Source organism: Sminthopsis crassicaudata, chromosome 3, assembly GCF_048593235.1.
Source record: "Sminthopsis crassicaudata isolate SCR6 chromosome 3, ASM4859323v1, whole genome shotgun sequence".
Classification (NCBI taxonomy): Eukaryota; Metazoa; Chordata; class Mammalia; order Dasyuromorphia; family Dasyuridae; genus Sminthopsis; species Sminthopsis crassicaudata.
The window spans coordinates 261,933,109-262,211,847 of NC_133619.1; the positions used below are offsets into that span (position 1 = coordinate 261,933,109).

At 34.0% G+C, this 278,739-nt stretch overlaps 3 protein-coding genes and 1 pseudogene across 12 annotated transcripts; 2 read left to right on the forward strand and 2 right to left on the reverse strand.

Moving 5' to 3' along the window:
* Positions 1-713: 713 nt before the first annotated feature.
* Positions 714-27,541, forward strand: C3H21orf91 (chromosome 3 C21orf91 homolog). 2 transcript variants are annotated; one of them, XM_074300635.1, is made up of 5 exons: positions 714-905; positions 3,172-3,303; positions 19,261-19,794; positions 20,852-20,914; positions 24,934-27,541. In XM_074300635.1, the coding sequence occupies exons 2-5, from the start codon at positions 3,180-3,182 to the stop codon at positions 25,098-25,100; spliced, it is 888 nt and encodes a 295-aa protein (XP_074156736.1). In that variant the 5' UTR covers positions 714-905; positions 3,172-3,179; the 3' UTR covers positions 25,101-27,541. The 2 variants fall into 2 exon arrangements, with proteins under 2 accessions (XP_074156736.1, XP_074156735.1); XM_074300634.1 differs by lacking the exon at positions 714-905 and adding an exon at positions 967-1,032.
* A 37,959-nt stretch (positions 27,542-65,500) lies between these two features.
* PIGP (phosphatidylinositol glycan anchor biosynthesis class P) lies at positions 65,501-74,400 on the reverse strand. 2 transcript variants are annotated; one of them, XM_074300643.1, is made up of 5 exons: positions 74,284-74,400; positions 73,743-73,846; positions 68,728-68,800; positions 68,362-68,480; positions 65,501-66,067 (listed from the first exon to the last, which is right to left on the reverse strand). In XM_074300643.1, exons 2-5 carry the CDS (start codon positions 73,822-73,824, stop codon positions 65,937-65,939), a joined length of 405 nt encoding a protein of 134 aa, XP_074156744.1. In that variant the 5' UTR covers positions 73,825-73,846; positions 74,284-74,400; the 3' UTR covers positions 65,501-65,936. The 2 variants fall into 2 exon arrangements, with proteins under 2 accessions (XP_074156744.1, XP_074156745.1); XM_074300644.1 differs by having other exon boundaries at positions 65,786-66,067; positions 74,186-74,322.
* On the forward strand, positions 74,399-236,760 carry TTC3 (tetratricopeptide repeat domain 3). Of its 8 annotated transcripts, none has more exons than XM_074300641.1 (46): positions 74,399-74,551; positions 79,284-79,368; positions 82,913-82,958; positions 83,456-83,606; positions 84,886-84,973; positions 102,427-102,480; positions 103,930-104,050; positions 109,310-109,395; positions 118,314-118,408; positions 120,711-120,773; positions 123,349-123,403; positions 136,459-136,621; positions 137,080-137,122; positions 139,661-139,793; positions 143,695-143,752; positions 153,278-153,338; positions 154,107-154,185; positions 157,870-158,004; positions 159,180-159,260; positions 159,916-160,028; positions 160,901-161,021; positions 167,320-167,442; positions 168,460-168,561; positions 172,150-172,242; positions 174,828-174,892; positions 175,263-175,399; positions 177,698-178,015; positions 180,634-180,900; positions 182,648-182,694; positions 187,837-187,893; positions 189,347-189,420; positions 191,153-191,311; positions 193,846-194,755; positions 196,840-196,905; positions 198,193-198,342; positions 199,869-200,008; positions 206,280-206,348; positions 206,955-207,051; positions 208,715-208,815; positions 216,082-216,172; positions 216,790-216,891; positions 218,766-219,178; positions 224,497-224,623; positions 224,803-224,982; positions 225,257-225,349; positions 227,169-228,821. In XM_074300641.1, the coding sequence occupies exons 2-46, from the start codon at positions 79,294-79,296 to the stop codon at positions 227,274-227,276; spliced, it is 5,910 nt and encodes a 1,969-aa protein (XP_074156742.1). In that variant the 5' UTR covers positions 74,399-74,551; positions 79,284-79,293; the 3' UTR covers positions 227,277-228,821. The 8 variants fall into 8 exon arrangements, 6 of the variants coding, with proteins under 6 accessions (XP_074156742.1, XP_074156738.1, XP_074156737.1 ...); XM_074300637.1 differs by lacking the exon at positions 227,169-228,821 and adding an exon at positions 236,555-236,760 and having other exon boundaries at positions 74,423-74,551; XM_074300636.1 differs by having other exon boundaries at positions 74,423-74,551; positions 84,889-84,973.
* Positions 236,761-248,594: 11,834 nt separating this feature from the next.
* On the reverse strand, positions 248,595-258,988 carry LOC141562013 (trafficking protein particle complex subunit 2-like; annotated as a pseudogene).
* Between the last annotated feature and the right edge of the window lie 19,751 nt (positions 258,989-278,739).

Consider the following 278,739-nt stretch of genomic DNA (forward strand, 5'->3'; position numbering starts at 1 on the left):
ACTGTTGGATCAAAGGCTAGCAGGTGCTGCCAGATAAGAACAGCTTCGCGCGTTCCCAGCGGATACCGGAGTCTGTTTTCTGAGGACCAGATTAAGGGTTCATCCTCGGCAACGTGACCTCTTCCCGCACTCCTAACGGGGCTGCCCGTGCGCTAGTAAAGTACCCCCAACAGTAAGATCAGGAGCACGGATAAATATGAAATGAGGGGAGGAAAAAAAAAAAAAAGACTAAAGCTGTAGGCTACTGCTCTGTTACACGTTACAGGTTAACACAGGTAGATGTAGCCCTGGGAAAGACTGAGAACACTACCACGGTCTCCATTTTTCCAAAACAAAAAACGAGATTGAAGCTCTCTCCTCCACCCCACGTCACCCCGCAAAAAAAAAAAAAAAAAAAAAAAAAAAAAAAAAAAACCCGGAAGGGGAGAGGCGAAAAGCGAGAGGATGGAATGTACCATTCTCATGGCCAAGTTTGGGGGGAGAGGAACATTCCATCTTGCAAGAATCTGTCTTCAAAATTAAGAGTCTTCTTTCCAATATTTCAAACTTATTTTATTTAACATGCGAACTCTTCCTATAAAATGCTTAATTTAATGTCACTTGTTCAGAAATGTTACCTTAAGTATGTTCTAATTTTTAGCTTTAGGAATGGACTTTCCTAGGTCCCTCTTCTTGCCCCTCCTCCAGGCCGCTTTGCTGTTTCCGCTTTGCTGAGGGGAGGGAAGAGGGCTGAGCCGGGAAGCGGCACAGTCTAACTTAACACTTCACTGGGGAAGGAAGAAACACATTTCTCCACAAATCGAGGTAGTTTTTACAGAAAAACAGGCTTAAGTAACTGAAGAAAATTATTTGAGAGTTGGGACCTATGTGCCGCAAATGAATTGGAGACAAAGTTGGAGACAAAGGTGGGTGTTGTTCGTCTTTTCCCCCTGAGCTTCCCTGTAAGCTCGGAATAGCCGCGGCCGCTGCGGGGCGGGGCCTCCCTCTGAAGCTGCCTCGGGAAGGTGGAGGTGGCTGCGTGCGGCGGCCCGGGTAACCGACTTCTTCTGCGTCCTGCCAGCTCTTTGTTTCCCTTTGCCCCCTCGTCGCCCTCCTGCTTCTATCCCTGCCCTTTTCCTGGTGGTCCCGTGCTTGACCTTCAGTCTGGGAGGGTGGAGGCGGGGGCACGCTTTGAAGTTGAGGGTTCTTTTCCGGCGCTTCATGCCCTCCACTCTTTTCCTTTACCGGGGACTTTAAAACCCCCTTATTTCCTCCTGAAGTTGAGAAAAAAAGCAGTTTTAGTGAATAGGGTGTCTCCACCCCTAACTGCTCCCTAAGAATTTAACCTAGAAGTTGAGCAAAAGTTCGGCTTCACTTTTCTGTGTATTTCTATCCTCAATGTCTGGCATGTGGGAGGCACTTAGAAATACTTGTCATGATTCCGCTCCATCCTACTCTTCCCCTCCCCCTTTCAAATTACCTCGTATTTATTAGATATAGGTTTACTTTGTTTCTGCTTACATACACGTATTTTCTCCTGTGATAGACTGCAAGCTCTTTGAAGACAAGAACATTCATTTTTCTTTATTCCCAGATGCTTAAATAAATGCTGGTTAATTCTGCTTATCTAAGTGGGAGTTAAAGGTCTCTCAGAACTATGTAAAATCCCGGACTTACCAGCTCTTACCTTTTTCTTCGCCCCTCCCCCCAACTAGGTGCTCTCTCTCTCTTTTTTTTTTTTCTTTTTCTGAGGCTGGGGTTAAGTGACTTGCCCAGGGTCACACAGCTAGGAAGTGTTAAGTGTCTGAGACCACATTTGAACTCGGGTCCTCCTGAATTCAAGGCTGGTGCTCTATCCACTGCGCCACCTAGCTGCCCCTAGGTGCTCTCTTAATTGGTTGTTCACCTTCCCTTGATTCTAGGACAGTTAGATATCTCCTCCTTTTTCACCTAATTGTACACATTTTGGATTTTTTTGATTTCTCCACTGCACCCCGAAGCAAAAGTTTTCTTAGGGAAAATCTCATCTTGTTACAAGATAGGAATAGTTTTCCTACATTCTCCTGATCTGTATGCTCTAATCCCTCCTTGGAGAGTAGAAATTTTTTTTTTTCCAATCAAGGGACATTTTATTTTTAAAATTTTTTAAAAATTAATTTTATTTTTTATTTATATTTATATTATTTAAATTAATTTATTTTTTGACAGTACATATGTATAGGTAATTTTTTACAACATTATCCCTTGTATTCCCTCCTCTTCCGAATTTTCAGAGGATAGAATCTTAACCTCAACCTTTTAAAGAGGAATGTAGAGAGACATCCTCAGACATTTCATTTAAAATATTTTGAATTTCTTTGACCTCTTCACTGTGTCAACACCCCACTCTGAGTAACTTTTTCCCATTAATCTCCTAGTTTTCTGCTATTTTGTCTCATCTTGTAAACTCCTTGCTGGCAGTGTGCTTGCTAGAAATGAAATTAACTTGAGTAAATATGAAATTGAGTCAATAAGAAATTAACTTGAATGTTTGGAAAGAAAATTCAGTGAATTTTATTAGTATTACTCACCCACATTACTGATTAAGTAGTAGAAAAGACCCAAATATTTTGGTTGCTGTAATATTTCAGATGCTGTGTTAGAATTCCCAGAAATCTGCCAGGTTTCCTTAACTAAAGGAAACATATTAAATAACCTCTATTGTTTGGATAACAGTAGGATATATTCTTTACAGAGGGAAAATCTAGAGAGGGTCTAGATTCAAAAGACAGTTTTCAAATCTTGCCTTCCAAGATTGAGCAAGTGAGCTTCCTAGGTTCTCCATTTTCTTATCTGTGAAATGACTAGTCTGTGATGCTCTTGAATGGTTTATCAGGGAATATGTATGCTTATAATGAAAAGTAGACTTCTCAATTAACTTCTGAGAATATATTACTTTAACATTTAGGTGAATCTTTGCATTTATACATGTAAGAATTTCTTCCTTTAGTGTGAATTTTAACCCATTCATTAACCCTTTTCAAACTTTACAACTTTTAGAAGTTACAGCCAAGACATTAAGGGCCTTCCTCTGATTTGCTTTAGATAAGTGTTAAAAATGTATTTTTAGATGTTATTTATTTTACATAAATGTTTTAAAAATACAAAGAAAATGTAAATTGAAATTTGTTTTTTGGTTTTTTTCCCTAATAGGGGCAACTATGAATGAAGAGCAGTTTGTAAACATTGATTTAAATGACGATAATATTTGCAGTATTTGTAAATTGGGAACAGATAAAGAAACACTTTCCTTCTGCCACCTTTGTTTTGAGCTAAATATTGAAGGTAAGTTTACTGTGTAGTTTAATCTCATTAATTCCTTATAAACCAACTTTTTTAACCTTATGACTATAAAGTTAGACTCAGAAACCAAAGCAGTATCCTTATACAAGATAGAAAGATATATAACTAGGGAATCATTTATCAATAGACATTGTTAAACACCTACTATTTGCTAGGCTCCTGTGCTAAGTAGTAGGGATACAAAAAGAGGTAAAAAACAGTCCCTGCTCACCAGGAGCTCAATCTAATGGAGACAGTAAACAATAAAGTTTTACAAATAAGCTGTATTCAGGATATGAAGGACAATACCACTTCTCAAATAAATCAAATTAAGGAGATTTCTCAAGGCAAAAGCAGAAAGGAATTTTATTACAATTTATTACAATTTCTGAAGAAAGAGCATCTCCCTCCCTCAAAGTCAAGGAGAAGCAAGGCCCAGTTAACTGACAAGAATTATATAAGGGCTTAGGCACAGTGGTCCTCAAATTTTTAAATAGGGGGCCAGTTCACTGTCCCTCAGACTGTTGGAGGGCCAGTCATAGTAAAAGCAAAAACTCACATTCCTTTCTTCACTCCTCAGCCCATTTGCCATAACCTGGCCTGCTAGCCATAGTTTGAGAACTCCTGGTTAGGGTAACACTCTCTATAGGCTGGATCTTTACCTGATTAGCCAGGACCAATGACCTCACATTCTATTTCAAAAATGAGGAAAAACTTTAAAGCCCAACCACATCTTTAGAATTACTCAATTATCTTATATGGGAGTTTCCATGCCAAGTTGGCCCCAATTTAGTCTCACAAAGAAAAGGTCCCCCTCCTCTTTCTGGAGAAAGAAATCTGGTCCTGGGGCACAGCTGATCTTCACTCAGTTTTTACAACACTGTCTCCATTTTGTGAGACAGCTTTCACTGTTCACTTCATTCACTTACAAGTAAGAAATAATTAAAAGTGGGAAGATATTAGAACTAAGAAGGTTTCGGGGCAGCTAGGTGGTGCAGTAGATAGTGCACCAGCCTTGAAATCAGGAGGACCGGAGTTCAAATCTGATCTCAAACACTTAACATTTCCTAGCTGTGTGACCCTGGGCAAGTCACTTAACCCCAGCCTCAGGGGGGGAGTGGGGGAATCAGCCCCAGAAAAGGAAAAAAAAAAAAAACTAAGAAGGTTGGGGAAAATTTCTTTAGAAAGTTGGGATTTAAGTTGGGAATATTTTTGTTGATTTGGTTATTTTTCCTATTTCTTTGATCCCTTCAAAATAAAAGCCTAGAAGAAGGTATCTCCAGATCAAAAGATAGACACAGTTCAGAATAGCTTCATTAGTATATCTGTCCTCCCACAGCCATTCTAACAATTACAGTTTTCTTCTTTTTTTTTTTTAATATTTAATCGTCACTAATCTAATTGGTGTGTGAGGCAGAACATTAGAGTTGTTTTATTTCTATTTTCAGCATTTTTTAGTTGGTGATAATTTGCTTCTTTTGTGAATATTCTTTATTAAGGAGTGGCTCTTGTTCTTATATATTTGAAAGAGTTTCCTATATATCTTGAATATCATGCCTTTATCAGAAAAATATGCTATAAAAGCTTTTCCCCAGGTAACTTTTTCTTCTGATTTTTGCTCCATTGATTTGTCTTTGCGCAGCAACTTTTCAAGTTTATGTAACTAGAATTGTCTGTTTCATCTCTTTATGATATTTCTCTTGTTTGTTCAAGAACTTGTTTCTTGTATGGTTAGAAAGATATTTCTCTGCTTTTATAATTTCTTTATGGTGTTGCACTTAAGGTTACATAACTATGTGGAGTTCCAAACCAATTTGTAACAATTTGTTTTCCTAGCAATCTTTCCTAGCATGGTTAATATCTTTAGATTTATCTGACACTATGCTAACATGTTTTCTTCTGGATCTTGAATTGCTTTCAATATTTCAACTAGGAACAAAGAGTTTTGATGATGGCTGATAGAAAGATTAGGTTAATCCAGTCATTAGTCACCAAAGTAACTAATAAAATTTTCTAGCTTTGATAACTTTATCAAGTGGGAGCATCTTTATTAAGCTAATAATGTATGCTCCGTGATGCCATATGAATCTTCTGAAAAATAGTAAGCCAGTTTGGAACCTAATATTTGAGGATCAGGCAGATGAAAGAGCTGAAAGGGAGTGCTTGAAGTGATTCAAAAATAGAATTTCTCTGACACTTAAAATTAACATCCTTGATTTATGTACTTTAAAGTGATAAGGATGACTTAAATTGTTTTACTTTGTTGAGCAATACTGTAACATGTAGTCTGGCTTCCTCCTGAGAAAGCTTCAATGTAAAAAAGATTGATTTAGTATAATAAGTCCTTTGTATTGTTGAAACAGAATCATCTTGAATTTAAAGAAATACAATCAGTTTTTTTAAAATTTTTAACTCATGAGATTGGAGTTGGGAATGACATTTTACTTAATACTATTTCTAAACTGTAAAATTTGTTCTTAAAGAAGTTCTGCCAATTTACAAATTTTACTAAGAAAAAACATTAAAATTTTGCTTTCTTCTGGTTTTTATAGTCAGTATACAAATCCTCTTACGTTTTCCCAGTTGTGGCTTTGTTTTTTGATGGGAAAAAAACAGCATTTTATCATTTCACTACATGACATAGCATTACAAAAACAGGAAATCAGGTTAAACTGAAACAACTTTTAACTTTAAAATTACCTCAGCAGAAAATCATAACTAAAGAGAATTTCCAAATACTATCCAGAAAATAGTGTATACATTTTGATTATTTTCATTGTCTTTTTAAATATTCTTTGAAAGAGTCTAAAGGGATAACTTTAAATGTTTTTAATGGACAATTTTTCCAATTTAAATAGTAGTTATCTTCTTGGCGTCTCAATTTTTAAATTAATTCAGCAGCATTCTACTTTCAGTCTTTTTAGTTAATTTCAGTTTAGTTCAGGCTTTTCCTAGTTAACTAGGAATAACATAGTATTTAGATCCTTATAAATAGCTTTTAATTCTTAATATTACTTGTTTAACTACATGTAATAATAATATTTGAAATTTATATAATTCTTTAAGGTTTACAAAGTATTTTAACATGCATTATTTTGTTTGATAATAGCAACTTGATGTAAATCTTCATCCTGTACTATTACCTGCTGGTTTGTCAAATTCATTTTTCCAAAATACAGGTCTAACCTTATCAACTCTCTACTCCCCAGTAAAAAACAGATAAAGTTGTTGGCCCTCTTTACCTCCAGGATCAAATATAAACTCCTGTTTGACTGTTAAAATTCTTGTTTACCTAATTGCTTCCTACCTTTCTAGTTTCTTCTCTTATTCTCCATCCTCAGCCTTCACAATCCATGTAAATCTTTGATACAGTGACATTGGGTTCCTTGCTATTCTTCTCACAACACATTCCAGCTACCATCTCCAGTTATTTTTACTGGCTATTGTCCCTTTTGTCTGGAATTCTTTTTTTCTCTGGTTTTCTTTCAGCTAAATTTTTAAATAAGTTTCAGCTAAATTCTCACCTTCTATAAGAAGCTTTTTATCAGTCCTTAATCTTAGTGCCTTTCCTCTGAGATTACCTTCAAATTATCCTCTGTATATTTCTGTTTGTATGTTGTATCCTTCATGAAAAAATATATTTTTTTTCCTTTCTTTGTATCCCCAGTGCTTAATACATTATTTGGCATATAATAGCTATTTAATAAGTGGTTCACTTCATTTGATTTGATCCCCACATCAGCTCTTTGAGATAAGTACTATAATTAAAAATACATTTTATCACATGATGATTTTTGGGGGATGTTTTGTCTGGTTTTGTGTGCTGAATTAAAATTGCAAAGGTTAATTTCTTTGACTCATACTTATTGACAAGAATTCTAATATGCAGTATTAGGCAGTAATATGGTTTAGTTGTGGGGTACTGAGGAATAATGAGAAATTGCTAGCTGATTTGTATTTGCATGTTTAGTGAAGTTTTAATGTATTTGTTTTGAAACAGCTGGCTAGGAATATACTTAACAATTGTCATGCAATAACACTTGAGTATTTAACTGACTTATGCTAGGAGCCATTTGGTAAACATTATTGTTTCTAATACTGTTTTCTCAAATGTTTTATATTATAAAAATATTTTTGTGTATTACTCCAATTAATATACCTCATAAGTATGTTAGTCAACAAAATACTTTTTTTTTTGTATACAGTAAACTAACTTTTATATTTGAGTCAAAATTTGATTCCCCTTGTTAAAATATGAACTTTCTATTGCTTATAAAGTCAAGATAAGGCATAAACTCTTCCCTTGCTTGTGCTATTTCAGTTATTTTAAACTGTTTGCTGAGTGAATACATGGTTTCATCCTGCGTGATTTGAGTTTCTATAATTGGGATGGAGCAAAAAAAATCATTTGTTTAACAAATATACCTGGGATTATTATCAAGTCTGAACATACTGTACATTGTCCAGAATCTGCTATCAGTTGTTTACCTGTTAACTTTGAGGAAAATTACTTGTACAGAAATCATTGGAAGTCTGAAATTGAATGAAGAAAATGGAACTAATGATCCAGATTTTAATGAACATGGCATGCATGGTAAAGTAGGAAACCAGCAAGACACTGATTTTAAAAGGTACTATCTCTACTCAGGGCTTCATTTAATAATTCTAAGTTATCTAAATAGATTTAAATCACTAGATTTGTAATTTAACTTTTTTAACTCCTTTACTAAAATGATATGATCTCCTAGAAAAGTGCCCTCAAATGTGTCCATGGGATCATATAAGCTTTTAAGTAAGAAAATTTTTCTTGGTATTTCTCTGTGGCTTATTAGAATTACAACTTATGTATATCAAATGTAACTTTTGTAAATAGGACAGCAATAATACAAAACAACAAAAATTTCTTAAAATGTACTACCCTCAAGGGAAAACCAGTTCTGTGGAAGAAAATATGATATACCAATCACAGGTAAATCTTGGAAAAGTTTTGGCTTATAGAAAAACTTTTTGTCAAAATGAGGGATCAAAATGGTCATTTTCCTTACTTAAAAATTTTCCAATTGTCAATGAGACCACCAAAGAGACATTATATTCTCAAATATAGAGAGCACTGAGTCAAATTTGTAATAATACAAACTATTCCCCAATTAATAAAGTTGTCAAACTGATAGGAACAAGCAATTTTCACGTGGAAGAAATCAAAGATATCATGAAGAAATGCTCTAAATCACTTGATTCAAGAAATGCAAAAAATCAGATTAGCTAATTACCCATTTACAGTCACACTTATCCATTCTCATAATGTTTCCTTAGTCCCATACTACTGAATAAGTGACTTCGCCAAACTTACTGTAACTTTGATTACCACCTATTAGGTTAGTTAATATTCCAAGAAAGGAAAATTATAAATTTTGGGGATGTGGGAAAATTGGAACAGTAATACACTGTTGGTGGAATTGTAAATTGATTCAATTTTGGAGAGCAATTTGGAACTTGACTCAAAGGGCATCCAAATTGTACATACTCTTTGATCAGCAGTATCACTTTTCTGTATACCAAAGAAATTATAAAAAGGGAAAAAGGATTTATTTGTATAAACATCTATAGGATATTTTTTGTGGTGGTAAAATATTGGAAATTGAGGGAACATCCATCAAATGGGGAGTTGACTGAACAAGTTGTGACTATGATTATAATGGAATACTAATGTGCTATAAGAATTGACAAGAAAAAACAAGTCGTTTAAAAAAAAAACAAAAAACTTGCATGAACTGATACAAAATGAAATGAGCAGAACCAGGAGAAAATTGTTCACAGCAACAGTATTGCACAATGACCAACTATGGATGACTTAGTTATCCTCAGCAATGCAGTTATCTAAGATGATTCCAAAAGACTTTTGATGAAAAATACTATTCACTTCCAGAGAAAGAACTGCTGGAGTCTGAAGATTGAGGCTTTTTTTCTTTTTTTTTTTTGGTTATGCAAACCAAATTCAATCACATTATATGATTAATATGGAAATGACACATATAATCTATGTTAAATTGTTTGCTCCCTCAGGATGGGGTAGGAGGAGGGAGAGATGGAGAAAATGTGAAACTCAAAATTTTGAAAAGTGAATGTTAAAAATTTATTTTACATGCAATTGGGATTTTTATTTTTTATTTTTAAGCTTTATTTTCAAAATATATATGGATAACTTTTCAACATTGACCCTTACAAAACCTGTATTCCAAATTTTCCCCTCCTTCCTACCACCCCCTTCTCTAGATGGCAAGTAATCCAATATATGTTAAAATTTATGTTAAATCCAATATATGTATACATATTTATATAGTCATCTTGTTGCAAAAGGAAAATCAGATCAGAAAAGAGAAAAAATGGGAAAGGAAACAAAATGCAAGCAAACAACAACAAAAAGTGAAAATGCTGTGATCCACCCTTAGTAACCATAGTTCTCTCTCTGGGTGTAGTTGGCTCTCTTTATCACAAGATCATTGGAACTGACCTCAATCATCACATTGTTGAAAAGAGTCACGGCTATCAAAATTGAATTAAATTAAAAAACAAAAAAGAATCAGTTTACAATCAAATATTTGTGGATCCTCAAATAAGGAACGGTATGGAAGATATATCTTCAAGAACAGTTGAATGGAGTTGAAGTAGCTGTTTAAAAATCATTTTTTAAAAGCGATCAAAACTTTCTTGGGGAAACTCCAAACAGAAAATTACTAAGAAACTGTCCACAGTGAAACCTTCAAAACCTATAAAAATTATGGAATGGGACCTGGCATTTGAGATCTGTTTCTTGGATTTACATTTGGATTCCTTCCCAGAAAATTCAGTGATATCAGTGTCAAAAAGAAAAAGAATGCTTCTATCAACAAATCTGAGTGGGAAAGAAATACTAGAAGTAGAATTCAGGCCTATGCTGGCTTGACTAAATATTGGATGCTACAATGAAAATGTGACCAGATTCTAGGTGAGGTAAGCACAATTTTTTGTTTATTGAAGCATGAGCTTTAAAAACACAAAACTGATTTACATAAAAATGGTGTGAGGCCATATTTGAAATCAGCATTCAAAACACCCTATTATATTTACCTAATTTTATGACAATTACAACAACAACAACAAAAAAGCTTTCTTAGTTGTGGGCCAGTGTTATTGTCCTCCTTTTATAATTGAGGAAACTGAGGCTCACTGACATAATCTATACTCACAACTAGTGAGTATATAAGGCACAATTTGTCCCAAGGTCTTTCTGATTGTAAATTCAGTATCCTGTCACTATGCAACACTTCTCTAATATCAGAACTGATCATTAAATCGCTGACGTACTCCTTTCTATTGAAGTGAATATGTGGTTCTAATATGAATGATTCTTTATTAATGTATGTACATAAAACATACATTATGTATGTACATAGAAACAAAGAAATCTGAATTTATATTTTTCATGTTTCCATGGGTGCTATTTTGAAAGATTCCACACTTTCTTTGCTTTGTCTTTTATAACAAATAGGAAAAACCAGGGTATGTGAATATTCACAGAAGTTAGTCTTCAGAAATTTTAGCACTACAAACAGTGTTGTAATCACAGTGTTTCCAGTGAAGTCTGTTTCAAGGAGCAAATGGCCAAAGTTTCAAGTCTGGTGGCTTTTTAATGTTTCCATAAAATGCTTCTAAATCTAAAGGTTCTCATTAAGGTTAAAAGGCTGAATCCTAAGAATAGGCAACAAGAAATAGAGCTCAGGCCTGGCAAAAATAGAACCTTTCCATTTGTAATATTTGACAGCTGCTTTCCATTTCCAGTCACACTTATCCACACTTAAACTATTTCCTTAGCACTATACTGCTGAATAAGTGACTACTACCAAATTTAACTATAACTTTAAAGCTAATGGGACTAACAGAAGCAGATTGCTAAGGGGGGAAATGATCTGTGGAATCTAGGATCTGGGATTTTCTATTTAAACAGGATTGTGATGCATATAGTCAGGTTAAGCTTTTATACAACCTGTTTTGCAAAATTTTCCTCATTTGACAAAATGTTTTGTTACTTTTCTGATAGTGTATGAAGTCTGAATCATTGGTCAGAGACATTTTAAAAATAGCATTTATTTTTTCAATTAAGCATTTTCCCTTTTTTTTTTTTTTTTTTTTTTTTTAAGGCTGGGGTTAAGTGACTTGCCCAGGGTCACACAGCTAGGAAGTGTTAAGTGTCTGAGGCCAGATTTGAACTCCGGTCCTCCTGAATTCAAGGCTGGTACTCTATCCACTGCGCCACCTAGCTGCCCCCAATTAAGCATTTTCAATTAATCCTTTCCAGTAACCCTTCATACCTATTAGGTAAATTTTTTAAAATCCATCAGTACATAATTGTATAGTATGACAAAATATTTTTTCCACATTAGCTGTGTCCAAAAATGTGTGTTTGCTTCTATATTTTAAGTGGTGGAGGTGAGTTATATGTTCAGTCAGCAAAATCTTCTTTCCCTTTTCCCCCACTTCAAGCATCCTTATACCCCCAGTTGAGAATGGGGAAAAAAAAAAAAAATAGAACTCTTATCAAGAAAAATAATTTTCTACATTAACCATAATTTTTTTTTTAAATTCTTTATTCTGACTCCAACACTTTTATCAGGAGCTATGAGTAGCATAGTTCTTAGACCTTTGGAATAGGGCTGAGCACTAAATAGACTCTCATTCTTTCAAAGTAGTTTGTCTTTATCTTATTGTTGTTTTCCTCAGCCACTTCCCTCACTCCTTCCTCCTTGTTTGTATAAATCTCAACTTGTATACTTTCTTTCCATTATACCCTGCCTAGTATTATTCTTCTCTCTTTCCATTCTTAAGATCATCAAGTTACAACTTGATATAAACTTGGATAGCTTGTAAGGAGAGGAGGGGAGGAGATTGACAGTGTCACAGGAAAGAAGGGGGCATGTACCAAAGATATTTCAAAGGTAGAATTGACAGGATATGGTAGATTAGAGGAAGGAAGGGTATGTGAGAGTGAGTGGTAAGTGGTAACACCTTGTTGCTAGTCTGGGTGACTGCAGGAATGGTGGTGCAAAAGGGACAATAGGGGAGTTACAAGAGAGGAAAGGTTTGGGGAAACCAGTTCTGGATGTCCAATAAGCAATTGGAGTTAGAAGAGAGGCCAAGACAAAGGTTGGAACTGGACAATAGATGTGAGAATCTTCTACATAGAAATGATAATTGAATCATGGAAGCTGATGAGGTCACCAGGTGAAATAATAGAGGGAAAAAAGAAAAGGTCCCTGGGCAGAACTATGGTACACTCACGGTTGGTAGATGTGACCTAGAAGATGGAGCAAAGGACACTGAGAAGAAACAATCAGACTGGGAGAATCAAGACAATTATCATAAATACTTAGTAGTAGAAGAGGATAATTGACAGTGTCTGAGGCTAAAAAGTATGATGAATAAGAAAAGGCTTAGATTTAGCCTTTCCGAAAGAGCAGTTTGAGTTGAATGCCGCTGGAAGTCAGACTGTGGAGAATTTAGAAGAGACTGAGAAGAAAACAATAGAAGCACCTGTTGTAGACAGCTTTCTCAAAGGAATCTCTAGTGAGGGAGATGAGACATGGGCATATTTGTAGATGCCCCACAAGCAGAATTTGAAGGTACTTGAGAGTGGGAATGATAGAGGGGGCAAACTGCTGGAGAAATGGATTGCAAAGGGATCACTTGTGCATGTAGAATGCTTTACCTGGGTAAGGAGAAGGGTTTCTTTGTGTGAAACAAAAGTGAAGGAGGAGTTACTGGATGAAGTGAGATGAGGAGGTAAGAAAGAGGGAGTTCTTGATGAATGGCCTAAATTTTTTAATAAAATGAGATCATTTTGAGGAAAAGTTGCTGTGGGAGATTTGAGGGGAGTTTTTAAAAAGTTTAGAAAAACCAATGAGCAGAATAATTAAATCATTTAACAATGCCAGACCCACTCCTATGCTTCTACAGCCCTTCTCCCCCAAAATTAATCACTGATTGATTTTAGAAGCTTTTGAACTAGTACTCTAGTTGACTAAAGCAGAATGTTTATTAAACACTCTGTGCAAAAACTCTATGAGGTGCTAAGAATACAAAAGTAAAGATGAAAAACAGTCTACTACCCTCAAAATTTTGAATTGAGAATCATAATCTGCATAATATACAATCTTCATTCCTTTGTTCTCTTTGTGGCTTGCTAGATCTTTTTTGAGTGGCATTTGATCTCTTTGAGGAAGTCATAGTGTACCTCTCAGTATAAAGATCATAATGTCACTTGCAAACAGAAGGATTTACATAAATGGTAGGGCTTTCCAGGTAGACCTGTTTCAGAAAGATAAACAATTTGCATTTCCATATACATTTGTTTGCAAGTTTGCAAAGGGATTGTAAGAATCTTTTCAATATGGTTGTTCTTTGCTCTGAAATAGATCACAACCAATCTGTGCCTGCAAGTCCTGTGTAGCTCTTGGCCATGTCTTCCTCAAAATTTGCCTCTGAATGTTGCCCTAATTTGCTGGTTTCTTCCTTGATTTCTTTTGACATTGTCATTCTAAGAATACCAGTGAGACAATATGTCTACTGGTTATACCTTACTCTGACCATATAACCAGATCATCTTTTTTATCATTTAAAAAAATTCTTCATTTTTGTTCTTCACAAGTTTGTTTAATTAAATATTTAATGTTGCATTTTGTTTTGTTCACACCAATCAAGTGCCTCTTCATTGTTCTTTGAGAGTGATAAGGCAATGTCCAAAAAAAAATTATAAGATCAGTCCACAAGCCCTATGGGCCAGGTATTGAAAATGCAAAGTTAAAAATAAAATACCTCTCAGGAATCCAAAAGGGACCCTTGAGATCATCTATTTCCCTTCATTCTGTCAAGGAAACTAAAAACCAGATTTGTCCATAGTAATAGAGATAGTATTTTGAAACCAGAATTTTTGGTGCCAAATTCTATACCCTTTGTGCCATATTATTTCCCCTAATGTTTGCCCAGTTTTTAAAATTTTTTTGCACTTATTATCAAGTATAATTATTTAGTAGTAACTAACATTTTTATAGCATTTTACATATATTATCTCAGCTTATTCTTACAATAACCCTGTAAGGTAAGGAACTATTATCATCTCTCTGACTTACCTGGCAGTAGATAGAGCACTAGGCCTAGAGATAGGAAGCTCCAGGTTCAAATCCAGTCTTAGACACTTATAACTCTGACCCCCTGGGCGTCAGCCTTTGTCTTAAGTTTCCTCATCTGTAAAATGGGGATGATAATTGTAAAATGTTTGCCAGGCAAGTGATACATAAATATTAGCCAATTTTATTGTTATTAAACTTTATAGAACAGAAACTTAAGAAAATAAAAGAACTACAAAATAAAAAGACACAAGATACTATGAATTGTTATACCCATATCTAAATTTGTGTTATTTATTCATTGTTATCCCTGAAACAGAAAGTGTATATTGACATCATGCCTGTAATAACCGATTTTATTTTTTCTTTATACATTGTTTATTTCAGTAGTTTTAGGAATTTTTTTCTGTATTCAAAATGGATATGTAGCTTTTTTTCCCCCACACAGCTATAGTCAGCGTTATTCTCTGGTTTCACTTTTTTTTTTTTCTGTATCATTTCATGTCTCCCCACATTTATTTGTCATATTTGTTTTATGATACAATAATATTGTATTCACATACCATAATGTGCTTTCTAGTTGCTTGACAATTGGTTTACTTACTGTATTCCCTTTTTTGGCAAAAGCAGTGCTTCTAGAAATTTTGTTTTACATGTATATTTCTTTTTACATGAGTCCTCCTAACCCCTAGCAATAACATTTTTCAAATTGGAATTCCAGGAGCAAGAATAGTACAAAAAAGTGGTCTTGGCATTCAATTTCTGACAGAGACTGGGAGAAAAAAGAAAAGAGTGAAGGGATTTTGTGATGAAGAAAATGGGAGAAGAAAGAGCTAACTAACATGGAGTTTAGTAAAGAGAAGAGATCCCTTGCAGAAAAAAAAGAAACTAGAAAACTTGGGAAGAGAATGTTTAGAATAGCTTATTTTGAAAATGAAATAGGGAATCAAAAATTGGAATTTATGGATTAGAAAACGGGCCTTTTTAAAGGGTTCTTTTTCTCTGATTAAAATCTTATCCAAATATTTCTTACTAATTTTTGTGATATCTGATGTGATTTTGCAAAAAATATTGATTTTTGAAATATCTTTTTTTTTTTTCTTTGTTCCCTAACAGAGGGATTCAAAGTCTGAAGTATCCAAAAATAAAAGCTTTTGATACGTCAAGAATATCTTACAAAACAATGAAGGGATTCTCTGGCCCACTTTTGTTTTCTGGCATCTAATAGAACACTCTTTTTCCATTCTTCAGGCCTAATAATAAAATTATTTTCTGTTCCATCACTTGCTATCTGGCAGTTTTCAGAAATAGTAAATTGTTTCAGAAATAGTAAAGCCATGTAACTGAGAATAACATAAAACTTAAGTGACTTTGAGGTTTTGTGTTTTTAAATGCATTGGAATAAATCCCTAGACTTCCAGAAAGTTTTGATATCTGAATACATTTCAAGGCTCCTCATTCCTGTCCTTTTTTGTCTTACATCCTCTTATTTTTTTTAATGCCATTTGTTTTAAATGTCTTTGTTTAAAATGTCTATTTCTTTGTTATCAAAATAGTGGTTCACTGCAGCATTAATCATTTCTATTTTTTTCCTGCCCCTTAAACAACTGACAATCTTTTATTTTTCTCTTAGAATATTTCGTACAGTTCTTAACTCTTCTAACCTTATTCCAAGGCCTCTTATATCTCAGAGCAAATTTTTTACTTGTGTACTTGAAAAACTGACAAACCCAAATCCCTCAAACATTCTGAGTTCGATTAATTAAACAAGAATTCATTAAGTGTGTGCTCTGTCCCAGAGGTCCTGGTGATATGTAGAAAGGTAAAGATGAAAAATGGCCTCTACAAGAAAATTTAATATTCTGAGAGAGATGAACAAGGATTATTAATTGTTTGGGGGAAGAAAAATGGAGATGAGAAAGGCTATATAGGAATAATATTTTGCTAAGAAATAGATTAATAGACAAGAGAGAGAATAATACGAGGATGCCTATATTCTGTGATTTGCATGAGTATCCAAATGAATTTTCCAGGCTTTTTCTCAGACTTAAAATAATGGTTAACAACAGAAGAGTTAATTATAAAGGAATATTGTGAGAGGATCTCTTAAAATTCCATTCAGTATATTGTTTTATATTTTTAATCTAAATCGAATATCATTGTTAATTGTGACTCTTAGAAGTTTTAAAATTTTTATTTCTCGCAAAATAAAAGTTAACATTTCAAAAGCATTCGTAAATTGAATACCACCAAGTCCTTAATTTTATTATCTTGATTTTTGATATAAGTGGATAAAAATAAGAAAATGAATACATCAAATTTTTTTTCATTCAAATTCAAGACAGAAATCAGTCACTTAAAATATGCAGATTGATAGTTGAATCTTTAAAATTTAAAAACTTTTTTCAATAGTATAATATGAAATAGACACTGCTATGCAGATTTCATATTCAAAATATAAATGTTTTGTAAAACTTTTTTCCTTTTTCATGCTGTCATACTTACCTGTTGTGGTAACTATCCAGAGGCATGAGTGCCTAGAAAAGGTTCTTTAGAGTACTTGTTTTTAAATAGCTACATGAGCTTCAAATAAATTTCCTTTTACTTTATTTTCTAATTACATGGTACTTAGCTTATCTGGAACTTGTATACAAATCATTAGAAAAGAGTTTTACTGAATTGGTTTTCAATATAACTTGATGTTAACTAATTTTTTAAGACATCAAGAGTATAATAAACATTTAAGAAACATGTTTTTGTTGCAAGAAATTACTTTTTGTTCAATTTGTTAACCTTTATATGTAAATAGTAATTAAGTCCTCAAAAAGTCTTGGACTATTAGGGGGTTTTTTGTTTCTTTTTTGTCGTTGTTTTTTGCTGAGGCAGTTGGGTTTAAGTGATTTGCCCTGGGCCACACAGCTAAGAAGTATTGAGTGTTTGAAGTCATATTTGAACTCAGGGTCCTCCTGACTTAAGGGCTGGTGCTCCATTGCACCACCTAGCTGCCTCATTAGTGTCCTTTAAATGACTACCTATAGCTTCAGAATTTGTGAGAAAGACATAAGCAATATTAAAATTTTTTTTCTTGATAACAATGCCTGTTCATAATGATCAATATGTTAAATGTCAATTTTCTCTCCATTTGTTGAAATTTCTCAGAACTAAGCATATTTATTTGGTATCTAACCAAGCAGTATTGATTTCACTATCCCTGGTTCAGTTTTAATATGAAAAAATTACTTAGGACGATTTGATCATAATAAAAATTGTTAATTTATGTATGTATTTTAACAATTAAAGTGGGAAAGCTTTAAGCTCTACTAAAATTAGAAAATTTGAAAGAAATATTGTTTAATTTTTATATAATTTAAAATGGCTTTTCCTAAATTTTTAGCAATTAAATTTTTTTATGGTTATGATACACCATATCCTTTGGGTTCCACTGATAACTGATTTGGAAGGTAAGGGTTTAAATAGTTCTACCATGTTATGTTCTGAAAAGTCTTCACTTTATTTTGCCTAATAGAAAAACTGCTTGTACCTGTGTGTAAATTAAAAGGGTGTGTGTTTCAAACTATATTTTAAACTTCTAAATTCGATCCAGAAAATACAAGATTTAAGAGCGAGTCTATAGAAAATTCATACTATGCAAAATGGCTTTACAGTATACCTAGTATATGACAAAAATCATTAACTTAGTAGAATATTTTCACAAATTCATAAGATTTCATTTTATGCAACTTAAGATTTACTTCACTTCTATTAATTGTTACTTCTTAATACTGCCTTTTAATATTGTTCCTTAGCAAGGAAGCAGTATTGAAGTGGATAGAGGACTGACCTCAGAGTCAGTGTTTCTTGGTAGTTCAAGGGTAGCCTCTATCTAACATGAAGATGTTTAACAAGAAGTCCATGAATAAATTACAGGAGGTCTGTAAATTTGAATTTATATATATATATACACAGACATATGCACATATATGTGTATGTGTACACATACACACACACACATACACACACACCTTTATTTTTATTAGTCTCTAACTGAAATTTAGCATTTTCTTCAGTTATTTCTGAGAAGCCTGTAGGTTTCCCCAGACTGCCAAAGAAGTCTGTAACATAAAAAAGATTAATATTCTAACATTGGCTGTGTGACCCTAACTAAACCACTAACCTCTTTAGTGCTCTAGGCAACTCTCTTAAGAAAATAGAAATTGTAGGACAGTCATCAATTTTCAGTGTTAAAAGAGAATTTCCTCATCTGAAAATCCTTATACTTCAGTCCAGGATTACCTAAAAATCATTTTTAATTGTTTCTCTTATTCATAATTTTTTTCTTTTTTTCTAATATTTATGATCATGGAACTTTTTTTAAAAATTAATTCATCTTTAACATTTTAATTCTTGATTCAGACCAGTTCCAATTGTTCGGCAATGAAGAGAGCCATCTACACCTAGGGAGAGGACTGTGGGAAGTGAATGTGGACCACAACGTAGCATTCTCACTCTTTCTATTGTTTGCTTGCATTTTTGGTTTCCTTCTCAGGATTTTTTTTTCCTTTTTAGATCCGATTTTTCTTGTACAGCAAGATAATATGGATATGTATACATATATTGGATTTAACATATATTTTAATATGTATTGAAATACCTGCCTTCTAGGGGAGGTGGAAGGAGAGGGAAAATTTGGAACAGAAGATTTTGCAAGAGTCAGTGTTGAAAAATTGCCCATTATATGTTTTGTAAATAAAAAGCTATAATAATTTTAAAATTTTAAAAATTCTTTTGTTTTTCTTTATAGGAGTACCAAGATCTAATCTCTTGCATACCAGATCATTAAGGGGCCACAAAGAATGCTTTGAAAAATTCCATTTGATTGCAAACCAGGATTGTCCTCGATCTAAACTCTCCAAAAGCACTTATGAAGAAGTCAAAACTATATTTAGTAAAAAAATAAATTGGATTATACGGCATGCCCAGAATAAAGATGTAGAGTCTGATCCTGAATGTTCCAAAACTTCCCAGCACTCAATTTTAAATTTTAGACATAAGTCAGATACAAAGTTATTGCCACAGTTTGATTCCCAAGTACCAAAATATTCTGCAAAATGGATAGATGGAACAACAGTAAACATCTCAAACCATGCACAAACAGTTTTGGAGCAAAGAGAATCTGCAAGCTTTGGGCTTGATATGTTGCAAGATCCAAATGCCCCTTTCTGCTATAATAGTGTTTTATGGTCTCATCACCAACAGACTCAGAAGAAAGAAAAGAAAGCTTCTGTTTCAGAAATTAGTGACCAGAGACAACACATTTATTATACAAGAGAACAATGTAAGTAAAACATGTCAGAAAGGGATTTTGTCATTTGTAATGTGTGAGCTGTGTAGTGTCTTATGTGCTTCATAATTAATTCATTTGCTGATTTCTCCTTCCACTGTTGCTCTAGTTTGATCTTTCATCATTTATCAGTGACCGTAGATTCATGAGTCTAAACCAAAAAACACAATTCTGGCAGATTCAGTTAAACTAGAAAAGGTAGAGGTGTTGTCCTGATGTCCATCCATGGACCATAAAGGCTAATTGTAAAAATACTGATTACTAGGTAATTTAATTTTTTTTTTTCCTGGCTGTTCGACCCTAGGCAAGTCACTTAATCCGAATTGCCTCAGCCAAAAAAAAAAAAAAAAGAAGAAAAAAAAAAGAAAATTCTTTTGGACTCCTTTTAGAACCTATCTGATAAGGCATAAAAGTTGATAAATATATCAATCCTCAAATCTCAAATATAGGATTATATCTAATTCATTGCTAGTTTAGACCCAAATGAGATGTTGACTTCCCTAATGTTGTTGAAGAGTTAGATGTATCCTTGATGTAATTTGAAAGTATCATTTCATAGTGCCTTTTGTTCCATCTTAAGTTTCTAAGTTAAATATTATTAGTCAGGGATGACTTTCCCATAGTTACATATAGTCCCAACTATCGACTGTTGTGCTTTCTGCATAGTTTCAAAAAAGTCTTAACTCCTGATTGTACTTCAATTGTACTATGACAAATAGCAAAAAGTATGTTCTTTTCTAAATACAGAAACAATGATATTCATTACTGCCCCAAACAAGAATTAGAGAAACATGCACAGTTGAGGTTTGCATTGACTTGACAAATTGTATTTCTGTTAATAATTTCTTTGATAATTTCAACCATCATCTAAAGATTTTTAATATTATATAAGGTCACTAAATTTTTGCTCAATTAAGAACTTGTTGCCACATTGAACAGTGCAGCTTAGAGCAAATAAAAATGTCTAAGGAAAGCATGCTTTTTATTAGCATTGTTGAATTTTAATTTTCCTTGCTTTTATGGTGGTAATGAATAAATTTTCATCTTTCAGTGAATTCAATGAGTCTTGGTGAGGTAGAGCAGCTGAATGAAAAGCTTCGCCAGCAAATCCAAGGTAAGGAATTATTTTCAACTCTTAGGAAAAATTTTATGGTATAGAAAATAATCTCATTTTTAAAAGAATTATAGGATTTCTTCACTTACATTTGAATTAGAAATTAAAACATTGTGTTGGAATTCCAGAGCATAGGAATTTTTAAAAACCATAGATACATTATAAAATAAGTTGTGAAAATAGAAATTATCTTTGGAGCTAGTACTTGCTATCATGTAGATTATAGTTTGGAAAATACATTTTATTGTATTGAACAGCACACAAGCAGGATTATGAATATAATCTTTGATTTTTGAATCATTTAAAAATGCATTCATAGAAACAAAGTCTAGAATCTCAAGGGGAGCAATGAAGAAAATTTAAGCAGGAATTAGGACATCAAAAATGCTGTATTATAAAAGGATAATCATTAAACTCTTCAGCACTACTAGTTAAAAAGACAAAAGTAGATCAGTTGAACAGCCTATATAAGGAAGAATGAAGACATTAGAACCAGTATTCAGCAAACCTGAGAACATAAAAATGATTGGAGCAAAGAACTACTTTTTTGACAACTATTGGCAATACTCTAATACAATTTATCTGAAACTGAATTCATATCATCTATATTAGTAAGCTTAAAGTATATGTACACAATGATTATATTAGGTCACATCAAAAGAAAAAATTAGAAGAAAATTATTAGATCACAACTTGAACAAAGGGAAGGGTTCTTGTCGTTATGATTACAAAAGAAAAAAAATTGGTTACATGAAGTCAGAAAACTTTTGTACAGCTAAAACTAAATGGAGTTCTAAGATAAAAGAGAAAGCATCAATTTACATCATATCTTTGATCAAGGACTGAAATCCAATGGGTATAAGTAGTCAAAATACATGAAGAATTGCAAATTATTGAGCCATATGAAAAACTGCTCCCAATCACAAATAATAAGATAATTGCAAATCACAACAACTCTTAGTTTTCATTTCCCACTGAATAAAATACACTCTTGGTGGAGTCTTGATTTGGTCCATCTTCTAGAAAGTAATTTGAAATTATCAGTCTGCATGCATTTATTGAGCACTTAACATATACCGGACACTACTAAGCACTGGACCTACAAACTCAAATAAAATTATATCTGTTTCTGAGGACTTTAATAAGGTTCTAATGGGACAATAGTATATACAAAAAGAATACAAAGTAGTTATATGACTAGAAGAGAGAGTGAAGTGGATGACTTTGTCCAATTCACTCAAGTTCAGGACATCAATACATGATGTCATTTGTCTTCGAAAATAAAGGATGAACAACATCAAGGTGAGGAAGAAGCATATACCAGACTAGGAGATGACCAGTGTAAAAGCACAGAAATGGGATGTGAATTTTGTATGTGAGGAATAGAATGAAAGCCAATTTGAAAGCATCAAAAGAGTATAGAAGAGATAATAAATAACAACAAAAATAAGAAAGTTTGGGGGGGAAAGAGAAAATCTGTGTTGGATCTGTAGTGAACATAGTCTCTGAAATGCTTGATGTTGCAGCTCTAATCTTCCTGTTCCATCCCTTTCAGTCTATCCTACATAATTATAGCCAAAGTGACTTTTCCCAGTTTGATCTTATCACTTCCCTACTCAATTCCAGTAGCTCTTTATCGTCTCTCGAATCAAATGTAAACTTCTTCCTTTAGCTTCTAAAGTCCTTGCCTATTTTTTCCACACAGTCCTCTTATTCTTCTCCTACTTTGCTTTCTTTCTGTCTCTCACATATAACATGCATTTCTCATCTCTATGCTCTTATACTGACCAACATCATAACCCTCAACTTTATCTCACAAAATTTCTATTTCTTTCAAGACATAGTCAAGAGCAGCTCCTGTGTTAAACTTTTTCTCAGTGTCTCCTCACTTCCCACCTCATCTTGCTGCACTGCCTCCCCCATACCTTGTATGCCTTTAGTATCTACCACGCTTAGACTTAATCCATGTTAATAATAAAGAGCATTTTGTAGTGCTTTAAAGTTTGTTAAATGCTTTCACAAGTATTATCTGTTGTGCTCACAACACCCCCAGGAAGTAGATTATTATCGCCACCACTTTACAATAAAGAAAACTAAGGCAGGTAGGAGTTAAGTGACTTGCCCAGGACTTGAATTTTAGTCTTCCTGACTCAGATCTAGCTTTCGATCTATCGTGCTCTTAAGCTGCTGTTAGAATGTAAGCTTCCTTAGAACAGTAGAGTTTTACATAATGGGGTGTAAAATATTTTTTATATGTTTTAAGGATAGGGAGAATTTAAGCATATTTGAGGAAACCAGTACATAGGAAGAAGGAAGGAAATGAGCTGAATTACAGGTAGAGGAGAGTAAGCCAAGGCAAAGGAAAGGTCCACTTCATTGTCAGAGACTCTGGGGAAAGAGGAGAGAATGAGGGAGTGATATCAAGGGATTTGGGGATCGTGTAGCTAAATGGCACTATGCATATATGAGTCCCGGGCCTGGAGCCAAGAAAATTTAATCTCCTGACTTTATTTGGCATCAGTTATCCTAGGCAAGTTACTTAGGGCTAAGTAACTATGTACCTTAGTTAACCTCATCTGTAAAATGAGCTGGAGAAAGATAATAAGCTAAGGAAATCTCAAATGGGGTCATGGAAGAGTTAGCCATGACTGAAAAACCTCAAGGGATTTTGAGATGATGAAGGGAATAATAGGAGAAAAAGGAGTCTGTCTTTTAAGGCCTCATTTCTCAGTGAAGTAAGTAAAGGTCTTTATATAAGGAGAGAAATGAGGAAATATAGAAGGCCTGTGAAAGGAAAAGATAGTCTGCAGTGGTTGCTATGGTGGAGAGAGGGAATCAGGAAGGAATAAAAAGATAGGAACAGAAAAGAATAAAAAGGAGTAAAAACAAAGCAAAGTAGGAGCAGGGATAATAGGACTGTGGAAAAAAATAGGCAAGGAATTTAGAAGCTAAAGTTCACCCTTACTACACTAGGGCGTAGCTGAAATCAATATATAAATGTATCAGATAACCCACTCAGCATGGCAGTATGGCTTGTTCCTCCTATGCAGCAGCCCTTGATTAGAAACAGAAGAGGAATAATGGGAATAATCCAGAACTAAGATTTTGCAGTAGATTAATGTACTAAACTAACTTAAGTGTTCTAACTAAAGTTCTATTTAGAAAGTACTTCTAAACTTAAATTTTAGAAGTTTAGAACTTTAGTTCTATTAAATAGAGAGGAATGTCAGTAGTCCTTAATTAGGAACTTCATTATTAAGGAAGTGAAAGGATTGTAACCAGTCCAGTATATGGCTGAAGTGTAAGAATATAATGGAATTCAGGAGGATAAGGAATGTGCAGATAGAGAGTTTGAGGTAGCTTCATTGTGAATATTGAAGTCCCCTATTATAAGGACAGGAGTTATAGAAGAGAAATGATAATAAGCTGAATGCTCAATCCCTGGAATTGGAGGAAGAATGACCTGGTAATTGGTATATAGCAACCACAGTGATTTAATAGGTGCAAGTTTTTGTTTGTGTGGACTTCAGGTGAAAGAGGTTGTTGGAAATAGTCTAGAAGTGAAGAATAAGGAGTATTCCTACTCCTCCAGTGTTTTGTTTTGGATATTTTTTATTTTTCCAAAGGGGAAACAGGGAAAGGCAAAGAGTAAGAAAAGGTTGCACCAACAACATTGGTGATTCATCATCACCAATGAGAAGCCAGATCTCAAAGATTATTAAATGGAGGAAAGATTGTTTATGTATAAACCAAATGTTTTGATAGCTATTATAGATGACCCATGCTACTACATGATATATTTATATATGGGAGGCAGTTGAAACTGAAACTTCTTGTAAAAAGTACTATAACTAGTTGAGTTTTGTTTTGGATTTTTTTTTTTTAGGGATGGATATTTTTGATTAAAAAAAATGTTGATAAGGCATGCATTTAAATTACTTAAAAAATGAATCACAATGAATTGAATCTTGAGCTTTGTAGATACTAAAAATAAAATTTACTTGCATTTTTTTTTTTAGAAATTTTTGAGCAGCTGACACACCAACTACAAGAAAAGGATTCTTTGGCTTCAGAACTCCACGTCCGACACATTGCCATCGAACAGTTACTTAAGAATTATTCCAAGTTACCATGTCTTCAAGCTGGGAAACAAGGAATGAAATGCAACCTTCCCATAAGTAATTGAACAAGACTTAAGATTTAATTAATTTTATCATATCATTGATCTGCTATGCGCACAAAATTCTAATAAGTATGTTGGGAAATTGTGGCATCCTTTTAAAACAATTTGGAATCTTTTCAACAGTCATTTAGTCTATTTTAAGTACAATTTTTAAAATATATTTTTTTTGTCCATTTACATGTAAAACAACTTTTAGCATTTGTCTTTTTTTTTTTAATTTAAAGTTCCAAGTTTTATTCCTTTCTCCCTCCTATCCCAATACGCATACATATGCAGTCACATAAGACTTTTCATATTAATCATTTTGTGCAAGAAGACTTAAACACCAAAGAAAAAAATTAGTGTGCTTTAGTCTGTATTCAGATAATACCATTTCTTTTTCTGGAGGCAGAGAGTATTTATCATCTGAGTCCTTTTGGATTGTCTTGGATCATTGTGTTGCTGGGAATAACTAAGTCATTCACAGTTCTTCATCATACAATATTGCTGTTACTGCATACAGAGTTCTGGTCACTTCCATTTGTATCTATTCACATGTCTTAGCAAGTTTTTCTGAAATTATCATTTGTCATTTCTTAGTGCAAAATAATAGTTCATTTCAATCATATACTATCTGTAGATTTGACATTGCTATCCTAATTTGCTTATGGTATCACCCTTTACATGTAAATCATGGATATAATTTGAAATGTTTCTGCCATACTGTTTTCCCAACAGTTTTTTTGTTGAATAATGAGCATTTGTCCCCAAAGCTATAATCTTTGGGTCTAGCAAATCCTGGATTATTTGGTTATTTATTATAGTTTATTGTATACCTGATCCATTCTACTAACCACCACTGTTTCTTAGCCAGTACCAGATTATTTTGACTTTTTTTTTTTTTTTTTTTTCTGAGGCAATTGGGGTTAAGTAACTTGCCCAGGTCTCACAGCTAGGAAGTGTTAAGTATCTGAGATCAAATTTGAACTCAGGTCCTCCTGACTTCAGGGCTGGTGCTCTATCCACAGCTGCTCCGATAATTACTTGTTTATAGTACAGTTTGAGATCTGGTACAGCTAGACCATCTTCCTTCACATTTTTTTTTTATTAATTCCCTGGATATTCTTAAACTTGTTTTTCCAGAGGAATTTTATTATTGTTGTTGTTGTTTTTCCTGTCTTTGTAAGATAATTTGTTGGCAGTCAATTTGATATGGCATGTGAATAAGTAAGTTAATTTAGGTGAAATGGTTAATTATATTGGCTCAGCCTATACATGAGCAATTAATATTTTTCTATATTGTTTAGATCTGACTTTATTTGTGTGAAAAAGTGTTAAAATTATATTCATATAGTTTTTCTTTGTCTTGTCAGGTAGACTCCCACATATTTTATATTGGCGCTAGTATATTAAATGGAATTTTGCTTTCTGTTTCTTGTTGCTAGACTTTGTTGGCAATACATAGAAATGCTGATTTATGGGGATTTATTTTGTATTCTGCAATTTTGCTTAAGTTAATTATTTCAGTCATCATCTGCAGAGTGAGAATTTATCCTCATTGCTTATTATAATTCCTTCAGTTTTTTTTTTTCTTTTGTTATTATAGCTAGCATTTCTAATATATTGAATAATAATGGTGACAATGGGCATATTTACTTCACCCCTGATTTTATTGGCAAGATGTCTAGCTTATCCCCATTGCAAATTACATAACATTTGTTGATGCTTTTAGATAATTATCATTTATTTAAAGATAAGCTTCATTTATTCCTGGGCTCTTCAGTATTATTAATAAGAATTGCATTTTTCAAAGGTGTTTTTTTTTTTTTAAACTTGGTCTATTTTTGTCAGGTTTTAATGATTTAAAGTTAGCAGGTGGTAATTTTGGTTCATTTTTAAACCAATTTTTCTGATTGCAAATGTTCTTTTCCTTCTCCCCCCATCTTACACATACCTTTTGATAGTTAACTTACTCTCTGTGTACCATTACAATGTGAGTATATTATAAACATTATTGTTTATGTGAATATTTGGCATATCTGTAAAAAAATGTCAGTTAAAGCCTTAGGTCAGGCTAAGCTACTAAATTGTATTTGAAGAGGAGAAGATATTCATGAAATTCACCTCTTATTTATTATGAGCAATATTTTAATATGGAAATTTTATATAAATACTATTTTAGGTACCTTTCCAATTATCTTTATAAATATGCATTTGAATAGCTTTATATAAATGTTTACACTTGTATATGTTATTTCCTGTGATATCACTGATATAGGGGAGCTTCTGATAAAAGAATTTCCTTTACCAATGAAGACTGCTCTGCAGTTTGTAGTCTTAGAAATCACAGGTACAGTCTTCATTCCATTCCCATTTGGAGCTTCTGTCAACTACAAGGTCTTCTAACTCTGAAACATGAAAGGAAATAAAAGTGTGCCTGTATCTTTTTAAAAAAAAAAATAAAATTTGTTCCATTTAGGTTGAACTCTTCAAAGGAAAAAGGTCTTAGGGACATGCAAATATGTGATTGTGGTGGTATAAGGTGATGAGTGGATGACATTTCCAATTCAGGTTTTTAAAATTTTGCACAAAAACTTGTCCAAACATGTAATAGGTTTAGTATAGCACAATATAATATAATGGATAGGATGCTGTACTTGGATTCAGTCCAGAAGACCTAATTTCAAATCCTACCTGGATCTTGACTATATATATGAGACATTAATAGAAGGACTGGAATTTTCCTTGAAGCATCAAACTATATCAAATTGACACCGTCCGGTTTTTTTATCCCTAATTCAAAGAGAATCGTAGAATGAGTTTTTTTTATTATTATTATTTCAAACTAGAATTAGAATTATCTTTAATTATTTTATTTTAAGTGAATTTACAGAGGTAAGAGAAATTATGATAAATTATAGCATAATTTTTAAATTTTCTGTCACATGATCTATCTTGTTCTTCTGGATCTCTGAACCTCCCACCTAAATTAAGATTTGTTGGAGGGAGCTCCCTCCAAAGAAATCACACATCATTGCTGTACTGGCAATTTGTTAAATATGCCTACTTTTGTGTGCATATGCAGTTCTTGTATATGTAAATAAGTGAGATATTTAAATTTAGTTATAATTCGAGGGAACCAATGATTGGCTATCAGAGTATTATTTTAATAACTTTTTGGGAAGTTATATTCCACTCATACCAGACTGCTATCTATGTTCTTGATTTATCTCTTAGTTTGTATGCATTCACAATGGTTGTCATTCTTGCAATGTACTCCCCACTCATCTCATAGTCATTTTTTTTCAAGGCTAAAGCTAGGTGCTTTGTTTTGTACTTCTTGGAGTTTCTGATAGGTTCCTCTTCCTCTTCTCAGTCCTGGAGCACTTTGTGTGTTTCCAAATGCTTTCTAATTTGTATATCCCTTTCAATAGAATAGCTGTTTTTCAGATACTGTTCATCTTTTGCCTTGGCATTCCCAGGGTCTAGCACACAGGCACTTAATAAATGTTGATCTGTATTAAGAGGTTTGGAGGGAAATGTAGTTATGAAAAATATTGGTTTATTATGTTGCAGGCTAAATACAAGAACTTTTTAGAGTTAGTATGAGAAGCAGCATGGCATGCTAGAGAAGGAACAGACCTCAAAGCCAGGAAGACTTGCTTTTTAAAATTTTGCTTCCCACATGCTAACTCTGTAACTCTGGACAAATCACTTAACTTCTCAGTGCTTTCTGCAACTCTTGAGTCACAGAATTTTTCTCACATTGGATGACCCTATAACAATGAAATCACAGGTCAAAATAAAATAGAATAAAATACCATGTTTTTGCAGTGTAATCATGTCTGTGATTTGATTGTAAATAAAAACTCAGTTTCTTAATGCCATTAATGAGTGATTCAGGGCATTAAAATAGCACTATTTTCTTTATCCAGAAAGTCACAAACAGTATTGTAATACAATAAGGGGACCTTACTGCTTTTCAAGCTGCACATTGATTTTACAGAAAGCAGTTTAAAAACAACACACATTGTGTACACTTGTGTGTATAGTTAAAAATATAAATTGAAGTGTGAAATGACTTGACCAGAAAGTATCTGGTGGTGAAATATATAATAATCTAATTAAAATAGATTTTAAAATATCTGTTTGAATAATGAAAATTGTTCAGAATATTTTCCATTTTTGTTTATTGCAAGCTGTATGCTTCCTTGTTTACATTTGAGGTTATCTTGTTTTGGTTTTTCTTACATTTTATTTTCCTTTGGTTCATGTGTGTTCATAAAACTCAGGCAGCTGTTTTACCATTTCCTTAACTATTTTTAAGTTATTAGGAAATCTGTTATTAAAGTTTAAAACTCAAAACAGTCTACAATTGAATTGGTATTTTTATCAAGTCTAAATAATTTATGTCAGTGTTGAGAGATTATTGGCATAATGAAACTTTGTATTATGAAAAACATTATAAATGATAGTGTTCAGTTGTTTTTATTTCAACTTATTAGAATACTGAGTAATACTGTCCTGAAAGATAGCTTAATCTTGTTGCATAGATGTGACAGATGCTTAATTGAGTTTTTAACTCTAATGTAGTGCAAAGACTAGTTTCTCTTTTTGTTTTGAAAAATTAAGACATTGTCACAAAGGGACAAAAACTCAAATTTTTTATTTGGCTGCATTTTAATTGTCTTTTAGGGGAAATATAAATAAATTTCTTAATGATCTTTTCATAGAAACAGTGAGCACTTGGATTACACAAAGAATAATGCGCCTTCTAAGCTTACCATAATAATTCAGAATCTCATTTGATTCTGCCTTGTATCTCAAGATTCTAATTTCAGATTATCCTTTTAGAATTGACTATTTTTCAAAGAAGTGTTATCTGTTAAGGCAATTTCTCTTTGTGGAACTTATACCAACTTATGACAGTTTCCAGCATATTAACTCAGTTTTAGCTATCCAGCAATAATAGAATATTTGATGTGTAATTTTAATAATTTTTCTATTTTTCTTATTTGCTAGATAACCAACATAACTAATTGCATTTTAAACCAAAAAATATATATATTTTTATATGTACTTTCTCTACTTCAAGCATTGAACTACATAAGGATATCATACTTGACTCCTACTTTTGAAATATCTTATACTTTTTGGTTTGACTTGAACAAAACTTTAAAAAATATTTATGGTAGCATTTTTGGGAGGAAAACCTAAAATTGACTGAATTTTTATCCTATTAAAATATAAGTGCTTTGGGGCAAATACTTTTTTCAGTTTGGCATGTCTAGGAACAGTGATTATTTGTAAGCTATTAAGTAAAATCAGATTTAGAAAATATTCAATAAATGACACTTAAAAAGGGAAAAAAATTAAACTTGTTTTAAATTATGAGTTGTTCATTTTCCCAGTCAATCCAATTCTATTTTGTCTTGGAGATTTTTAATTCTGTAAAATTGTCCTGTAAGTCATTTTATGAAATTATAATACAACTTCTGTGGTAAAAATCAAATTGGCCTCATAAAACCTTATTTTACACATGATAAATGTTAATTTTATACTACTCGGCTTTTGAACTGTTTATGCATTTGTATATTAAATTTTCAACAAATAAAAACTACATTATAAGTTGGTTTCTGTTTATTAAGTACCTAAATGTTTTTTTTTTTTTAAGACTCTAATATTTATTACAGATTTACAAATTACAAAAATTAATGTATATTGCTGGCTGGAAGTTTTTTTTGTTTTTTGTTTTTTGTTTTTACATACAATGATTGTATATCTGCTAACAAAAAAAAAGATAGCTTTAAATAAAAAAAAAATATGCTAAACTTTTAGGCCTTCCAGTTTTTTTTTTGGATTTTATAGCCTCCTCCAAGAATTTATCAATGGATCTTTTCAGAACTTTCTTTACCTTTAAAAGCAGTATGAAGGGATTGAACAGGGGGGCAAAGTTTAAAACCTTTGCTAGAAAATTATTTCAGGGCTAGTTGAGCTCATCCCTTGCTGAAGTTAAGAGGCCTCTATATTGTCAATAAGAGTGTTTTGTAAACTACTTGATTCTGAATGGCTTTTTGGAAATGAATGTGCTCCTGAATCAGCAGGTCTGAGTCCTATAATTTTTTTAGGATATAGCCAAAGAATGGCATGAAGAATCCCAACAGTGAGAAAATGAAAACCAAGGGAAATGTTTGGAATTTTAGATTGTCTTGTTTTTATGTGGAAGAAACTGAGTTTTTTTTTTAATTTGGAATTTTAAGAAATTAATCTGCTGAAATAGATTTTGATATGATTATTTGTGAAATACCTGACAATACAAAATTCTTTTCAGGAGCCTAAACACTAGTGCTCTTCACCTTCCTTTCCCTACCCCTCTTTCTTTGACAAGAGAAAGGCAGTCAGACCCGACCAATAGAGGCACCCATAGCTCTTCTGTGAATATGGAATCCCAGTAGTAACATAGTTCAAACAAATTTCTACATAGAGATCAGTCAGGAGGTAATAGTTAAGCCCATCAAAGAGGCCAGCAGGTACAGATACAGGCTCCAGTGGTTATAGACATGGTCTCCAGGGCATGGAACAAGAAATTAGATTCCAACAATGGAAATCCAGCATCAGTAGAGTGAGCACCAATATATGCAAGGACAAAAAGCCATTTTAGGCCACTACTCACTATAATGTAAAATTAGCTCCTTTACATTACAAGTAATATGAATTACCCTTGTGAAAATTGTATGAGGATTTCCACAGTTATATAAAAAAAAAGAAAATCAGAAATGATATGAAACCTAACAAAAGACACATGGAAAAATACAGAATCTCATTGATTGCTCTTCAGGGCCAAAAATGACAGATTAGCAGGAAGTGTCACTCATTGGGTGAAGTATCTTCACTCATAAGACAGTCACCTGCTTTTGTTGGACAAAAGAATTGTCTGGAGGTACAAAAATAAATTGGAAAAGTTTCCATAGAATTGAATATAAGAAACAAAACATCTTAACCAGAACTCCACTGATTCACAGATGAATGCAGGAAAGATTTATTTTACATTCTTACAAGAATGGGTACCTAGATGAGCAGACACATCTTTGAAACTTCAAAAGCAGCATTTTATTTCCTATTCTGAAGCACAAGTCTCTCTCTTGATTCCTCATTAATTAGATGTTACAGAAGTTATACAACATGAATTTCCACTCATTACATAGCTAGCCCCTGCTTCCAAGGGAGCTTCCATTCTTTTTTTTTTTTTTTTTTTTTTCTGAGACGATTCGGGTTAAGTGACTTGCCCAGGGTCACAAGTATTTTAATTCAGATTTAAACTGAGGTCCTCCTGACTTCAGGGCTAGTGCTCTATCCACTGCACCACCTAACTGCCCCACAAGCTTCCATTCTAGAACGGGGAAAGAGGAGGACTAAGAGCAAAGAACAAAAGATTCTTTTCAAATCTCAGGCCATCACCAGTCATCAGTACCAGCCCCCAAGGAGCTTATGTTCTTTTGGGAGAGGATAATTAACCTCCACCCTTGATTATTCCTTGATGTCCTTGTGGATTTCAGTTTTCTAATTTAAGTTTCATTTCTCCAGTTTAATTTTCATAATTGTGGAAACAAATGCCAACCATTTCTACAGTTCCCCCCACTACTTTTTTTTTTTTTTTTTTTTTTTTTTTTGCTGAAGCAACTGGGGTTAAGTGACTTGTCCAGAGTCACACAGCTAAGAAGTTAAGTATCTGAGGCCAAATTTGAACTTGGGTCCTCCTGACTCCAGGGCCAGTGCTCTATCCACTGCATCACCTAGCTTTCCCCCCAAAATAATTTGGTTTCCACGTCTTTTTCTAACCCCTCAAATTTGGCTTTTTTTTTTACATCCCATTTTGTACTTCATAAAAGTCTATTAACCCCTGCCCAGATCTCCTTTTACAGGATGGATAATTAATCCCTGAATTCTCTACTTAAATTCTTCTCATAGGAGTGAAACTTCCGATTGTAACACATATTCCTCCTTTCTGGAGACTTTTTGTTTTCCTATGCCATTATATTAGTGGCACCTACCTTCACTGCCTCTCTGATGTAACTTATCCAATAATATTTACTCATCAGAGTAGGAATGACCCAAATGCAGAGCTAGATTTCTAGCCTTGAATTCATCAGTTACTGTCCTTGACTTAATTCTTCTAATTCACTTTTTATTACTTCATTCAATGCCAAGGTAAAGGTCAATCAGTTCCTGGACAAAGCAGGTTGGAGAGTGCTGCCTCCACAATACCACCCAACGCCTGCTGGCCTCCCCAACCCCCACCCCCATCCCTTTACCATCTTCAGCCCTCCCTTATTTTTGTGTCTGTCCAGACCTATTGCCTTTCAAAGGCTCTCCTAATGTAAAAAATGAAATAAGAACTGAGGAAAAGCAGGATCAGCAACACTTAGTGGACAAAAAGCAAGAGATAATCAGTTATATTCTTTATCTTCACTTCAAAAAGTTTTGGTACAGGCTAGAGATCAATGAGAAGACAGAAGAATTATATCCTGTTATAGAGGAAGATGACCTTTTTAACCCAGGGCAGAGAATCTCAGACATGAACCACTCCCTTTAAAGTTCTAACCCAGGTTAAGGACTCGGTTCATATGTTAATACTTGAAACAATGTCACAGACAATTTTATGCCCAATAATTAGAAAGCACTCGCATGGGCAGTGTTGACTCCAGGCCAGGCAATGTCCTGGATGGCAGAATTTTTAGAACAGACTCGGTTGACTGCCACTCAGATTGCTCCAGGAGCAAGCATAAAGTTATACGTTGAGCAATTTAGCGGCACTGGGGCTCATGCAGACACCGGAGATCAAATTCATTTTATTGAAGAGATATATCTCCAAATATCCCAATGTGCCAGAACAGTATGGAATGGGATTCCTGTAGAAAAGGATGAAAAGGAAAGCTTTACCCAAATAAGACAAAAAAACTGGCAAACCCTTCACTGATTTTGTTACTCAATTACAAGATGCTGTAGCTAAGGCCATGGGAAATGTAGGAGGTGTAGATAGGATATTAAAGACTTTATTACAGGAGGACTGTAATGCAGATTGTCACAGAGCAATGGTTATTACTGCCTACCCCCTCATGCTGTTTGTAAAGTGCCCATTCAAACAGTATCAAAGAGGAAAACAACTAAAAATCCTTGTTATAAACCCTCCACTACTCCAATATTAAGTAGCTATCCCAGTCATACAAATATATGAGAAAGTGCCTGTGTCTGTAACTATGATTAATACTGACAATATTGAAACATATCTTAACAAAGGACAACATATAGCTCAAAGAATAGTCATTCCATCTGAATTTATGGTTAAAACAGAAGATGATAACTGTGAATTAGCCCCACAGATGGGTCCAAATTCAGAGGCCATTGTACAAACATTTTAAAAGGCTATCACACTCAGTGGATACTGACCCTTACTTTGAATAACCAACAATTTGAAGGATTGATAGACACTGGAGCTGACAGGACTGTGGTGGCTGCTTCTCAATGGCCCTCATGGTGGCCTATGACTTCAGCTAACAACAGAGTAGCAGAGGTACAAGGAAGTAAAGAGGCTTTGATGTCCACTGAACTGGTAAATTGTCAAAAAGCTGGAAAGACAGGAACCATTTTTCCTTTAATAATAGATGGCTTACATATTAACTTATGGGGTAAAGATATATTACATCAATTAGGGATGAAAAACACCACAGATCTTTAGAAGGGATTATTGCTGCTGCGGCTTTCACCGCTCCAAAAATGACTTGGACTACCAACACACCAATATGGGTAGAGCAATGGTCCCTGACCAAAGAAAAAGCAGCATCTTTACATCAATTAGTACAAGAACAATTAGAATTTTTTTAAATTTAATTTTATTTTATAATTATAACTTTTTTTTTGACAGTACATATGCATGGGTAATTTTTTACAACATTATCCCTTGCACTTACTTCTATTCAGATTTTTTCCCTTCCTCCCTCAACCCCCTCCCCCAGATGGCAAGGAACAATTAGAATTAGGACATATTGAGAGAACAAATAGCCCATGGAGCTCCCCTGTATTTGTTATAAAGAATAGACATGACAGCTGAAATAGTAAGGGAAACCTTGCTCAGAATTATTCAATTAACAGGAGAAATAGGAATTATATGGATTAACATAGACAAGGATAGGTTAGATTGTTTACTAGCTATCAGGAAACCTGGACCATTTTGTTGTTAGGGTTAGAAGTGAAAGCAGGAAAAATCCTGACCCAATTGCCATTTATGAACAGTGCAAATGGATATTTCCCATAAAAACAAAAATACATCCACTTAAAGACCCTAATGTTTCACTGATGCCACCAAGCAAAATAAAGTGGCCATATATTCCCCACAATTGGGTATCTCTAATGTATTTATTATACCTTACACCTCAACATAGCAAAATGAGTTGTATGCCATTATACAAACATTGAAAATAGACAAACCCATCCATCAATATAATTTTAGATAATCACCATGCAGTTGGAGTGATCCAGAGAATAGAGACAACATACATAAAGGCTCAAACAGGACCTATCTTCTCATTGTTTCAGAAAGTACAAGAAGTGATTTTAATGAGAGTCCACCCTTTTTATATAATGCACATTCGCTCTCATATGGATGGGCTGGGACCTATATTTGAAGGGAATAAAATAGTGGATCTTGCACAATGTATTCTTCTCTGCCCTCTAGAACAAGCAGTAAAAGCTCATGAATACTTGCATCTATCTGCCAGATCTCTCCAGAGATTGTATGGGGTGTCTTGGCAAGAAGCAGCAAGCATAATAAAAAGATGTGTAGCTTGTATGCTATATTCTCTCTCTCTTTTTTTTTTCCCCAGACCTATTAACTTTATTTATTTATTTATTTATTTTTAATATTTTATTTTATTTTATTTATTTGTTTTTGTTTTTGGTTTGTTTTGTTTTTAATTTTGTTTTTTGTTTTTTATTAATTTTTATAATTATAACATTTTCTTTGACAGTACATATGCACAGGTAATTTTTTTTTTTTACAACATTATCCCTTGTACTCCCTTCTGTTCTGAGTTTTTCCCCTCCTTCCCTCCATCCCCTCCCCTAGAAGGCACGCATTCCCATACATATTAAATATCTTATAGTATATCCTAGGTACAATATATATGCGCAGAACCAAATTTTGTTGTTGTTGTTGTTGCAAAGGAAGGATTGTATTCACAAAATAAAAATAATCTGGGAAGAGAAACAAAACAAAACAAAACAAAACAAAACAAAGAAAACCAATGCTCACAGTTTACACTCATTTCCAAGTGTTCCTTTTCTGGATGTAGCTGATTCTGTCCATCATTGATCAATTGGAATTGGATTAGTTCTTCTCTTGAAAATATTGAGTTGAAAATATCCACTTCCATCAGAATACATCCTCATACAGTTTCATTGTTGAAGTGTATAATGATCCCCTAGTTCTGCTCGTTTCACTCAGCATCAGTTGATGTAAGTCTCTCCAAGCCTCTCTGTATTCCTCCTGTTGGTCATTTCTTACAAAACAATAATATTCCATAACATTCATATACCACAATTTACCCAACCATTCTCCAATTGATGGACATCCATTCATTTTCCAGTTTCTAGCCACTACAAAAAGGGCTGCCACAAACATTTTGGCACATACAGGTCCCTTTCCCTTCTTTAGTATTTTCTTGGGATATAAGCCCAGTAGTAGCACTGCTGGGTCAAAGGGTATGCACATTTTGTTAACTTTTTGGGCATAGTTCCAAATTGCTCTCCAGAATGGTTGGATTCTTTCACAGCTCCACCAACAATGCATCAGTGTCCCAGTTTTCCCACAGCCCCTCCAACATTCATCGTTATTTGTTCCTGTCATCTTAGCCAATCTGACAGGTGTATAATGATATCTCAGAGTTGTCTTAATTTGCATTTCTCTGATCAATAGTGATTTGGAACACTCTTTCATATGAGTGGAAATAGTTTTAATTTCATCATCTGAAAATTGTCTATTCATATCCTTTGACCATTTATCAATTGGAGAACGGCTTGATTTCTTATAAATTAAAGTCAATTCTCTGTATATTTTGGAGATGAGGCCTTTATCAGAACCTTTACCTGTAAAAATGTTTTCCCAATTTGTTACTTTCCTTCTAATCTTGTTTGCATTAGTTTTATTTGTGCAGAAACTTTTTAATTTGGTGTAATCAAAATTTTCTATTTTGTGATCAATAATGGTCTCTAGTTCTCCCTTGGACACAAACTCCTTCCAGAGGTAAACCATCCCATGTTCCTCCAATTTATTTATGATTTCGTTCTTTATGCCTAAATCTTGGACCCCTTTTGATCTTATCTTAGTATGTGGTGTTAAGTGTGGGTCCATGCCTAGTTTCTGCCATACTAGTTTCCAGTTTTCCCAGCAGTTTTTGTCAAATAATGAATTCTTATCCCAAAATTTTGGATCTTTGGGTTTATCAAACACTAGATTGTTATTTTTATTCACTATCTTGCCCTGTGAACCTAACCTATGCCACTGATCAACTAGTCTATTTCTTAGCCAATACCAAATGGTTTTGGTGACTGTTGCTTTATAATATAGTTCTAGATCAAGTACAGCTAGACCACCTTTATTTAATTTTTTTTCATTACTTCCCTTGAAATTCTCAACCTTTTGTTGTTCCATATGAATTCTGTTGTTATTTTTTCTAGGTCATTAAAATAGTTTCTTGGGAGTCTGATTGGTATAGCACTAAATAAATAGATTAGTTTAGGGAGTATTATCATCTTAATTATATTCACTTGGCCTATCCAAGAGCACTGAATGTCTTTCCAATTATTTAAATCTGACTTTATTTTTGTGGCAAGTGTTTTGTAATTTTGCTCATATAATTCCTGACTCTCCTTTGGTAGATATATTCCCAAATATTTTATACTATCGACTGTTATTTTGAATGGAATTTCTCTTTGTATCTCTTGCTATTGGATTGTGTTGGTAATGTATAAAAATGCTGAGGATTTATGTGGATTTATTTTGTATCCTGCAACTTTGCTAAAATTCTGAATTATTTCTAATAGCTTTTTTAGAGAGTCTTTGGGGTTCTCTAAGTATACCGTCATGTCATCTGCAAAGAGTGATAATTTGATTTCCTCATTTCCTACTCTAATTCCTTGAATCTCTTTCTCTGCTCTTATTGCCGAGGCTAGAGTTTCTAGTACTATATTATATACTAATGGTGATAGTGGGCAAACATGTTTCACTCCTGATCTTACAGGGAAAGGTTCTAGTTTATCGACATTACATATGATGCTTACTGAAGGTTTTAAATATATGCTCGTTATTATTTTAAGGAATAGTCCATTTATTCCTATACTCTCAAGCGTTTTTAGTAGGAATGGATATTGGATTTTATCAAATGCTTTTTCTGCATCTATTGAGATGATCATATGGTTTTTATTAATTTGATTATTAATATGGTCAATTATACTAATAGTTTTCCTAATATTAAACCAGCCCTGAATTCCTGGTATAAACCCCACTTGGTCATAGTGTATTATCCTGGGGATGATTTTCTGAAGTCTTTTTGCTAATATCTTATTTAAAATTTTAGCATCAATATTAATTAAGGAAATTGGTCTATAGTTTTCTTTCTCAGTTTTCAATCTACCTGGTTTAGGTATCAGTACCATGTCTGTGTCATAAAAGGAATTTGGTAGGACTCCTTCAATCCCTATTTTTTCAAATAGTTTATATAGCATTGGAGTTAGTTGTTCTTTAAATGTTTGGTAGAATTCACATGTAATGTATGCTATATTCTCAAAGACCTGCAGGCCTGGGGACTAACCCCAGAGGTAATAGGCCAAATGATACATGGCAATTGGATGTTACACATATGGGAAAAACATGCATTCATGTTACAGTTGACATTTGTTTAGTCTTTGTATCTACATTCTCTCAATGACAAGAAGCTGCTTCACATGTAATAAATCACCTATTTCACTGTTTTGCCTCTATGGTATCCCACACACCATTAAGACTGATAATGGATGGTCATATACCTTAAAAATATTAAAACGGATCATATTTTTGGAATTCCCTACCACCCTACAGGATAGGCCATTGTAGAAAGGACTAATCAGACCCTCAAGAGATCTATCAAAAACAAAAATAGGGAGATGGAGGTAGGATCACTCAGAAAGATATAGATAAAACAGTGTAGACAATAAATTACTTAAAACTTGATTCAAATAATTTAAGTCCAGTTATGAAATACTCTGGTGAACAAAGACTCGCTCAAAGATAACACTCCATCTTCATTAATAAGGCCTCCTGAGAATGAGACCATGGTAATGAAAAAGGGTCCTGAAGGATGGGAGGGACCTATAGGGTTCTAATGTGGGGGCCAGGATATGCTTGTATCTCCACAGGAGAAAACCTTCAGCAGTGGATTCCCACCAGACATTTCAAAGTTGTCCACAGAACTGAAGAGGAAAAGAGGGAAGAAAAGGTGACCATCCAACAGGAGGAGAAGATTCCCCAACACTCCTAGATAGATGTTTTCTATATATATGGGATTGTGTTACTGGCAACAGAGTGTTGGACTACCAACACACCAGTATGGGTTGACCGGACCCACCATGACCTAGGATTGTCTCATGGGCGGTGGGGTATCATGTGACACATGCTGGGCATTCAGGGGATGCCCTGTCATAGAGACACCCTCATCTGTGCCGGAGGATTGTGTCTACATAATGGATCATCAATTTGGCCCCTTAGAAAGCACAGGCCTCCATGGGACACATTCTGGTCACTCAAGAATTGGGCCGGTAGTTTGGCACATGGAAAAACATCTTGGGACCTGGTTCTTGGACAAATGGCATAAGAATTGGATACCAGTTTTATACTAAAGCCTGTCTAGGAGGGAAATATGCATTTATGTGGGGAGACTGGGAGGGAAATATGCATTTATGTGGGGAGACTGTGTAACTGTTTCCAAAGAAACATTAGATTTTTACAATGTTACTTGTTGGAATTGTATAGTTAGTGATTGCTTGCATACTGAAATTGAAAACCAGATTGTATTTGTAATCACTAGAGCTCATGGATCAATGCTTCCTGTCAAAAGTGAGAAATGGTATCATACTAAGACTGATCATATATTCAATACCATAATAGAAAAGAAGGAAACAGACCTCAGTCCCATTAGAAAAAAGAGTTGTATCAGCTGTGCCATATTAGGTATCACTATGTTGGTTTCACTTGTAATTTCATCAATCTTTCTTGCAATGTCCATAGCTAATGTACAAAACAGCATAGTACAACCTAGATATATAGAGAGGAAGTAGCTAGGAATGTCTCAGTGGGTTTTGCCCGAGAAGCTAAGATAGATGAATAATTATACCAGATGATAAAAGATTTAAGGGAAGTATCATTGCAAACAGGAGCAGAAGTGGAGTTATTAAAACTCTAGGCTCAATTACAATGTGATTACAGATGTACAAAGGTTTGTGTAACCCCTTTGCTGTATAATCATAAAGGTAAAGATTATGATTGGGACAACATCAGGAGACATTTGAATGGTTTATTTCTCAATAACACAATTGAAGGTGACATAGAAAGTTTATATAAATTAGCATCTGACATACAGAAAGCTTCTCATGAGGATTTGAATCCAGATAAAACTGCTGAAAAAAAAAATCAAACATTGGTTTGATAATACCACTTCATGGTGGTTAAAATTAGAATCATGGATTGCCCTGTGGGTTGTTATGTTGTTACTGCTTTGTTGTTGCCCTGTAATATTAGGATGATTTTATAGATCTTTCTCCATCATCCTTTCAGAGGAGGCTGCTCGAGAAAGGACTTTTTATCTAAAAGATAAAAAGGTGGAATTGCTACGGATGGGAGGGAGTACTGAGGCTACCTCAACCTTTGGTGCATAATAAGTTTTCTGCAGAAACGCCCTTGGGAATGAGTATTGAGCTGAAGGGTCACAGTCAGTAGTATCACCTGTGAGCCAGCTGCTAAATTGCTCTCCTCCCATTGGCAGATACCATGCATACTCAAAGCCCACGAACTGCTTCTCTGAATGATGATTAGGATTGTCTACTGTTCACCTGCTGATCATCTTTGCAAAAATGTATATCAACAAGACTTTTGGGCATAATAAACTGGAGCTTTTTTTCACACCCTATGAATCTCCCACCTCATTCATCTCACCTCTGAGATCAATGGGCTCATGTGCTTTGAGCTCTTAAAAGACATTATTTTGGGAACAGGAGAAATTCACTCTCATGTTCTTCCTTACCCAAAAGGAATGGAACTATCTGTACATGGGACAACTTGTAGCATAGAAATTGCTTTTTGTTTTCTCTTTATAGAGTACTTTACCAATTCTACCAAGGTGTCCATCACTTGCCTTAAGTCTTTTACTTGATTCCAAATCTTCCTAAGAAATCTATACCTATTACAAGTATAACCAACTTACTCTTTGATCTGCACTTTCTAAATGTCTAACCCTTGTAGCAAACCAAACATTCCAGATTGGACAGGAAGTTCCATAAAAATCCTCTTTCTCTATTAGTACATAATTGTATCTACTTGTCAAAGTTAGTCAAGCTTCTGTAATTCTATAATTGGACAAGCATTAAACTGAATTGTTTATGGGGTATCTTTCCCAGCAATCTTAACCCAATGTCCCCATCCTAAGCCCCAAATACTACTGCACTAGAGGAGTAGCACTGATAACTCCCCCTCCCTCCTTCACAGGATTGATGGATTCCTTCTAAGGAACATTCTAGGGATTCAAATACTGGGTAGTTTAGAGTCCATTCACCAACCATTTCTAGTTATTTCCCAAACAAATAGAGCTCAAAGTCTTTTGGGGTATGGGGTGATGATCTCATCTTCTGAAACTAGTTCCTGCTGAGAATGGACGTTGAGCTGAGTCATCCAACAGGGTTTCATTGAAGAAGACTGAGCTGATTGAAGATCCAGTGTGTTGAGTCAGACTTCTGAATCTGGTCAATACTGCTGTCTAGCGCTGATCATTTGAAAGTGAATTGCTTCTGGAATTATGCCCAAAAAGTTTGTGCACACCCTTTGATCCAGCAGTGCTACTACTGGGCTTATATCCCAAAGAAATACTAAAGAAGGGAAAGAGACCTGCATGTACAAGAATGTTTGTGGCAGCCCTCTTTGTAGTGGCCAGAAACTGGAAAATGAATGGATGTCCATCAATTGGAGAATGGTTGGGTAAATTATGGTATATGAATGTTATGAAATATTATTGTTCTATAAGAAATGACCAGCAGGATGAATACAGAGAGGCTTGAAGAGACTTCATCAACTGATGCTGAGTGAAATGAGCAGGACCAGGAGATCATTATACACTTCAACAACAATACTGTATGAGGACGTATTCTGATGGAAGTGGATATCTTCGACAAAGGGAAGATTTAATTCAGTTCCAATTGATCAATGATGGACAGAATCAGCTACACCCAGAGAAAGAACACTTGGAAATGAGTGTGAACTGTTTGCATTTTTGTTTTTCTTCCCAGGTTATTTTTACCTTCTGAATCCAATTCTTCCTATGCAACAAGAAATTCGGTTTTGCACACACATATTGTGTCTAGAATACATATCTAACATGCATAAGATTGCCTGCCATCTAGGGGAGGGAGTGGAAGGAAGGAAGGGAAAAATCTGAACAGAAGTGAGTGCAAGGGATAATGTTGTAAAAAAAAAATTACCCGTGCATATGTACTGTCAAAAAAAAGTTATAATTATAAAATAAAAAATATTAATAATAATAAAAAGTAAAGAAAGTGATTGCCCAAAGCCTAGGGAAAACAAATCTAAGAAAACTAGGGACAAAGCAAGTACAACGAGCAGAACCCTCATTCTTGGAAGGTGTGTTTATACCTTCCCTGAAGATTCTGTAAATAATTAGGAATTGTTTCTTTTTTACAGACTACATTATACCCCAAAAACAATTTTCAGGAAAGGGGAATTCCATCGGAATAACAGAGGTATTCACAAAATCCTTCATTAACAGGTTTCATTTACCTATCAAAAGCAAGATAACGATAGAGATTAACCCAGACTTCTGCATGAGGCATATGTGTAAATCCCCTGCAATATTTTTTTTAAAAGATATTCCCCCTCTTTTGCCTGTTATAGGATAGATTGGTCAGCAGCTTTTCAATATAAATTATTCAAACGTTATTCCCACATTAGTAACAAACTTAAATAAAAGTGACTTTCGCATTAATGTAACAAAATATTCCCTAAATTACGTCTCTCAAAAAAACCTTGAGTACATTAAAATCCTCCTCTCTAAATCATACAAAAGATATTTCAGTTTTAATAATCAAAATAATGTCCTACATATAGTTGTATTAATTGTTTTACATAATAAGTTCTTTTAAGGACCTTATTTCATACAGACACATACATCTAGCAACAGAGAAATGACTAAACCAAATTACTCATTTACCTAATTGTAAGATATAATGACTACATATTTTTAGATAAAAACCAGCAAGATATTACATACTTGAGCTGTGCTTATGGCTTCTATAGACCACTTACCTTGATTACAGAAATTTGTTATAAGAGGAAAAAGCAAGGACATGATTATAAAATAATATAATCCTACCTTAGAGCCAACTCAGGAATTGTTTGATTAACTTAATGGTATTTCTCTCAAATGGTGGGTTACTAACTTAATTCAGGTAATCATTCTGAAATTCAAAACTCAAAATAGTATCAGTTATCTCAAGAGATTTCATCTCAATAGCCAGTTTCACTAATCAGAGGTTTTAGAATCTAGTCCCATGTGCCTGCAGAGCAGCACAACCAAAAGTACATGCTTAGACTGTTTCCTGCTCTTGGTACTTGAAGAAAGAACATAAGAACATTTGCCATCATATTCATTAAACAATGAGACCATTGCACACTTAATAATTTAGACAATTTGCTGAATGGATTTTGAAAAAACCATCTTCAAAGAATTTGCAATTAACAAGAAATCTAACAAATTGCTCTTAGAAATTACTTGCATTGCTAAGCAGTTTTGCCTTTAAACAACCTCAGAGGTGAAAAATAAAAACAAACATTCAGTTATTAGCATCATGTAAATGTAAGTTATTACTTTAAACAGTAGAAGCAATTAATGTTAAAGGAATTTTATTTAACCAGCAACGGGGAAAGGGGTTGGTAAAAAGGGTGGGGCTGAACTCCAGAGAGCAGGTTTGTTTTCTCACTTCTAAGGAGCAAGGGTGGACTAAGCCTTCACTTTCCCAAGCCAACAGAGTTTTCCATCCTAAATTACAGATTAACTAGGAAAAATCCCAATTAAAAATCTTCTGAAATCTAAAGGTGAAGAGAGTGAACTTTTTTAAAAATTAAAGCTTTTTATTTTCAAATCATATGTGTGAATAATTTTCTTTTTTTAAAAGCTTTTTTTATTTTCAAAACATATGCACAGATTATTTTTCAACTTTGACCCTTTCATAGCCTTGTGTTTCAGATTTTCCCCTCACCCCCTCTCCTAGATGGCAAGCAATCCAATATATGTTATACATGTTATACATCAAATCTAATATGTGTAAACATATTTATACAATTCTCTTGCTGCACAAGAAAAATCAGATCAAAAAGGAAAGTAAATGAGTAAGAAAACAAAATACAAGTGAACATCATCAAATAGAGTGAGAATATTATATTGTGACCCACATTCAGTTCCCACGATCCTCTCTCTGGGTGTAAAAGATCTCTTCATCACAAGATCATTGGAACTGGCATCAATCATCTCACTGTTGGAAATAGTCATGTCCATCAGAATTGATCATTGTATAATATTGATGTTGTGACATATAATGATCTCCTAGTCCTGCTCATTTCACTCAGCATCAGTTCATGTAAGTCTCTCCAGGCCTTTCTGAAATCATCCTGCCGGTCATTTCTTACAGAACAATAATATTCCATAACATTCATATACTACAATTTATTCAGCAGTTCTCCAATTGATGGGCATCCATTCAGTTTCCAGTTTCTGGCCACCACAAAAAGGGCTGCCACAAACATTCTTGCATATACAGGTCCCTTTCCCTTCTTTAAGATCTCTTTGGGATATAAGCTCAGTAGTAACACTGCTAGAACAAAGGGTATGCACAGTTTGATAACTTTTTGAGCATAGTTCCAAATAGCTCACCAGAATGGCTGGATCTGTGGAATTCTTTTTTTTTTTTTTTTTTTTTTTTTTCCCTTGAGGCTGGGGTTAAGTGACTTATCCAGGGTCACACAGCTAGGAAGTGATAAGTGTCGAGACCAAATTTGAACTCCAGTCCTCCTGAATTCAGGGCTGGTGCTCTATCCACTGCGCCACCTAGCTGCCCCTGTGGAATTCTTTATAAAGCTTTTTCTAAATCTGGCAAGTTCACAAACCAGTGGAATGGATGCCACAGTAGATCCCACCTTAAGAGTCTTTGAAGCAGCAGGCAGAAAGCACTGATAGAGATCAGTTTAGTTCCATGGTCCCTCCCTTTGGAGAAGTGGTCCAGTTCAAACTCCAAATCACATCAAATTCCTGAGACTCACCTTCTGCAGAGGTGTCGAAAAATCCCATGTTGCCTTGCATTGTCTGGAATCTCAGTCATGTCCCTGAGGTTAAACTTCCCCACAAAATCTACCTACGGGACACTCCATGGCGGCTGCCTTCTTTTGGATCAGTCTGCCAAGGCACTCACCCCTGTGGTGTTTTTCCCTTTCCCTTTCCCTTAAGCTACAGGATATTTCTCCTAACTACACTGTGCTTCCCAACCCCATTTCTCCTTATAACTAACTATTTTAGGGTTCTAGATGCCTTTCAGGATTTAGATTAATCTCATAGGCAACTTCTTCTGGCAAATAGTATCATTAATTACTAAAACCTCTTTCTATGTTCTCCCCCTCTATTTCATTTTTACCATTCCTGGTGACTATTGTGTCCCTTCATTTTGTCTGTAACTTCTTTCTTAAATAAATTTATCTTTTGCCAAAGAGAATGACTACTGTGAATTCTACAGTGAACCCCAACTTTTGGTGCCTGCCATTATCTGGTGTCTACATCATCCACATCATTTTTGGGTCCTTAAACCACATCTTTTGGTGCCAGCCAAAACATTCAATCTCTCTCTAACATCTCGTGTCTCTCTCTCCCTCTCTCTTTCTCTCCCTCTTTCTTTCTTCCTTCCTCCCTCCCTCCCTTTCCCATCTTCTTTCTCTCTCTCTGTCTCTCTGTCTCTCTGTCTCTGTCTCTCTCTCTGTCTCTGTCTCTGTCTCTCTCTCTCTGTGTCTCTTTCTCTCTCTGTCTCTCTCTGTCTTTCTCTCTCTCTCTCTCTCTCTCTCTCTCTCTCTCTCTCTCTCTCTCTCTCTCTCCGTCTCTGTCTCTGTCTCTCTCTTTCTCTCTCCGTCTCTGTTTCTCTCTCTCTCTCTCTTTGCGTCCAACATCATAATAATTTAACAATTTTAGGTTTAATATTATAATAACCCTAAATAACTTAAGTAGCAATCTTACAAAAATGATAGCCAAATAGACATAACATAGGCTATCACAAAAATGAATAGGAATCTCATGAAAATTAATAGTTTAGCTTGTGAGATTCTAATTGGGTGTTCCATTCAATCAAATGCTTTTGCAAATCTTTCTTGTCTCTTGTTTTTAAAATCACCTTTTTTTTTTTTAAACCTTAAGATTCATAATATAGCTAATCTCTAAATAACTTTGGACCAAATTTCATAAAACACATATATGTTCATGAGAGCAGACAAAATTTTAAAGCATAGCTCATAATTTTTACAAATTACCCAATATACAATTTAGAAGCAACATATATCATCTAATTAGGATATACAAACATGTGATCTCTTTAGGTAAGTTACTAGAGAACTTTAATAGCCATTTTTAAGTTAAAATAAAATTAAATATAGATTTAAGCTTCTAGTAGTAATACTATAATATTAATGCGCACATATTTCTAAAATCTTATTCCCAAATGTATCAATTGAAAGTAATTCTACCAATCATATAACACTTAAATTTAAACACACAGTAATTTAAGTCACATTTTTGGAAGAAAAACTCCATTCTCCTAGACTGCCCCATATCTTTGAAATAGCAGTAAGCTATTTGAGTCCTAAAATAGAGGCACAGGCTCCTGGAAGCAAAATGGCAATAGCTCCTCTCTCCCCCCTCCTCCCACCTAAATTTTGTATTCTTCTCTATGTGGATCACTGTATTGAGAAAGGGGAAAGATTTTAAAATGTAAAGTAGATTTCCTTAGATTTCCCCAATAGACAACACTGTTTTGTTTTGTTGGGGGGTTTTATACAGAATCCATAGTCCCCTGAAAAGAGTTTTGATACTCTAGGGGGTTGGGGAACCTAGAGACCTACCAGAGAGAAACTGAGCCTACAATTCTTTGGAGAGGCTGGACTGGACATAAGTTCCCACACAGCGGTCCTGGTCATTCCCAGTCCCTTGTAGGGAGAGAAGCTAGAAAGCTTTAAAAAATTCAAGCTATTTTCCATCAAGATGCCTCACAAGCACTTTTAAATCCCAAAATGGCCACATTTTTTTCCTTTGTAACTCAGCCAATTGAGAGAAATATAGAAGACAAAATAGACTCACACTCACACACAAACACAAACTGCTTTTCAATTCCTTTTCTTTTTGTCTAGCTTGGAGTTGTTCCTTCTCTATTTCTTGGAGAAGAACCTCTTCTCTTCTGGAATCCCGTTTTCTTTACTAGAGTTTCTTGTAAATTTCTCATCCTTCCTGAACCCCAGCATGGAGATTTCCACACTCTAGTGATCCTAAATAACTAATATTTACTCCTATAGATTTCCTGACATCCCTTCTCTTCCAGAACTATATGAGAAGTATACCCCAGGAGTTCCCACTCCTTGGCGCCATTAAATTCCCCATCTTACTAACCTGTCTGACACCTCAGACCCTGTAAGACCCCAGCCACCAAAGGAGTACTAGATAGTGCATGTTCTTAGCTTGGTCTGTGCACAGAGTTTTCCTGGCTGCTGTAGAACCTACTCAGTTCTCTTGCTGATTCCTGGATTCATCAGTGACCTTATTTACCAATGTGGTCCTGGGATCTTGAACAGTCTATAGGGGAGGAAAGCCAGAGCTGAGCCATGAGGCTCATCTTCTCATGCCTCAAGAGAGCCACCCTGAACTCATAGTTTCTGGATCCTGGATGAGCCCCCATTTGTAAGAAAATAAAATCTTATCAAGAACTCCACTGACTCACTGATGAATGCAGCAAAGCTTTATTTTGCAAGAATGGGTGCCTAGGTGAGTAGAGACATATTTGAAACTGCAAAGGCAACATTTTATTTCCTATCCTGAAGCACAAGTCCCTCACCTGATTCCTCATTAGTTGGATATTATATAAGTTATAGGACATGAATCTCCACCCCTCATTACATAGCAAGCCCCTGCCCCCAAGGAGCTTCCATTCTAAAAGTGGTGAAGTAACAAAGGAGGACTAAGGGCAAAGAACAAAAGATTCTTTTCATTTGTGGCAGCTCTTTTTGTTGTAGCTAGAAACTGGAAGTTGAATGGATGTCCATCAATTGGAGAATGGTTGGGTAAATTGTGGTATATGAATGTTATGGAATATTGCTCTGTAAGAAATGACCAGTAGGAGGAATACAGAGAGGCTTGGAGAGACTTACATCAACTGATGCTGAGTGAAATGAGCAGAACCAGAAGATCACTATACACTTCAACAACAATACTGTATGAGGATGTATTCTGATGGAAGTGGAAATCTTCAACATAAAGAAGATCCAACTCACTTCCAGTTGATCAATGATGGACAGAAATAACTACACCCAGAGAAGGAACACTGGGAAGCGAATGTAAATTGTTAGCACTACTGTCTATCTACCCAGGTTACTTATACCTTCGGAAGCTAACAATTAATGTGCAACAAGAAAATGGTATTTATACACATATATTGTATCTAGGTTATATTGTAACACATGTAAAATGTATGGGATTACCTGCCATCAGGGGGAGGGAGTGGAGGGAGGGAGGGGATAATTTGGAAAAATGAATTTAAAAAAAAAAAAAGATTCTTTTCAAATCTCAGGTTACTACCCCTGATTACAAAAGTCAGTCTCTGCCTCCAAGGTGCTTACATTCTTTTGGGGGAAGATAACAAACCTCCACTCTTGATTATTCCTTGATATCCTTGTAGGTTTCAGTTTTCTAATTTAAGTTTTATTTTTCCAATTTAATTTTCATAACTGTGGAAACCAAATAAATGTACATTCATTTCTCACATGGAATCATCTCAAGCCATAATAGTCACCCTGACAGGGAAAACAAGGGTGGGGGGGGGTCTCTAGTTAGACTCTTCAGCTTACATCTCTGGAGCTTCACATAAAGAACTTATCATGATGAATCATCCTATAGATCATATAAAACTAATTAATAATAATTGGAATAGAAGAGTTCAAATGAATTATATCTCACACATTTACATTGAGAAAGTCACTATGAACTGCAAATATTTGGCTTCACTTAGCTTTAGACCTGAGACTCCAACTTTTCTGGGATTCTTCTAGTCACTTTTTCAGAGAATGGTTACCATGTTTTGTTTATGCATGTTTATGTGTATATATATATATATATATATATATATATATATATATATAATATGTGAGCATATGTATATATGTGTGTATGTGAATATCTATATATGTGTGTGTAAAAATTCATTATCAATTGTAGCTTGGATGAGGGTGGGAGGTCAGAAGGAAATGGAAAAAATAAAGTAATAAATACATAGCAGAGTAGAAAAGAAAACTTTCAGGAAAGCAAAGAAAAGATAGTTCAATACAATATGTATTTACTATATAAGCTTTCTTGAAATGGAAATGTGTTTTATATTTAGAATCCTCTGTTACATTCTACTATATTCATGGCAATGAATTTTTTTTCTTATTTTTTTTATTCATGTTTAAAATAAATAATCTAAAAAGAAATGCAAATCAAGGCATTTTTGAGGTTCCACCTCAAAGAACAACTGTTGGAGAGATTGAAGGGGAAAGCAGGTACATTAGAATATCTTTTGGTTTGTTGTTGTTGAGTCATTTCCATCATGTCCATTTCTCTGTGACTTCATCTGGGATTTTTTTGGCAAAAATTCTGGAGTGGTTTGCCCATTTCCTTGTCCATATCATTTAACAGACGTGGAAACTGAGTCAAATAGGATTTAACTTTGGTCACAGAGCTAATAAGTGTCTAAGATCAGATATAAGCTCATGAAGATAATTTTCCTGATTCCAGGCCTATACTTTGCTACATACAATTGTGAATTGCTCTATTCATTCAAGAAACAATTTGTAACTATTCCCAGAAAGTTATAAAAAGGTGCATGATTTTTGATCTTTGACCTATACCACTACTTGGACTATACCATAAAAAGGTCAAAGAAAGAAAAGAAAACTTTAATATATGAAATATTCATAGTCGTTCATTTCATAGTAGTAAAAACTCCAGGAAACATCTATTGTGAAATATCTAAATAAATTGTGGTTCATAAATGCAATGGAATATTATTGTGTCACAAATGACAAAATGGTTTGGAGGAAGATAAGATCTCTATAAATTGATTTGGAGCAATATTAAGAGAAGTATTTATACAATGATATTAAAATTAAAGAGAAAATTAACTTGAAAAGACAAATTCTAATTGGTATCAAAAAGTCAAGAAAACTGAAGATGAAACACACCAGTCAACTCTTCCTGCCAGAAAGGTAATGAATTTTAAATTCATTTTTAAACATGGTCAATGTAGGAATTTATTTGTGTGATGAGAGTTTTTTTTCCTTCTTTTCCTTCTTTTTTTTTTTTTTCTAAAAATTTATTCAGTGGGGAAAATAGAAGGAAAAAAAAGGGGATAGATTATAAATTCTCCTAAAATACATGTAGTTTTTTTTTTAAATCTATATTAAAATTCTAACATTTTGTAATTAAATTGCATAATATTATCCTGAGTCTAGAAGCAAAAATTACATTCTTATAAAAATATACTTAAATTATTTTTAAAACTAAGTTTTAAACAGTATGACTTTTTACCCCTAGTCATTTGTAACTAGTAATAAAAACCCAAGTATCTTTTAAAATTCAGATTTCTAAAAATAAGAAAAAAAATGATTTTTAGATTGAACTCACAGTAATGTGCAAAACTCAGCAAAACTTTGTACAATCAAAATTACATATTAATTTTGACTTGAAGTTTAAAAAACCTAATTGATCTTTGCCTATACATTGGGTTAGAAGAGAAACATAAGATTTTAATATTGAAATTCAATTAAATTGGTTTTAACACTATCAACCTACATCTATATTCCAATAGGAAGATGTTTATAATATAGTTAGATACTGATAATTATAAATAATGAATATTGTTATAATGGTCCTATAATTTGCATTTGCAATGATTATTGCTATTGGGTTGGAACCTGTGAAGACCGAGTTAGCACCCTGGATTCTTTATAATCAGACAGAGTCAGGATAAGCAAAAGTCCTTGGTCTTTATTCTTGGTCAAAATGAGAGGAATGAACACAGGAATCTCCACATCACTCCTCTTCATCTTCCACCCAAAAAGTAACTCTGGCTTGTCTTACTCCATCCTTTAATCCCTTCCACAATTCTCTGTATACACCAACAGATGGAGCCAGCACAGAATAGTGGGAAGGGCCATTTTACAAGCATATGCTAATAGAGTATTGTCCAATAAGTAATTAGCCTTAAGTGCTCAGTTGTCTGACCCCAGTGCATCTGCTCAGAGTTTCAGCCCTTCACATATCTCTCTCTTTCTTTTGTTTTAGAACACAGATGGTCACACCATCCCTGACTTCTCAGGAAAGGAGGTGAAAACACCAAAAAGGAGGTGATCACGCCCTCCCTGACATCCCAGGAAGGGAGATGAAAAGTACCAAAGGGAAGTGGGGATTGCTAGGGGGTTTCTGAGCTGAAGGGTCTTATTAGAAAAGGTATGCACAAACCTATCAGCATGGGAGGTATTACACAAACACATAGCAGTAACTCATAGGCTATTAGTGATGACTCTCCCCACAGTCAGTGCAGGCGCAACGAAGTGTTAAAAAACATGAATTGTACATGCAAGTAGTGATATAACAAACAATATGAATCAACATGGTCTTGTAAAAGATTTCCAGAAGTCCTAGAAGGAGAGTATCTAAACAACAATCACACATACGCCTCCTTCAGCAGCCAAGAGATAGTCCAAAACCAATATACTGTCCATTGCTTCACGTGTCAGGGAATCTAATGATCCCCAGAAGTTTTTGAAGTCCTGCAACTGTCTTTTTATATGTTAGGGAATCCGATGATTCCTGCAGGTTTTGAAGTCCTGCAACATTCTTATCATTTCTCAGAAAATCCAATTATTCCTGAGGGCTTTCAAGTCCTATAACAATCTTATTATGTCTCAAAGAATCCAATGATTGCTGAGGGTTTTCAAGTCCTTTAACAATCTTATCATGTCTCAGAAAATCCAATGATTCCTAAGGGTTTTCAAGTCCCACAATAGTCTTATTATACCTCAGAGAATTCAATGATTCCTGAGGATTTTGAAGTCCAACAATTTTTGATGTCCATGAATCAAACGCCATAACTGCCAAGCTCTTTCAGTGGTAGGTGCAATCAGCAATGGAACCACCCGATGTTTCTTGGGTCTTCTCCTTCATTTCAAGGGTCTTCTCCATCTCTCTCTGATGGACAAGGCAAACATGGCTCATTGGCACCCATCTGATTCCTTTTCCATCTGTGGAGATACAAGCAAACCTTTACCTTAAGCAGTTAACCTGTCTGGTCCCTTCCATTCACCACTTTCTGGGTCTCTCCACATCGCCTGGCAATTATCTAATGATAGTGGAGCTGCTCTCACTGGACACTGCCCTTCTGGTGGGTTGTAAAACCTGTCTGCCAGAGCCAGTACATCTTTGTCAAAAATCAAGAAGTTAATAGTATAAAGGGTTAGATTTAGAAGTTCTCTAGGATTACCTGTGGCTCCCCCTTTCTTTTGCTTTTGGAGGAGTGTCTTATTGTCTCTGTTTCTCCTCTCTACTATTGCTTGTCCTTGAGGATTAAAAGGTATGCCATAGTGTGTAAAACCTTATACTGTTCACAAAAGTGTGCAAAATATTTAGAAGTATATGTAAGTCCTTGTCTATTTTTATTGCTTGTGGCACACCCATAATTGCAAATGCTTGCATAAGGAATTCAGTGACCACTCGGGCTGTCTCTTTTGCTGTTGGTATTGCAAAAGTGAATCCTGAAAAGGTATCTACCACAAGATGGATAAAAGAAGACCAAAAGATTTATAATGGGTCACATCCATTTGCCAAATTTCATTGGGTCTCAAACCACGAGGGTTTTTCCCTGGAGTGTAGGAGCATGGAAAGGAAGGCAAGCTGGACAGGCTTTTACTGTGCTCCTAGCTTCTTCTCTTGTTATCCCAAATTGTACATGTAAAGCTCGAGGAACCTGATGATATTTAAAATGAGATTCTTGGGCTTCTTGAAATAAAGGAGTATTGGCCAACATAATTAGAAGGCTATCTGCCTTTGAATTATCATCAAAAATAGGACCTGGAACTCCACTGTGACAGTGGACATGCAAGATATAAATCTTACTTGGATGTTTTCTCACTTGCTCTTGAAGTTCCTTAAAGAGCTGATATATATTGGAGGCTACAAATTTTATTTGGGCTGTGGCAATTCTTTTTACCACATCTACTGAAAAGGCTAAATCAAATATTATATTTACGTCTCCTAGATAATAAGTAAGAGCTAGAATGATTGCATACAATTCATTCTGCTGTGTGGATTAAAAAGGAGTTCTGTTATAGTTAAATCTTGAGAGTATATAACACAAATATTATGTTTAGATGCATTTGTAAAGATAGTTGGTCATTTAAGAGGAACTTTAGAAACCTTTTCTTCAAGAATACATTGCCAATTATGTAATAGTCTGGTTATCTTTAATAGAGACCCATGTATAAAATTTGGAGTCATGGATAATAAAATTTGCCACTCTGGGATGGTTTCAGGGCACACATTAACTTGTGCATTGGTATAAAACATGTATATCTTGTCAAGTCTTATCCCAGATAATTGTACTGATTGCTTAATGGCCTTTAATAAAATTCTAGCCACAAGCACTGGGTAAGGAATAAGGCTTTGTTCTGGTTGTGCTGGGAGGTTCACTCACTCTATCACACTGTCTCCTTGATGAAGAACTGCTGTGGATGCCTCTTGTGTAGCAAAAACTGATATTTCCAAGGGTTTTTGAGTGACTCTTTCAACCACATTGGATAAAACCATTTTGACTTCTCTCAAAGCCTCTTGAGCTTCTTTTATAAGCTGACTTGGTGACTTGGTGAGGAGACACTGTCTCCTCTTAAAATGTCATATAATGGTTGCACTTGATAGGTAGTCAAACCTAACACTGGACGCATCCATTTGATATTTCCTATCAATTTCTGAAAGTCATTTAAGGTGTTTAGCTTCTCTGTTCTTAAGAAAAGTTTTTGTACTGTAAGCACCTTAGGGTATACTTCATATCCTAAATATTGAAAAGGAGCATGTCCTTGAATTTTTTCTGGAGCTATGTGCAATTTGTAGTTACTTAGTGTTTCTATGGTCTTTTGTAGACATGCTTCTAATATTTGTTCCTCAGGTGCACATCCCAATATATCATCCATGTAATGTAATAACATTACTTTTGGAAATGCTTTTCTTACTGGAGCAAGAGCAGCAGCAACATACATTTGGCACACAGTAGGACTATTTTTTATTCCCTGTGGCAAAACTCTCTGTTCATATCTTTTATAAGGCTCAGCTAAGTTAACACTGGGCACTGAAAAAGCAAATCTTATCATATCTTCCTTATCTAGAGGGATAGAATAGAAACAATCCTTAATGTCTATAACCCACAGAGGCCATTCTCTAGGCAATTGAGTAGGAGATGGAAGTCCAGGCTGAAGAGTGCCCATAGTTTCCATCTGTTCATTTACCTTTCTTAAATCAGTCAACATCTTCCATTTCCCAGGTTTCTTTCTTACAACAAATACTGGGGAATTCCAAGGACTTAAAGAAGGTTGTAAGTGTTCTTGGTCAAGTTGCTCTTGTATTATATCTAATAAGGCCTGAATTTTATCACTAGCTAAGGGCCACTGTTCTATCCACATTGGTGTATCAGTTTTCCATTGGATAGGAACAGGTGAAAGTGTTAGCAGGCCTTCAAAGGCAGTTCTGCCTAAAAAACGGAAGTACTCATTTGTAATCCTAATTGTTGTAAAACAAAACAATGGGCAGGGAGGTGCTAGTGGTGTCACTGCCCCTCCCACTCCTCCTCCTCCCTCCATCCCCGGAAAGTGGAATTGATGGGGGTGTGTCAAGAACCAGTTCTGGTTTAGGCAGGGCGGAAGCTGCCTGGTCAAAATGAGAATCACCATGACCTTCACCCTCACTTAACTTCACATGCCCTCTAGTGATATTGCTATTAATCCGTTCATTGTCTTCCTCTTTTTCCTCATACTTCCTCAGCTGGCTATTCCTAAAATTCTTTTTTCTATAACTTGCAGGATTCTTTAAGGCCAATTGTATTATGTTGCATATATAGAATGCTTCCTTGGAAATTGATGAGGACCTTTATCATTGTAGTATTCACATAGTTGTTCTCTTACTAGCTTCCAATTATCTGCTCCTATTTCTTCTTCCTCTAAGAACCAAGGGGACAGGCATTCTAATGTACCCGAAAGTCTAGCAATTTGTTCTCAAGTTACAATTAAGCCTTATCCCTTGATAAACTTAAGTATGTTTTCTATAGAGCCCCTTTGGGATGGAGGTGGGGGTGGGGCTGGGGACGGGAGAGAATCTTTTCCTAACATCTGCCCCATTTCAGCTAGAAAAGATTACTAGTTTAGTAAGTTCCCTGTTTGTCTATTAAAATACTCGCCCAATTTCCTGGTTACTGGGGACTTCTTTGGTGAAAGTAGGGTCCTTGGTCCACACATTGGGCACCAAATGTGAGGACCAAGTTAGCACCCTGGATTCTTTATAATCAGACAGAGTCAGGATAAGCAAAAGTCCTTGGTCTTTATTCTTGGTCGAAATGAGAGGAATGTGCTGAGTGAAACGAGCAGAACCAGAAGATCATTATACACTTCAACAATGATACTGTACGAGGATGTATGCTGATGGAAGTGGATTTCTTCAACATAGAGAAGAACTAATCCAATTCCAATTGATTAATGATGGACAGAACCAGCTACATCCAGAAAAGGAACACTGGGAAATGAATGTAAACTGTTATTTTTACCTTCTGAATCCAATTCTTCCTGTGCTACAAAAAAAAAATTCGGTTCTACACACATATATTGTATCTAAATTATACTGTAATATATTTAACATATATAAGACTGCTTGCCATCTGGGGGAGGGGGTTGGGGGAGGAAGGGAAAAAATCTGAATAGAAGTAAGTGCAAGGGATAATGTGGTAAAAAATTACCCATGCATATGTACTGTTAAAAAAATGTTATAATTATAAAATAAAATAAAAAATTAAAAAAAAAAAAAAAAAAAAAAAAAAGAAATGAGAGGAATGGACACAGGAATGTCCACACCAATCCTCTTTATCTCCCACCCAAAAAGTAACTCTGGCTTGTCTTACTCCACCCTCTAATCCCTCCTACAATTCTCTGTATACACCAACAGATGGAGCCAGCACAGAATAGTGGGGTAGGCCATTTTCCAAACATATGCTAATAGAGTACTGTCCAATAAGTAGCTAGCCTTAAGTGCTCCGTTGTCTAAGTGCATCTGCTCAGAGTTTCAGTCCTTTACAGGAACCAATAACTTTATTTTCTATAATTTTAACTTTGACTAGTGCAAATGGAAATACAATCACAAGATTTATTTTTGGCACTAATTGGCACCTACTGCATTTACTTTAAAATTCACATTTTTCTTATTTTCCTTAACATTATTAGTTTAGTTTTTAAAATAAGATGATTTTCAACATATAAAACCTTATATTCAAATTTTTCTCTTTTCTTTCACTCCAATCCTTCCACTAGACAGCAAGTAATTTAATATATTTTCAACATATGCAGTTCTTCTATACATATTTCCACACTTGTGCTGCACAAGAAAAATCATATTGAAAAGAAAAAAATGAGAAAGAAAACAAAAAGCAAGTAAACAGCAACAAAAATGGTGAAAATGCTATGTTGGATCCACCTTCAGTTCCCACAGTCCTCTCTCTGGGTGAAGATGGCTTTCTTCATCACAAGATCATTGGAAATGGCCTGAATCACCTCATTATTGAAAAGAGCCATATCCATCAGAATTGATTGTCGTATAGTTTTGTTGCTGCTGTGTACAATGAATTCCTGGTTCTGCTCACTTGACTTAGCATCAGTTTATGTAAGTCTCTTCAGACCTCTCTGAAATCATCATGATGATAGTTTCTTATAGAACAATAATATTCCATAACATTCATAAACCATAACTTATTCAGCCATTCTTCAATTGATAGGCATCCACTCAGTGTCCAGTTCATTGCCACTGCAAAAATAGCTGCTATGAACATTTTTGCATATGTGGGTCCTTTTTTTTTTTATAATCTCTTTGGGATACACTGCCCACATTAATTTAAGAAGATACGAGTTTTAATACTAGCTCTGTTTCTTAGTGTATACCCTTAGAAAAATCACTTATTTCTCCAGATCTCAGTTTTCTTATCTGTTAAATGACCTACATACAAAGTGAGCTTTCTCTATTCTCCTCAAATCTTTTTTTTTTTTAACATTTTAATTTTATTTTTGTTACTTTTGAGTTCCAAGTAATCTCCTTCTGTCCCTCCCAGCCCTGTACTAGAAAAAGCCAACATTTGATACAGATAGTTATGTGAAACTATATACTACATACTTCCACATATCAATTTTTTCACTGGAAAGGAAAAGTATCCTCCATTTTAAGTTTTTTGCAGTTGATTTGAATATTCATATTACTCAGAATATCTTAGTCATTCAGTTACTCTTCCAACAATATTGCTGTTACTATATACAATATTCTCTTACTTTTCATTTTATTCTTCATTATTTCATTCAAGTTTTTCTAAATGTCAACCTGCTTATCATTTGTGTGTGTGTGTGTGTGTACTCTAACTTTATTTAAACTCATGTACAGAGTACATCATGTGAAATGTCAGACTGAATGAATCAAAAGCTGGAATTAAGGTTGCTGGGAGAAATCTCTGCTTTTTTGGGAAGGTAGGTACTTCCTTTCCCTCCCTCCCCCAATAGTATTTTGTTTTTGCAAGTCCATGTAAAGATAGTTTTCAACATTCATTTTTGTAAGATTTTATATTCCAAATTTTTCTCCCTCCTTTACTTCCCCCCCATCCAAGACATGTACAATCCTTTTAAATATATTTCTATATTTATCATATTGTGCAAGAAAAATCAGACCAAAAGAGAGAAAAAAAAAAACATGAGAAAGAAAAAGCAAACAAAGGTGAAAATACTATGCTTCGATTTACATTCAGTCTGTATAATTCTTTCTAGTTGCAGATTCCAAGTCTACTGGAAGTGTTTTGAATCACTGCATTGCTGAGAAGAACCAAGACCATCACAGTTCTATATAACTGATATAACCTTGCTATTATTATGCACAATGTTCTCTTGGTTCTACTCGCTTCACTTAGCATCAGTTCATGTAAGTCCTTCCAAGCTTTTCTGATATCAACCTGCTTATCATTTCTAATAGTACAGAAGTATTCTATCACAATTAAAGACCATAACTTGTAACCACTCCCCAATTGACAGACATCCCACAATTTCCAATTCACTGTTTGACAGTGGGAAAAACTAATATGTCAGAAACTAGGCACTGACCGACACATAACACCATATATCAAGATAAGGTCGAAATGGGTTCATGATCTAGACATAAACAATGATATTATAAACTAATAAGAATTGTTTACCTCTCAGACCTGGAGAGGAGGAAGGAATTTGTGACCAAAGAAGAACTAGAGATCATTACTGATCACAAAATAGATAATTTTGATTATATTGAGTTAAAAAGTTTTTATATAAACAAAACTAATGCAGAAAAGATTAGAAGGGAAACAATAAACTGGGAAAACATTTTTACCTTCAGAGGTTCTGATAAAGGCCTTATTTCTAAAATATATAGAGAACTGATTCAAATTTATAATATTTCAAGCCAGGATAAAAAAAGCTGCTCTAAATATAGGTTCCTTTCCTTTCCTTGATCACTTTGGGGAACAGACTTAACAATGGTATTAATAAGTAAAAGGATATAGTTGTGTAACACCTTGGGCATAATTCCAGATTACTCTTCAAAATGGTTGGGTATTGTGTCCTGCTTTCTAGAACCTCCCAAGTTGGGGTGACAAAATGTACCATTGCTTTCTAGAGCCCCCACACCGGGGTGACTAAAATATTCCTTCATAATGATGAGAAGTGATGAAGTGGGACTCCTGAGGCTGGTGGAAAAATGGAGTCCACATTTATTTCAAGGGCTTTCTCTTTTTTATAATGTAACAAAAACAGCACTGTGCACGTGGGACTACACAAACAAATTGCTTTTGTACATAGTTTACCACCTGGTATCACTCTTCAATCTGGTATCACTTTGCTTCAATCTCAATACAGGTTGTCACTGCCCTCTGACTTCTCAGGAAGGTTAAGAGCCCTTAGAGTAGATAGGGAACAGAAGCAGACATTGTAAGCAGATTCCCTCTGGGCTAAAGGTTCTTATATCTTACCCAGTGTTTCCTCACTGTCTATGACCCTCTATAGGTGGGTCTGTTCCAAGTGTATATCAGTATACTGAATTTCCACATCCCCTCCTACAATTGTCATTTCCACCAATTTAATAGATTCAAGAATGTACCTCAAAATGTTTTAATTTGCTTTCCTTTAAGGATAATAATTTAAAACATTTTTCATATGTCTACATATAGCTCTGATTTCTTCTTCCAAAAACTACCTGCCTTATGAGTTTAATTCAATTCTCTGTATATTTGAGATTATGAGGCCTTTATCCAAGAAACAGAATATGAAAAATTTCCCCATTTTCTGCTTTCCTTCTAATTTTGGCTACATTAGTTTTATTTGTATAAAACCTTTTCAATTTAATGCAATCAAAATTATCCATTCTATGTCCCACAGTGCTCTCTATCTCTTGTTCATTTATAAATTCTTCTATCCATAATTTTTTTAAAAATATAATTTAATTAAAAATTTTAAATGCACATTTGTTTATGAATCATGATGGGAGAGAAAAATCAGGACAAAAGGGAAAAACCATGGGAGAAGGGAAAAAAAAAAAAACAGAAAAAAGAAGTGAACATAGCAAGTGCTAATTTACATTCAATCTTCATAGTTTTTTTTTTTCTGGATACAGATGGCATTTTCTATCCAAGGTTTATTGGGAATGCCTTGGATACATTCATAAATCTTAAAGGTAGTATGTTCTATGTTCTTATACCTCCCTTTATGTCTAGGTCATGCATCCATCTTATCTTGGTAAATGGTGTAAAATATTGGTCTATACCAAACACTTCCTCCAAGATTGCTTTCGAGTTTTCCCAACAATTTTTTTTACCAGATAGTGAATTTTTATCCCCAAAGCTTAAATATTTACATTTATCTAATGCAAAGTTACCATATGAATTTGCCATTATGTATTGTATACTTTTTCTGTTTCACTGATACATCATTCTATTTCTTAGCCAGTACCAAATAGTTTTGAAAAGTACTACCTTTTAATATAGTTTAAGATCTGGTACTATTATACCCTCTTTTGTATTTTCTCCCATTAATTCCTTTGATATTCTTGACCTTTTGTTCTTTCAAGTGAATTTAATTTTTTCTAGATCAACAAAATAGTTTTTGGTTGTGATAGCACTAAATTTAGGTGGAATTGCCATTTTTATAATATTGGCTCAGCTCATTAACATTTCTCCAATTATTTAAATGACTTTATTTACATAAAAAATGTTTTATAATTACATTCACATAGTTCCTGGCTATATCTTGACAGATATATTCCCAGGTATTTTACATTGTCTACAGTTATTTTAAATGAAATATACAATCTCTTCTTGCAGGGTTTTATTGGTGATATATAAAATGCTAATGATTTATGTGAGTTTATTTTATTTTATGCTATTCTGCTAAGCAAATAATTGTTTCAACTAATTTAGTTCAATCTCTAGGATTTTCCAAGTATACTGTCATATCTGCAAAGAGTTTTATTGCATTTCCCATTCTGATTCCTTCAATTACTTTTTCTTCTTATTATTGTTAGTATTTTTAGTATAATAATAAGTAACATTGGCAATAATGGGTATTCTCGTTTCATATCTGATTTTATAGAGAAAGCTTCTAATTTACTATAGCTATTACAGAGAGGTAATGTTTCTTATAATTTTAGGGAGAAATCTATTTAAAACACTTATGCCTTCAAGTGTTTTTTAATGAGTATTGTATTTTGTCAAAAGCTTTTTTGCTTCTATTGAGATAATTATTTTTATTGCTTATTCAGCTTCAAACTAGCTTTTATCCTCTCCTCTTTCCCCCCATCAAGAGACTTATAATATTTCCTTACAGAAACTTACTCCACTGGCATAGCCTTTGAAAATTCAGGATCACCTCCATGCCACGGAGAACTTGAGTAAACTTGATTTCATCAACCATTAAGGAACTTCAAAGTAGTAAAGTATTCAGAGAATTTTCTGATTAGTCATATGGCAAGGTAAGAGATGAAAAGTTCCAGGAGGAAATGTTTGTACTTTTTACTGTATCTTTTCAGTAAATATCTCTATCACAGCTGATTCATCTTAATAGGCTAAATGATATTTGCTACTAATTACTGAAATTGATGTTGAAGATAACAAGGAAAAAATCAGATTGCTAATTATATATCTAGGTTTTGGAGTTTTTTGGGGGAAAGCAATTGGGGTTAAGTGACTTGTCCAGGGTCATACAGCTAATTAAGTGTCAAGTGTCTGAAGCCAAATTTGAACCCAGGTTCTCCTGACTCAAAGGAGTGATACTCTTTCTAGCACCACCTAGCTGCTCTTCATATCTAGGTTCTTCAAATTATTTTTCTTCCATGAAAGGTTTTAAGCTCTTACTACTTGCTCCATGCCAAAGCAAATTTCTTACTTTTTCAGCATTCACATTCCATTTATTCCAATCTATTTTATAAAAATGATTGTTTTATATCACAAATACACATATCTAGGCAGTCAAAAATATATAAACATATAGAATTTATACTTTCTATAGCCTGACCTTTGTCACCCAAAGCAACATAAGATTTATTTTACATTTATATGTGTATGTGTATATATATATATATATGTATATATGTATATATATATATATATATATATATATTTTTTTTTTTTTTTTTGCTGAGGCAATTGGGGTTAAGTGACTTGCCCAGTGTCACACAACTGGGAAGTGTTAAGTGTCTGAGGCCAGATTTGAATTCGGGTCCTCCTGACTTCAGGGCTGGTACCCTATCCACTGCGTCACCTAGCTGCCCTAGTTTATATTTTACATAATATTTATATTAACAGAGAAATAGGAAAGTGAGGAACAAAGCTTGATGAGCCTCAACTTTTTATTAAGGAGAAGTTGACATGCTATTTCGGAAAGGAAAATATGGAATACATGAGCATTTCCAAACAGAAGGAAATTATTTGGAAAAAATAGTTTACTGAATAAAGTTGAGAACAAGGGCAAATATCAAATAAATTATTTTTTGTCTCTAATCCCACCTTTTTACCTATTTACCCTGAATTGTTGTGTGTGGCAGAGATGGAGAGAGATGAATAATTCACTTTCCTAAATTCTCAATTTCAGTATCATCTTAAATTCTCTACATCTCTTGCATCTTTCTCTTTCCCTCAACTCACCACCAGCTTCATTCAGGTCTTCATCTCTCACTTCTAACAATTTAATAGCTTCCTAAACGTACTTTGCTTCCAGCCTCTTCCTCCTCCAATATACCCTTCCCCGACATGCCCCATTTATTTTTTGTAAGGCACAAGTCTTATTTTCTTGTTCAGAGAGCTTCAGTGACTTCCTATGACTGCTAGAATAATAATACAAACCTTAGCGAGGCATTCAAAGCCTTCTACTTTTCATATTGATTTCATATTATTCTCCTTGTTCTTTTGTTTTAATTCAGTTACAGTCTTAATACTTGTTTGCTATTCTCAGAATCCATGCCTTTGTTGTTGTCTCCATGCTAGGGATATATTACTTTACCTTGAAATTCCTACCTTCCCGGGCTAGCTGTACCTGATCTAGAACTATATTATAAAGCAGCAGTCACCAAAACCATTTGGTATTGGCTAAGAAATAGACTAGTTGATCAGTGGAATAGGTTAGGTTCAAAGGGCAAGATAGTGAATAAAAATAACAATCGAGTGTTTGACAAACCCAAAGATCCCAACTTTTGGGATAAGAATTCATTATTTGAGAAAAACTGCTGGGAAAACTAGAAATTAGTATGGCAGAAACTAGGCATGAACCCACATTTAACACCACATACTAAGATCAGATCAAAATGGGTCCAAGATTTAGGCACAAAGAACGAGATCATAAATTAAATTAGAGGATCATAGGATAGTTTACCCCTCAGACTTGTGGAGGAGGAAGGAATTTGTGACCAAAGGAGAATTAGATATCATTATTAATCACAAAATAGAAAATTTTGATTACACCAAATTAAAAAGCTTTTGCACAAACAAAACTAATGCAAACAAGATTAGAAGGGAAGTAACAAAATGGGAAAACATTTTTCGTTAAAGGTTCTGATAAAGGGCTCATCTCCAAAATATAGAGAGAATTGACTTTAATTTATAAGAAATCAAGCCATTCTCCAATTGATAAATGGTCAAAGGATATGAACAGACAATTTTCAGATGATGAAATTGAAACTATTTTTACTCATATGAGTGTTCCAAATCACTATTGATCAGAGAAATGCAAATTAAGACAACTCTGAAATATCACTACATACCTGTCAGATTGGCTAAGATGACAGGAACAAATAATGATGAATATTGGAGGGGCTGTGGGAAAACAGGGACACTGATGCATTGTTGGTGGAGCTGTGAAAGAATCCAACCATTCTGGAGAGCAATCTGGAATTATGCCCAAAAAGTTATCAAAATGTGCATACCCTTTGATCCAGCAGTGCTACTACTGGCCTTATATCCCAAGAAAATACTAAAGAAGGGAAAGGGACCTGTATGTGCCAAAATGTTTGTGGCAGCCCTTTCTGTAGTGGCTAGAAACTGGAAAATGAATGGATGTCCATTAATTAGAGAATGGTTGGATAAATTATGGTATATGAATATTATGGAATATTATTGTTTTGTAAGAAATGACCAACAGGAGGAATACAGAGAGGCTTGGAGAGACTTACATCAACTGATGCTGAGTGAAACGAGCAGAAGTAGGAGATCATTATACACTTCAACAATGATACTGTATGAGGATGTATTCTGATGGAAGTGGATATCTTCAACATAGAGAAGAGCTAATCCAATTCCAATTGATCAATGATGGACAGAATCAGCTACACCCAGAAAAGGAATACTGGGAAATGAGTGTAAACTGTGAGCATTTTTTCCCAGATTATTTTTACCTTCCAAATACAATTCTTCCTTTGCAACAACAACAATAAAATTCGGTTCTGCACATATATATATAGTACCTAGGATATACTATAAGATATTTAATATGTATAGGAATGCCTGCCATCTAGGGGAGGGGATGGAGGGAAGGAGTGGAAAAACTCGGAACAGAAGGGAGTACAAGGGATAATGTTGTAAAAAAGAAAAAAATTACCTATGCGTATGTACTGTCAAAAAAATGTTATAATTATAAAATTAATTAAAAAAATTTAAAAAAAAAAAAAAAAAAAAGAAATTCTTACCTTCCTATTGGGTTCTATAGGTAGGTCATCTCCTCTGAGAAATATTTCAATCTCCCTCCCCCCTTTGCTTAGCAACCTCTTCCTTTTCAGATATTAATTATATTTATATGTATATATGTCATATCCCCTCAAAAAAAATGTAAGATCCTTGAAGACAGCTTTTGTTTTTGTCCTTGTATCTCCAGAACCTAGCAGTGTCTTGCACATATTGGATACTTAGTAATTTTTTGTTGAACTGAATCAGATGCAATCTTTTCTGTGGCAAGTAGTTTGAATATTTAACTCATTAAAAGCCAACTAAGAAAAAGGTTAATTTAAATGTTTAATTAGAGATTTTCTAGTAAATATGATATGTAGTATTTTATTTCTTCCATTCATCAACTAATATTTGGAATCTCATTCCAGAAAAATCTAATAGGGAGAGGGACTTCACCCATTATGAAACTGATACAGGAAATCCCCAGAAGAGGGAACTCTGCATCTTTTCTGTGACAAGTTTTAGAGAGCTACATTGAGCATCAAGAAGTGATTTGCCCAGGGTCATTCAACTATTGTCTCAGAAGTGAGATCTGAGACAAGGTTTTCCAGTTCCAAGGTCAGTTTTCTTTTCATTCAACTTGGATCTTTTTTTCCTTCTCAATTAATACAAGACGTTTGAGGGAAACAGAAAGTCAGCAGTCAAAATAGTCCTATTCAAAAAGTTCTTAAATATTTGGCATTAAGATGCTCTTTGTATAATTCAGCTTTTAGTGTAAAGTCCTCTGGCAGCAATAAAGAACATTTGATTTACTTCACTAATAGGTATGTCTTTTAAGGCTGGAACAGCTTTTTCTTGAGATTTCTTCTGTGACTGATTTTTGGTATAGTTATCTGCAAAAAAAAAAAAAAGATTAAATAGAAAACAATGCTTAAATCTAATGCTCTTGTTCAATCAATCAGTATCTGTGAGCTGGAGACCTCTAGAGGACTGTAGGGTTACTGGAAGAAGTCCAATAATGAATGCAGGCACCAAACACTGTCATTTTGGTCTTTATTTTGCACCAATTAGATAATGTAATATGACTCACTGGAACAAATACATAAGCAAATATAACTTATGTAGACTGGGTAAATGTCACGAAGATATAGCCATTTCTATTTTCAAATGTATTATAATAAAATTGTATTTTAATTATTATAATCATAAATATATTATATCTATAATAAAATGCAAATTAATTTAGAAGTGTTATCAAATCATAGCCTTTTTGTCATTATATATTTTTCTAATTAATATACATTAGTATTACAATTTCCATCATAAGTGATCTGAAAATGTTTTTTGAAATTAAAAGTTCTCATACTTTAAAAGGTGGAGAATCAGGGATCTAAATCATAGTTTCTGATATTAACCAAGATCAACAACACAGTTCAATAGGCAAAAGGAACACAATATTGCAAATCATTAAGACGATAATACAGTATCTTACATATTTAGCAATAAAGTCTTAAATTTTACTTAAAAAAACCCTAAAACCTGAAGATAAAAATTTAAAAGTCAGTAAAAAGACATTAATTCTCCTATATCTAGTTTGTAAGAAGAATTGACATTTTGCTATTATAGGAATAATTTTTTTTCTAAGTCAGTTTTTCTCTCATGAAAAAGTACAACTCTCACAAGAGCAGAAGTGCATCTGAGTGCTATGCTTACTGAAGTTAATAGCTCCCAAATTTTGAGTTTATTTATTTATGGAAATCTTTATAAATAATTTTGTCCTGTAGTCATTAAAGTTATGGAAGATAAGAAACATGCCTTGGGAGGTTATTGGAAGACATTTTACTACTAAAATTCAAATTCTTTAAAAAACCCTGTTATTTTAAAAAGTACATATTCTCATAGAGCAGCTAGATGGTGCAATGGATAGAGTACTTGACCTGGAGTCAGGAAGACTCATTTTTATGAGCTATGTAACCCAAATAAGTCACTTTACCATGTTTACCACAGTTTTCTCATCTGTAAAACAAATGTTGGAGAAGGCAAACCATTCCAGTATCTTTGTCAAGAAAACCCAAAAGGGATGACAGAGTCAGACATGATTAGAAATGACTAAACAACAAACAAAATATATTCTCATGAGAAAGAATAACACTTTCCAAACAAAAGCAGAAAACCTAATTTTTTTTTCCAAACAAATTTTTAAATGTGGATGAAACTGTTTTTAGATTTGGTGTAGTATAAGCAGAAAGAATACTGGAATTAGAGTTAATAGACTGGGGTTTGAGATTCACCATTGTAGTGCAATTGAAGAATTATGTATGGTGAAGAGATTAGTTTCCAGAAGGCAAGGATGGAAACAAATAGTTAAAGTTGCAAAAGGCTGAATTTAGGCTTAATCTTAAGAAAACCTCACAAATAATTAAAGTAGATTGGGCTGCCGCCAGAAACATGGAATCTCTATTAAAATTATTGATTGCATGACTACTTGGATATTTTGAAGTGGGGATCAGGTATGGTTTAGACTACATGAACACTAAGGTCTCTATCAAATCTAAGACTCTGTGTTAATTTAACAACTTTTAGCCTCAGTTTCCTCATCTAGAATAGTGGGATGATAAAATATGTCATATTTGTTTCATGGAGTTATTATTCAAGAGCAAATGAAAAAATGATGAGAAAGCACATTGTAAACTATATAACACTATTAAAACATAAGATAGGTATGATTGTTATTAGAGCAAAATTATAAGAATATGACAGTATTACTGTCATAAAATATGAAATCAATCTTCAATAATATGTTATATATTATTTAATATATAATTATAATATAATAAATTATATCAAGCTGTAATAATAGTCATTGTTTGTACTGTGATTTAAGATCTGCAAAATATTGTGTGTACTTTATCTCACTTGATTCTCACAACCATCTTGTGAGGTAGGCACTGTTATTATTTCCATTTACAAATGAAGAAAGTGAAGCTGAAAGAGATTAAAAGATTTATTAAGGAGTCACATAGCTAATTAAGCTTGTGAGAAGGGAAATAAACTCAGTTCTTCCTGACTCCAGGTCCAGAATTCTTAGGTATCATACTGCCTAAGTGCCTTATTATATTAATATTTTTCAGTTTTTTGCTAAACTTTATGATGATCTGATCTAATAATTATGTAAATTTAAATTTACCTGTGACTGTATGAATAGAGTCCAGTGGAGAAGTATTCACCATATTAATTCCAAATAATAATATGTAAGTAATTACTAAAGTAATAAGGAGGTAGACTGGCAAAGCAACTGCCCAATACCTGTAGAACGGAATATTAAAGTAAATTACACATATTTTTTAAAATTATAATTCTTAAAGTCCCAAAAGCCACCTCTGTTGACCCCTGGCATCTGGGTAAAATTTTCAAGCTTTGCTAGTATTTAATATTATTAAAGAGGCATTAAAAAGAAATAACTAGCATTTGGATTTTTAACCAAAATACATAACCCCTTACAATGACAGTAAAATGAACTTTACTTTTTACTAAGGGTATATTTTCAACTTACTTTTGAGGCCAATATGTTAGTCCTATGGAGTTTAACCAAGTCTCAGGAATAAATGCCCACACAAGATAGAGTACTGTACAAAAGGAAAAAAATATTAAGAATATCATAAATATGGTACATATTCTATCTTAATGTCTTTATTGTCTTACTCAAGATCTGAAGCAGGAAATCTGGTTTTATCATGATAGCTAAAAATCTTTCCATCTTCTGAACTCTTATAGTAAAGAAAGAAGAATTTGCATTGGATGGACCTTTGTCTTCTTGGTACTTTTATTAAAAGGTCTTGAATTAAAGTTATTTATGCGTATGTATTTTCCTCCACTAGTTATTAGCTTCGGGGACAAAATATTATTCATCTTGGTGTAATCCACTAAGAACAAGAGTTGGATAATCAGACTATCTCTGTAACATCAATTTGGCAGCTGTGTACAAGAAATACAAGTATGCAGGTGAATAGCTAGTGGCAGTAAGGGTCCAACTCAAGTGTAACAAATTTCTAGTGGGGTTAAGTAACCTCTGAGGACACAACTTGATCAGAATGCTCCAAGTAGCCAAAGGACAAGGGCAAGGGCTAGCCTGACCTAAAAGGCTTTATAAAGCTTGTCCTAATAATGTACTTATTAAGTGAAGATTATGTGAATTCAACTGAGTATGTAACTGACAAGTCAAGCAAAGTATCATATGACAAATACTAAACTCCAACGTGTTGAGGACATTTCTCTACTCATGGTAACATGGGACTAATAAATGAGTCAAGACCCTACAGATGCTAGTTCAGATGAAAAAATACTCCAAAACTATAGGTGTAGAAAACCAGGGACAAATTCCTCCTGCCTGGAAAAGTAATGAGACATGGAAAGGGATGTAAACTGGACTGATAAATGAACCTCACCATTAGAAGAAAGACAAGATACAGTATTTCTTCTGTTAAAAGAATGGAAGAGATAACCAAACCAAATATATGCCATGTGTACCATACAAAAGAATATAATTTTAGGAATAGAGAAGTTGAGAACTACAGGATTATCTTTAGAAAAAGGAAATGGGGGCAACAAAAGAGGTCACCACAGTCCCCTAAAACAATAATCACAACTCTTAGCCTTTCCTCATGCATTTTCTCCCACCTTACAGAAATGGGATATGAGAATCTAGCTTTTCAGCCACAGGTGAACCTGCAGCTGAGCACTGCCCCTGAGGGGAGGCAGCAAGAAGTAAGCCAGCATGATTTCCATCTGCCCCAAAAGGACATCTCAATTCACCAGGAGACTCCAACTTCCTGGTGTTATAGTCTTATCTAGTCTTGGGTGAGAAGACTCCCAACCTTCCTCTGGCCCCATGAAATATTCTGCTCTGCATGTCTTCTGAGGGAAGGCTGCTATCTGTGCCAGCACAAGGCAACTTCCACATCTTGCTTCCAGCTTGATTTTCCATTAGGAATGTGGAGAAACGTTGGTGCAATCAATAAAAAAATATTTATTAGGCACTAGGTATTATGCTAAAAACTGGGGGTACAAAGAGAGGGGAAAAAAAACAGGTCCTGCCATCAAGGAGTTCACAATTTAAAAGGAGACAACAAATCAACAAATTTATACAAACAAGTTATATACAGGATAAACAGGAAATAATTAAGAGAAGTACTCTACTCTAGAGGGGTTTTATTAGTTGGGACTTAAATGCATCTAGGGCAGCCAGCAGGTGAAGATAGAGAGGGATCAGCATGAGGAAAACTGGAGAAAATGCCTGAAGAAAAAAGATGGAGTATCTTGTTTGAGGGCCAGCAAGGAGGCCCCTGTAACTGGATGAAAGAGTATATGGCTGGGATTAAGGTGTTCCTACACTGGAAGAAGGGAAGGCTGGAGGTTACAAAGGGACCTGACAGACAAATAGAGAATTTTGTCTTTCATCCTTGAGGTGATTCAGGGTCACAGAGTGGTGGGGGTGACAAGTAGAATGCTTTAGGAAAAACACTTTGATGGCTGAATGGATGAGGGTCTGGATTAAGGAGAGACCTGAGGCAAGCTAACTCACCAGCAGGCTACAAAGAGCAGAAGAGGATGAAAGAAGCAAGCAAGGATTTTTTTCAGGCTGGAGGAAACATAGGAGTATTATAGGTGGTATACACAGTGTTGAGAGAGAGATTAAAAGTGATAATCTGTCTGAGGAGAAGAGAAGCAAGGAATTACTTGAGCAAATAGAGCAGTTAACTTAGATAAAGAGTAAGGTCATTTCATTATGTGAGACGGGGCAAAGGAAAAGGCAGTGCCAGAATGCATAATGAATGATAAAATAAAGAGGAGAGAATAGGGAACTTGGGGCAAATAGCTTCAATTTTCTGAAGATATGAGGCAAGATTCTCACCTGAGAGGGTAGAGGAAGGGGGAACCTTGGATGGTTTGAGAAGACTTGAAAATGTTTAGAAAAGCTGGGAATAATAAGTAACATGATAATCATGAGGTAAAGACTCAAGAGAGGAGGACAGTGTAGTGCTGGATTGGTTCACCAAAGGGTCAAGAGGAGGAGAAAGTGGCTAGTGCAGGGGAGATGGTCTCAGACTAGAAATGACAGTCTGGAAAAAGACTAGAGGAAAGCAGAGGAGAGATGAAAAGCCAAGAGATCACATTAAAAATTTAAAGAATTTTAAAACATAAGGCAGTAGTACATTTGTGGATGATGGCAAGATCAAAGGAATGACCATCTTTGTGTGTGGCTGAAGTGAGGTGAAGGAATAGCTCATAAGAAGTAAAAAGCTTTAGTAACTGAATGGTTAGGGTGGTAGAGGGAGAGTCAATTTATATGTTTAAGTCCCCTAGAATGAGGGCAGAAATTGGGGAGGAGAGAAGAACTGTGAGCCAGGAAGGAAGGACAGTGACCTAAAGTGAGGAGAGATGTGTAGACCACCGCTACCAGGATTTTGATTAAAATGAACCTCAAAGGAGAGGTTACTGTGTGATAAAAGATGTAGCTGGCACTGGTAAGGATGGTTAGGGAGACTGGGTCATCAGAGGGCAGAAAGGTTTGGACAGAAGAAGTGAAAGAGAAAAAGATTTAGGATGAAAGGACTTTGTTGCCTATGGAACAAGTATACCAGAGAATACAATGGAAGGGCTGTATGGCATCTTTGAAACTTTGGGTGGAAGGGTGGAGGAGGATGGCAATAAAGAATCAGGAGGTAAGGTGGAAGGAATGGAATTTAGAGTTCAGAATCATTGGGATGTGAAGGGTGTGACCAGGTGTAAAAGTGTTCCTCTCTGAATGAAAGGTGTCACTCAACTTCCTAAATGAGGTATAGCAGGAGCCAAATGTAATACCCGATGTTTACTGACTACAGTTAAGAGTACTAAGCTTATATCCTGGTGTGATCTTGGGAAAGTAATTTATCTCCTCTGGACTAATTCTGAATGAATGTTTTTAAATGCATAAAATACAAAGAACTGAGGAGCAGCTAAGTGGCGCAGTGGATAGAGCACCAGCCCTGAAGTCAGGAGGACTCAAGTTCAAATCTGGTCTCAGACACTTAACACTTCCTAGTTGTGTGACCCTGGGCAAATCACTTAACCCCAGCCTCAGGAAAAAAAACAAAACAAAAAAACAAAGAACTGAAAAAAAAAATCCTAGCAGTTGGGGTTCATGAATTACTTTCTGGGCTGGTATGTACAAAGATCTACTACCTACACCATTTACTTCAGCTGCAAGTTGTCATAAACTGCTCTAGTGGATTGAGGATGGAAAAGAAGAAATATTTCTTCTATTCCCTTTGCTACCCTCTGAAAGAAGAAAACTGGAATTCTGCACTGGTCTATTATCTCACTTTGTTTTTGGATAAAAGAAGATCTTTAGTTTTCTAAAAAACTTCATCTTCCTGAGTGTGAACCACAACATATTTCCACTCCTTTTGCTTTTGTCCCCTTGTATTTTTGATTTCCTTCTCAGGTTAATTTTACCTTATTTCAAAGTCTGATTTTTTCTTGTGCAGCAAAATAACTATGGATATTTATACATATATTGTGTTTAACATATACTTTAACATATTTAACATGTCTTGGTCTATCTGCCATCTAGGGGAAAGGGAAAAATTGGAACAGAAGGCTTTGCAAGGGTCAATGCTAAAAAATTACCCATACATATATCTTGTAAATAAAAAGCTATGATTAAAAAAAAAATCTCATCTCCCTGAATTTTAATCATCCAGAGCTCCCAGCTTTCCATTTATAAAATCCCTTCAAGGAAGTTCATTCTTAATAGAAAATGTCCTTCCAATTTCTCTACTCCAGATCATTAAAGTTGCATGAAGAGCTCACCAAATTATTAGAGATTCCCTCCATCAATTGTATCTTATAACTAAAACTTCTGAAAGACCTAAAGCATTTTACTTTTAATTATATTCCAGTGAGATAAGTCAACCAAAATCATATCATCTAAAAGTTCAAAAGAATTGTATTTCTTTGGAATGGGACATTTAGGGAATCCCACAGGTAAGTCACGGAGCCCACCCGTGAGCAGCAGTCAATACTGTGGAACTGTTCAAACTGCAAACTTTCACTTATAGATTTTTATGACCCCAAATTTCTAGAAAGAGTTAGGGTTTTCTTTGCAAAATTTACATTTTTCTGAAAAGGTCTGCAATTTAGCTTTTGTAGATATGATTATCATGAGGAGCAGATATGATTTCATCAGTGCACGGAACTCCCCATTTATCTATAATTTACTAATGCAGATCAGCAACTCGGCAGTAGTTTATCTTGGTGAGCTGCTGGAGCTAATCTGAGGGTAAGTGACTTGCCCACTTTTTTTTTTTTTTTTGCTGAGGTAATTGGGGTTAAGTGATTCACCCGGGCTCACACAGCCAGGAAGTGTTAAGTGTCGGAGGTAGGATTTGAACTCAGGTCTAGCTGCCCCTGGTTGTATCATATTTGGATGACTAACTTACAGGTGTCGGAACCTCACAGTATCACACAGAAAAAGCAGAGTTTAGCTCCATAAATTCATGTTACATTTCCTCATTCAGTCATACTTACTGAAACCGCACTGAGAGCTTAAGAAAAGAACGAAGCCATAAATCGCTCTTTCTGGCAGGGGGGATGGAGAATTTTCAACCATAGTCTCTTTAGCTTTAGGGAACCTGTGGGAAGGAAACACATACGATTAACCTCCTTCAGAGCTCTGCTGTGAGCTTCGCAGTCCCGCTCTTTGGGGACTTTCTGCTCCTCGGACCGCACCCACTCGCGGCCCTTCGCTCGGAGCACACACCACACAGGTAAGCGCGTGCTACGAGAGCTGGCTCCTCCGGGGCGCCGAGGGCGCCTCAGCGCCTCCCAGGGCGCCTCCCCGCGCTCCGTTTTCCTTCCGGGCCGGGGTGAGGAGGGGGCACTGTCCCAGACTGGGGGGATGCTGCTGAGGAGGACGGAGAGATGACAACCTCTCCGGGGCACCTCTTCTCTCCCTTAACACCGTGACGCACCAGTTTTCCTTCGTGCCAGCTTCAGAACCGCTAGGCCGAACCTGTGTGCGCAGGTGCCACGGCGGGAGCCCAGGAGGCCGGGCAGGGGGGCTCCCTACCTAGAGCTTTTCTACGCGACGCTCCGGGACTCTCGGGCGGGGTGGATTGCGGCAGGGGGGGCGGGAAGAAAGGGGGGAGAAGTCAGAGCGGGCCTGGGCGGAGCCAAGCGCGCCTGCGCACCGCCCACGTGACTCCTTGGCGTCTTCCTCTCTTCGCTCTCTCCCTCCCCTGCCGTGGGCTCAGTGACGTGGTGCTGACGGCTGCCTCCGGACCGAGACCTGCTTCTGAACCTGGACGCGGATTTAAAGCTCGCCCGTGGCGGATTCGGTGAGTGTGTCTGCGTGTATTTGTGCGCGTCCGTGGATGTCTGGATGTGTCTGTACACGGGCGCGACCCAGCGACCCTCCCCTCCGCCCGCTTGTGGCCTTCCCGCACCGAGTGTTGTCTCACTTGGGTGTTTGCACACACACCCTTCGTGTATGTCTAGGTGCCCCTCCTGCCTGCACTATGCAGCCCGTCGGTCCTCCCCTTCCTCATACATGTCTTTGTGTGGGACTTATGTGCTCTTTCTGCCTGCGTTTTCCAGCATCTTGCCCATCGTTGGTGCGCCCTCATTCGTGTGTACAAATGCAAATGTTCCTCTACCACTTGTTATTGTGGAGAGGCCGTTACGTCCGGGCTAGTCTGTCCGAGCAGTAATAATGCTTGACAGGAAATTAAACCTTCTTCCAGATAGGGCATCCATTTCCATCCTCCTTGCTCCTCCTCTCTCCTTCCAGCCGCCTCGGCTAATTTTGAGCATTTTCCTCTTCCCCCAGGTGGGTAGGGAGAAAAAGGTGGAGTTGGGAGACTTGGCTGATTGTGTCTAATATGTGGGTGGGACATGGGAAATCTGATGGATGTGGCGAAAATGGGATAGAGAGCTAAGGACACAAGACAGGGCCTGCTCCTTTAACTTGTGACCAAAAAAACTTGTGCTTTTTAAAAAGCACATCAATATTCATAAACTGTGAAGTCAGGAAGTGTAAACCTCTTTGAGAATGGGGGACTGTTTATTTTTTTTTTTCTTTAAAATCCCATGTTATTGGTTTTTTTCTTTTAGAATCCTTAGCATTATTCCTAAACACCCCAAAGTAAAGGGTTCAAATCTTACTTCTTTTTTACACTAGCTACATGGGAATGAACAAATTCTTTAATTTCTCAAAGTTATACAAATTCTTTAAGATTTTAAGAGACAGACCAATTACCATTTATCAGTAAAAGAAAAAAAAAGAAAACCCTACATTCATTAGTTAATAAATCTCAAGACAAAAAATCCCCAGTGACCCATGCATAGAAGGTGATCAATAAGTACTGTACTTTTTGAATTGAAGAAAAAGAAAAGTTCAGGTCATTATGAGAACAGGATATATTGTTTTCCATAGTAAGCTAGTAGATGACAGAAAACTTCTGCAAACTTCATAACCCAATATTTAAAGGATGTGTTATATTATCATTATGGATAATCTTGTCTTAACTAACTAGTAGATGACTAAGAGAAGCAGTAGCCAAAAAAATTTTACCTTTCCTGGCAACCAAATGGTGAGCCATTCAGAACTTTAATAGATTGACATTTCAGAGGAAAAGAGACCTTTTTCCCCTCTTGCTTTTTCAGTTTTGTAACATCTAATAGAGGAGGCTCTTTACTGACAGAGTCTTTCTGAATCTTAGGTCCAATTCATAGACTGGTGGTGTATGGAAAAGTGGAAGAAACCTCAGTTAATCAGTAATTATTTTTTGAAGATGTCTGTGCTAGGTGCAGGAGACACAAACACATTGAGATTTTATCCCTGACCTCAAAGAACTTACGTTCTAATTGGGAAAGAAAACTTTTTTTTTTTTTTTTTTTTTTTTTTTTTTGCACATTTAAAGAACACTTAATAAATGAGATAAACCTTAGGAAGAGATGAGAAAAATATTAGTTTTTAGTAGACCTCTTGAATTAAGGAGGAACTTACACTAAATAGAAAACAAGGGATTCAAGAAGATGAGCAGATTTCACTGCCCACAGAGAAAGGGCATACATATATTGGTGGTGAACCAGTAGGCCAGTATAGCTGGCTTTCCCCTCCCAACTCCCACTCTGAAACATTCCCCTTTCAGTTAACTTTATCTATCCAGTTTATGTTTTGTATGTGCCTATTTATTTACATTGTTATTTCCTTCATTAGAAAGTTCATCTCTTAAGGTCAAAGCTTATTTTTTTTTCTTTCTTTTATCTCCAGTACTTAACATAGTTTTTTGGCACGTAGTAAGTACTTACTAAATATTTGTTGATTTTTAACTGTAGAGTTTGTAGAAGGGAGTAATAAAAATAAGGTTAGACATAGAATAGGAATAAAAATAGAATAAGGTTAATAAGAGGTTTAGATTACTTTTTTTTTTTTTTTTTTTTAGCTTTGTAGCCTTTTCCAATTCCTTTTAACTATAGTGTATTTCTACTGTTAATTATTTGTTTATTTTGTATAATGCATGTTTGTGATTTAGATTTAAGGCCTGGTTCCTAATAAAGAAATCTAGCCCATGAACCCCAAAATATGCCTTAATCCAAGTCACTGTGGCTCTCTTTGGCCAACAAAAGATCCCAATCCCAGCGAGCTAGGTCTTTGTTTTGGTCTGGATTGCCTCGGGGTGAATATAAGTTGTTGTTTTGGCCTGAAACCCTCTGGACTTTCTGCTCCCAAGATTTGATATTTTTTTTTTTTTTTTTTAAGTAGGTTAGAAAAAGCCTTTCTTTGCTGATTTTCTTTCTTTTAGTCAGAGCTCATAATTCCTCAGAATGTTTTGTGTCTTCTGTTTATTTATGTGCAGCTTCAGATCTTGATTTGGAATTTTTGTACAGGTTCCATATTCTCTCTCACTCTTGAATTAAGCAGTAAATCCCTCTTTGAATTTGTTAATCTTTACTTGAGCTGTTCCTTGTTTTTTTCAACATCTTGATTTCTTATATTCCTCTCATTCCCTCTCCCAGAGTTGTTGTTTTAACAGAATTAAGAAAAAGAGAAAGAAAAAAAAGTTCAGTAAAACTGATTAGCACAAAAAAAGCTGAGCCTATATGTAATATTTTACACTTATGGATCTCTACAAAGGAGTAGGGGAAGTTTTAATTTCTTTTATGGATCAAACTTGTTTACAATTTCTCATCATTCTTTCAGTTGTTGATGATCTTTCCATTTATGTTATGGTAATCGTATATAATGTTTTCCTTGCATTGCTTATGCACTTCATTCATATGAGTCATTACATGCTTTTATTTTATTTATTTTTCACTTTCACTTTTCTTAGAGTAAAGTAATGGAACAGACTAATCTTTTAGCAAGTACTCTGTAGACTGGCTGATGAAGCCAGGAAAAGATTTTTTATTCATGATCTTTTCAAGAATGGGTATCTGGAAACAGGCCTTAAAGCATCAAAGCATACCTTTTTTTACCCTGTCTGAAATACAAGCCCCTCCCCTGATTTCCTATGGGCTTGGCACTACAGAAGTTACAGCCTGCTACTAATTCCTTCTCATTTGAGTATGAGTCCCCTCAGCTGATTACATCTCCTTTGGTGTTCATCTTATTTGGTCATAGTTCCCTGTAAGTGACTATATTGTCAGTCCCTCCCTTAATTACAATTCACATTCCCTATATTTCGAGTGACTCTATCCCTTATTTTCTTTTACCCTTATTTGGGTGTATATATCTTCTGCATCTACCAGTAGCATGCATGTTTCTTATTATAATTTATGGTCTCCTTCCTCTGTTTCCTTTGTTCCACCTCAGCCTAACTTTTTTAGGTTTCATTTCTCAGGGTTTTGTTTGTTTTTTAACAGAATTGTGGAAACTAAATCCTCATCCAATTTTCACAGTAATGTTCTAGCACTTTCATGTAATTGACATATTGAGCCTTTCTTTTTTGTTTTTTGTCTTGTTGGGCTACATGCCTATGTTGAGGTTGAGGTGTTGGACCCCAAAATTAATATTGGAATTCTAGACTGGTGCCTCAGGATATCTCAAAAGAATTTGTAGCTAGATCTTCTCCTAATCAAGAGGTAGAGATTTTATTACACTGAGAAGAGCAATCCATAAGGATTTTTAGCAAGGGGTTTAAGAGGTCATTGAGAGGAAGATACCATTAAGGCATGGCAAGTTGGGGATTAAGCCATTGATTGGCTTGTTAACCCTAAAAAAAAAGGAGTTAGGTTCCTAATAAGCCTTTGTAGGGGTTAGTTTGGATATATTGTATGTGCAGGTGTTTTATAGGGAAATTATATGAAAGGGATTGAATTAGGTATCATAACTTGGCTTTTTGATTGGCTACTGTAACTGTGGGATTATGATGATTTTGTCCTATCAAGGAACAGAAGGCCTATTTAAGGCCTAGGTATTCTGATCAATACTCCTTCCTGCTTCCCTCTGGGAGTAGCTCGGCTTTCAGATTGTATACATTAATTCAGGTTCTCTTTCAATTCCTACCTAGTAGCCAGGACCTCCTTACTAGTAAGTAGTGAAGTTTCTGGATTAAAGGATATGAACATTTTTTAAACCCCTTCCAGTAATTTTCAAATACCTTTCCAGAATAATTGTACCAATTCACAGCTCTATCAACAGTGCTTTAGTGTTTTCTGACTTTCCACAACTTCTCTGAAATTGACTATTTCTTGCTTTTGTTAACTTTGCAAATTTGCTGAATATAGGATGAAGGTTATTTTGATTTGCATTTCTTTTAATAGTAATTATTGTCTAGTACTCTTTCTCATCTTGATTGGAATATATATGGAATATCTGGGTTCTCCTACAACTTTATATATTGTCATTTAACTGGAAGCCTAGAGCAGAGAATTAAGACTTGGGCTTCTACTCTTAGAGCCAGTATTCTTTCCAACTCTACTACCCTCCACCCACCTCAGCTACTCTGTAAAAAATCTGTGGTTATCTATCCTATTGTCTTAATTGTGATGAAGATAGAATTCACTTTCAGAACTTTTATTCACTTTAGTGATTTGAAGTTTGAATTTGTTTTTGATGGCCTTTAGGATATGTACAATGGAGACTACAATAACTGAAGCAGATTTAATTGGCAGCAGCTACGTTCGCATTACTAAACTTTGCTGTGAACAGGTAAGCATTTTTTTTTTTAATCAAATGCATTTTAAAAGTTTGTATGCAGAGCTAATGTGAGTGAAGGACTGATTTTTTTTAATGCCATCTGTGCTTTTGAAAAGAACTGAAAAAGAAAAGTTGCTACCTCAAAAAAATCAGGAATATAAGATCATAGAATCTAAAAAGTGAAGAGAATAGGAATAGCTAGAATTTATATAATCCTTCAAGGTTTGTGAAGCACTTTACCTATATTATTTCATTTAATCCTTACAAAAAATCTTTTAAGGTAGGTGCTATTATTATTATTACCATTTTACTGGGGAGCAATCTGAGATTGAAAGGAGTAAAATGACTTTTCCTGGGTCACAAGGCTATTTAATGTGCATGGGGAGATTGGAACCCAGGTCTTCCTGATTCTGATTTCAGCATTTTGTTTACCTCATTATTGGTGACTGCATGTATATTGAGAAAAGAAATTTAAAATCAACTTTTTAGAAGAGAAATTATGTTCATATGGAAAATGACTATTAAAAATCATTTTTTCCTTATATCTGCCAGTTATTAAAATAATTGGTTCTCTCTGATTAGAAGGGATTAAGTGATAGAAGTAATAAAATTCCAAATAGAAAAGAGAGAGGAAGAAAGGACAAGTAGTACATACTACTTCCTAGCTTCTTTTCCTGATTTTCCCCAGCTATTAGTAGGCCTCCCACTTTTCTATATACTTGCATATACATATTACCTCTTTTAGTAGAATTGTATGTTACTTGATGGCCATAACTGTTATTTTTATCTTTGTATCTTCAGTGCCAACCTTGTCACATTGTAAGCCCTTAGTAAATTCTTGTTTATTGATCAGTATTTACCTTTGATTCATAATATTAATTGGAAATGATATATTCAAGCAGTACTTCCAGTTATTTCTTCTTGAAACATAAGAGCTCCCAAACACTCTTATTTAACATTTCTCAGTATGGAATTTGGATGTCTGAAGATTTACTTCAGTAATTAAAGGATCTCTCATTTTGGGGTTGATACTTAATTTTCTGTTTCATGTTGCAACTGTGTGATTTGTGTTGGATGATCTCTGAAGTGTGGTATAACTTTTTAGTCATTTTTTAGCTAAAAATCTGTTTTTAATTTTCTTCAAACTTAGGCTAAATCTCAGTTCGCAAATATCTTTTGGATTATAGAAAGCCAGAGCTTGTGCTGCGTTAGCGGTGTCTTTGAAAACTCTGGACCACTTTTGTGCCACAGTGAAACATCAGAGTAGGATTTCAGTAGAAGAGCACTGACTATAAAATTGATCTTTGTTTTGTTTAAAAAAACAAAAAAATAATGAAACAAGGAATTCCAGCTTAAGATGGATGCTTGACCTTCTTTAATAAAATGATCTAAAGTTTACATCAGAGCTCCCCCCCAAAACACACACACACACACACACACACACACACACACACACACAGAAACTACAGTGATTCTTCCATTCCAGAAATGCACTAAAATTCAGCCAGAAGCCTATGGGAAATAGGAATGGGGGACACTAGCAAAGCCAGAAACATGTAGTCTGCATAAGGAGGGAGACAAGTGGGCTCACTCATAGCCTTCTGGCCTGAGGAGTAACAGAGGGTCTTGCTATGAACATCCAGGATCTGGGGTCAAAAGGGGGACAAGTAGCCCAAAGGAACCAGAATAAGACTAAGAATCCTCATTGAGCTTGCCCAGAAGTGCAGCAGGGTAAGAACCTTAATCCTGGTAGAAAAGCCTAAATCAGGAAGCAAAGCTGGAGTGATAAGTAACCCATAGAAGCTAATATAAAACTAATATTTAAAAAAATTATTGTACATCTGGAGATGCTCTAAAATCTAGATTTATAACCATGAATAACTTATCTGGCAAAACTCAGTATAATCCCATAAGGAAATTTAGTGGATGAGATCAGAAGTTGGCAACTTTTTTTATAAAGTACTGGATAGTAAATATTTTTGGTTCCCAAGAGCTCTTGTCCGAATGTCTCCAGCCAGCACAAATGTTGAAGTGGAAATGAATCTTTTTTTTTTTTTTTTAAATAATAATAGTTTTTATTTACCAGATATATGCATGGGTAATTTTACAACATTGACAATCGCCAAACCTTTTTTTCCCTCCTTCCCCCGTTCCCCCAAGATGGCAGGTTGACCAATACATGTTAAATATGTTAAAGTATAAATTAAATACAATACATGTATACATGTCCAGTTGTTTTGTTTTACAAAAAGAATCAGGCTTTGAAATAGCATACAATTAGCCTGTGAAGGAAATCCAAAATGCAGGCAGACAAAAATAGAGGAATTGAGAATTCTATGTAGTGGTTCATAGTCATCTTTCAGAGTTCTTTTGCTGAGTGTAGCTGGTTCAGTTCATTACTGCTCTATTGGAACTGATTTGGTTCATCTCATTGTTGAAAATGGCCACATCCATCAGAATTGATCATCATATAGTATTGTTGTTGAAGTATATAATGATCTCCTGGTCCTGCTCATTTCACTCACATCAGTTCATGTAAGTCTCTCTAGGCTTTTCTGAAATCATCCTGTTGGTCATTTCTTACAGAACAATAATATTCAATACTATTCATATACCACAATTTATTCAGACATTCTCCAATTGATGGGCATTCACTTAGTTTCCGTTTCTGGTCACTACAAAGAGGGCTGAGTGGGAATGAATCTTGACTCTCCAAGGGAGTGGGATTGTGGGTTTCTACCTTGTGAATCTCCCGGAAGTCAATCCTAGTTGTGAATCTCCCGGAAGTCCATAAGCAGGCTTTTCTTTAGACTTGTTCAAATCACCTAGACTTGGGAATCTCCCCACTGAATTTAATTGGGGACTTAGGAATTATATGAAGAGAAGACTAGCAGTAGTGATGCAAAAAATGGTCATTGAACTAGTTTTTCAAATACATAGTAGTGAAAAGAAAGAAGTTAACAAGGAAATAACAGTCAGGGACAGTTTTGAAAGTAATATATTATATTCTTATTTTCTACATGCTCTAGAATAGCAGATAGCTGTAATAGTGCTGTAATAGAATTTTGTATCTTACTGTTTTGTATTCATAGAAATCTCTATTTTGGGGGTGGGGTTAAGTTCAGAGTAAAAAAAATTAAAATAATACCATTAAAAACTTAAAAATAGGACAAGAAAGATACTGTATTGACCATAGCTAACTTCATTGCATTTTTATTTCTCAAAAGACCATTTTAATTAAAGATTAAGAGGGATGTGTATGTGTGTTTGTGTAATCAAAACAGAAACAGAAATGGATTTGAGTTTTAAGCCATTTACAGGATAGGTCATAATTGTATTTTTGATCAAAAGTGGGTAATTGAAAATTGTGAAAGGGAGCATGATAGCTCCTGGAAAAGAACTTGCTGATTTGTAGGTTGAAAAAAGTAGCCTTATCCAGAAATTTAAAACAGCACAAATTGTTATTTTGCATAGTTGATTTATAGTTTACCAGTCAAATTGAATATGCCACAATATTTTTACCAAGGAATAACAAAACATATTTTCTTTTTTTCAGGGTGGGGCATATCCTGAAAAATATTCACAAGTTAAAGCAAATCTGGGTGAGTAATTTAGCACTTGGACCTTTATTTCATTGATGGTATAATAAGAAAATTAATAAAAATCTATGTTTTTATAGGGTGTCATACTTCTTTAAAAAATTTATTCTTAGGGGCAGCTAGGTGGAGCAGTGGATGGAGCACCAGCCCTCAAGTCAGGAAGACCTGAGTTCAAATATGAGTTCAGACACTTAATACTTCTTAGCTGTGTGACCCTGGGCAAGTCACTTAACTCCAATTGCCTTAGCAAAAAAGAAAAAGTAAAAAAATATATATATATTCTTATAACTATTTTACATTTAAAATTTCAAGCTATTTTTAAAATAACTTGCCAAAAAATGTTGAACAACAATTAGTACTTCTAGCATATATAAAATGAGGGAAAATATTTTCACTAATCAATTTCCTCTCATTTTTAATCTATGCTTTATGTTATTTACCTTTTTTTTTCCTACTCAAAAAGCCTACCCATATTAATTTTTTTTTTTTTTTAAATAAAGAACTGGATATCTGCAAAATCTGGTGTAGTAAGCCACTTCATGTCCTTCGAGATTACTGTGATGTCATTAAAATATATATCTTCTGGCCACTTCTTTTTCAACGAGAACAGAATCCTGTAGTGTCTCAATTACATCCTTGTATAGATGTCAGGTAAGTAAAGCATGTGGTTTTTATGTATTGTTGCTTTCTTTGACTTTTGAAAGAATGTTGTATTTCCCTGAAAAATGAATTCTAAAAGTAGAAAAATAGCTTGAGATAATGTGGTTCATTTACTTATTTCCAGTATTAAGTATGTGAGGTACCGTTAGCTATCTACTACATTTAAGTAGCTAGATGAATTTAAGCATTTATATTTAAACATATTAAACAAAATATATTTAAATATCTAAATAAAGTTAAGGACAGAGATTATGTGACCCATTCTTACATTATTTAATCACCCTCACAGTCTTGTTTTTATTTTTTAATGATTAAAATTCTTAAAATTTTAGGTAAAATGGGGTGGGGGTGGAATAAGAGAGACTAATATGTAAGAAAAGCTTAAAATGTCAAAATTTATATTAGATCCTAGAGATAATAGAGAGCTTCTGGAGTTTATTGAACAGAATGGGTCATATATTAGAAATATTTTAGAGAAAATTACTCTAAAAGTATTAAAATACTTTTTTTATCTTTCTTAAAACTTTATTTTATCTTTGCCCTGCCTTCACCGTGACCAATATTTATCCTTATTACAGTAAGAATAACCAACTATTAAAAAACAAACACTGATTTTCTCATTAGTTTTCTAATTTCAAAAAACCTATGCCTTAATATAGAGGAATCAGTAACAAGGCTTCCAACTTATAATACTTTTAATCCCTTTTTTTAATCCTTTCTAACAACTATTTAACATCTGTTTTTCTTAATCTTTCACATTCTTGAATGAAATGGCGATTTATTTAGTTCCACCCCTTTAGCTATTAATTTTTTTCATCATTTTTATTACTCTTATCTGGTCTTGACAGTTTATTCACATATCTCTATTCTGTATTCATAACTAGTAAAAACATCACCAATGCCAAGTATTGTAGAAGAATTGCATTTGATTATTTCATAACATTCTTCTACTAAATTTATTCATTAGATATAAACTGTTAATCGCTTTAAGATTGATTTCGAACCAATATTTCCAGATATTAGAAACTTACAATCAGTCATGAAAAGATAAGCTTGAAGGTGTTAATATAAATAATCATCAGTACTATGCAGAGGGAGAAGAAGGTGTAATAATTTGCTCAGTTAGGAAAATCAAATAAATAAAGCTTATAAGTCACATTGTAAACCTTAAAATGTCAGCTACTATTATATACAGTTGAATTTTAATATTAAAGTTCAGAATCAGGTGATGTAAAACCTTGCCCTTTTCTAAAATAATTTTTTCTTTAAGCAGCTCTAGTACCTGTGAATTAAGTTTGAAGAGACTACAGCATATTGAATTGCTGGAAGATATTGTGGATTTGGCAAAGAAAGTTGTGGTAAGTGGCACTTTAAGGATCCATTGCAAGGATGCATAACTTTATGTACTTTGTTAAAACTGGTTTTTATAATCTGGTATGTTTCTGATAGTCCCATCAAGGTATATCAGTATAATAATTTAAGTTGTTTATTAAAAGTTAGCCAGATCTGTACTAACTACTTGTAAAACCATAAAGAAAAAAGAAAAAGGAAAAACAGAGTCTCTCAAGGATCTTATTGTAATAGAGACAACATGTAAATGGATAAGCATGTGTGTGTTCTGTGTGAGCAGAATAGATATAAAATAATCTTAGCTGGGAGGGTACTTGCAGTTGAGTCTTGCAGGAAGCCAGAGATTCTAAAAGATGTCAATAAGGAGGGGGAAAGCAGTCAAGGAAAAGGAGAGATTCAGTGCAAGAGTATGAAGTAGATGGAGTATTAGGTGTAAAGAACAGCAAGTAAGTCAATGTGGCTGGACAGTAAAATAGGCTGAGGGTGAAATAAGAGGGACTAATATGTAAGAAAAGCTTAAAATGTCAAAATTTATATTAGATCCTAGAGATATTAGAGAGCTGCTAGAGTTTATTGAACAGAATGGGTGTTATATTAGACATATTTTAGAGAAAATTACTATGGCAGATAATTAAAGGGTGAATTGGAGTGGGGAGAAATTTGAGACAAGGATATTAATTAATTAGGCTGTTGGAATAATCCAAGCTAGAGGTGATAGGTATCTTACCCAGATTGGTAGCTATCTCTGGAAAGAAGGGAACACATATCAAAAATGTTATAGAAGAAATAAGATTTGACAGATAATTGAATTTTTAGATTAAGTGACTGAACAGAAGGAGTTGAGGATGACACTGAGTATTTTACTGAAGCAAACCTAGGTGACTGAGAGAATAGTGGTGTCCATGATAGTAAAAGGGAAGTGTGGAAATTGGTTTAGAGGGAAAGATAAAATTCAATTTTGGACATGTTAACTTTGAATTCCTATGGGACATCCAATTTGATATTTTAACAGGCAGCTTGTAATACATTGAAAATTAGGTGAGAGACCAGGGATATGAATCATCTTTATAAATATAATTCTTTCCATGGGAATTGAGAAGATTACAAATGAGAATGTTGAGAGAAAAGGTAGCCTTGAGGTATATCCATCGTCAGGGGATATAATATGGATAATGTTACAGCAAAGGAGATTGAGGAGTGGTTAGACAAGCAAATCTGTAGCATTTATTAAGTACCTACATGCCAGCCACTATGTTAAGCAGTAGAGCTACAAAAAGGTCACAGCCTAATGAAGGAGATAATATGACAGAGTGTAAACAAGCTATGTATAGGATAAATTGGAAATAATAAAGACTAGAATTAAGAGGGTTTGAAAAGACTTCCTGTAGAAAATGGAATTTTATTTTTTCCAATTTCATGTAAAAAAAATTTTTAACATTAGTTTAGAAATTTTTTGAGTTATATATTCTTTTTCCTCATTGAGAAGGCAAGCAATTTAATTTAGATTATACATGTGCAATCATGCAAAACTTCCATATTACTTCCCTATTAGTCACGTTGCAAAAGAAAAAACTAAAAAAAAAAAAAGAAAAAAAAGTATGCTTTGATTTGCATTCAGATTCCATTAATTCTTTTTCTGAACATAGATAGCATTTTCCATCATAAGTCTGTCAGAATTATCTTAGATTATTGTATTGCTGTCATTTACAGTTAATCATCATACAGTATTGCTGTTACTGTGTACAATGTTCTCCTGGTTTCTGTTCACTTCTTATTAGTGCATGTATGTCTTAACAGGTTTTTCTGAAAGCATCCTGCTCACAAATTTTTATAGCCAATATTATTCCACTACAATCATATACCACAATTTGTTCAGCCATTCCCTACTTAATGGATGACCCCTCAATTTCTAATTTATTGTTACCACTAAAAGAACTTCAGTACAAACTTTTGTATGAGTAGATCTGTCATTAACTAATCTGACAGATGTGAAATGATACCTCAAAGTTATTTTAGTTTGCATTTCTTCAACAATAATGATTTAGTATATTTTCCCATGATTATAGAAAGCTTTAATTTCTTCTGAAAAGTGCCTATTCATATTCTTTGATCATTTATCAATTAGGGAATAATGAGTAGTCTTATAAATTTGATTCTATTCTCTCTGTATTTTAGAAATGAGGTCTTTATCAGAAATAGTGCCTTTAAATTGTTCTCAGTTTTTTCTTCCTTCTTATCTTGGTTTCATTGGTTTTATTTATGCAAAAACTTATTAATTTAACATAATCAGAATTACCATTTAGCATTTCATAATGTTCTCTAGCTCTTGTTTGGTCAACTTTAGCCAGTTACCCTCTTTATCATCTCTATTCTTTTATTTTCAGTCTGTCCCTCTCTACTGACTTTTCCTGGTGTCTATACAGATACTCTCTCTGTTCTCTCTCTCTCTCTCTCTCTCTCTCTCTCTCTCTCTCTCTCTCTCTCTCTCTCTCTCTCTCTCTCTCTCTCTCCCCCTCCCTCCCTCCCTCCCTCCCTCCCTTTCCTATACACATCCCTTAACTTTAAAATGTTTTCATTTGATCCAGCCATTTCTTCAAGCACTCATGCCATACCTCTTGTTTTTGGAGCTAAACTACTTGAGAAGATAATATATAATACATGCCTTCATCTCCTCCCCTCTCATTATTTACATTCTGGCTTCGAATTTGTTTCAGCTGAATCTATCTCCAAAGTAATGCTTTATTAATTGCCAAATCTAATGCTTCTTTCTCCATTTTCATCCTCCCTGATCCTCCTTGATCCCTGCAACTGATTACATCTTCTCCTTCATTCTCTTTCCTTTAGTTTTTTTGTGGCATTTTTCTCTTGATTTCCTCTAGCAAGTCTGGCCATTCCATTTCAGCCTCCTTTTCTGGATTTTTAACCATGTTATGCCTCCTAATCCAGGTCCCTAGAATTTAGTTCTAGGCCCCTTTTTTTCTTTTATACTGTCTTGCTTAGTGATTTCAACTCCTGTGACTTAAAGTATCATCTCTATGTGTAGTTGATTATTATATATACTTATCCAGTAGTAACCTCTGCTTTTCTCCAATTTTGTATCTTTATCTGACTTTTAGACATTTCAAACTGGATGTCACAAAGATAATTTGAGATTATTATCATCTTTCTTTTTCTCTCTTAATATCAACTTTGCTGTTCCAATCTCCCAGGCTTACAACCCAGGTGTCATCCTTGATTATCTCTCATTTTGTATTATGGTCAGGCATGGAGGGAGGTGGCCAGGTGCAAGCAGGCAGGCAGAGTGTGGAGGCCAGCACACACTATGCAGACCTGGGGTGGGTGTGGTCTCCGTGGGATGGTGCAGACTCTGTGCTGCAAAGAATCTATGAAGAGGAATCTACACCAGAGTTGGCCACTCTGCCCTGATTGCAAACCAGTAGATCAGCAGAGAAGTTATAAAACATCCAACAAGAACACAAAAGGAAATTGTTGAACCCCAACATGCCAGAATCTCACGGGACCTGGCCACGCCCACCGACACCAGGAATGAATCATCACTGACCGAGAACAGATGTAGCTTCTTGCAGAAGAAGTTTGGAAAGCCTCCCTTTCCCTAAAAGCAGATCCTAAGTTTAAAAAAAAAAAAAAAAAAAAAAAGTAAAAAGGCAAAGACAACAAAGACAAAATAGTTTCTATGGTGAAAGAGGAGAACAGATTTCAAACCCTGAGGAGACTAAAAGCAGGTTATCTCCAAATGAAGCCCCAAAAGTTGATATAACCTGGTCCCCATCACATACAGCTCTCCTAGAAGAAATTAAAAAGGATCTCAAAAGAGAGCTAGAAGAAAAATGGGGAAAGGAAAGGAAAACTTTGCAAGAGGGTTTGGAAAGGGTATATAACTCATTAAAAGATAGATTTGACAAAATGGGAAAAGAAAACAACTCCCTTAAAAACAGAATTTGTGAAATGGAAAAGATAACTCCCAGGAAAACAGAATTTGTGAAATGGAAAAAGAAAATAACTCCTTAAAAAACAAAATTTGTGAAATAGAAAAAAAAAATTCCATACAACAAAGCTCCATTTTTAAACATTTAAAAACACTATTGGACAAATACAAAAAGAAGTTTAAAAAAAAGTAAATGGAGAAAATAATCACTAAAAATCAGAACTGAACAAATGGAAATGAATGACTCGATGAGACATCAAGAATCAGTCAAACAAAATCAAAAAAGTGTAAAATACCTACTTGGGAAAACAACAGATTTGAAAAATGGATCAAAGAGAGACAATCTAAGGGTTATTGAACCCCCTGAAAACTATGATAAAAAAAAGAGCCTAGATACTATTTTTCAGGAAATCATCAAAGAGAACTGTCCTGATGTCAAAGAATCAGAAGGCAAAATAAAGATTGAAAGAATTCACCAAACACTCCTAAAAGAGACCCCCAAAATTAAAACTCCAAGGAGTATTGTGGCTAAATTTCAGAACTATCAGACCAAGAAAAAAATATTACAAGCAACCAGAAAAAAACCAATTAAAATACTGAGGAGCCACAATAAGGATTACCCAGGACCTAGCAGCTTCCACTTTAAAGGACTGAAGGGCCTGGAATCTGATATTCTGAAAGGCAAAGGAACTTGGAATGCAGCCAAGAATAAACTACCCTGCTAAACTGATCATTTTCTTCCAGGAAAGATGATAAGAGCATTCAATGAAAAAGGTGAATTCCATTTATTTCTGATGAAAAGACCAGAGCTAAACAAAAAATTTGAGCTCCAAATATAGAACTCAAGAGAAGCATAAAAAGGTAAAAAGAACTCTTGAGAACTGTATTTCTGTTATGGGTATACATAGAGAGTGCATATATAATTTTATTTTTGTATTATAATATAAAAAAAGAAACAAGATGGAAAGGGGATTGTAACAGAAAATGGTGGAGGTAAAATGAGGGAAATTACGTCTCAGGAAGAGGCAAAGAAAACATAATTGAGGGAAAGAAGGGAAGGTGATGAATATTGTGTGAATCTTACTCTCATCAGATTTGGTCCAAAGAAAGAATATTAAATGTGTTTGGTTTCACTGAGAAACATCTGTCGTCTTATAGAAAAGTGGGAAGGGAAAGGAGAAAAGGGAAGGGATAGGCTAAATAGAAGGGGAAAGAGAAATAGTAGGGTGTGGTTGAAAAAATCCCCATCAATCTGTGGGGAAGAGACATTTTACAGCAGATAGGATTACAAATAAGCACTTCGGCTTTTTAGGCAGGGCTGCTGTTGAAGGCCTACCTGCACTTTCACCAGTTCCTATTCAGTGGAAGACTGATTCACCAGGTGGGTAGAACAGTGGCCCTTAAGAAGTGATAAAATTCAGGCCTTATTAGACATAGTGCAAGAACAACTTGACCAGGACACTTGCGGCCTTCTCTAAATCCTTGGAATTCCCCAGTATTTGTGGTGAAAAAGAAATCTGGAAAATGGAGGATGATAACTGATCTAAGAAGAGTAAATGAACAGATGGAAACTATGGGAACTCTTCAGCCTGGACTTCCATCTCCTACTCAGTTGCCAAGAGATGGCCTCTATGGGTTATAGACATTAAGGATTGTTTCTATTCTATTCCTCTAGATAAGGAGGATATGAAAAGATTTGCTTTTTCAGTGCCTAGTGTTAATTTGGCTGAGCCTTATAAAAGATATGAATGGACAGTTTTGCCACAGGGAATGAAAAACAGCCCTACTATGTGCCAAATGTATGTTGCAGCTGCTCTTGCTCCAGTAAGAAAAACCTTTCCAAAAGTAATATTATTACATTATATGGATGATATTTTGGGATGTGCACCTGAGGAACAAATGTTAGAGGCATGTCTACAAAGGACCATGGAAACATTAAAGTACTACAAACTGCATATAGCTACAGAAAAAAATTCAAAGACATGCTCCTTTTCAATATTTAGGATATGAAGTATATCCTAAGACACTCACAGTACAAAAGCTTTCTTTAAGAACAGAGAAGTTGAACACCTTAAATGACTTTCAAAAATTAATAGGAGATATCCAATGGATGCGTCCAGTGTTAGGCTTAACTACCAATCAACTACAACCTCTCTGTGACATTTTAAGGGGAGACAGTGCTTTAAATTCACCACGCCAGCTTACAAAAGAAGCACAAAAGGCTTTGAGAGAAGTTGAACTGGCTTTATCCAATGTGGTTGAAAGAGTCACTCAAAAACCCTTGGAAATATCAGTTTTTGCTACAAAAGAGGCACCCACAGCAGTCCTTCATCAAGGAGACAGAGTGATTGAGTGGGTGAACCTCCCAGCACAACCAGAACAAAGCCTTACACCTTACCCAGTGCTTGTGGCTAGGATTTTATTAAAGGCTATTAAGAGAGTAACACAATTATCTGGGATAAGTCCTGAAAAAATATACACATTCTATACTAACGCACAGATTAATGTATGCTGTGAGAACATCCCAGAATGGCAAATTTTATTGGCCACCGCTCCAAATTTTGCACATGGATCTCCATTAAAGATTACCCGGCTACTACATAATTGGCGATGGATTTTTGAAGAAAAGGTTTCTAAGGTTCCTCTTAAAGGACCAACAATCTTTACAGATGCCTCCAAAGAAAATATTTGTGCCATATACTCTCATGATTTAACCATAAAGAGAGTAATCAGGACTCCTTTTCAATCCACTCAACAGAATGAATTATTTGCTATCATGCTAGCTCTCACTTATTACCCAGGAGACGTAAATATAATTACTGATTCAGCCTATTCAGTAGGTGTAGTACAAAGAATTGCCACAGCCCAAATAAAATTTGCAGCCTCCAATATTTATCAGCTCTTTAAGGAACTTCAAGAGCAAGTGAGAAAACATCCAGGCAAGATTTATATCTTGCATGTCCACTCACATAGTGGACTTCCAGGTCCCATTTTTGATGGAAATTCAAAGGCAGATAGCCTTCTAACCATGTTAGCCAGTAGTCCTTTATTTCAGGAAGCACAAGAATCTCATTCTAAATATCATCAGGCTGCTCGAGCTTTACGTTTACAATTTGGAATCACAAGAGAGGAAGCTAGGAGCATAGTAAAAAGCTGTACAGCTTGTCTTCCTTTCCATGCTCCTACACTCCCTCCAGGGAAGAATCCTCGTGGTTTGAGACCCAATGAAATCTGGCAAATGGATGTGACCCATTATAAATCTTTTGGTCGTCTATCTTTTATTCATGTCGTGGTAGACACCTTTTCAGGATTCACATTTGCAATGCCAGCAGCAAAAGAGACAGCCCGAGTGGTCACTGAATTCCTTATACAAGCTTTTGCAATTATGGGTGTGCCACAAGCAATAAAAACAGACAATGGACCTGCATATACGTCCAAACATTTTACACACTTTTGTGTACAGTATAAGATTTTACATACCACGGGCATACCCTTTAATCCTCAAGGGCAGGCAATAGTAGAGAGAAGAAACAGAGATATTAAGACACTCCTCCAAAAACAAAAGAAAGGGGGAGCCACAGGTAGCCCTAGGGAACTTCTAAATTTAGTTCTCTATACCATTAATTTTCTAATTTTTGACAAAGATGCGCTGGCTCCAGCAGACAGGTTTTATAACCCACCAGAAGGGCAGTGTCCAGTGAGAGCATCTCCACTGTCCTTAGATAATCGCCAGGTGATGTGGAGAGATCCAGAAAGTGAGTCTTATTGATTGCTGCCAGAAAACGAGTCATATTCGCCTTGTCCATCAGAGAGAGACAGATTCTTCTTCCTGTAACGAACCGTTGTCTCCAGGCAGTTGCTGTTAACTCTTGTCCAAAGAAGTGACTTCCCTTCCTGCAGAGAGCCCCGTCAAGCCTGATGCAATTCAGAGTCTTTCTTCTTGAATCCTGGCTCTGAATCTCCTCCAGCTCTTATCCTTCTCCAGGCCGATCTGCCCTCTGCGCCCAATGCTGTCTCTTTTTATCCTCCCAGAGAATGGGCGTGGGATAATGCAAGGGCTTCTGGGAAGAACCACCCCAGCCAATGAGCTTGCCCCCTCTATCAAGTCAACCTGAGTTCTCACCTTGTAATTGTCCAGAAAACCTGAATTCTCACCTTGTCACTATCCAGACAACCTCAGTTCTCACTTAGTAATCCTAACATCTCCCCCTTTCTTTTGATTTAGAACATAGGACAGTCATGACCTTGAAACATAAATCCATCAATATGGGAAGTATTACAGATAATTACATAAATTACATAAGCACATAGTAACATAACGCATGCTAGAAGTATATAACATAATCAAATAATCATAAATTGACAGATTCACTCACTTCCTCTCACAGTAACATGGTGGCCTCCTGCACTTCCCCCACTGAGACCAAGGCCAGTCTGAAAGGCTCTCCAGAAAGCTGGCCCGGGCCCCAGGCAAGGAAACTAGATTGTAAAGGAGATAATAAAGGATTTGGACTTTTAACACCTGGCTATTCTTGTTGTGATTCCTGCTCCAAGACCTCCAGGAAACCAAATCAAAAACATTATAAGAATTGATAGTTTTAACTGTAAATGTGAATGGGGTGAACTCTCCCATAAAATGTAAGCAGATAACAGACTAGATTAAAAGCCAGAATCCTACAATGTGTTGTAAACAAGAAACACAATTAAAGAAGTGATACATAAAGAGTAAAGGTAAAAGACTGGAGTAGAATCTGTTATGCTTCAGGTGAAGTAAAAAAAGCTGGAGTAGCCATCCTCAACTCAGATCAAACAAAAGCAAAACTTGATCTAATTAAAAGAGATAAGGAAGGAAACTATATCTTGCTAAAGGGTACCATAGCTAATGAAGCAACATCAATATCAAACAAACATAGATATAACATCTAAATTTCTAAAGGAGAAGTTAAGAGAGTTGGAAGAAGTAATAGACAGCAAAACTATAATAGTGGGAGATTTCAACCTCCTTGTTCTCTCAGAAGTAGATAAATCAAACCACAAAATAAATAAGAAAGAAGTTAAAGAGGTAAATAGACTATAACTAGAAAAGTTAGTTATAGTAGACCTTTGTTGAAAACTGAAGAAGACAGACAGGAGTACACTTTCTTCTTGGCAGTTCATGGAACATATATAAAAATTGACCATATATTAGTACATAAATATCTCAAAATCAAATGTAGAAAGGCAGAAATAGTAAATGCATCCTTTTTAGATACAGTACAATAAAAACAACATTCAATAAAAAGCCAGGGGAAAATAGACCAAAAGATAATTGGTAACTAAATAATCTTATCCTAAAGAATGAATGGTTGAAACAGCAAATCATAGACAAATTAATAATTTCATCCAAGAGAATGACGATAATGAGACAACATACAAAAATTTGTGGGATACAGCCAAAGCAGTAGAAAGAGATTACAGAAAATCATCCCCCAGATAATACACCATGACCAAGTAGGATTTATACCAAGAATGCAGCGATGATTCAATATTAGGAAAACTATTAGCATAATCGACTATATCAATAATCAAATTTACAAAAACCATATGATTCATCTCAATAGATACAGAAAAAGCATTTGATGAAATCCAACAGCCATTCCTATTAAAAACACTAGAGAGTATAAGAATAAATGGACTTTTCCTTAAAATAGTCAGTAGCATCTATTTAATAACATTAGTAAGCAACATATGTAATGGGGATAAACTGGAATTATTTCCAATAAGATCAAGAGTGAAATAAGGTTGCCCACTATCACCATTGCCATTCAGTATTGTATTAGAAATGGTAGCTTTGGCAATAAGAGATGAAAAAGAGATTAAAGGAATTAGAGTAGATAATGAGAAAACCAAATTATTGCTCTTTGCAAATGATGTGATGGTATACTTAGAGAAGCCCAAAGAATCAACTAAAAAGCTATTAGAAATAATCAACAATTTTAGCAAAGTTGCACGATACAAAATTAATCCACACAAATCATCAGCAGAGGTACAAAGAGAAATTCTATTTAAAATAACTGTTGATAATATTTGGGAATGTATCTGCCAAGAGAAAGTCCGGAACTATATGAGCAAAACTCCAAAACACTTTCCACACAAATAAAGTCAGTTCCAAACAATTGAAAAAATATCAAGTGCTCTTGGATAGGTTGAGCGAATATAATAAAAATAACATTATTACCAAAACTAATCTATTTATTTAGTGCTGTACCAATCAAACTCCCAAGAAACTATTTTACTGACCTAGAAAAAATAACAATAAAATTCATCTGGAAGAACAAAAGGTCAAGAATTTCAAAGAAATTAATAAAAAAAAATCAAATGAAGGTGGCCTAGCTGTACCCTCTATATTATAAAGCAGAGGTCATCAAAACCATTTGGTACTGTCTAAGAAATGGACTGGTTGGCCAGTGAAATAGGTTAGGTTCACAGGACAGAATAGTTAATAACTATAGCAATCTTTGACAAACCCAAAGATCCCAACTTTTGGGATAAGAATTCACTATTTGATAAAACCTGCTGGGAAAATTGGAAACTAGTATGGCAGAAACTAGATATTAATCCACACTTAATATCATATACCAAGATAATGTCAAAATGGGTTCATGATCTAGACAGAAAGAATGAGATTATAAATAAATTAGAAGAACATAGGATAGTTGACCTCTCCAACCTGCGGAGGAGGAAAGAATTTGTGACCAAAGAACTAGAGATCATTATTGATCGCAAAATAGATAATTTTGATTATATTAAGTTAAAAAGTTTTTGTACAAACAAAACTAATGCAGACAAGAAGGGAAGCAATAAACTAGGAAAACATATTTACATTCAAAGGTTCTAATAAAAGGCTCATTTCCAAAATATATAGAAGATTGACTCAGATTTATAAGAAATCAAGCCATTCTCCAATTGATAAATGGTCAAAGGATGGGAACAATTTTCATTTGAAGAAATTGAAACTCTAGTCATATGAAAAGGTGTTCCAAATCACTATTGATCAGAGCATACCTCTGAGATGACAGGAAAAGATAATGACGAATGTTGGAGAGGATGCAGGAAAACTTGAACCACTGATACATTGTTGGTGGAATTGTAAATGAATCAACCATTCTGGAGAGCAATTTGGAACTATGCTCAAAAAATTATCAAACTGGACATACCCTTTGATCCAGCAGTATTTCTACTGGGCTTATATCTCAAAGAGATCTTAAAGGAGAAAAAGGGACCCACATGTACAAAAATATTTGTGGCAGCCCTTTTTGTAGTGGCTAGAAACTGGAAACAATGGATGCCCATCAATTGGAGAATGACTGAGTAAGTCATTTTGTATGAATGTTATGGAATATTATTGTTTTGTAAGAAATGACCAACAGGATGATTTCAGAGAGGCCTATAGAGACTTATATGAACTGATGCTGAGTGAAGTGAGCAGAACCAGAAGAACATTATACACGGCAATAACAAGACTATAACAAGACAATCAATTCTGACAGACATGGCTCTCTTCAATAATGAGATGATTCAAACCAGTTCCAGTTGTTCAGTGATGAAGAGAGCCATCTACATCCAGAGAGAGACTGTGGGAACTGAGTGGAACACAACATAGCATTCTTATTCTTTCTGTTATTGTTTGCTTGCATTTTTGTTTTCCTTCTCAGATTTTTTTCTTTCTTTCTAGATCTGATTTTTCTTGTACAGCAAGATAATTGTATAAATATGTATACATATTTTGTATTTAATATATAATTTAACATATTTAACATGTATTGGACTACCTGCCATCTAGGAGAAGGCATGGGGATAAGGAGGGGAAAATTTGGAACAGAACATTTTGCAAGGGTCAATGTTGAAAAATTACCTATGCATATGTTTTGTAAATAAAAAGCTATAATAATAATAAAAATTACAAAAAAATTTAAAGAATCCTTTATGACTTGGCCCCTTTGTATTTTTTCATTTTTCTTAACACTTGACTCTTCAACAAAAATTGTAATATTCAGTGACACTGACCTCTCTGTTCCTCATATATAATATTCTCTCTTCGAACTCATCGCCTTTTCACTAACTAACTCCATTGGTTTTCTATAAAACAATGGTCTCTCTTCCATCTTTCTACTCTTAACTTTTTTCTGATTTCTCTGGATTTCTTCAAGTTTCAACTCAAGTGTGTTTTTCACACTCATGATCCTCATTATATCCTTTTCTGCCGGATATTGTCTTATCTTTCTCCTCCCCTTCTCAGCTAAGTATGAAAAAACTATCTACATTTGTTACCTCTGCTTCTCCTTTTACTTTTATAAAGCCCTCTATAGTGTGTCTTTGAACTTCATTACCCAAATGAAATAGTTTTTTTCCTCGAGGCACGCAACATCTTTTAATTAATTGCTTTATCTGACCACCTTTTCTCAATTCTCACCTCTTCACCTCTTTGTTTGATGTCTTTTTGACAAAAAATTATTTCATCCATTGTATGCACATAGTCAATATTTAGTACAGTGCTTGGTACATTAAGTGATTAGTACTCGTTGAATGGCCACTTCTGCACACCTTTCTCAGGTTTCAAGACACTGCTGTCTTGACTTTCTCTTTGTTGGATCATCACTTTCACCAGACCCCCAATATGTGGCTCTATCCCAAGACTCACTCCTGGACTTTCCCTTCTTTTCTTTTTTAAAAAACATAGTAATTTTATTTATTTTTTAATATAATTGCTTAATGAATCATGTTGAGTGAGAAAAATTAGAGCAAAAGAGAAAAATCATGAGAAAGATAAAAAAAAAAAAAAAACAGGAAAAAGTGTACATAGCATGTGTTTCCCTTTCCTATGCTAACCTCATATATTCACATTTAATGAATTGAATTTAATGATTATTTCTTTGCTGATAATTCCTAGATCTATAATCCCTCTTGCATTGCATATCATCAACTGGCTCTGGACATTTAGATGTCTTGGAATCATCTAAAATTTAACATGTCTCAGATTCAAAACAATTCATTATCTTTTCCCTCAAATCCTCACCTATACCACATAAGGGCACTATCAATCTGGCAGGTTTATAACCTTAGGATTATGCTTAGCTTCTCACTCTTCTTCACTTTGTATTTTCAATTAGCTGTCAAATCTTATTTCTATTTCTACAGCATCTCTTGCATCCGTCTCCCTAACTTCCCTCACAGTTTATCTCTGGCCCAGGTCCTCATAGTTCTTACATAGAAATTTTTATTATTACTATAATATTATTACAAGATCCTAATTAATTTTTCTGCCCCAAAAATTTTCTTTGGACAATAATTCATCCTTCAAACAACTGCAGATTAATTTCTCAAAACACAGATCTGATTATGTCACTTTCCTATTTATTAGATTCTACTAGTTAACCTGTTAATTTGAGGATCAAATATAAATCCATTTTTCTCTTATTTAAAACCTATTATGACTGGCGCTAACCTGTCTTTTCATCTGTGTTGCGTGTTATTCCTTTCTATGTCCTCTGTTGGTGAATGAACCGTTACAGTTTTTTACATTTGACACTTTGCCTTTGAAGTGGCTGTTTTTCACTACTGATTTCTGTCTCTATAAGTCTCGTTTTTTTTTTTTTTTTTTTTTTCAAGGATACATTCATCATAGGTGATTTATAATAGTTCCAACTGCTTGTTCCTTTTCCTTAAAATCACCAATTTTCTATATGCCTGCATTTGTACATTTTTTTCTTCGCTAAATTATAAACTTCCTTTTAAGATAGTTTTCTTCTTTTGTAGGCTAGCACATGTCTCATTGTTTTACAGATTGACATGTATCTGATTTTTTCACGACCCCATTGAGCTTTTCGTGGTGGAAATACTGGAGTAGTCCTTCTCCAGCTCATTTGATAGATAAGAAACCTGAGGCAAACAGTGTTAAATGATTTAACCAGAATCATACCGCTAGTAAGTGTCTGAGACCAGATTTAAACTTGTGAAGATGAGTCTTCAGACCTGCCACTTTATTCATTGTGCCATCTAGCTGCTTAATTAATGCTTATTGATTGGTCATACTTGGGTGGATAAATTGGCAGTATTCCTCCCCAAGGTGCCTTGTTCCTTTCATATTTGAGACTCTTTCCATCTGTGATATAATTTGGAATAGACCTGCTACTAACTATCATTGTGCCCTTGAAAAGGTCCAGCATGTTACTTCTCTGAGGCTTAGTCTCCTCATCTTATAACATGAGGGATTGGATTAAGTTTTGCTTAAGATCTCTTTCAGCTCCAAAATAATGTGATTATGTCAATGTTAAGAAAAGGATATTTGGTTGTATATAATAGTTTACTGACTCATTCTCTTAGTAATACCAAATGTATCACAGAGCAAGAAGATGTTTCAAAAGGTCATCAAACCTTTTTCCTTCAGAATTCCTTCAGAATAAAAATATAATTGTATTTCAGTCATCCTGAGAATTAGGGCTGTTAAATTAGTGTAAGCTGGGTGTTTGGGAGGAAAACTAGAGGATTGAGGATCACAGAATATAAAATAGCATTGCCCATAAAGAAACATTTTCCCCATAAACACAAGGGTTTTTCTGAGTTTGTTCTAATAAATTATGGTGTACCTGAAAAAAATCTTTTATACCTCAAAGTAATTTTAAAAATAAACATTCTTGGTGTAGACCAGAAATATCAAAACTCCTGATTGTACCCTGAACAGTAGGGATATTAAAATATAATTGGGAAATAGCTAAGAAAGTAAATAAAAATACAATCTAAAGTATATAATGTTAATATGTTGTTTTTGAAGCAATATAGCAATATGATACTGCCAAGTTTGACATTACTAATATAGATTAATGTAAGGGTGCAATGGATAGAGTTGAACATGATTGAGACAATTATTAAACAATTAAAGCCTTAGATACAATTAAAATTTTTGTCTTAAATCTGGGAAAGCTCCATGGTATAATTCTTCTTAATTTCTTCTGTAGGGAAACAATAAAACTGGGAAAACATTTTTACAGTCAAAGGTTCAGATAAAGGCCTCATTTCCAAAATATGGAGAATTGACTCTAATATATAAGAAATGAAGCCAATCTCCAATTGATAAATAGTCAAAGGAAATGAACAGACAATTCTAGGATAAAGAAATTGAAACTATTTCTAGTCATATGAAAAGATGCTCCAAATCATTAATAATCAGAGAAATGCAAATTAAGACAACTCTGAGATACCACAACACACCTATCAGATTGGCTAGAATGATAGGGAAAGGTAATGCAGAATGTTGAAGGGGATGTGGGAAAATAGGGACACTGATACATTGTTGGTGGAATTGTGAATACATCCAACCATTCTGGAGAGCAATTTGGAACTATGCTCAAAAAGTTATCAAACTGTGCATACCCTTTGACACAGCAGTGTTACTACTGGGTTTGTATCCCAAAGAGATCTTAAAGAAGGGAAAGGGACCTGTATGTGCAAGAATGTTTGTGGCAGCCCTCTTTGTAGTAGCCAGAAACTGGAAACTACATGGATGCCCATCAGTTGGAGAATGGCTGAATAAATTGTGGTATATGAATATTATGGAATATTATTGTTCTGTAAGAAATGACCAACGGGATGATTTCAGAAAGGCCTGGAGAGACTTACATGAACTGATGTGAGTGAAATGAGCAGGACCAGGAGATCATTATATACTTCAACAACAATACTATATGATGATCAATTCTGATGGATGTGGCCCTCTCCAACAATGAGATGAACCAAATCAGTTCCAATAGAGCAGTAATGAACTGAACCAGCTACACTCAGCGAAAGAACTCTGGGACTTGACTATGAACCACTACATAGAATTTCCAATCCCTCTAATTTTGTCTGCCTGCATTTTGGATTTCCTTCACAGGCTAAATGTACACTATTTCAAAGTCCGATTCTTTTTGTTTAGCAAAACAACTGTTTGGTCATGTATACATATATTGTATTTAATTTATACTCTAACATATTTAACGTGTATTGGTCGACCTGCCATCTGGGGGAGGGGGGGTGGAGAAGGGGAAAAATTGGAACAAATGGTTTGGCAATTGTCAATGTTGTTAAATTACCCATGCAAACATCTGGTAAATAAAAACTACTAAAAGAAAAAAAAATAATTTCTTCTGTAATCCTTTAGAGTATTTTAGATAGCCAGGGTAGCAGGGTAGTCTTTTTTTTTTTTTTTTTTTTTTTCCTGAGGCTGGGGTTAAGTGACTTGCCCAGAGTCACACAGCTAGGAAGTGTTAAGTGTCTGAGACCACATTTGAACTCGGGTCCTCTTGAATTCAGGGCTGGTGCTCTATCCACTGCACCACCTAGCTGCCCCTAATTATAGTTTTTTACTGACAAAACATATACATGGGTAATTTTTCAACATTTACCCTTGCAAAAACTTCTGTTCCAACTTTTCCCTTCCTTCCCTCCAATCCACTCCCCTAGATGATAGGTAGTTACATACATGTTAAATATGGTAAATTATATATTAAGTACAATATATCTATACATATTTACATAGTTGTGTTGCTACACAAGAAAAATTGGATTTAGAAAGAAGGTAAAAATAACCTGGGAAGAAAAACAAAAATGCAAGTAAACAATAACAGAAAGAGTAGAAATGTTATGTTGTGGTCCACACTCATTTCCCAGTGTTCTTTCACTGGGTGTAGCTGGTTCTGTTCATTACTGATCAATTCAACTGATTTGGATCTTCTCATTGTTGATCAATAATATTCCATATCATTCATATTCCACAGTTTACTCAGCCATTCTCCAGTTGATGGGCATCCATTCAATTACCAGTTTCTAGCCCTACAAAAAGGGCTGCCACAAACATTTTTGCACATGTGGGTCCCTTTCCCTTCTTTAATATTTCTTTGGGATTTAAGCCCAGTAGAAACACTGTTGGATCAAAGGGTATATACATAGTTTGATAACTTTTGGGGCATAATTCCAGATTGCTCTCCAGAATGGTTGGATCCGTACACAAATCCACTAACAATATATCAGTGTCCCAGTTTCCCCACATCCCCTCCAACATTCATCACTATCTTTTCCTGTCATCTTAGCCAATCTGAGAGGTATGTAGTGTTATCTCAGACTTATCTGAATTTGCATTCCTCTGATCATAGCCAGGGTAGTCTTAAGAAAAGTCCAGGAGATGGTAAATTTCAGGGAATAATTTTCTGTAATGTTAGTAAGGAATTAAGAAAAAGTACTCACTTTAAAAACTACTTTTTTTGTTGTAATTAATTGATTTTGGCATTAAAACATTTTAAGATAAATTCTAAATTGTAATTTTGTGGTTCCTTCTACATGAAGGTGATTTGCATATTTACCAATAATTGTACTCTTTATTAAAGTCTTTGTATGATTACTAGCTTAATGAAAAATGTTGGGTTTTTTATTTATAAAATAAAAATAATATTTACTTATGGAAAAATTGTTTATGGTTCTAAATTTTTTTTTTTTATTTTGCAGGATGATCAATTTTTTATTGGTGGTATATTGAGAATTGGTTATAAAATAGAAAATGTAAGTGTTAAACATATCATTTATCTGTCTCTTTCTTTATTATAATACTATTCTCTCAATAGACTGATTTATTAAAAAAAGAATCACCCTCCCCATTTTAGGAAAGTTATAATTGAACGAGGGAAATGAATCTTTGGATAGATCTTTTTAATTTCTTGGGGGATAGGAAGGGAAATTTATTTTCAATAGTGGTTTTTTCATCAAATAATGTAGAGGTTTGTTTTAAAGTTTGTTTTTTCAGTGACATTAAACGGATAAAATAGGACAGCTAGTAGTTTTTCTTTGATAATTTATAGTTGATTTTTTAATGCTAGTAAGTCAGCTTGTAATAAAATGGACAGGCATTTAAGAAATTTTTAATTTTGGCAAATGATGAAATAAAAAGCTGAAGAAGCAAAAATATTTATTGGTTGTTGAATATACTTAAGGGAATTGGATGATTCCTCTCCCCCAAAAATTTTTACATTCTTCACTGACAAATACTTGTAGATACATAAAAGCCACATCCGTATTGCATAGAGCAATATCAGAATTTCTTTTGGTTTACATTTTCTTGGTTCCAAGGATCTTTTTGTTGTCAGATATTCAGGCCATCTTAGAAGTGCTTGGTGTTTGACTTGATTTCCTTTCCTTTTGCTTATTGAGGACAGTGGACAGAGTGCTAGATCCTTAGGCATCAGGGGCTCATACTGTACCACTGTGGAAAACTTCAGTCACTTTTTGGTGCTTTTAGTTTCTTCACCTGTAAAACGGGATTAATGAGTACATTTGTCCTGTTGGATTGTTGTAAGATTCAAATGATATAAAGTACTTTTTCATACTTTACCCATGACCATAGTAGCTTCATCCCTAACCAATCCAGGTATCGGACCACAAATAACAAGTCTGGCTTGGCTTTTGTCATTACATTTTGAATTTTAAAAGCATGGACTAGGATGAAGACCTATTACCTATTTGTCTATTCATGTAGTACCTATGACTGGGTTTGGTAGCTCCTGATGTATTGTGTGTCTGTGCTTGCATAGTAAATAATTTTTATGGCCTTGGTGTCAAAGAAACATGGTTTAAAATAAAATCACAATTCACTTCATTGGTGTGGTACTTAATAAATATTAGCTAAATGGGTGACAATGGGCTATATAGGAAAATATTAACATGTCTTCTTTTCTAAAGTTAGTTTCTTTCTACTTTGCATTTTGCATATAGCCATATCTAGGCTTATATCTGTTATCTGTACATGGCTATCTGTTATTATCTCCTATTAGCTATCTCCCCATCCCCTTGATGGTTGAGACAATTTCCCCTTTTTTATTTTTTTGTTTTCCTAGAACTTAGCACAGTTCTTAGTACACAGTAAGTGCTTAATAAATCCTTAATGTTTAATGGATTAGTTAACTCATCTGATATTGGAGAGATTTATTTAAAAATTTTTTTCCTTATTTATAACAGAAAATCTTGGCAATTGAGGAAGCTTTCAACTGGGTGAAATATACAGGGGAATTCAGAGTTCTGCGTAAATTGGAAAGGGCTGAAAATTGTTGGCCTATGCTAAGTATTTTCTTTACTGAATGTAAGTATGTATATTACAAACTTACCTTTAGTAGTTTTGGAGGGAGAATGTTTATATCTGTTTTTAGTTCTTTTTCAGTACTCATTCATTATTCATACCTTTTAAGATTTTGTTTTTTCTCAGTTTATGAGAGTGACTGTATGTGACTGATTTTTATTTTTGGTTTATATTTTCCTCTTCCAGTGTTTATTCTCCCCCCCCCCCCCAGGCAATTGGGGTTAAGTGACTTGCCCAGGGTCACACAGCTAAGAAGTGTTAAGTATCTGAGGTCAGATTTGAACTCAGGTCCTCCTGACTTCAGGACTGATGCTTTATCCACCGCACCCCCTAGCTGCCAGTCAGTGTTTATTATTCTGTACTTCTTTTCTTTAATTTTTGAGTGCACAATTTTTTCTAATTCTACCAAATGTGATTCATGAACTATTTTGTATGTATAATTGATTTAAAAAAAAAAAAAAAAAAAAAAAGCGGAAACTGGAATCAATACATCTTTCACATAGGAAAAAAAAAGGAATGTCAATATAAAAACAAATCAGTAAGTTTCACAAGCCAAAAAAGTTTTCTATGAAGAAACTAGTATTCTCATAAATTATCACTCAAATCTAGAGATTTAATGGACTAATCTCTAGCTTTTGAGAGTCAGTTGTTAAATTTTCAGTGAGAAATTGGCAAATGTCATAAACCAGGGCTTGTTTTATTGTTTTGTTGATTGTCTCAGCTGAGGAAAATAATGGAGAAAAATGTTAATAATGCTGATTAAACTTAAAATATGTGGTATATAAATCCATCCCCCAAGAGTTCTAATTGTTAAATATTTACTAGCATACCACTGGGCATATCCTATATAAAATTGCATCTTTTAACATATATACACTAATAGTCAATTTAAAAAAATTTTTTCAGTAATATTTTATTTTTCCAAATACATGTAAAGATAGCTTTCAACATTCATTTTTGGAAGACTTTGTGTTCCAAATTTTTTTCTCTAGATATATATTTTTTAAATTTTAATAATAGTTTTTTTTCAAAATACATGCAAAGATAGTTTTTAATATTCACCCTTGTAAATTCTTGTGTTCCAAATTTTTCTCCTTTTCCCCTTTTCCCCCTCCCTTAGATAGCAAGTAATCCAATATAGGTTAAACATGTGCAATTCTTTTAAACATATTTCCACATTCATCTTGCATAAAAAAAAAAATCAGATCAAAAAGAGAAAAAAAAATAAGCCAACAACAACAAAAAAGGTGAAAATGCTATAAACATATTTCCATATTTGTCATGTTGTATGAGAAAAATCAGATCAAGAGGGAAAAAATCCACACAAAAACAAACAAAAAAAAGTTGAAAATACTATGCTTTGATCCACATTCAGTCCCTATAATTCTCTAGATGCAGATGTCATTTTCAATCCTAAGACTGTTGAATTTGCCTTGTTTCATTGCATTGTTGAGAAAAGCCAAGCCCATTACAGTTGATCTTTACCTTATCTTGTCCTTATTATGTACAATGTTCTCTTGTTCTGTTCACTTCACTTAGTATCAGTTCATGTAAATTCTATTTCCCTGTATCAGTTCATGTAAATTCTATTTCCCTTTGGTCATAGTCTGGAATCAGCAGGGGACTCCTTCCATTGCTTTAAAGGCCGACCCTGCACAAGAGCTATTGTCCTATGCTGCTTCTAGCCTGTTCTATAAAGCTCCCTTCATCTGCTTGTCTACTGTGAGATGGGCCTCTTAGTCTTCAATGGGTCACACCATTGCTACTTGCCTAGAGTTTGAAGGAGGACTTTTTTTGAACTTTTTTTTTGACCTTTCTTTCTCAGATATTCCATAGATATTTTTCCTGGGTTTATTCTTATGTGTTTACTAACACATATTCTGCCAAATTTCCCATAACAAGAGTTCTGAACTAGCAATGTACAAACTTCATTCCCATTTTTTCTAACTATCCACTCCTTTGTATTCCCAGCCCGTCAAATAAACAATGTTCCTCTCCAAATTTATTCTTTTATTGTGCTCTGTAGAATGCCTTCTAAATAAACAAATTTGCTTTCATATTAAATCTTTTCTATTTCCTCTGTCTTTTGATGCTTACTTTGACCTGGCTTCCCTCTGATGATACTGCATCCCTGATCATCTCCTTTCCTAATACTGATTGCTCTTTTCTCCATACCCTTTGATGTACTGATGCGGTAGAAGACTTAGAGTTCTCCTTGCTGTTCATTGCCACCTCTAGATCTTCTATAAATATTATTCAAAAATCCCTTCTCCTTGAGGTCCATGCCATTTAAATTCTAGTGTCTTGACTCCCTAGTGGGGCTCCATCAACCCTCCAGTGCATTATCCTTCCTTCCTTCAATCAAAGCCTATCACAAGTCTTGCCTTCAATTTAGGAAACTTCAGGATGTATACTGATATTCTCTCATATACCCTAATTTACAAATTTTAATCTTAAATTATCTTAACATTCTGCTTTAGCTACATAAAGAAATAATCATAAATTTGACCTTGCACAAGTATTATATTTCCTTGTTAATGACCTCTGAAATTCCTTTATCTGGTTATAATTTTTTTATCATTTCATCTTTTCTTCTTTCTTACAGTCCCCAATTCCATTCTTTATCCTTGCTTACTATAACCCATCTTCTCTCTCTCTCTCTCTCTCTCTCTCTCTCTCTCTCTCTTTCTCTCTCTCTCTCTCTCTCTCTCTCTCTCTCTTTTTTTTTTTTTTTTTTTTTTTTTTTTTTTTTTTTTTGGTAGTAGTAGTGATGATCCCTGTATTGGTTACAGTAAAAAAAAAAAAAAAAAAAAAAAAGTTTTTCGATTCCTTCATTAGTTCATTTCTATACTCAAATCTTTTTATCTTCCCATTCTCATGCCTAACCCCAATCTTGGATTACTCTCACCATCCACTTCCTTTATTATAATTACATGTTTCTGGATGAAGCTAGTACAAATTAGTAAACTGTTAATTGTGTCAATAGTAAGTTTATGGAAGGGACAGCTACATGGTACAGTGGATAGAGCACCGGCCCTGAAGTCTGGTCTCAGACACTTTACACTACCTAGCTGTGTGACCCTGGGCAAGTCACTTAACTCCAATTGCCTCAGCAAAACAACAACGATGACAAAAAAAACCTACAAATTTATGGGCTCTACTTGTATACCTCCATAATCAGTTTGCTACTTTACCATCAATTATTCCAAACATTTCTATCCCTTTTCAAGCTCTCCACAGCATTTTTCCCCCTTATCCCACTCAGCTGGGACCTTGGTTCATTCTTCACTTGAAAAAATTAGGGTAATTCACTAAAAGTTCCTTAGTATATGACTTTCCACACTATCTCTTTTTGTCAAGGAAATTCCTCAAACATGCACATTTGATTTCAAACCCTCCCATCTTCAACAACAGATTGACCCCTCTATCATTCTCATTCTCAATATTTTCAGTATCTGTTATCTGTTTTTTTCTCTCATGTCTACAAATATACCTATTTCTTCCTCATTCTTTCCTTGCTTGCTCCAACCATCCTCTTTATCCTTTCTTCCCTTATTAGCTAAACTCTTCAAGAAACCCAGCTACAATAGTTTACTTCACTCTCTCTTCTCTGACTTGCTTTTAAACACTACAAACTGTATTCTGATTTCAAAATTCAGCTAAAATTGTTACCAACATAATTAATCTGTCCTGAGCTCCAAAACGGTTTTACCAGCTGCCTTTTGGACATCTCAAACTTTATGTCCCATAGACATTTCACACTCAACATGTCTAAGAGAGAACTTATCTTTCCCTCCAAACCTTATTGTCTTCCATTTTTCCATATTACTATTAAGCATATCACCATCCTCCTAGTCATCCAGGCATCCAGATTCACAACTTTCATGCCATCCTCAACTCTTTGGTAGCATTTATGGCAAATATTCAGTGTCACTGCTTATAATATTTCTATCTTCATGTTATCTTATGTGTGTGTGTGTGTATGTATATATATACACAAATATATATATATAGAAATATGTGTTTGTTTCTGTTTTTGGTTGTTTACAGATACTGTAGGGAATGGGACATTCTTTCCTGAATTCAAGAAATTACAACTGTTTACTCTTTCCCTCCCAAATTGGAAAGTCCTTAATTTTTTCTCCAGTTAGAAATTAGATTGTTGTATTGTTTCTTTTTAATTAATTGGCCTTATCTAATTAATTGTTTTAGCATATGCAAATCTATCTATCCCTGTATTTTAGAAGCCAGACCCAAGCTTGATCAAAGGGTCTGGTCCTGCTTTGTTAGACAATTGACATGCATCGCTTAATAAATTAGTATATTCAGAAGATGGAACTTTTGTTTCTTCAGTCATTTTATTTTTCACTTGCCACACAAGTAAGCACAGCTCTCCATCTTAGCTACCTAAAGTAGCTAGTTGGCAAAGACAGAGCACTGGACCTGGAATCAGGAAGATCTGAGTTCAAATTCACAATTAGACACTTGCTTGTTGTGTTATCCTGGGGAAGTCACTTCATCTGTTTTCCTTAGTTTCTTCAATTGCAAAGTAAGGATAAATAATTGCACCTACCTCAGAGTTATCATGGGGATAAAATAAAATTGTATTTGAAAAGCATTTAACATAGTATCTGGCACATAGTGGATGCTTTATAAAATGTTACAATTATTATTACCTAAATGGGAAAAAGGGCAATCCTTATCAAGGATCTAATTTAATTAAATTTAGTTAAATGATTTTATAAAAGTAAATGTTGTATAAGATACCTAAGGTAATGGAATTCTGTGACTGAGAGGAATTTCATATTGGCCTTATTACACCATGTCTTATCCATCCATTTTTCTAATGAATCCTCAGGTTATTGTTTACACTTCTACAACATCAATATTTATTGTTAATGAAAGTTGGTCCATTGTCTGACAGCTTACCTTATGAAAAAATTTCCCCAAAGGTAATAGTAGGGTAAGCCTAAGACACTCTTATTATTTTGTCTTTACTGGAGACAAAGAAAACTGCCTTATACTTCTGATGGTATGATGCTGAATGAAGAAAGCAGACTAAAGACTTGGGGCTTTGGCTGGGAATGTTAACCAAAATATTTTACCTATCTGATATTTCTATATGTTTTTTTAATTTTGAGCAAGAATTGTTATTAATATCTACTTTTGAAGTTTAATTTTATAGGAGAAAAATGGCAATAAGAGCTTTTTTCAGTGTATTATGATATTGTCTTTATGCTTTGTTTTTTAATCTCTAAATAGACAAGTACCATATAACCAAAGTTGTCCTGGAAGACTGTAATTTAGTTGAAGAATTTGAATATCAGAATTGTGCTGCTTGTATAAAGGTAGGAATAATATTTACTTCTTCTTGTAGTTTAAAATTTTCTTGGTAGAAGGTGTGATACCCAGTCAAGCAATAAGTGCTGTGCTGGGGATACAAAGACAATCTGTGCCCTTGAGAACCTTAGAGTGATTTATATACAAATTAGATGCCAGATAACCTTGGATTTGGAGATAATCACTTCGGAGTCATGGAAAACCTTCACGCAGAAGCTGGATTGATCTGAATCTTGAAGGGAAACCAGGATTCCCAACAATCAAGAGTTGAGGAAGATGCATTCCTGGCCTAGAAGAACAGCCAGTACAGAAGCATGGACATAGGATGATGTATTTGAAAAACTGTTTGGGAAAGTCCAGTTTTCCTGTATTACCAAATGTTTGGAGGGGAATCGTGTATAATAAATTTAGAAAACAAGCTTGAAGCTAGGTTGTAAAATGTTTTAAATATAAAACAGAAAAATTTATATTTTATTTTAGAGGTAGTAGGGAGCCACTGGACTTTAATAGATAAGTTGATATTGAGTTTAGATATATATTTTAAATAAATTCCTTTGGGGGCCCTTGTGAAGGACAGCTTAGAATGGGGAGAAACTTAAAGCAAAATGGCCAGTTAAGAGAGTATTGCAAAACTTCAGGTCAATTCTGTTAAGGAGCCTTCATTTATTTATTTAATTATTTATCTTATCTATCTATTTATTTATTTATTCATTCATTCATTCATTTATTTATTTTTATGATTATAACATTTTCTTTGATAGTACATATGCATAGGTAATTTTTTTTTTTTTTTTACAACATTATCCCTTGTACTCCCTTCTGTTCCGAGTTTTTCCCCTCCTTTCCTCCACCCCCTTCCCTAGATGGCAGGCATTCCCATACATATTAAATATCTTATAGTATATCCTAGGTACAATATATATGTGCAGAACCGAATTTTGTTGTTGTTGTTGTTGCAAAGGAAGGATTGTATTCGGAAGGTAAAAATAATATGGAAAGAGAAACAAAAAAAAAAAACAATAAGGAGCCTTAATTTAGACTGTCGATTATAAGTGAAAAGAAGATATATCTAATGATGCTGGGAGAGGTAAACACAAGATTTGGCAACTGATTGGGTATGTGGAATTTGTTGTGTCCTAGATCAGTCAAATTCATCCAAACTGGTCTTCATATTGACTTGGAAAACCACAAATTAATATCTTCTATGTTGTATTATATATTTTTATGTATTTTGTTAAACATTTCCCAATTACATTATAACCTGGTTGGGCTAAAAATCCTGGGTTTGACATACCCTTGACAGAAATGGGGGAAGTTGGAATGGGGTAGATTTGAGGGAAAAAGTGAGTTTTGTTTTAGATATGTTGGGTTTGAGACAACTATGGAAAAGTCTCCATACTTTTATCTATCTCTGTTATTGAGATTGGATCTTTGTCATCAGCCTGTAAGTACATTAGCCACTTGTGGTCTGAAACTGTTGATAAGCAGATTAGAAGTTTTGATCTGTACTCTTTCTGATCTTTCATTAGGCATCTTGGTAATGCTCCCTCTATTGTTGGGGTGCAGGACTAATCAGCTGATTATTTACAATAAAGATCTCATCAATTTTAGCCCAGTGGTGACTCAGCTCTCAGGCTCAAGCAATCTGTCAGTTTGAGTCTTTAAATAAGAATTAAAGATGTTTCTACTTTACCCACCTTAACATCCCAGTATTATTACTTTATTTTTTCCCCTCCTCTGCAGGCTACAAGTAAGCACAATATATACTCATACAAACACCCCTTTGTACACATATATATATATGCATAAATATCAATAATCATACTTATGTATATATTTAGCATCTTCCTTTATAAGTCCAAGTTTTCACATCTTATTCTAAATATACCAGTTCATCATTTTCTATACCACAACAACATTCCATCCTTATAACTGTATAATTATTTTAAATAGCCTAAGATTATAAAGGCCTGAAACTCTGAATAAGTACACTGGAATCAGACAATGGAGCACTTGAGGCTAATTACCTATTGGACAATAACCCTATTAGCATGTTTGGGATTTCTTTTCTCACAGTTGAGTTTTCTATTAGCTTGTTTGGGATTTCTCTTCTCAATGCTTGGGGTTAAGAGAATGTAGGGAAGGATTAGGGGGTGCAGTGACAGAGGCAAGAGAATTTCACTTGGCCTCAGGACAAGGAGGAGAAAAGTGTGGAGATTGGTGGAGATTCTGGACTCTAGAATCAATGAAGGATCCTTGGCAAAACTCCTGGCAGTTTTGTCCATCTCCTTCACTTCTCCCCCTAAAGACCAAGGACTTTTGCTTATCCTGACTCTGGCTGATTCTGAGGCCTCCAGGGAGCTAGCCTGGACTTTACATAAGACAATATTGATTTTGTCTGAGATTATGATTACTACCCCTGCTTTTTTATGTAATAAATTATACTCCTGATCTTTATGTTTGTGTGTATCTCTCATTTTTATAACCTTTCCTGAAAAGAGTATATTGTTGAATTCAAAATTTTAATGTTTCAATTTTATGGGTGAATTCATCCAATTCACATTCTGAGCTATAATTATTTGTTGTTTATTTTCTTCACTATCCTCATGCTATTCCTATCCTTCCTGACCCTTCTCTCTATTCTTATCCTCCCTGACTCCCTTACTTTACCTCTATCCACTACATTGCTCTTCCTATTATTTAACCCTTGCTCTCTTGTTTCTATCTGAATTTAGATGACTTTTATAACCTTCCAAATATTTATGTTATTCCCTCTTTGACCTATTCCTGTTAATCTACACACTCTCTTATACCCCACTCCCATTCTATTCCCATAATCTCTTAATTCTTTACATATTTAGAAGACTTTTATTCCACTCTCAATGTATATGTTGTAGTTTGCCTTTTAACTCAGATCCGATGTAAGATTCTCTCTAAAACCTCCCTTTATTCTCTCCCTCTTCCCTATTCCCTTACCTTCTTATTTCTTTCTGAATTTAGAAGACTTTTGTGTGTGTGTATGTGTGTGTTGTTTCTTCTTTAACCCATTCCCAGTGAGAGTAGGATTCCATAACTAACAGTCTTCCTCCCCCCATCTAATTCTTCTACATCATTATTTCTCTCACACCTTATTTGTATGAGATAATAACTTTTTATTTTTTCCTATACAGTTTTGCTTTTTAGAATTACATCATATTCAACTCTATCCCAGTTTTTTTTTTTTTTTTTTTTGGAACTACCTAATTATTAATGACAATCTTAGACCTGTGGTTTACATTTCTACATATAAAAAAGTAAACAGTGTGATCTTATTAAGTCCCTTGTAATTAGTCTTTGAATATGTTGCTCTTAAAATGGATCTCATTTCTTTACTTAGAATTCTTTTTCTCCTGTTTTGACATGTGTCAGTAATTTTCTTTTTGAGGGTCAGTACTGTTGTAAGTTCCTTTCTCTTTCTATAAGACCAAATAGAAGACATAGTCAAAAATAAATAGGCTATTTAGAGGGAACATAACATGAATATACATCTTGAATTTTTACTTTCTTATAAATATATGAGATCCTTGATTAGATATTTACATATATGTTAAATTAACACATAATTGAGCAAAATAATTCCTAATAATTGCTTTGATTTCATCTTTATTAAATGTATATTCATCCTTTTAATTTTTGGAACTAGTGTCTTGGTCTTTTGTCATGTTAACATTTATTGATTTTATTGTTTTTATAATTTTACATTTAACTTTTAGGATTTCCAATTAGGTGTTTAATGGAGGATTTTTAATTTTTTCCTTTCTGCTTTTTAAGATTGCATACCCAATTCATTGATCTGTTGTTAATTTTATTGATATAAGCATTTAGAGAGAAAAAGTTTTCTTTGATTACTACTTTGCTGTATCCTATAGATTTTCTTATGTTGTTCATTTTTGTCATTCCCTTTAAAAATTTTGGTGCTGGGGTATTTGGTGCATATAGTTTATTTTTGATATTACTTACTATCTATGGTACTTTTTTTTTAAACATAATTTAATTTCACTATTTCTTTTCTCTTTGAATATTATATTCCATTTTGGTCTTTTAATGTAGAAGCTCCTAAACCTTGTATTATCCTGACTAGCTCCACACTATTTAAGTTGGTTTTTTTCTAGTTGCTTGTAATATATTTTCTCCTTTCTTTGGGAGCTTTGAAACTTAGCTATAATATTCTTGTGAGTTTTCACCTTGGGATCTCTTTCAGTGTTGATTGGTAGATTTTTTAAAATTTCTGTTTTATCTTATAGTTCTAATAAGTAAAGGGCAATTTTATTTCTTAAAGTATAATGTCTAGACTTTTTTTTTTTTTTTTTTTTTTTTTTTTTTTTTTTTTTTAGCAAAACTTTCAGGTAGTCTCTCCTCCATCTTTTTTCCAAGTTATTTTTTCTGATAAGATAATTTCATTGTTCTCTTCTATTTTTTCATTCTTTTGATTTTTGTTTTATTATTTCTTAATGTCTTATGAAGTCATTATATTCTTCTTTCTAAATTTGAATTTTTAAGGAATTATTTTCTCCTGTAATTTTTTTGGATCTCTTTTTCCAACTGACTTTCTTTTCATAATTTTTTTGATTTTTCTGGGCTTACTCTTTTTTCCCTAATTTTTTCTCAAGTCTCTTACTTGATTTGTAAAGTCCTTTCTAAGCTCTTTTATGAATTCTTTTTGGAACTGTGACCATTTTACATATTTCTTTGAAATATCTATTTTGACATCACTGCCTTCTTCCAGATTTAAGCCCTAAACTTTTCTATCACCATAGTAGCTATCTATGGCAGTGGTTTTAATAGCCTATTCTTTGGCTGTTAAAGTTGGACTCTAGTCTTGAGGGTATAGGTTAATTCAGGTTTTGGGAGGTTTTTCTTCTGTTTTCTGAGCTCTTGTGGGAACCTTTGTGATCTCGGTTCTTCCAGTATTCTATAATTCTCTACTACAAGGCTGGGTGCAGTCCCTGCTCCTCTGGCTTGCATTCTGGTTTGTAAGTGACCTTGGGTACTCTTAACCATAAGAAGGGCCTCTAATACTCTCGTCACCACAAACATTGCAACTCCCTGCTCGGTGGCTGCAAACCTCATTTCCCCTCTCTTCTCTGAAACTGAGCCTTTGAATGGCCTTGGCCCCCTACGCTTCTGCCTCTGTGATTGTACTTACCTGCCCAGAGTGATTCAGCCTCATTCTTTCACTTACCTTTAATCTGTCTCTAGTTTTTGACTCTTTCCCTTCCTACAAACATGTCCATGCCTTAATTATCCTTAAACCATCCTTACAAGTTAGCATCTCTCATCTCTCCCCCCTTTCTTGGAGACTTTGTAAGTGTGGCAAATACTTGGTGCCTCTGGTTCTGTTTCATTAATTTATAAACCAAAATAATCATCATCATAATAATAGTAACTTTTAAAACTAATGTAGTCTGGCTTCTGACCTCATTATTCAATTAAAACTACTCTCTTAATTGCCAAATATAATGGACTTTGGTCAGTCTTCATCTTTCTTGCCTTCTCTTCTATCTTGGTCAGTCTTTTTAATAATCTCTCCTCTAGATTTTTATGTCATTGCTCTCTCCTGTTCTGCTCTTTCTTGTCTCCTTTGATAGTTCTTCATTCAAGTCTTGCCTAATTACTATGGGTTTCCTACAGACTTCTATAGTAGCTGCCTTCTCTTTTTACTCCATGCTGTTTTCTTTAGTAATCTTATTGGCTCCCATTGATTTAATTAATCTTTCTCTTGGGATTCAGTTTTACATCATCCACTAACTATCTTTTGGAAATCTCAAACTGGAATGTGGATGTCAAACTCAGCATATTCAAAAGAGAATCCAGCTTGTCTCAGAGGTTCATTTTCATCCTCTACTCTTCAAGTATCTGTGCCACATAGGCATAATGTTATAAAATGTTGTAATTTCTTTCTTCACAAGATCTCATAGAAGTTTCCTGATCTTACACAGTCCCCAATCTAGTGCATTACTTCTATTTGGACTTCCTGCCTTGTCTCTCACCTTTCCTGTCTATATTCCAGTCCTCTACCAAATGTGATCTTCCTATTTAGGAAAGTTCTTAATGTTCCCCTCCCCTCCCCCAAAAAAAGTTCCAGTGGCTCCCATTACCTCCAAGATCAAATATTGAATCTCCCAGATTCTCGGTTTTGCATCCAAAGTCCTTTACCTGGCCTCTTCTTACCTTTCCAGATATCTTACACTTTACTTTCCTCCATGCAAATTCCAGTCCAACTTCATGAGCTGACTTGATTTTCCTTGATCATAGCATAGTACCTTTTGATTCTCTTATTTTTGCTGGCTGTTCCCCATCTCTAGAATGCTCTTCTCTCTCCTTCCTGTCTCTTAGATTTCCTTACTTCATTAAAGTCTCAGCTTCAATGTTGCCTTCTGCAAAAAGGCTTTCCACTTTTCTTTTATCATTGCTGCTAATGCCTTCTTCCTAAAATTACTTCCTATTTACTCTATCAAGTACAAAGAAGTTATTGTAAATATAGAGATCTAAAAAAAGAATGATTGGCACACCTCCACAAAAACCACAAGCAGAGGCTCAAAGGGAAAATTAATTTTTAGCAATATTACTTGAAGAAATGAAAAGGAAGATAAAAAATAAAGATTCTGGAGGAAAGAAGTACAAATAAAATGAATGATTTGGAAAGAAAAGTATTAAGCTTTACCTTGGAAAAGGTAGAAAGACAAAAAAAAAAAACCTTAGAAGATAAAGATGACTTCATGAAACAAGAAATGTTAGGAAAAAAATCAAAAGATTGGAAAATAGAAGAAAATCCTTTTTTTCTAGAAATTCATTTTGATGTTATGTGTTTCTTTGTTTTTTAAAACATTCCTTCTGAACAATACACACATAGTTTTGTTTTCTTATTGGTTCTGATACTCTTTCATTTTATTGGATTATATAGTCCATTCGTAGTTATGAAAGTTAGGTTTTCATTTCCCCCATATTTTATAATTCCAAATTGTTTTTCTAATTAATTGTACCAACTTACAGCTCCCTAAGAAGACCTTGGTGAGATTTTCTTTTTTCACAATCTCTCCAATATTGAATATTCTTCTCTTTTGTCATCATTGCCCATCTACATAGTATAAGAGGAGACAGTTTTTTTGTTTGGTTTTTTTTTTTTCTGAGGCAATTGGGGTTAAGTGACTTGCCCAAGGTTACGCAGCTAGTAAGTATTAAGTGTCTGAGACCAGATTTGACTTAAGTCTTCCTGATTTCAGGGCTATTGCTGCCCCGAAACTGTTAATTTTAAGTCACATTTTTCTTATTATTAGTAAGTTGGAGCATTCTTTCATTTGGCTCTTAATAGTTTCCAATTCTTTTTTAAACAACTCTTTGTTCTTATCCTTCTTATCTATTATTAGAAGGCTTTTAAAAAATAGATTTATATATCATATGTATGCATACATATGTGTGTGTGATTTGTAATGTTTAATTGTTTATATAGGTTATAATATATCCTTTTCTGAGAAATTTTGCAAAACTTTGTCTCCATAAGACTTGTCCCTTTTTACTGTTGGTACATTATTTTGTTAGTGCTGAATATTTTCAGTTCCATGTAATCCAAGTTATTTTATGTTTTGTTACATACTTTTTCTTGTTTAGCTAAGAATGAATTTCCTAACTATAATGATAGAATTTGATTCTTTACTTAAAAAAAATTTTTTTTAACATTAAGGACATGTATTCATTTAGAATGTAGTATGAAATATGTGGTAAGATGTTTTAAGCCTAATTTCTATCAGACTACTTTCCTGTTTGACTTTAAATTAAAACTGAATATTGTGATATCATGGGACCTACCTAATTCCCAAAGGAAAAATATGAGAATATATCTCGTTGCCTTCTTTGTAAAGATGGGAAACTGAGTCTGGAATATTACATGTCATTGAAAATATTATTAATTTGGTTCATATTTCTAGTAACATGTCAATTTGTTGATTTTTGGATAGTTATACCATAGTTAGAATATTATAGGTAAGGTGAGAGACAGCTTAGGCTAGTTGGCCTTGGATTTAAGAAGGCCTGCAGTTAAGTTTCACTTCCAAAACAGTGGGTTATATACCTCTTGGCAAAAGGCTTAGCCTCTTAATGCCCTAGACTATTCTATAAGATTAAATTTTAGAGAAGCTTCTTCATTGTTACATTAGAAGAGAAAGTTTCTTCATCCAGGATTTTTTCTGTATTATTGAAGTTACACCCATCTTGCTATTTCCAGCTTCCTTAGGTTAATGTTTGTAGATGATCCCAAAACTTTATGTTTAGTATTTTTTGCTTATTTTTCTCCTATTCCATCATTTTTCCATTTTAAGCAAAAGAATTGAAGTCAACTTTATAGTCTTCATTTCATGAATTTATATGTTTGTGGATTAGTTGTGAACAAATCTTCATGACTCCATTTGAGGTTTTCTCGGCAAACATATAGGAATATTTGTCATTTCCTTCTCTAACTAATTTTACATATGAGGAAACTGAGGGAAAACAAGGTTAAGTGACTTGCCTAAGGTAACAGAGCTAGTATTTGAGCCCATATTTGAACTTGTTTTCCTGACTCCAGGGAATTTTTCATGAATTGCTGTGGCCAAAAAATTCCATCATTTTGTGGCCAACCTTTATTGCTCAGTCCTTTTTTGGTTAGTTCTCAGATACCAGATTCAGACTTTTGGTAAGACCATACTCATTTACTCTCCACTCTGGCAGAATCTGTCTGCTTTGTATTTATGAGACCATACTATCAAGAACTTTTTTATCCATACATGTAAATATCTAGTCAAGGATCTCGTATGTTTATAAGAAAGTAAAAATTCAAGGTGTATATTAATGTTATATTCCCTCTTTAAATTTCCTATTTATTTTTGAGTATGTCTTCTATTTGGTCTTGCAGGAAGGTGAAATTATGAAAACAAGAGGAAATGAAGAATTCTCAGAAGAGAGGTTTGATACTGCTATCACATATTATACCAGAGCAATTGAATTTAGGTAAGGAGTAAATTGAAGGACATACATTTTATGGCTAATTTGAAAGACATTTCATTATTTAGATAAATGATAGAACATAAATTTGATATAAGTTCAAATGAGATTGTTTCAAATCTGGCCTCAGACACTTACTAGTCATGTGACCCTGGGCAAATCACCTAACCCTATTTGCCTCAGTTTTTTCAAATGAGCTAGAGAAGGAAGTGGCAAACCACTCTATTATCTTTGGCAAGAAAACCCCAAAAGAGGTCTTGAAAAGTTGTATATACCTGAAAAATGAAGGAAGAACAAAACAAAATAATTAGAGATCCAAATTAAAACAACTCAAATTGGCAAAAACAACAGAATCTAATGCTCTAAGGTGGTAAAGAAAGTTTCACTTATTTATTGCTGGTAGAATTACAAACTCGAATCTTTTTTTCATAGCTTTTTATTTTTTCAAATACATGGAAAGATAGTTTTCAACAGTCATCTTCAAAATTTTCTCCCTCTCCTTCTTCCCCCTTTCCTAGATAGCAAGCAATCCAATATAGGTTAAACATGTTCAGTTCTTTTAAATATATTTCCATATTTGTCATGCTGCACAAGAAAATTTAGATTAAAAGGGGAGGAAACACAAAGAAAAAAATAATTACTCTCTCCCCCCAAAGATGTGAAAATACTATATTTTGATCCACATTCAGTCTCCATAATTCTTTCTCTGGTTATGGATGGTTCTTTCCATCACAGTCTATTGGAATTGCCTTTAATCATTTCATTGTTCAAAAGAGCCAAAGCTTGAATCTTGTTGAAAAGCTGTCTGACAGTGTGCATTAACATTTACAAAATTAATTGTACCCTTTAAATTATGAGATGCAGCATATCATGGCAAATAGAGAGCTACTCTTGAAGCCAAAAAATAAAACAAAACAAAACCAAATGTTAGATTCAGGCCTTGTCTCTGGCGCATATTGGTTGTGTGAATCTGGGCGAGTCATCTAGCTTCTCAATGCCTTACACAATCTTAGAAATTTAAATAGTAGAAAAGATACTTGCTTATATTAGTTAGAGAGTTTCCTTATCTAGGTTTCTCATTATTAGTAAAATTATAGCTTAAATACCTACTAGTATTATTTAACCAGTAATGTTGGAATTGGGTTAAAAAAAGATTATGTAATCAGCAATTTATAAAAATTCAAACCATTCTCCAAGACATGGTCAAAGGATATTAATAGACAATTTTCAGATGAAGGAATTACAACCAGAAAAATGCTCTAAGTCACTATTAATCAGAGAAATGCAAATTAATACAACTCTAACATACCACTCTCAGATTGGCTAAGATGACAAGAAAAGATAATGACAAATGTTGGTGGGGATATGGGAAAACTGAGACACTAATAATACATTGTTGGTGGAATTGTGAACTGACCCAGCCATTCTAGAGAGCAATTTAGAACTATGCTCAAAGGGCTATCAAACTGTGCATACCCTTTGATCCCAGCAGTGTTTCTACTGGGCTTTTAATCCCAAAGAGATCTTAAAGGAGGGACAGGCATCCACATGTGCAAAAATGTTTGTGGCAGCCCTTTTTGTAGTGGCAAGAAACTGGAAACTGAGTGGATGTTCATCAGTTAGAGAATAACTAAATAAGTTAGAGCATATGAATGTTACGGAATATTATTGTTCTGTAAGAAACTATTAGGAAGATGATGTTAGAGAGGCCTGTAGAGACTTATGTGAACTGATGTTAAGTGAAGTGAACTAAAGAGAGTAGAACTAAAGAGAACATTGTACACAGAAACAACAAAATTACATAATGATCAGCTGTGGTGGACATGACTCTTTTCAACAATGAGGTAGTTCAGGCCAATTCCAATAGACTTGTGATGGAGAGAACCATCTGCATCCAGAGAGAGGACTCTGGGAACTAAATGTGGATCACAACATAGTATTTTCACTTTTTTTGTTGTCATTTGCTTGCTTTTTGTTTTCTTAAAAATTTTTTTTTTTGATCTGATTTTTCTTGATTAGCATGACAAATGTGGAAATATGTTTAGAAGAATTGTACATTTTTAACATTGAATATTTGCTATCTAGAGAAGGGAGAAGGAGAAGGGAGGGAGAAAAATTTGTAACAGAGCTTTGCAAGGGTTGAATGTTGAAAACTATCTTTGCATGAATTTTGAAAATAAAAAGCTTTTTTTTTTTTTTAAAAAGTTATCAAGTTATCATCAGTTGAAAGATTTTACTACACTTTCTTGTATTTTGATGTTTCTAAGTAGTATATTTGGCTAAATATATATTTGTTTGTTTTTTATAGACCTGAAAACCACCTTCTTTATAGTAACCGAGCTCTTTGTTTCCTTAGGACTGGTCAATTCAAGTAAGTATTATTTATTAAACACCATCACAAAAAATAATGAAATTGATTATAATTTAGCAGGAAAAGACTTGATATCACTGAGTCATCCCTGAGTCAGCTCTTTGTATGGTCAGAATCACTGACTTGTTAAAAAGGCAGTATACAGTTGAAACAACCTCAGCTCTGACTTACTTTCAGTTAATGACAGTGATAAGTGAATAATGGACCAAAGCCATTACATCATCAATAATAATAATTTGATATAGCATTTGAACTTGTGTAAACCTGCTACCATAGTGAGGAGAACAAAAGAGCCTCAGAAACAACTTTGCAAACCAAACTATGTACAAACAAGATGTATATAGGACAAATTACATTTAATCAGTAGAAAGAAAGAATTAACATTAAGAGGGATAAGGAAAAGTCTTTCTGTGGAAGGTGAAATTTTTTTTATGATTTAAAGGAAGTCAGAGAAAACCATGAGGCAGAGATGGAGAAGAGCACTCCACCCATGGGAAATAGCCAGTGAAAATTCCTGAGATCAGGAGATGGAGTTCCTTCTATATGGGGAGAAAAGGAGGCCAGTGTCACTGGATCTCAGAAATAGTTAAGGTGTAAGAACACTGGAAAAGTAGGGGTAGGAGGATAAGTTTTGAAGGGCTTTGAAATTTAATTTTGATCCTTTGCTCTTAGGCTTGATGCTAAGGATGATAGGGAGACACTGAGTTTATTAAAAAGGGTAGGGCTGGGACATAACACCTGTGCTTTAGGATAATCGCTTTGACAGCTGAGTGGAAAGGAGACTAAATTTGGGAGAGACTTCTGGCAGAGAGACAAGCCAGCAAGCTATTGCAAGAGTTCAGGCATGAAGTGTCTGGTGGTGGCTGGATCAGAGAAAAACGCTTATCCGAGATAGTTTATAAAAGTGGAATTGACAAGACTTGGCAAAATATTGCCTATGGGATGATGCAAAGTGCAGAATTGAGGGTGAAATCTAGATTTTAAGCTTGGGTAACTGGGAGGATAATGGTCTTTAATAATAAGGAAATTAGAAAGAAGAGAAGGCTTGAGTGAAAGATAATGAGTTCTGAACTCTGAAAAGATATATTTAAGATATAGTTAAGTTATATAGTTATATATATATATATAGTTAAGCACCTATTCAATCTGATTGATGAGATAATGATTCTCTAGTTAAGCACGTACTCAATATGGTGATGTAATGGCTCTCCTAACAATTGGCCTATACTCTGTATGCTGTAGTGATATAATCTTATTGAGGTGTTTAAGGGCTGAGAGAACTGGGAGTCTTAGACACAGACACAGAGAAGATTTGGGACTCCATCTTTGACCAGCCTCATGATGGCTCTCCTGCTTTCATCACTTCTCCACCTAAAGACCAAGGCCTGTCCTGAGACCCTCTAGAGAACTAGTCTGGACATTACAAATTCTATTTTGAACATATTGAGTTTGATGGTTATGGGACATGCAGTTCAAGATGTTTATTAAACAATCAGTTGGCAAACATTATTAAGTGCTTACTCTGTGTTAGATAGTGAAGGGGAAATATGAGGGGGAAAAAAAAGTCATACTTCTTACTTTCAATGACCTAATTATCTAATGGGGGAAGACATACACAAAAGAAGCTAAAAAGTGGAGAGTGGGGAGGATGAACAGAAGAGAAAGTAGTCAATAAGGAGGCAGAGTGGAAAAGTCAGTTAAAGAAATCAGCCCAGAAATGAAGGGAAGAGGTACAAGGCTGGAGGTCAGAAAAGAAGTTAGGACTGAATTTGATTGGGGAATCATCAGCATAGATGGGATTATTGTATTCATGGGACTGGATGAAATTACAAAGTGAAATAGTGTAAAGAAAGAAAAGGGTACTAGACAGAGTCCTGTGGGACATCCATGTTTAATGGGCCTGATCTGGACCAAGATCCTAGTGTAGGAGACTTAAAAAAAAAAAAAAAAAAAAAAAAGCAATGAAATATGTAGAAGGAAATTTAGGAGAATAGTGGCCCGAAAACCTAGAGAAAAAAGTATTGACAAGATAGAGAAGAGATGATAAATGGGGGGGGGGGGGGAAGGCTGCAAAAAAGCTGGAAATTGTTTAATCACTATTTATCCTTCAATTCTTTTCTAGATACCATAGATTGGTATCTGACAGGATTACTACTACAATAGTCACTGCAACCTCCACCTTCTCCCCCTCAACAATTGTATGCTTGTATTTTATCATAGTCTGATTTCTCAGTTCTTAATTATTTCTTAACTTTATGCTAAAACCTTAGTACTAGCTACCTTACTATTGATGGTTTACTATTGATGGCTTATTAACCAATTAATTGAAATAAAATGAAAAGAGAACTCCTTCACTATGAACACTTTTCAGTAGAAAAATATCTTTGCTTAAGGAGGTGTGTGTGTGTGTGTGTGTGTGTGTGTGTGTGTGTGTGTGTGTGTGTGTCTATGGTGTAAATTATGTGAAATAATTTTTAAAAAAAATAATGATCATAGTATATGTTATTTTTTTTTTTAAATAATTTTATAATTCATAGTATATGTTATAAAACAAGTTTTTGATTTCTTTTTTTAGGAGTGCGCTTGGTGATGGAAAGAGGGCCACTATTCTGAAATACAATTGGCCAAAGGTTAGTTTCTTTGGTATTACTTCCTTTAGTGAACAACTTGTACAAAATAACTTTATAAAAATTAAACATCCCGTACATATACATCTGTGTGTATATACCTCTGTGTGTGTGTGTGTATGTGCATCATTTCATGATTTTGTTTTTCTTTAATAGAATTTAAATCATATTTTATAATTACATTTTGCTTTACTCTTATATTTTGGAACAGTATAGTCTTTAGAGACAGTCAACTAAAACCCAATTAGGATAGAAAATATAATTTTTCCTCTTATTGTTATTATTTAATAATATCTATTAATCCATAAAAGAGCAACTGATCTTTTCCTGTTCCCTTGTGACCTTTGCAACTTGCTAGCTGTCAAATTTAGATTCTAATAGAGAAGAGGCAGCATGGAATAGTGGATAGTGACTCTGGAGTGAAGAAAACATAGATTAAAGGCTGACCTCTGACATATACTGACTATGTTATCCAGGATATTTTGCTTAATATCTCAGTGCCCACAGTCAGTGTTGTAAGACAGTAATTTTTACATTTTACATTGGTAGAAGCTAGAACTACTTACTCACTTGAAATTCTCTACATCTATTATGTCATAGATTTAAGACAAAAGTTAGCATTGTTTTCCTGCCTGATATTAAGTTTTTGTGTTATAATTTCATGATTATAAAACATTTACACAGATAAATGCTATTAAAAATAGATATTTGAGATATTGTTGGTACTGACCGTAGTTGGTATTATTGTGATCAGTTAAATTATATGTAATCAGAGTTCTCCCTCCCCCAAAGGAGACGTTTTGCTGATTACTATTTTAAAATAAGTGACATATAATTCTTTGTTTTTTTTTTTTCAGAGGTAAAAAAAAGAAAAAAAAATCTATGATGGGTCTGATTATGATTTGAAATTGATATAGGAGGTCTGCCATTTATGGGAACATAATTCCCTTTGGGATGTGCAACTCGTGGACTTAGGCTTTAAATAATGTTTTACTCTCTTGTACATAATGGGAATAATTGTGATATTAATTAGTCAACAACTATTTATAAAGCATTTCCTATTTGCATACTCTCTAAGGGCTACAAAATAAATATAAAACATAATATCATTTGTGGTAAGAGTTATCTTCCAATATATCTATGATATAATTTTCAATATAACACTTTATATGAAAGAGAATTAGGAGACTATTCAAATCTAGTCATTGTTTAGATCTTGGGATCTCCATGGCTACTTTCTTTATGCCTAGGAAAATAAAAAGAAGTATCATTGTGATGTATGCATGGAGACCTTATGATACCCTAGGAATTTAGTTTCAATCTTTAAGGGACAATGGAGTCACATTTACTCACATTTAACTAAAATTCAAGTATGGTAGGACTTTTTTTTTTTTTTTTAAAGGAGGTAAGGGGAGAAATAGCAACTTAAATACTACAGATAATCCTATTTACTGTTCCATTCACTGAGGATGTGCTTCAGAGTATCTAGTAAGAAATTTAATATGTGCCTTGTCTTTCTATATTGTTCTACTGCCTTCCTCTTATAAACCCTGATTCCAAGCCCTCCATAGGCAAGACGTGGGGGGGAAATGGAAGAGAGGAAGAAAAGAGAAGTATTGGTGGACAATCTCAACTCACACCCTTGAATCTCAGACCAACTGATTTAGTCTTTAATAATGAATCTGGTATGCTGAGTTTCATTATTTACATTACTACAACATATGCTGAGTTCCATTATCTATATTACTACATGTCAGAAGCTCTTCATCTTGGAGACCTGCCATAGAGAGAGGATAATTTTGTTTGTGTGACATTTTTGTCTTATTGACTCTACTATATCTGCTTGCTCCATCAGTTTCTAAAATGCCTACTTCCAAAATAACTTAAAATATGTTAAGTATATTACTTTATATGATGCTTTAAGAATAAAACAAAATAGAGACAATTTAAAGGAAGCATGGTACCAGGTAGATGTGTTGTGCAGATTACAATGTATAGACCATAAATTTACTAGCTAATGGAAGAGAAGACCTCTGGGTGACCAATTTTGAGTTTTAGATTTCAAGTTGTTTCTCAAGTCAGCTTATAAAATTAAAATTATTAGAATATCTGATTCTTGATGGATTAAGCATCCTTAATGGAAAATGCTGCTTTGTTCTGCTCTTTAAAGAACTCTGTTGGAGAATTCAAATCACCTGTCCATGTAAAGAACTATAATTTCATGATGATAATTAAAATCCTTAATGCAGTTTCTCAATAATCTTCTTTTACCTCTCCCCATACTGACAAGGAGGTACAAATTGCCCCATGGGGCAGTTTTTTTTCCTTTTGCTAAGGAGACTTTTCTGCCATGTGATCATTGATTCTGTAGAGTCATGTCAAGAAAAGAGAAAAAGAATCAGACTTTTTTCTACCTAGTATGGCAAGTAGGTTAGGAAATTCTAAGGTTGCACATACTCTGTCCAGAACACCCACTCTACCTTTTCACAACCTTACAAAGTGCATCCGAAGTTAATTAGCCAGAGGAGTAAAGTATATGATGAGCTAGACAGGGAACTGGTCAAAGTGATACTGGGAGTAATTGTAGTTGCTCTGAGATAAAGGGAGATCTCTCTGGGGCCATTACCATCTCAGAAGCTACTTACAACATGGAGCAAGGCCAGTGAAAAATTATTCCCATAATATGTGAAGAGGCTAGGCAGTGTGTATTTTGATCTAGCTCTTGAGGAGTAGCTACTATCAAAGGGATAGCACTTACAAAGTAAGGGAGCGGAGAGTAGAAGGAAAAAAAAGATGAAACGCCAGAGATTTCAAGAGGAAGAAAATCCATCTGAAAAAGTAGAGTATGTTTCTGGATCACATGACTAGCAAGATGGAGGACTAAACATTTTTTCTAATCTTCATTCAACATCCCCCAGCTAAAAATTATGCATAAAAGGGAAAGTACCTGCATCTCTTTCTGCAGACCAGGACAACAGAAGGTAATAACCTGAGGCATTAAAAGCAGAAAAATTTAATCCCTAATGTTTTCATGTAGCACACCTTCCACCACCAAGATTAGGGTTTATATTCTGGGATCTACCTAGCAGTTTCCTTACTGATGCTGTTATTGTCTTTGTCAAAACAGCCTGCCTCAGCCTTCACTCCTTCACTGTCTTGTAACAGGCTGCAGACTGCAGCCCTATACATTCCCCATCCCTACATAGTAGAAACAAGCATGTTCTGCTTGGAATAGGTAGTTGCTATGACACCACTCAGCCAGGGAACTTGAGCAGTCTACTGGATTATGGATGGACTGCATTGTGCCCTTCGAATGTAAAGGAAAGGGAATTTAAACAGTATGACTAGTTCTCACACAAGAAAGTGTATGAGATCCAACTAGACTAGTTCTAGCCCACTAGAAGTGACTTAAGTCACAGATTGAGGCCAGTAAAAAGTGCTCCTCAGCAGTGAAGGAGTCAGACAGATTTGAGATTCAAGGTTATGGGTGTTTACCCTTAAGTAGCAATACAGGAATATGAGGGGAAAAGATTGATGGTTCCAAAAATCTTAAGAGGAGTAAAACTCATTTTAAAATATGGAGCACAGATAAAGTAACAGAGAGGGTATTAAAATAGAATAGAAACAAAACACATCTAAACAAGTATTGATATCTCTAAATAAATATTGAAAGACAAAGAAAACTGAACCAACATCTGATGATGTTGATTCCTATGATTTCTTAACAATAGTAGAATGTTCCCAAATGGTTCAAGAGAAATCAGAATTTGAGGTCTACAAAGCAGAAATAATTAGTAGTTAAAAAAAACCCCTCAAATCCAAGGTGTCAGATCTCTCCAAGTAAGTGAATGAGAGAAGAAGTGATGGGATTACAAGTATATAGAAGTGAAGGACAATCTGGAAGCAGAGAAGCAAAATGCAATAACATTTTTAAAAAACATGATTTTTATACAAATAAAACATATTGATATAGAAGATAGGATACATAGAGACAAATTAAAGATCGCAAATCTCCCAGAAAAATATGAGTAAAAAAAAGAATACCATAATACCAGAAATATAAGAAAACTCCAGAACAAGATAAAAGTGACAAAAGCTGGAACTCCTAGATTGCCTCTAAAAAATCAAAACAATTCAAAACAAACTTTATGCTGTTAATTCAAAGATAGTTTTTTAGATTGGGGTTTATTAAACTTCTTCCATTCACAATCCCCTTTTCACCCAAGAAATTTTTATACAATCCCATCTCAAATCTGAGTTGAGGTGTTTCTATCCATGTCTATGAGTGTGCAGTGCAAAGTGTGCATGTTATGTGTTCAGAATCAAGACTGCAATGAGGTTGTGTGATGCAGGATGGATAAACGCTGCTAGAAATACTTCGGATTTATGACGTTTGATTTGGAATTAATTTTTGGACATTACATTCAGAAACCTTTACTATTGTCACATTTAATTTTGTGTTTCCCCCACATGGGATGGTGACCAAGTTTAAGAAACTTTGTTTTAGATTAGAAGCTCCTCAAGGACAGGAATAATCTTCTTCCTCTCTTGATTTTTCTAGTAGTTGGCATAGTGCTGGATACATGAACACAGATACTCGGTAAATGCTGATTGATTAATTGAAATAGTAATTAAATTTAAAAATTGCTTGATAAACAAGTAATTGTGCAAGTGATTAGGGCTTTCAAATTTAAAAGAAATGTGATTTGAATAATATAATTAGCTTACACACATGAGAAACCAAAAGAGGGAATAGAATAATGTATCCCAAAGAGTAAAGGAGCTTAGGGTGCAATCTGGGGTGACATACCCAGCAACCTTAAGTCTAAACAGCAAAGGAAAGATGGACATTTATTAAAAGAGAGACATTTGGAGCATTCCTACCCCACCCCCCCCTTGCAAAAAACAAGACATGCATGGATTTATTTTGCAAACATCTCAGACAATTGAAACCCAAGAAAAGTACATAAATATAGCTACCAAGAATATGTAACAAAATTAATTTCCCCATCTATAGAAACAAAATAAATAAACAGAAAGAGAAAGAAATCTGTGGGGTTAAAAGCAGCATATTATACCTTTCAAGTAGATCCATTATGATATATTATCTTTTTTTTTTTAATAATTTTTATTTACCTGATATATGCATGGCTAATTTTACAACATTGACAATTGCCAAACCTTTTGTTCTAATTTTTCCTCTCCTTCCCCCCCCCCCCCCACCAGATGGCAGGTTGACTAATACATGTTAAATATGTTAAAGTATAAATTAAATACAATATATGTATACATGTCCAAACAGTTATTTTGCTATACAAAAAGAATCAGACTTTGAAATAGCATATGATTAGCCTGTGAAGGAAATCCAAAATGCAGGCAGACAAAAATAGAGGGATTGGGAATTCTATGTAGTGGTTCATAGTCGTCTTTCAGAGTTCTTTCATTTGGGTGTAGCTGGTGCAGTTCATTATTGCTCTATTGGAACTGATTTGGTTCATCTCATTATTGAAAATGGCCACATCCATCAGAATTGATCATCATATAGTATTGTTGTTGAAGTATACAACGATCTCTTGGTCCTGCTCATTTCACTCAGCATATGATATATTATCTTAAAATTAATAATCATGCCACAAAAAAAGTTAGAAGCTAATCAGATTATGTACCTTTGCAGCTGTGGGTAGGAGATATATATATATATATATATATATATATATATATATATATATATATATATATATATATATATATATATATATATATATATATATATATATATATATTTAAATTAATTTTATAATTATAACTTTTTTTTTTGACAGTACATATGCATAGGTAATTTTTTTTTTTTTTTACAACATTATCCCTTGTACTCCCTTCTGTTCCGAATTTTCCCCCTCCTTCCCTCCATCCCCTCCCCTAGATGGCAGGCATTCCCATACATATTAAATATCTTATAGTTTATCCTAGGTACTATATATATGTGCAGAACCGAATTTTTTTGTTGTTGTTGTTGCAAAGAAAGAATTGTATTCGGAAGGTAAAAATAATCTGGGAAAAAAAACAAAAACAAAAAAATGCTCACAATTTACACTCATTTCCCAGTGTTCCTTTTCTGGGTGTAGCTGATTCTGTCCATCATTGATCAATTGGAATTGGATTAGCTCTTCTCTATGTTGAAGATATCCACTTCCATCAGAATACATCCTCATACAGTATCATTGTTGAAGTGTATAATGATCTCCTGGTTCTGCTCATTTTTTTCATTACTTCCCTTGAAATTCTCGACCTTTTGTTTTTCCATATGAATTCTGTTGTTATTTTTTCTAGGTCATTAAAATAGTTTCTTGGGAGTCTGATTGCTATAGTACTAAATAAATAGTTTAGTTTAGGGAATATTGTCATCTTAATTATATTCGCTCGGCCTATCCAAGAGCACTTAATGTCTTTCCAATTATTTAAATCTGACTTTATTTTTGTGCTAAGTGTTATGTAATTTTGCTCATATAATTCCTGACTTTTCTTTGATAGATATATTCCCAAATATTTTATACTATTGACAGTTATTTTGAATGGAATTTCTCTTTGTATCTCTTGCTGTTGGATTGTGTTGGTAATGTATAATGTATAAAAATGATGAGGATTTATGTGGATTTATTTTGTATCCTGCAACTTTGCTAAAGTTCTGAATTATTTCTAATAGCTTTTTAGCAGAGTCTTTGGGGTTCTCTAAGTATACCATCATGTCATCTGCAAAGAGTGATAATTTGATTTCCTCATTACCTATTCTAATTCCTTGAATCGGAGAGATATTTTTAACCAAAGAGATAGTGGTAATTACAAATAATAAAATACATAATTTCAATGACATGAAATCGAACAGTTTCTTCATAGACAAAATTAATGTATTTAGGTTAAGAAGGAAAGTTAATGTATGGGGAAAAATCATTATATCGCATTTTTCAGGAAAGGGTTTCATGAAAGATATAGATACCATATATGCATATATATAGTATATTTACATGCATGTATGTATCTGTGTCTATGTGTACACACACATACACACAACAGCCATTTCTGAATAGATAAGTGATCAAAGGATATGAATTAACAGTTATAAAAGAATTGCAAACTGTTAATAAGCACCTGAAAGAATTCTTTAATTCACTAATAAAATTTTTAAAATATAAGTCAAAACCACTCCTGAGATTTCTCTTCATACCCCACAAAATGGCAAAGATGAAAAAAGATGGAAGTATTTAATGCTGGAGGTATTATGATAAGTTCCCCAGTTGGATCAGATGGAGTTATGAATCAGTATAACTGTTTTGGAGAACAATTGAGAATTATACAGATAAAATTATTAAAGTATCTGTATTAATCTTGTCCAAAGATTCCACTACTAAGTGTATACCTCAGAAAGTCATTGATAAGGAGATAAGTTCTTAAATATGAGACTGTACATACACACACATACAGTAATCTTTTTTTGTTCTAGCCACAAAAAAAAAAATTTACAAACAAAATGTGTATCCATGTATTAGGGATTGTCTAAACAATTTTTCACACATACAATATTTCCATATTGTAAGAAATGGCATGATGAAGACAGACTTATTATAATACAGACCACACAGATGACTGTGACATAGAGATAGCTTTAATAAACTTACTATTCAGAAAGGGGAGAGAAGAACACTAGGTAGCAGTCAGTCTTGAGGTATGGCCCCATGCTAGCAGTGAATAGCACAGGAGTAGGTAGGGATGGTGTTTGCTCTGGTTGAAATAGACATATAGTTTGAGACAAAGGGTATACTAATAGGAAACTGCCCTTTTACCTCTAGAACTAGCAAAATGAGGATTTTTCCCTAATATCCCAAATAAGAAACAAAGATTAGGGAAGTAGGAAACAATCCTAATGTTATCATTCTAGAAAGAGGTTGAAAAGAGTTAATACCTAATTTCTGGGTTTATTGGTCTTGGAATAATTACCTTCTAGGAAACGGGGATCAAACAGATTTTCACTGTTCAATGCAAAAGGATCCGGTGAAGTCAGATATGGGAAACAGTTCACACAATGTCTGTGGTAATATATCTGAAATCAAATGCAATGGAGAAAAACTGGAAGCTTTTCCAGTAAATACAGGTACAGAGCAAAGAAACTCTTTCCCACTATTATTTGATGTCTTTCTAGAAAAGCCTTTGATAGGCATGAAAAGAAAGAAATTAGAATAATAGAGCTTTCCATATTTGCTAATGAAATTCCTGGGGATTTGGCAAAGAAACTAAGAAAATTTGGCAGTATTTCAGACTACAAAATAATTTCACAGGCAAAACCTATTATTATAGGTAATTCCCATTCAAAATAACCTACTTACAACATGCAAAAGCAAAAAAACTCTAGGAGTCTACATACTAAATTTTTATGGATTTGCAAAATATTTCTTAAAGAAATAAAGAATAACTCTTTTATCTGAAGTAATATTGTACTCAGGTCTGGATTATATCATAGTGAATTCTGTAATACTTTTAAAATTAATTCTCAGTTTTTCTTTTTCAAATTGCTAAAGTAATAATTGACAGAACTAAACAAAATTATATTTATATTGAATTGGAGGAGTAATTTTCTAGTGTTTGAATCAAAAAACGTTTATTAAGAGCTTTCTGTGTGTTGGGCATTATGCCAAGCATGGGGTTTAAAAAAAAAAAAAAAGGCAAAAACAGCATGTTGCCTTTAAGTAACTGATAATTCTAATAAGGAAAATAAAATGCTAGCAACTGAAAGATACATTGGAGTAAATTGGAAATAAATCTCAGGGAGAAGAAACATAGAGTAAAGAGTACCTGGAAAAGCTTTTTGCAGAAGGTGGGAACTTAGCTGAGACTTTAAGGAAGCCAAGAGGCAGAGACAGAGAGGGAGAGTATTCCAGAAATGGGTCTGAGCCAGTGAAAATTCTCCAAGCCAGGATCAACTTTCAGGTATCATAGAGTAGAGAGAGGAGTAAACTTTAAGACTAGAAAGGTAAGAAGGTGCTAGGTTATGAGGGCTTTATATTTGAGCATAGAAATGATTGGGAAACATTGGTTTTACTGAGTTCTTTAGGAAGATGAGTTTGACAGCTGGGTGGAAGATGAACTAGAATGGAGAAAGTCTTGATGAATGGAGACCATGCTGCAGACTTAGTACTCCAGAGGCCACATCAGGGTGATAGCAGTGGTAGAAAAAAGGACATATGCAAGACTTCTCAATAGATGAGTTACAGGGAATGAAAGAGATTGATACATCTTAGGAGGTTGGTGATATTATTGACATTAATTTTTGGAGTGATTGATAAGGTAATTAGAGAGAAACAAATAACATATCTTTTCATAGGTATAGCTGGGGGATGGATTTTTAACCAAATAGGGGGTAGAGGGAGTTGTAAAATAAGCAGATATATAATTTTGATTACAGGAAATTGAATAGTTTTTAACATAAAAATTAATGTGTATACCATATGTATATATTATATATATACATATATATTTACATATATATGTACATGTAGGATGAGAAAGGAGGTAGTAATGAGGAAGGAATCTTCTCATTTTCTGATAAATGTGTGACAGTCATCATATTTAGACAACTAACAGAAATACATAAGACCCAACTATTTCCCCCAATAGTGAAATGGTAAATAATTTTTGAAAGAATTGCAAAGAACCATATGAATATAAAAAATAATTCAAATTTCTAATAATAGAAATAAAAATTAGAACAACCCTCATGTTTTATCCTCATGCTAAATCAGTTGGCAAATAAATGACAAAAGGCGGAAATAGTCTATTTTATAGGGATTATGGAAAGTCAGAAATATTAAAGGTATTGCTGATGAAGCTGTGAACTGGTACAGCTGTTCTAGAAAGCATTTTGACTTTTTTGTAGAGATAAAAATGTTTATATCCTTTTAATCCTGGGAATCTGCTGCTAGGCATGTACCAGATGAGCAATGAAAGAAAATCTCCAGATACTCCAAAATTTTGATATAGCCACTCTTTTGCATTAGAAAAGAACTGGAATTATTTTAGATTTCATCAAGAAGAGAATAACTAGACAAATCATGGTACATATAATGTAATGTAATATTACCTTGTAAGAAACAACGGACACGAATACAAAGAAACTGTGAAACTTTATAGAATTGTAACAAAGTAGATCTAGGAAAACAATTCACATAATGATTATAGCAGTGCAAATGAAAAGGACAATCATAAAATGAAAAATTAAAATGTTGCATAATTATAAAAAATACATTTAGCCTCTAAGATAAGTCAGAAGATGATTCCCTTCCCCCCCCCCCCTGCCCACCTCCTTTGCAAAATTGAGGTTAAATGGTTGTGGAACATTGAATGTAATTTTAGACTTTTGATATTTTGGTTGTTTTTTATGAAATTTTTTTTTCATTTAAAAAATTCTTTGACTGAGAGAGATGGGAGGAAATATAAGAGGAATAAGGGGAAATATAAGAGAGATAAAAGAATATATCTATTTTTTTAAAAGGCTACAAATTACATGGGAAAAAAGTCCTTTTATCAACAATTGAAAGAAATTTGTCAAAAAATAAAAAGACTGGAATGTAATCTGACAAGAATTAGATTTAGCCCAACATCTTTTACTATATACCATGATAGACTTTTAAAAAATATGACCTGAATATTAAAGGTCATGCCATCAAAAAAGAAAGTTATAGAAGACGATTGATTGCACCTTTCATAGCTATGACTAAATATGAATTCTTTTTTAACTAATTAATTTTTATTTTTAAAATGTTTTTAATGATTTTTGATACCATTTTCAATTATCAGTGCATAATTCCTACCCTCTTTACCTTCTTGTAATCTATTCCTTTTGATAAAAGCATAAAGGAGTGGTGGAAATGTGCAACAAAACCAAGCAATGCCTTGAAAAATTTTGACATTATTGGCAATGTTCTCTACCCATACACTCCCATTCCTTATGCAATGTTACAGGATAATCTACCCTCTTTCTGTTGAAAGGGGAGGAACATGTGCCTTCTTATGGCTGTTCTTTGGCTCTAGGGTTGGTAACTACTTTTGCATGTATTATTACTGTTGTTTTATAACTTATTTGTCTTCATCTTTCTTGAAGTGTGATTAACATTCTATTTATTCATATATTACAGCTTGGGTAGCTACTACTGAATCCATGGTGTTTATATACATATTTTGGTGTTGATGAGGTCTTTAATTTTATCATCAACCTCCTTGGAATATGTACCTAGCAGATCTCTTCCTCAAAGGGTATTGATGTTTTCATCATTCTCTTTGAAAAATTCCAAAATATTTTACGGAATGGTTGAATAATTTACAGTTTCACCAATAGTGCATTTGTGTGCCTGTTTTGTTTTTTTGTTTGTTTGTTTTTTGTTTGTTTGTTTGTTTTTTAATCTCCAACATTAGTTGTTACCTTTTATCATTTTTACCAAATTACTGGCTATAATTTGTAACAACACGGTTGTCTTGATTTCACATTTTTTTATTAATAATTTGGAGCATTTTTTTATGCAACTGCTAATACTTTGCAATTTTCCTTTTGAGAAACTGGCTGTGGAACTGGAGGACCTGGGTTCAAATCCTGCCTCTGATGCTCACTTCCTGTGTGATCTTTGGGAAGTAACTTCACCTCTCTGAGTCTTAGTTTCCTCATCCATAAAGCAAGGAGGAGTGAATTAGCTGGCACCCCGAGGTTCCTTCCATCTCTAGATCCTTTGACCAGTTATCTACTGGAGCATGGCTTTTGGTCTTCGATATTTCTGTTAGTTATCTTGAATGTTAAACCTTTATCAGAGATAATTGATACAACGCTCTTTCCCCCAGGTAACCACTTCCCTGTTTATCTTAGTTACAAAACCTTTTTCAATTTTTCATAATTGAAAATAGCAATTTTATCTTTCATAATCATTTCTATTCCTTGTTTCATTAAGAATTTAGTCCCTGGTAATTCCTTCTCATTGCTTCTGGTTTTCAGCCTGGCTTTTAAAGGCCTCCACATTCAAACTCTTGTTTAACAAGTGCAGACTTATTTTTTTCCTATATATACAGTTTGTTTTCAAGCCAAACTATTAGCTAGATAGATGTTTGTTTAACTTCGCATTCCATCTTCCATAATAATACGTTTTGAGTAGTGTAGTGTGAGTAATGTGTCCCATATTCTTTTCTTGTTTCTGTCACTTAGAATCCCTGCCTCCCATCAAAAGTGAATTCAGTTTCTACCTCCTACCAGAAGCTTTTCTTGATCCTCAGTGTCAGAGCCCCAGTATGGTACCCTACCTGAAGTGACTTTATGTTTATCATCTGTAAAAAAGGTGTACTCTTAAATAGAATGTAGGTTCCTTGGAAGTAAAGACTTTCATTTTTGTCTTTGTACTCCCAGAACTAAAGGCAGTGACTTGCTTATAGTAGAAATATTTGTTGAATTAATGAAGTTGATCTCCCTAAATTTATTAGTAATATTTTGAGACTTAGAGTTATATGACAGAACCTCCCAATTCCCCAAAAGAGTATTTGTCATAGAGATTAAAGAATATTGGTAAGCCCATCCTACATTGACAAAGTCTATCATTTTCTATAACAAAATAACTTCCCCCAAATTTTATATTCGAGTTTTAAAATTAATTTTGGCCCAAAGTAATATAATTTATTCTTAAAAAAAAAAAAAAAAAAAAAAAAACAGTTGAACTATTGCCATTTTTTAATGTAGAAAAATCTGAAAACAATATCTCCAACTTATATTCCTTGTGACCAAGCTGTCCAGTAAGTGTTTTGTTGGTAAAAGGGCTAATTCTGTAACTTATCAGTGTACTTCTTTTTCATGCTTTCTTACTTAATTCATTAAGTAATTTCATTTCTTGAAAAAATTAATCTCACCTATTTTATTTTCATTCATAACAAAGTTGTTAAATATTTTAAATGTTTTTAAGCAAGATACTTATTTCTTGTCTATTTTCTTTACCTTGGGCCTAATTTTTTTTAAATTGTAATTTTTCTTTATATAACAGGGCCATTATCGTTTTTGTGATGCTCTTTCAATGTTGGGGGAGCATGCCTGGGCACTAGAAGCAAATGAGAGAGCTCAACATCTTTGCCGAAACTACCCAGATGGAATGAAGGATCTTACTCAACAGAATGTAAAATTACAAAAACAAGTGGAAGAATTAAGAGGTACTTTTAATTAATGTGGTACAATATTTTCTTTTTTTGCTTCAAGTATTTACAGTAGAAGGGACATGGTATAGAGTATAGAATATGGAGCCTTGGACTAAGTATTCTAATCTTACATGTGACATTTAACAACTGCGTGACCCTGGGCAAGTCACTTCTCTTTGTTGCTTGGATAGTTCATTGAGACTTATCTACTTAGTTATTTAACACTATGATTGACATGGGTAGAATTCTCTTTGCTGAAAGAAACACAGTACATTTATTGTGACAGAACTAGGTTGTGTGATAGTATTTAACTATCAATTCAAAGTGTGGTAGTTTTCTATTTCAGATGTTTTATAAACTTGAAATTATTTATATAACACTTAAAATAAAGGTTGAAATATGTTAATTTTGACAACTAAAAAAAAAGCAAGTGGTTTTATTACATTGATGACTTTTGTGATTAATTTTCAAAGGTTCAAAACATGGTCAGATAAGGAAATCATTTTATGGAAAAAGGTAAGTTGATACTAGATCATTATTAATTGTATAGAGTTGTTGTGGTCATTTGCTCTAACAGCCACTAATTAGCTTTAGTAGTTAGAAGCAAGGACAATCCAGTTATACAGGCTTCTTAATTTAAACCATCTTCTTATTTATATTTTTCCACCTCACTTTTAAAAATTGTTCACGTTGAAAATTCTCCAGTTCATCTCAACTAATCAAATCATCGAACGTCTTTTAAGCACTTGTTGAACACTGTAGTAAGTATTTGGAGAGGTGTAAAATTATGATTGTCTATTTTCTTCAACTTGCTGATAGCCTAATCATGGGAATTAAACACCAACATAGATAAATATAACACAACATTACAAGCCAATTACATTAAAGAAACATAAAACCAAGCATTATGTGCAATCAGATGAGCATTATTTTGTATTTATTTTTCCTTTAAGACTAAAGTGAAATATCAAGTTAGGGGTCACAAAAATATACATTATATTTTAGTCCGTCCTATAGGAAAATGTTAGAGCAATGTTTCCCATTGCTTTGACATGTATAGCTTTGCTACTTGATTCCAAATAGCAATGGGAAGAGTCTTTATTCTTATTTTTTGTTTATGTCTTTTTTTTTTTTTTGAGTTAATCCTGGAACTGAGTGCCAGAATTGGAGAGGGCAATATAAGTTACAATTATTGTCTTCCATTTCTTCCCTGTTAGAAGTAAATCAATGGTGGAGACACCATAGTAGAATTTGAGAAGACTTGGGCTTCTTATCTGCCTCTGATGTTTACTACTTATATGATTATAGCAAAAGTAATTTAACTTCCCTAAAGATAATAGCATTTTTATTGCATACCCCGACCTACTAGAGTATTGTGAAGAAAGCATTTTATAAACCTTAAAGTTGTTTATAAATGGGAGCTATTATTGTTTGTTAGATTTGGGAGAGTAGCAGGAGCCAGATAATTTTTTTTTTTCAATTACATACAATTTTATTTTTTCTCCATTTACATGGAAAAACAATTTTTAACATTCTTTTATATATATATATATATATATATATATATATATATATATATATATATATATATATATATATATAATTTTAAGTTCCAAATTTTCTCCTTTTCTCCCTCACTTCCCCCCTCACTAAGACAATAAGCAATTTAATATAGGCTATATATGTGCAGTCATGTAAAATGTATTTCCATGTTAGTTGTGTTGTGGAAGAATAAACAGACCAAAAGAAGAAAATAAAAAAATAGACAAAGTGAAAAATAGCTTCATTCATATTTCATCAGTTCTTTCTCTCTATGTCAATAGCATTTTTTTTTTTTTGTCATAAGTGTTTTGGAATTTTCTTGGCTTATTATGTTGCTGAGAATAGCTAAGTCATCATTCATAGTTGATCATTGTACAACTTTGCTGTTACTGTGTATAATGTTCTACTGATTCTGCTCATTTCATTTTACATTAGTTCATGTAAATATTTTCATTTTTGGGGGGAAATCTACCTACTTGTCATTTCTTATAGCACAATACAATTCCATTACTGTTACAGGAGCAATTTGCTAGTAATTGTTTGGGATCTAAAAGCAGAATAGATCTCTTCATGTGAAAGGATATAAGATTACAAGGAAACAGAGTCATTTGCATTCTCTGGCCTCTCTTCTCTTCCCTCTTGCCTCCAATTTATTTCATTCCCAATCCACAAGCAACAACTGTGTCAGTAAAGGCTGCTTTCCAATTCCTTCGGGTGTGTTATGATTCACAGCTGTGGGGGCTTTCGCACTTAGGGGTGTTTCTTAACACATTACATTCATCTGTTATAATTTGTTTAAGCATTCTTCAAATGATTGGCATCCTCTAAATTTCTAATTCTTTGTTACCACAAAAAGAACTGTTGTAAATATGTTTTTTACAGATAAGTCCTTTTCCCTTAAAAAAAAAAAAAAAAAAAAACCTCTTTGCAATTCAGACCTAATGGTGGTACTATTAAATCAAATCACAGTTTGATTACCTATTTGGCAAAATAAAATTTTTTATTTGTTTAATGTGGTTGCATGACTAGCTAATTGTTTAATTATTTTTACTTGCCAAGAAATAGTCAAAATAAGGAACAAATACTTTATTTTCTTAATTGCTGATTGTAGTTTTAAAATTAATGGTGGTGATTTGTCAGTGATTCCCCATAGATGTTGGTTATTTGCAACTTCAGTTGAATTTTGTTATTTTGTTTCACGTACTGAAGATAGTAGCTGTTATGGTTAAAATAGGAAGGAATGGTTATCTTTAATATACAAACAAAAGATTTTCTCTTCAACTTAACTAAATGTATGTTATGAGTTTTATCTTAAACACAGTTTTTTCTATAAAAATGTATAATCTATGGATTTAAGGTTACTTAAAGTCCTCTCAGTCCATATTAACATTAATAGTGTTTTATGTTCTAAAATTCAATATGTCTCTGCTGTCATGTATTTATTTAGAAGGTTTAAATATAATATATCATAATCAGAAGCATTAAAACATTAGTTATTTTTTTTTCTCCTAGGTTATCCTCAGGTTATAATTCTCCAAGACCTTTACATTATGGTTTTCTTAATTTTATGGAAACCAATGAAGAAAACAAGGTATTGAGATTAGCATCGAAATATCGTGATTATTATCATTATCAGAATTTGAAGGTAAAGTCACTCAAAATGATCGTTTGTTTTTTTTTGTTTGTTTGTTTTTTGTTTTTCAAATGCACATTGTCTGAGGGTTGGAACTAATAGTAGAACTTAAAAATTTGAGATATTTGATCTCTTGTTGCATAGTGATAGTGTTTCCATTTTTTATGAATAATTATTTAGTTTCTTACAATTTCATAAATAAACAATTCCAGAAAATTCTTTCCAAATAACAGTTTAGATCAGAGGTTTCAAAATTTATTGCTCTGTTGCCTAGATGAGGCTGCTTGTCCTTTGTTAAGATAAATGTTATTAGATGATCAAATCTTTGAAAAGTAACACATTTCTATAGTAATAGCACCATAGGTGAATACTCTTAAGTTTTACCAAAAAAAAAAAAAAAAAAAAAATCATAGCTAGAAGTAAACTCGGGAATTATATAGTCTCCCTCATTTTAAAGCTGAGAAGAAAACCAAGTCCTAGAGAATTTTAAGTGAGTTGGCCAAGGTCACATAGATAATAAGATAAGAAGTGGGATTTATACCAAGTTCCTTTGACTCCAGAGTCAGTGGTCTTTCACTACAGTGATGAGATATAGACTGATTTAGAATCATGGGATTATAAATTTACATTTGGAAGGGACCTTAAAAGTCATCTAATCCATCTTCCCTAATTGGAAAAAATAGAGACTTTTATTATAAGCCCTACTTTTATTTGCTTCAATTTATGATTGGCAATTCATAAGTAGCTGATCGGGCTTTTCTTTCCCAGTTTTCACACTCATTGTTCTCAGGAACCTCTAAAATTAGTAATAAAAGTTTATATATGCTAGTATTATATTTAGAGGAAAAGATAGAAGAGAAAAAACTTGTTACTTTTAATTTTTCTTTCAAATTCAAATACTGATTCAAATTCAAATCTTATAGCAAAATACAATTCCATTACTGTTACAGAAGCAATTTGCTAGTAGTTGTTTGGGATCTAAAAGCAGAATAGATCTCTTCATGTGAAAGGATATAAGATTACAAGGAAACAGAGTCATTTGCATTCTCTGGCCTCTTTTCTCTTCCCTCTTGCCTCCAATTTATTTCATTCCCAATCCACAAGCAATATCTGTGTCAGTAAAGGCTGCTTTCCAATTCCTTCGGGTGTGTTATGATTCACAGCTGTGGGGGCTTTTGCACTTAGGGGTGTTCCTTAACACATTACATTCATCTGTTTTGTTTGTTTAAGCATTCTTCAAATGATTGGCATTTTTTTATTTTTTTAAATGTCATTTAAAATTTAATCTGTAAATTCAAATATTTTTATGTATGCTGTTGTATTTGTATCATTTTTATGAGGTTTCTCTTCCCCCTCTTTTTATTTATTTTCATTTTTCTAGAATGATGCTCAGTATAGAAAATGGGTTGTGAGGAAAGAGTTAAGACTTCATAATTAAATTCCATTTTCCCTAATGTCAGTTATTTTGTAAGATGGTGTTTCAGGATCTTACATCAATGTTGTACTTCATTTAGATGGAAAATGTATAGAGAAATGAAACTGAATATAAGAAAACTTATTTCCATATAATACAAACTTAAATTGTTAGCAAAAATGTTGAGAAATCAGAAAACGCAAAGACTAGGACCAGCAGTCACACTGCCCAGAGCTGTTCCTAGAATGTGGTGAACTGGAGTGAAACTCTGTTATTTAAAGGAACTGAACTACTGTTGCCTGGGTAGGTAAGGAAGCAGCACAACCAGGTGCTTCTAATAAAGTTGCTTATATTTCATATCATCCTATTGTGAACATTACCTTCATTCCAAAGGCAAAGAGACTTTCACCCTAAACCTCACTTGGCCCCTTCCTTCCTACACAGCATCACATTTGGTGTTTTCTTTCCCCTTCAAAGCTATTCTTAATGTTCATTTTAGTTTTATACTTACATATGAATGGATGGATGGATGATGGCTAGATAGATTGATTTTTGATACTTCAGGATGGCTTCATTCATTATTTAATGATGGAATTAGTTCAAATGTGTAGATCTGCATTAGTCTTTTTTTTGTCTCTGTTACTGATGCCAGTCTTAAAACTTTTTTAGGGGCAGCTAGGTGGCACAGTGGATAGAGTGCCAGACTTGAAGTCAGGAGGACCTGAGTTCAAATCTGGCCTCAGACACTTTCCTAGCTGTGTGACTCTGGGCAAGTCACTTAACCCCATTGCCTCAGCAAAACAAAACAAAACAAAAAAAACTTTTTTAGAAAGTTGTAAAAAGTAACATTTTAACTGTACTCTAGTCTCCAAGTTAACATTGGATTTTGTGTTTTTTAAAATATACAAACTCTCCACCCCCCTCCTCCAGAATTTTATGGTATCATAGATTTTTAACTGGGATTTTAGCGGCTATATAGTTCAACCTTTTCCTTTTGCAGCTGAAGAATTTGAGGCTTAGAGGACTTTAAATGGTGATTATCCCAGTTAACCCATGTCCTTGAATATAACTATACTACTCTTTCCAAATGATGGAAAATAAATGTAGAACCTAGCCCTGTACCATCCATCTAGGAGCAGTCAGGTATTTATTGATAATTATCATGTGCCTTAATTGAAAGATTAGTAGCTAGACTAGTAAGCAACTTACAGGTATTCACAGGATATTATGTAAATAACATTAGTAAAATTATTCGACAGGAAATTATGCAAGTAATAAGTATCCATTTTCAAAAAAGGGCACAGGTATGGAAGCCAAAAAGTCATAGTCTAAAAAGGAAACTACATCTGAACAAAAGAAGTGGCTTTTGCTTATCTACTGATTAATCAGAATTAGTAGATTGATAAGAAAGGAATCTTTTCTTTTTTTAAAAAAGTCCACATTTATTTTTATGAAATATCTGCAAAATACCACCCATATTGTTTGTTGTGTTTGATTTCTTTGATCACCTGGAGACCTTAGACTTTTTTTTTCCCATGCTAGATTTCAAAAAATTTTTTAAGAATTTAAGAAATTGGGAAGTTTATGTTGCTATTAAGTAGATCAGACTTTACGTACATGTGTTTGGTACATATATAAATAGGTTCACAATTCTATATATCTTGTTATATTTATTTTGTTTTTTGAAAATTACTTCTAGCAATTTAAAATGCTTCTAATTATAAAAACCAATTCCATGGAAAATGCGATTGAAAGATTCTTGACAACATTTTTTTTTTTTTAACACATCCTAACAATGGGAAGTATAAAGTACAGTATAAAGAATGCTGGTTTGGATTCAGATGACTTGGATCCAAATCCTGACGGCTTATCACTTAGGTGACCCTCTCAAGTAATTTCTGCTCTTAATCAATTTTTGTTTCCTTACCTGTAAAATAGTAGATTTTGGTTTAAATGATTGCTAAGATTCCTCCCAATCTAAATTTACAATGATCCGTTAGCCAGATTTTAGTCTATAAATCAAAGGGAAAAAAACATAACTGATTACAGTTCCTACCACTTGTAGATCCTGTTCTTCCTCAGGAAGTGATAGTAAGTGTGGTGGGAAATGAATAGAACTGGTTTCATTTTTAAGGATATTTAAAATGAAAACATGCTACTTACAGGAACAAAAGTATATACTGTATATTAATGGTCTTTACACAAGGTACCTAGTAGTAATCAGACCCTTATTAGAGACTTTTGTCCTTTTCTAGGCAATTTTAGAAACATGAAGCACTTAGAAGGGTTACAGAGAATAATAACAACCATGATTAAAAGGCCAGAAAAAATTAGAAGCTATAAAGAAATAGATTTATTCAAACTAGAGAAGAGAATCATGAGGGATAACAATGTTATATATCAGTGGACTAAATGACTATTTATATTAGATGCATGATAAAATTTTTTAATATGGCATATTTTTATTAATGATCTCATTTATTTTGTTATTATGGGTAGGTATCTCGTGAAATTATGAAATTAGAAAATAAAGACTATCCTCCAGATTTGCCGCCAGGTAAGTTAATTTTTCTATTTTATATGTAAATTTGATGCTAAGTTAAATGGTGTTGGTACAGTGGTACCTTTCTGCTGTGAAAATATATAGAAGCAGGGAGATGGCCTATCCTATTGGAGGAACAGAAATGAGGCCAGTTCTCTAGATTATATGGTAGGTGGAGAGGGAATTGATGTGGTAAGACTTTTTTTTTTTTCCCTGAGGCTGGGGTTAAGTGACCTGCCCAGGGTCACACAGCTAGGAAGTGTTAAGTGTCTGAGATCAAATTTGAACTCGGGTCCTCCTGAATTCCAAATTATAATGGACTTTAAAAGCCAAACTGAGGATTTTATATTTGGATCTGAAAGTAATGAAGATTCACTGGAGTTTATTAAGTGAGGCTAAAGGGTGATATGGTTAGACCTATTCTTTAGGAAGTTCACTTTGATAGCTGAGGAGAGGACGAACTGGAGTTCAGAGAGATATAATACAGGAAAACTAGTCAGCAGGCTGTTACAGTAGCCCATGCATGTGGTAATAAGGGAGCTTGTCCTAGAGATGTTAAGGACTTGGTAACTGATGAGATCTGGGAGATGAGAAAATGAAGAATAGAGATTGACATACCTAAATTGTAAATCCAGGTAACTGGGAAGGTGTTGCTGCCCTCAACTATACTAGAACTGGCAGGAATATATCTTTCTCTAGCTTCATTTAGAAACATGGGGTAAGAGTAGAGGCAATAAGTAATAAAAGAAATCAAAGACTGAGGCTTAACAGGCCAAGATTGTCCATAGGATAAGGGAAAAGGATCTCAAGAGATAAGAATAATGTAAAGCCCAGTGATTTTCCAAAAAATAGTTGAGGGATTGAAAGTCTCAGTGAGGATAAACAGCAGAGTTGATGAATGCAAGGCAGAGGGATAGATGAAATGACAAGCATTCTTGAACAAGAGAAGTAAAATACTTAATGAAGTCATGAATTCACATAGGAAAAATAGCTTCAAAGATTTGCATTAACCTTGACCATGTTTAACATTGTTTAGTCCAGCTTTTTCATGTTAGTTCTCTTCTACCCAGCTTCTATTAATAGTTTTACATAGCAAAATCATTTGTCTCAAGCAAATAGCCAATACTGTCACATAGAGATTATCATGAGAACTCAAATAGAAAAAGAAGAGTATATTAATTTTAATATTTAGGGCTAATTTTGTTTGGGTCAATTCCTGTATGCTGTGGTAATGGTGGTATTGATGGTGTTGTTTTGGCTTTTTTAGTCTGTAGTAAATGAGGAAAAACTTAATTTCACAAAGGGCAATTAGGTCTTTCAGATAGGAATTTCCCAGGTAATTGGAGTTAGCTCTTTTCAGTATCATATTTTGAGGAGTTTATTTTTTTGTAAGGATAAGTTGAAACCATGCCCCCATGTATCTATGTGACAGTGTATCTCAATCAGTCTTTCAGCCCATCTGATAGAGTGCTAAAAGGTCTTTCAACTGGAATGAGCAATCCAAGAATTGTGTTTAGATAGGCTGAAGAATCTTTTTTTTTTTTTTTTTTTTTTTTGCTGAGTTGGGGTTAAGTGACTTGCCCAGGATCATACAGCTAGGAAATGTTAAGTGTCTTAAGGCCAGAGTTGAACTCAGGCCCTCCTGACTTCAGAGCTGGCGCTTGCCCCTAGGCTGAGGAATCTTGAGCATACCCCAAGGATTATTTGTAAATTGTCAGAAGACCTGAGAATGGTTTGAATTCCAAAAATTGGGGTGAGTATGGTATTCTAGCTGAAACCCACTTAGGAGGAGGTTCTGCCTGAGGAGAGAGAAAATGCCTCAAAGGCCTTGCAAGCTTCAAAGAGTACAAAAGATTTTTAATTTCTTATCTTTCCATTGGTGACCTAGTAGCATCATTGTATTCCTGGCAGTAGTGCTACACTGGGAATCTAAGACCAACTGAATTTAGGGCTTTATAAGGAGCTCAAGAAAGAAACTACTCCATCTTTAAAGGGAACTTCTTTAGCACTCCATAAATGGGGAAAAGGGACATGCAGCAGTGAAGAGCCTTATCTACTCTCTATTAAGTTTAAGACCATTAACTTTATACTCTGAATGTCCTTATAGGATATTGTGTCACAAACATTTGGAGATATGTTTTGTACATGGTCTCATTGTACCACCTTAATAAATGCACCTTTTTGAAAGCTATTTTAGGCTGGCTAGTTGAATGATGGGCAGCTAGCACAATAGATAGCTTAGAGTTAGTTGAACTCACCTTTGTGGCATCAAATACTTAATAGCTGTGACCCTATTTGTCTCAATTTCCTCATCTGTAAAATGAACTGGAAAAGAAAATCTTAAGTCACTTCAGTGTCTTTGTCAAGAAAACCAAAATGGGGTGACAGAGTTGAACATGATTTAAATGAACAATAGCAGCAAAAACTGAATGATTCCTACCTGATAACTGTTGTGGTGTAGGAAGGGGAACAGGGAAATAAATCAATGAAAGTGGGTTCTAACTAGTTCTAGGAAAGCTGACTCATTAGTAGGATTCCTCAGTTTACATGGCCATATTTTTGTGGAAGTCTTTCTAAAATTCACTGGATGATTTCCTACCTCTTAATAGAATAAGGTTATGGGGAATTCCATTCTCTAATTTAAAAAATTTACCACTATGTGGCACAGTGCAAAATTGCACATTAGACGCTATTGTCAGAGTTTAAAATAAAAAACTAAAGAAATGGAGTATTTTCAGGCTGTCTTTTCTTATATTAGTAGAAGTTATACTCCTGGATTTTTAGTTTAGTAATGGAGGCAATTGGTCCTTTGTTTTGAGCCAGGAAAAAACCAAATGTTTCTTTCTTTTTTTATCTCATATTGCCTTTTACTAGATCTACAATTTCACTGATGTAGCAATATTTCATTAGTGAATATCACAATTCATCTGTGTGTATGGGCTTACTTCATAGATTATCTCTCCAATATCCTTGGTCTTCTTCTAAATCTTTTGACATTTCAGAGAAAATAATGTAGATATTGAGCTAGCCATTTCTTATACTTCACTCTTGCTGTAGAACCAGCTCATCTCCTTTTGTTATATATTTCGTACATGATATTTCATAATACTCCTTAACTCTTAATTTTTTTCCACTATTATTTATATTCAGCAGTCCAGATAAACAACTATTTATTAAATACTTTCTTTGTAGCAGGCGCTAGAAAAACCCAAACAAAAATGAATGGTTCCTGCATTCCAATAGCTTACATTATTCTTGAGCCATCCACCATAAATATTGATAAATAAATGTCAGGTAATTTGTTGGAAGGAGGGACTTGACAAACAATTGTGGAGCATCAAGAAAAACTTCCCTCAGTATGAGAGGCTGGATTCCCTCTTAGGTCTTCCTGTTTCCAGGCCCAGAGTTTATATATTCTGCACCACTTAGCAGCCTCTTTGTACAGATGCAAGAGAGGAGTGCCAGGGATAAAGTTCTGGGGATAACCATGGTCAGTCAGTAAGAGGGCAAATGATGAATGAGAGTCTGTCAAGGAATACTGAAGAAGATTGGTCAAATAGGAGGGAATAGGATCAAAAAAGAAAGGTAACCAAGATAGAGAGGTAGACAAGAAGTATCAAATGCTGCCAAGAGGTGAAATAGAACTGAAAAAAATCCACCCAGTTTAACACTGGAGAGATAATTGGTAACCTGGAGAAAAGTTTAAACCAATTGCCGGTTTTGGAAGCCAAACTGCAAAATCCATTCATTGTTCAAATTGGCCTGTCTCCCTTCTTGTGTCCTGATCACAAATGTCCTTGGTAATTTTTATTTAATATCACTTCTTAAGGGAAGATCATCATGGGTAAAATAATGCAAACATTGTGTGATTTCACGTTTCTTACTAAGTAACCAGAAATCATGGCATTCCATGACTTGAAGCTTCTTTTAGCAGGGAAGTGTTGTTGGAATGATTGAAATATCTGAACAATCTTTCAAATGTGATCTATTCAGTCTTCTCCTGTTCAAATCTGTGCCTAGCTCATAGTCATGTTACCACCTTCAAGATATGCATTATATATGTATTACATGTATTATTGTTTGTCCAGTTGCATGTAAAAATCTAAACAATGCGTTTTCTTCATCCAATTTGTTTTTTTCTATGTGGGTGACTAGACCAATTTCTTTTTAATTATGAGTTTTATTGATCAGGCTCTGTGGTATTCCAGAACTCATTGTAATTCATGTAATGCTTTCTTCGATTAGGGAACATCTAAAGAACTTGGCCACAAATAGAAAGTCTTTTTGAGACTTTGTGTAAAATATATTCTAATATCCTTTATGAATGTGTTTCTATTTTCTGTTGCTATTCAGATCATTAAAGTTATGTCTGTGATTTCCTATGGAATTTTGTATGCTTTTAAACTAAACCTGGAAAATGCATTATTAAGGAGAGCTTCAGTGTTCTTGAATCTTATAAAATTCTTTTTGCTTTACAAATTTTTTGTAAAAATTGTTCTAAATCTAGTCATTTCATTTAACTACAGTTTATACAAGGCTTACTCCATTTTTCCAAAAGTATTCCATTTGTCATTTTTTATGGCAAAATGCTTTTCTATTATGTTCACAAACCCTAATTTGTTGAGCCATTACCAATTAATCGGATACTCCCTTAGTTTCCACTTCCTTATCATTATCCCCCCCCAAAAAAAATTGCTACAAATATTTTTTGTACATATGGGTCTTTTTCCTTGTTTCTTTGATTTACCAAGCCTGGTAGCAGTAGATCGGTGGGCATGTTACTATTAATGTCTAGTTTGAAATTGCTAAATAATTTTCTTGCTCTAAGTGCTCTTTCTACTACATTATGCTGTATTCTCACTTAACTTCTGTAAAGTTCTCTCTCATTTGTAAAACTGATGAGACTTGACTAGATGGTTTTTAAGTTTTCTACAAATTGTAAATTCTCTGGATTAAGTTTAATTATAAGTAGGTGCTTTGGAATTTTACAGTGTTCGACAAAGAACAGCACAATTGGGTTTATATGGATTCTCTTTAAATTTTAGGATGATACTGAATTACATAATTTCAGCTTTAGTTAGCTATTAGTAAGGACTTTCTCATGTTAATCTGAAATCAACTTTTTTGTAACATTGGCCTACTGAAAATATTTCTTCCTTTGGAAGCAGAAAATATTTCTCCTCAATTACACTAGCTACTAGCTAAGTCTTTCTCATTTGATCATGATTACAATATTGCTGTTACTGTTTATGCATTAGTTTATATAGGATTTCCCATGTTTTCCTGAAAACATCCTCTTCATTTCTTATAGCACAACCCCATTGTAATCTGTATTACAATTTGTTCAATTATTCCCCAGTTGATAAACACACTCTCACAATTTCAAATTTTCCATTTTCTTTGATCGCTTTGGTGTACAAACTTAGTGGTGGTCTTTCTAAATATACAATTTTATAGCCCTTTATGCATATTTCCAAATTTTTCTCCAGAATAGTTGAACCAGTTCACAACTCTACTGACAATTCCTTAGTGAATATATTTTCCTTCCTCTTTTCTGGCATCTGTCTTTTCTGATAGGTATGAAATGATACCTGAGTTGATTCGTTTTGCATTTCTCTAATCAGTAATGATTTAGACCATCTTTCTCATATATTAACTATAGAGATCACCTTGTTTTTGTTTTGTTTTTTCCTGAAAACTGCCTGTTTATATCATTTGACCATTTACCACTTGAGGAATAGCTCTTATTTTTATAAATTTGATTCAGTTACCTATATATTATTGAAATGAGACCTTTATCAGAGAAGCTTGTACATTTCTTTTTTTTGATAATGCTTTATTTGGGGGGGTACTTTTTAAGCAAATTTAAACTAATTAAACTAATCAGTAGTTTCCCTGATCATCTTTTAAAATTATATCTGTTTTTGCTTTTGCTTTGTCTGAAATCTTGATTGCTATCTTGACTTTTTTACTTCAGCTGAAGTGTAATATATCCTGCTTTATTATTCTGTGTGTGTCTTTCTATTTCAAGTGTGTCTTTTATAAACAAGATATTGTTACATATCTGGTTTCTATTCCTTTCTGCTATTTCTAGCACATTCTTCCATTTTATGCCTTAGTGCATCACTTTCACATTCACAGTTATGATGTTAATTGTGTTTCTCTCTGTTGCATTTTCTTCTATTTATATTTCTCTTTTTATCCTTTCCCTTGTCAGAAGTCTTTTTTTTTTTTTTTTTTTTGCTTTTGACCATTGCCTCTCTTAATCTGCCCTTCCTTTTATCATTTCTCCCTTTTTCTCTTATCCTCCTTCCCCTCCTATTTCCCTGCTGGCTAAAATAGATTTCTATACCAAACTTAGTGGTTGTGTATATGCATATATGTATTCTTCCCCTTTAAACAAGGTTCTTCTGAGAATTGAGGGGCAAGCATTGCTCACTACTCCTTTTCCTATTTGTCTTTCCACTATAAGATCTCTTTGAATGCCTCTTTTAGGTGAAATAATTTCTCATTCTCCCTCTCCCTTCCTCTTCTCTTAGTGCATTTTTCTGTTTTTTTTTTTTAATTTTGTTTTTGAGATCATTGTAACATAATTAACTCATTCCCATGCCTGCTCTCTATGTAGACTCCTTCTAACTGCTCAAATAATAATAAAATGTCATTTTCCTATTTAAGAATGTAAAGTTTGATTTTTCTTGAGTCCCTCATGATATCTTTCATGTTTACATTATTATGCTTCTCTTGAGTTTTGTGTGTTTGAATGTCACATTTTACATTCAACTCTGGTTTCATCAGAAATGCTTAAAGTTCCTCTATTTCATTAAATGTCTATTTCTACCCTGAAGGATTATACTCAGTTTTGCTGGATGGGTTATTCTTGATTTCTGTCCTAGTTTCTTTGCCTTTGAAATATCATATTCCAAGCTCCTTTATACTAGTAACTGCTAAATCCTATGTGATCATGACTTTGGATGGATGTGGTTTCTTTCTGACTGGTATTTTGCAGTATTTTGCTCTTGCTCAGGGAACTCTGCTATATTTGTGGGAGTTTTCTCTTTCAGGAGGTGATCGGTAGATTTAAAAAAAAAATTTGCCCTCTGACTCTAAGATAATAGGGAAGTTTTCCTTTATGATTTCTTGAAATATATTTAGGCTTTTAAAAAAAATTATGGTTTTCAGGTAGTCCAAATAATTCTTAAACTATTTCCCCTCAATCTTTTGTTTAGGTCAATTCACTGATGGGATATTTTATACGTTTTTTATTTCTTTTTTATTCCTTTGACTTTTTTGAATATTTCTTAATGCCTCATGGAATCATTATCTTTCATTTATCCAATTCTAATTTTAAAGGAATTAATTTTTTCAGTGAGCTTTTATATCTCTTTTTCTACTTGACCAATGTGGCTTTTTAAGGTGTTTTCTTAATTATTTTCTTTTGTGTGTGGGAGTACCTCTTTTATCAAGCTGTTAATTCTTTTTTTCATGATTTTCTTATACCACTCTCATTCTTTCCCCATTTTTTTTCTCTACCAGTCTTACTAACTCTGCTCTCCTAAGGATTTGGGACATATATTTTTCTCTTTTTAGCTAGTAAGTGTATGAGACCAGATTTGCACTCAGGTTATCCTGACTCACGTAGCTGCCTCAGTTTTTACATTTTTAAATAAAATTTTATTTTATTTAGAAATGGAAAAAAAAAACTATCATCCTGCTACAATTGGATTTGAGTCTTCTTTATCTTTCCTTCCTCTTGCTCTAGGAAGAGTTAATTACTGGAGGTTTTTGTTTGTTTTTAAGAGAGAGAGAGTAATAAGATCAAATCATTGTCTTTAATATTTGGCAAATGGTATTAATGTGAGTTATTTTTGAGAAGGACTATAAAAATCAATTGGGAAATTTTTGTTGTCCAAGTAATTATTAAAGATTTGGCCTCGGAATCAAGAAAGCCTGAATTCAAGGTCAGACATGCTGGATTTGTGAGGCTGGATGCTTCTCAAGTCTTTAGGCAATTTATCTCAGACCGAGTTATAGAGAAAATGCTGCTTAGCATTGGTAGAGAGACTTTTCTTATCTTAGATTTCTCTAGACTAGTAAAATAAGTTCAGTTCTTACCCCCTTTAAGTGATAATAGCCTGAAATAGATTGGGGACATTGAAAATGAAGAGCAAGATAGGGGTACAAAAGAGATTAGAAAAGGCAAGAGAACTTAGTGATTGTGTATGTGGGATGAAGGAGAGAGAAATGGTAAATGTGGTTCAAGATATTAAGTTGAACAATGATGTTGCTAACAGAAGTAGAGGATTCAGAACAGAAAACCTGCTTTTGAGGGAAGTTGAGTTTTAATTTTAAATATACTGAGTTTTATTTACTCCTAAATAGAATTTTCTGGCAGATAGCTTAGATGTGAGATGCTGGAGATTTAGGACTTTTGAGATATAGCATGATAGTGAAAAAGACTGATGAATTTGTATTTGAGAAGACTTGGATTCAAGCCCTGTATAATCCTGAATGAGTCACTTAACTTTCTACTCCTCAGTTTCCTTATCTGTAAACTGAGAATAATATTATCTGGACTACATTCTTTACAAGATTATGGTTAGGCTCAAGTGAGATGATGTATATAAAGCCTTTTATTTAAAGTTAGCCAATATACTAGCATTTATTAAATGTACCATTGTATTAAATACTAGAGATACCAAGAAAGGCAGAAAACAGTACCCATTCTCATAGAGTTTAGTCTGATTGAGGTAAAACATGCAAATAACTTTGTATAAATAAACTATAGATAAAATAAATTGGGAATAATCTCAGAGGGATGGCATTGAGAGTATCTTTTTGTTGTTGTTATATGTAGCTGTTGGATTTATGAACATGTAAGTCATCTTTTGGCAAAATTTGCTGAAACGAGGAAAAGAAGAATAAAGAGAGAAAAATAGAGAACCAAATCATCCTACATCTCTAGAAACATTTATTTTCAAAGGTTAGGCAAAGGAAACAGAGCTTATAACAGAGAAGGGGAAAAACCTACTTATATTTTTCTGGATATTTTTGAAATCTGTTTTTTTCTAAAATCTTAGCGTATAAATTTTACTGTGTCCAGCATTAACCTACTATCTGCATAATGAAGAGGTTGGTTTCTTACATTTATGAATTACCAACTAATTTATAGTTGTTGGTAAGAACTCCCAAGTTGAATAGTATTTTCCCCATTGATTTCTCTATTTTATGAAAGATGGAGTAGTTTAATAAAGCAAGTCAAGAATTTATTAAGCCCTCCTTTTTTAGGAGAACTAGACTTTTGTTAGAAATTATAATAATTGATATGCTCCAATAGTAATATGACTTGCCACTGTGCTAAAAGTTTTTTATTGTGAAACCATGTATAAACCTTCATTTGATTATGTATTCTGGCTTATACTCTAGCAATAAGATAATTTCCCTCTTTAAAATGCTTTCCGCCATGTTTCCCTCTTAGATATGTATATCTCTGTACAAGCATTTAGACATATACACAAACATCAAAATTTCTTCTATCCACAGGTCATAATCCTAAATTTAAAGGAAAATCAAAGAATAAAAGCGATGATGTAGGAAAACCAAGGTATGAATTTTTCTGATGTGTTAAGGAATCAAATTATAAATTAATATGTTTCTTTAAGTGTATTGTAGTAATATGTCATATGGCATTTAAAGCCACATTCATAATAGGATGCTATGCTGTACTATAAGTCTCCTGTTTAAGAATTTTTAAAATTACCTGTTTACTTATATTTTCTATAATTTTTCTAAAATGCAAGGCTAACTGTGTCACTCTTACTCAAAAAACTCCAATTGTACAATGTTGCCTTTAGGATCATTAGTATCTGTTTAGCTTAAAAGCCTACAGAAGCTGGCCCCAATCTGCCTTTCCAGTTATGTACATTACTCCTCTTCCTACACTCTAGTTCAGTCAAATCAACAATTTGTTATTTTTTCATAGACAATACTTTCTGGACTTTTAACAGACTTTTTCCCATGCCTAGAATGCATTTCCACTTTGCTCCTGCTTCTTAATCATCTTTGTTTTCTTCAAAACTCTGTTCAGGCAATTTCAGCATGAAGCTAGTTCTATCCCTTTTCCAGCTTTAAAATTATTTTTTTTAAACTTGTACTTATATTGAATATATTTACTTCTGTGTGTTATTTCTTCTGATAGAATAAAAGTTCCTTAAGGGCAGGTTCTGTCTGTCTGTCTCTTTTAATCCCTAGAATTTAACATGATACCAGGAATTGTGAGTTCTAAATGTTTCTTAATTGTTAGGACCACTTGCCACTTTATCAAATTGACTAAATTTGCTTAACTTTTGAATATATCTCTTTTAAATTCTAGCCTACAACTGAATTTACAAATAGATTTACAAAGCTTATTGGACAAACAATTCAGTAAATCTTCCAGAGCTGTACAACAGGTAATTATGTTTGTTGACAAGAATAACAATTCACATTTTGATCATGCTTGCCTCTTCACAATCTTGTGAGGTTGATAATGGAAATATTACCTATCTTATTTAAATTATAGATAAGGAATCAGGCTCAGAGAAGACTAATGACTTGCCCAGGTTCACATACCAGATAAGTGTTAACCCAGATGTGAACTCAGGTCTTTTAACAAGAGTTCTTTCTGTCCTTCCACTGCTACTTAAGTGAAATAAATATTTTTTGGTAGAAGATAGTATTCTGATCAAAACATATTGGCAGATTTTTCTCTTATTCTTTGCTAAAAATAAATATTTCTAGTCATTGTTGGTTTTTGCATTTCATTTTCTCATTTTTACATACAAAATTTATTAAATGTGTTTTGGCATAAGTTCCAAATTAAAGTCAGTGCCAATAATAATTTGATAATCTTAATGATAGAAAGTTAAAATGTATTAGAGGAAACAGACTTGCAAAATTATCCTTAAAGTCAATTAGTATTATAGATCAGCAATTATTTGTGTTTCAGTTGTGTGAAATCTGAAAGTAATTCACAAGTAAAGACTGCCTATTCCTAAAAAGATTTAACATAGCTTTTCTGTAGCTGATGTATTTTTGTTATTAAAAAAATCTTTGTTCACTAGTGGTAAAAACTCTAAAAATTATGGGATAATTAGAAGTTCATTCTTTGACTTAAGTAAATATAGATTTAAAACAACCTCCTACGAAATTGCATTTCTGTTTTACTGTAATGTGCCCAAAATCACAATGCTTTTTGAACAGTTTAGTAAGACAAGTATTTTTTTTTCTTGAAGCATGTTAAACAGTTTTTTGTTTGTAGTAGGAGAGTTAATAGATTTATGATAACCTAAGTTAATAAGAAAAAACTATTCTATGTAAATTAAAACACCATTTTTGAAAGTATGATATAAAAACTGAAAGAATGTTTTTTGCAATATTAGATTGAAGGAAAAATAGTATCGCCTAAGTGAGTACATATTTTCTGTATGATTAAAAAAAAAAAAAAAAAAGATAAGGGAAATAGAAGGCAATGTGATAAAATAGAAAAAAGACCTGGATTAGAATACCATCTTTATTGCTTACTACCTGTATGCACTTTTGGATAGTCATTTAATATTTCTTATCTCAGTTTCCTTATCTACCAAATGAGATTGTTGGGGGAAATGGCCTCCTTCTAATTCTTACTCTGTAATCATAGGCTACAGCAGAATAGGACAGTGAAAGATGTTGCCAATTTATAGGCCTTTCCCCCACTTTTGTAGATATTTTTTTCACAACGGCATTTGTTTATTTGCTAGTTACTTCATCAATAAACAGATTGAATATCTCCAAAGTCCATTTTAGTCCTAAAATTCTGCTTCTTTTTTTTTTTTTAAAGAGCATATTACTCGTAGGTTTAGTAGTTAAATAAATACAACATTAATGGGGATCCCTTATATTTAATAATGCTTTTTAACATTCAGTACTTAATGGATATCATTTAAAATGTCTTAGGGAACCATAGAAATAGAAGGATAAAACATTGTAACAAACATTATTAATGCAGTATGAAAATTTGTCTAATCTTTCTTTTGAGGATGTTTAGCGTGATATTTACAAATCCTTTTGCAATTATCTTTTGATAACTATTACCGTCTTAGTCACTGTGGTGCGACATGGTAAACCAGGGGATACATGCAGCAAACTCTACAACTTTCCCCTGGCACGCCTTACCATTTTCCCCCTATGCCATCCCCTTTGTTTAAACTGATTTTTTCATCATCCTCATCACATTCTTTAAGAGAAGATACAAGATTTTTTTTTCTTTCTCTCTTGCTCTGCTCTTTGAAAGTAGCTGCTATAATTTGGAACTATGCTCAAAAAGTTATCAAACTGTGGATCCCTTTGATCCAGCAGTATTTCTATGGGGCTTATATCCCAAAGAGATATTAAAGGAGGGAAAGGGACCCACATGTGCAAAATGTTTGTGGTAGCCCTTTTTGTAGTGGCAAGAAACTGGAAACTTATTGGATGCCCATCAATTGGAGAATGGCTGAATAAATTATGGTACATGAATGTTATGGAATATTATCATTCTGTAAGAAATGACCAGAAGGATGATTTCAGAGAGTCCTGGAGAGATATATATGAACTGATGCTAAATGAAATGAGCAGAACCAGATTATTGTACACAGCAACATCAATATTATATGATGAACTTGTCAGTTCCAGTTGTTCAGTAATGAAGAGAGCCATCTACCAGAGAGAGGACTATGGGAGCTGAGTGTAAACCACAATATGGCATTTTCACTCTTTCTGTTGTTATTTGCATTTTTTTTTTCTTTCTCGGGTTTTTTTTTTTTTTCCTTCTTGATCCTATTTTTTTCTTATGCAGCAAGATAACTGTATAAATGTGTGTGTGTGTGTGTGTGCATGTGTGTGTATGTAGACACACACACACACACACACACACACACACACATATATATATATATATATATATATATATATATAGGATTTAACATATATTTTAACATATTTAACATGTATTGGAGTACCTGCCATTTGGGGGTGGGGTGGGGGGAAAGAGTAGAAAATTGGAAAAAGAGTAGAAAAATGGAGCAGAAGGTTTTGCAAGAGTCAGTATTGAAAAATATGCATATGCTTTGTAAATAAAAAGCTATAATAAAATGTTTTTTCTAAGTAGCTGCTCTACAGTATAGAAATTCTAAACTATTTTTAATAGATATATAATAATATTACATGAAAAATTTAAAAGTGACTCCTACATGCTATAAGAAATTTGTTATTTTTATTTGAACTCTTTTTCTTAATTGACCTGTTTCTCTCAAGTCTTGACCTGGTTATTATCTCATTCTCCATTGAAGTGCCTTCCTTACTATTTGGAAATCTCAATATTTGGTTTAGAAATTTCTCATTTTTTGTTATTCTCAGTCTATCTTTTCACTTCTTGTTGGTTTAAGTAAAGCAAATCCCCATAGTGGCAAGCTCTGTCCTTGATGGCCAAATTGTCTTGGAAAAAGTAGTTTCCCCAGATTGCCATCAGCCAAGGAACTACAAAGCTAGGACTTAATGATTTCCTTCAAAATTAATGGATCATTAATAAGATATCAAGTCCTTGTAGTGATAGAGTTCTTGATGAATATTAATTTCAGTACCAATGTCAGAAACTGATCTGAAATTTAATATCCATTGTAACTATGTCAGTTCTAACTAAATAGTTAACTGATGGCTGTTCTTACTTGAAACATTTTAATTGATTCCTGAAAATACATCAGGCCAATATGTGTTTAGCCTACAGACAACATTCATTTTCTACAGAATGGTGGAATACACCTCTTCTAATTTATGGCACTATCAGGGATATTAGACACAAAATTATAGCACTTGATTTCTAGATTTTACAAAGTCGGAAGACACTGTTCTTTAGAGGTAATATATTTCATTAATATAAATACAGAATTTTATAAACAAATTTCTATTATTGTGAAGGAAAACCTTTAATGGAATTTTGTAACATGAAGATTTTTGTTCAGGGTATTTGTAAATATAATTAGTCATAAATTATAGGGAATTTGCCACCTTGTTACAACTTAAATGAGGAAATTTATAATTCTCGATTTGTAAAAAATATAAATTTTCTTTAATTTTTTCAGGATTTTGCTATATTGATAAAAATGCTGCAGTCCCTCATCGAAGAAGGTTGTACAGCTTTGATGGACCAACATTGTCGTAGTGCAGCCAAAGCTTTTTCACGGTTGTTAAGTGATTTAGATCCCAATAAATTGAAGGTAAAATTGCCAAGTAAAATCATACTTATTGCTAGTAGAACATATTAAATATTATGTTGTATAGTAAGTAAAAATTACAACTTTTAAGTTTATAATAGACTTAAGACAAGTATAAGTTCTTATTAAAACTACTGAAAACTAAAATTCAGAGCCATGAGAAGGTAATACTTTACCATTCAGTTTAAGTATGATAATTACCATTCTTTATGTGAGCTTGTTACAGTACTTCAGTTTATTTCAATTTGATTTCTTTGTTCTTTCTTGAAATATTTGGAGGAAAAAATAAAATAAAAACATATATATATATATATATATGTATGTGTGTGTGTGTGTGTGTGTGATGTGTGGATGTTTATAAATACATATATAATGCAGTATGTAAATTTTAAAATGTGCTAAAATGTCATTGTTATTACTGCTGCTTCTCACTTGGAAAAATTCTGGTCATATATTCCATTTAGAAACAATTAGGCATATTTTGGAGAAAGACTAGTATAACAGAAAGTATTAAGTCTTTTCAGGTTATCTTTTAGGGTTTTTCTAGCTAAACCTAGATATTGTTCTGTGATCTTTGTCTCTGTACTTTTAAATAAAATAAAATCTAATTAAATTGGATTCCTGTTCCAATTTGAAATTTGTGATAATTTGATAGGCATTGTGTTCATTTGTAATTGGATGCTGATAATTGGAAAAAGAGCATTAGCTCTAACCTAAACTTATTAAAAACCTATTCAAAAGAGCATTTCCTGAGCACTTAAAAATATTCATTTTAAGTGAAAGACTAATAGTTGATTGCACATCATTCTTATTCACTAAAGATCTTTAAGGGATAGCTGCTAGACAAGGTAAGGTACTTCATGTTTCAATATGTACTTGAAAAATCATAGTATTTTATCTTTTTTAAAAAAACATAATTGATCTTGCTCACATTTAGTACAAATTACTAATGTAAGTGGATAAGAATTAATTTGAGAGAGCAATGTGAAGAGTTTCAAGAGAAGAATTAGATTCTAGTATTGGCTTTGTTTGTACATGGTCTTTTGATGTTAGTGAGTCAAGTAACTCTCCAAGCCTCTGCACCCATTTCTTTTTTTTAAATCAGCGAGATTACCTAAATGATTCTTTGTAGCTCTAAAATTTGGTAATTCTATTTTTAAATCTTTTTTTATTGACAGCAACTGAACCTTGCCCTTATTAACTATGTCCTAGTAATCTATGGTTATGCCATCTCTCTCCTTGGAATAGGAATGCCTGAGGTAAGTTTTAGGAGAATTTTAAATGAATTAAAATTTTGACATTATTAGGAGATGTATACCTAGATGTAGAAGAATATTTTTTCCATGTAAAAGGCGTCTTATGATTTTCCTTTTTTTTTCTTTAGCATATTTCCATTGTTTCCTTATTAAAATTGGAGGTGGAGGTAGGGAAAGATTCTGTGACTAGAAATATAATTCTGCTTTAATCTTTTTTTAAAAACAACAACAACAAAACCTATGTTAGAGTCTTTTACTAAATGTGAAATGTATTAATCAAAAATTATTTATTAAGTACTTCTGTGTGCTAGGCACTGGAAATACAAATAATTCAGTAATCCCTACTCTTAAGATACTTTATACTCTAATGAGGAAAGTATACATATATAAATAATATATTTTTAAAAATACTTCAACTAGATAATGGCAACAAAACATCTAAAATTAAACTTTCATGTAGCATAATACATACATGAATGGATCAATGGGGGTGTTTTGTGTGTGTTCATCACAATTCTATAAAGTACATTCTTGCTATTTTAATTTATCTGTCCCTTGAATAGTTTTGCTTGGCCACTTCTAGAAGCCAGAATCTTTTTGCTTTCCTAATTTTTCCTTTTTTATGTTTATGTCATCATCATTTTTATTACTTTTAAAGGAATTATCAGAGGCTGAATATCAATTTAAGAGAATTATTGAGCAATACCCCAATGAAGGAGTTGATTGTTTAGCCTATTTTGGAATTGGAAAAGTATATTTGAAAAAAAATAGGTGAGTATAATAACATTTTTGAGTTTTGAGCTGATAGCTATCATGTTTGAGTAGCCAGTTATGGAGTATTCCCAGTATCTATAAGGATTAAACGTTGCATGTAATAATGGTTTCCCTTTTAGAAAACTTCTAATGTTAATATCCATAAACCACCAGTTAATTGCAAATTACTTTAAGGATTTTCCTTTCATTACCACTTTTGATATTCCACTTCTTCCCATAGCCTTCCCTGATTCTTGCCCATTTGGACTCCATACAGAACTTTATTTTGTAGCTTTCTAATGAATTTGTCATGTCATATTGCTATAATAGAGTCTTTTATTAATTTCCTTCCCCACACATTGCTGTAAACTCTTTGAAGAGAAAAATGGAAAGCCATTTTGGGGTATTGTTGGGGTTCTGGACAAAAATTTAGAAGGGAAGAGAAAAAACTTCAACCTTTTTTCCTAGAGAGAGGTAGGAAACTCAAATTTCCATCTTCTTTCTGTTGGACCTTTAAATTTAAATAACTGAAGTTATAAACTTTAGAGAGTGTTTTCCTAGTTATTGCTTCTCCATGTGACCTGACATGGTTTTACCTCTCTTTTTTAGTTCATCTGTAATTCCCCTCCCTGAGCCTCAGTTTTCTCATCTGAAAAATGAAGATAGTTTTTAGGGTTCTTTCTCAGTCCAAATCTTTAAAAAAGCTTATAATCTCACTGCAAAAGCAACAAGAATACTTACACATGAAATAATTAGTGAACATTTTAGTGCTCAACTAAATATTACTTACTATAGTAAAATAGTTTAGAGAAGAGTATGAATGAATTGGAATATAAGAGAAGGCTATATTGTGTCATCTTTAAAGGTCATGTTCTTCATTCTTACTTTAGATTTTCAGATGCCCTTGGTCATTTTCAAAAATCTAAAACTATGATTAAACTTATTCCTGGAGTGTTGACTTGGCCTACAACTAATGTGATTATTGAAGAGTCTCAAGCTGAGAAATTGCAGGTAAATCTTTATAGTGACTTTTATTTCATAAGAAATTAAATGCTCCAATCACACTACTTTATCAGTCTGACTACTATTGAATATCTTTCCTATGTAAAAGAGTAGAGAGGTAATGAATCCTATTTTTTTTCCCTTTCCCTCCCTCCACTCCCCCTCTTCCCACTACTATATTAAAATAATACATAGTTTATACTCAGCAAATAACAATAACAAAGCTTTTTTTTTTTTTAATCATCCATGAGTTGATCTTGGAGCTAAAGCTCCAAGCACATTCTGCATATGCTTAGGCACACTTAATATACTGGTTGTTCATCATAGTTGCTCTAGCTTTTGATGTGTTTTTGAAGCCTTAACATTTCCAGAGTGAATTTGATGATATATATCTCTGAGTTGATGATATATGTGAGAGACAATCTAGGATTAAGTTTCCACAGAGAAGTTAAAATTCAGTTCCTCAGAAACTGTGAGCAGATAATAAGAAATACTGAAAAGGTGAGTTTCCAAAGAAAGTTGTAAGCCTCAAAGTAATGTAAGATAATAAGTATCTCTTTCTGACCAATGAGCTTTCAGGAGAAGAGACTCACTTGACTTCAAACTTTTTGTGCCTTCCTAGGCTGTGCTTTCTCAGGCAATCATATCTACTTAATCTGAGCATAGTTTGCATGATTCCAGGCCATTGTGACCTGACACTGAACCCCCATTAGAATCTGCCCACAGGCTGGCTGAGTTAGAAATTTTGGGAACGGATGTGCTGGAAATGGATGGGAATGGATTTGCAGGATTGATAATGATAATCTGGCTGGAGAAGAGGAAAGATCATTTGTCTGAGAATGTTAAAGTTTCTCCTTGAATCCAAAATTCACAGTCCCTTCATACCCTGATTTATTTATCTACTTTTTGTTTATCTTTTGTTTCCTTAGCAACATATATAGGTAGAGGTAGTAAAAATAAAGACACTTCTTTTTCTTGACTTCTCTCACTTTTCATGATCTCTGTGAGAGCCATTGCAACTGGCCTGTCATTGGCATTCCACAGTTTGTGATAAAGATAGAAACTAGTTTAAACTGACCAGGTTCAAGGTCTAGCAAAAGGTTTTTATTTATTGCACTTGCTTAATAAGCCTCTTGCATATAAGCCAACATACCCCAAATAGAATTAGAACCTCATTAACAGAACATGGGATGTATGACGAGGGGAAAAACATGTTTTAGAGTACCATGTGAGAAATGATGTAACCCTAAGGGGAACTGACCAGTCCATTCTTTGGAGAAGGTAACTGCAATAAACTAAGCTTGTCTGCTTCTGTACCTAATGCCCCTTCTTCCCATCAGAGAGCTGGAGCACATTTCTGGCCGGAAATGTCCAGTTCCTCTGGACTGTCTCTTAGTCAGTTACCTGACTTTCAGAGTCAACTTAGTTGTAATGTATACCCTTAAAATATGGATATCAATATTTTCCCATCCTGGTTCTAGGCTTGTTGATAGGTGAAATTTCATTTTGGGTTGTTGATAGATAGTTTTAACCAATAGAATATATGTTCTTTCAAGTGGAGAGTACATTTTTGCCTTCATCTAGTGCAATGTCTGATATTTAAGAGACAATTCTGGTTGAGATATGCTGAAATGAATAGATGACACATTTAAAGCAATTAAAGTAGTAATTAACTTTGGTAAAAATCTGAAGATCAAATAAAAGAACTAGAAGAAAGTAAAAAGTTACAGCAGAAACTCAACCTAGAATTGAGGCAAAATGGAGAAAACAGCAACAAACTTCTTTCAGTGGAAAATAGTACAAGTGTTCATAGCAACTGTAAGTATAGATTTGAAAAATCAACTGAAGTATCCAGAGAATTGGAAAATATACAGAATATAAAGGCATTATCTATAGGATAACTGAAAGATCACAAAGCAACAGCCTTAGTTTTGCAATATCCCTGGAAGTATAGGAAAAACCCATAATATACAATAACTAACTGGATCTTGAATCTTAAATATTTTTTAAAATCATTTTGAAACTAGAAGACAAAAGTATTAGATACAGAGAAAGGCTTTTTTTTTGTAGTTTCAATACTTTTTATTTTAATTTTTTATAATTATTATAGCTTTTTATTTATAAGATATATGCATGGGTAATTTTTCAGCATTGACAATTTCAAAATCTTTTGTTCTAATTTTTCCCCTCTTTCTCCCTCTTCCCTCCCCCAGATGACAGGTAGACCAATAAATGTTAAATATGTTAAAGTATATGTTAAACACTATATATATATATATGTATATATATATATATATATATAAAATCTCCGGTCCTGCTCATTTCACTCAGCATCAGTTCATGTAAGTCTCTCCAGGCCTCAGAGAAAGGCTTTTAAAAATCCATCAACATATGGAAGAATTATTGAAGACAATTTAAGGTTTGATAGTGTTTAAAAAAAAAAAAAAGGATTTTGTGCAACTAAAAGGTAATTCTAAAATGAAAAAGAAACAGATTGGGAAAAACTTTACAGTAAATATTTCAAACATAATTTCCCCCCCTACAGTATTTTATTTTTCCACTTACATATAAAGATAATTTTAAAATGTTCTTTTTGCAAGATTTTGAGATTCAGATTTTTTCTCCTTCCCTCCCTTATCTCTCCCATTCCCAAGACAAGCAAGCAATCTGTTATAGGCTGTACAAAATATAGCTCTTATATAGGAAATCTTACATAGGAAATTACAAGACTAATATATACTCCCCAGTGCTCAAAAGAATTTAATAGATAATGCTTGAAGGAAAAAATTTAAATTGTTAATACTCTCATGAAAAAGTAGCTTAATTCCCTAATCAGAGAAATACAAATAAAGATAATCTTGAATTACCATTAGACTGGTAAAAATAGCAACGTTTGGAGCTGTTGGAAAAGGAATAATCAAAGAAATTGTCAGAATTATAAAATGATCCAAGTACTTTAGAAAGCAGTAGATATTTATACCCTTTGAATCAGCCAGACTACTACCAAGACTATAACTCAGAACCACCAAAGAAATAGGAAGAGGACCCATATGTACAAAAATATTAATAACAGCCCTTTTTGTAGAGGCAAAGAATTGGAAACTTAGGGGATACCAGTTATATGGGGAATGCTAAACAAGTTGGAGTATATGGATGTAGTGGAATACTGTTGTACCATAAGAAATGAAGAAACGGACATTTCAGAGAAACCTGAGAAAACTTGCATCTATTGATGAAGCATGAAATAAACAGAACCATTTATATGATAACATTTTAAAGAAAAGCAGCTGTAAAAATTTTTAAAGCTTTGATCAAAGCAGTGACAAATTGTAATTCCATAACTCAAGTGAAAAGACATGCTACCTACTTCCCAACAGAGAGGTGATGGATTTAATTTACATAATAAGATATCTTTTGTATGAACATACATCTTTGACTATATATGTATTTGTTTCAAGGATTTTATTTTTAATTTATTTTTTTCTACTGGGAGGAGAAGAGAAGAAGAACAAATAGAAAAATATATTGATGGATGTCCATCAATTGGAGAATGGTTGGGTAAACTATGGTATATGAATGTTATGGAATATTACTGTTCTATAAGAAATGACCAACAGGAGGAATACAGAGAGGCTTGGAGAGACTTACATCAACTGATGCTGAGTGAAACGAGCAGAACCAGAAGATCATTATACACTTCAACAATGATACTGTACGAGGATGTATGCTGATGGAAGTGGATTTCTTCAACATAGAGAAGAGCTAATCCAATTCCAATTGATTAATGATGGACAGAACCAGCTACATCCAGAAAAGGACTGGGAAATGAATGTAAACTGTTATTTTTACCTTCTGAATCCAATTCTTCCTGTGCAACAAAAAATTCGGTTCTACACACATATATTGTATCTAAATTATACTGTAATATATTTAACATATATAAGACTGCTTGCCATCAGGGGGAGGGGGTTGGGGGAGGAAGGGAAAAAATCTGAATAGAAGTAAGTGCAAGGGATAATGTTGTAAAAAATTACCCATGCATATGTACTGTCAAAAAATGTTATAATTATAAAATAAAATAAAAAATTAAAAAAAAAAAAAGAAAAATATATTGAAGCACAATCTTGTTTCTAACTTTTGACCCAGGAATTTCATTGCTGGAATTTTTTTCTAAAAATATATAAGGGAAAAACAGCTATTTTTATGCATGCACGCTCACACGCACGCACACACACATACAGAGCTTTATTTCTAGTTAACACAAAAACTGGAAACAACCTATTGAAACAAAAATTCTACTGTGTAATAAAATTTTATAAAGTTCATCTCTTTATTTATCAGAAGTACAGTCAACAAAACCACACACATTTCATTTCATACAATTTCACAGTTTTTTCTATTTTTTGGTGGTGGGGGGGGAATCTTCATTTTCTGCTTAGCTGTCTTCTCCCTTAATGGTATCAGCCTTTTCTTTTTTCATGTTAGATAATGTCTCTATCTTCCTTACATCTACTTTGATATATATGTTATTGTTAGGAAAAAAGAGAAAGGGAAGGATTAGGTTGTAGAATTTCCAATAAACATAAAAAAAGAATATTGAAAAGCATGTTTAGCAGTATTAGTTTGATTCTGCTTTGGTAAATTGTGACAGTTTATGTAAGATCATATTCCTTATTTTTAATATATTTGATTATTTTTTAAACTAAAATTTACTTCCTCATGTCTCCCATTTATTTCACTTTTATAATCTTTTTGCCCCTAGCTAATCTGAACCCTTTCCACAAAACTCTCCCTTCCTTTTGTATTCTTGACTTCTTAATGAACTATTTTGACTCTGCACTATACTCTTGCATCCCTTGTTCTCTTTTCCTGTTGCCACTCATGCAATGAAGAAATGAATTCCTCTGCATGACTTCTTGATTGTATTCCCTCCCATCCTCTCTACTGTGTTGCCCCAGTTATCATAATCTTCTCACATCTTCAGTTTCTCCTTCACTTTGGGATGAAAGAAGACATTCTCACCTCATTTCTTACGGAACCTTAATCACTAAATGAGCATTGGCTTAGTCACAGTGAGACCTGTTAAAGACCTTAACAAAGGTCTCCCCCTGCAGCCAGGATGATCTCCAGTCATCTTGATCTATAACTGACCCCAGATGACTCCAGAAGAGAAAGAGAGTGACTTTGCACAGCCCTCCCTCACTTAATGTCATGGTCCTCTTTGAGAACGCAGAACAAACAACCTCTGTCAGTAGGAGTGGGAGCTGCCCCACTGAGAGCCAACATCTCCTCCCCTCCCATCTTCTTACCTGTAAACACTCTGCCCAAAAGAACCCCCAAAACTGCTGCAACTCCAAGATATCTTGAAGCTTTTGGCTAGCACCATTCCTTAACCCCAGATCACTCTGGCTTTCATTGATTAACCAACAGTAGGTGCCAGGTCAGGACTCACTTGGTCATTGTTTGGACCCTGATTGGCTTAAAGTGAATATAAATAGCAAGTATTCCAGGAATGGAGGCAGACTGTAAAAATGGTTGGTGTTGGGAGACAGAGTATCATGTACAAGAGATTGCAAGGAAGTCAGTTATTGCAAGAAAGGGAAATTACAAAGAGACTGAAAGGCCAGTTTATGAAGGTCTTTGAAAGCATTATGTAGGATTTATATTTGAGTTAGGAGATAACAGGGAACCCCTAGAATACTTTCTCTATTCATTTCCACTTTTTTAGAATCCCTGGCTTTTTTCAAGTCAGTTCAGATGTTGCCTTCTGCAGGATTCCTTTTCTGATCACTTCTGCTACTTGTGCTTTTCTCTCTTAAGGTTACCTTGAATTTACTGCATATGTCTCTTATTTATGTACCATAAGTGCATAAGTTCAGACTCTTATTTTTGTCTGTTTTCATTCTCATTAAGATGTAAGTTCTAGAGCAAGGACTGGGTTTGCTTTTTGTTTTTTGTTTTCATTTTTTCCCCTCTCATTGTTTAGTATAGTTTGCCTTACATATAGAGAGTATTTTAATAAGTACTTGTTGGTTTATTTATTTATTGACAACACTTTAAATAATTGAAGCCACCAATGTTTTTCAGATCTGTAATCAAGAAAAATGTTTTTAAATTATTTTCCCTTTTCATTCCTCCTGCCAAGCAATTAGCTGTCTCTCTTTTCATCAGGTTTAAAGTAATTTTAAAGTTTTTTGTGTTTATAGTTTTGGCTTAAAATTGATCATTTCTAAGCTAAAATATTTGTTTATAAATTAGTGTTGTTTGGGAAGAGTGATATAATATCTGATTTTCATTCTGGTTTCAGTTGATATTAGAAAATCATATTGAAGAATGCAAATTTCCACCAGATCCAGATGCAGTTTGTTGTTATCAGAAGTGCAATGGATATTCCAAAATCCAGATATATTTAAATGATCCAGACTTTAAGGTAAGAAAACCAAAAAAAAAAGTTAAAGTGAATTTCAGTAATAAAACTTAATTATTGAAAGACATCTAAATAATATATCCTGGGACCTTTTTTGAAAGAAATATAACTGCTTCTTTGGGAGTTGGAAATTAATTACTTCCTTTCTTCTCACACTGATGCCTATAATTTTTCCATGGGAATAGGTCTCTAATCCAAATTATTCTATTATACCACATCTCATAAAAATTCCATTTTCTAATTAGAACTCAGAACAAAATGATAGTTTTATTGGTGGCTCATATTTGCATAGGTATATTAACAAATATAGATTGCAATGGTGGGGTCTGTTTTATAAGAACAATATAAAATTTCAAATTTTGGAAGGACCTTAATTTAGTAAACTTTGCTTGAACCATTAATATTTTCTTTAACATATATCTTTTTTTAAGGCCTTCATGAAAGAGAATTAGAATTTTCTTAGAAATTCTTTTCTAATGATAATTCTTCTAAATATTTGAAAACTGATACCTTGTTCTTCTCTAGGTCTTTTCTTCTCAAACTAAATGTAGATAGACATTTCCCTAGATCATTATCATTATTTCAGTATCATTTTCTTGGTCACTCTTTTCGATACACCCTATAGCTTGTCAATGTCCTTTCTAAAATGCACCGCCAAAGTAGACATAATAGCTAATGTTTCATATGTAATCTGATCATATCATAATACATTGCATTATTACCTTTCTTGTTCTATACATTTCACTTCTATTAACACTTATCCCGAAAATGCCAAAGAAAAATTTTATCATATTGAAATACATTGTGTATATCAGATATTTATTGAAATTAAAATTAATCCTAATAATGTGATCCCTGCATACAGGGAAGTTTTAGTTTAATTATCAAGAAACAAACTTCTTTATGATGCCATAATGGAAACATTTTAATAACTTTTTAAATTTTTCTAACTAGATGTATATAATACCCAATAATATATTTGTTGAAATATGAATTAATGCAAATTCTTTTGGATTTCAGGGTTTTATACGGATTAACTGCTGCCAGTTTTGTAGAATAGAATTTCATATTAGCTGTTGGAAAAAATTAAAAACAACAATTTTCAATGATAAAAATGACAAGGTAAGACATAACTTTCTGAATGTTTTTAATAAACTTATTGCACATACTTATGTTTTTCTAAAGGAATAAGATTCTGAGTTCATTTCTGTGTTATATACTTTAATTTTTTTGTTAACATTTAAAGAATCTCCCATTTGGAAGAGATATACTCAGCAAGGGGTCATCCAGCTTGGCGATTCCTTGTGAGTGGTTATATGTTACCTCTGAGAAAAGACTTTCATCTTTTTGATATTTCAGAGTGTTAGTTTTCTCTTCAGATACTTGAAGAACTGTTATGTTCCCCTAAGTCTTCTCTCATCCATGTTTAAACATCTTTGTCCTATAACACTTCCTCATATGGTATGAACTTGAGCCTCTTCACAATTCTTCCTTCTTTTCTTTGAATGCCCCTTTGTTTATCAGTGGTACTCAGAACTGAACATTATATTCCACACAAGGGAAGAGCAAGTGGCATTATCATTTTGAATGCTATGCTCTTTTAATGCAGCCTAAGTTTGCATTAGTTTTCTTGTCTTCCATTTTACACACTTGACTCATATTAAGCTTACAGTCCCTAAAAAACCCCCAGATCATTTTTAGATGAAATGCTATTTAGCCATATCTACTTATACTTGCAAGATGATTTTTTCTTAACCCAAAAGTAAGGCTTTATATTTATTCATATTAAAATAACATCATTCTGTAAATTAGCGATGTTAAACTAAAATATAAATAGGGACCAGTAATCTATATATAAAGATACCTTTAAGTTATGTATTAGTTTAGTTTTAAAATATAATATTTATTTTAATTTATTATTATTTTTTTAAATATCTCCTGTTTACATGTTAGTCTTGTTTAAGCCATACTTGGGAGTCTTATGGATCACAGGTAGCCCATGGACTGCTTATTTGACACTTCTGCTGCAGATTAGGTCCAATTTTCATCATGAAAGAGCTTTAACAATAAAGTAGAAAACAGATTTCTTAAAAGTGCATATTGATGGGAAATGAGTAGATGCCTATCAATTGGGGAATGACTGGACAAGCTGTGATAATAGAAGTAATGGAATAATATTGTTCTGTAAAAAATGGTGAACAAACTGATTATAGAAATACCTGGAAAGATTTATATGAACTGATGTTCAGTGAAACAAGCAGAACCAGGAATACATTTTACATAGTAACAGCAAGAATATGCAATGATCAACTAAGAAAGACTTAATTCTTCTTAGCTGTTCAGTGATTTGAAGCAATCCCAATAGACTTTGTATAGAAAATGCTGTCTGCAAAGATCTAAGGAGAATGAATGTAAATCAATACATGCTATATTCACTTTTTTTTCCTGTTTTTTTTTTTTTTGTTTTATGTTTTTGTTTTTTTAATTTCTCCCATGGTTTTCCCTTTTGCTCTGATTTTTTTTTTTCTCCCAACATGATCCACAAAGCAATGTGTGTTAAAAATAAATAAACTTACTATATATATATTTTTAAAGTGCATACTAAGTACCCAGATCATTAAGTACTTTTGAAGTTGAGATTTTTTTATTTTGATTTTTTTAATATATAATTACAAATAAGAATTTATTTTCAATTCAATCTTCAAACTTCATTAACCAACATGAGTTTTAAAGCATAGGACTGCAAAGAAAATACAATTTGATAAGTATTTTGACTTGTTCTTTGTTTATTTTGGTAAAAGCATAGGATTTGTATGTTTTTTTAAAAACCCAACATATCTTTTCCATTGTATGTTGAAAAAACTCTTTGAACAAGTCATTTAATATCTGCTTGCCTTAGGTCCTTATCTCTAAAAAGAGGACCTAGACCAGATAACCTTCCAGTTCTTCTACCCCCCTGTCAGCTCTAAATATATGATCTTAGCTAAATGTATGGGTTTTACACTTTAAAACTTTTAAACCTATGATTTTATGAACATTGAAAAAAAAAGTGAAAAATGAAGTTGCATTTTATACTGATTATCTCAATATATTTCCCCTGGTAAAAGACAGTTTTATATACCTATTATATATTAACATGTGATGTTTCTACTTTCTCATACTCACTGTCTTTATCCAAAATCTTATAGTCTGTCATCAGTTCTTACATTTCTAATATAAACTTCTGCCTCTAAATTCACTGTAAACCTCCTTAGTGCCATATCCAGTTTGGATTTGGCCATTGCTTTTGTGTCAATTCCTACTTGCCCTTTCTTTTAGAATTAATATTGTTGATCTCTCACAAGAGAGTTTCTTTGACTTCTCTCAGTTTCTTTGACTTTCATACTTTCATGGGTCTCCTGTCTTTCTGATAACTCCTTTTCTCCTTTTCTGACTTTCTATCCTTATTTTCTTAAAACAAATCTTCCCCAGGATTTTCTCCTTAGGACTTTTCTTTTTCCAGATCTACTTGATTGACAAGTCTTTTGAGTGCCAGATATACATTTCCTATTTTTTACAAAACATCATCTGGAAGTTGCACTAATATTTCAAATTTAACATGTCCAAACATGAACTTGTTTTCTTTTAAAAACAATAAAAAAATTATTGATTTTTTTAAAAAATATTTTGCTCTCACTTTCCAAAACAAACGAACACTATTAATGCTGCACTTACCATTGCCTTTCTCCTAAGAGGAAAAAGGTAGACTGAATGTATAACTGTTTACTTCACTGACCAGAATTCTTGTTTCTCTATGGTGTTTCCTTTGTATTATGATCTTCACTTTGCATTAGTTCACATAAATTCTTGTTTATATGAAAAATATTAGAATCTTTAAAAAAAATTTGAGATTAACATAGTTAAGGCACCAGTTTAGAGATCTATATGTAGTAATTAAAATATTCAGTTTCTCCACTTTCAAAAAAAGAATAAACAGAATTAGATTTGTAACAGGATGTTTTGCTAGGCAAAACAAACATTTTTGATATGTGATGCATGTATGTAAGACTAATTATTGTAAACTTGCTTCAGGAAAATTCTGTTCACTATTTCACAGTATTTGTTACAGCTGTTTCTGGAGAAACATGTAAGATTTGTTATGCAGGAGTTCAGAGTTAGAATTGAGTTCACTCCTCATTATGCCCAAACTCCCTCCGTTTTTCCCTTAGAGATTACTAGAAGTCTGCAAAGCAAAGGGTGAGGGAACATAAAAGATGGGGGCTTTTCACCAAAGTCACATAGAGCAGAATCTATTTTTTTTTTTAAGTATTTTCAATTCCAAGTACTAACAGCTAGCTGTAGGAAGCAGAAAGTTCCAAAAATAGAGGTTTCTTACTTCCCTGAAATGCTGACTTGGTACACAGATTACTATGTCTGCATAGTCAATTGAGTTGTTCCAAGATTCAGCCTTTTGAAACTTGTATAAGAAAACTTCCTACAGTCTACAGTGTGTTAGCCATATTTTGTCACATACCTTTGAATTTATGTTCTATAAAATTGGCTATAAAAGATTATAAGCCATCTTTAGATTTCTACTTTCTGATTCTAACTTTTTCTAAGTTTATTTTCTTGAATTTTTAAGTTCTTGAAGTTTCTTTCTGCACAATTATATCCAAAAGATGAAATTTAAATTCATTTCATTTTGATGTTTTTCCTATTTCCATTGTACAGGATTTTCTCCAGGGAACCTGTCTTACTCCTGACTGTAGAGGTATTATTTCTAAGATTGTTATCTTTGGTGCAGCTGGCCATATTAAATGTGAAGTAAGTATTTCTTAAAAGCAAGAACTAATAAGTAAATTGATAGTACTTACATGTAGCCTCTGCAACTCAATTTTCTATGCATCCTTTCCTTATATTTTGAAGACCAGAAAAAATACATTTAGTTCAAAGCAATGATATATAATGAAATAGCAATATTTCGTAATGAAATAACACTAGAGAATTCCTCTCCTCTTTGTTCTCCCATAATAAATAGCCTCATTTAGAAGAGGGGAATGCATAAGAGTTCTGTAAGACATACTTGTTATCAGGGCACACACTGAGTGGCCATTCACATTGCCATTGCTGTAGAGCTGCCATTGTCATCTGTGAGACTTACTTGTGGCCAGAGATCACTTCTCAGATGCTCCCTACCAAGCCTCATGTCTGCTGTTCGTCAACAGATTTCATTGCTTTTGAGATTCAGTCACTTACTACTCTTTCCACCACACAGTAACAAAAAAAGATTGCAATTTTTTCAGATACTTCTGCCATCCCTGGTAATGCTGTAGTTAATATCTCTCTCTCCTTCAACCAGCACTCTGTCTCCCCTTGGCCCTCAGCTGCACCAGATACACTGAGGTTCTGTATTCAGAACTTCCTGATGCTGTCAACATTATCTTCCAAAGGATGCTATGATGGGTAACATCTCTTCTGCAAGGGAACACACCCTAGCTTTTCTCAGTCATCAGCCAGTGATTATGAAGCTCAGCCTGTGTCTGTGAAATGATTCCTTTTGTCCAGTCCTTCACAGAAGAAAGCAAATGGCTAAGCCAAAATCACTTCTGCTCTTTGATCTCTTCTTTTAACTATTTGCCTCTGTAGAGAGGATAGATTATGTGATCTGTTGCTGGGAGAAGTGGAGGGAAAAATCACCATCCTTTCCTGTCTGACCCAATTAATCAAGCCTTTGTAATTTACATGGAGTTGAGGAACATATTGAAACAACAGTTTTATTCAGCTTTGTTTGTTTATGGAAATAGTGCTGGAGATAGTTTTCTCAGTCATGACATAATAAGACATGAAGAACTAAAATATATTTATGGCAATATAAGTAGGAAATCCTATAAGAGTGAGTAGTTAAAAGCAGATTTCAAATATAAAACATGATTTCAGTTTGTACATTTGTTATCTTCTTTGAGCAACCAGTATAAGGGGACAAGAGTTTTATAGCTGTCAACTAAGAGAACTGACTGAAGAGAGTTGTAACCTTCCCAGCACAAACCCCTGCTGAAGAATATCTCATCTGATGACTATAGTTAAGACACATTTGCAGGCTAAAAGGGCTCCAGTCCTCCCTTCCCTTAGTAAGAATGCTTACTAACCACAGCATTCCTAGTGAATTTTGGAAAGGATATTATGTGACCCTGAAGTTATTAGCTAAGGAGGGCTGAAGGGGAACTGTGATGCTCACTAACAAGAAGCAGAAGACAAGAGCAAGACTTTTAATGAGTTAATGTGATATCTTCAGAAGATAATCTGTCACTATAGTGGCAGAAGCAGGAGTTGAGGTGACTAGGTAAAACAGTGGATAGATAGAGCAGTAGGCTTAAGAGTTAGCAAGTCCCGAGTTCAAATCCAACCATAATATTTTCTAACCTTGTGATTATTGACAAGTCACTTAACCTCTGTCAGTCTCATTTTCTTTGCAAAGTCAGAATAATAATAGCATCTGCCTCACATGATTGTTGTGTGAATTTAATGAGACAATATTTATAAATGTGCTTAGCACAGTACCCGGCAAGTAGGTGGAGCTATACAAATACTTATCTCCTACTCCTTTATCCACATGTGTGCCTTGGCCAAGTGTTCCCAAATATATACTTAAGCATGTTCCATATGCAAGCCCATCCTTCCCACCGAAACTATGTTTATTTGGGAAATTGTGCCCAAGATTTGGGGGTAATGGGAAATTTGTTATTTTATTACTATACTATATTATCAGTGTTTTTTTACCGAATTTGCTTTCTAGTTCACTCGTAAAAGTAAACACAGTTGTGGAGACTTGTAGATCTTAGTTTAGTGAAGATTCTGATGACTAAAAGCCTGGAAAGGTTTTCTGATATCCCACGAGAGAGAAAGGCTCTTGGGGAGAGAATTCTTGGTCTTTTAAAATTTAAGTTAAACTTTTAATTCTGTGTTATGATTAATACCTGTTAAAGAATGTGAGTGCTTATGGTTTTGTGTATTATTCATTATTATAGGGAAAGAAAGGCTTTTTTCTGTTTTTATTTTATTCTTATTGTCAGCCTTGTTTTCATAACCATTTTGTTTTTAACTTCCAACTTTATTCTCTTTAGAAGATAACATTAGCAGGAATAATTTTCCTATAAACTAAATTTATCCTTAAAGACTTGTCCCTCATAGTTGGTAGACTGTTCTTTTATTTTTCATCTATAGTTCATTGATTGTGATTGTGATTCATTTAATTTTTTAGGATTTTTTTTAATTGGTTTATTATTACAAGTTTTCTGAGTATTTTGTGAGCTTTTGAAATATTTACTTTTTTATGACTTGTCTTCTACTATTTAAATAACTATATGGATATATAAATAAACTTTTAGACATTATCTTTCCTTTGTTTAAAGTTTGAACATAGGGTCACAAAAGAAAGGTATCCACCAAGACCTGTCATGAAGCAGAAATGTTCTAGGTAAGAATTCTAACTGAATGATCACTAAATGAAAGATTAGTTTATGCTATTTTTAATGATCTCTTTCTACATTTCAGAAATGTGTAAGAAAGAGCTTTTGGTAAATCTCTTAGAATAATTTAACTTCAAGAGTAACAACCATGTTTTACATGATTGAATATAAATAACTTGCTTACTATTTGAGAGAGGGAGGATGGGAGATAAGAAAAATTTAAAGACTCAAAAATTTTAAGAAATAAATGTTAAAAAATTGTCTTTACATGTAATTGGAAAAAATCAAGTAATATTTTTAAAAAGGATGAACCTAGAGATTATATGTGCCTTTTGTTTATGCATCTATTAATTTTCATTAACTGGTAATGTTTATTAGCTTAGAGAAATTGAAAATTAAAGAAGAAAAAAAAGTAAAGAGAAAACTTCAAAAAAAAGAAGCACAAAAAATAGCAAAAGAGAGAATGGAAGAAAAAACTAGAGAAAACAACTCATCTAAGCATGGTGACCATAAAGGTAGGCGGAAGTTTATGGTATTTGTTCGAAGAATATGTTTATATATCAGATATTTTTAAGTAATTGGTTATTTGGTAATTATATTGCTTTCTAGTTAAAACTTTAGAAGGTGATCACTAAAAATGTACTAATCAATCAACAAGCTTTTAAAAACTACTTACTTTGTTCCAAGAATTGTGCTGGGTGCTGGACATACAAATATGAAAAAAATGCAATAATAAGGAGCTTAAATTTTAATAGCCAACTGCTGAAATGAATACTTTCTCCTTTCAGCTTGACAGTCACATTGTAATAGGTTTTAGAAACCCTAATGTAGGCCACAAGTTTACACTAGACACCAGTGTTGAAATCAACAACTCCTGAGCTCAAGTTCTGTTTAATGATGGCCAAGTCATTTAATCTCTTGTGCTCCCAGCAACTTGGTTTCTGATTTGCATGGTTGAAAAGCGCTTCTGTACCAAGAATTTAACACACTGAATGACAAATAATTGGCTTATAGAGAGAACTTTAAAGTTCATCCATTGCTTTAAATACACACACACACACACACACACACACACACACACACACACACACACACACACATATGCCTCATTAATCTTTACAATAAACCTATGAGACAAGTGCTATTATTAATCCCCCATTTTACAATTGAAGAAACGGAGCAGTTAAGTGACTTGCCCGATATCACACTGGTGCATTTGTCCAAGGCAGTATTTGAACTCATAATGAGAACTTGACCCTAAGTCTGGTGCTGTAGCCCCTCTGTGCCTTTTTATCACCTATGAAGAAATCATAGTTCAGAACCAAAATTAAGTACCCCTTAGGAGGCGTGGCAGGACCATGATTGACAACTTAAGCAAAAGAGCTTTTTACTAAGTTGAATCAACCCGTCATGTTCTCATTGTACATTTTGGTTGAATGTCATTCTTTGGTTATATCTAAGAAATTATCAGAGAACAATCTAAGAAAGAAGTATTAAGATAGCATACTTTAAAATAAGAGAGATTGTGTGGAATGAGAAATGCTTTCTATAAGTACTTATTCTATCAAGAGTCCTACCTCTTACAAAAAACCAAAACATTTAAATCAGAACAGCCTTTATAATGACAACTAAGAATATATCCAGTACTCTGTACATATTTTTCACTTCATTACACAGAAGAGGGAACTTGAATTGGAAAACAAAAACCATATCACAAACCATTGAGGATGTTTTTTTCCTATCTCAGCATGATTCTCTTGTGGACTTTTTTCACTGATCTGGAGCACTTTGTGAAATATGACAAACCCAGAATTCTTCATTCCTGTCTCTTGTCCAGAAGACCCAGGTCATCCTGTCACCTGATCCTACCTGCAATAAGGCAGAACTCCTAGGTTTCACATGATAGAACATAGCTATCTGCAGCTAGGTGGAAGGATCAGTCTAATTAGACTAATCAAACCTCAACAACTAATTGTTTGACTCTCTCAACAGACTTTTGCCAAACCACTCATACTCTATTCTCATTCCCCTGTGCTTAGTGTGATCATCACTTCTCCATATTCTTCTCCTTCCCTACTGCTGGCTCCCTTATCCCCTCCAATACAACCCCATCTGTAATTGATGGCTCCATTTCTTTTTCTCTCACTCTCTTCTGAACTCTTCTGCACTCTACCTTCTAGCTTCCTTACTCAATTAAAATTGCCTCTCCAAGGTTACCAATGGTCTCGTAATTGCTAGATCTTATGTCTTTTCTCAGTCCTTATACCCCTTGATAGCCTTTAATACTATTGATCACCTTCTTCTCTTAGATATTTTAGTGATAAGTCTCTAGATTTTTATGACACTGCTTTCTTCCAGTTCTTCTACCTCTCCAACTGCTTTTTTTATTCTTTTAGTTCAATCTTCATCTAGATCTTAGTTGCTAACCTAGAGTGTTTTCTAAAGTTCTATCCTTGGTCCTCTTTCTTGCACTTTACATATTATATTGCTTGATAAGTTGTCCTGGATTTAGTATCCTCTTTATGCAGATGATTCTCAGATCTATATATCCAGACCTAAGCTTTCTCCTGACCTCTGTTCTTACATCACTGGTTGAACTGTATGCCTCATAGACTTCTTAAACTCAGTGTATCCAAAGCAAAACTCATCACTCTTCCTAAAAATTAAATTAAAAATTGTAAGTTATAAAACTAGATGTATACAAATACTAATAACTATATAATGTGGTGTTATATTTGATCTTTCTCAATTTATATAATAATTAATTTTATTATTCCACTTGATTAATATTGTAAATGCTTATTCTGTTTTAGGATTTGTACAAAGTTGCCATTTACCTGATGATAGGATTTTGCTGTGTATAAAGCAAAATTCTGAGCAAATTAAATCTGGCATCCAGGAGGCTTCCAAACTTCTCAGAGAATTACTTTCTTGGAAAGTAATAAACACAGAGGATTATGCTGATACTTATTTTAATAGCGGTGTTGTAAGTGAAAAAGTGGAGCATCTCATTGACCATTTGATACGGAAAAACAATAGAGTAAATACAAGGATTTTTCTGCATGTACTGAGTGAGATTGAAGAAATAAATCCCAAACTACGTGACTGGATCCAGAAACTCAATAGTTTAGGTATGTCACTACCTTCTAGAGAAATTAATTTTGTATACTGAATGATCAGTTTTATTATTTTCTCAATTTATTTTTTATTTTTTATTTTTTGCCATTTGTTATTTGTAGATGTTTTTAAATGAAGAATTGTAATGACCTAGAAAAGAATTATACTTTAGGGAGACAACATGGTACACTGGAAAGAACATTTTGTACAAAGCTTTGAAGCCCTCACTTTGAATCCCAGATCCATCTTTACAACCTATGGGACCATAAGCTAGTCACCTAACATGTTTAGTACTTGGTTTCCTTGGCTATAGAACATTATGAATGCTTTAATGCCCTTTTTAAACTGTAAATTTATGACTGTATTTTATGGTTTTTTTTTTTTTTTTTTACTTGCAAGTAAACTGTTAAAATTGTTAGAAACAGATATAGTTTTATTGTCACTTGATTCAATAAAGAAACTAAAAGCCTACTGTTATTGCTAAAATTGGCAGAGAAGTTTTAAAAGGGCCGGAAATATTTCAAAAATAAGTTTTCATCCTGAATAAAAGAAAAATACCATGTGGTGGATGTAGAACATAAAAGAAGTCTGCATTACAGTTGCTTTACTTTTTTTTTTTTTTTTGTCATGGATCCCTTTAGTACCCTTTAGATGAATTTTTTGGACTCTGTATAATTATAGCTACTGTTTATATAGTGCTTTTACATATAATATTATATATAGTTCTTTTACAGTGCTTTTAAGGTTTGCATAGTGCTTTACAAATATCTCATTTGATCCTTACAAAAACCCTGGTAGGTAGGTGCTATTATTTTACCCATTTTACAGATGAAAAAATGAAGTAGAGGTTAAGTGACTTGACTAGGGTGATTATGCCACCTAGGTGCTTAGTCCAAATATAGTAATTAAATGTAATCACTACAATAAAAATATCTAAAATCTTTCTAAAGTTGTTACTGTTTTATACATGAAGAATTTTTTGAAGTTTTCCTCTTTCGCCTCTATCCCAACTTGTATTGCTAGTGCCCTTCTTCTCTAACTGCTTTGTATTTATTCTCTATATACTTAAATATGTATTCTCTCTCCTAATGGAATATAATAATTTCTTTGAAAGAAAGGTTCATTTAATGTTTTAAAATTTATGCCAAGCCTTGAATAGTTGCTTAATCAGTATTTATTGATTATTATGACAACCTGCTAACTGCTGTCTTGATTTGCTGACTGGGTGGTATATGGTGACAAAATCAAGTTGTATAGTAACCATAAAATCTTGAAAGTAACAAGGAGGTAGAAGAAGTAGAAGCAGTTGGCCAGAACGCCAGCTTTAATGTATTGTTATATGTTACCAAACTCTCATCTTTCTGATTTCACTGACAATGTAATGTACTATATATTATAAAAATAGAGTGAAATCTTACTAATTTAGATGAAAGCTTCTTAAACTGTGGATCACAGCACCATAGGAGGTTATATAATTGAATGTGGGGGTTGTGGATAATTTGGCAACAATAAAAGGTTTCAGATATTCTGCCAAGATTTAGTTCTTTATGTAAAAATAAATAAGCACATCCTTATCATTAGTATGCAGATTTGCTTTCATATTTAATAAATAATAAACTTATGTATACTAAAGAATAGTTTTAAAATAATTTTCTTTATAACTTGTTATCAATAAATGTTTAATTTGTATAACTGCTTTATATATCTTATGTACCTCAGGGTCATATAAAAATTTATATACTCTGGAGTCGTAAGAGGAAAAAAATTTAAGAAATCTTGGTTTAAACTATTTGGATTCTAAACAATTTCAGCACATTAGCAACTAAAAGTAGAACTGTGGTCTTAAGCTACTTCCTTTGATGACTGGATGAAAATGATCATAACTAGCCAATTAGTTGGTAAATTAGGTAAATGATATATTTGAAATATTTTTTTTAAATTGGAATTAAATATTTTTAAAAAATTTTTTTAATTATTAAAGTTTTTTGTTATCTTTTGGGGCAGCTAGTTGCACAGTGGATAGAGTGGCAGGCCTAGAGTCAAGAAGACTCAAATTCTTGCATTCAAATCTGGCCTGAAAGGGGAAAAAGAAAAAAAAAAAAAAATATATATATATATATATAGGGTTTTTTTAATTGAGGTTAAGTGACTTGCCTAGGGTCATATAACTAGGAAGTGTTAAGTATCCGAGGTCATATTTGAACTCAGGTCCTCCTGACTTCAGGGTTCATGCTCTATCTACTGTACCACCTAGCTGCCCCTGGAATACTTTTTAGCTGTATAACCTTAGTCAATCTCTTAGCTCTGTTTGTCTTACTTATAAAATGATTTGGGAAAGGAAATGACAAACTGCTCCAGTATTTTTGCCAGGAAAACTCCCAAAGGAGTCAGGAAGAATAGGACATGACTGGAACAATTGAAGAACAAATTTTGAATGCTTTTTCATAAAATATTATATGCTTAAAATATTTCTTTATTTTGTTAAGCAAAGATGAGATTTACAGCAAAGGTAAAATGGATATTTTTTTCATGCTAATGAAAACTTAAGAGAAATATATTCAATCCCTGTTTAACTCTTTAATAAGAAATAATTATGTTTTGATCACCATTTTTTTTTTTTTTTAAATTTCAGGTTTGGATGCTACAAGGACGTTTTTCTCTCGTTATGGTGATTCTGTTAAAAAGCTTGATTTTAAACTCATATCTATGCTCTGGGTTGAAAAATATGGTCATAAACTAGATCATATAATATCCAGTTATGAAGAGAAAAAGATAGTTGAATATTCCAATAATCAAGGATCATTGAAGGAAGCTCGTTATATTATATGGCTATTAGAAGAAAATAGAGAGAAGTTTCCAGCATTGCATAATGCTTTAGATGAATTCTTTGATATAATGGGTATGTAACTACGGCAACAGTATCACACACCTTCTTCTAAGCTTTTATTCTGTCTAACCTTAGGCAATTCTTAGAAGATAAGAAGACTAAATTTTCAAATATGAGCTTGAGTTTTCTAACCATAATGAATTTCATAATTTATTTGAAATATTTTATTTCAGAAATGGATATAAAAATGTTATCAACTTTATGTTGGCGGAACTAAGTATTCAGATGGAGTAATAGAATAATGAGGTTTTTATTTGCAGTTCATTGTTGTTATGAATTAAATAAATCTATGAAAAATAAAAATTCATTTTGATTATTGACCATTCTTTATTTTTATTTGCCCAGGAAAAATAGTGAAATTAAATGTGGATTTTAGGATTTCCTACTAAGATATTCTTAAGGTTTTGAAAGACAGCTTAGAAATGGACCCTGTATTTGCTGTTAAAGATCAGCCTAGGTAATCCTAGCCTAGTTAAGCTCATCATCAGGATGTTCACCAAAATGATGAATGTTTAAACTACAGCAATTCTCAAAGACTTTACTAAATTATAGAGGTTTTTAATGTCCTTCAGCAATGAGTGGTAGAATAGTCCAGTATTTAGTTTTTGAGGACGTTGGTAATTTTTGAAGTTTGGTCATTTTAAAGGCCTTTTTGTATTACATAAGTTAATATAGTCATTGATATTTATTATGTAAAAAGTGTATTAGACAAAAAAGGCAATGTCTCATGTATAAAAAAACTCAAGAAAACATTAGATTGCTTAGTATTAGTATGTATCAAAGTATCAAAAGTATGTATGATACTTTTTAGCATAAGAATAGCAATATTAATTTTTATATAACCACATGGTTATTTGTTTTTATTAAGAACTATTAAATGAGTGATAGTGGTATATTTAAAAATACAATAACTTGGAAAACAATGAGCCTAGGTTCTAGTTCAATCTACCATTAACCAGCTGTATAATACTGAATAAGTCATTGAATTCTTATATGCTTCAGTTTCCTTGTTCCTTCATGCCAATTTGTGTGTATGTGTGAGAGCAAGTGTATGCGCATGCATGTGTACTTTTGCATACATGTGCCTCAGAAACTAAACTCTTTTTTGCTCTTTTATTTTAAAAGGCAAAAATTAGAGGAGGGTCAGGGCAGAAAATTGTTTGACTCTATGGCAAAGTATTGATTCTCTGATGAGTAGATTCCTCATTAAGTCCCACACAAAATAAATTGGTTTAATTCTTCTAAATCAATTATTTATGCTTGGAAAGTATCTTTCAAATCGATACTCAAAATATATTGCGTAAATTGGACTACTAGTATTATATAAGTCTACTGAAATGATTGAGCTGAGAAAAGCAAAATAATCTAAGACATATAATTTGACTTCAGGAAGTCATCATCTGTGCCATCATCTAGAATTTTGGCTTTTGGAATAGTTTTGCCTATGGATGTTTGTTGACTACAAGAAATAATAGTCAAATGGCAATTAATCAGGAAAGTATTTTTTCAAATCCTGTTTTAGCAATTACTCCAGAAGAACTAGAACAATATGTTCTGTGGTTCTGTCATAAATGTCTTCTGCTCCATCTAATTTGCTTTTTAAACATTTTTCACTAGCAGTTTTACTTTGAATTTTGATCAAGTTGTATAAAGACTATTAAGTAGTATAACATTTTGTTCCTTCATTTCACATCTGCTTTTAGTATGTTTTATAAAAGCATATACTTGCAATTTTCTTATATTATTTATCTTTTAACAGATGGTCCGTGCACAATATTAAAGAAGCAAGAGACTGAAGATATTTCAGTAAGTTATGTCTATATTTAATTATGTAATGTTATCCTAATTCTCTAACATTTCAACGAAAAGAGTTTTTAGTTTTAAATTTCTATTAACATTTTATTACTTTAGTTTTGTTTTTGATTGGATCAATTCCCCAGTGCTCCCTAACTAGTTAGTAGTAACAAAGAATTTAAAAAGAAAAAGAAAAAAAATTGGTTAAGTGAAAATGTATATGTAGTTTTCTATACCTTCGTAGTCTCTTATCTCTTTGGGAAGATTGAAACACATTTTATCTTCTCTTCTGCAGAGCCAAATTTAGTCATCCTTTAAATATCATTTATTGTTGTTATTGTTTTTTTTTTTTAATTTACATTGTTGTTATTATTTATATCATTTTTCTGGTCCTGCCTACTTCAAATTTTATCAGTTTACATGTCTTCTCATGTTGTTCTGAATTTAGGTGTCGTGATTTGCTTAGACATTCCCTGATCCATGGATATGTGATTTTGTCCTTTTTTGTTGCTGTTTACTACTACATAATCACAGAATTAAAGAATTTTATAATTGAAAGGACCATAACTTGCCATCTAGTCCAATCCAGGGCCCACTATAATGTGCCTAATAAATGGTCATCCAGCCTCTGTTTATAGACCTCTAATTAGAAACTTAACCATATCTTGAGACAGTCCATTGTATTCTTGGACTATTCTCTTTGTTACTTTTTCCTAACATCTACTCTGAAGTTGCCTCTCAGTAACTCTTAGTTCTCTTGGGCTAAACAGAACTAGCTTATTCCCTCCTCTGCATCAGTGGTGTTTCAGTGAAATGGAAACCAAGCCACTAAATCTTACATAGAGATCCTTGACCTAGAAAGCCACAAGTCTTAACATTATTGATATTTGTTTGTATTTTGTTAAATATAATCCAAGTCCATTTTAATCTGTTTTGTCCCACACTTTGGAATGTTGTGGGCTGGACTTTGTGTTTAAAATCTCTATTGTACCTGACATGTACTTGAGGTCCTTTACCATCCTAGATTCCCCCTTTCAGATATTCTTTAGCTTTTCATTCATTAACTTATGTTATCCTAGAAAGTGAACTGAATATTCCAGAGAGCAGTACAATGGGACTGTTACTGAGATATTCCTGGAAGCTATGTCTGTTTGGGAAAGCCACGTTCCCACTGTTGTTGTTGTTCAGTCATGTCTGATACTTCTTCACCCATTTTGGGGTTTTCTTGGCAAAGACTACAGTGGCTTAACATTTCCTTCTTCAAATCATCTTACAGATGAGGAAATTAAAGAAAACAGGTCATAATAAAGTGACTTGCCCCGGGTCACATAGCTAATAAGTGTCTAAGGTTGTATTAGAACTCAGGAATATAAATTTTTATGATTCTAAACCCTGCTGTTCTACCCACTGTGCCACTTAACTGCTTAACCACTTAAAAGATCTCCTTAGTCTTTTGTATTGGGTTTTTTTTGTTTGTTTGTTTGGTTGGTTGTTTTTTGTTTGTTTGTTTGTTTGTTTGTTTTTCTGATCATGTGCAACTCTTCACAATTCCAATTCAGGTTATTTTGGAGCAGCTAGATGATGCAGTAGATAGTGCCTTGGAATGAGGAGAACTTCTGAAAATCTAGCCTCAGACACTTTACTAGCTGGACAAATTACTTAACCCTATTTGCCTTATCTCCTCATCTGAACAATGAGTAGGAAAAGGAAATGGCAAACCACTCCAGTTTCTCTATCTCATTGGTATTTTCTTTGTTAGCTATGTAATACTTCTGAATCAAAGTGATTTTCATTGCACTAAAAATGCAGATGCTTTTTTATGTTCAATCATAACTTTATATTTATCACTATTGAATTTCATCTTATATATTAAGCCCAATGATCTAGTTTCTCATGGTCTTTTTGGTTCCTGACTTCATAATCCATTGGGTTACTATCCCCCTCAGCTTTGCGTCATTTGCAGATCTGATGGCTATGCCTTTTATTCCTGTATTCAGGCCATTGGCAAAATTATTAAACAATCCAAGGCCAGGTAATAGATCTCTAAAGTACTCTTCTAGAGACTTCCTACCACCTTGACATCTTATCCTTAAATACTCCTCAATATTGTTTTTATTAAATTGATACATAAAAATATTTACATTGTTTAGTTTGTCATTATGTAATGTTTCCTGATTCTTCTTCCCTTTCCTTAGGTTTATGTAAGTCTTTCTATGCTTCTCTGAATTTGTCATATTTATAATTCTATTATATTCTAGTACCATAATTTCTTTTTTCTTTTTTTTTAAATCAATTTTTTTCTTTATTAAAGCTTTTCATTTTTCAAAACATATGCATGGACAATTCTTCAGCATTAGCCCGTGCAAAATCCTGTGTTCCAATTTCCTCCCCTCACCCACACCCTCCTCTAGATGGCAAGCAGTTCAATACATGCTAAACATGTACTATAATTTCTTTAGTCATTCCTAATCCTTAGAAATCTACCTTGTTACTACTTTTTTTCTCTTACAGAAAGTGGTGTTATGTATATTTTGGTATACATGGGATCTTTCTGGTCTCTTTTTTAAAATCTCTTTTGCAGTATATAAGAGTGGAATCTTTAGGTAAAGAGTTTCAAAATGGTTGTACAAATTCAAAACTCCATGTTCAATACATTTATATTTATCTTTAAACCCTTTTAGTACTGACTCTTCTGGTTTTCTAGGTATGAAGTAAAATCTCAGGATGTTTTTATTTGCATTTCTTTTTTTTTTTTTCCTGAGGCTGGGGTTAAGTGACTTGCCCAGGGTCACACAGCTAGGAAGTGTTAAGTGTCTGAGACCAGATTTGAACTCGGGTCCTCCTGAATTCAGGGCTGCTGCTCTATCCACTGTACCACTTAGCTGCCCCTTTATTTGCATTTCTAAATGGACAGGAGTAATTTTCATAAAGCTATTGATAATACATGCTAATTTTTATGAATCTTTCATTGAAAAAGATCCTTTACATATGTATTTATATATGGTTTAATCACTTATAGATTAGCTTTAGAGTGAAGGTACTTGGGAAGAAGTCTTGTTTCTGACATGTACTCTCTCTACCCTTTTATCTAATTTCTCCCCATTCCCAAGTAACCCTCAAAGAAAGGGATTCTCACCCAGAAATCTCAAGTGTTAACATGGATAGATTTCAGGAAACTTTGAACTTGGATGGGAAAGATAATTTGAGAATTTAATTTTAGTATTATTGGTTTCTTTTGCAATAATATGCATTTAAAGATAAAGAACCCTTTTTTAAAAGACTTTAAATTATGAATTAAGAGCCACTCTTTATCAATGGAGGAAGTTCTCTATACCTGGGCATCTTAAACTTTTTCCACTCATGAGCCCTTTTCATCTGAAAAATTTCTATGTGACCCAGGATATATAGGTGTAAAAAGTAGGTAAACATTTACTGATAACTCATAAACAAATTTATTTTAAAACACGTCTTCAGTGTATATATAATTGTACAATTAATTAAAGATGAAAGAAATTTTGCATACTAAAGAGATGAATATGTTTATTTTTATGTAAAGAATTAAATCTTGGTAGAATATCTGATACTTTTCACTGTTGCCAAATTTTTCACAACCTCCATGTTCAATTACATGACACTCTCATACACACACACCCCCCTTAAGAAGCTTTACCTCATAGCAATGAAATTATAGATCATTTCGTCTTCCTCCAGAGAGATGCAAAATTTTGTCGACTTTTATTTTCTGCATTTGCTTTATTAAGGTTGTTTTCTTACTGTTATTGCTGTTGGTTTTGGTTCTTTAGTCAATTGAGAATGATATATGGGATTTCTTTTCTGCCAGAACAGGCCTCAGACAAAGGGTAAGATCAGGAGAGAATTAGGATAGAACAAAGAATAGTACATAACAATGTTTACCAGTGCTTTCTACTAGAATTTTGTTCCAAATTAGAATTATTTTTGCGTTATCCATTATATACTGTCCTTCCCTTTTCTGTAGAAAAAAAGCTCCACTTTTCTGTTAAACATAGAACAGATAATTAACAATTAGCTGTATAATACTACATAATGTCAATTCTTGATTTTTTGTTTGTTTTTTTAGTAGGACCTTCAAAGTCTTAGCACTTAATTTTAGCTGGAAATGATAGTTAATATGCTGACTATGACAATAAAGTGTAGATGATGGTTGTTTTTTCTTAAAACATTTAAATTCCAATTGTTTTGTTTTATAAGGATTTTGGTAAACGAAGTGGGTTTTTTTCTTAGTTGCCTTTGAAATTTAGTTTTACTAGATTGAATCTGTAATGTTCACTTCAGAATTGTATTCTTTAATAGAACTGACAACTATCTTCTGGTTGGGCAAATAATTTTAATTATTTATATAGTTAAGGGAATGTTTTCTGAACGGAAAAAAGCCAAAAATGTATCTGTAGGCATGAGATCATAAAAGAATGTTAAAAATTAATCATATAACCAATGATCCAATTACTGAATAATTATCTGAAATTACATAAAACCTAAAGTTTGTGAAGTATTAATATTTTATGTTAAAAACAACCCCTAATCTGGCTGATGAGGATAAAATGGTATATATTTTAATTTTAGATGAATGATTTTAACAAATTTTTCAAATTGTTTTTATTATTAATTATCTACTAAAAGATTTGAGGTAAAACTTTATAATATTCTGCATTTTTATCCATAAAATACCTTCCATCCAAAATTCATTTTACAGAGCATTTCCTTATACTGTGAGGTATCATCACCCCCATTTTACAGAGACAAATATTGAGAGAGGTGAAGTATTTTGGCTAAGGTCACATAAGCCAATTAGAGGGGTTTTTACTTGAATCCAACTTTTTGAGTCAAGGTTTTTCCTACTATATCAGGCTAACTTTTAATGCCACTGATGTTTGATCTACCATCCAGAGTTTGGTGTTTGTATATTTTCACTTCAAAAAATAAATTTTAGTGATTATGAGAGGTGAACATCCTGTGTCCTAGGATAATTAATGAAAGTATATTAGCTACATATGTTGCTTAAGCTATATCTCTCTGTTTATTACTTTGGGGAAGGATTTATCACATTATTGGATCAGTGCTCTAAAATGCTATTTTTTCAATGTATAGCAACTGATGATTTTTCTCTTGTTTTAGTCTAATGGTATTAAGGTAAAAAACAAAACCAGAAAAAAGAAGCACAAGGAATCAAAGGTAATCAGTCTTTTCCATATGTGTTCTAATTATTAAACTGAATCTTTCAGTTTAGAAATTGGTTGATTCTTGTGGTAATTTGCTTTTTACCAGCTTTCACACATTTCTCTTAGTTTTGCCCTTTGAAGGCTAAATAAAACAAGTCTAATCCCTCTTCTACATGAAAATACCTCAGGTACTTGAATACGACTGTAATGTTACTTGTGAATCTTTTTTTTCATACTAGAAGCCTTGACATAGTCTTTCTGTCCTGGGCTATGCTGAACAATTTATTCATTTTTCTATATTTCTTCATCAAAATTCAGTCTGGTATTCTTTGGAGAGGCACTCACTGTAGCAACTTACCTCTTTTCTGGACTTTACATTTTAAAAAATCAACTTGTTAATATAGAACACTAAAGCTATGGTAGAATAAATTTGTAATAATATTTTTTGAGAAAAAGAAAAACAATAGTCTTAATGTCTGAAAGACTAAAATCTGTTATATAAAAATATGTTCTCTAAAATGTATATGAAATAGAGATTGCTGGAAATACTTATTTGAAATATTCCAGATGATAGAATGACGAAGAAAGACTAACCAAAAAAACATCATTAAAGGTAACTAAAAAATACAGAAGCAAAGACAAACTTTTAGGTGTAAGTTGGTCAATCTGCATATAGTCCTTGTGGATTAACCAACAACCTATTATACTTTTCTGGTTGTCTGTTTTTGAGTTGGCATATTTTGAACAATAAAAGCAGGCAAGAGTATAATGTAGTGACGGTTTTGCTTTTTTGTGACTGTCTTCTCCCTGAGAGAAAGAGCAGGAGAAGGTGTTGGAGTGAAAAACAAAGAACAATGAAGGTACTTTATTAGCTTTGGAGTTGTGAAGAAGCCTAGGGATTGAATTTGGAAGGAGGAGATCTGGAAAAACATGAGAAGTAGAAAGTGAGAGTTTTGCTCCCAAAGCTTGGAGAAAAGGTAGGGAATCTGAAAAGGAACAGGATGAGAAGGTGAAAGATCCAAAAAAGAAGTAGAAACAGGAAAAAGAGAAAGACTCAAAGAGGAGGAAGACATAAAGGACTTAAGGAAAAGAAGGTAGTTAATAAGAAATAGTTAAGAGAAAGGAAAAGAAATTAGATGTTTCTAGAAGGGTATATTTTTATCTCCACACCTAGCACACCAGCTGGACAGAGAAGAAGTTTAAAAAATACTTATTGAATTAAAGAACAGTAATTGTTCTTTACTGAACATGAAATTCTTTCTAAAGAGAAGGGAACTAGATGATGTGAAGAAGTAATTTCTTGTATTTTAAAGTAATCAGTTTATGTGCTTAAATGTAAATCGCTTATTACTTTTACCAATGATTATTTTTAAATCATTTTTATATTACTTTTTAGTAAAACCACATTGTCAGTCCTTTCCACTTTTTATTTTTTTTAACCCACCTACCCCTCCTTCCCAATCTAGCCTGTTATCATACTCTCTGGAGTTGGTGGAGTATCACAAAATGATGATAAAGTTGGTACAGATGAAAGTACTTTGTGAGTATATCTTTCATTTGAAAAATCTTACTTGTTTTCATTTAAAAGTGCTTAACTCCTGTAAGTAATATTCTTTTTTGGTTCAGACTAGTATATTCATTGGTATAAGGGGCTGTCCTTTAGGAAATTCTCACTAATAATAAAGATAATTCTTATATAGCTTACAGTTTTTAAAAATTACCTGTGGCACTATGGTGTTAAATGACTTGCTCAAGGAAACTCAGTCAGCAGCAGAACCTAGATCTTCCTGGCCCTAAGACTGGCTCTTTGTCATACCAATCTGCTTCTCATTCAATTATTAAATCTAAAATCTATGAATCTTTACAAGAGAAAGAGTATAGGATCTGAATTCAGATTAATTGGTTTTGAATTTTGACTGTACTTAATAATTTTTTGTTTTTAATAATTCATTGAATCACAGTTTCCTCATCTGTGAGGAATTTAGACTAGATTATCATCAAAATCCCTTAGTAAACCTATGATTTGTCTTGTATTTAAATTCATACAAAATCTAATTTATACCATTCTTCCAATTTTAGGAATCCTTCCAAGCAGAGCACTTTTTAGAAGGATAATAAGTATTACTGATATCTTATAGGAAAATCTCCCCAAACCATTTATTAGACTAAAACTGATAATAGTATTATGTTCCCCTTCCTTCCTTCCTTCCTTCCCTTCCTTCCTTCCTTCCTTCCTTCCTTCCTTCCTTCCTTCCTTCCTTCTTTCCTCCCTCCCTCCCTCCTTCCCTCCCTCCCTCCCTCTTTCTTAATAGCTCCATAAGTAATTTTGATTTATTTCTTGTTATGAACACACATTTTTAGGAAGAAATGACATTTCTAATCAAGTTTCCTCAGACACAGCAAGTTATTTGCCCAGTCCCAAAGACTATAGGTAGAACCACCATACTAGTTCCTCATTATATGATGTGATATTAGGGACTTTTCACATTGTTAGTTGCCCTTATCTAATTTTTCTTCAATTTTTCATTGTCCTTTCAAAATTATACTCAGAACTAAACATGTTTCTTCACCTATGATCTGACAGGAGCAAAATATAGTGATATAATTTCCACAGTGTTTGACATTATACCTCTCTTATATTCTAAAAATCACACTCACTAAGAATAACAATAATAATTCAAAATTAGGAAGAAAAATTATATCTAAATAAAATATTTCTTTTAGTTTCTAAATGATAATAGTTGGTCATTAAATATTTAATATTTTGTATATTGATAACAAATTTATAGATAAAACTTGTTTATACAATTTTATACTGATTGTTTAAGTTTTAAGAAATTTATATCATTAAATGAATATTTGAATCTTTTCTATTTTTCTAATTTTAATTTTATCCCTTTAATATAGTTATTTCCCAAGTTAATAATAATCACATTAAAACTTTTTTTAACTTTCTTTATTTGTTACTCTGTTATGCCACATAACTTTAAAACACAAGCACAATACTAGAAACCAATTTTTAAAACTTACTTTGGGAAACTAAAATAAGTTCTTCCAGACTGTCTGACCCAAGATTTTTAGAGATTAATTTTAATAAGCTTAGGAATGGATGTCAAAATGTGGGGGCAGGGGGGGGAGTAACATTAGTTTTTGTATTGACTTCCATTTGTGACAGGGTCTTCTGAGTTTTTAGATTTTTCTTCCTAAGAGTTTGCATACTTCAGATTCATTAAACAATTTGATATTCACAAAATCTACCTTTTTTTCTACAGACTTCATTCGAATTCTTATGACCCATTTGTAGTACCTGAATATCTTCGAGATGAAGTAGAAGAATTTGAAGCTCTATATGAAAAAAATAGTTCAAATAATTGTAAATATAAGAAGTTATTGGACAATAACTTAGATTCAAAATGTGAACCATTATATGAGTAAGTACTTTCATTGTTCTAAAATTGTGGGCTCCTAGTAGTACCAGTAGTCTTCTGATTAATTGACATTTTGAAATTTGAGCATTTATCAATTAAGTCATTTTCATAAAATAATCTTGAATGTAAAATATATTATATCCCTTTATCCAGGTATTGTAAAGTGTTACTTGAGGATATTCTCTTAATGTTTGTTAGTAATATTAGGTTACTATTAGATATTTCCAAGTATGCAACCTAGGAAATGTATCAATAGGGTCAACAAACCAATTTCAGTCATGATATGATGTTCACCAGGTACACATATGAATGGAATAGTGCTGTATATAATAGCCATATCACATAATTATAGTGGACAAAACATGCTAGATGATCAGTTATCTTATTCTTAGAATAAGAACCTGACAGCCAAAAATACTCTTAAGTTATTCTAGGCTACACAATATCTAAAATGTGAGAGATGATAGTTATTCATACTATACACTAGTCAAAACATCCAGTTCGGTCTGGATACCACATTTCAAGAACATCATAAGCAATTTTAATTCTGTCCAGAAGAAAGCAATCACAATGTCCAGAGTATGTGAGAGCAATTATGCTTGATTATCCAAGAAAGGAAAATACTTAATGGAGAAAGTAAAAGTTTTCAGATATTTGAAGGATGATCATATAGAAGAGGGATTAGTATTGTTCTGGTTGGCTCCCGAGAGTCGAATTAGGAACAGTAGGTAAATATTGAAGAGAAGTACATTTTATTACAATTTTTTTTTTAAATTAGAACTGCCTAAAAAAGGAATAGGCTACCTTCAGAGGTGGTAGGGTCTCATTTACCTCTTCAAGCAGAGGATTTGAATGATCACTTATTAGGAAATTCTTAGATCTTCCCTGGTCTTGTGTTATAGTTCATTTATGCTTTATGGAATCATGGAAAATTCATATTAAGTAGAGAATTTTTCAGCGTCTATTCATGATATGAATAGGGTTGTTCAGAAGAGTGAAACCTTACATTTTTGAAGTACTAAAGTAAAAGAAACATTTTAGTTATTATTAGCTAGACCTAAAGAAACTTTATTTTCCTTAGTATTTCCTTAAACAAGAATACGAGTAAAACCAATGTCCATTGTTCTCAAACTTATTTCCAAATTGTCTCCCTATCATGTACTCTCTCCCTTCTTCAATCCATTCTTCACACAAACACCATATTACTATTCCCAAATCACAGATATGACCATATTACTCTCCTGCTCTGGAAATTTCAGTGACTATATCAAGGAGTAAAATATAGAATCTTCTATTTGACTCTTAAAGCTCAGAGAGAAGAAAGGAGACAGACTTGAAATGTCAGAGCTGAGAACTGTTTGGCTCTAGTGGTTCAAAATTATTTCATAATTTGTAAATAATTTCAGTAAGCCTAAGTTTATTGTGTACTTTGTGACACTGGGGGGAAATTGCAGAAGTGAAAACCATCCCTGATGTAAAGGAGCCTACACCCTATATAAAGAAAACAACGTGATTTGTGGGTGAAACATTAGCCACTTAGGGAATCAGGAAAGGTATTATATGTAGAAGATGGTGTTTAATAGTATTGAAGGAAACTAAGAATTCTGAGATAGGGAGGAAACAATACATTCTAGACATGTAAGCCAATGGGCTGTGGGGAATGGAATTGATAATAAATTGAAAATAAATTTATAGTGAGCTCAGTCAGGCCCATTGTGTCATGATATCCTCAGCAACTTGGTTCAACGGTGCAGGTTATCACCCCAGGCACAAGGGAGCTCCAAGGGTAAAAACGGAGCCTAATATGGAGAGTAGAGCTGGTCACAGGGAGAAAGTGGAGCCAAAGCTGTAGTGGTCACTTAAGAAAGTGTTTCTTGATGGGGGGGGGGGGGTTTAGAGGGCAGAATAACAACAAATGTGGGATGATAGGTTTTGATCAGGTAAAGGAACTTGAGAATTCTTGATCGTGGCACATATCTGTAGGTAAGATCAAAGGTGTCACAGTCGTGGTGTGTAGCTGAAGTGAAGAAAGAAAGTGGGTTATAGATCTAAGCAAACCGAGGAGCCGGAAGGTAGGGTGTTTAAGGGAACATCAAAAAGTACTAGATGAGGGCAGGAATTGGAGTAGCATGAGAGATTCTGAATGAGGTACTAAGTTTCTTCTTAGGCAATTGGGGACACAATACCCCTGTAATTTAAATATGTAACTTGTTAAATTTTGAGGATAATTGAACTTATTATGTACAATGGCTTAATTTTCCATGAATTTTTAAAGTGGAGGACTATTGAGAACTTTGTTTTCTAAAGCCCAAAGTAGCTGAAACAGTATTCTGTTTGTATTATTGGATGTATAGTATTTTTACTTTGTTCTCTTTTCTCATAAAAAAGTGATTATGTGATGCTAGAAAATATTCTACAGGAAATAGGATTTTTTATGGTTGTAGGAGCAACTGAAGAAATACTGCTTCTTTAAAACATTTAAAAAAAACTTATAGATGGAATGTATTTTCTATAATAACTTTAAAATATTTTTAAAGCTATTTTTCTCAGATCCTGGAAGAACATGGTCCTTTGGAAATTGATGACAAATTATTGGTTGGAGAATATGAACATTTTCCTGAAGAAGCAAGGAAGATTGTGGAGGAAGCAGGAGGCTTAAAATCTTTTCTGTTAGATTCTCTTCGTTTTGTTATGATAGACAATTATATTGGATTGATAAAAGATGCTGTTCAACTTAAGAAAAATAAGACCACTGGAAGTGATGTGGAAGAAAGTAGTAGTTTGGATGAGAAAGACTTGATGATTTTCTCTCCATGCTTTCAGAAAAATGCTTCCCAGCTCAAACTACAGTTGAATCCAGCAGCTAAGGAATTTAAGCCAGTAACTTGTAATTCTTTCATACCAGCACCTAAAAATAAAAAAACAAATAGGGCTGCAAAGTATGTAACAACAGGATATGTATCATATGTTCCTTTTAATACAGTTTTTTCTAATCAAGGATTTGACACCAATAACACATCAGTGTCTTATGCAAATATGTTGCCACAATCATCTCAATGCATTAGTTTATATACAACTGTATCTGATATATCTTCTGATTGTCCAAAAAAAAGAAAACTACCATTGGTGTCAGCTGTACCTCCTGTGACAGAGAGTGACAAAAGAGATAATCTTGACTCTGCCAATTCCGAGGCATGTAATGTAAATGCTGAAAGACCAATGCTTGAAAAAGTATATTCCTCTGGTAAACCTAATTGTGAAAAAAAGATCCGTCAGAATTCTCAGAAAACAACTCTAAAGGCTGAAATATGTAAAAATAATACTGCCAAAGATTCATGCATTGGAAATAATGATCATTGTGATCTTGACACTAGTAAACTGGAACGAGAGATGAAAAATATTGCTGTCATCAAAAAAGCTCCATGTATACGAATGGTTGCCATACAGGTAAGTCATTATACTAGGAAAGAGTCTATGACTCATATTAAATATGTGAAATTTGTATCCTGATAGTTTTTCTTGAACAGTCTTAGAATGACCTTAGGGTTGGGAAGCTATACATCTAAGATGGCTTACAGGTTTTTCCAAAAAAAAAGGGAAATGAGTCAAGTCAATGTCTACAATTTCCTTCAAGAATCTTAATTCTTTGAAAGGATGATACCATTAAGGTTAATTTGCCTTTGTTAAATTTCCTTTTTTATTTTCTAACAATGAATGAAATTAATAAGGAAATTAAACAAATAAAAATGAAAACAATGTGTTTTATTACTATTGTTTTAATGCCAGCTTACATAAATCTAGAGAAATCACCAAGAAGTTGGCTACCTTGAGATAAAAGTGTTTTGCCAGAATAAATCCATGGAATAACTTATTTAATGATACATGTGGTCTGCATAATTGGAAAACTATTGAAATTCTTTTTTTTTTCTTTTTCTTTTTCTTTTTTGAGGCTGGGGTTAAGTGACTTGCCCAGGGTCACACAGCTAGGAAGTGTTAAGTGTCTGAGACCAGATTTGAACTTGGGTCCTTCTGAATTCAAGGCTGGTGCTCTATCCACTGCACCACCTAGCTGTCCCCAACTATTGAAATTCTACATCTATTCAAGTAATGAACCAAAATGGTTTTTGTAGAATTTTTTGATAATAATCACTAATATTCAAAATTCACAAGTATAAATAATTTTATAGGTATAAAATTTGGCTAAATCTGATTTTTTTAAAAAATCATTTAAATTATCCTTGATCATGTACTGAGAAGAAAAGTGTTTCCCAGAAAAAAAATAATAAGCTTTGAAATTTTGAAATGAATGTCTTAAGTACTATGGATTGAAGCAAAAGTTTAAAAAACTAAACTTTGGTCATATAAGTAACTGAAAGATGAATTGATATCAGTATTTTTAAAATCTCATTTGTCACCATTATTTTATTTATTATTTCTAAATTTTCCAGTTAGTTAATTCTCATAGATATTCAGTATTGTTAAATAAGCAAAATTTCTATAATCTTTTATATTTGAAAATCTTTTTTAAAAATTTTTACTGGTGGAAGCTATTTTATTACAGGGAATCCTTTAATTGTCACTAGTTATTGTGGAAGCTTTTTTATTTTAGAAAAAAGAGAAACATTATTAAAATACATACATCACATTTCTGAAGAAAGCCTTGAAAAATATAGCTTAATACCCCATATAATTGGCTGAAGACTGAATTGTGAATTCTGTTGCTGATTTTTACAATAAAGTTGTCTGATTTATTCAGCCTCCATGTGCTTGTTTCCTGCACTATTAACTGCTTAGTAAGATGTAGATAGGGACTTGATTTTACTGGTGTAAAGAACTAAATCTCTCTACAAGTTAGCTCCTTCTTTGCAACAAAGAGGCATTAGAACAGGTATTCTTAATTTGGGAGTCTATGAATTTGTTTGTTCATTTTTTAATCTTTTGGTAATTATTTCATATAATTGGTTTCTTTTGTAATTCTGTGCATTTAAAAACATTTTGAGAAGAGTTTAAAAAACAAACCCAACCTTAAAGAGTTGTCCAGAGCAGTAAGAGGGCAATTTTACCCAAGGCCACATAGTCAGGATTATAGGAGAGGCAAGACTTTGGTCCAAGCCTTCCTTTCTCTCAGTCTCACACAGAAACATATCATGTTTCCTTTCAAGTAAATTCTCTCTCTACCACATCATGTTGCCTCTCTTTTCCTAGTTACAATGTTTAAATTGCTTTTAACAACATTAATCTATGGAAATTAAACCAAAAAATAATAATAATAATAATGCCCTAAGTTAAACATTGGACAACTTTGAAAAGCATCACAAACTAAATTTCTACCCCCCAAATTATATTTATACTGAAAGTAATCAATGTAAGTCTTTCTTAGATTAACATCCAAGTTTTTTCCATTATTGTTCACCGACTGATTCAGGGGAAATTCTTATATTGGAAATTACTTTATTATACCTTATTAATTTGAGATAAATAATCTCATTTTGAATAATTTTTAAATAACTGATGTTTGTGTTGTGCAACAGGTAAAAAATGACTTAATGCATCAGGAGGTTAATACACTACCTTTTGGTCCATTTGAAACACAACAAGTAAGTCCAAATTGTGCTAAAATAAAAAATTTTGTGTTTATAAAGAAAAGGAGGTCCTAATATTACTGTATTGATCTAGATATCTATTATTTTTAATAATGAAGTAACAACTTCAGTATGTTAAAAAAGGATAATTTTGAATTTTGATAAGATTTTACAATCTAATTTTTTGCATGGGAAATAATCAGATACAAGCATGTTGATAAAGAATTTATAGCTCTTCATATTTCCTTTTAAGAAGATAGCATAAAAATTAATGAGGAAAATGAGGGACCTTTGTTAGTGTTTTAATTTGATTCTGTCTGCGTTGCATTTTCCCCTTAGTGATAATAGAGTTCAGTGATTAATGCTACTTGGATATGAAAAAAGTGAGATTTTTTTTCATTTAGTTATAGGAATTTTTAGAAAGCATTTGTTTTGTGTATTTGGCAAGTGACAAAACTCTTTACACATAAAATGTATTTTTACTGAATAATATCTTTTTGAACATAAACCCCACAAATAACTTGTTCTTATTGTTAATGTTAAATGAAGAATTACACATTTATTAGATACAAAGCATTGTGTTTCATTGAGATAGATTTTTTAAAATTAGATAAGGCATGGTAGTTGCCTTGATTTAAATTACAATACACATTTTAAAGGCAAATTTCTTAGGGTTATTTTTTTTTTACATAGATATTTTGCTAGAACTAATAAATAAAAGGAACTAAATTCTCCTAGACACTGAATAATTAGACAATTTTCTTTCTTTTTTTTCTTTATTAAAGCTTTTTATTTTTCAAAACATATAAGTGGACAATTCTTTAACATTAGCCCTTGCAAAATCTTTGTGTTCCAATTTTTCCCCTCTAACCCTAGATGGCAAATAGTCCAATATGTGTTAAATCCAATATGTGGACAATGAATTTTCTAAAACAACATTATTCTTTCATTATTTACTTCAGCTTTACAAATTATAAAATTGTAAGTAACAAAAGTTAGGGTTATACAACTCATTGTTGTAGTTTCTATATGTTTCCATCTCTCAAGTTATTTTAAAACATCCATAAGTAAACTGAATGTACTTGACTGTAGGAATCAACAGAACAAAATAATACTGGACCACTTCTGTTCTAGAAGAAAACTAGTTGCCAAGACTCTAACCAGCTAAATTTGCTGAAATTCAACTAGCTAAGTTACCTCCAGTTATGAGGATTAATTAGAATGGAATAGGTATCCTTTAATTATACAACTCTAGAATTCATCATGCTGGGGATGTTTATGTAATTCTGTAATTAATTATAGGGTGATATTTTACGAATGGAAAAGGAACATCAAGTGTTACAAGAACAACTTAAAGAAGCAAGGGAAAAATATGAACAGTTAAAATGCAGAAGTACGGAGGAAACCAGAGAGGTGGAAGAAAAACTGAAAAGAACAATAGAAGAAAATAAGGTAATTTTACCATCTAAGATAACTGTAATTATCTATATCTCCATGCAATTTTTAGAATATCGATTTTTTTTTAATCTCTCAATACTTTACTTATAAATAATATGCCACCAGTAGCAGTTTAAAAGCATGATTCTTGGCCCTAAAGAAGTTGAGAAAATAAAGTAAATAAAATTTTAAGGAAAAAAAACCAAGAACCAAATTAACACTGGTAGAATGATTCTAAAAACAAGAATAAACAAGCTTAGACAGATTAGTTAGAGCACCAAAAAGAGTTCCTAAGAAACTTTGACTATCATATTTTCTTGTTTATTGAGGCTTAGTATCCAGCTATCCATTCAATTGTTTTCTGGAGTAGAATTCATTAAACCTTAAAGAGCTTCAATTGTCTTGAATAAGCTCATAATCTTAGTGAATAATCCAAGTGAGTAATCATACTTCTCTATCTAGGAGCATATCTGTGTCTAAAGGAAAAGCCATGGTAAGAAACATTCTTGTTTTGACAGCCTTAGTCACTCAAGTGCTTATTGGGAGCAAAGGTCCTATTCAGTCATAGGGAATTTTAGTAGTATTTATCTTTAAGCTTCTCTTTTAAACAAAATAAGAAATGATTCTGTACTTTAGTCTGAACCCATTTAATCAAGAGTTTTTCTTATATCTAGCTGATATTAGCTTTATTGTATGAATTGATGTTTTAGTTAAGGGAAAAGCATAAGTTAATAGTGCTGGAGCATTTTATATCATAAAGGTCCAGGCCAGAGTAGGGGTTCTATAACATGTAACTTGTGCAAACTGAAATAGTGGGTTCTAGAGTCGAGGATAAAAAGATAGCAGGAAGTACAAAGGAGATACTAGAAGGGAAGGGATGGAGAGAGGAGAGAATGCCAAAAGCATTCTTCAGGGACAGCAAAAGGGAAGAAAACTTCTCCTTTCTACTTCTCTTTCTTGCCACACATAACAACTTGGGTACCTTTTCTCAGGAGACAAAATTTGAGCTGATAATTTGTATTCTGGAAGTTTAATCAGTACACCCAACTAACTTATAAATAAAAATGTTGGAATACAATCCATTTGTATGTTAAATTGTTTATTTTACTTTTGTTAATAGTTACATTTTTTAAAAAGGAAAATTGAACTTGTGCTCTTTGCCTTTCCGTAGATCACCTTATGTAAGTTTTAAGTGAATTACCAGTATTTATTTGCTAATAACAAAAATTCCCTTTTATGAGATTTTTATTTAATAGTATCTCTAATGATAAAATATGTTAGTGTATTTACTATTTCTCCTACGCCCTTTTAAAATTATATTTATTAAGATTTTTCTAAATAAAAGGAATATTCAATTCATCCTTTTCAGTGATCACTATTTCCTTAATAGGATAGTCCAAATTAATGAAGTTTTATAGTATATAGTAGAAGAAAATTGTACAAGTCAGTTTTTAAGTTTATGTAAATCAAATGTCTTCTTTAGTATTGTCAAATATTATTGTTTAAATCAACTTTATCATTAATTTAATTTTTAATCATAGATTTCCAAGACTGAATTGAATTGGTTCCATCAAGATTTGGAAATAGAAATGAAAAAGTGGCAACAAGAAAAAAAGGAAAGTCAAGAAAAATTGAAAACTTTAAGAAATAAAGTTAAAAAGCTTAACGATACTCATGAAATGTAAGTAGCAAAATTAAAAAGTTACCATATATTCATTGGTATTATTTAAAAGAAAAGTACATACATAATTTTAACAGTTCTAATTACAATTTGTAAATTAAGCTGAATGAAATCTCCAAATATATAGACTCATTTTCATCATCACTATTTCATGTAAAACTCTGAAAAAAAATCTTTTAAATTTTATATCTAATTTAAACACTAAATATGGAAAAGAATGAACTTGATTATCATTTCTAGAGAGGAAGTTAGGTATAATGGAAAGAACAATAAACTGGAAATCTGAAGGCCTGGATTCTAATCCTAGCTTTGCTGTTTTGTACAACTTGGTGATCTACTCTGGATTCCTCATCCTGGTTCTTCTGCCACTTAACCTGTTTGGCTTTGGGCAAACCTCTCTTTGCTCATCTGCATAATGAAGAATAGGACTAGGTAACTTCTAAGATCTTCAAATTTAAAGTCTTAAAAATTTTCATTTCTTAAATACATATCCATAGATGTATTTGTTACTTTTTTCTTGTGTCCTAAAAAAATTTGTGTATTATAGTTTAAGGAACACAATATATCCTAGATTACCCCTAAACAAAATTGTGAAGTTGATCGTTTATCTTCAGAATTTTCTGTCTACCCTTCTTTCCCATGTCGTTTGTTTATACCCATCTCCAACCTCCCTTTTTCACACACACTCTGGTGTGGCATCTGACAGGAACCTATTTCTCTGTTATAAGAACTTGGCATGTATGTATCATATCTATATCCATATCCATGGATAGATTCATAATGGAAAGGAGTTAATACTAATGGTTTTGTTGTTTAGTTGTTTCAGTCATGTCTAACTCCTTGTGACAAGGTTTTTTCTGACAAAGATACAGGAATGATTTACCATTTTCTACTCCAGCTTATTTTATAGATGAGGCCAGCAGAATTAAGTGACTTGCCTAGGTTCACACAACTAATAAGTGTCTGAGGCTAGATTTGAGCTCTGGTCCTCTATTCTGCTCACTGAGCTGTTGAGTTATTCCCAGAGAGAGATTTTAACTAAAGAAGTACAAAGGATTTGTCATGATGTAATATACTAGATATATTGTAGGGGTTTGTTTTAAAGATAAGCAGACCTTATCTGTGCCCCTTCCAGTCATGTAACATAAAATGACGAGCTACTCCAATTAAGCATAAAACTGGCCCTGCAAAAATCACACCGTCTACATCAATCTCATTTAGTAATTAGTCAGGTACCTAGCCAGGATGTGTCAAAATGTAGCATGTTGGTGAAACCCCAGAAATGATGAAAAATAGTTTCTAAGAAAGTTGAGTAGATTTCTATGAATTGATGCCATGTAAAGTGAACCAAATCAGAAAAATAATTGAAATCATAATGATACTGTTGTTTGTTTTTCATTTCTTTTAGCACAATAGTATTCCATTGCATTTGTAGACTATTGTTTAAGCATTCTACTTTTGATGGGTACTCTTTTAGTTTCCATTACTTTGCTACCATAAAAATAAGTACTATACATATTTTTATACATATAGGAAGGATGTCTCTTTGCTCTATGGTTCTACTGTACATTTTCTTAGATAGTATTCCTTTTGGAGAGCATCACTGTTGCTTTCTCCATTTTCATCATTAAAAACTGAGAGGAAGGGAGGGGAGGACTTTAAACATAAGAAATGTCAAGCAAAAGTAATCCATGTAGTGGCTATATTCAAAAGTATATGTCTGTATGCCTTTTATTCATCATCTCTCTGCTAAGGAGGTAACCATTATATAAACCTTTATTTTAAAAAGTAAATCCTTGCCTTCTAAGAGTTTATACTTTTTGAGGGAGACAATGTATTCTGTGAGTACGTAAATTTATGCAAAACAAAAAGTAAGTAATTGGCCTCCTGGAGATGGAGAGGATGGAGCTTGAGAAGAAGAAAGTATCATTAGTTTATCCCCTGTTCAGCAAAGGTTTCATGTCCTTTGCCCTCTTCCCTTTCTATATTCTCCTAATTTAGTGACCTGTTCACCTATCAAGGATTTCATTGTTATCTTTTTGCAGATGGCTCTATTATGTTCAACCCTCATCCTGAACACCAGTCTCAACTCAATATGTCCAAAATAGAGCTTATTATCTTTTTCCCATAGAATTCATCCATCTTCCTGGTAACCTCTCTGTTTCTATTGAGGGTACCATCATTCTTCCAATCTCCCATATTAAGACTTAGTCACCTTTAACTTCTCATTCACACTTATTCCACATATCCAGTTATTGGCTAAATCTGGCCATTTCTACTTTCCTAGTACTTTTCATATATACCACCTTCTCTTTTCTCTTATACCTTACCTTAGCCTTCCATTACCTCTCATCTAGACAATTGGAATGACCTCCTTATTTGTCTCCCTGCCTCAAATCTTTGTTCACAACTGCCACAGTCATTTTCCTTATGTTGATCTGAATGTATTACTCCTGTATTTAATGCACTTTCTACTTCTTTAAAATTTTATTTTATTTGAAAAAACATCAAGAAAAAAAGAAAAACAGAAAAGGAATACAAAACAAAACACTGTGCCCAATAGAACATCAGGGAGGATTCAAAATATATAATAACAAATTACCAGATCAAGAAAAAAATTTTTTTTCATATATATATATATATATATATATATATATATATATATATATATATATATATATATATATATATATATATATATATATATGAAATTATATTCATGAGCGTCAATATTTTCTTTACAATCTCGTAAATTGTTCTTTGATTCTCTGCTGTGCCCCTTATTTACTTCATTCTTTTTTCCTCTTTTCATCCCCACCCCTACCCCTACATGTACATACATACATACACATGCACAGATACACACACACATATACCCACATACACTCACACACGTCTTTCCTATCCCTGCTGACTCTAATTAAATTCTGCTCCAGAACTTGCCTTGCAATTACTTAATGTCACCCCATCCAAAGATCCCTCTCGTCTTTTTCCCTCACCCTTTCATTCTCCATACACTCATCCTTCTCTCCTTATTTCTTTATACATTTTGGAGGATGCTATATCCTTTATGATATATATTGCCTGTTTAACCCATTTCCAGTGTGAGTAGGTTTTTAGAACACGAACTTCCTCCCCTCTCTAATGCTCTTGTGTCTGTTTTTCTGCACCTCATTTGTATAACATGACTACTATTTTTTTACCTTTATTCTGCCAATCTTTCTTTTGAGCTATTCTAATGTTGATATGAATCTTAAACATATAGTATACATTTCCCATGTTTAAAAAAAAAAATTTGTCCGTGTTAAGTTCTTTAAAATTGATCTTTAATATTGGCTTTTATATGTTAAATTTTCTGTTAAGTTCAGGTTTGGTTGATTAAAAAAGAAAAAAAGTCCTGAAAATCTGCAAATTCATTGAAAGTCCATTTTTTTTCTCATTCAAAATTATAAATAATTTTGCTGGATGTGATATTTTTGGCTGCAGTTCTACTTCTTTTGATTGTCAGTGGATATGATTCTATTCTTTTATTGTGGCTGATGATAAGTTCTGCACAATTCTAATTGTAGTTCCAGCATATTTGAATTGTTTTTCCTTGTTTCTTGCAAAATTTTCTCTTTGATCTAGGAGTTTTGAAATTTTGCAGTAATATTCCTATATGTTTTCTACAAAAAGATCTCTTTGAGGTAGTGATCAATGGATTTTTTCTATTTCTATTTTCTCTTCATATTCTATCACTTCAGTACAATTTTCTTGTATTATTTCCTGCATTATTGTGTCAAGGTTCTCTTTTTGGTCACAACTTTGTGGCAATCCAATTATTCTTATATTTTCTCTTCTGTTCTATTCTCTAAATCTATCATTTTTCTTATGTTTCACATTCTGTTCTATTTTCTCATTCTTTATTGTAGAAGGCCAGAACCCTGGAGAAGTATACATGAAACAAGGATACTTACAACAAGGTGTTAACTCAGTGGAATTAATGAGATGATAGTTCTCTAGTTCACATATACTTAGTACTTAATATGGTGATGTAATGATTCTCTAGTTCTATAAGGTGCTGTAGTGATATAATCATATCAAGGTATTTAAGGACTCAGAATGACTGGAAATGAGACATTCCATCCTTGACTATTCTCCTGGTGTCTCTCCTGCCTCCTGCACTCCTCCACTAAGATTAAGCCTGGGTCAGACTGTGACAGATAGGCTGTAAAGGAGATGTGAAGGAGATATTAAAGACTCTAGACTCTATTCTTGTCCATTCACTTTGTGTCTATCCTGCTGAGACCAAGGCTGCCAGAAGACCTCAAGAAAGCTAGCCCGAACATTACACTTTATAATCTGTTTTGTTATTTCTTGGTCTCTCATAGCTTCACTGGCTTCCCTTTGTCCATTTCAAATTTTCAAAGAATTATTTTCATCTCTGAGACTGCTACTATAAAAATAAGCACTATAAATATTTTTATATATATATATAGATGTTTGTCTCTTTGATCTTTTTATGGTTCTACTATACTGTACCTCCTTTTTTAGTTGGTTAACTTTTTTTTTCATAATCTTGTTTTTCTTGGATTTTTTTGTTTTTTTAGTTTTTTCAATGTCTCATTTGATTTTTTTAAATTCTTTTTTGAGTTCTATAAATTCTCTCTGGGCAAGGAGCCATTTTACATTACTAGAAGCTTTTTTTTTTTTTTTTTAACTAAAGTATCCTCCTCTGAAGATGAACCCTGATCTTCCCTGTTCCAATGCTGGGTTTTTTTATTCTTTGCTGGGTTTTTTTTTTTGTTTTGTTTTTTTTGTTTTTTGTTTTTTTAATAAGAGGTACTAGTGTAAGCACTTCTAATCTTGGAGTGGGGATAGTACCTCAAACTTCCCTTCAGCTCTCCTTTCACTAGGAACCCCAAACCAAAAGCTCTACACTCCTAAAAGTGTAAGTCCCTCCACCATTGCTTCTACACTGGTTATTGAGCTGGTTCCTTCTTGTGTAGGGCTGCATGTTCCTAATCAGCTGAGGCTCACCTCCAAACCGTCCTGGAGTGAAAGTTCCTGTGGTTTCCTAGCTACACTCAACCAGCCCAAGGGGTCCTCATCCAGTGTCCCTTTATAGCCAGCCTGGAGGTGTTTGCACTTCAGGCAGGTTAATCTCCATCCCCTTCAGGTCTTTTGGGGTTTGATTTGAGGGGCCTAAGTCCTTTCGATTTTTCACCTGTCTATGCTTGCCCAAAGATGCAAATTTGTTCTATCTGTGGGGGAAATCCTGAGAGCTTGAAAAAATTTACCAGCCTTTCTATGTGATATTCCCAGAATCCTTCCCCAACTTCCTACTTCATTAAGGAAAAACTACAATTCATGCATCTTTCCAGACTCATTATACAATTACAGTTTAACTTTTTCAAAAATGTCTGACTCAAATAACTAGCTTATGTATAAGCATGTAGTCCCAAACCAATTTGTAAAGGAAATAGAAGTGATTTCCATAGTCCTGAAGAAAATTGGGAAATGTAAGGTTAATTCTAGCTTAATGCATATTATTTGTTCACATGAAATCTAGTTATTTTAAATCTACATATATGTGCATATATGTATGCATACATATTTTATTATGGATAGAAAGAAACATGTATCTCCTGACAAGGAGATTCTTGAAAACAGGAATTGTTTCATTTTTTATTTTTTGTCTTTGTATCTCTAGCTCATAGTAATTGTTTAATAAATTATGTTGACTAATTGGTGTAAAATGTGCTTCCAGCTGAGTTTTTAATGTATCTAAGAATTTTGAAAGGGATTATTAGTAAGAAGATATTATAGTCCAGTCATGGGGAACAATAGCCAGTGTAAAGAGTAGGGCAGCAGGGAAGGGTGTAGTATATAAGAAACATCAGAAAAGCCAGTTTGATTAATTAATGCCTATATAGCAAGTATAGCTATCTTTGATTTTTATATTTTATTTTATTTTAATATTGAAATACTGTAAAATTACCATGATATATGGATCTTAGGATAAAGATAAAGTTGGTGGTGTTTCTTCGTTATAAAATAGAGAGAAGTTTTTGTACATTATACCATGACTTGAGTCTTTTGATCTATTTGTGATGTGATTATTCATACTGTTGATATAAATTGTATTATTTGATCTGATATCTGTGTTTTCAGTTAAAATTTAGAAAAACTAAGGCTTATAATTTCTTTTCCTTCTCCTTCCCAAGCTGAAAAACCTCAAAGTTTTTTTTGACCTCTAGGTTCAACTAAATTTCTTGATTGTTTCTCATAGATATACAAGAAATAATGAAGAAAAGGATCAACAGTATGCATCACACTTGGATGAATTTCTCAAAATCAGGTCAGTTTTTTAAAATATTTGTATGCCTAGAATAATATCTGTATTTTACTTGGTCATCTGGTGCTGCAATGATTACTTTCCTGCTGAGGTTACCTTCTATCTTTTACATATATAGATAGATAGATATAGATATATATCTTTTATATATCTATATATCTATATATACATATAGATATCTTTATATCTATATGTACATATAGATATATAGCTATCTATATATATCTTAAGCGTACCTAGTTATTTTCATGTTTGTTTTTCCTTTAGATTGTGAGTTCCTTGAGAAGAGGGACTATTTGTTACCTATCTTTGTATTCTATTGTACAAATTAAGTATTTAATAAATAAATTAATAATCAATCAGTCAATTAATTAATTAGTTAAAGGATTTAATTGGCTAAGATGCAAACATTCCCTCTTTATACCTATTCCCCAGCCTCAATGAATTGTTGCCTATTATTTTATTAAATGTTCACTCCGATTGTTATATAACAAAGATTTAAATCCTTGCTACTATAAGAGATGTAATTAATTTCTTTATAACAAAAATAAACCTGTATGCAGTATCTCACTAGCTTAAAATATTTCAACTTTTTTTAATTGTTCATAGTAATAAATTTGCAAATGAAAAATTGAAAATGGAGGAACTTATTAAAAAGGGAAAAGAGAATTATCAGGAAACTATTAAAAGAGCTGTGGCTGCAGAGGTGAGTCTAATGTTATTGGTTTTTTCATGGCATGTTGAGATAGATGAAGTAGATACTTTTCAAAAGTGTATGACAGTCGTGGCTCTCTTCAACAATAGGATGATCCAAATCAGTTCCCATTGTTCAGTAATGAAGAGAACCAGCTACACCCAGCGAAAGAACTATGGGAAATGAGTATGGACCACAACATAGCTTTTCCACTCTTTCTGTTATTGTCTGCTTGCATTTTTGTTTTCCTTCTCAGGTTATTTTTACCTTCTTTCTAAATCCTATTTTTCTTGTGCAGCAAGATAACTGTATAAATATGTATGCATAAAAAAAAGTATGATAGTTCAGGAGGTACCTTTTGATATTATTGGCTTCATTCATTGATGGTATATATATATATATATATATATATATATCTCCTTTTAGTATAGAGGAACTTAGATGAGTTACATTTGGGGCACATTTCACAACACTTAAAATCAAACTGTTAAGTATCAGAAGGCAGCCTTTTGTTGGCTCTGATTCCTCTGAATTGAAGGCATTGTGGCACAAAGGAAAAGACTCAGATTTGGAGTCGAAAGTACCTGTGTTCAAATTCTACTTGTGCCACTTGAGCAAATTATTTTCTCTTTCTGAGCCTATTTCTTCATCTCTAAAATGAGTAGAAAGCCTTTCCATTTCTAAATCTGTAAAGGTTTTACCCCTTTGTATTTGATCATGACTCCACTATATAACTTTTCATTATTGGAGCCTGATGATTACTTCATAATGGAAGCAGATTTCTGCTAAGGATGAAATTGGCCCTGTTAAATTTGAATTGCAACATTCTTGAATTTTAAAACAGCAAATAAAACTTTCCAACTCAGGCTACCTCCAAACCTCTTTTGCCACCCCTACTGGATATAGAATAAAATACCAACCAGTAATGACATAGACTTATGTCTGTCCTCATTTTATTTATTTCTACCTATCCATAAACTATGTAATAGGGTAAATCTGTTTAAAAAAAAAAAAAAAAAAGAGAGAGAGAGAGAGAGAGAAAGAAATTTTAATATCACATTCATACACACACATATGTATGTGTGAATAGAAAGATACATATATGTATATGTGTATGTGCTTATATACATATGTAGATTTTATGCAGGACAAGCTTTTTTCTCCTTTAAAAAACTGGGGAAAGATCCTTCAAAAAAAACCAACAAAAAAACAAAAAACCACTTCATCCATGACTCCTTCCCACACATTTCCCTGACCTGGGATAAGCCATAAAATTGCTATCCAGGAAAACAGGAGTTTAGAAAAAGCATTTTCCTGAAATTTAACTTCTCCATAGTATATAATATCAGAAGGAGGAAATGAATTTCTTTGGCCTACTACGGTCCTTTCATTTAAAAAAAAGTAACTTTTTCATTCTCCCCAGGACTTTGTTATATTTATTTATAGAAAGTATTTATTTCCATGTCTGCCTAAATTTTAGATATTTTAGTCTCAAAAAGTTTCCATATTCCTGTGTTCATCTTTATAAATGTCTACAAGCCAAGATATTCCATTGAACACTCATCTGGCTGAAGTTGAGATAGAGCTAAAAATTATGAATCTAAAATATTTATAAAAGAAATCTGTAATATGAAAATTTAATTTTTTAAGGTGTTTGAAATTTCTCCAATTTTAGGTGTCTATACTTGAAAATTGGAAGACTACTGATGTGAATAAACTACAGACCACTGCATCAAAAGCAGAAATGTATGTTAAGAATCTAAAGTTAATGAACAGGTATTACATGACTTTTAAAACTTTTTTTGCATGTCATTTTATCAGTGAAAGCAAGATTGAAAAATTGGAGATCTAACTCATTGAAGTTATTTTGTTTTTGACATTTGGGAGAAAGATTGTCCTTCAGCTTATTAAAATATGATAGGGCAAATATTACAAATGCAGATGTGACCTTTATGTGTCTAGACTAGTAACTATAAGGCCATCAGTAAGATGCTAAAATAATGTTCATCCTTCTATTAAATTTAATTATTTTTTACTTTCTTTTCTGTTTAAATTTTGTATTCTAAATTGCCTCTCGTGTCTTCCCATACCTCCTTTACCCACTAAGGTGAGCAAAATGATAACAATAACAGTTAATTATACATGTGAAATAATGCAAACCATATTTCCATATTAACCATATGACAAAAAAAGAAAGATTTGTACTTAAGAGTTCCTCAATTCTCTCCAGAATTGAAGAGCATTTTTTTTTAATCATTAGTGCTTTAGAATTGTCTTGGATCATTGTATTTATCAGAATAGCAAAGTCTTTCCCAGTTGATTATCATTACAACATTGCTGTTACTGTGCACAATAATCCACCAGTTTTTCTCACTTCACTTTACTTCAATTTATAGGGTCTTGCCATATTTTTTTTCTGAAACCAGTACTTTTGTCCTTTCTTATAATGCAATAGTATTCCTTCATAATATATGCCACAGTTTGTTAAACCATCCTACAATTAATGGGTATCCCCTCCATTTCCAATTCTTTACCACCACAAAAAGAACTGCCATAAATTTTTTTGTATATACAGGAACTTTTCTTTTTCTCTGATCTCTTTGAGATACAGACTTAGTAGTATAATTGCTGAATCAGAGGGTATGCAGAGTTTTAGAGCCCTTTGAGCATAGTTCTCTAGAATAGTTGAACCAATTCACAGCTCCATCAACAATTTATCAGTGTATTTATTTTTCCTCATCCTCTCAGGCATTTGCTATTTCTGATGGTATATAGTAGTATGCCAAAGCAGTTTTAATTTTCATTTCTTTAGTCAATAGGGATTTAGAGCATTTTTTCATATAACTATAAATAACTTTGATGTCTTTTGAAAACTACCACTTCATATCCTTTGACCATTTATCAAATTTAAGAATGGCTCCTAGTTTTATTAGTTGAGTCAGTTCCTCATATTTTTGAGAAATGAGACCTTTATCAAAGAAATTTACTGTTAAAATTTTTTGTATTACTCCGTTGTCTGTAGTACCTTCTAGTAAAACATAGTTTACCTTTTTATCTCTATAGATTTAGGTCTATTTTTGCTTTTGTTTTGTCCCAGTTCATGATTGTTCTTTTACTTAAGCCAAAACATAACAGGTTATGCTTCAGCCTTTAATTTAATTCTGTGTGTGTCTTTCTGTTTGAAGTGTGTCTCTTGTAAACAACATATTGTTAAATTCTGGCTCCTAATCCATTCTGTCTACCTCTTTCATGGGTAAACTCATCCTATTCCAAGTAAGGATTCCTATTTTGTTTATCCTTCCCTTTCTCTTTTAATCCTGGTCCTCCTCAAAATTTTTTTTAAACTTCTAACTACTCTCTCCCTTAATCCACTCTCCCTTTGTCATCTTCCCCCTTCCCCTCTTATTTTTCTGTTGCGTAAAATAGTTTTCTGTACCCATCCTCTGTGTGTGTATGTGTTCTTTCCTCTTTGAACCAGTTCTAATGTCAGTGAAGTTCAGATATTTCCCTCTCATTCTCCTTGTCACTATACCAGCTATTCTTTACAAACCTCTTTATGTGAGAACATTTTTCCAATTCTACCTCTCCCTTCCCCTTTTCTTCCAGTGCATCTCTTTATCACTACTACCACTCTTTTTCTTGAGATCAACCCAACATAATTGATTCTTACACATACTCTCAGCCCTTGTGTACTCCTTCTGTCTTAATAATGATGAAATTCTTAGAAATTACATATATTGTTTTCCCACATGGGAATATAAACTTTATTGAGTTTCTTGTGGCTATTCATGTTTGCCCTTTTAGTATGAATGTCATATCTTCTATTCAGCTCTGGTATTTTCTTTTTTTTTTTATTCATTTTTCCAAATTATCCACTCCCTCCCCCCGATGGCAGGTAATCCCATACATTTTACATGTGTTACAATATAACCTAGATACAATATATGTGTGTAAATACCATTTTCTTTTTGCACATTAATTATTAGCTTCCAAAGGTATAAGTAACCTGGGTAGATAGACAGTAGTGCTAACAATTTACATTCGCTTCCCAGTGTTCCTTCTCTGGGTGTAGTTATTTCTGTCCATCATTTATCAACTGGAAGTGAGTTGGATCTTCTTTATGTTGAAGATTTCCACTTCCATCAGAATACATCCTCATACAGTATTGTTGTTGAAGTGTATAGTGATCTTCTGGTTCTGCTCATTTCACTCAGCAACAGTTGATTTAAGTCTCTCCAAGCCTCTCTGTATTCCTCCTGCTGGTCATTTCTTACAGTCAGCTCTGGTATTTTCGTCAGGAATCTTGAAAGTCCTCTATTCATTAAATATCCATTTTTGCCCCTGAAGGATTATACACCTGTTTTGCTGGGTAAATTATTCTTGATTGTAATCCTAATCCTTTTATATTCCAGAATTTCATATTTCAAGCCCACAGCTCCTTTAACTTAATAGAAGCTGCTAAATCTTATGTAATCCTGAATGTGATCCACTGTATTTGAATTTTTCTTTCTGGTTACTTGAGGTATTTTCTCTTAAACCTGAGAGCTCTGGAATTTGGCTATCATATTTCTGTAGTTTTCATTTTGGGGATTTTATTAGGAGGTCTAATATATCAGGACAATTTTCCTTGATAATTTCTTAAAAGATAATTTGTAGGCTCTTTCTTTGGTCATGGCTTTCAGATAGCTTTGTAATTCTTAAATTATCTCTCCTCTATCTGTTTTCCAGATCAATGTTTTTTCCAATGAGGTATTTCACATTTTCTTTTATATTTCCATTCTTTTGACTTTTTTTTTGTTTGTTTCTTGCTGTCTCCTGGTGTCTTTATTTTATACTTGCCCAGTTCTAAATTTTAATGAATTATTTTCTTTGTTGAATTTTTGTGCAGTGAATTATATCTTTGATTTATAATGCTTAATGCTTACCATGTGAAAAATAAGATTGACTTGGGAAATCTGGTGAGTTATCAATAGTCTCATTGTCTAGACAATAAATCAGTAAGCTTTAGCCTTTCTACCATGTTCCATATGCAATCATTGATTTTTATTTCTAACTTTTTAACTCTTTATTTTAATAACTCTGAAATTAATTAGTCAATATTTTAAACATTAGTAGTAAAAGGAACATAGATAAATTAGTATTATAACTACAGGTACTGTGTAGTTTGTCTGCTCCTTTCCTTTTGAATAGTTACCTTTTGCTATCCATATTCTAATTATAAGTCTCATCCCACCAAGTCCCATTGGAAGTAAAAAAACACTGTGTTAACATTTCTATTTTAAGTTGTTATTCATACTTTGTGGCATATAGATACCTGAGGCCACTGATTTTATTGCTTTTTCTTTTACAGTTTTTCCCCATAAATTCTGTACATTTCTACTACTATTCTTCTCCCTCTTTTTAGATATTTTCTGTGTTCTCTACTCTGAGGAGTATAAGTAACCAATAATCAATTTCTTCCCTTCCTTTGCTCCATTCTTTTTTCAGTTTTAATCGTTTTAAGATAAATAAACAAGGCATTCCAGAAAATAAATTGTAATGCCTTTGAAGTCAAGGACTGTTTTTTAATTTTTATTTTCTTTATATTCTTAGCTCCTACTACTTTTTTTGCATATAGCAGACAATAAATGCTGATGACAATTCATATATTATTCTGTTCTCAGATATGGTCTACTTAACCAGCTGTTCACTTCCAAAAACTGCCTTATTATCCTGAAGGTCTTATGCTCTTGATTTCTTCAGTTTTTACCCAAAATTTTAATCAATACTTTTTAGTTTCCTTCTTATAATGTAATTTGTTTTCATATCAAATCATTAATAGTGAATAGTAGTCTTGTAGTTGGATTAATCTTGAGAAGGTTTTGGTTATACCTTAGATGCATGTTTTCAAAGAGAGAATAAACCTATCTATTGTGATTATCAGGTTAACAAATAATTGCCTCAGTATCCCTGTTTTTACCCCATGGAATAAAATTAACAACCACAATTACTTTTTCCTTTTAACCCTGACTGATCTTTTTACAAGTAACATCTGTGTGTCTTTTTTTTTTTTTTTTTTTTTTTTTTTTTTTTTTTTTTTTAAATATGGGCTTCTTTCTTTAAGGATAATTAATTTCCTCTCCTTTAGGAGGAGCCTCATATTTGTTAGCTCCAAGTATATAGTGGTGCTTTTTTTGACCTTCATCTCTGTGAAATTCTTTCAGTGTCAACTGGATGCTTGTCAAAAAAAAATTTTTGGCCACTTCAAAACCGTTTTTAAAATATCTCACATTGAAGTTTTTCTTTTTTGACATCATCCTCCCTAATAATCTGAAAAATAGACAAGAATTCCTTAAATTCCATTTCTGCCTTTTCTTCTAGGTGGGGGGAACAATTGCTGTTTGAATATAGATAGTAGTTACTTGGTTGTAGCAGAAATACATTGTTTATTCTGTGTAGTCCCTACAAAATTATTGCGGTTTTCTGTGTTTGCAGAAAGTAAGGCCTTCAGTCCTTCACTATTCTTACTGGTAGTATCTTTAGAGAATTACTTGTTTGAACCCCATTCTCTGTCCCACATTGCCTTTTCTCTTATTCTTTTTCCTCCTCAACTCAAATCCACAATGTTCCCTATTCTAAAGATACCCATACTTTTCATTCTGGAATACTTTCTGGAAGCCTTCTTCATTGTTAACAAAATAGCTTTCTTCTTAAATCTTTTTCCTTTCCCCCTCATTCCATGTTCTGGTTCCCTACTGATGGCACAACTTCCCTGGCAACTCTTTCCAATACCATTGCACTTTTTACTTATATAAGCCTTACTAGTTGAGGTAGGGGACTTGGAGTACTACTCTGTCTACTGCTTCTTCCACACTCTCCCACAGATGTCATCACTCAGTAACCTTTCTTCCTTTGAAATTCTCTTAATCCATATTTGCCACTCAGTCAGAATTCGAGGAGAATTCTCTCAACCTCTGGGACATTCCATCTTTCCATCTGGCTTAAAATGTTTCTAGTGTTTCCATCTCTCGCCCTCACACTAAGATACTTGAGGATACATATGAATGTTTCTTCAGCGATCCTAACTTCTCAGTGCCTCACTCATTTCCTGTGACCTGGCTTATTTCAGCTACACGTAGAACTATAGTCATAGCCTTGAGAATGGCATCAACAAGTCTCAACATTTCAGAGATCTCACTTTCATTTTCAAGAACTCTGAAATTCCTTCAGCATCTCATAACCTCGTCTGCTCTGAAACTCCAAACCCTATCATTTATCCTCACCCCAACCTCTCATCTCTATACCTTCAGTTATTTTCCAGGCCAGCTTCCCCACCCTGATTGTGCTATAGCATTTGACCCATTGGTGTCTTCTCTGCGGACTCTTGCTCCCTTGTCCTATCATCCTGTCCAAACCCTCGGCTGCCTTTGCTCCTACCACCATGTTGCCGGACTAAGCTGCAAAGTCACAAAAGCGCACTGCCTGGGCCCTTGAGTAAGACCGGATGCTCCTTCACACCTCTGATGAATTCCCTGCCCCACTCACTCCAATGGATGCCCCTGTCCTTTCCGGATCTTTCTCTCCCACACTCCCTCACCTAAGGACCTGGCTTAAAATTCCACTCAAAAAAAAACTGAAGCCATTTTCTGGGAATGACCCCTCTTTTCCTCATCTTACATTAATTACTCAGATAAATGCCTTCTGCTCTATCTTTGAAGCTGCCTCCATCCCCAATAAAGGTGATGTGGTCGTTCTCCTTGCCAAGGCACATCCTTCTACGCATGCATAGTAATCTCATTTTAACCTGTCTTCTGTGCTTTGCCCTCTGTCCCCTTCTTTCTGTCACTTCTCTCCTTTTCCACTGATTACTTCCAGACTGCCTACATAATCCATTAAGGTGTGTATCTCTTCCGTCTTTAGAAGACTCGCACTTGGATAACCATCCCTAATAACTGTTAGCCTATAATAATTCTCCCCACTTTCAGTTCTTGAGAAAGCTAGTTGCATTTGGTGCTTTCACTTCCCTTACTCTGACTTTTTTCTAAACATTGTATAGTCTTCTTCTGACTTCTTCATTCAATTGAAACTGCTCTTTCCAAAGTTATCAGAGATGCCTTAATTTCCAAGTTTAATTGCCTTCTCTTGGACTTCATCCTTCCAGAACTCTCTAAAGTCTTTGACACTGATGGACCTCTTCCTGTTTTCTCTCCTTTCACGTTTTCATGACATTATTCTCTTCTGATTCTCCTTCTATCTAATCCTTATCACTCCTAGAATCCTATTTTCAGTCCTTCTGGGCCCCTTTCTTTTCTCCCTCTTCACTGTTTTGTTTGATGATCTCATCAACTTTCATGGATGTAATTATGATTTCTATACTAATGATTTCTGATTCCACATTTCCAGTCCTTATCTCTCTTCTAATCTTTAGGCTGGAATCTCCAATTGTGTAAAAATATCCAATAGACATCTCAAATAGGATGTCTTGTAGATATCTTAAATTCAGCATGTCCAAAACTGAACTCACTATTTTTCTCCCTAAGGTTCCCCTCTTTCAAATTGTTCTGTTCATTATTGAAGGTAATTGAAGGTAGCCCTCCTCCCATTCATCCAGGCTTTCAACGAAGATGTTATCTTCAACCCTTCTCTCATCCCTAAATGAAGTCTGTTGCCAAATCCTATTCATTTTACCTTCTCTAGTGTAGGCTTCCTTTTCTCCTTTAATACCATCCTACCACAATTACATCATACTTGTATTAATAGCCTTTTGGTTCGTCTTTCTACCACAAATCACAATTATCCATAAAGTTTGATATTTGACAAGGATATTTAGCAACTTTCAACTCCTTTTTAGAGAGTATTAATAAATTATCTTTTAAGTCTCTAGTGATTAAGGTCTTTAAATTTGTTTAAATTATTCCATTTGGGTCAGATTGATTCATCTTAGGAACTGAAATTATACACACACACACACACACACACACACACACACACACACACTCAGTTATCTATGTTGTTCCAAATTTCCAAAATGAATGTTAATTCTAAACTTTCAAACTCTTTCAGTGGTTCTGCATCATCTCTTAATTTGGAATCAGAGATTGATCACTGGGAATCATTTATTTCAGAAATAAAAAAAGAAATTGAGAAAGCAGAGGTAAGACATGTTTTAACATCTATAAACTTTTAAAACTCTAAAATTTCTTAATTTGACTTGGTAAATTGTGCATATTTAAGATTTATTAAAATGTTTTCTTTCCATTAAGATTTTTGTGTTTTGGGGCAGCTAGGTGGCGCAGTGGATAGAGCACCAGCCTTGAATTCAGGAGGACCTGAGTTCAAAACTGGTCTCAGACACTTAACACTTCCTAGCTGTGTGACCCTGGGCAAGTCACTTAACCCCAGCCGGGGGAGGGGGGGAGATTTTTGTGTTTTATTGAAAGTATTAGAAAAGCATAATTTTGTTCATTATGTACTTGCAGTACTTAGCAACAGAATCTTGCACATAGTGCATGTAAGACAAATGTTTTTTGGCTTTAATTGAATTCAGATTATTATCTTTATAGCAACTTAAATTTTTTGTTTTGTTGTTTTGTTTTTTTTTTTTTTAGTGATGAGCATACCAAAAAATACTGTTTTTCTCTAAGGGCCACATGATTTATTATTTTTTATTTTTCTTGGGATTCTAAGATGTTTTTGTATACAGTAAGGAAAAGGAAAAAAACTAACTAACATTTGAATTCTAAACTGACTCAGTTTTTTTGCCTCCTATAGTTTGAGTTTGAGGATCGAATTCAGAAAGTTAAAGCAGGTTCTCAACTGGATAAACTTTCTAAAGTAAAAGTTCCCGAATTTCCATTACCTACGGATAATTTAGTAAGTATCTCCAAAGTGTAATATGTTGGGATGGAGCAGAGACACAGAAAATGAAATCTATAGTTCTAGTTGACAGAGGTTCCAGGTGAGAATTTGCTTCATTCTTTAAAAAGTTGCTTCAATTTTGCTCCTATTGAACTCTTAACGCTATTTATTTTTGTTGTTTGGATAACATATATGAAAACTTATTTTATGAGGGCAGCATTTTTTTTCATCACACCCTTAAATGTTTTCCTTTCTTGGAAATGTATTTTTTTTTACTCTATCAAAAATTCTCTAAGTTTTTCTTAAGTACTACATAAATATTTAAAACTTCTATTTAAAAACTTAGAGAATTGTCAGGATAATTCTTGAACAGCTGTTGCCATAATCTTTAACTAGCCCTTATGGGTAATTCCATATGTTTGTGTCCCTATATTTGGGGACAGAGACCAAAGTCAAGAAATCATAACTTGTTTCCTTATGCGTAATAAAAATGAACATTAAGAACTCCATTTTTATTGATCTAGAATGTAGAATAATATTATTGCCCTTAATTTGAAATATTATTTTATTTTGCCAGACAAAATGTAATTTCTGAAAAGGGTTATATCTGAGAAGTATTGAGAAAATATTCCCCCTCCCTTCTCTGCTGATATGGGACCAGTACTATTGGCTGTAAATCACTGTCAAACATAGCTGATACATGAGTTAGTTTTGCTGAACTTTTACACTATTCCCCCCGCCCCCCTTTTTTATTATAAAAATTGGTTTCATTATAACAGAGAGAGAAGTATACATTGGTAAATGTAAGTAATGTGAAAATAAAAGATATCAATGTAGATTACTTAAAAGAAGAAAGAAAATGCACCTCCCTCTCTTTTTTGTAGAGGTCAGGAATTGCAGATGTAGAATGTTTCATATATTCTCAAATATGAGATTTTTAGTTGGTTTTATGTAGCCAGCATTACAAAAATTATATTTTTCTTTAAACTTTTTTTTATAAAGGGTGATCTTTGTAGGTAAGAAAGGAAGAAGAGATGTATTTAGAAGTTAATGATATAAAAACAAAAAAAATTAATTAATAAAAGACAACAAAAGCTTATAACCATTTTAAACTTTTTTTTTAACTTAAAAACTTAGAGAAAATTGAATAACATTTATTGGATTCTATCAGATATTCATACAGTGCCAACTTTTGTTCTGTTACAGATGTTATATGTCCTTCAGCATATAATAGGCACTGATTAAATATTCATTCAGTTAATTGAAAAATAAAATCATTTAGATTGTAGAAATTTGAAAAAGGATATTCTTCAAATTGAAGTTAGAGGTTGCTGGAGTGATGTTATTCTATCTAGCCAAATGTAGATTTATTGTATATAAACTTATTTTCATTGTCCTTCAAATAGTTAAAAGAAGGGCTATCCTGAAAAGGATTATTTATTAGATGAAAAGGAAACCAATATGAGCCTTGAATATGAATTTCTTTATTAAAGTTTGTTCTTCTAATATTCTGTAATATTTAACATTAATAGAGACTTTAAAAACAATTATTAATCCTAAGTCCTAGAAAATTTTATGGAATATTTCAGTTTAAAGTGCCATTAAAACTAGCTCCTCCTCCAAAAAAAAAGTTATTTCTTTACTATTATATTGCATTCTTCTAAAGTTGATAAAAGAAGAATTATACAAATATACAGAAAAAATAAAATGTAGAAAGTTAACTGAAATCAGAATCTAAACCTCAGCTGTATCATAGCCAATAGTTATTTAAAAGAAAATAAGGCTTTTAAATATTTAGGTGGAAATTTTTATGTAAGCTTTCCTTTGTAGTTCTTCATTTTGGTTAAAATTGATCAATTGATCTGTCTCCCTATAATTTTGTTTCCTAGTTAATTCAAGACAAGCCTGTTGATATTAATGATCCAGCCACTATGACATATTCTGCACAAGTTCATCCTGACTTACTTTCTGAATATTCATGTCCTGATGATCAAAGTCCAGTGATTACCCCAGCTGACTTATTAACTGGAAGCCAAGCCCTGCCACTTCAGAACACAAGTCTACATTCTGACAGTGACTGCTCAGAGGAGATAACTTCTGTACTTTTACAAGCATCTTATACTGATACATGTCAGGTCACCCAGCCATCACCAATTGTTAAGAGTTCTGAAAAAGATACTCAGTTTAATCAAAGTTCCAAAGGTGTTCCACAAACACATGCCAGTACTCCAAACCAGCCACAGAAGAAACCTTTTACCAATGTGATTGAGCATCTGGCAACTATATTCCCAAATTACAGCAGGTATTTATATGAAAAGTTGGATTTAATTGAATAATTTTCCAGGCTGACCTTATTTTCCTAATGAGGGTCTATTTCCCTTAAAGAAATTGTTGATATTCCATTATTCCTTTACTAAAAAAAAAATTATTAAATAAATCCCCCCTTAAAAAAAAAAGGATGAAATTAATTTATAGATGATTTTATATTATTCTAACAGATAATAATCTTATTAAAACACATAAATTAGGTGCTAATTAAATTACATTTAGTACTGCCCTAGCTGACTTGCTGAGATTTTGAAAATTCATGGAGTCTGTTGTGATGAAAAATTTTGTGGTTGATTAGACTTTTCTTGACTAGTGAATGAACTGCATGATTTGCTTCTTATTTAAGGAATGCTATATCACAAATAATGTGTTAGTCAATGGCCACTTACAATTTGTGGACTTGTGCCTACAACATAACTTGTTTTTGCAGAGTCTGCAAAAACAAGTTGCACAAGTCCACAATTGGAAAGTTTAGCCCTAATTAGACTGCCTTCCAAAGAGATGAATAAATATGGAATAAGCTGATGTAGAGTGATACTTCAGTTAACAAGTCAATAATGGGAGAAAAGGGGAGAGCATCTTTTTTTTTTCTTCCCAAAATCATCCTTATCTCAGAGTAAATATGGAAAACTAATCTTCTCAAAAATTAGATCATCAGGAATGGTAGCTGAAAATTAATTTAATGGCACTGTCTTAGACAAAGACCTCCTAAAGATTATTGAGATCAACCTCAGAGCCATAACTAGGACAGGGCAATAGGACCTTTGTCCAGAGCAGGAAAACCTGGGGACAGAAGTTGAGAATGGACTAGGATCAGGCTTTTGCTTAGGAAGTAGCCATAACTACCAAGATTTTTTAGGCCTTCCAGAGTCTAGTCCTAGAATAAACCAACTTCTGACATGATTGGGGGGGTGGGGGGGAATTAGTCCAAAACTACTGTAGTTTCTTTCCTCCATCCAGAACTGACAGCAGCAGTAGGGCTTCTATATCTTGAAAAAAACTCCATTTATTCCTATGCTCCCCTAGTGTTTTTAACGGGAAGTAATGCTGTATTATGTCAAAAACCTTTTTTGCTTTTCTTGAGATTATCATATGATTTCTGTTAGTTTTGTTGTTGATAGAGTTAATTATGCCAGTAGTGTTCCTTATATTGAACCAGACCTGCATTCCTGGCCTAAATCCCATTTGGTCAAAGTGTATTATCCTGCTTATTATTCATTAGATAGATTAGTATCTCTGTTTTGGTCCTTCCTGGGGTAGATATCGGCACCATATTTGTGTAATAAAAGAAATTTGGCAGGATTCCTACTTCACCTATTTTTTCAAATAGTTTATATAGTTTTGAAATTAATTGTTCTTTAAATATTTGGTAGATTGACTTATAAATCCATCTGGCCCTGCAGAAATTTTTTTAGGGAATTTATTGATGGCTTATTCAGTTTCTTTTTTTTTAAATGGGGTTATTTAAGTATTTAATTTCCTCTTCTGTTAATCTATACAATTTATATTTCTGTAAATATTCATCCATTTCAATTAGATTTTTTTAACTCCTAATTATTGCTTTAATTTCTTTTTCACTGGTGGCAAGTTCACCCTTTACATTTTTGATGCTGGTAATTTGTTTTTCTTCTTTTCTTTTTCTAAGCAAATTAACCAACGATTTATCTTTTTTTTTTTTTTCCCCCCACAAAACCAATGAAGTACCCAGGCGAGAGAAAAACAGGGCAGCCAAAATAATGAAAATAAATGAGCATTTATTGCTAGCTAGCGACCGCACCCCACTAGAACAAGGGAGTCAGCAAATGAGTGCTCTCAGGGCCACATATTTATAGAAAGAAGAGAAAGACATCAAAATGTTTCTTGATACATTTGTCATAATAAAGGAATTTTTATTCTAAACAGGAGGCAAAAAATGTTATCACTCTAAGAGGATAATTCTCAGGCAGCAACAAGGAGTATTTCTTTAAGCTTATCAGGTTGTCAAGGACTCAGGTCTCTCAGGACAGCACATCTGGGGGTGTAAGAATACTATCTGCAGAAGAACTAAACTTCTAACTACAAAGATTCAAGATTATATTTTTCATGGTCCCATTTGGGGTGCTTTTCCACTTCACTAACTTTTAGTTTTGTTTATTAGTCCAATAATTTTCTTACTTTAAATTTTATTAACTTGGTTATCAGAATTCCTAATTTGGTATTTAATTGAGGACTTTTAATTTGTTCTCTTTCTGGCTTTTTTTAGTTGCATGCCCACTTCATTGATCTCCTCTTTTTCTATTTTATTCGTTTAAGCATTTAAAGATAGAAAATGTCCCCTAAGCACTGCTTTGGCTGCACCCCACAAGTTTAGGTATATTGTCTCATTATTGTGATTTTCTTGGATGAAATTATTGTTTCTATGATTTGTTGTTTTGACCCACTCATTCTTCAGGATTAGGTTATTTAATTTCTTTCTGATTTTTTAGTATTTCTTCCCCTGGAACTTTATTGCATGTAATTTTTATTGCATCGTGATCTGAAAAGAATTCATCTGCTATTTCTAGGGCCTCTACATCTGAAGGTGCATCATGTAGCCTGATGAGATAGGGACTGACAGTGACTAGAAAGGTTTCTTCTTCTTTCCCTGTCTCACTTTAAACCATGGAGAAGAGAGTCCTTCACATCACAAGCATGGTTAAAGGGACGTTGTACCTCCACTTCACTTGAAGAATTATCCCTTCCTTGGGATACTTTTGCATCCTTTGTTATGTAGACTTAGTTTTTCTTTCCCTCATAGTTTTCTCTCCCTGGTATTTTCTAAGGCCTGGCCAGAACTATGAGGTTGGGCATAAGATTAAAAGTGATGAGAAAAGGTTTGTGGGGAAAAGGCTGAGATCACATTAAGAATCCCTCAAAGGTTGAATCACCTCAGAGGGGAGAAAATAACCTCCAAATCTTAAAAAATAAAAAAAAAATTTTTTTAAATTAACCTCTTAGCATGATTTGTTTTAGAAAGGGATATAAGACCCTTGGGGAGCAGCAAAGCAGGAGAGAAAGTTAGCCCCTGATTCATCCTAGGGTTTTTCTTTTTCCTTCAAAACTTTATACTCTCAGGCTTCTTATGTCTTCCAAGAGAACTGAGAAAGTTGAGCACTGAGCTTAGAACCACAGTATACCCAGAAAGAATACCCAGAAAGACCTAAATGCTAGAGTCGGGGTGGGGGGCTCTAGATTAGCACTTGGTTGTGCCAGAAATAAAAACCTTGTATAGTCTTTGTAGGTCACTGCAAAATGATTTCTCTTTTTTTGTTTGCTGAAAATGAAATACTTAAATCTTTTACCATTCTTTCCTATATTTCCCTGGGAGAATTATTGTTTTATTTATTTTTTTTGTTTTGTTTTTGAAGTGCAAGTAGCTTTTTATTTACAAAATATATGCATGGTTAATTTTTCAACATTGACCCTTGCAAAACCTTGTGTTCAATTTTCCACCTCCTGCTCCCCACCCTCTCCCTTAAATGGCAGGTAATCCAATACATATTAAATATGTTAAATCCAATATATGTATATATATCATACAATTATCTTGTTGCACAAGAAAAAACAGATCAGGAAGGAAAAAAAAACTAAGAAAGAAAACAAAATGCAAGCAAACAAACAACAAGAAGAGTGAAAATGCTATGTTATGATCTACACTCAGTTCCCATAGTCTTGGGTAGATAGATGGTTCTCTGTCACAAGATCATTGGAACTACCCTGAATCATCTCATTGTTGGAAAGACCTATGTCTGGAGAATTATTGTGATAAACTGCTTTTGTGGTCTTCAATTCAAAAGTTGCTACTCTTTTTCTCCCCTTGTAAGAAAGAGTCTTGACAACTATACCCAACTTACTTTCTACTTTCTTTTTTCTTACTAATCTCATATCATTTTTCCACCTAGTCTTATTAATTTTGTCTTAATTGTATTTTCTTCTTTTTCCTCAGGTCCTCTTATTTCTAGACTTCATCCTTATCTTTTAAATCTTTTTTTCTTCAGTTCAAATCCCCTTCCTTTCTTCCTCCATCCCTGTTCTCTCTCTCCCTCCCTTTGTCTCCCTCTCTTTCTCCACACACATCCTTAACACTAGCCACTCTCTCTTTTCCTTGTCTTGACCTTTTAGTTCAGTTTTGTACTTTCCTCCTCTCTTGAGTCCCTCATCCCCTTTTCCTTTCCTTGATTGCACCCTATTACAGGTTTATAGCATATACTCTCACATGAGCCCCCTTTGTCCCTACTTACCACAGTGGTTCTTCCAAACCTTTCCATCCTTCCTCAGATTTTCTGTGCCCCTTCCTCATCCTCTCAGCTGAGAACCTTGCTTCACACTTAAAGGAAAAAATTGAGACCATCGCCTTGAGCTCCCTTTTCCTCGTCTCATGTCACTCCTATGCCCTTTTGCCATTATTTCCTCCTTCATCTCTGTATCATATGAAGACATGACCTTGTTCATCACCGAGTCATATTCTTCTTTTTATCCAAATGATTCCCTTACACCTAACCTCCTCCAGGAGATTGCCCTCTCCATCATCTACTCTTATCTTCAGTAGCTCTTCCTTCTATCTATAAACATGCCCATGTCTCCCCCACCCTCAAAAAACCTTTTTTGATCCTTCCATCCCTTCGAGCTTTTGTCTCCTGTCTCTTCTGCCCTTTGTGGCTAACCTTCTTAAAAAGACCATCCAAAGGAGGACATCTCTTTCCTCTTTGGACTTACACCCATTGTGCCATTCCTATTTAGTCTCCTTTGCTGGGTCCTCATCTAGATCACATGCTCTAACTGTAGAGGTCCCACTTCCAGTTTCACATCTCTAATTCCATTTAGAGTAAGCCTCATTTATGTGACTTTCCCTAAATGCCCCAGCTATTAGTGTCTTTCCTTGTATATATTAAGCACATATTATGTATCAGACTGTATACTAGGAGGAAAAAATAGAAAGAATGAAACAATATTTACTTTCAAGAAGCTTATACTCTCTAACATGGGAGCTATGTATGTATATTAGTCTGTGCAGAATGAACATACATAGAACAAATACAAATAAATAAAAAGTAAGTGAACACAAGATAAAAAGGTAATTACCTGTTGGGAGAATCAGGAAAGGTCTCCCAAAGAAGGTGGTTTTAAGTTGCATCTTGAAGTAAAAAAGAGACCCTGTGAAGCAGAGAAGGAAGTACAAAATAGGTAGCTTTTAAATGTTGTTGAATGACTGCTATCTTAAATAATTCAAAACACTAATTGTTATTCCTATGTCACCATCTTATTCTGTTTTAGTGTTGAGCTTTTGAATTTTATCGAAAAAGTAGAAAATCAAGACAGAACTACACATGCAAGTTTAGAGTCTGATGAAATTGTCAGAAGAGTAACAGAACTTATTCTAGATGAGCAGAATAAGAAACTGGTTAGTATTTCAAACAGATGCAGGTTCTTATTTTATTCTCATGTATTTCTGTAAGATAACTAACACTGCTACAATTTAAAGTATAAGAATACATAAACTCTCTGTTCAGATTTTTTTTTTTTTTTTTTTGTGATATTGATGCTTTGGGTCATTTTTTTTCCCCTAAATATTTTTTTTAGGCAGTTCAAGGAACAGACATGAGTGATGCAGCTGAATCTTCTGGTCTTAGACATTCAGCAGAAAATGTATCAGTATCTAGTCCCTCCATAGTCCCAGCTTCTGAAACACTTGCTAGCAAACCCTGGGTAGTTGTTGGAGGACCCTCCAAGTCAAAGTGGCAAAAATCAAATGATTCCCCTGTGAGTTTCACTTTTATTTCTTTCCATGCAACTATAAGGTTTTTTAATAAGCAAAAGTAGTTCCCTTTTTCATTGCTAATTTTTTTTGTTGGGGTTTTTGTTTTTTGTTTTTTAAACATAAATTCTTTAGCCCAGTAGGCTTCATTTATTCAGCTCTTAAACTTTTATTGGAAAATGGAAGTTATTTTATTTCATTAAAAACTTGAGAGAAGTTACTGACAAAAAAAATGCATGTTAGTTATTTTTCATTGTTTTAATGCCTTTTCTTCCATAGGTCTCCAATGATGATCCCTGTATAATATGCTATGAAGAGCTAAACCAGGAACATGTATGTGAGATGGATTGTGGGCATCAGTTTCATAAATGGGTATGATCTCTATTTGATTGAAAAACAACTCTTATCATTCTAGGGGAAAGGCATTCATGCAGGCATCTCTGCATCTAAGTGTTGTAAACTTTTTAAAAACTAATTTTCATGTTATTTGCATTTGTATCTTTCAAAAATAGTCTTATTTTAAGTCTCCCAAATATCAAAATTCTCTGTGTACTTTTAGGATATTAGGATCTACAGTAGGGATGACTTATCTAGAACATGTAGTTCTAACTGGGCATATGATCATCAAACATGTCATTTCAGCTCTCAGCTCTAAAACAAGAGACTTGGACCAAATGCTATTCTGAGTTCCTCTTTAGTTCCAAAACTCAATGATTGATAAATTTTACGTGAAGTTTTGTTAGGTAAGCTTAGGACAGGAAATACCATTACAGATTTTTTTTTAAGTAACTTTTTTTCAGTCACAAAAATCTCCTTCTCCCCCTTACCATGGAGAAAGCAAATAAAACCTTTGTTATAAATATGCATAGTCAAGCAAAATAAATGCCCACTGTGCCATTATACAGTTTATCAACCCTGTAATTTAAAATTACAGTAACAAATTAAAACCTATTTGCTAATAGATTTTATACACAAAAGAATGCAAACATGTATTTGTTCTAGTTTATATAGTAAATTAGATCTTAGACAAAGAGATTAGACTTAGAAGAAATTTAAGTTTATCTAAATCCAACTTCCTTATTTTATAAATGAAATTGAGGCTTAAAAAGTTTAAGTTGCTTACCCTAGACCATACATGTAATGAGGGGCAAGGCTAGAATTTTAATCCACTCCCTCCAGAATCATGCTATTTTATGGCTCTTTGTTATGGAAACTGGTGAATTTTGGTTCTTAGACTTGAGCAAATTGTTTACCCTAGATTGAGAGCCTTTGTGTGCAATAGCACTATCAAGATTTATACATAGTTTTTCATATGTTGTAGTTAAGAATTATTATTTAATATTTACCCAACACCTATACTACTAGATTGAAATGGGGTTTCTTTTCAATTCTTTTCCCTAACTTTTAGAAAAAAGAATACAGTCCTCTTTTTGTCTTCCTGGACGTGGAAATGTTAATGTTCATAAGTTTATCGTTTTAAAGATAGATAAGTAAATACTATTTAATACTATTTTACAGATACCTGGATAGCATTAAAATAGAATGTGCCTAGGTTAGAACTCTTGAGAGTCTTAAGATCTGAAAGGAGCCAGAATAAAGACACACCAGGCATAAATTAGTTAATAAGCAAGCATTTATTAAATGCTTACCATTGCTTCCTACAAGTAGGAAGAATGAAACCTTTCCTCAGGCAAATCAACTAAGAGTTTAAGGAATCAGGGCCAGCAATCTAGGTATTTACTGTTAGAAGTTATAAAACAGGTGCAGAGGCTAGAAACTTAAAGAAGGGTTGCTTCAATACAAAAGTCATTAGACCCTTAGAAATGGATTAGACCAAAGAATCAAACAGGTGTGATAGGGAGAAACAGAAAGATCAAGTCCCTAAGGGAGACTGTATAGTCAAAGCAAGGTCTGGAGTTCGAAGTCCAGGAAGCCTTAAAAGTAACTCTTGAGTGTCAGCACCTGATAAAGTAATCTAATTCCAAGGCAGAAACTATTCTGGGAACCTCTTATGGGCTTCCTGCCTGGACAAAAATGGCTTTGAATCCCTAGGTTAGGTATGAGCTCAGAAATGATTTGTTGGTTTGTGAGAATATTGTGCCTACATGCGAATAGAAATACCCACTCCAATACTGGTTGAAGAGAACAAGTTATGGGTAGGTATTTATGGATTTTTTCCCCTTATTTTCAGTGCATTGAGCAGTGGCTTAAAGAACAAAGTACATGCCCAACATGCCGTGAATATGTCCTGTTAGCAGAAGAATTTCCTGCACTTTCTGGATCAGGCCGGCCTACTTAAAATTTAACAACTGTCTTACTGCTATTACCTTTAGCCAAAAATTCCCTAAATATTAATTTGTTGAACATAAATTACTATATATATCACAAAGACAAAATATACGTGAATATGTGAAGCATGTACATTTATTTGAAGAAAAACTCTTCTACTATACAATAGACATTCACAAAATGACATTACTGCTTAATACAAATAGATATCAGATTTTTGATTTCTAATTTGGACAAGAAATCAGAAGTCTAGAAATGAAATAAGGTTTCCTCATTTGTAAAATATAAGGATTTTTCACTACTAACATTCTATGATTCGGGTCATATCTTTATCTAAAACAAAGTGACTAAATTTAATCTTCTTATTGGAAGGAGAGATACTTTAAAAATTGAAAAGTTCCATTAAGTATTTGAGTTATAACTTTTAACTTGGCCTTTAACATTAAAGCATTTCATTTTCCTCTTAATGGTTGGGAAAATGTGATTGTCCACTTGTTCCTTTACCATAATCTACATTAAAAGTAAATTTAAAGAAGCCATAGTTTTATAATTTATGATAAATATTTAAGCACTGACTTTGATTTTGATTTATGAATTCCAATCTTATCTTCTTTCATATATGCCAGGCTTAGCTTTGCTTTTTATTTCATGAGTCTCTTCTATGCCTAAGTTTATAATCTACCTATTGTTCCTTCCCCTTCCATTTTTTAAAATTAGAAATAGATTGGGGGCAGTTAGGTGGCTCAGTGGCTAGAGCACCAGCCTTGAATTCAAGAGGACCCGAGTTCAAATGTGATCTCAGACACTTAACACTTCCTAGCTGTGTGACCCTGGGCAAGTCACTTAACCCCAGCCTGGGGGAGGGGGGGAGGGAATTAGAAATAGATTTTATTCAAAATTATTTTTTTTTAAATGGTTAGTTCTTTAAATTATGTAGATTCTATACGTTAATATATAGGTTACTAGAACCCTGAACTTGGAACTCATTCTTTAATATTAAGAGTAGAATTTCTTCATATATACATGATATTTATTGTTTGTTCTCTATGCTCACCACATTGTGAGGAGAGCAAAAGTTGAATAGCATCACTATCATTCTCCTTCCAAATTTGTACCCAAATATAGTCTGAGATGTCTCTAAAAGGAAATAATCATGGCTGCATTCTTGTTTATTCAAATAAGGTGTTGGGTAAAGGGAAGAGTTCAGCCAGTATTTAGATTAATATTTTATGTTAATTAATCATCTTGAAGATGTTACTCATAAACTACTTCAAAAATTAACAAGATATAAATCTTGAATTTAGTGATTTATAGGCAGAAAGCTTAACTACACTTTCAATTTATCCTGAACAAATTCCATTTCTCTAAAACTGGAATAGCTAAAAAAAATAACATTTCAAATGTGATTTGCATTGTTTTTGAAATTGGTGGGTTTCTCTTTAAATTTATCTCATGTTTTAATATTAATTCTTCAGCTTACTAGAGCTCACTTCTTACCTAATTAATCGCTTCTTAGAAAATTTTAAAAATTTGCTAAATAAATACTTATTGAGCATCTGTTTTGAGGATTCTTATTTCAGTAGAATCTTGTAATGTGTTTTGTACAATTATTGCCGATTCAAAAACCTTTAAAATAAATATCATCTTCACATTTTTTTGTATTTATTAGTTAATGTTTTACAATCCTTCTCTGATATTTTAAATCATCTTATCTACTTGATCACATAATAATGATCCTGATCTTACAATCCCAGGATTCTAGGAGATATGGCAGGTTACATATAGAATACATTACAGAAGTTTTTAAAAAGTATATTTCTTTTCAAAAGATTTGTGCTTCATGTGGGAGGCATTCAGTTACTTGGATTACATGGATTTAAGAAATTCATAACATCAAAGTTTTACTTTTAAATTCAATTTTAGTTACATTGTACGGTTTCCAAATTTTTTTCAATGTTTCTCATAATTTTACTCAATTGATCAATTTATCTTCTTAAAGGTCAGTAGAAAAAGTATAGCTTTTTGTAGACTAATTTCTCATGGTCAAACTGAAGATATTAAAACAAGTATTACATAATTTTAAAAACTCAAAATCTCACCTATTTTTCATTATTAAGTCAAACAATTTATTCATCTTGTTCTAAGTTAATTGAGTTTTTGTTGCTGAGGCGAATATAAGCACAATAATAACTCATATTTATAGGGAACTCCAAGATTTAGAAGTCACTTTTACATTGTAAAACAACCTTCTGATAAGTGCTCTTCTCATGTTACTGAAGAGGACACTGAGGCTTCATGAGAGTGTGACTTCCTGAAATTAGGATTTGAACCTCACCCTTCCTGATCTTATTTATCTACAGTAAATAGCATTTTGAGAGTGACCTTATTCTAATATTAACTCATAATTTCTTCAAAGACCAAGCGTAATTTTTCTGATCAAGTTATTTAAACTGAAGTAAGGATAACCTAATATAAAATAGAAATTGGGACCCAAAGAATGTCTGCTGTTGCTTGATTCTTTGAATGGTTCAAAATTCAGTATGGTACAAGTTAAAGTTTCTGCAACCAATTTTTTTTTAATTATTATTAAGGCATTATAACCAGCATCTTAAGCCCTTCTGTTGCATCTTTTTCACCAGTATTTCCAGATTAGATTTAATTCAGTTCTTCAGGTTCTACACTCTGGTAGCTCTAAACATCTGCCATCTAAACATCATCCATGCTATGAGGTCTTTTTCCCACTCAGCTCTGTTCCTATTAAACTGACCCTGTTATTTATTTTGTGTAAATCTCAGCTTTTATGGAATTAAAGCTTTTTATAGTATTCCTGTACTTTTTTTTTAACTCAATGTGAGCTGCCCTACATAAAAAAAATAAGGTTATAAAGTGATTTGTTTTTGAAAATTCAAACTGTTAAATACAATTTAATAGTTAAAAAGAAAAAAGGGAAAAGAAAGAAAGAAAGAAAGAAAGAAAGAAAGAAAGAAAGAAAGAAAGAAAGAAAGAAAGAAAGAAAGAAAGAAAGAAAGAAAGAAAGAGAAAAGAAAAGAAAAGATGACAATAGCTTCCTTCCTCATTTGTCAGTGGCCCTGTCTCTAGACCAGACTGTCTAGGCCAGTCTGTCCAGACTGTTGCTCACATGTCCTATTGCAGCTTTCTAGTTCTGCAGCTGTAATGAAACCAGTTCTGACATTGCTGCTAGAAAATCTATGTTTGGACATTTTTCTATGGCTTCATTGTAACTTTCCATACCCCTCAGTACAGTCTCCACCTCTTAGAATATAAACTTCTTGTGTTTTTCTCTAAGTCAAATCCATGGGTAAACAACAAAAGGAAGAGAACACCTAGAGTTTGAAGCAGGAAAGGTTGCAGGAGTGCACATGAAGAAGGAAAGCATTGAAACTGGGAAAGTGGAAGCTTGATACAATGCTGACCCAGGTCATAAAATGGTAAAGTGAATAGTGCCCTGGGCCTGAAATCAGGAAGACCTCAGCCACTAATTTGCTATGTGACCCTGGACAAATCACTTTACCTCTGTCTGCATCAGTTTCCTCAACTGTAAGAGTAATTATAGCACCTACTTCCCAATGTTGCTGTGAAAATCAAATGAGAGAATGTTTGCAAAGTACTTAGCACAGTGCCTGGTGCATAGTAGGCACCTAATAAAAACTTGTTTCCTTCCTTCCCAAGTGAGGAGGAAGTTCTACTGAAGAACATTCCCAAAGGAGGAGAGATGTAATCTGTAGGAGATTGTTGTTGAGCTTAACAATGGTCTGATCTCCAGGCATTTGGTGCACTGAAGGACTGCTTCCTCTCATAGTCTTGTACCTCCTCGAACAATATCCTTTCTTAGGAAAAGGGAAATCAGAGCTCTTGTGGCCATTGGCATCCAGATGGATGGCAGAACATGGGCCCAGAGAAGAAATTATGTGGCAAATGAAAAAGAAAATCATCATGGTAAGGCAAGGGATGGAAATGACCTACATTATATGAAGACACAGAAAACTATTAAAACCTCTTCACCTCCCTCATGAATTGATACTTCTCAGAGTGAGGCTCAAGCACACAAAAAAGGTAAAAAGACAAAATCTACAAAAATAGTAAAAGAAATTAGAAGAAAAAACTCAAACTGATATGGAACCCAAAGAAGTTAAAGAAATAATTAATAAATACGTAGGCCATAAATAAAAGTATGGAACTTCAGAATACAGAGAAAGAAATCAGAGATTATCAACAGAAAAATTAACTGAATCGCATAAAGACAACGATCAAACAAAGATAGTAATAAAATAATATAAGATTTTCATGTTCTTCTGAACAAAGTTGGTCGAATACAGTAAGCAAATTTAACGTCCAGTACAACATAAATAAAAGAAAAATTATCGAATTCAAAAACTACTGGAGAAATTATAGCTAGGACTTAATGGAAATTCTGAATAAGTCAATTTAAAAATGTTTTTAACATTTCTTAATATTACATTAAAATTACAAAAATTGACCATATGCTGGGATAGAAATACAAATAAATATTAAAATGTAGTAATATGAACATATTCTTTACATACCATAACATCATAAGAAAGTACATCTGTGTCTGTATATGTATATATACACGCAGACACACACACACATATACATTAGTAAAATTTTAAAAGGATCAATGAAATAAATATGCATTTCAAAAAAAAGTTAGAAACAAAAATCTTAAAAATCAGGAGAAATATAAAAATTGAAAACTGGAAACTACTGCAACATCGATAAAACTAGAAACTGGTTCTTTTAAAAAAAGACTAATAAAGTAGGTAAATCTGGCTGACCTGATTAAAAAGTAGAGATTAGAAAAATCAACAGAAATGAACGTGATAAAATCACACAAAATCTAATTTAAAAAAGGAATTATCAAAAACTATTCCATATTTATATGTCAATAAACTCAGAACACAAAATCAAAAAGTACCTTCAAAAATATTAAATAATTCAGTTCCAGAAAAGAAAATAGAAGTTTCCAGAAGAAAACAAAAACTCATGGTGCTAATGAATTTGCAGGAGAAATCTATCAAAATCTTCAGGAATAATAAATGTCAGTATTATACAGTTTTTTGGGTTTTTTTTCCCCAGAAACTGAGAAAAAAGAATTGCCATACACCTTTTATGAGACAAATGTATTGCCAATGCTTAAACCAGAGAAGACTAAAGCAAAGGAAAACTATAAGCCAATATCATTTAGTTAGATGATTCAAAGATTCTTTTAAAATATCCTGATATACTATCACAATTCATCCAATAAATCATTTTGGCCAAGTTGCATTTATTTCAAGGACTCGGGGATTGTTAACTATTAGGAAAAAAAATAATCATATAAAAAACAAAAACATCTACAACTACATGATTTTCTCACTAGAAGCTGAAAAAGCCTTTAATAAAATAAAAGTCATTCATGTTTAAAAAACAAAAAAACTTTTAAGTCACAAAGTATAATCACGGAGGGACATTTTTCAGTTTGGTTTTAGAACCAAAAAACACGTCAGAAGATAGAAAACAAAGCAAGATTGCCTACTCTTCTGCCTATTATTTTATATATTTCTAGAAATGCCATCAATAAAACAAGAGAAAGAAATTAAAGATAGGCATGATTAAAGAAAATGAACTAACAGCTCTGTTGAAGAAGAATTGCAAACTACTAATAAACATGAAAGAATGCTCCAAATCATTAATGAGAGAAATGTAAACCAAAACAACTTTGAGGTTTCACCTTACACTCTGCAAATTGGCAAAAATGGCAAAAGATACTATCTGTAATAAAAAAAAATTTATTATTGGTAGACTTGTATATCCATTCTAAAAAGAAATTTGGAATTATGCAAATAAAATATTTTAAATGATCATACTATTTAACCTAGAGATTGCATTGGTAAATATATACCTCAAGGAGATTGTTGACAAAAAGAAAGGTTCCATATGTGCACAGACATTTGTAGCAGCACTTTCTGTGGTAGCAAACTGCAAATTAAATTTCCATTGTGTTGAGGAAATGACTTTACAATGATGTGGAGCATGAATTTAGTGGCATAACACTGAACTTATGAAAAAAAGTAAGAATGATAAATGATAAAGAGAAGCATAGAAAGATTTAAACTAACTGAAACAAAATGAGATTAGCAAAGTCAAGAAAAGAATATGCACAATGACTACAATAATCAAAAATTAATTTTGCAAAATTACAAAGAGCAGAAAAGCTTGGAGCCAAAAAAGAGCTATAAGGTGTTTGTAGGGCAGTAGGGAAAGAACCTCAGAGATTTTTTCAGTGTATTCATCAGTTGCTAAATTTTTTCTCTTAATTTTTTTTTGGTTGTTGTTTATAAGTAATGTCATTGAGATATAAGAAGAAATTTTGGCATTGTGAAAACGATATCTTGGAAAAAATTGTATGCTTATATAATAGTACTTTTTCATTCATTTCAAAAGATTTAACTAGAAAATGAGTTAACAAGTTTGTTTGTTTTTTTTCCCTCAAACTGAAAATTGTTGTATCCCAATATCTAATACTTTCTTTAAAGGAGTGATAAAATTTTCTCACAGGTGGAAATGGAACTTCTAAATTGGTAACTACCTTCAAAACAGTCTCTGTAAAAGGAAATACATTGTTAAGTGAATCAGTGGTCTGTTCTGTCTAGTGCTGAATATATAAGGTAGATGCTTAATAAATTGACTTAATTCTTCTCTCCCTCCTGTCACGTTTCCAGTAAACGTTAGAGCAGAGTTTTGCCTCCCAGATTAATATGAAATATACTAGATGGTGGCCATGTAAAAGAAAGAAAGGGGAGAGGGAGATGGAGAGAAAAAGAGAACAGAGAGGGAGGGAAGGAGGGAGACAAGACAGAGAGAGAAGGAGAGGGAGGGAATTTGTGTGTGTCTCTCTCTCCCATACAGCTTATGTGTATATACTATGTCTGCCCAAAGGTGGCTTTTCCCAGAGAATCATGAACTGATATTTATAGAATCTCATCTACTCTTCTTCAAAGGAAGATCAATTCCTCTCGGAAGACACTCTTTCTGTTCTATTCTCAGAGTACAGATACCAGACTAGAATTAGATCTATCTGTCCCCTCTGTTGCTAGTTTAGAGTGAGTTTCTGTGTTCATTCAGCCTTTCCTGTATTGAAGTCCCTTAACAAGTGAGGAGTACTTCAAAGCTTGTCTCCCTACCAAATGCTAGCTACTCAGAAATCATAATAATGGAACAGAGTGAGGTAGCCCATTTATCCAAGTAAACAGAAATTAGAGAAGTTAATACAGATTAGAACACACCAAACAATAGTAAATGAATTTTCCTGTATCTCAGCTCTACCTTTGAGAGATGTCCTGAGGTTTCTATTATGGCAAACTTAGAATAAGGACATGCTCAAGAAAACCCACAGTCAAATGTGTGCTCTCTCAAAGCCAGTATAACTCTTCAAATTCTCACCCCACCTCAGGAAAGTATTGTACAGATGCCTAGGCTTAAGCTCCAGATTACAACTATAGTGTTCCTTTGCTCAGACTACAAACTTGAAAAATGAAAAAATTATTCCAGGCATTATGTTAAACATTAGAGGAATAGATACAAGAAATCAATTCTTTCTTCTCTGATGCAAATACAGACAACACATATAGGGAAGTAGTAGGCAGGATGGGTTTTTTTTTTTTGATTTGAGAAGTCTCAGGAATATTGGGATGGAAGCCTGGGACAATTGATTAGCTAATTCTTTCGAGGAGTACTTATTTGATAATTGTTCTCAACATATGACGTAGAAAGAGAACAGTTAGTAAAGAGTATACCAAAGCAGATGGCTAAATGCAACATGTTAATTGTGGTCACTGACCTGACTATTCCATAAACAAGACATTCCATCTTTTAATTTCAGGCATTTTCTCTGGCTGTCCCTCATACATGGAATGTTCTTCTTTCTCTGCTCTGACTGCTGACCTCCCTGGCTTCTTTTAAGTTCCAACTTGAATCCAACCTTATATAGGAAGCCTTCTCTGATCCTCTTAATTCGAGTGCCTTTCCTCTATTAGTTATTTTCCATTGTCTCATTATATATATATATATATATATGTAATTATTTATTTGCATATTGTCTCCACCATTCAGTTTTAAGCTCCTTGGGGGTCAGGACTGTCTGTTCCCTTTTTTTGTATTAATGTCCTTGGCAGTATCAAACACATAGTATGCACTTTACATAATATACATAGTGCTAGGGTTGCCATTTTACAAATGAAAAAAATGGCTATAAAAGCACTTAGCTAGAGTCAACCAGTTAGTACGTGTCTGAAACAAGATTTGCATGTGAGTCTTTCTGCCTCCAAGTTCAGCACACTATACTATGGATTCTTCAGGAGCCCAAGGCTTCAGAATGGAAATTTGGAATGCCAAGTCTGAGGTAAATAATAGAGTGCAAGAAGATGGCTAGAGTGTGAGGATGTCAGGACTCAATCAATCAACAATTATGAAGCACAGTGCCAGCTACTATGCTAAGTACTGGAGATAAAAATGAAATCCATTCTTACCAAAGTCCATAAATTTATCAACAGAAAGTTCTTGGTGGATATTGGGTTTTAAGAAACTTTTATGAAATTATTTATAAACTGTGAGTCTCTTCATAGCACATCTTGCTTTCTCTTGCACATTGGTTTATCAGAATGTCTTCTACAAGATTCTCAAGTAAGTTTGAAATCCAGCAAATGCTCTAACTAATAAATGCTTGGGCCCTGGTATCCTATCCTACTGATTTCACTGCTGAGAAATTAATTTTGAACAGTTGCATAAACCTTGCCAATTATCAGGTTGCCTTTGGTATTCACAAAACTTAAGAAAATGTTTTTTCTGACCCCCAGGAAAAATAAAATGCCTTTTTTGGCTCCCTTTAGAAGGAAACATAATTCAGAACCAAGTATATTTCAGGAGAAATGCATTAGTGACATGAGTCACTCCAACTTAAATGGTTGTTAATTCTCACTCTCTTTAACAATTAAAAAAATGACTTGAAATCAGACCAACTCCTTATTCTGGTCAGCAAATTTCTCACAGTAAGTGGTTTTCCACTTTACTTTTCAGAGTTCTTCCCAAGAAGACAAAACTGTTTCTCCTTCAATGCACTTTTGTGGAAAAACAAGCCTATTTGTCTCTAATAAATAACTTAGAAGTTCTATTTTTTTCCTTTTTTTCCCTTCCTTCCTCCCTTCCTTTTGTTTTCTTTTTTCCATTCCTTTCTTCCTTCCCTTTTCTCTTTCTCCGTGTCCTACTTAGGCAACAGCTACTCACCCTGAGATCCCACTGTTGATCAACACAGAAGATCTGACCTACTCTGTTTCTGACTCGGGCCAGTTTGCCCCTCCTTAGGCAGCACGACCTAGTGAAGACACCCAGTCAACATCCAAGCTCAAGTAATCTACCATGTTCATATAACTATGAACCATCACACCTGGCACAATTTTGTTTATATCTATTTGAAAAGATTGATGATTATTTTGACGAATCATTCCGCCCTTTCCTTCCTCCCATTCCTCTGCCCAGTCTCTGTTTATTTGATATAATGTGATGGTCTTAATTTACATTTTCCTACCACTGATTCCAAGAAATCTGTGTATAAATCCAAGTACTATTTCCTGAAGTGCTGCAGGATTTAAACATATAATAGAAAAATAAAGCGAGTGAATAGCCTACATTGTTATTCCAGACACTGGCTATTTCCCCAGCATTAATATAGCTACAGCTTTAGATGGAACTTCATCTGCTACCTGACTCCTTTTATTATTTTCCATTTCCAGTTCTGAAACCATTGGTCACACCAAAATGGTGACACCTCATTGTAAACCAGAAAAATAAATATTCTCCTTTGTGTGGTACCAAATAGCATATAAAACTGTGTGACACTTGACTCTCTCTCCTTTTCAATCTCATCTCACTGCATTAGCATCTTCTTTTTCTCAAACATGTTTCCCTCATTCTTTTTTTTTTTTTTTTTTTTTTTTTTAAGGCTGGGGTTAAGTGACTTGCCCAGGGTCACACAGCTAGGAAGTGTTAAGTGTCTGAGACCAGATTTGAACTTGGGTCCTCCTGAATTCAAGGCTGGTGCTCTACCCACTGCGCCACCTAGCTGCCCCTATGTTTCCCTCATTCTTAAAAAATATAGATGACCTCCAGTTCACTCATATCTACCTATTTACTGCCAAACATCTTAGAAAGATATCCATTTTCTCACCACTCATTTACTTTTCAGCTTCATATAATTTCTGTCTCCTTCACTACTGAAAATCTCTCTTCAGGGTTTTGCTTTTAATCAACAAAAATCCATATTCTCTCACCCACCTTCGTTCATTAACAAAAAGAAAGAAAGAAAGAAAAGCATTTTGTTTTGTAGTAAATATGCAGTTAGGCAAAACAAATTCCCAAATTGAGTATGTCTGGAAAATGTCTTCATTCTATACCACAATTATATCATTTCTCCAAATGGGTGCATAAAGAAGCATGCTTAATTTTTTTAAAAATGCATCTCTTTATCTTGTCTATGCTGGAGGTGCAGTGGGCATTCAAATAGCCCTGATCAGCACAAAAGCTTTGAGCTGCTACTTTTTAAATCTGGACTAGGTTGCCTCTCCTGAGTCAAGTTTGGTGGCCCCCTGCTCCTCAGGTTATCAACCATATTGTACCAGATTGAAATACCTGATCAGCTTTTGCCCGCTGTACCTCAAGACTTAAGCTCTACAGGCCTCAGGTTCCCTGGTAGCAAGAATAAAGCATACCACATCTGCATTGGTACCTAACTTCATGATCAAACCTCTGGAACCATAGAGTTGGTCATTATATTGAGTCAAAGTTATTTGTCTTTATTGTTATGTAAATTTTTCTCTTAGTCCTGTCCTATGCAACTATTTTCATGTCTTTTATAACATCATTTATGTATTTTATTCATATGTATTTCATTCATGAATGTGAATTATACAAATGGTACTGTATTTTATATATAACATATGCGTGTATGTTACAGAATAATCATATTCTGCTCCTTTCATAGACCACAATTTGTTCAGCCATCCCCCAATTAATTGTCACCCTCTTCATTTCCAATTCTTTGCCACCACAAAAAGAGTTAAAATAAATATTTTTATACATATAGGTCTTTTCCAGCTCTCTTTAATCTCTTTTGGGGTATAAGTCTTATAGTGGTATTTCTGGACCAAAAGGCAGGCACAATTTGGTGACTTTGGTATATAATCCCAAATGGATTTCTAGAATAGCTAGATCAATTAACAGTTCACCAAGTTTCACTTTAATATACCTGTTTTCCTGCAATCCTCCATCTTCCTTTTCCATCATCTTTATCAACTTGATGGTTATAAAGTATAACCCAATCTTAGGTGTTTCAAAGTTATTTCCATATTAATTAATAGCATTTTTAACGTGGGTATTAAAAGATTTCTTCCTCTAAAAACCTCCTATTTATATCCTATTTCCATTTTTATATTAGCCAGTGGTTGTAAGTACTATACATTTGAAGTAATCCATTATATATCTTGAAAAAAGACCATTATCAGATTTAAACCCCTCAGATTTCTTTTTCCCTTATAATTTTAATTGCACTGGATTTGTTTGTATAAAAATTTTTATATAATCAAAATTATCTGTTTTCTTCCTATGACCTTTTCTATATCTTGGTCATATCTGTAGATATAACAAATAATTTCTTTGTCTCTTCTATTTGTTTATAAGGTTAACTTTTATGTCTGTCATGTACCCATTGATAGCTTATCTTGATAAACAGTATAGAGTATGACTCTAGTCCCATTTTCTGCTTGACTGCCTTGTAATGTTTCCAACAGTTTTTGTCAAATAATAAGTTCTTATTCCAGTAACTAGAATATTTAGGGTTTTTCAAATATTTGACTATTGTGCTCTTTGGCTTTTGTTTCTAATCTGTTCCTGATTGGCCTCTGTTTTTTAACCAAGTCTCATATTGTTTTGAGAATTACTGCTTTATGATATAACTTAAGATCTAGTACTGTGAAGTCTTCTTTTCAACTTTTTTTTTCTATAATTTTCCTAGAGATTCTTGACCTATTTTTTTTGTCCAGAAATTTTTTTTCTAGTTCTATAAAGTAATCCTTTGGTTCTAAGTGAATTTAGATAGTATTTATTGTCATTTTTATTATATTGTCTCAGCCCTACCTATGAACTCTCAATATTTCTCCAGACATTTCCGGCTGTCTTTATTTCTTTAAGTTATATACAGTAGTTGTAGTTCATGTGTATCTTAATAAGTAGACTTCCAAATATTGTATATGTTCCTTAGTTTTGAATGGAATTTACTTTTTTTGATGGATTTTCTAGTAATATATCAGAATATTATTGGTTTATGTGGATTTATTTTATAACCTGCAACTCTGCTACAAAGTCATTCATTCCAACTAATTTTTAGTTGACTCTCTAGGATTCTTTAATTAAGCCATCAGATTACTCACAAAAAGCACTAATTTTGTTTCCTTTTTGTCTGTGCTTATTCCTTCATTTTCTTTATATTGCAATATTGCTCATACTAGCTTTTCTATCACATCAAATAATAGTAGTGTTCATGGATATCCTTACTTACTGATCATAGTGGAAACACTTAAGCTTATTGCCATTATATGTAATGTAGGTTCTTAATTTTTGATAGATACTAATTGTCATAGCAAAAAAAAAATACACATCTGCATACAATTTATATATATTTACATATTTATATCTATTTGCTTTCTAGTCTTTTTGTTTTTTAAACAGGAATGGATATCTAGTCAAAAGATTTTTCTATATCTATTGATACATGATTTTTATTATTTTTGTTACTGATATGGTCTATTATGTTGAAAATTTCCTAATTGGATGCAGGAATCTACATTCCTGATATAATTCCAAATATTAAAGAACCATTCTCAGTATTGTACAATATTTAGCAACTATAATTTAAAAGAACAGAAAGCATGAAATGAGATTATCCAAAAGACAAAGATCTACAACCAATAACATTTTACCCAAGAAAACTGAGTACAAAGGAAAAAAAAAGTATATCTTCACTGAAATAGAGGACTAGCAAATATTCCTAATGAGTTTAAAAAACAAAAAAAAAGTTAAAAAGGAACTTTAAAATATAAATTCATAAATGAAAAAAACTTGAACAGCCAGAAGGGACAGTCTGATGGAAGGTGGGTTGTTGAAAAGTTCTTTTAAAATTACTGTCACAAAGAGTTATGTAGTCATTTGAGGCAGAATTTTTATAATAGTTTCATTTTTTTTAAAAAATGTTTTGAAAATGTAAGAAGAAAAGAGAGGGGAAGGATAAATTAAAGAGAAATGGGAGAAAATATGCGGGGATCTTGAGGCACATAATCAAGTTGTGCAAATAGGTCTGTATCAAACATGAAAAGAATAGGGGGGACACACATCTCTTAAACTTTACTTCCATTAAAACTGTTCAAAAGAGGAAGCATACACATGCACATACAAACACATGCACACACTTTTAGTATGAAATGCATTTAATTCAATAGGGGAAAAAATAGGGAAGAAGGATAGATTCATGGAACAATTAATCATAAGCAAAAACAAGCCCTAAACTTGGAAAGGTGATAATGAAAAAAGAGGAAAGAGTAATAATTTAAAATAAGGAGGAATTAAGGAATATAGAGAAGAAAAAATCTAAAAGGACAGAACAGAGAAAAACAAACAGTTAACTATTAATGTGAATGTGATGAACAGAAGAAATGAGCAGAATTGATAAAAGCAAAATCCAATAAGTTGCTTAAAATGAAACACCTGAAAAAAAATGCAATAATTGTATAAAGTAATGGTTGGAGCAAAATCTATTATGTCTTAGCTCGACACAAAGAAGCAGGGATACTGATTAGGATTTCTGACAAAAAGAAATTAGCAAAGCTGAAAAACAAAACAAAACGTTGATTTAAGGATTAAAATCAGAAGCTATTTCCTCCCCAGGGAAAACAATAAAATAGTTGAATCCTTAACTAATTTGATTGAAAAGAAGAAAGAAAAATAGCATAAATAAATGAAAAAAGGAATATTCACAACAAATGAAGAAGAAATAAAGGATGCTCTTAGCAACTTTTACCCATCTCTATGTTAACAAAACTGACAACTTAGATAAAATATATTAATATTTACAAAAATTTAAAATATTTTTATTAACAGATTAACAGAAGAAACAGAAAATTTAAACACCACAGTTTGGTTGAAATTTAACAAATCATAAATGAAATTCCAAAAGAAAAAAACCCAGGACCAGATGGATTCAAAAGTGAAATCTATGAAACATTCAAAAAATAACTCCAATATTATATAAATCATTTGCAAAAATATCAAAAGTAATCCTACAAAATTCTTTTCATGACATAAATATGGCCTTTACATAAAACAAGGACATTCAAAACAGAAAAAGAAAACTAGATCAATCCTCCCTAATGGCATAATTTGCACAAAAAAAAAGGGAAAGATTATGTACTATGATTAGGTTGGAAGTAATAGTTAAATAATGTACCTTTCCTTTAAATGGTTAATATGTATCTAAAATCAAAAACTTCCATTTTTTGTATGAGATAAAGGAATCCTTTCCAGTTAATTCACTGTTGAAACGAGGACATCCACTGTCATCACTTCTTGAAATGATATCCTTAGCAATGAGACAAGAAAAAGAAATAGAACTACCTTGATAAAGAAGAAAAACATTAATACTTTTTGCAGATGATATGATATACTCAAAGAACCTACAGACTCAACTAAAAAAATTGAGTTAAACAATAATTTCATCAAATTTAGAGAATATAAAGTAAATTCATATATCACCAAAATTTCTATATAATTGCAGTAGAATCCAGGAGGGAAAGCTAGAAATAGAAAATGAATTTAAATAACTTCAGAATGTATAACTACTTGGCAGTCTATCTTCGAAGATACATACAAGAACTAAATAAATACAACTAAAAATAACTTTACAGAAATGCAGATTTAAATAATTGGAAAGATATTGTTCATATGTGGGCTGAGCCAATATATTAAAAATGATAAACTACCTAAATTTAATTATTTGATGCCATAACAAACTCCTAAAAATTACTTTATAGAACTAAAACAAATATTAATAATGATGAAATTCATGTGGAAGAAAAAAACATCAAGATTTTCAAGAGGAAAAATAAAAAATGGGAACAAAGGGATCCAACAGCATTAAATCTCAAACTCTACTACAAAGCAATAATTATTCAAACAATTAGGTAATATTTTTTTAAAAATTTAATAAGTAGATCAGATTAATAATTATTTAATACCCTGGTAGTTGATCAGCACAAAGATGGATGCTAGATAAATCTTTAGTCATTTATTTGACAAAAATATTGGGATATTTGTATGGAAAAGGTTAGATTTAGACTAGCACCTCACACCTTATAAAAGATGGATGAACTCCAAATCAGTACAGTTAGAGAACCATAGAAAAATATGTAAAGATGTATATGAAACTAATTAAAATATTAGGAGCCATTCCTCATTTGATAAGTGATCTAGTGATAAAAAATTGTATTCAAAAGTGAAATCCATGTTATCTAGCTCTATGAAAAAAAAATGCTCAAAATTAGTCTCAGAGTATGGGATTCTACTTCATATCCATCCAAGTGGCAAAGTTGACAAAAAAAGGAATTTGATAATTAATTTTATGTTAGAAAATCATGAGAAAAGAATCAAATTAATGCTCTGTTGGTGAGCCTATGAAAGACTGCAATCATTATGTAAAGTAATTTGGAAGTTTACACAGAAAATTAGTAAATAGTATGTTCCCTTTGACCTATATCATATCATATCTATCTATAGCTATATCATAGGTCAGTAATCAAGAAAGGCAAGGAAAGAGGAAAAGATCCTTTATTTATAAGAAATTTGTTTTATGTTAGTTAAAAAAACAAACTGGAAACTAATGGGATGTTCCTGAAAAATAACTGAACAGGTCATGCTACATATGAATGTGAAGGAAAACTATTGTACTACTGGAAATAAGGAAATAGATCACTTCAAGAAGAAATGGAAACTTTTATGAACTGATACAAAGTGAGATAAAAGTAGAGTCAGGAAGACAAGTTTTACATAATATCAGTACTATAAAGATGAACAACTTTGAGGACTCTTAGAAACTGATGAATAAAACATGAACCAAAGAACAACATGTAATAATAACATCGATAATAGTTAAAATAAGCAATTTTGAAATCTGTAAGAATTATAATGAATACAGTGATCATTCCAGTTCTAGAAGAACAATGATAAAAATATACAAAGATGTGTTGAGTATAGGGTGCAGAATATGATGTATATTTTTGTACACAGCCATTGAGGGAATTTGTTTTGCTTAACTGCATATTTGTTAGAAGCAATTTCTCTTTTTTTCTTTTATTTTTTCTTTTTCCAATTGTTTGAGGAAGAAGAGAAAATAGATTTGAATTTTTTTCTCAGAGGTGGAGTTGCTAAGATACGAAATCTTGCATGCATTTTCAGATGATGTTGCTGTATTAGTAGTTGTCCTTAACTATTTTACTTTGTTTTAAGAGTCCTCTTGTAAAGTAGGAGTTATCTGTAAAAGTTTGTAATGTGAAAATGAAACCTCAATAAAACTTTTTTTTTTTCAAGCACTCATGACTAGAATGTTGGTCATTTTTCTCTTTGTTCACTTTTAGTTTGGTTCCTGTGTCAGCAACGTCTATTGAAAAGTAATGCTATATATTTCTACCATGTTTAACATATATTGGATTACTTGCCATGTAGGGGTGGGGGAAAGGGAGGGAAAGTTGGAACTCTAGGTTTAACAAGGGTTAATGTTGAAAAATTCTCCATGCATATGTTTTGAAAATAAAAAGCTTTAATAAATAATAATAATAATAAATTTTAAAGGTAATGCTATGAGGATAAGGTCTTTGCCTCTGCTTTTGTTCTTTTTTGTTTTAAATAAAGGGATTGGACATTATGACTTTGTAAGGTTTGAAAAATTAGGAGAGTGAACCTCTGGATATCCTGCTGTACTAGTACCCTATCTCCTCCTCACCTGGATTTTGTAGCTAGACTATCATGAAGGTAATTGCAGATTATGTATGAACATAAATTTTAGAGGATGAAAAGATAGAAAAATTTTATGAAGAACTCAGAGATTTCAAATTAAATCAATACTCAGTAACAGTACTGAGAATAATTTCTAAATCTTCAAAAGTGAGAATAGGTAAAAATAGGAATACATTAGCAAATAGGAGTAAGAAAAAACAGATGTATGCACTGCATTCTCTCAGCCCTCTTCTTGGCTTCTGGACATCCCAACCACTCTTTCTCATTTTGGAACTTGGCTCAGTGCCTCCCTCTCACTGGTCACCATTGTTACCTTTGTCTTAACACGGAAAATCCTGCTATAAGACCTGCTCCCTCTCCTATCGGTGAATTTGTCCTGAGGCCTTCATTTTGGGGGAGTCACAGGTTGGCCTTCATTACCATACCAGTCCTGTTCCTGCTCCTTGAACTTCCAAAATGCACTTTCTCATCTTCAAACTCTCCTCAGCGTCAGGGGTTTCCTCTCCCCTTAATACCCAACTATTACTATGGCTCTCTCAGTGTGAAACATCTAAGATCTGCCTCTTCTCATTGGCAAATTCCTCTAAAAGTCTCTTTATTTTGGGTAGGGATTCAGGTCAGTCACTGAACATGGCCACACTGAATTATGTCATAAAGAAGGAAATTAAACTGAACATGTTTTAATGGGTAGGAAATTACTAGTAATCCTTTAAAAAAAAATGAGGTAAATTTTAGGTATGATGTATTCTTAATGAAGCTATGCTGCCACTTACTGCATGACTAACACTTCCTTTTCAATGACCATCCTTTTAATAATATATTTTGGAATTTTGCCAGGAGTCAAAGTCAACCTCATTAAAGTTTGTAAGATCTTTCCCACTTTTGAATTTAGACATAAAATATGCACTTCTCTGTATCTGATGTGAACCGTGGAAAAAGTCCAATGTGCAACAAAAGCAGCTGAGGCAGAGCTCCATGCAGTAATCAGTTGATGAGGGAGAGTGGTCCTTAATCAATTGGATCCAAGACTCTACAATTAAAGATGTCTCTGAGGTAACACAAGACAGACCATAAATCACTCTTTTAAAAAGCTAATTGCACTGAAAATCTTTTCTTTAACATAAAACAGAAAATGTTTCTGATTTAACCTCATTAAATAATAGATTTCTACCTTGGTCCCACAAAACTACAGAAACATTGTCTAATTATTCTAATAACAGTCAAGATATTTCAATTTACAATCTATTGTATGAAGATAACTTTAACTTTTGAGTGGAAAAACCTTTATTCCTTCCTTTTTAAGATTTTTTTTTTCAATACTGTAGTTTAATGTAGTTGATCAGTCAGGAAAGACAAACTTGTTTCTCATCAAAAGAGGAAATAATTTTTAAATTAAAAAGTCCTTTTATATGAATTTTTTTAACCCAATGGATGGGTAATGGCTAAACAAATTGTGTTATAGAATTGTGATGAAAGAATACTGTGCTGTAAGAAATGATGGGCTCATTGATTTTAGAAAAACATGGAAAGACTTGAATGAGAAGTCACATTGCTATGTTCACTTTTTTCTGTTTTCTTTTTCTGTCCTGTGGTTTTTCCCTTTTGTTCTGATTTTTCCTCTCTCAACATGATTGATAAAGCAATGTATATTAAAATAAATAAAGAAAATTTAAAAAATGAAGGTTAAAGATTGTCTTTGCAAGAGATTGAAAAAATACTAAAGAGATTTTAAAAAGTAATATGTTGAGGAATTAAAAATTTCAATTCTGAGTTATGGAATTATTGAAACTCACAGGAGTCATATTCTAATTTTTCCTGCATTGTTTGCCTAATTTTGTCTTATCTTAACATTTTTCTGCATTTTACTGAATTTCTGTTGAACTGAGCTCTTGAATTCAGTTGTTAAAATTCAAATTACAACTTTTAAAGTTCCTTTTTTATAATGTAACTTGATAAATATAGGTATCAGGATTTTCAAAGTTTTATTCTTATCTAAATAATTTCTATAGGCTTATGCCCTAAACACTCATCAAAGTATTCATAAACACATTCAAATAATTTTAGAAACCTTCAGCAGAAAAATGTATTACTTTAAATTTAATTCCTAATTACTTTTTATATCATTCATCTCAGCAGTCTCCAACATGGCTAATGTTTGGAAATATAAAGAAAAGAAACTTGCATTTACCTAATAATTTTTGAAAGTTTTCACACCCTTTTATAAAAGCCTTCTACTGAAGAAGCTAAGTTGAATTATCAGAACATAAAACAGAAACTTGGGAACATCTGTCTGCCAGCATGGACTGGTCACAGATAAAACAGCATATAAAAGAGAAATACAGCTCTCCCACACCCTTTTCTAGAAACCACTATTATTGAAGGTGGAAATAGGGTGCAGAAGCAAAAGGGGAAAGTATAATCAAATAATAATCAAAATAATCAGAAGGGCATAGATAAAACAAAGTTTCCCAGCAATACAAATAATTCTTTTGGTATATATGGAGTTTAATAAAAAGCCTTAATTTTCTGAAGGTAGAATAATCAAAAGTTCTGAATATTTGCCAAAACAAATCACCTAAATCCCTAGTAGTTTTGTACCATACCTTATATAGCCTCATGGCTCCCTTTTTTTTTCCCCTACCCCCCCCCTTTTTTTTTTGTCAGCACTGGCTGGGTAAGGAATTTACCCTTTTCCCATGAGGCTTGAAATTTGTCCAAAGGGAATCCTGTAGGAATGCCTATGCTCAACCCTATTCTCTTCCTGGACATCCCCAACAAAGAGCTTTGATCCTGTAACTCTTGAAAGAATTCCTCCAATGACACCTTACTGCTAGAAATTCTTCAATGCCAGAAGAAATCTGAGAACTTCCTCTAAAAAATCCTGTAAATGTCTGATTATCCTTCACTGTAAGTTTTTTTTTTTTTTTCCTATAGCTAATGGTCAATTATTTAGAGATTTGTTCTTAATGTACTTTTTTTCAATTTTTAAAAATCAGTATTTAATGTTTATTTTTGCTAGTTTTCATCCTTACTGATATGTTTTCTGGAGTTCTAGGTGGTAGAAATGTTGCTCCATTTTTAAAAAACTAACTTTCCTACTTATAATCTATAAACTGACTATCAAATTGCCAAACTTTAATTTGGATTATTCTTGAAAGCTAAAATATGCAACTAACCCAAATACCTTTACAAGACTATAAAACTAATTTATCACAAGGAAATGTAGTCATCATTCTTGCTACTCTTCTTGAGGAAAGAAAATATCCTCAAGATTTCATGTTTATAGCAATGACAAAATATTATGCAAAGATGTATGTTTATGTATTTAACTGTTAGTCTCAGCAACCACTTCATTTGTAAGTAGAGTCTTATATACATGTCCTAAGTTTTCTTTGTTTTTGATCCTATTTTGAGACTCAGTTCTTCATGCTTTCAAATAAAGACAGTACAAAATTTGACAAAGAAAATCTTTTATTTTGCACAATAAATATTGCCTATATTTAAAAATAAAAATATTCATGTGAATGCTGTAAATTTCATTTCTTATTGTGAAACTTTTATATTTTGGTTTAAGATGTGTTAAGCAAATCAAGTTTTGACATTTGCCTAATTTACAATTTAATTGAAAAGGTTATGTTAGATTAGCAAAAATAGAATCTTAATTTTAAAATTACTCTTAAAGAAAATTTTGAAATCTTATTTTCCTCAGTTACATGTAAAAATAACATTTTTTTAAACATATTTCCTTATAAATCATGTTGGGAGAGAAAAATTGGAACAAAAGGGAATGACCACGAAAGGGAAAAAAAGAAAAGAAAAGAAAAGAAAAAGGGGAAAAAAGTGAATATACCATGTGTTGCTTTACATTCAGTCTCTCACTGGATTCAGATGGCATTTTCCATCCAAAGTTTATCGTGATTGTTTTGGATCACTGAACCACTGAAAAGAACCAAGTTTGCCATTGTTGATCATCACATAATGTTGTTTTTGCTTTAAAGCAAATTTTTAAACCAAAAATAATTGTCAGAGCATTTCATGTAGCATTCTTCATAAATATAGTATTTTTCAAAAGTATAATTTGGGGACCCTAAGTCTTTCTAACTAGAAAGCAGGTTAATTTAGATACAGTAGATTAGATTGGCTCTTAGTTACTTATAATGCATATCAGGACATCACATATTTAAGAAGCTTTATGTATTCAGTTTAGAAGGTGTTTCTTCCCAAGATACTAAACTTTTCTGTCAAATAAACTTGATCAAATGGGTGGATGTGGTTCATAAAATGGATTCATTGCAAACTTTATATATGAATCATAGACATCACAAAAGCAGTTCTTTATTCCATCTTTTTGTCTTACATCATGAAACAACAAATCTTACATGGTCTGCAGAAACAAAGCACTCATTGAATTTGTTTGCATTTTTCAGGAATGTTATTAAATAGCCACATATTTTCATCTGCTAGGCTGCATGATCTATGAATTGGTTCAGATGATGATGATAACCCTTGAATACTACCTTTCCAGCTGGTAGGAATTCCTTTTCAAAAACTGGATTATCATGGTGGCCCACAATTACAAAGTAGACACTCCCAATTGTCTCCAATATACAGGTCCTATGGGCCTGTCAGGTCCACAGCATCTGCAATGACCACACTAGACACCCTCCTCACTCAACCAGGCTCCAATTAGAAGCTCTAAATAGTGACTCTCTCTCTGTTCCACTTCTAAGAGAAAGAAAAACTCTTAATTGCAGAAAATTCTGCTTTACCCAAAAGATTTAATTTACATTGGTATGTCTCCCACTTGCCTAAGAGACTATATAAGACTTAAAAAACCTTCTCTCTGACTTATTAAGGCTCTCCCTTTCAAATCTCTGCTTTGGGGCTTAATTTGATGGTTTCTGGAAACTCAGTGCTTTTATATAGAGACCCAAATAGATTCCAAACTGAGAAACAGATTTAGGTTTGGAAAAATAGGTTTTAGATCATTTTAAAATCAGCTTTACATTTAAAAATCATATTTTATATTTATAAATGCTAAGAAAAGTGTTAACTTAAGGGGAAAAGTGAAGTTATTTAAGAACTCTAGTTGTCTGGCTTCCCAGGGCTGGTTGGCTAGGGGATGGTCAACTCAATTGTCAGAAAGGGGAAGTAACAAAACCAGCTGTATTTTTTTAAACCAGAAACAGTAAAGTTACATTCAATATTGTTAGTATATCGAATGTGACATTTCCTTCTTTATTAAAAGGTTGTCTTTTTAGACATGATGAATTCATGATTGGTCAGTTCCCATAAGTGAAGAAATATTATGGATGGCTAAGGGAAATATTCATTATTATCAGTTTAGTCATTAGGCTTTCCTCATTACACCAAATACAAGTGTTTAGTTGACAGGACTTCCACAAGCAGTATGAATATTAGATGAAAAAAGAACAGAGCACATAGAGAAACTATATTTTTGGAACCCAGTTTCCACAGTATATTCATAGGAATGAGGGGGCAGTATTAATTCAACAGATCTCTGCCTCTATTTCTAACCCAAGTTTATATAGGCCTAACTAACAAAATATTAATCTATAAAGTATATTTCTTTTTTTTTTTTTCTGAGGCTGGGGTTAAGTGACTTACCCAGGGTTACAGACCAGATTTGAACTCGGGTCCTCCTGAATTCAGGGCTGGTGCTCTATCCACTGCACCACCTAGCTGCCCCTATAAAGTATATTTCTATCCCTTCTAAATCATGACTTTTCCCATTTCAGTTCCAATACATCATGAATCAGCATAAGAAATTAAATGGGAATTTGGAGGGAATTTTGCAGAACCCATAGATGATACCTGAAGGCCAGCATACAACACAGAAAAAGTTTAGAAACTCATAAATGCATAAAATATATATGACATTGTATAATATCAACCAACATATTTTACCTTTTCCTAATATATATATGTACATATGCATATATATATGTACATATATATATACCATAATTTTAAAATAAGGTACTATAAATACCCCATAAAAAATAAAATTCAGACTTCTTTGATACAAAGAGAAGGCCAGAAATCTTATGTGTATTTTCCAGATTGTGAAGGCACTCTGTCACACTCCCTCCCAATGGAGAAGGTATAACTGTATAAAACTATCTCCTAACTCAAATATAAGTAATATAATCCTCAATATATGAGTTAATTAATTCTAACCAAATGATTTCCATTCTGACAGCATTAGCTAATTCAAACTTAATTCTACCTACCTGACTCACTAAAGCAATCACTGATATTTAATAAAACATAATAAGCTGAGTTAATATAATTTGATAATAATTCATTATTAATTATTCGATTAATGATAATAATTTGATACCTCTACACAAATTGTGTAGAGGTATCAAAATTATCCTCACACTGAGGAACTTCTCTAATTCTTCAAAATCTTTTAAAGATCACACAAAAAAATCAGGTTAGCAGAGCTCACTAAGGATAGTTGGTTGTTCTCATTCTGTTTTTTGTTGTTCTTGTTGTTGATGATGTTATTATTGGTCTGTTTCTTCAAGTCCAAAGATCATTTTCTTTTGTAGAGAAAACAAGGAGTCATCCACTATATATAAATAATCTCTCCCTATGTAAGATGAGTTAATTGTTCCTTAAAAGGTTTTGTGACCTTTCTTGGCATTTGGCTGGCTGAGAGAACTAAAGCATTGCTTGAGGTCATTTCCCCATTACCTAAGTAAAAAGTATCCATGAAGACCAGGGAGCTGGAGCTGGTAGATCAAATGGGTAATGCAGACAATGGGCTCAAATATGTCTATCCTTGTTGAATATACTAATCCTGTTCTGGTTAAATAAATCTCTTTTCTTAACTGTTGAATAATATATGTGTCTCATTTTCTTCCAATTTGAACCCAAACTACCACAGAACTGAACTGAGTCAGGCTCGCCCACAATATTTGGCTTATTCTTTCAGGACTGGAACATGATGAACTTGTTGAAGTGAGGGATAGATAGCCCAGAGGAAGGAAAGCCCTGATTTTTTTCCCCTGCTGTTTGTGGCCAGACTTGAAAAAGCCATCTACAATAAGTACCATCATTTCCTCTCCTCTTATTCTCTTCTTATCTCTCTATACTCTGACTTCTGCCCTCAATCAAAACTGCTTTCCTCATATCAATGTCTCCTAATTGATTAAATCCAATGACCTTTTCTTAATCCTATCTCCCTCTTTTCCTATCTCCCTCTTTCCTTAATACTTTCCTATCTCCCTCTTTCCCTTAATACTCTTATCTAAGTTTCTCTCCTAGTTCTCCTTATATGAGCTCTCCTTAGTCCCCACTGACAAATCTTTAACCAGGTCATATTTATGTTTGTCTCTATCTTACTTGATGAATTCATCATCCCCCATGGATTCAATTATTATCTCTACATTGGTGATTCCTAAATATTCTCATCCAATATAACCTCTCTGTTGATTTTCAGTCTTGTATCTTCAACTGCCTATTGGATATCTTGAAGTGGATGTTCTGTATCAGTTTAAACTCAACATGTTCAAAAATGAACTAGTCACCTTTCCCTCCAAATCTGCCTTCTCCCAAGTTTCCCTATTATGCTGAGAACACTGCCGTCCTCCCAATCTCTAGGCTGGCAACTTAGGTGCCATTCTTGACTCCTCACTGTGTCCCCATATTCAATCTCCTGCCACAATATCTTCTAAAAATATCTCCTTCTCAGATGGATGGAGCAAAGATAGAAAAGAAAGGAAGTTGCCTCAGTTCTTCCAAATTATCCTCCAAACAATTTAAAATAATGTCTCAAAATGCATTCTGGAATTGCAGAAACCAAAAAGGACAGGGAAACAAGCCCAAGACAACATAGAAGATCAAGAAAGACCTGCCACACCAAAGTGAAAGAGGGGCTCACTCCAGCATAGAATGTGCCCCGGCAAACTGGCAGTGGCAGTTTCCAGACCTCTCAGGCCACAGATAGTAAGGAGGTCCAAAGGAGATTACAAGGCTACTTTTGCTGGCATTGCATCTCATTGCCATACTTGGATCTGGGTCTCACTCCTGGGGATAAAAGAGTACTAGTATACCAAAGCTTGTGACCAGAGGGGAATAGGGACCCTGACTACACTTCCAGGTAGATGAGTGCTCATGACTGCTCACAGACCAGAGCACAGGCCAAGAGGGTAAGAAATACATATCTTCTCAGATTAAACCATCTTAAAAGAATAAAAGGCTTGTAGATCCCCAGAATTAGCTGAAAACAGCTATACAAAAACCCTAAAGTTTAAGAAAGTGCCCCTTCCACTTGAAAGGCATAGAGTCAAGAAACAGGCTGGGAAAATGAACAAACATCAGAAAAAGATCCTGACTATAGAAAGTTACTATGGTGAACAGGAAGAGCAAAACAAAAAACTCAGAAGACCACAGAATTAGAACTAGTACATTTCAGGCCATAGAAGAGCTCAAAGAGGATTTTAAAAGTCAAATAAGAGTGGCAGAGGAAAAATTGAGAAGAGAAATGAGTGAAACAAGAAAATCATGAAAAAAAGAGGCAATAGCTGATTAAAGGAGGCACGCGCACACACACACACACAAAACCAATCCCAATTGAAGAAAACACCACCTTAAAAAACAGACAGGCCAAATAGTAAAAGTGGCATAAAGAACAATGAAAAGAATGACTTAAAAAAGCAGAATTGGCCAAATGGAAAAAGAGGTATGAAATCTCGCTGAAGAGAAGAACTCCTTAAAAAATTAAATTTGGGCAAGTAGACATTAATAAACAAGAAAACAAAAAAGAAAGAAAAAAAATTTAAATGTCAGCTACTATTCTTATCCTCTCTATCCAGCTGCTTTAGTTAACTGGTTGTGCTGCACTTTAAAAAGTATTCCTTTTTTCCATCTGACTGGACATTGGACATGGTAAACCCCAGGACCTGACTTCAGCCTTCTGCTTTCTTTTCACCTTTGATCTCACTCTTTGGACAGGTACATTAGGGAAACTGGGACAGGTGGGAGCCTGGAGCCCTTTCTGGGATGGCATGCTGAGGTGGGTTAGAAAGGCTGATGCTAATAGGTCATGTCTGCCTTTTTTTTCTTAAATTAAAGCTTTTTATTTTCAATATGTACATGTTAATTTTTAACATTCACCTCCATGAAATCCTGAGTTCTAATATTTCCCCTCCCTTCTCCACCACTCCCCCAATCAGGAAGTTATTCAATATATGTTGAAGATGTGCAATTATACTAAACATACTTCCACAAATATTCTGCTCCAGAAAAATCAGATCAAAAAGGAAAAAAACAATGAGGAAAAAAAACCATGTGAGCAAACAACAAAAAGAGTAAAAATGCTATGTGTTTGATGGGGGTTGAGGTCCCTTTAAGATTTCTTTCTAATTGCCCAACTCCCATGGCTGACCTTGATTCACAAATCCTGGTCAAAGGCACAAATCCGGGCCCAGCCCCACTATCAGCTCAGCTTCCCCCAGCCCTCACCTGATCTGAGCTAACTGAAAAGCCTGCCAAGAATTTAGGGGTACCACCCATCATCTTCTAGGTATAAAAGAAATGAGCCAGAGCGCTCTCTTTGCAGGAGCCCTCCCACCAACACATGGTATCCTTCCAGCCATGTAAGGGTTCCTGCCCTCCCAGCAGCCACCTTTGGCCCTGGCGTTTTTCTAACTTAACTTTACTTCCAAATTCCTACAATAAACCTTTTATTTATCAATCTAGGTTTTCAGGCCTGTAAATTCATTTTACAGGGGACACTGCGCCTCATGGGATTATCTATGTGCCGAGAAATGGGGTTCCCCCTTTCCTTTCCCTCATTATGTTCAGTTCCCACAGTCCTCTCTGGGTATAGATGGCTCTCTTCATTACAAGATCATTGGAACTAGTTTGAATCACCTCATTGTTGAAGATGGCCACGTCCATCAAAATTGATCATCGTATATATTATTGTTGAAGTGTATAATGATTTCCTGGTTCTGCTCATTTCACTCAGCATCAGTTCATGTAAGTCTCTCCAAGCCTCTCTGTATTCATCCTACAGGTCATTTCTTACAGAACAATAATATTCCATAACATTCACATACCACAATTTATTCAGCCATTCTCCAATTGATGGGCATCCATTCAGTTTCCAGTTTCTAGACACTACAAAAAGGGCTGCCACAAACAATTTGGCACATACAGGTCCCTTTTCTTCCTTTAAGATCTCTTTGGGATATAAGCCCAAAAGTAGCACTGCTGGATCAAATGGTATGCACAGTTTGACAGCCCTTCGAGCATAGTTCAAAATTGTTCTTCAGAATGGTTGGATTCTTTCATGACTTTACCAACAACATATCACAGTCCCAGTTTTCCCACATCCCCTCCAACATTTGTCATTATCATTTATCATCTTAGTCAATCTGAGAGGTATGAAGTGGTATGTCAGAGTTGTCTTAATTTGCAATTCTCTGATCAATAGTGATTTGGAACACCTTTTCATAAGACTAGAAATGGTTTAAATTTCTTCATCTGAAAATTGCTTGTTCATATTCTTTGACCATCTATTAATTGAGAATAGTTTGTACTCTTATAAATTTGGGTCAATTCCATGATTCTGCCTATTAAGGGCTATGTTCTTGGAGAGAGAAAAAAAAAAAAAACTGTGTGTGGGGTGTGTGTGTGTGTGTGTGTGTGTGTGTGTGTGTGTGTGTGTGTGTGTGTGACTTTAGAGGGGCTGTCTTGATGTAGTAATGAGCACCCTCCTTCAGGAGTCTTTCTTGAAAACCCTATTTAAGTCATTTAGACCCCTGATCCTCCCCCTTTCCCAATGAAGCCTGCAAAAATCCAAGAGAGAGAATGCATCCTAGGGGAAGAGGAAGGGAGAATGGAATGCTCCTTCTAAGGGCACAGTCAAGGAGAAAAGGAACCCACCTTGTCTGGGCTTTGGGAGAGAGCCAAAGTCCACAGCCAAGCTACATATGCTGTTCTTTTGCTCCTGGTCCCAATTAGAGAACCAGGAGAGGAAAAGAACATTATTTTCTTCCTCATTGCAGTTCATATTTTTAAAGAACTTGTTCTTTACATTTTAATAATTTTATAATAAATAAAAATTGGATTTATCTTTTTTTTTTTTAAAAAGCTGACTTGGAAAATAGATTGAGGAGAGATAATTTAAGAATTACTGGACTACCTGAAGCCAAGACCAAAAAAAGAACCTAGACACATTTCAAGAAATTAGCAAGGAAAACCAGAAGCAGAGAGTAAAATAGAAATTGGAATAATCCATTTATCACCTCCTGAAAGAGATCCCAAAAAGTAAACCACTAGAAATAATATACCCAAATCCCAGAGCTCTCAATTCAAGGAGAAAATAGTGCAAATAGCCCAAAATAAACAATTCAAATATCATGAATCCACACAGGATAACACAAGAGTTAGCAGTTTCTACATTAAAGATTTAGAGAGCTTGGAATATGATATTCTACAAGACAAAAGACATAGAATTAAAACCATCAGTCACTGACCCAGGAAAACTAAATATAATCCTTCAGGAGAAAATGGACTTTCAGGGAAATATAGAAGACTTTTAAGCATTTCATGATCTAAAAGAAGAGTTGAAAAAGAAAATCTGCCTTTAAAATATGACTCAAAAGAATAAAAAAAAGGCAAATAGGAAAGAGAAATCATAAGGAATTCAATGAGATTAAATTGTTTACATTCTACATGAAAAAATGATACTTGTAACTCCTAAAAATTTTCTCATTATTAGGGCATTTAGGAGTGTACACAGACAGGGGCACAGGTGTGAGTGGAATATGATGGATGATTATCTAAAAAAATAAAATTAAGGGGTGAGAGAGAAACGTACTGGAAGAAGGGAAAGGGAGAGCTAGAATGGGAGTAAATTATCTGACATAAAAGGTGAAAAGGAGCTCTTATAGTGGAGAGAATGATGGGAGAGATGGGGAGGGGCATGTGAACAATACTTTCATTAGAATTGGCTCAAAGAGGAAATAACATACACACTCAGTTGGGTTTAGAAATCTATCTTATCCTACAGAAAAGTTAGAGGAGGAAAGGAATAAAAGAAAGGATGGGATGGGAGATTAAGAGAAGGAGCAGTAGATTGGATGAAATAGTCAGAAGCAAAACATTTTTGAGAATGGACAGGATGAAAGAAAAGAATAGCATAAATGGGGAGGGAATAGGACAGAGGAAAATATATAACAATTGTCATTGAAAAAAAATTACTTCATGTTTCCCTGATAAAGACCTCATTTCTCAAGTATATAGAGAATTGAGTCAAATTTGTAGAAATAATAGCCATTCCCCAACTGATCAATGGTCAAAGTGTTGAGGTGTAAGAAATGAGGGTTGAGAGATGCCCTGACAGAAATGGAGGGCCCCAGACTAGTGTCACAGGTTTTTGTGAAAGAATTCTCAGTCTTGATCTTCAAAGCAAGGGTTTGGCAAAAATAGGTTTTATTACAATGAGAAACAACTTCCCAGAGGGCTAGTTCCAAAGGAATTTAGTAAAGGTAGGAAACAACTTTTCAGTGGGCCAAATCCTGGTGGGAATTTTAGCAAAGGTTTGGAGGGCAGAATAGTTTTCTATTAGCCTTCTATAATTTGGGGCTAGGGAGCAATCAAAGACTAATTTTCAATTCAATAAAGGGTGGTGATTGTTTCCCAGACCAAAGTGATTATCAGATCAATTGGAGTATACCAGCTAGCTTTCCAAGGAGATTCGGGAGGTGGGGATCATTTTTAGAAATTTCCCCAGGCCAGGTGACCCATCCTCCACAAAAGATCAAGGAACACAGAGTCCTTATTACATCATTGCCCCTCAAATCCATTTGGGGCAAAGGGATGGAGGTCTCATCTTCTGGAGCTACTTCAAGCTGACAAGTGTTGTAGAACTGTCTTTATGCTCAATGGGGGTTCAGGTCAGGAGGGGAAGTTGGAGATATAAAGATGGCAGCAACAACATCTAGGAATGTTGAGTGTCCAAGTCAGTTGTCCCATGATGTCCCATGCTCTTCAGACTGAATGAGAAGTTGGAAGTTTGTAGCTTGGAGCCTGGAGGAAACAAATCTCACAAGCAGACTAAAAGTGGGTAGGCATCCAGGCTGGAGATGGTAACATTTGGGAATGGGGCCTTTGCAAATAATGCATCAGGTCCCATCTGTGGGCTGCCCTGAGGATGCTGACGGCAGGCCCAACAATTCTGAATGTCCCCACTGCCCACAGAATTCCCTAGCTGAAAGGCTAAGAAGGAGTTATGGCAGAGGCCATAGAATGATATCAAGAAAAGCCAGTTGGAGTTGGGAAAAAATAAGGAAGAAAACTAGAGTGAGAAAAAGGACACAGACAATTTCACACTTCTTTCTCTAGAGTGTTTTCAGGGGTCCTGTGGAAGAGAAACTTCAGGTTCTCTATGGGTGCATAGGAATATTCTGAAATATCTGAAGAGGTAACAGAAGCAACATTTTTCTTTTTTCTTTTTTTTTATTTATAATTTTTTTTCACAGTGTATATGCATGAGTAATTTTTTTATAATATTATCCCTTGTATTCATTTTTCCAAATTATCCCCCCCTCCCTCTATTCCCTCCCCCCGATGACAGGCAATCCCATACATTTTACATGTGTTACAATAAAACCTAGATACAATATATGTGTGTAAATACCATTTTCTTGTTGCACATTAAGTATTAGATTCCGAAGGTATAAGTAACCTGGGTAGATAGACAGTAGTGCTAACAATTTACATTCACTTCCCAGTGTTTCTTCTCTGGGTGTAGTTATTTCTGTCCATCATTGATCAACTGGAAGTGAGTTGCATCTTCTCTATGTTGAAGATATCCACTTCCATCAGAATACATCTTCATACAGTATTGTTGTTGAAGTGTATAGTGATCTGGTTCTGCTCATTTCACTCAGCATCAGTTGATGTAAGTCTCTCCAAGCCTCTCTGTATTCCTCTGCTGGTCATTTCTTACAGAGCAATAATATTCCATAACCTTCATATACCACAATTTACCCAACCATTCTCCAATTGATGGACATCCATTCAACTTCCAGTTTCTAGCTACAACAAAAAGAGCTGCCACAAACATTTTGGCACATACAGGTCCCTTTCCCTTCTTTAGTATTTCTTTGGGCTATAAGCCCAGTAGTAGTATGGCTGGGTCAAAGGGTATGCACAGTTTGATAACTTTTTGGTCATAGTTCCAAATCAGAAGCAACATTTTTCATCCTAGAAACATGAGTCCAGCTGTGGAACCTTCCAGTTTGAGTGACATGGAGGAGTCAGAATGACCTTATATGGTCCTTTCCACTTTATACCCAGAGGGTCAGCACCTTGAGGCTTCCAAGATTTCAAGTATACCATGTTCCCAGGATTTACATTGGAGGTCGTCTGAGTGTGAGCATGAGGTTTAGGGAGATGCTTATTTGTTTCAAAAAGGGCCTTCTGCACTGCACCGAGCTGTGTGGCAAACTGAATGACCAGATGCTGTTCTGGATTTACAAGAATGTCAGAGGTTAAGAAGGGCTTTCCACACAGAAGTTCAAGGGGGCTCAGCTTAATGTACTCCATGCAGACTCTAAGAAGCCCCAGTAGAGATTCTTCATCCAATCTCTAAGTAGTTTAGTAAGGACTCGCTTGGGGGTGTGATTCATTTTCTCTACTTTCCCAGAAGGAGAAAGAGTGTACCCCCCCTTTCTTCTGCAAGGGCTTGTTACTGTGAACTATATGAAAGGGTATACGAATCAAGGACCTGGGAAATTAAAGGTGCCATGGTCAGGGGTAAATGGACAGCAGCTTTAGCAGCTGAATCTGCAAACCTAGTTCCCTTGGCCTAAAGTGAATCTCCCTTCTGGTGTCCTTTACAAAATATGACTGAAATCTCCTTGGGTTTGTGGACAGCTTGTAATAGCTGTAGAATTTCTCCTTAATATTTGATAGGAGAATTCTTTGCTGTAAAAAGTTCCCTTTCACTAGAAACTGGAAAATGAATGGATGTCCATCAATTGGAGAATGGTTGGGTAAATTATGGTATATGAAGGTTATGGAATATTATTGCTCTGTAAGAAATGACCAGCAGGAGGAATACAGAGAGGCTTGGAGAGACTTGCATGAACTGATGCTGAGTGAAATGAACAGAACCAGAAGATCTCTGTACACTTCAGTGCTGTATGAAGATGTATTCTGATGGAAGTGGATATCTTCAACATAAAGAAGATCCAACTCACTTCCAGCTGATCAATGATGGACAGAAACAACTACACCCAGAGAAGGAACACTGGGAAGTGAATGTAAATTGTTAGCACTACTGTCTATCTACCCAGGTTACTTACACCTTTGGAATCTAATACTTAATGTGCAACCAAAAAATGGTATTTACACACATGTATTGTATCTAAGTTATATTGTAGCACATGTAAAATGTATGGGATTGCCTGTCATCGGGGGAGGGAGTAGAGGGAGGGAGAGGATAATGTGGAAAAATGAATACAAGGGATAATGTTATAAAAAATTTTTTACTCATGCATATATACTGTCAAAAAATTTATAAATAAAATTTTTAAAAAATTAGCAAATTAAAAAAAAAGTTCCCTTTCTTTCTACATGGCTCCATGAGCATGTAAAATATGAAAAGTATATTTGGAGTCTGTATAGATGTTCACTCTCATTCCCTTCCCCAGTTCCAAAGCTCTGGTCAGGGCAATGAGTTCGACTTTTTGGGCAGAGGTCCTGGGAGGCAATGACTTAGCTTCTAGGGTGCCATACAGAGTCACCTAAATAACCTGGCCTTTCTTTCCCCATTTTCAAGAAAGTTCCACCCATCTGTAAACAATTCACTATCTGGGTGGGGGGTTAAAACCTCCAATGGCTATCTTAGGGTGAGTTTGGAGGCTTTTTCAGTTAGAAGAGCTGTAGCAGCCATTGCTCTAAGGCAGGAGAGCCAAACTAAGGATACTGAGTTCACTTTCTTTGAGAAGTAGGCATCTGATCTGGGATCAAGATCCAGAGCCTGAGTTAAAACCCCCAAAGCCTGACCTTGCCTTTCATCTACATACAGAGTGAAAGGATTTTCTAAGGTAGAGCCAGGATAGGGGCAGAAGTCAGTTGGGCTTTCAGGGTCTTAAAAGCCTTAGCCTGACCAGGGCCTTGGATGGAGGTAAGGTTATGGCCCAAATATTTGACAGACTGGCAGGCAATGTGGGCTTTGGATAAGGAGACCTTGTAGCCCCTAAAGGCCAAAAAATTAAGAGTTTTTATGGCTGCATCTAAGGAAGTCTCTCAGGTTTCCTTGGGATTCCTCGGGAATATAGGAGGGTTTTGGGAGCAGCACAAAAAGACCATCTGGAGATCTGAAAAGAGAAAATTGGGTTCCCAATTTCACCATTAAATCATGCCCCGATAAAGGAGCAGAATAGGAAGAATAATAAGAAACAAGCATTTAAATAACAGGTTGCCAAACTGGCAAGGCAGAGGAAAGTCTCCAAACAGGTCTTAAGTTCCCCTGCACTCCCCATTCTATTTGGGGAGGGGCAGGTGAGTGTCAGAGCGAGAAAGAAGTCCCCACCATTGCAAAAAGAAATTCAATGGTTTTACTGGCCTCATCCAGGTGTTGAGCTGCTGTGATGGAGCAAGAGGGAGCTTGACCAAGCCCCAAACTCCTGTCAGAGGGCAGGGCATTGGGGGGGGGGGCAGCTTGTCTTCTGTGAGCAATCTCTCCTCTAGTGCTCCTCCTGGTTGCACTTGGGGCAAGGGCCAGGGTTTTCCTCCAAGGACAGTTTCAGACCTGATAGCCCTTGTCCATGATACCTGAAGCATGAACTCCTATGGTTCCCAAATATGACAACAGCTAAAATTTGGGACTATTCTCCATTTCATAACTGCGGTCTTTTTCCTCTGCCGCAGTTTGATTCCTATCATTAAAGACTCCAACAGCTAAACGTTTCTAACAGTGGAGTGGGAGAAATTTGAGGGACCAAATCTGGCTTCTGCAGCTTTCTCTGTGTACCTGGGGCAGAATGTTTAAGATCAACATCTCAGGACAGATCAAGGAGGAAATTGTCCTTGGACCCTTCAAAAGGCTGGGTGGGGTCCTCAGAGTAATGGCCAGATTTCTCCTCAGTCTGGGAGAGATTTGACTTTGAAAGTGGCACCTCCGCTCTGTGACTCTCCTTGAGAGTCTGCTGCTTCTCCCAGGGGCAGAGGTTAAAATCAGTATCCTCAGGAGGAGAAAAAGGGGTCCCACTCCATGTATCAGAGAGATTGTAGAGTGGGGACTGGGAAGTCTCAGGATCTGGTTCAGGAGAGGGGAATAGAGTTAAAGAAATATTGCTGGACATAAGATCCTGTTCTAGAAGGGATTCAGAAGCTTCCTGATAGGGACTGCAAAGGGGTGCAGAGGAGGGCTCCCATGTCCCTAGAGGAGCAGGAAGGAGGGAGTTATTCAAAAAGTTAGTGTCTAATTTTGATTTCCCTCCAGCAAATTTTAGCAGCATCCTGCAGTGCTGTTTTAATTTAAGCTTTTTAGTTTTGAGATCTTTTAAGCCGAATCTGTCTTTGTTTAAGAAGCAGCCTAAGGGAAAATCCTTAGGAATAGAGATAGAGGTGGATTGTTCCTTTTTTTTTTTTTTTTTTTTTTTTTTTTGTCATAAGTCTTAGATTTTGGAGATTCTATAGTGCCCCATCCTCTCAGGTGTCCCTGAGAGGGAGACAAGTAACAGGGAACTTCCCCTAGTTAAGGATACTTCTGTTAAAAACCACAGGAATTCCAAGTCTGGGCATCTCCAGTCAAGGAAGTCTGCTGAGCATAGAACTCCTGACAGTCCAAACCTTCCCAGGTGTTTGGACATCCCAGCTATAGAATAGACAACAGTGGCAAGAGAAAGCTTACCTCAGCCAGAATTTGGGGGATCCCCGTAGTGGGTTACCAAATGTTGAGGTGTGAGAAATGAGGGATGAGAGATACCCTAATAGCAATGGAGTCCCCGGACTGGTGTCACAGGTTTTTGTGAAAGAATTTGCAGTCCCAATCTGCAAGCAAGGGTTTGGCAAAAATGGTTTTATTACACTGGGAAACAATTTCCCAGAGGGATAGTTCCAAAGGAATTTAGCAAAAGTAGGTTTTTAGTAAAGATGGGTTTACACTAAGAAACTACTTCTCAGTGGACCAAATCCTGATAGGAATTTTAGCAAAGGTTTGGGGTGCAGAGTTATTTTTTATTAGCCTTCTATAGTTTGGGGCTAGAGAGAGATTAAAGGCTAATTTTTAGTTTAATAAAGGGTGGTGATTGCTTCCCAGGCCAAAGTGATTATCAAATCAATTGAGACTGGGATATTCCTGTTGGCAACCAGATAGCTTTCCTAAGGGAGATTCAGGTGGGTGGGGATCATTTTTAGGAATTTTCCCAGGCCAGGTGCCTCACCCCTCACAAAGGTTAGGGGACACAAAGTCCTTATTACATCAAAAGGATATGAACAGGCAGTTTTCAGTTGAAGCAATCAAAGCAATCTGTAGTCAGGTAAAAAAAAAATGTTCTCTATCACAATTAGAGAAATGAAAAAGGAAGCAATTCTGAGCTATCACCCCATAACTATTAAATTTGCTAAAAATGACCAAAGGGGAAAATGACAAATTAGACAGAATGTGGGAGAATTGGGACTTTAATGTATTGTTGCTGAAGTGATATATGGATCCAGCCATTCTGTAATTTGAAATTGTGCCCAAAGGGCTTTAAAACCACGCATAACACCACTAAGTTTGTACTCCAAAGAGATTAAAAAATAGAAGGGAAGTGTTAGGGGCAATGAACACTGCTCTCTCTTTGAGATGTGTTACAGAGCAGAGCCTGTACAACATGTCAGCTGGTAGGGGGTCCAAGAGGCAAAAAGGGGCTTGGTCTCTGAGACAGGAGAGTGTGTCTAGCAGGAGTTAAGGAACTGCTATGGGTTTCTGAAGATGGTGAGGGGAGTGTCCTCTTGCTAGATCTCCTCCTGGGATGCAGCACTAAGCCTGTCATCTGGGGCTTGGCCTACACAGTTCTGAGTAGGCTGGGCTTGGGCAATCCTGGAGGAGAGGCAGCATAAATAGGCAGCCCTAAGTAGAACTCTCACTTTTGCTTTTGAGTTGTAGCTCCTGCGCTCCTGCTTCCTGCTACCCCCACTGAGAGGATGACTGAATAAAGACAGAATGGTTGCACCTCCTGGTAGGTCTGTCTCTGTAGGATCCGGATAGAGCCGGAAGGCAGGTGAGCTGGCCTAGTTGCGGCCACTGACAGATGGGCATATAGATCAGGCTATAGGCTGACACAAATGGCGCCTTCTACAGGGACCACGTGGTTAGAATCTCCCTGTCCTACTGGTCTACAGATTGGGAAGGGAGACTCTGCTCTAGTGAGTGGAACGTTTGGCATGGGACAAACTATACTGAGGGTCCCAGATCAGGAGGGGCCAGGGAAAGAAGCTTATAGAATAGTAAAGCAAGCAGGATTGGAAATGGATTTGAAAAAGTAGGAGGGAATCAGATGGCTTCCTATGATAAGGAAACAGGGGGAGCCATCCCAGAAAGGCATCACCTCATTTATCAGGTGATTAGAGGTACTTTTAGAGGTGCGAGCTGCAATCCATTAAAAGTAGATAATGAAGTGCAAAAATGAAGTCATAAAACAAATGAGGGCCGTAAACTGGCACTCATGGGCACCAGCCGTGCCCATAAAATGGAGCTGGGGGAAGTTAGCTGTGGGAAAGAATCAGGAAGTAAACAAGAAAATGAAGAAAGGGGATATAACAAAAAAAAGAAAGAGGTAGTGAGGAAGAAGCAGGAAGTGGATAGATGGAACAGGAGGGGGCAGGGATAAGATGAGAAAGGAGGAAGTAAACAGAGGGACATATGACCTTGAGGAAAAAGACAGTGATAAGAGGAGGGAGGAGAAAGTGAACAGAGGGAATGTCACCTCCAACTCCGAGGCATGGCCTTCTCCCTCATCCCCCACTCTCCCTGAGGAGATATATATCTCCCATTCATTCCCTCTTCATCCCTCTGTGAAGGCTTTGCAGATTCCCAGACAAGATTAGGGCAAATGATACAGAAAGCTGGAAAGTATAAAGAAATGAGGATCAAATGCAATATGATGCAGCAGTGTATGCAGTTGTGTCCCAATGTGCCCAAAGAGCATTTAGCAAAATTCAAGCTTCTGGAAAGCAGAGACCCTCCATGACTAAAATTAAACAGGGCCCAGATGAACCTTTTCCTGATTTTGTGGCCTTCCTAAAGGCAATTATTGAGAGGTCAATGGGCAGAGGAGAAGCCTCTAGCCTCCTTATACAGAAATTGGCACAGGAGAATGCTAATTCTAACTGCCAGAAGGCCATGCCTACTTTAGATGGGGAGGCTGGACTAGAAGAGATGAGGAAGAGATGTTGGAATGTTGGCTACAATGCCTTTCAACTGGATGCCCTCACAGCTGCTATATCTACAAGGGTTACAGCACAAGACCTTCCCTGGCAGTTTGCAGACAAATGGGATATTCCGACCCCTGGTGGTCTCAGGTCTCATGTACAATATATGGGGCAGGGACATATTGAAGCCTTCTGGGGCCTCAGTTTATATACCACCCTCACAGGATTTTTAATTGGGGTCATTGTGGGTTTGGGCACCACCTTTCATATCATGCCCACACCATTAACATGGAAATCTAACACCCAAGTTTGGGTACCCCAATGGGCTCTCCCAGTGGAAAAAGCCCAAGACTTATGTGAAATTATACAAAAACAGTTGAAGGCTGAACATATAGAAGCAACATCCAGCCCATGGAATAGCCTTGTATTTATCATAAAGAAAAAATCTGGGAAATTCAGAATGCTAATGGACCTTAGGGCTATTGATGGTACTGTTGAACCTACAGGGGTCCTACAACCTGGCATACCATCTTCTAATCTGGTACCCACTGCCTAGCCAACTACAGAAATATTAAATATTATCATCTTCTCATCTATAAGGAAATGTAATTAGTAGTTGATAGGGAATAAATCCTTAAATCCCTGACCTGTGAATTTACAGTATCAATAAAGAACAAAGTACTGGTCTGCTCCTTTAAGTCCTTGGCTTTGAACTTGATTACTTCATTTACTTATCAGTTCTAGCTCCCTCTGGGTCCAGTAAGTCCTCTACTGGGTCCAATAAATTAGCATTTTCCAGCAAGATTAGTATTTTCCATACAAGAATGTTTCTTCTCCATCCCTCTGACCCCAGAGAATAAGAAAATATTTGTTTTTACCATTCCTTCTATGAACAATGAAAGGCCTGATCTGCACTGCCAATGGAAAGTTCTCCCCCAAGGGATGTGTTGTAGCCACACCTTGTGTCAGGTGTTCATAGCTCAAGTGCTAGAACCAATTAGGAAGGTGTGGCTCCATACCATAATACTGCATTATATGGATGATATACTGTTATCAGTGAACAGTGGGACAGCTCTTTCTGCCCTACTTAAGGAGACCATAAATGTTCTAGCTCAACATGGACTGGTGGTAGCTCCAGAAAAGATCCAACATAACTATCCCATCATTTACCTGGGGCTCTGCATGAGGACTTCTGCAGTTACTAATCAGATGCCTAACTTACAATTAAACAAAGTGAATACTCTGAACCTTATTTCAGAAACTAGTTGGACAAATTCAATGGTTAAGGGCTCGAGCCCCTATTCCTGTTTCTTTGATGCAGCCTTCATATGACATCTTAAAAGGAGAGTCTGATCTAAACTCCCCTCGTAAATGGACCTCCTCTGTGAAGGACACAATTTATAAGATCATTGCTCTCACTTCTAAATCTGAAACACCAAGGTGGGAACCCCACATGTAGACCAAAAAGTCCTTTCGTCCTTACATGAAGGTAGTAAAATTTTGGAATATGTGTACATGAAAAGACTACAAAAGATATTACCACACTGTACTGAAATGCTAGGAGAACTTACCCTTGAGGCAGTAAAAAAGAGCTTTTCATTTAACAGGGGAAAGACCCTACTGTATTTACCCTTTGAACCAGGAGCTAGAGAAGTCATGATGCAAACATATGGGCATGGGTGTATTGTGCTCAATGCGCTACACTAACCCCCCATTCTACATGCTTACTCCTTCTCTTGCTGTCCCATATTCTGGTACAGCCCCCTTGTAAGATGATTGTTGATGAGCCTGTGCAAGGCACCAACGTCTTTACTGATGCCATTAAGAGCCACAAGGCTTCAATTTTATCATGAGTGCTCAAAAGAGATTCTGGTGTTAGAGACTCCTTATGATTTCACCCAGAAAAATGAGCTATTCTCCAGACTTATAAGAGATACCCTGAGCCCATTAACATTATATCAGACAGATTATATGCTATCCAAGTGCTCAGAGGTATTGAGGATGCAACCTTCTACTGATGGGGTCTAGATTTGGGGTACCCAAATGAAATTAGGGTTGGTCTAGTGGCAGATTCGGGGTATAGGGAATCAAATAGAGCTCCCCTGCAACCCCTTTGGATTTGGCGCAAGGATAGAGAGTTAAATGAGGTCTAGTAGCAGTGTAAGAGTCCCCTGTAAAGGAATTTACAGACCTGAAAACCTAGATTGATAAAAGAGGCTTATTATAGGGTTTGGAAGTAAGGTTAAAATCTACTTAGCAAAAGGTGAAGGTAGAGATAAGAGGGCACAAGAAACAGGATTCCAGTGGGCAGAGAATCCTTGGGGGCCAGGTGTAAGGCTGCCATGTTTTGACCCTCTGCCAAGAGAGAACTACAGCTTGGCTCTTTTATAATGAGAGATTTAGATAAAGGGGCCCATGGGTGGAATTCCAAGTTGGCTCAGATCAGATGGAGGCTGGGACAGATCTGGATCTTCTATTGAAATTCAAAGGGGTGCTTTTGACTAGGATTTGTGAATCAAAAGTCCTAGTTTCTTGAATTGATAATGCATCAGCTAGAAGGGGCTGGGAATAAGAAAGGAATAAATCCATCTGAAAGGACTAGTTTCTTAAAGGGACCACAACCTGCATCACTACAACCTCAGAATTCTTCAGTTGCTAACCTTCTTGCTGAATTATAGCTGATTTTACAGACTAGGAAACATCCCATTTTCATCCTGCATGGATACTCTCACCAATGCTGTGCAGGAGGCATATTTGCGGGCAATGAGGTGTCAGACCATGCTTTACAAAGGTCCCTTTTCACGGTCACCACACCCCCTGAACATGCCCATGAATTTCTCCACTTACCTGCTAATTCTCTAAGTCACCTTTATGGCCTCATTAGGGAACAAGCCCGACAGATAGTGAAGCAGTGCATTGTGTGTTCCATCTTTTTAAAATTTCTTTGGCCACAGTGACCCCCATGAGAACACTCCTTCGGTCATTAAACATTTATATAGTTGCTTCTTCTCTCACAGAGTTCCTAATACCATAAAAACCGACAATGGTCCAGCTTATACCTCTAAGCAGATGGCCACCTTCCTCACCCTATTTGCTATTAAACATGTTACAAGGATTCCCTATAATCCACAGGGTCAGGCCCTACTGGAATGGGCCTATCATACTCTGAAGACTACCCTTGTTAAACAGAAAGGAGGAGGAAGTAGACAGAACCCTTGATGGCTCACACAGGCAGAGGTGGGCAAGGCCTTATATACTACAATTTTTTGTGCCTAGATAGGGATACCAGTCCCTCTCCAGGAATGATACATTTGGCACAATCTTATAGACAGGACAGAAAACTAGGCCCCATGAAAACAATGCTTCAAGTGCCAGAGAACACACAAAAGGTCCTTTGAAAGGACGAGGAAGTATGTTGGCAAGATTCATTCTTACTACTTTGGAGAGGGTCAGGATATTTATGTCTTGTAGGTCCTGATGAGAAAGACCACTGAGGTCCAGAAAGAAGAACAAGGAAAGTTGCCCCTATTAAAACAGGGGCTGAAGAAGAGATGACCCAAGAAATGCCGAAACAGTGCCATAGCAGAGAAATGACTATCCTTGCCAGACCAGCTTAGTAATTGGATCCAGCACACTTCCCTTTCCCATCCCCTTCTATTGTATCCCCTGGGCTCTATGTAGCCATTTTTGTATTGTTGCTTCTTTTGCTAGGATGTATTTTTAGAAAATTCTACAGAGGTACTTATGAGAACACTCAGTCTTATTAATAAAAGAGGGGGAGATGTAAGGGGCAATGAGCACTGCTCTCTGAGATGTGTCACAGAGCTGTATGCCATGTCAGCTGGTAGGGTGGGCCCAGGAGGCAAAAAGAGGCTGGGCCTCTGAGACAGGAGGTTGTATCTGGCAGGAGTAAAAGAACTACTATAGGTTTCTTGAGATGGCGATGGGTGTGTCTTCTTGCTAGATCTCTTCCTGGGATGAAGCACTAACTCCAGAAGCTTCCAGTCAGGGGCTCTGCCTAGTTCTAAGTGGGCTGGTCTCAGGCAATCCAGGAAGAGAGGCAGTATAAATAGACAGCCCTGAGCAGAACAAGATCTCTTGCTCTTGCTTCCTGCTACCCTCACTGAGAGGATGGCTGAATAAAGACAGAATGGTTGCACCTCCTAGTTGGTCTGTCTCTGTGGGATCCAAATTGGAGCCTGAAAGCAGGTAAGCTGGCCTAGTCCTGCCACCAATGGATGGGCAGATAGAGTAGTCTTATGAACGCTACAGGAAAGGTCCTTTACTTACCAAAAAAAAAAAAAAAAAAATGTTTATAATAGCTTTTTTTAGTGGTGGCAAAGAATTGGAAATTGAGGAGATGCCCATCAATTGGGTAATGACTGAATAAGCTGTGGTATATTACATTTAATGTAATGCTATTGTGCTATAAGAAATTATGGACAGAACAATCTCAGAAAAATCTGGAGAGATTTATATGAATTTATAAAAAGTGAAATGATCAGAACCGGGAGAATATTGTATACAGTCTTTGTAATATTGTATGATGATCAACTATGAAGGACTTCGCTATTTTCAGCAATCCAGTGTTCCAAGATAGTTCTGAAGAAGTTATAATAAAAAGTTATATCCAGAGAAAGAACTAATGAAATCTGAATGCAAATCAAAGCATACTTTAAAAAAAAAAAACTTTCTATATCATTCTTGGTTTTTTATTTTAGCCTATGTTTCCTTTCACAACATAACTAACAAGATATATTTTACATGACTACACACACATAATCTAATATCAAATTGCCTGCCTTCCCAATGAGAAGGGCAGGGAAGCAGCAAAGAATTTGGAACTCAAGATTCTTTAAAAAGGATGTTAAAAAATATTTTTACATATAGTTGAGGAAAAATAAAATATTAAATAATTTTTAAAAGAAAAAAAATACTCCCTCCATGTACACTTCTAGCCTCCTTGCTACTCCATAAACAAGATACTCCCATCTCTTAGCTCCAGGCATTTTCTCTGGCTGTCCCCATGCATAGAATACCCTCTTTCTTCATCTTTCCCTAATGGCTCTCCAGGTTTCCTTTAATTTCACACTGAAATCTCACTTAAAGGATCATTCATTATCCTTAATTCTAGTGCTTTCTCTCTGTTTATCATTTCCTATTGAAGAGGAAAACATGCTCCAGGAGTGGTAATATGAAGTAAATTCAGAAGAGCAATGGATTGTAAAAAAAAAGAAAAAAAAAGAATATCAAATAAAAATAGTATAAAAATAGAGATTCATTTTGAGATATAAAGACATTGTGTCATGGGCAAAAGGTACTATTTATTACTTGATTTAACACATAGGAGTCAGCAAGGAAGTTTTAACAGTTAACAGGGAGGAACAAGTTCCCTAGTAGAACTCACAATTAATCAGGAGGAAGAAACCATTAAAGGGAAGGCTTGCTCCTGAAAAGGAGTTAGCAAACATCTACACCCTAAGTGGGTCTCATATAGAGGAAATATAAGCTCAGGTGTTTGACATAACTTGGCTTTCTGATTCGATAAATAAAGATGGGTTTCTAGAGACTCCCACTCAGTGTGGGACTGTAATCAAAAGTCCATTTGAACAAAGGCTGACTTAAGGCTGGGACAACCCTATCAATGTCTTTTTCTACCTGCCTCAGAAGTATTGTAGTCTCATCTATAAGTGCTTCAAACTTTCTCTGCTAATGTCCACCTTGATACCCAGAATCTCATCATTATCTAGCCTCTACATTGCATATCTGATGTGTATATGTGTGTGTGTGTATACATTGTGTGTACTGTCTAGCCCATTAAATCATGAGTTTCTTGTTTTTTCCCCTTCTGTTTTCATCACTTAGCACAATGACTGGGACATAATAGGCATTTAATGAATCCTTATAGACTGACAAACTTACCTTTATATTTCAGGTGGTGTGTTGGGGATGCCTCCAGAGATGTTGGTCTTTACCACTACTAGGATATTAGATGGTAAACTATTTGTGGTTATTTAGCAAGAAGGAATCCATGTGAGAGCATCTTTAAGAATTGTACCTTGAAGATAATTTTGGTAATTTGTTTTATGCCCTCCAGCCAGGCCATTATACCTTCTTCAAGTTTTGTCAGGAATCTCTTCAGAATTTTGTATTCCTTCAAAATATATTGGAAGTACTGAATTTGGGGTGTTCAGAGAGATTTTTTTTCCTCTTCAGGAAAAGACAAATTCAGAAAAACTAGCAGTGCTTAGGTCTTGCAGAGATTGACTACATTTGTTTTGCTAATGGTGCCATCACCTAATTACCTCAGGAGAAGCCTTCTAAAAGAATTTCTCTTCCAGCTCTTATGGAGCTATATTTATATAAATCATTTGGTTTTTGAATAGCCTTTTGGAAAGGCCTAAAGAGCTATAATTTTATGGACATAGCCTGCCATTGAGGGGGTAGTATGAGGGATCTCAGCAAAGACAGACTGCAAACCAAAATAGATTCTCTGAAATTTTAGAAATGTGTAACAATTATGCTAGAGAAACTGAGTTCTGTTTTTTTAATTTGAGAAATCAATTTCAATTTTGCCCTATGAATTTTCTTGATTCTTTGTCACAATTCATTAGGAAAGGCACTTGAAAGGACAACTCCTGCTGAGTTTATGAAGGCAGCAGCAGCAGAGACCCTAGGCATTCTACATGGGAGGGTGGGGAAAAGGGGAGTGTCAGACCTCCCCACAGTGAAAGTGAGAGCAGGGAAAGGTCTGCAACTCTCTGCCTGCCTCAGAATGGGACACTAGAGCTCAGATTAGCAGCTAACCACAGGAGAGGATGACAACTGACAAAAATACAGGCCCCATGGCAATAGCTGGGGGCAGCAGTTGCAATGTATGTCCAGCCACAAAGACTCACTTGATCTACTTAAATTCAACAAATGCCTTATATCAATAACCCTCCCCACAGCCCAACTCCTACTGAGGACCTGGTTTTTTGAGTGCATCAACTGCACAATTTTTTTTTCCCAGAAAGGTTTTGGAGAACCAAGGAATGGCATTGTTGGGAGTGGGGTTGTTTTATAACAACAAGGAGGAAGAGAAAATGTCTACAAGCCCCTACACAAGGGGACTGTCCCTCAGAGGCTTCTCAAAGGATGAAGATACCTCTCACTCACCTCCATGGCGCTTCCTAGGCAGATGGAGGTCCCTACTGGTGGGCCAGAAAAGATGAAGTAGATGGGGATACAAGGAGCTTCACCCTGGCCTCCTGTGAAAGAAATGTCATTTTTTGTTCTAATGGGAAAGGAGAGAGAAAGGGAAATAAGTACTTATTATACACTAGAAACTGTGCTAAGTACTTTAAAAATATCTAATCCTCACAACTACTCTGAGAAATAAGTTTTATTACCTCCATTTTACAATCGAGGAAACTGAGGCACACAAAAGTTTAGTGACTTGTCAGTTCTCCCTGAGATCAGTTGCTGTCTTTGTCTTTCTTTGTATCCCCAATGTTTAGAGCCATGCTTGACACATTTAGTGAGGACTTAGTAAATGTTTACTGAGGGTAGAGTCAAGCTGGGGGAATAAAGGGATTCATCCAATCTCTCCCCTAAGCCTCTCTAAATACTTTTAAGAAACTATCAAGGAAAACTATCCTGATATTCTAGAGCCAGAGGATAAAATAGAAATTGAAAGAAAACTAATCCCCTCAAAGAGATCCCAAGATGAAAACTCTCAGGAATATTATAGCCAGACTCCACAACTTCCAACTCAAGGAGAAAATATTGCAAGCATCCAAAAAGAAACAATTCAAGTGTAGTAAAGCCACAGTCAGGATAACACAAGGTGGATAACACAAGGTTTAGCTGCTTTATTAAAGGAGCAGAGTTTTTGGAATATGATATTTTGGAGAGCAAAGGAGCTAGGATCACAACCAAGAATCACCCACCCAGCACAATTAGTATAATCCTTCAGAGGAAACAGTGGATATTCAATGAAATAAAGGATTTTCAAGCATTCTTGATGAAAAGACCAGAGCTGAATAGAAAATTTGACTTTCAAATATAAGATTCAAAAAGGGCATAAAAAGATAATCAGGAAAGGGAAATCATAAGGGCCCCTAATAAGGTTATTCTGTTTACATTCCTACATGGAAAGATGATGCTTGTTAACTCCCAAGAATTTTCTCATTATTAGGGCAGTTAGGAGTAAATATTGATAGAGGGCATAGGTGGAAGTTAATTATGAAGGTTTTAAATATCTAAAAAAATAAATAAAACTAGGAAGAGGACTGTATTAGGAGAAAGGGAAGGAGAGGTAAAATAGCATGAATTATCTGCCATAAAAGAAGCAAGAAAAAGCTTTTACGGTGGAGAAGAGGAAGGGGAGTGAACCAATCTTACTCTCATCAGAATTGGCTCAAAGTGGGAATAACATACACACTCAGGTATAAAAATATTTCTTACCCCGCAGGAAAGGAGAAGAAGGACACAGAAAAGGGGGATGTAATGTTCTGGTTAGCTTTCTGGAGGCTGTATTCTCCCCAATTGTAATCTCTTTTTCCTATCTGATTGCTTCTCTGCTGATTGATCATATCAGAGTCCTGAACTTCTAACGATTCTCTGGGTGTAACCTTGGCTGCCATCATGCCCCACCTGTTCTTTGCCTTGGATCCTGGAGCTGGGCCCTGCCTGTTTCCCTGGGTCAATCTACATTTTGATGCCCAATGGAAGCCCTTATTGCATTTTAGACATAGGGCTTTGGGTGTTGTTCTCCCACCCTCTCTTCTCACTATCTCTATGCCAACTGAGCTTTCAGATGCCCTACTTTACCACACTGAAAGCATCAATGAGTCTCTCTGGAAGTCCCTTGCCAAAAGGTACCCTGTCTTCCCATGTTCTGCATCATAGCCTGGGTAAAAAAGGCATTTGTGCCCCCCCCCGGGGGCACAGCATCTGATCTCCTCTAAAGGAGTCCTAGTTTAATTCTTCTACAAACCTCATTAGCAAGTTGTCTTAATTCCTGTAGCTGCATTTTCACCACTGGGTCTTGTGACAGCTGTCTGTAGACATCCCATGAAATCAGCAAAGGTTCATGTGGACCTTGCTCTATTTTCATGAAGGTTTCCCCTCAATCTTGCTTTCCTGAGAGGGTGCCCCATGCTTTGATAGCAACAGCAGCAATTTGCTCATGTGCTATCAAAGGATAATTAATATGCACTAAAATGTCTGCATACTGACCTTTACCTGCTAGTTGATCAAAGCTGATTGGTATTTTAACTCCAGGTTGCCTATTTCTTTGGGCTTGGATTCTACAAAGTTCACCATATTCCAAAAGCCACAAGTTTTGTCCAGGTTCTACATATGTCCTTGCTATAGATTTCCAATCACTAGGGGTTAAAATTTCATAAGCCAAATTCTCTAATACTATCTCAACATAAGACGATGTAGCCCCATAAAGAGTGCAACCCTTTTTCAAATCTTTGATAACTTCCAGATTAAAAGTATATCTTTTCCTTTCTTGACCTTTAGAGTCAAACTCTTGAATAACAGGGTATGCATTTATCAAATTAGATATATCCTGTCCTTTTTTTAGCTTTAACTAGTGCCTTTTGTAATCTTGTTATAGGGGGTGGACAAAGCTCCTGCATGAGTGGTGCTGATGATGTCACTGCCCTCCCCCTCCTCCCTCCACCTATGAAGGGTTAATTGAGGGGGGTAGATCAGGGGATGGGGAATGCCCTAATGGCTCCTGCTGTGAAGCACCACACTTCTTAATTTCATCAGCATTGTACTTAATTCCTTTTTTGTGTAATTCTTCATGCTTTTCAATTGTTTTATCTGTTCCCTCTTCCTCCTGTTCTTTCTTCTTTTTCCTTATTCTAATACTTATGTAATTCCCTAAAGCCAATTGTATTAAGTTTTTATATATATGTATATATAGAATGTTCCTTTAGGAATTTAATTAGGACCATTATCATTGTAATATTCTATTAATTGCTCTCCTACTAGTTTCCACTCATCTGGCTTGCATTCTTCTTCCTTAGAGATCCAAGGAGATATATTTTAATGTTTTGAAGAGTTCAATTATCTGCTTCCAAGTTACAATCAAACTTTGGTTTTTTATTAGTCTAACTATGTTTTCTACACACTTTCCCTTGGGGTGGAGAAGGCTCCTTTCCAAACATTTGTTCCATTTCAGCTGAAACACGAGTTTACCCCAACAAAGTTTCCTTCTTGTCTGTTTTTGTACTCACTCTATTTCTGGGTCATGGAGACTTTTCCTCTGAACTCAGGATCAGAGACTTTCCCACTGAACTCAGGATCGTGTCAGTCTGTATGCTGAGTATAAATCCTTAATTCTACATTCGGATGCCAATATGTAATGTTCTGGTTAGCTTTCTGGAGATCTTGAGACCAGCCTTCGTTTCAGCTAAGTCATCACCATGAGAATAGCTAGAGATGCTAAGTCCAAATTCTTTATTGTCTCCTTCACAGTCTGTCTCCTTGCCTAGATCCTAGCCTAGCTTTCTGGAGGCCTTCAGATGGGTCTTGATTTCAGTGGAGAAATGAAGGAGAGCCATCAGGAGCCTGATCAAAGATGGAAAGTCTCTCCAAGACTGGAGCTCCAGCCTCCAGTATTCTGTCTTCTCCGAGTCTCCTCGAGTCCCCTTCTAGGTCTGACTCTGACCTCTTAAATACTCTATTATAATTAAATCCATTCATCATACTGAATATAGGCCAATCATTATATCACTAGGGAACCATTATTTGTTGTAAGATTAATTCAATCATACTGAACTTAGAGAACTATTAAGCATCATGGTAAACTAGATAACCATTCTTATCAATTCCACTGAGTTAACACCTTGTTGTAAAAATTTCTCCAGAATTCTGGCCCATTACAGGATGGGGGAGAATAATAGAAGGCAAGGCAGACTGGGGTAGAGGTAGTCTGAAGAAAAAACTTTTGAAAAGAGAATTAGAGTAAATAGGGAAAATACAGTTAGTAAAAGTAATTATGAAAAGAATTTTGAAGCAAGTTTCTCTGATAAAGGCTTCATTCCTCAAACACATAGGAAACGGAATCAAATTTTTTTTTTAAATAATTTCCCAATTGATAAAATGATCAAAAGATATTGTTTTCAGATGAAATAATCAAAGCTATTTATAGCAATATGAAAAAAATACTCTGAAATTCACTATTGAAGAAATATAAAGTAAAACAATTCTGAGATATTACTTCATACTTACTAGATTGGCTAATTAGTAGGACAGAAAAGGAAAATGACAAATGGAGAGAATATAAGAAAAATGAAACATGAATGCATTGTTGATAGAGGTGAAGTGACTCAACCATTCTTTAGAATAATTTGGAATCATACTAAAGGGCTATGAAACTATGCCTACCTTTTGACCTACCAATTTATACTAGGTCTATATCCTAAAAGACATATTTTTTTTAAATTTAAAATTTAAAAAAAGGAAAAGGACCTATATGAATAAATAAAAAAAAATATTCATAGCAGCTTTTTTTTTTCCCCTGGGGGCATAGAATTGGAAACTGAAGGGATGCCCATGGATTGGGGAATGGCTGAATAAATTGTGGCATGTGATTATGATAGAATACCATTATTCTGTTGTAAGAAATTATGGGCAATATGCTCTCAGAAAAACCTGGAATAACTTTCATGAGTTCATGCAAAGTGAAATTTACTGCAAAAATGTGAAAATTGAGATGAATTGGGGTGAAACTAATTGCTTGAATTGTGCAAATATCTGCACATGGGCTAATTAAATATTTACAGTTGGCAGAGATTCTATTTAGTCACTGAAAATCTCTTCTGTTTCTTTATCATGGTTTGGAGGTGATGATCTTGGAGGTGAGTACTTGCAAAAATATGAATTAACTAAATTAATAGAAGAAAAATAATAGAATACTTAAATAGGCCTACCTAAAAAAAAGAAATTGGACAAGTCATAAATGAGCTCCCTAAGAAAAAAAAATTCACCAGAGCCAGTTGGAATTATAAAACATTTGGTAGTAAATTCTGCCAAATATTTAAAGAACTATCTCAATACTATGTAAACTATTTGGTTCCTTCTCTGGATGTGACTGACATTCAGAAAAAACTTTTGACAAAATGGAACATCCAATCTTATTTAAAATACTAGAAATCATAGGAATAGAGCTTTACTATCTAGTATCTATTTAAAACCAAAAGAGCAAGCATTATTTTATTTTTAACGAGGAAAAACTAAAAACCTTCCTAATAAGAACAAGAGTAAGGCAAGGAACACCTGTTATCATCACTATTATTCAATATTATTCTAGAAATGTTAGTTATAGCAATAAGAAAAAAAAGAAATTGAAGGAATAATAAACAAAGACAATTATCACTCTTCAGAGAAAAGATAGTATAACTAGAGAACCCTAGAGAATCAACTAAAAGACTAGTTGAAAGAATTAACAATTAGCAAAGTTACAGAATATAAAATACACCCACGTTACTCATCAGCATTTCTATACATTATTAAAAAACCCAGCAAGAAAAGACAAAGAGAAATTCCATTTAAAATAACTGAAGATAACATAAAATATTTGCCAAGACAAATCTAGTAACTAATCTTTTCATACAAATAAAAACAGACCTAAAAATTAGTGGTAGGCTGAGCTAATATAATAAAAAACGACAACTCTACCTAAATTAATTTATTCAGTGCTTTGCCAACCTAACTTCCAAAACCCAAAAAACTTCATTCAAAAAAGCAAGAGGTCAAGAATATCAAGGGAATAAATGAAAAAAAAAAAAAAAATTGAAGGAAGGTGGCCCAGCCATACTAGAATATTATAAAAGATTAATTATCAAAACAATCTGGTATGGCTAAGAGTAGTGGCTCTGAGGAATTTATTAACATAGTAATATGATTTACATAAGTAAATGATCAGAGTAATCTAGTGTTTGATAATTCTAAAGATCCAAGTTTTGGGGACAAGAACTCCCTATTTGACAAAATTTCTGGGAAAACTGGAAAGCAGTTAAGCAGAAATTCAGCATAGTTTAGATATAAACAGTGATACCATTAGCAAATTAGGGGAGTATGAAAAAATTTGCCAGTTAGATGTATAGATAAGGGAAAAGTTTATGATAGAGGATCACACAAGAAGTAAAATAAATAATTTTGCTTGTATGAAATTTAAAAACTTTTGAACAAACAAAACCAATTCAATCAATATTAGAGACAGGAAACTGGGAGAAAAATTTTATAAGGTTTTTTGTATCTCAAATCTATGGGGAATTGAACCAAATATAATAATTCTACCATTGATAAATGTCCAAAGGACATGAATAGGAAGTTTTCAGTAAAAATCAAAGGTATTAATTGTCTTATGAAAAATGCTCTTAATCACTGTTAGAAAAATGCAAACTAAACCAATTTTGAGGTAGCCACCTATTTGACTAGTATTACAGAAAATGGAAAATGACAAACACTGAAAAGGATGTGAGAAAATAGGATACTAATACATTGTTGGTGAAGTTGTGAACTGGAAAAAAAAATATATAGAACTCTGCTCAAAGGGCTATAGAACCATGTATTTCTTTGACCCAACAATATCAGTTAGGTCCATATTTTAAAGAAATCAAAGAAAAAAGGAAGACCTATATGCACAAAAATATTCATACTATCTCATCATTTTACAGATTAAGTGAAGCCCAGAGTAAGCATTCAGCACTTAACACAGTGACTGGCACATAAGAGGCTTTAATAAATGTTGAAGTCAGTTATTTTAACTTCAAAACTAGTAATTTTTCTACTGTATCTCATTACCTTCTAGTCATGCTATTGAACCATTTCATGTATGTGGTTATGAAGTAGGTTTTAACTTTCACTTTACAAACTTATTGATCACTACTTAAGGCAAACTGAAATTGAAAATGTATTTTTTT

Coding starts and splice junctions, on each gene's coding strand:
- C3H21orf91 (XM_074300635.1), top strand. CDS start 3,180: ATGAATGAAGAGCAGTTTGTAAACATTGATTTAAATGACGATAATATT. Junction 3,304..19,260: donor TTTTGAGCTAAATATTGAAG/GTAAGTTTACTG, acceptor TTTTCTTTATAG/GAGTACCAAGATCTAATCTC. Junction 20,915..24,933: donor GCTTCGCCAGCAAATCCAAG/GTAAGGAATTAT, acceptor TTTTTTTTTTAG/AAATTTTTGAGCAGCTGACA.
- PIGP (XM_074300643.1), bottom strand. CDS start 73,824: ATGGTTGAAAATTCTCCATCCCCCCTGCCAGAAAGAGCGATTTATGGC. Junction 68,481..68,727: donor CTAACATATTGGCCTCAAAA/GTAAGTTGAAAA, acceptor TCCGTTCTACAG/GTATTGGGCAGTTGCTTTGC. Junction 66,068..68,361: donor CTCTATTCATACAGTCACAG/GTAAATTTAAAT, acceptor TTTTTTTTGCAG/ATAACTATACCAAAAATCAG.
- TTC3 (XM_074300641.1), top strand. CDS start 79,294: ATGGAGACTACAATAACTGAAGCAGATTTAATTGGCAGCAGCTACGTT. Junction 136,622..137,079: donor ACAAGTGGAAGAATTAAGAG/GTACTTTTAATT, acceptor TAATTTTCAAAG/GTTCAAAACATGGTCAGATA. Junction 198,343..199,868: donor GAACAATAGAAGAAAATAAG/GTAATTTTACCA, acceptor TTTTAATCATAG/ATTTCCAAGACTGAATTGAA.